This window comes from Macrotis lagotis, chromosome 1 (genome assembly GCF_037893015.1).
Source record: "Macrotis lagotis isolate mMagLag1 chromosome 1, bilby.v1.9.chrom.fasta, whole genome shotgun sequence".
Lineage (NCBI taxonomy): Eukaryota > Metazoa > Chordata > Mammalia > Peramelemorphia > Peramelidae > Macrotis > Macrotis lagotis.
The window spans coordinates 685,667,844-685,956,201 of record NC_133658.1 but is presented as its reverse complement, the minus strand read 5'-3'; the positions used below and the strand labels follow the sequence as shown (position 1 = coordinate 685,956,201).

The following is a 288,358-nucleotide window of genomic DNA, read 5'->3' as shown; positions in this document are numbered from 1 at the left end:
CAATGGTCTAAGAGATGAATGGAGAACCTGCTGAATTTCCAAACAAACATAACACTTTCACTTAAATGAAAGCTAGGCACTCCCTTACTGACCCTTAGCAGATCACCTCAACAGCAAAAGGTGGGAAGAGATGAAAGGGAAATTTTATTAGAAAAGCTGAAAACAGCTGTCAGAAATATGTGCTGATGCCACGTCAGGCCAGGTACACAACTCTACAGCAAAGCTTCTCCTGAGTATGACCCTCCCCCTCCCCCAACATCTGGTCCAGATTTAGGAGAGAAGAATAAAAACATCGTGGACAATAAAACCGTAAGTGAAGAAGCACTAGGAAAAGGAAAAAAAAAAGAGGAGAGCAAGGAGTGACTGTTTTCCCTCTGCTTCTGTCAAGGGAGTAACCTCCAGAACTCCAGTCCCTTGCCTCGTTTTAACCCCTGACATACCCCAGCCATCACACACTCAACCCAAAAGTACTTAGTGAGAACTCTGGAGTTTAGATCTTCCTCTAGTCACCAAGTCACCCAGCCGGCATCCCATCTTCTCTTTCTCCTCTCCTCTCTCTCTCTCTCCTCCCCTCCTCCCCATCCCCGCCTCATACCTGACCTAGGCGCAGCTTGCAGCAGCATTAGCTCCCTTCTCTCCTCTTCCCGAAATCCTCAGAACCCATGAGGAGCTCGATCTCCCAAGAGTCCTGGGGGATCTCCAGAATCTCGTCGAGCACTCACAGGCCAAGGGTTTTCTTTCTCCCCTGGTAAAGTTTGTGCCTCCAGGGCTGGCAGCAGCGCGTGCGAGCTGCACCCAAGCTCGGTGCGGTGTGCTCTGCGGAGAAGACAGTCATTGGCCGACAGGCAGCACGTGGCCACGCTTGGCTGTATATTAGGGCAATATTTACCTCCCAAACCGCTTGCAATGGCACGGCGAGAGGAGCTGGTGTAGCGGAGGCGAGGCGGGCGAGGCGAGGCGAGGCAGTGGAGCTCAGCTAGTCGCACTGCCTCCGGGGTCGCCTTCCCACCCCTCTGGCCCCACCTGCTGCCCTTGAGCCGTCGGAACGCGCCATGAATTCGTACCTGGAGTACATCTCGTGCGGAGAGGTGCTCACCTTCTCCCCCAAGTTCTGCCGCTCGGACCCGCGGTCCGTGGCCCTGCAGCCTGCCTTTCCCCTGGGCGGGGAGGGCGCCTTTGTCGGCTGCTTGCCGGTGTCCGCGGCGGGGGCTCGGCCCGGGCCCCCGGCCCCCGCGCAGCCCCAGCCCCGGCCTCCGACGCCGCCCCCGCCCCCGCCGCAGCTGCCGCCGCCGCCCCCCGCCCCGTCCCGGGCCCCGGGCGCGCCTGCCTTTGCGGCGTGCACCCTCGAAGGCGCCTACGAGGCGGGCGCCGCACCTGCCGCAGACTATAGCTTTCTGCCCCAGGGCTCCGCGTACGACTTCGCCGGCGGCCTCGGGTCCCCGGCGGAAGACGGCGTGTCCGGCCAAGTTCACTACGCCACTTCGGCCGTCTTTTCGGGCGGCGGCTCTTTCATTCTCAGCGGCCAAGTGGACTACGGCGCCTTTGGCGAGCCCAGCCCCTTCTCGCAGGGGCTCAAAGAGCAAGGAGACAGCCCTGCCGGGGGCTTCCAGGCCGTCTCCCCAGCTCCGGGCTCCTATCCCAAGTCCGTCTCGCCCGCCTCTGGGCTTCCCACATCGCTGAGCACTTTTGAGTGGATGAAAGTGAAAAGAAACGCCCCCAAGAAAAGTAAGTAAACCTTAACCTTGGGAGTGGATGCCTCTCACTACCCCTCCTCTCCCCTCGAGTCAATGAGTTGTGTAATAGTGTATTCCCTTAAAATAGCCATTTCTATTAGGAAACAAGGTCTCTCACTCATCCAGAGCATTCAAGGATGAGAATTTCGTAATTTCTAACTTCAACGTAGACAGTCGTAGATAAATTTCAAACCAAGAACGTAATTAGTACTCTCGGTAAATCGAAGTAGGGGCACTCCTTATAGATAAGGGTCCACTCACTTCCACACTTTTGTTTAACTCGTATGAGCGGTATGATGGGGGGGGGGGGTGCGCTTCAGTCTGGCGACTGACTTTGGATCTCTATTTCTGTTTTCATTCTGCTTCTTTGGGTCTCTCCTCGTCTTTCCTTCATTGATTCACTGTATACGTTCCAGGCAAACTCTCCGAGTATGGAGTACACAGCCCCTCCAGCACCATACGCACAAATTTCAGTACCAAGCAACTGACTGAACTGGAAAAAGAGTTTCATTTCAATAAGTACTTAACCCGGGCCCGCCGCATCGAAATAGCCCATTCCCTGCAACTGAATGACACTCAAGTCAAAATCTGGTTCCAGAACCGAAGAATGAAACAGAAGAAAAGAGAAAGAGAGGGATTATTGTCCAGCACATCACCTGTAACATCTCTTCAACTTTCTGTCTCAGGTATGAGCCCTGCAAAGTCTGGCAAGAATGCAGAGAACCCTGCTCCCTCCAAAGACTCTTCTTCATAAATGAATTCAGAAGCCTCTCAGCACTGACTTGACCTTTTCTCATGAGCAAGTTTCTGAGTCTGAAGAAAATCTCCAAGACTGTATTGCTAATCCTAGGCACCTCTAGGTCTCCCAGCTCCTTTGGGAGTGAGCTAGAAGGTCGCTCTGATGAGGATTCCACTTTTTAAAAAGAAAATACAGTATGGTAATTTCTCTGTGCTCAAAGTAGTGTACATACTGGTCTTAATTTGATGCCTTTTAAGCAACTTGTTTACCTCTTATTTATGTGTCTTATCAGGGAAACTGGCTCCTAGATGCCAGTCCAACCTTGCTGCTACCTTTCCTAACTGGCCTTATACAATTCTGGGATTTAAAGGGGAGCCTCAAAATATCGTTAAAATCCCTCAAGTCCCCCATATGCTCCCAGAGCTGCATCTCCTTTGTATATGCAAACAGTATTTTTTGTTGTTGTTTTAAGTGACAAAGCAACAGCCTTGGCCTCCTAGGTTAACCAAAGAGAGTAAGGATCTCATTGGTAAGAGCAGAGCTGCTTCAATGAAATCCTTAACATTTGCACTACAAGTCTCTTCTTTTAAAGCTGTTCCTACCTCTCCATGTGCCTGTGTGAAAATACAATCTGTGTTTTGTTAGTAGTTGACTTTATAAGGACTAAAACAACTGTTAGGTGTAGTTTAGAAATTGACTTACACCTCAACTTTAGCTTTGTTACCTGAATTTGTGTATAAATATACAGTATGTATATTTTTTAACAGGATTTGCCTGCAATGAACTTGGGTCAAATAATTTACCAGAATAGCATGTTAAGTGATTTGGGACCTTTTTTTGTTTTGTAATAAAAATTATGGAATCCTTATTCATGGTACTTCCTTACTCTTTCTTTTCTGCCTCCCTTAAAACTACTTCTATTTTCTACCACTGTTAATGTCTTGTCATTGCATTGATTCTTCAGAACTGTCTACATACAAAGTCAAACTGAGAATTGGAGGAAAATTACTTGAATAGCTCAAAAGAAACAAATGTTTTAGCCAGAAAGAGTTCAATAGCTAGTTAGAATTAAATGTTTATTTTTATAAATTATCTGGATTTTTACCTAAACTTAATATACTCTATAGTAGGTTTGTAGGCACTCCCTTAACTAAGGGGATAAGTGACCTGCAATGGGAATATTTTAAAACACCGAAGTCCCTTAAGTAAGACCATCTCCTCTCCCCCTTTTCTCAGGTCCTTACAAAAGGATAAAGAATGACAGGAAGACTTCTATAGTTGGTTGGGGTCTCTGAAAAAGGCAGCTGCACATCAAAAAGGATTGAGCATATGAATTCACATTTCCAAAGTCAAGCATTACAAAAGAGGATGGTGGAAAGCCCAACAATCAGAACTCTAAACTGCCTTCCACCCAAACTGAGTAGCTAGATAGGAAACAAGGGTATCCTACTAACTTTTCTCAGAATTACTAGATAGAAAATGAAAATAATTACTTGGTAGATTCTAGAAACCTTACCTTCCTGTTTCTGTCTATGATTGTACTTCAATTATCTGGATGTTTCTGATTAAAAAAAGTTTGATAACTGACTCACACAGATAAGTATTTCAAGTCTTGTTTGTGTTAAGATCTAAATTTTATGATTTAGTGTCTTTGCTTATGCTCAAATCTTCTAGAAGTCTAGAAGATGAAGACTGTGGAGGCCTGTCTTTTTCATTAAGAGATGGGGGAAAATAAATCCTAAAGAGAAATGGTTGGTATTACTGATCATTTTAGAAAATGAGTTTATCAAAGCTCTTTGCTCACCAACAAGCAACTACAATTCCTGCAAGTAAGAGCAAAAATAAAGTGAAATTAGCTAGTTTAGCAAAGAAAGCCGACTTTTAGTGGGGGCTCAGGAGAAGTGGAAAGGTGTCATTATGAAAAACTCAGTCAATATTATTCTTATGTTTAACCATCTGCCCCTCAATAACTTGATGTTAATTAGATCTTGGCTAAAAACAACAGCTACCCCTCCTGTGAACTGTTGCTTTTTTCAAAAGGGTTGTGAGATGCTAGATTACAGCCACCTCCGGTCTTCCCCACAGTGGTCTTTGACATTACAATGTTCTGTTCTTTGATAAGCATTCAGATCTACACCTAAAGAAAACAAAACAAAAAAGTACCAACATGCATGACTACTTCCTTAACTTACCACCCCCTCTCCATGAGAAAATTCATTACAGTTTGGGAAATCCAAATCACAATGACAAAAATAGTCATAGTTCTAAAGATCCCTTATAGACCTTTCCTTTTGGAAGGTAGTAAATTTTCATGTAGGTATAATACTGTTCTCTGAATCAGTCCATAATTGGCTATTTTTTTTACTTGCCCCAGGGAATCCTTAAAAGGTTCTTAATGGGAATAAAACACTATATATCTATATTCAGAGCTGGGGAGAGCACCAGCTGAAGATGGGTATGGAATAAGTGACCTCTCAAAGTCTCTTGGAGCAATAAGAATGTATAGAAACAAATGATAGACTTAAAGGTATTTTCTCTTAGGCTCTACAAAGTAAAATAGAAAGTTGAGTTCACAGAAAAGAATTAACTGCTAAGACTATCCAGGAAAAGTGCCTTGCCTTATAGATCGAAAACAATGTTATTTAAAATCAGAATTTTCCCTGTAACTCTAACAGTAACACCACTGGAAACAACTTTTTTTTATTCACAGGGCCTAACTTATGAATGTAAATATAATCCCCAGAGACCCATTCCTATAATGAATATACAATGGACAATTATAACTATGTCCAATTGACTATTTCAATGCCCTCTTGTCTTAACAGAATGATTGTGTGTCAACTTTTCTAGATACTGGACAATTGTTGTGAGAATGAAGAAATAAAACTTTTTTTTACCACAAATCAAAGCTATAAGATATGTATAATGGCAAAAGAAAACTTATTAATTTATAAAACCAAGCCAATAAAACCTACATTCACAAAAGATGCATTTATTCTGTCCCAACCTCAAATGTGGTATAGTCTAAGATTAAAAAAGATTATGCTTGATATTCATATCATTTCCAATAGGAAAAGACTTTGGAGAGCTGCATTAGCTCTGGAGTTCTTAATTATTTCTTATGGTCAAATAAATCTTCTATATTTGCAGAGTATTGGATTTGAAAACCTCAGGATCTGATCAAGTTGAGAGAAATGCTTGGTCTGACCACAGACCTCTTCACCAGAAAAGTACCCAATGCTGAATCTTTATTTGTGGTTTAAAAATGAAAGCATAGTGGACATGATTCCAAGTAATTCAAAATGTTCATCTAAGTCAAAGTTAGGATTTTCTTTGAATTCTGTAAATATGAATTAGATAAGGACACAAAATAAATATATAATGCAGGTCTACTGAAACATTTTCCTTCTTTTATGCTAAGAAATTTCTGTTTTTCTTGCTTCAGTCTAAAACACTATAGAAGGGCAAAAGAAAAAAAAACAAGTAATATAAACAGAAGGAAACAAATTCTAAATGTCATGATGAAGAAGCAATCTGTCAAAAGGACTGTATAGGTTTAACATTCAGGTATCCTATATTTCTAGTAGCTTCAAACCATTGGTTTTGCCCTGATTATTATGACAACAAAGGAATAGTTGAAACTCTACATAAAGTTGAATTAAGTTAAGTCAGTTCTTAGGAATCTGTTTTTGGGCCTGGCCACTTAGAGTACAATCTCTGCTTTTTTTGAAAAATCCTTTTCTCCACCCTACTACCCTGTGGGTTTTAATAGATTTTAATAATGCTTTTTCCCAAGCCCAATATCTAGAAATCCTAGATCCTTTCTGCTTTGCCTTCATTTCTTTAAATGACATGTGCTGGTAAAATGATGGGTTTTTGCCTTGTTCTCTAGAGGAATAGAGAGGCATGGCCTGCTTTCAACATCGAAATCTCCCACTGTAATTTGATATTAATGATTAATTTTTTGATGAATTGATAGAATTTAGGATTGTTAGGGCTCCTTTTTTACCTTCAATTCTTTCTACAAGTTACAAGCATAGGAAAAAGATACTACCATCAATGTTGTCATTGTCATCCTTGATGTTTATATTTCACTTTAAGCAAAATATCTTATTTGATTTGATTGATGGATATTAATCCTATGAAGGAGCACTAAGCAAACTATCACCATTTTACAGACAGAAAGGGAAGTTCAGTGAGACTATAGGGTATTTCTGACAATCACATAATTTACTAAGTGACAAGTTTGAGATTCAAACTCAAACATTTCCAGAATCCAAGTTCTAGTTATCTTTCTTCTCTGCCAAGATAATATATCATGAATGAACAAATCACACTAATCATCTAAAAGCATTTCCAAAAAGGAATAAAACTTCAGAGCCTGGAAAACAACTCAGAGAAAACATTTTCATTCTTTATGTTTGCTAAAAAATCATCTAGTAATTCAATTCAATAAATATTTATTGATCCGATTACATACAAAGTCCTCTCTGATACTTATTATGGCATGGAAATGTAACTGAATTCTCAAAGGTTATAACAGCACAATACAAGCTTCAAAATGTTTTATCTCGCTGGAAAGGTTTTAAGCATGGAATCAGCAAAAGACAAATGTTTGAAGCAATTAAAGCTGTAGTTGCTATTGAAACTTAGTTACATTAAGGCACTTAGGTAGTAGCTGAAGAGATGCCAATAAGAATCATTATTTTGAGATGCAATTTGGAATTTTGTGAAAAAAATTACTATTATTATTCATACCTTCTGGCCCAATGATCCTACTTCTGGTCATGTGCTTTAATGAAGGCAAAAATTAAAAAGAATTCTATGGCATATATAAAATTATTCATAGAAGCATTTTGTGTTTGTGATAAATACAACAACAATAATATAATATGAGAATGAAGTGGGAGAATTTATTGATAAATGTGTGTGGGTATGACTGTATTATTGTATTATAAGAATTCAGAGAAACATGGGAAGACTTATATGAATCAATACAGATTGGAGCAGGCATAACAGAGGATGCTTATACATAACTTTTGCAATGATGGAAATGAAAAAACATAAAAAGCAATTGAGCTCATAATAAATGCAATGATCTGTAATCAACTCTGGAAATCAGATGATTACCATTGCCAAATGTATCCAATAGATACATAGTTGCTATATGGGTTAATTTTGTTGTTGTTACAGGGAGTATTCTGGGATTTTGAAAAGTAAGTAAAATTATTTTAAAGTAAGAAAAACACATTATTAAATAACATTTTAAACCTATCAGATTATATTTGCTTTGTGAAGAAACAGCCCTAAGAATAGACAGTCTCATCCAAGAGGATGAGTTTTTTAAATTATAAATATTTTAATTATTTTTGAGTTTTACAATTTCCCCCCTAATCTTACTTCCCTCCCCCACCCCCACAGAAGACAATTTGCCTGTCTTGACATTGTTTCCTTGGTATACATTGATCCAACTGAATGTGCTGAGAGAGAAATCATATCCTTAAGGAAGAAACATAAAGTATAACAGATAGCAAGATCAGACAATAGGATACCAGGTCTTTTTTTTTTATTTCTAAATTAAAGGTAATAGTCCTTGGTCTTTGTTCAAACTCCACAGTTCTTTCTCTGGATATAGATGGTATTCTCCATTGCAGACAGCCCCAAAATTGTCCCTCATTGTTGCACTGATGGAATGAGCGAGTCCATCAAGGTTGATCATCACCCCCATGTTGCTGTTAGGATGTACAATATTTTTCTGGTTCTGCTTGAGGATGAGTTATTTGATGGTAAATTTCTGGTCGTGGCTATTTATAAAACAATGAATACAAAATACCTCTCAGTCCTGTTAACAGCTTTTTTTTCCCTAGCAGAGTGTAGAAAAAGGTAGCACAGGGTTCAAATAATTGTATAATTTTTATACCATCCAGAAACATTAATTCTTGGGACTTTAAGTATAGGACCCTTATCCAAGGAACACACCACTAAAAAGCAAACTCACATCAATTTTTACATTCTCAGGATAAATATTATTAGAAGACAAAATTTGTGCTCCCTGAGAGAGAAGACCGTTTTATAGACTTTGAATCTGTACCCCCAGTGCTTGACCTCCAATTACTTGAATTAAGTAATAGAGATCTTTTTTTCTAGTGAAATCTAAAACAAGGAGAGGCTTGCTTCTAAGTGGTATTTGTCACTGTCGTGGAGGAAGTCCAATGTATAATTCAAGACCAAGAGGAATCCTTTACAGATTTCTTTCCCCTATTTCTGTTTGGCAATGAGTCTGCAATTTGAATCATTACAGAACTTTCTAAATTAGATCCAAAATTACTCAAAAGAATTTGACCTAACCACATAGGAAAGAAAAACAAATGGATAAAGAAAGCCGACTGCCAAGACTATGTTACACACCCCTACGAACAATTTATAAATCTGCTCAACATTTATCTTAGATTGACACTAAGGATGAGCAATAGTCTGGATCCAGAAATGAATAGTAGGAAGAGAGTGGTCAGGATTCTTCTTGGGAAATTATGCACTAAGATGTCAAACTTCTCCCTAGAACAAAGGCTAGTGTTTTTAATATGAGTATTCTGATAATACTATATGGTCACAGTCTTTTAGCAACTAAAGTTGAAGGTCACCCAGAAGGAAATGAGTGCATTGTGGATAGTATATGCTGCTCCATATCTCCAACAAAGAAGGATTTGGGGAAAAGGGTGTAAAAGATATTATCAGACATAATTGTTGGGTACAGATTGAATGGTTCAATAGTTAAAGCAGGGTATGATCATCATTAGTAATTTTTTTTATTAGGAAATGATTTTTTATTTATAGAAAGATTCTTCTTTGTTTTACAAGTAATCATGTTTCACTTTCCAAAAAATTGTATTTATAGACAACTTTTCAAGAAAATATTTCTGACCCCTATATGTTAGGATCGCCTGACATTTTCCCTTTCAGAGAATGCATTCAAATACCATAAGACTATAAAAAAATTAATTCTTAATTTAAATCTCTATAAAAGAACATTTCTATATATATACAGCAGAATACAATAGAGGGGATTGTATGTGAAACAATGACTCTCCATTTTATAATAATTAGACATCTTTGTTAGTATTCAAGCCACATCAAGAGATCTAGAGAAAAACTCCAAGCATATTGAATGAACTCAGGGACATTCTGGAGTCATTTTTTTAGTGGCATAGAAGAGTTGGTTTTAAATTTTCAATATGAGCATTAAAACTTAGAAATCAGCAAATATAATAAATTGGTGACTGATTAATTGTTATGTTGATTGTCCAATTAAGAAAGTGATGAAGAAAACATCAATAATACAGATTAAACTTAGAAATATGTTGTTTATGCTTTTTCCCTCCTGGAGAGCTAGTACCAGCACAATCTTTGGTGAATGCCTGTGGAGTGTTTATTTATAGGAGAATATGAACCAGAGTTGAACAAGATGGTTTCTAATTTGTACTATTGGAGAGATCTTCAAAGATCACTGAAATAAACACTTGTCTGTAGTACACTGTATTAATTTTATTTCCTATTTTGTAAACATTAGTCATTTAATTAGAGATACTATAAATGAATAGTTCCTTTTTATGACATACCAGTGAGATTGGCATTGAGAGTGTGACGTTCTCTCCAAATACTGAATTAGCACTACTCTTAATGTCTTAAAAACAAGATAACTAGGGGCGGCTAGGTGGCGTAGTGGACAAAGCACCAGCCCTGGAGTCAGTAGTACCTGGATTCAAATCCAGTCTCAGACACTTAATAATTACCTAGCTGTGTGGCCTTGGGCAAGCCACTTAACCCCGTTTGCCTTGCAAAAACCAAAAAAAAAAAAAAAAAAGATAACCATCCCATGTAACCTGCAGCTATTTAGGTCAAAAGACAAATGAGGAAAAGAAACTTAAATCAATTTCCACTTTTCCTGTGTTACTAATAAAGGAATATTAACAAAAGAAAGACTTGCTCCTTTTTTTTTGTTCTTGTATCCTATCTTGTATCCTTTTGTATCCTAAAACAGAGAGGCAGTCCTCAGACCAGAAGTACAGTTCTGAATGGGATGTAGCTCTTCCCTGAAAAAACATATTAGATCAAGGAATGAATAATGTATTTCATAAAGAAGAATCTAGTAATAATAATAATAATAATGTATATTATATAGAGTTTATCTAATAACAATAACAATGATGATGATGATGATAGTGTATATAAAGGCAGCTGGTGGCTTAGCAGATAGAGTTTTGGACTTGAGTCTGGAAGACCTGAGTTCATATCCAGTCTTAGACACTTTGTAGCCATGGACAAATAACTTAACCTCTGCTTGCCTGTCAAAATCGATACACCAGAGAAAGAAATGACAAACCATTCCAGAATCTTTGCCAAGAAAACCCCAAATGAGGTCACAAAGAGTCAGACATTACTGAAACAACTGTTTAGTGACAAACAGGTATGAAAGTAGGAGAAGCTATCTTTTATTTTTCCCACATTCAAAAATTATAATTTTTACTTCATACAATAAGAGTATCTAGATTTAGAGAAGACTTTGGATATTATGATTTTCTGATTTGATTTTCTAGTCAAGGCCCAGAGAAGTTAGATGGGTTGTCCAAGATCTCAAGCATAGTAAAGTAGAAAGCTGGGATTTAAGTCTGTGCCCCCTTCCAGAAAACACAGTACTCTTTCTTTTGTATTGTGTTTCTTTCTTTCCTTTCCTTTCCTTTCCATTTCCTTAGTAGTTATATTTTAAGTCCTTATTATTTCAGTTTGAACTATTAAATAGCCTCCTAAATGGTGTTTCTGCCTCCTGCCTCTTCCTATTTCAAGAAATTCAAAATATCAACTCTAAACTGATCTTTCTACAACTCTATCTTCATCATGCTTAGAAACTTTCAATGGCTCTTCACAGTTTGTTGAACAATATTTAAATTCTTTAATCTAATATTTAAGGCTTTCTGCTATCTATATATTTCAATCACAACTAGTAATATCTGAGGCCAAATTTGAATTTAGATCTTCCTGACTCAGCCTTACACTCCTTCAACTTTGCCAACTAACTTTGTATGCCAAATGATTAGCATAGTGCCTCCAAATAGTGATGATATTTGTACTTCGTTTTTGAAAAAGACCATGACATCAGGGAAGTGATACTATGACATGCACGTGAATTGGCTTTGAGTGAGGGATGCTGTGCTAAGTCACCAGCTTCATTTTCTCTTCCATCTGGACTATCTGGGCCATCCAGTCCCAGCAGCCAGATATGAATCAGGATGACTGAAGATAGCCCTGGATGTGAAGTAATCAGGGTTAACTGAGTTCACACAGCTAGTCAGTGTCTGAGGTCAGAGTTGAACTCAGGTCATCCTAACTTCTGGGAGGTACTCTTCCTACTGCATCTTCTAGCTGCCCAAAACAGAGTAGGCACTTCAGAAATGCTTTTTTGACTTGCTTTTTTATTTGATCTCTCTGAATCTCAATTCACTCACAAATTATCTCTATTAAAAATCCTACCCATGCCTCAAAGCCAATCTTAAATTCTGCCTCTTCTCTAAATTTTTCTCTGATCACTTTATCTGTAAATAATCTTTCCAACATTTTTATACAACTTACTGCATGTACTAATTCTTTGACACTTGTTCTATATTTTCTTATATTGTTAGTTACTTTTTTTTAGGGTTTTGCAAGGCAAATGGGGTTAAGTGGCTTGCCCAAGGCCACACAGCTAGGTAATTATTAAATGTCTGAGGCTGGATTTGAACTCAGGTACTCCTGACTCCAGGGCTGGTGCTCTATCCACCGTGGCACCTAGCTGCCCCTGTTAGTTACATTTTCATATAATTAAAAATATTCTGAACTTAAAACTCAAATAAAATGGACATTTTCACATACATACTGGATGACTGTGCACATGCACATGCAAATGTGATATGACATACTTACAATATAAGTAGATTTGAGCTCCCCTGGTTGATCATAAACTCCTTGAGAGCAGGGAGATGAAGACAAAAATGAAATCATATAGTGCCTGGCATACAGTAGGCACTCAATAAATGTTTGTTGAATTGAACATCATTTCATTACTTGTTATAAAGCTATTTTAATTTTCTAAAATGAGAAGCAATATATCCAAGCTCTGTATCCATGTGATTTTAAGGAAGCTATATTACTTTCTTGACCTTGAATTTTCTCACCTGTAAAATGAGAGAATTGTACCAGGTGTTGTTTAATGCCCCTTCCAGCTCTAATATCCAATGATTTCTCTCATTTAATTCTTTAATTTTTTTGATAGAGTCATTATCTCCTCAATGTGGGCACCCCCTATTTCAGCCACAGTTAGCAAACCCATCCCTCATTTTTTCATCCTGGCAATTCTTGTTCATGTCTATCCATGAATCCCGTAAAGAAACACCCTAAATAGAATGGAAGCATCTTGAGAGTAGACACCATTTCATTTTGAGGTTTGTTTTCTAGGGTAGGAACAACAACTAGTGAGTTTCTGCCTTGTAGGCTGGGCTAATTTTCCCACAAAAGGCAAAAAAGTCATCTCTGATATTTGTTTATTCCAGAGGACTGGAGTTCAAATCTTTGACAAAGTTTCATGATCACCAAGACTTTCGGAAAAAGCCACACTTCCCTTTGAGTTCTCCCCTCACTTTTATTAGAGATAAAGGTGTTTGAATTTAATCTAACAAGTGCCATAACCTTGCTAAACATTCTTTCCATGCTACTATCAAGTAAACCTCTTTGGTTAAATGTTAGTTTATTTGTATTTTATTTTGTTCCAGAATATATCCCCAGAGCTAGCAGAGTTATTGGAAAATAGAGGGTCCTGAATAAACATTTGTGGAATTGTCTTACCTCTTCAGCTACATTATATGATCTTTAGGGACACAGACCATATTTCATACTTCATTGTGGTCTGCACAGCAATCAATTCCTTACACAGGGTAGGTGCTTTTTTAGAAAGAGGAAAAAGGGGGCAGCTAGGTGGCACAGTGGATAGATCACCGGCCCTGGAGTCAGGAGTACCTGGGTTCAAATCCGGTCTCAGATACTTAATAATTACCTAGCTGTGTGGCCTTGGGCAAGCCACTTAACCCCATTGCCTTTGAAAAAACTAAAAAAAAAAAAAAAAGAGGAGGAGAAAGTTTGGAGAGGATGTTATCTTTTGAACCAGAATTTAGTAGGGATGGAATCAGATAGGATGAAAAAGACTCAAGGTTATAATCATTGGGAAGGTAAGGAAACATTGAAGGCAGAAGAGGAAGTAAGATGGAAACTTGATGAGACTAGGGGAGCCTGAGTCAAATTACATCAAAATTCCCCAAAGCTTGGAAGGAATCTTTGGTAACTGATGAAAATAGCATCAGACAGGATCAAAATGTATGGATTCTTTTTTTTTTTAATTCTGCTTGTTGCAACTATTCTGGGCAAATAATAATCTTTCTGCTCTTCAAATGTGTGTTCAAACCTCTATGAAAATGTTCAACAAACATTGGTTGAATATCTGTTGTATGCATGGCTATATTCTAGGTTCTGGAAATGCAAATAAAAAGTAAAACAGTCCATGCCCTCAAGAAACATATTTTAAGTTCAAATGTAAACTCAAATATATAAAACATAAAATTGTCATGAATATTCTAGTTACAAATAATCCCCCAAAGTAAAATTTATGTAAATTTTAACATAAGATTTGATTTAGTCCAATTTTTCTCCTCTCTAGTTACAGAAAGGAGAAAAAACATTCTGTCCCTTTCTGGTATTCATATGGGGGAGGTGGGGATAATTTTTCTCATCTAGGTATAAACCTGTCCATATGAAAATCTAACCTTAGACTGAGTACTACATCTACAAAAAAAAAAAGGTTTCTTTGAAGTTTTAATGAATGATTATAGAAAGACATTATTTGTTGTGAACATTAGAATTATATATTGTGAACTCTTTTTTTTTTTTTTAGTTTTAGCAAGGCAATGGGGGGCAAGTGGCTTGCCCAAGGCCACAAGGCTAGGTATTTATTAAGTGTCTGAGGCCGGATTTGAATTCAGGTACTCCTGACTCTAGGGCCGGTGCTCTATCCACTGTGTTACCTAGCTGCCCCTATTGTGAACTCTTAAAAAGGAATTTTGTTTGGTTTTATAGATTTGAATCTATGTATTTCTAGCACATATTAAACTTTCAATAAATGTTTGTTGAATTGAGTCTTATTTGAATTTTTTTCTTAGTGGTCAGTTACATAGTAGTTAGAATCTTGTTCAGAATCATTTACTTGAATGAGTATAATCACTCTTTTATAGCTAAATATTTACATTTCCCTTTACTTTGGACACTTGAGCCGTGTTTTAGATACCTGAAATGTTGTGATTACTACAACCATAGGAAAACAGATGACTATACTCCATGAAAGAGTTATGGAAGAGAAAGGCACAAGTATAGATAAAATAAGCTTTGAAAGACAAATTTAAAGTGTGTGTGTGTTTTTTTTATTTCAAGCAAAGGGAGGAAACTATTTTTCCTCTACATGTTCTGAAGTGACTTTAAAAACAATTTATGCTGCCTTGGGTAATTCCTAAATCACACAATTCATTTATATGTTTTGACTGCAAATAAAAGAACGCATGCCACTGGAATAATCTATTTCTCTAGTAGCATATGGCTCCTTTGCAAGCTTATGAACCAGCTGTGTTTATATCTTCAAAGACACTATGGAATTTGTCAAATGGCAAATCTATTGGAGGGCTATTGGAGGTTTCTTATCTTCAGGGATTGTTTTCTGGCTTAACTCTTGATTTTCAGGGATTTATCTATTTTTTTTTTAAAGAATCTAAAATGTTCCTCATTAGTCTCCTACAAATAACTTTGTATTAGGGACCAGGTACTTCATTAAGCAGCACAGATTTTCTGAATGAAGAAAGTCACCATGAAAATTAGCTCTATCTGACTGTCCAAATCAGCATTCATGAAAACAACACAAGCTAGCTATCCTGCTTTACTTGTAAAAAATGAAAATATACAGATTTTCTGAAATTCCTTTAAAGAGTAGAGGTATGCAAATATAATAAAATTCAGAATGGAAAACAGACCATGGAAAAGCTTCTGAAGTGAAGCTTTTATTATATGGTCAATTTTTATTATATGGTCAATTTAAAGACACCTTAACAAGATTCAAAAATGTACTTGATAACCACTGATCTTTGCATGTATTCTTCCAGGAGGAGATCCCAGGGGAATAGGATAATGTATTTCATATGTCAATTCCTGAATAATTAATTTAAAATGTCTGTAATAGGCATGGGAGTACACATGAGACAAATGAATGACAGATAAGAGTTATTCATTTTTTCAACATTCGATGTAGTAGTTAGGTGTCACAAATGTTCAATTTGACTCTGAATAGTTGGATACCAGCTATGTTTTATGTTGACATTGGCAGAGTTCACAATTCTCAAAGAAATAAGACAGACAGGGGGCGGCTAGGTGGCATAGTGGATAAGGCACTGGCCCTGGAGTCAGGAGTACCCGGGTTCAAATCTGGTCTCAGACACTTAACAATTACCTGGTTGTGTGGCCTTGGGCAAGCCACTTAACCCCATTTGCATTGCAAAAAGAAAAAGAAATGACAGACATATATCATAGAACTTCAAGGGGGGAATAAAATAACTGTCATTTATATAGAACTTTATATTTTTAAGTTTTATATTGTTTCTTTTGTGACCTATGGAGAAAGACACAGCTATCTATTTATTTTTAGGTTAATTCATTTATTTTTCCAACTTCATGCAAAGATAGTTTTCAACATTCATTTTTTTTTGGTAAGATTCTGAGTTTCACATTTTAATCTGTCCCTCCCTTTCTTCTCCCTCCCCTGGATGGCAAGCAATCTAATATAGGTTATACATATATAACTATGTTAAGCATATTTCCATATTAATCATTTTGGGGCACAGCTATTTATATCCCCATTTTATAGATTAGGAAACTGAAGCCCAAAAGGTTAACTGATTTTTCCAGAGTCATACAACTAGTTAGTTAAATGTCAGAAGGAGGATTTGAATCTAGGTCTTGCAAGTCTAACACTAAATCATACTACCACATTTAAAAGCTTAATAAAATGTTATAATTTGGTTAGAACTTATTTCCTCATGCACAGTTTTTTTTTTTTTATTTTTAGGTTTTTGCAAGGGAAATGGGGTTAAGTGGCTTGCCCAAGGCCACACAACCAGGTAATTGTTAAGTGTCTGAGACCAGATTTGAACCCAGGTACTCCTGACTCCAGGGCCGGTGCTTTATCCACTGAGCCACCTAGCCACCCCCTCAGGCACCGTTTTTTTTTTCCAAGGAATATGTTCTCTTTTTTCTTTTTAAAAAAAAAAATAAGCTTTTGTTGATATCTTCTGCTTTCTGCATCATCATAGTTATCTCCAGTATCTTTTCTGCTCTTCCTCCCAGAAAATCATCTCATATAACAATAGCATTTTTAGATAGGAAAAACATTCAGCACAACTGAATCAATATATTGAAAGAGTCCATAGATTTGTGCAATGTAAAATACCTGTGGACTCCCCCCGCTTCAATGGGGTAGGTTGGGGAGGTGTCCTCTCATCTCTCTTAACCAAGTCCTGCTGGATCTTCATAAAGTGTTACATTTACTTTTGAGTTTTTGGTGTTTACTTGTCGTCAGTTACATTTTTGCAATCACTGTATATATTATTTTCTTGGCTCTGCTTATTTCTCTCTGCATTTGTTCATTTAGATCTTTCCATTCAATTCAATAAACATTTATTATTCACCTCCAGTATAAGAGGCACTGTGCCAAGCCCCGAGGATAGAATAATAATGTTTTGTCCTTCATTTTCTTTTTTTTAATTAAAGATTTTATTTATTTTGAGTTTTACAATTTCCCCCATTTTACTTCCCTCCCCCCCCCACAGAAAGCAATTTGTCAGTCTTTACATTGTTTCCATGTTGTACATTGACCCAAATTGAGTATGATGAGAAGAGGAAACATAAAGCATAAGAGATAACAAGATCAGACAATAAGATATCAGTTTTTTTCTAAATTAAAAGAGAATAGTCCTTGAACTTTATTCAAACTCCATGGTTCTTTATCTGGATACAGATGGCATTTTCCATTGCAGACACCCCCAAATTGTCCCTGATTGTTGCACTGATGGAGCGAGCTAGTCCTTCAAGGTTAATCATCACCCCCCCCCCCATGTTGCTGTGAGGGTCTACAGTGTTTTTCTGGTTCTGCTCATCTCACTCAGCATCAGTTCATGCAAATTCTTCCAGTCTTCCCTGAATTCCCACCCCTCCTGGTTTCTAATAGAATAGTGTTCCATGACATAATACCACAATTTGCTAAGCCATTCCCCTATTGAATTTGTCCTTAATTTTCAAAGAATATTATGACATCAGGGAGGTGTGAATTGGATTTGAATGAGAGGCTTCTGTACTAAGTCAACCAGCCTCACTTTCTCCTCCAGAGCCATCTGGTTCCAGTGGCCTGATATGAATCAGGAGGACTAGAGATGACTCTGGATGGGAGGCAATCAGGGTTAAGTGACTTGTCTAAGGTCACTCAGCTAGTAAGTTATAAGAGGTTGGATTCCAACTCCAGTCCTCCTGATTCCAAGGTCAGTACTCTATCCACTGCATCACCTAGCCTGAGGATAGTAAAAAAAGAAGTAAAAGACAATTCCAGCCCTCAAGGAGTTTTTAATAGAATGTGGTGGGGGGAAGATCAACAGGCAAACAAATTTATATAAAACAAGTTACATAAAGGATAAACAGGAAATAATTAACAGAAGGAAGGTCTAGGAATTAAGAGGAGCTGCAGAAGGCTTCCCACATAAGGTAGGGTTTTAGTTGATGTGTAAAGGAAGTAGGGGAGGTCGGTAGTCAGAGTAGAGGAAGGAGAGTGTTCCAGATCAAGAAATCAGTCAAAGGAAAGTTCTGGGAGCTAAGAGATGGAGTGTTTTGTTTGTGGACAGTCAGTGTCCACAACAGATACAGTCACCGAACTGTATCTGTTGGGGAGTAAGATGTAAGAAGACCAGAAAGATGGAAAGGAGTAGATTATGAAGGACTCTGAATACCAAATAGAGCATTTTGTATTTGACCTAGTGGTCACTGGAGTTTATTGAATAGAGGAAGGTGACATGATCAGACTTGCATTTTAGGAAAATCACTTTAAAGGTGGAATGGAAAATGAATTGGAGTGGGTAGAGACAAAGTAGACCCATTAACTGGCTATTTCAGTAACTGGAGTGTGACAAGATGAGGGATGAACCAGAGGAGAGTGGTAGCAGTTTTACTGGAGAAAAGGGGAAGTATTCAGAAGATGCTGCAAAGATGAAATTGTAAAGCCTTGGAAATACCTTGAATATGGGAGAGGGCCTGGTGAGTGATAGGATGACTCCTAGATTGTGAACCTGAGGGACTGAGGGAATGGAGTTGCCCTCTGCAGTTATAGGGAAGATAGGAGGGGTCACAGAAAGGACTGGGGAAAAGATAATTTCTCATTTGGAGATATTGAGTTTAAGATGCTATTGGACATCCAGTTCAAGATGCCTGAAAGGCAGTTGCAAGATTGGAGATCAGCAGAGATTGGGGCAGGACATGTAGATTATACTGGGTTTTTTTGGCCCTGATTACTTCCTTCTGCATCAGTTCATATAAATCTTTTCATGCTTCTCAGTGTTCATGTCACAGTACATTTCTTGGGGGGGGGGAGGGTTTCTTTTTGGTGGATCAAGGGGATTAAGTGTCTTAAGATCGTACAGCTAATAGGTATTGAGTGTCTGAGGCCAAATTTGAACTCAGGTCCTCCTGATTCCAGGGCCAGTGCTCTATCCACTGTGCTATCTAGCTGTTGCCTACATAGATTATTTCTTACAGCACATCATATTCCATTACATTTATGTACCACAATTTGTTTAACCATTCCTTATACAGATAACTGTTTATTTTGTTTCCAATTCTTAATTATAATAGAAAGTCTATATCAAATTACTTGTCTTCTCAATGAGGGTGGGGAAGGGGAGAGAGAGAGGGAGAGAATTTCCAATTCAGTAATTTTTTTAAAACGAATGTTGAAAATTATTTTTATATGTAATTTGGGAAAAATAAAGATATTTATGAAAGAGTGATACAGTAAGAACAGTTGGTACAAAACATCTCTCCAAAGTCTGGGATACACTTTTCCAACAGTAAATACAGAGTCTAACCCAAAGTGGGCTAACTCTTAGAGAGCACATGTGGACAAGGGCTTACTCTTGAGATCCTTTGTATTTTAGTTTATGCATTTAAAAACAGCATTCTGCAAACAAAACTTCACCAGACTGTTAAAGGGATTCATGACATAAGAAAGGTTAAGAATCCCTATTCTATAGGTGTTTGCTAATCCTTTCTCTTCATGACTCTGCTCCATTTTGAAGTAAACTTACTACATGTTCAAATATTTTATTCACATATTGGAAGACTTAAAACAGGGTCACTTTATCTGACTTTCTGTAATATTTATTTCATTCAATTCATTAAATAAACTTTGATTTGACATCTGCTAAGAGGAAGGTTTGGACTGGCACTAGTGGGAGAGTCAAGATAAGAAAATGATTCTCACCTCAGAAATTTGCATGGCTATGAACATTGTGCTCCCTTCAACAGGGAAATTAACAGCAACATACACACTCAAGTGTTCTTGTTTTCACTTTTAGTCTGAAATTCAACAAAGATACACAATCCTATCTGGTCCCAATTAGGGTGATACATGGCTGCCTCTGGCTTCCTGATGTTTACTTCTTCAGCTCTCCCCAGAGAGCACATTTTTTTGGGCCTACATCAACCACCACAAGTATGAAGCATCTGTGGGCAGAGCGGAGCTTGGTCTCTGTCCTTTTATGCCTGAGGAGCCTTGTGTCTGAGATGTTATCTTTATCCCTCTCTTTAAGGTCTGCACTTGGGGCCTATGGGCAACAAATTTGGTTGAGAGGGTAAAAATGGGCTTGACTGGACTTGTGGTAAATGTTGCAAACTCTCATACACAACACACATATGGAGCCTGTGCGTACATGATTTTACAGGTGTTCATTATATCATCTCTTCACATAGATCAGGAGGGTGGGGGGGTCATAGGGTGGTGCACTTTACAAAATTCAGTAATGTAGGCAGCTAACCAAAAATGTCACTTTACATGCCCATGCACACATACACACTTATACATTATTTTTGTTCCAGTTCTGATCTATGCATGTACTTTTTAATCTATCTATCTATCTATCTATCTATCTATCTATCTATCTATCTATCTATCTATCTGTCTGTCTGTCTGTCCATCTATCTATCTGTCTGTCTGTCTTTCTGTCTGTTTGTTTAGTCTAGATTGACTGTCTGTTTAATCTTTTTATCTGTCTGTAAGTACTTCTACCTATCTGTCTGTCTTTCTGTCTGTCATCTACCCCTCCATGTGTATGTTTATTCTATTTAAAACAAATATTTCTGTCCTTATTTTTGATCTGCTGTACAAGGGTATGGCTCTGATAGTTATATTATGTATATAACTCATTATGAATATAACTGAATGCTAACTTCATTTCTGCTCATCTGTGCTATAATCCCCCTATCTTTCCCACCAATAAAGCACCATACTAGATACTGTGTAGACACAGAAGTGAATAAGATACTACCCTTGTTTCTAATAAGTTGAAATATTCTAGAGGGAAAGATAAGTACATAAATAACTACAATACAAAACTAGAAAAAGTGATAAAGGCTACATGAATACTTGCCTATATCTTTGTTGACACAGCACAAAAGTGAAACAGAAATCTGAAAATAATCCATTGATTTTTTTTCACCCAAATTTGGCATCCAACCTGTGTACTTTAGTCTTGAATGTCAATTGCCATATCTCTGAAGAAGGAAATTTCAAAATTCCAATTGGCCAACCATTTCTGGTTACTTTATGCAATGTGAATGGTATATTACTAGAATGTCTTTGTAAAAATGCCTCTTTTGGAGTAGCTAGGTGGTACAGTGGATAGAGCACCGGCCTTGGAGTCAGGAGGACCATAGTTCAAATCTGACCTCTCAGATAAATAATAATTACCTAGCTGGACAAGTTACTTAACCCCATTGACTTGCAAAATAAATAAAAATATATTAAAAAAATCTCTCTCTCAAAATTGAGAAAGAAAAACAAAGCCCTTGTTATAAATATACATATTATATATATAGTCATGCAAAAATAAACATATAGAATCATGTAAAACAAATTCTTATATTGGTCATGTCCAATGGAACAATATATCTTAATCTGCACCTGAGTATATCATTCTTCTATATGGGGATGGATAACATGTTTCATGTTTCATAAGAATTTCTTTGTAATCATTCTTCTGATCAATTTCTAAATTTTTCAGAGTTTTTTAAAAATCATTATAGTGTTGTTGTCACCATCAGTATCAACCATTCTTCTGCTTCTTGTTCATCTTGTTCTTGTTCAGTTCATACAGGTCTTCTCAGCTTTCTCCAAAATCTTTCTATTCATTATTCCTTAGCACAGTAGGGTTTTTTTAGGTTGTTTTTTTATTTTTCCAAGGCAATGTGGTTAAGTGGTTTGCCCAAGGCCACACAGCCAGGTAATTATTAAGTGTCTGAGGCCAGATTTGAACTCAGGTACTGCTGACTCCAGGGCCAGTGCTCTATCCACTGTACCACCTAGCTGCCCCAGTGCAGTAGTTTTCCATCACATTTATAGATCACAATTTGTTCAGCCATTCCACAATTGTTGACCCTTCCCACCCCCTTGGATTTCAATTCTTTGCACCACAAAAGATCTACCATAAATATTTTTGTACACAATTTGTTTTGCTTAGGACTATTTCATCTCTTAATCTACCCTTCTACAGGTCATCCCTACCCACAGAAAGAAGGGGACTCTATTTGGATAAGGAGATCAGAATAAATTAAAAATCTAAGTCTGGTGATGTCCTAATTATCTGCATATTGTTGAAATCCAAGTGACTGAAACAAGTTAGGGGAGGAGAGAGAAGGGAGGGGAGACCAAGAGCGAAGGGGGAATGGTTGCTAGAGTAAGAATTTAAGGCTTGTTCACTTAGGAGATAAAAAGTCATATAAGCTGGAGAACTCTGTGTGTCTTGGTTAACTTGTTTCTCTAAAGTCTTAAATTTATAGAAACTTCTGAAATTCCTCTCTTTCTTCCTATCTTCTGAAAAAAATATCAACCTTGGGAGGAATAAGACTCACTCAGCAACTCTTGACTTAGCTATGTTGATTATCCAGAAGGTTCATGAAATTTTTCTAACCAGGCAAAAAATATTCCTCTCTGCAACATCTATACATTGCTTCTATTGAAAAGTGGGATGCCAAGAACTGGATTCAGCACTTCAGAAGTGGACTGATTGGGGTAGAGTAATGTGAGTTTCTTACCTTCTCATTCTAGATTCCATGGTTTTCATAATACAATCCAAAAGCACATTAGCTTTTAATTTTTAAACTTTATCCCTGTTACATTTCATATGATTAGACCTAGCCCATTGGTCTATCCCATTCAGATCTTTTGTATCCTGACTCTATTTTCCAGTATACTAACTTCATATCATTAAAAAAACCCAACCTGAAATAAAGGAAGAACTCAATTAGTTAGAAAACAATTCAATATTCTTAGTTGGGTCAAGCTAATATAGTTGGAACTAGTTCAATATCCCCAAATTAATCTATAGATTTAATGCTATACAAATCAAATTTTTAATAATAGTTTTTATAGAACTAGGCAAAATAATAATAAATTTGTATGGAAGAAGCAAAAGGCTATCAAGGGAAATGATGAAAAAAATAACCAAAGAATAAAAGGGGCTTTTATTCCCAGAGTTCAAATTATACAACAAAACAGTGATTTTTGAAAATATCAGATATTGTTGTTCAATCATGTCTGACTGCTCATGACTCTGTGGACTAACTGTCCATGGGGTTTTCTGGAATGATTTGCTAATTTTTCTCTAGTTTTATGTAGGCAGGGGTAAAGTGACTCACCCAGGATCATATCTTGTTAAGAGTCTAAGGGTAAATTTGAATTCTGATCTAATTCCAAGCCCAGTGTGCTTATCCACTCTGCCACCTAGTTGGATAAAAAAACAGAAAATTAGATCAGTGGAATAATTCAATAATATTGAACCAGAACATAAATTTGTTGGATATACTGGATTGAAACTTAGTGAAAAATGAGAGTAGATCAATATTCATATGAGGTGTTCAGGGAGAATTAACACCTCTGGTATGAGGGCTTGCCAAGTCCTTTTCAGGGTTGCTGATCCACCCTTGGTGTCCACTTATCATCCAATTCTCACTTTCCAAGAAGCTGTACCATGTGCATCAGCCACATACTGTCAGATAGTCTAAACCATGTTGAGAGTAACAGAGAAGTCTAACACCTGTTATTGAGCTAGTGGGATGTCTACCCCAAGCATATGAAGATTTCAATTGATGGAATGGACAGATGAGAACAATTTGTTCCAATGGGTCATGAAAGCAACAGAAGCAGGCATTGTGGAGTACTTAGAGCTTGTTCAGAAGTCAAAGATGACAAGGTCTTTGACTGTATCTTGAGCCATCTACATTTAGAGTGACTTTTGTCTAGCCACTGAACTTAGATGACTCTGGAAGAGAAAGCAAGGATGACATTGTGCAACTTTTAAATCCAATTTACAGACAAGTGTAAAGACTATTTGTGGGCTAAAGACTTAATAGTGCATCTTAACTGCTCGGTGCTGATGGAGTTCAGCCACATCCTGTAGAGATGGGCTGAACACTACCATAGTGTCCATGGTGTCATCAACCAATGCTTAAGCCATTTACTGTATGCCTAAGGTTGTAATTAATCTCTCTAACTGAATCTCTAACAAATGAAGTTAACTCCTCTTATGTGGCAAAGCACCTGGCACTGCTTCTATACCAGCAGAAATCTACAAGGGAAGGAGACCACTGATCATACAGAAGTTGACAGAAATCTTTCAAGTTATATGGCAAGAGGAGGTTATCCCCCAGAGGATCAAAGATGCTTCCATTATCATTCTCTATAATAGAAAAGGAAAGAGGTTTTTCAGTGACAATCATAGAGGTGGGGGGGGCTCTCTTTCTAGTCATTGATGTCAAGATTCTTCCCAGATTCCTCCTTAATAGTTTGATCCTTCACCTGGAAGATAGTCATCTATCTGAGACAGTATGACTTCAGAAAGGTCCAAGGGTACTTGCTGCTGGAGGACTCCAAGGAGAAATGCTAGGAGCAGAACAGAAGTCTGTTCACAGTGTTGGTTGACCTAATAAAGGCTTTTGATATTGTCAGTTCTGAGGGTTTGTGGAAGATGTTGGCAAAATTTTATTGCCTGGACAAGTTCATCTGTATTAAATATCAGTTTCATGAAGGCAGGCTTGCATGGGTTCTGAAGAATAGTTTATGATCTTGTGTTTTCCTGGACTACAATGAAGGATACAAAAGATCTGAATGGATTAGATCAATGGGAATGCTTTTTAGCATGATATTTTCTGAAATGTTGTCAGACACCTTCAGCAAGGACAAAAGAAGTATCAAGATCAGCTACCATGCTAATGGTAAATTATTTTAACTTGAAAAGGCTAAAAGCCAAGACTAAAGTGCAGGGAGAGTTGTGTACAATTTTTTGTTCATAAATGATTGTGCACTCGATGCAGCTTCTGAAGTGGAGATGCCACAGAATATGGATAGATTCTCTGCCTCTTGTTTTTAATTTGGGTCTGACAAAACAATTAATAGCCAGAAAATCAATTAATACCCAGAAAACAGAGGTTATTCACCAGTCAGCATCGTATTAACCATGCATGGAGAAATTTTGAATGCTGTGGATAAATTCACTTCTCTCAGCAATATATTCTCCAGTGATGTGCATATAAATGATGGGGCTGACACACACACATTTACAGAGCTAGTTCAGTATTTGGGAAACTCTGAAAGAAAGTGATACAAAGACACTCTTAAGATTGTCCTGAAGAACTTCAGTATCTTTTTGAGATATGGGAGATGCTAGTACAGATCCTCCCAGCATGGATATTACATCACAAAAAGTACTGGGGCTCTAAGCAAAGCAGAATTGCAGTGAGTTGAAATGTGAATAAATGAGGAAATAGATGAGCTGAGAAAATTTAGAGACATCTCCTCCCCAAATGTTCATATAGACTACTTGCATTTGACTGGTGGAAGAGCCTTCTGAGTTCATATTAGATGATTAGCCACAGTCAAACTATTGGTGTTCATCTTCCATTCTCAAAGAGGACTGATGACATCAGAAGGATGATGTCTTGATTTGCATGTATATCAGATTTAAATGAAGGAGAGCTGTGCAAAGTCATCAGCCTCACTCTCTTCTCCAGAGTTATCCAAATTCAGCAACAAAACATCAGTAGGATGACTGGCAGTGGCCCCAGTTACAGTGGGAGATGATGACCTTTTTAAGCTAAAGTCATTCCCTGATCTCAATTTGTACCTTGACCCCAATACTGTGGTCCTCGCTGAGTACAAAGGAAGAGCAACAACCATCATAATAAATACCATATTAATCAGCTCTCCAAACACCCCATAGAAAAACTAGAAGACAAGTACTGCTACATCTTTCACAGTTGGGGGAAGGGATAATTAGCTATCATGACCTTAATGAAGCCATGAGACAAAATAGAAGGATTCAATTACAAAAATAAAAACAATGAAAGAGCTACACATTTAATAAACATATGTGTTTATACAGTATTTCAAGGCTTATAAAGTTCTTTATTTTATGTCATTTAATTCTCACAACAGATAATTATTAGTGTTCCAATTGTAATGTATAGAGTAGAAAACTGAGGACAAGAAGTTCTGACTTTCCCAAGAAGATATAATTAATTTTCAGAATTCAATATTCTTTGGATTCTAAGTCCAATGTTCTTATCACTTCTTGCTTTCTAGTGCCCTTAACCTTCTCCCTGGCTATACAATTCCTTCCCTAAAAATATGTCCCTTTCCCAATATTTCCTAATTCTCCCTCCCCTATTTAAAATGTAGTCCTTCTATTTCTTATTTCCTTGGTTCATTGTTCTCTGAGGAAGTGATTATAATCCTTTAACCCAGTAATATCATTGTTAGAACTAAATTCCAAAGTGGGGGGGGGTCAAAGAAAGAGAGGAAGAAAACATATATTCAAAAATATTTATAGCAAGTTTTTTGTAGTAGCAAAGAACTGGAATGCAAGTCATTGCCCTTTGACTGCAGAATGGCTGAACAAATTCTGGTATATTAATGTAATGGAATATTGTTGTACATAAGGAACAAACATGGGAATAATTCAGAGAAACTTAGAAAGATGCAGAGTGAAATAAATTGAACTAAGAAAACAATATATATAATGACCACTATAACATAAAGAAAGCAACAGAGAAAGTTTTGAAACTCATCAAAATAGTATGAAATCATGAGGACTAATAGTGAAGAAAGTTTCTTGCCTCTCAGAAGAGACACAATGGACTATGGGATATAGAATGAAGTAGACATTTTCAGAAATGGCCAATATGTTTATTTTGCTTGATTATATATTTTTAAAATAACAAATAATTATATGGGAGAGTAAAGACAATAAGAAATGACAGCGACATAGGAAAAGAAAAGGATCTGCAATAAAACATTTAACAAATGGTTTAATAGATATGGCTAGATCAAGGTATTATATATTTGAATTTTAACAGAATGTGATGAATGGAGATAATTTTATCCTCCACTAGGAAAAACAAACAAAACAAGATTTTCAGGTTCAAATATTGAAAAAGACCAAATGTATCATATTGTCAATAGTAAATGTGTTCCTCATCGATTCACATTTCAAAATATCTAGATCTTTAAAGTAAATAAGAACTGCTTTTGTAGATTAGTCAAGCAATTAAGAAATGTCTTTCCTTTCTTCTATTTTATTTGTAGGGCAGGTGTTTTTTATATTGGGAAATAGAAAGAAAAATTTTTTGTAAACTTATCATCATTATCTCTAATAAAAAAATTCATTTACTTTGTCTTTTTCAACCAGAGCATGAATTTGAAGACCTTGAATTCATTTAGTTAAAGTCTTAATTAACCCTTTCAAAAGTATTCTGCAAATATACATATTTTTGGAGGGAATGTTTTGTTAAATGAATTTGCTTCATTTTTATTATGCTCAATAGGAAAAATAACCATTTATTTTCTTAACTCACTCTCCAGAGTACTTTGGCATAAGAAAGTCATTATTTTTGCAATAATACAAATTGTTCTATGTTCTGCTCTCATAGTCACAGAATTTTTAAAGTAGTTTTTGTTTAATGGACTATTTCTTATGCTTGATTATGACAACTTGAAAAAACTATTTATAATTCTTTATATTTCCCAATACAAGTGATTTTTTTTATAAATCATTCAATTTGTCCTAACTGCATAAGAAGTCAAAATTTTAACTAGTGTTTATAGACCTTCATTTCATCCTGACATTGACTGAGCTCCATCAATACAGAGACCAATACAATTTTCTCAAATTATATTATTTTCATTAAAAAACACATGAGTTATATTGAAATTTTCTCTTAATCAATAGGTTCAAAGCAAGTAATCTTCCCTTTCAGTTTTAGCAACATTATTATAAACATAAGATCAAAAGAGCATCTTTAACTATAAAGCCTACTGGAAGAGAATGTCCAAAGAGTTTGCCCTGTACATCTACACAGGAAAGACCAAGGGGATGAAGAATGTCTTACTGTATATATTTTAATATGCATTTGAATGGACACCATATAGAACTTGTCATATATGTATATGAGACAGATAGTACAGATGGGTGATTAGTGGGGTTCAGATTCGCACAAGAGGAAAATTGGCCAAGTTGACTTTAGAAAATTGCAAAACTCTTTATTGACTCTAACCTTTCCATGAAAACAAAGGATCTGGGGGTGGCTAGGTGGTGAAGCGGATAGAGCACAGGCCCTGGAGTCAGGAGTATCTGAGTTCAAATCCAGCCTCAGACACTTAATAATTACCTAGCTGTGTGGCCTTGGGCAAGCCACTTAATCCCATTTGTCTTGAAAAAAACCTAAAAAAACAAAAAAGAAAACAAAGGATCTTATTAATACTAGTGTGTTGGTATGGAACAAAGGGCAATGAAGAGGTGTGTGATGGATGTGAGCAAGTTATGAAATATTATCTGATTTTTTTCTCTCTAATATTTTCTTTCTTCCATTTGGATTTGATCCTTCTCTCAAAACATAATCAATATTGATCTATTTTTTAGCATGGTTATAAATGTAGAACCTATATAAGATTGTTTCCTGTTAGGGGTAGGAGTAGGGAAGGGAGGGAGGCAGAAAAATGTAAAACTCAAAACCTTGCAAAAGAAGATTAGTAAAAATTACTATTGCAAATAGTTGGAAAAGCAAATAAATAAAATCTTTTAAAAAAGGAAATATTATCTGGACCAATTCATTCTCCTGAACTGTCTCAAATATACCTACTAATGTACAAATTCTATATGATATCCATTCTAATGCTCTTTAAAATAGGGATATTAAGATATTATTCATTCCCTTGGCCTGTAATGAGAAGAAAACAGGAGGAAAAGTCTTCATTGAGAAATTATATGAGAAGAAGAGAAGATAGTTAAGAATCAGGAATGACAGACAAGCAACACTACTGCTTCATTGCTACCTTCAAAATGTCAAAAGGAAGTGAGAAATGACCCTAGAACACTGAGGCATCAGACTTCATCAACTGCATCAAACTTCTGAGAGAGGATAGGCAAGAATATCACAATGGTCAACTATGGGTATAGGTTGTGATCTGCATTGTGGAAGGAAATTCTTGAATCAATGAGATCACAGGTCCATTTGAGAAAACTACAGTTTTTCCTTTATTTACTTGCAATACAAAATAGAACAATTTTTGTTTAGCAACTAATTGATTACAAAGATTTACTTCAGATATATGAGCAATTTTCCTTTACCCAGAGTGTTTCAAGTAGAACTATTTGCATACAATTTCTAAAACATCATTTTTTTTTAGTTTTTTTCAAAGCAAATGGTGTTAAGTGGCTTGCCCAAGGCCACACAGCTAGGTAATTATTAAGTGTCTGAAGTCAGATTTGAACTCAGGTACTCCTGACTCCAGGAACTCTATCCACTGTACCACCTAGCCACCCCTCTAAAACATCATTTTGATCATATCAGTTAATCAGTTAATAAATATTTATTAAACACCTATTATGTTCCAGGCACTTTGTTAAGTGCCAGAGATACAAAAAAGAAGCAAAGGTATTGCATACCCACAAGGCATTTACAATATAATGGTCAATAATGATCTAATATTAATAATTACAATAATGACCTGTCAATAATTATAGACTGTACCAATATTTATTCTTTTAAATGAGGCTTTTTATATTTACCAATTCTACACAATCATGTGATGCAAGCAATTCTTTTGAGCTTTTGATGTCATTTTTAAAGCTTGTTTTTGCTTATTAAAAACAGTCACTTTTCTTTGGAAAAAAATCTTTTACTAATATATCTTACAGATGTATTTTAAAAGATATCATTTCCTTTTATTCTATCTCAGCCAATAATCAATCAATCTTTTACCTTTCTTCATATCTCCAGTATTTAGCATAGCTATTGATTCATTTAATAAACATTTGTTAAATATCTATTCTATTTCTTGGGCTGCTGGGTAGCACAATGGATAGAGCACTGGTCCTGGAGTTAGGAAGACTCATCTCCCTGAGTTCAAATCCAGCCTCAGACATTTGTGTGACCATGAGCAACTTGCTTAACCTTGTTTGCCATAATTTCCTCACCTGTAAATGAGTTGGAGAAGGAAATGGAAAATCACTCCAATATCTTTGCCAAGAAAACCCCAGATGGGATCATGAAGAGTGAGGTATAACTAAAAAAATGACTCAATAATAGCACTGCCACCAACCACCCCCAACAATGATGTTCTAGACACTGTTATTTCACGTTACTTATAGTTACATCAAACACATCAATTTTCTCTTACAAACAATAAAAGTATCTGTGAAAACCACTGGCAAACATAAGAAATTATATTTTTAAAATTGGGGTTTCTACTTTGTAATCTTTATTCCCACTACTTATACTATATCTGTTGTTCTTGATTACAAAAGTTTCAGTATATTTTCTCTCTAAAATAGGTATTTATACATCACAAAACTCTAATATTTCCATGTATTTCACATGTAAAATTAGAGATCAGACAAAATTGAAGACAATTATATTCCAGTGGAACGGCTGAAAATTTCCAACAACTCTCTACATCTATTGTCAAGCTATTTCAATGTTTTAAACATTGTAATTACTTTGTATTTAATGTAATGATGTTGAGAAATATAATGCTCTATGATTCCTATAACCTCCACACAAAGATTATTTAGCTTCCTGTTTTCACACGTCATGTTAACTTCAACAAGTAGCAAGATGGCACATAGACTACACAGAGATTCAATATGTACTTGTACAAACCATATTAAATAATTGTGCTGTATTGATAGTCAGCTAGAATGAATTCACCAATATTCATCTCCCTTTTGATTGTGATTTGAACTTTTACACTGAAAAAATTGATGCTCTTAAAAAAATACTTATTAATCCTGGCAAGTTTTTCAATATCACCACTGGGATCTTTTGATTTCTCATGTTGAGCATGATCCACAATTGGAATATTACTGACTTGCCTTAAAAGTTATATCTACAATGACATTGTAACAGGATGATGTGGAAGTCACCTATGTGTAGATAAGTCTTTTCCAATATCTTTATTTTTTTTTTGTTTTTGCAAGGCAATGAGGTTAAGTGACTTGCCCAAGGCCACACAGCCTTCTCTGAGGCTGGATTTGAACTCAGGTACTCCTGACTCCAGGGCTGGTTCTCTATCCACTGTGCCACCTAGCTGCCCCTTCCAATATGTTTAAAGAACATTTTGTAGTTGCTCATATACTAAGTTACTTATAGACTGAGCCTGTTGGGCATACTTTGTCTGAAAAGTATCAAATGTCAAGGAATATCAGGAAGTAAAATAGGAAAAAGCTATAGTCGTTTTTCTGGGGGGGGGGGGGAATCATCATTAATTCTCCTTTAAGGAAATCTGTTATAAGACCACATCTATGTGGACTCTCTTTCCTACTGTAGTGTCTTCAGTATAAATAGATATATTTATTTTGAAAATTAAATCATATTTTTAATTGATGAATATCAATTTTCTTTCTTTCCTCCTTATTGGAAAAAGAAAAAAGAAGACTCTTGACAAATATGTGTGGCAGAGTGAAACAAATTTTCACATGTCAAAAAACCCCAACACATTTTGTACCCTAAGTCTATCACTTTTCTATCAAGAGATGGATAACATGTTTCATCATCAATCCTCTGGAACAGTTGTGCTGGTTAGGATTCCTAATTCTTTCAAAACTGTCTATACAATGCTATCATTATTGTATAAATGATTCTTTTGGTGCCGCTTACTTTATTCTTCATCAGTTCATAGTCTTCACAGGTTACTTTGAAATTATCCTTTTCATAATTTCTAACATTGTGTATCATTACATTCTTATACCAGAATTTCTTAAGTCACTCTCCAATGATAGTTCCTAGTTCTTTGTCACAACAAAAGAGTGAGCAGATATCCTTAAAAGTAGAATTGGAATATCAGTCCCTCTGGGATGATTACTTAAGTGTTCTGTTGATTCATATTCCTTATTATTCACTGATTTTTTTGTGTGTTGATGTGTGTGTGTAACATTTTCTTGAATGTCTATTTGGATTTATGCTTTTGAGTTTGCCCTTCAATCTCTCTATAAAAGACTATACTTATATTTGCTTATTCCAAATCATACCTTCCTATTAACCATTGACATGTATGGACTTAACCTTGTGTATTAACCTTTATCTGCTCCAACAACTTGTTCATTCAACCATAACAACCAGAAAAATAACACAAATAAGGTTAATGGATCTTTGCCCTGCTGTGATTATTTCCAAGGGGACTAGTATCTTCCCAGAGTCTTCTATTCTTTGCCAGTCCAATCCTCTATATGGCAAAACCATGCTTCCTCCACGTGGCAAAAGTCTTAAGAAGCATTCCTATGCCAGTTCAAAATGAAACTATGTAATTCAGACCACTATTCTCTCTAATTTTATTTTAGGGGGGTTTTTTTGCAAGGTAAATGGGGTTAAGTGTCTTGCCCAAGGTCACACAGCTAGGTAATCATTAAGTGTCTGAGATCAGATTTGAACCCAGGTACTCCCGACTCCAGGGCTGGTGCTTTATCCACTGCGCTACCTAGCCACCCCCTCTCTAATTTTATTATTCTCATGAGGTTTCATTTTCTGTCCTCAATTCCTGCAGGTGCAATGATCAGATCACCACTCTCTTGGCACAACTTACACATGTGGTGGTATCATCATCTAAATTGCTTGCATTCTCCTCTTTAAACTTTTTATCTCAGTGAAAATTTGTCTCTGTCGACAACTTCCCCACCTCTTTTTCTACTAAACTAATTATTAATATATAGGGGACCAGTCTATTCATGAAAATTATAGAAAGTGGAAGGACCAGTGATTTATAATACACTAACCAGCTGTGGGCCAAATAGGAATGGGCAAGAATAAAAAAATAACAGTCTTTGGTGGAGGGGGTTGGTGCTGTAGATAGCAATGATGAAGAATAAGGAAACACTGTGGTTACTGAAGCAACTGGGTCACACACACCCTTCCAAGTGATTCCCTGTTCACCCTCAAATCTTCAGGAAGTTCATAATAGAAGTAAGCAGTTTTTCTGGAATAGCATACGTGTCCGAATCTGGAACTCGATGGGATTCCCCATGGACCAACAAGGGTGGAGATCAGCCTACTAAGATTATGGACCATCTGTGCCTGTTGGATGATGATATCCATAAGAACATAAGTTTTGCTCATGGTGATTGTTACAGTTTTCCTGCAAGAGATGAGGTTGAAATTACAAAGGATCTACCCTCTCTGCCAGGCCTTGTGGAGAAGAAAATAGCTCAGTTAAGATAAGTAAGACATTATGATTTATATTTCCAAAAAATGGAGAACAGGCTAGACTGACAAGTAAGTAAAATGAGTCATTTGCCTGGGTCATGCAATTCAAGGGCAAGCCTGCAACTTTTTTTCCTCCACCCAACTATTTTTTCTACTGTCATTTCATAATGACAACATTTTGTTGATTTGAGCCTTTAGTTCTATGTCCCTAGGAAGGGAGAGTTATCACACTTTAAACCCTTACCCATAATGGAAAATTAAAATGGGCCTGGCAGGAGAAGGGGGCGGGGAATTCATAGAGAGAGGGAAAGGGGAAAATAAAGACCTAGAGGTAAACTATATTTTTCACAATTTTCTTGAGAGACCATTACATTAGGTTAAAAGAGCATTGCATCAAGTTGAGTCAGCCTTGGAGTATTTCCTGATTAGTCCTGGAAATCCTACATTTATACTAGTTCCTGAAGGATGATAGAACTGCTTTAATTCTTTTGTTTAAATTAGGTGCAACCCTGAAAGCACTGGCAATTTTCCAGTATTACTCTCAAATGGATGGTCTTGCCCTAAGGGTTTATTAACTATTAGCTCCATAGAATGAAAGACAACATTGTGTAGAATTGTAGTAGAATGTTGGATTAAGAATCAGGAGGGTTGGAATTCAAATCTAGATCTTTGTGATATTATCTAAGTGACTTTGGGCAAGTCACCCTCTCTGGGCCTTAGTTTCCTCCTGTATAAAATTTGATGATGTTTTCTATGGTCCCTTCCTACTCTAAATCTGTGAACCTATGTATTGTCTCTGTTCCTAATTCAGTGGAGGACTGCACTGATTGAATCCTTCTTCCTCAGTTTCTCTTGAATATGGATAAAATAAATATATTTAGGAAGAATGATATATAAATTCCTAGTTATTTATTTTTACAGTTATTATTTGGCTTTAAAATCTATTAATAGCTTGTTTAAAGAATAGTATACAAATTCTTATAGTTGCATTAATAACTAAATTTGTTTATTCATTTTTTCTTTTTATTAGTTTTCAAAAACACCCAAAGGCTACATCCATTACAGGTTAATGGACTGCAAAATCTTTGTTAATTGTAATGAATATATTTACTGGAGTTACTACAAAGAAAAACAAAACACACTTATGTACTTCTACCATTTAAAAGTTGTCCCAACTTTAGTTTATCAGCATTTTTTTGGTGGTAGTGGAGGGGATCTTAGCTTATGGCATTGGAACCCTCCTTGACTGAACCTCTTGGATTCTAAAAGACCCAAAGATTGCTAGGGTTTGGGGCTTGCTAAAACCTCTCAATTGGGAGCAGTTTTTGGAGGCTGATGTGGGGTCTTTTAGAGGTGACTCAGAACTCTTGGGAAGCAAGTCTAAATATAGACTTCTCTTCTAGGGACATCCTGGTTTTTCATAAAAACTTCTTGCCAAGAAAATGACTCCTGTAGAGAATATTGATTAATATTATAAGTCCTCAATTATTTTCATGCCAGATAATCCCAGGAGTTGTTCTGAAGGGATCCTGAAGCTTTTCTATGGGGCATTCTGGAAACATTCAATAACTAATCTGTTTCCTAGTGTGGCACAGTGCCCTTGGAGCCATTCCCACTAATCCAAAGCTAACTGGATTCTACTGCATCCACTGTGACACCCTGGACTACAGGACCCTATCCTTGGGAGAAATCGATTGTGTCAGGATTTGTGTTCATGGCCTTGGGTATAGGAATTTTCTTAGATTTATAAGCTACTTTTGTGAACCAGTCTTATCTATATATTTTATTTTATATATATGATATATATAATGGAATAATATAACATACAATTTATATTCATGTAATATATGTTATATATATTATATTTTAAAATGACATTTGAAAACAGATAAGATACCTACCCAGAAGCACTTCTAACAACTAAGAAATATTCTATCCTTTTGCAATTCAAAACTTGTTCATGATCCTGATTCATCTATATGTAACAAATGCTTTAGTATCCAATAAAAGAGTATAATTTTACATGGAATGGGGGTGTGGCAGAGACCTGATTCTTCTGCTATCTATTACTGGTCCATTCAAAATCTGACCAAAGTAAAAGAACTCAATGTACACTGAGTAGACAGTATACTGGAACTTTTGACCTCTATACCTGATTAGTAGAAAAATGCAAATAACTAAAATTTAAATCAGGGTATATATGCAACAGCTCTGGTTGGTCTGGGAAATTAACAAATTCTTCCTCTATGATTTTCTGTAACTAAAATGATGGAGCTAAAACTTTGACTATTCAGGTTTTATTTTGGGGCTCTTGGTATGGTGAGTTTGATTCTGGTAGATATGATTTCCCTCTGTTTCCACTGTTGTGCAGAATCTTCAATGCTATTTCCTCATCCTTTAGGCTGGGACTTCCAAGAGCTTGGTGAAGAAGTTTTTTGGTTCAGAATTTCCACATATAAGTATTTGTTAGTAGTTAGCATGATAAAATTAGTCCTCAAATAAAATAAAGTTCAATTTGTATTATCATTGCTGGTCACCCCAACTGTATAAAAGACTTATTTGTCATGTCCTTGTCCTGTGACTTCAGGAAGGTTTCTGGACATTACTGGGGTTTTTTTGTTGTTGTTTTTGTTTTATGGGGTTAAGTACCTTGCCCAAGGTCACACAGCTAGGCAATTATTAAATGTCTGAGGCCTGGTTTGAACTCAGGTATTCCTGACTCCAGGGCCCCAGTGCTCTATCCACTGAGTCACCTAGCTGCCCCATTGGGCATTATTGTTGTCTCATATGTGAGGGCAGGACTCAGAGTTACAGCTAGAAATTCTAGTGCTTAGGAGAGAGAGGTGAGGTGTCGAAGGTACGAACATTGTGTGATTGAAGTAGGCTTCAGCCAAAGGTCCAAGAAAGTGATGGAGAAATTTGGAGGCCAGGATGTTCAAAGATGGCAAGGTTTGGGGTGATGAGGAGGGAGACTGACCTGGAGGTCCATCTATGTCAGCAAAAATAATATAGAAAGAGGGGCGACTAGGTGGCATAGTGGATAAAGCACTGGCCTTGGAGTCAGGAGTACCTGGGTTCAAGTCTGGTCTCAGACACTTAATAATTACCTAGCTGTGTGGCCTTGGGCAAGCCACTTAACCCTGTTTGCCTTGCAAAAACCTAAAAAAAAATAATAATATAGAAAGAATGAAGTGAACTTTAAAGGAGGAGGTGTGGTGACTGGGGAATCATGGTGACAGAGGGAAGATCTGAAAATAATGATAGGAAGCAGGGATATGCTAAAACCAAGTATAATTGTAGAAAACCAATTGTTAAATTTTCTGTGTGAGCATTTACAACTTGGAAATTGGTGAACACCACAAGTCTGGGTTTGATTGATTGTTTTATTGATTGTATAGACAAGAATATGATGGAGAAAATGTTAATAATGAAAATTAAACTTAAAAGTATATTATGTAGCATTTACTTCCCCCACTGCTCCCACTCCCCAAGAGAACTGGTTGTTAAATATTCTCCCACATAGCTCTGATGTATAGAGTATGTCAGTTCTTACTTTAGAACTTAGCGTATCAGGGGTTGTGAGAGGTGTAGTTTTTTTATGGAAAGGGTGGAAAGAGATACCTATCAGCTTTACCCCACTTAGAAGTGACAATATGGGAACTCCATAAAAGAAAACAACTCCCAGGGCTCAGAAGTATTGCCTGACCATGTTTGTTTTCTATATGGTTGTTTTAGTACTTTTGTGTTTTAGGTTTGAACCTGTTCTCCTTGGGACCTTGAGCAGGTGCATGATGGAGAGTAGATGGTGGGAAGAATGTTTTGTACTAATTACTTTAAGTTTGTGGGCACTATCCCCAGTAATCAAATGGGTAAAGAAGGAAGCCTATGCCTCCAGATTTTAGTGAATGTTCTTGTACTTTGGCTTTCCTTAAATATCCCTCTGTAAAAGCTAATTGATATCAGGTGTTTGATTGGTATTGGGAAGAAGTTAAGTGATCCAGAGATTCTTAGTAGCTTAGCATATGGGGCTTGTGAACAGTAGATATCTCTTGTTTATCTGCAGAACCCTAAAAAAGAGTGGTTTTTTCTTTTTTTTTGGATTAAATTTTATTTTTTTAATCCATAGAAGCCTTTTCTCCCTCCCATCTCTTTTCTTCCACTCCCCTTGAGAAAAAATGCAAAATAAAATTCCTTTTATAATCCTGTATAGTCAAATGAAATAAATCCCCACATTGACCATGATAAAATATATATGATATACATTAGTAAATAGCTCTTTCTTTGGAAGAAACTAATTAAATCTGACTAAATAATTTATATCAACTGATAGTCATAGTGAAAAGATGTAATTATGAATTGTAGTTGCATTAATAAATAAGTTCATTTGTGGGGGCTTGTGAACTATACGGCGAACAACTCCCAGCCCATCAGGAGGAGAGATGTAGTAGTTATGTTCTGGGACCTAATTCTTCAATGGGAGTGGGAGTTGGGATAGCTACCCCAGAGCATACATTGTATTAATATTAATGTTATTAATATTTACTAGTTAATATAACATTCATAATAACTCATGTTTCTGGAGAGGCAGCATATGCAGCATAATAAATATAGGAATTTACTTAACATCATTAAAAATTGGATTCAAGTCCTGTCTTTGATTCATACTAGTTTTGTGACCATGAAGAAGTTACTTAATCTATTAGGCGATTCACTATGAACTTAAGTTGGAAGGGAAGGGGCAGGCAGAATTTCCACAATAGAAGTTCTCTACACCTAGCAAAGCATAAGTATGAACTAAAAGCCTCACCCTTATGTAGTAACAAAGTTTACAAAAAATTTATTTTATAATGATCCTGAACAGCAACTTGGTATTTAAACATGGTAATATGGTAACAAGATCTGAATTAGAAACCTACCTCTGCCACTTACTACCTCTGTGATTCCCTAACCATGGGTATCCCTCAGGGTTCTGTCCTGGGTCCTTTTCTCTTACTAATTCACTTGATGATCTCACCAGCTCCCATGGATTTAATCACAATCTCTATGCCGATGATTCTCAAATCTACCTAACTTACTGACATTCAATTTTTCATCAGCTATCATTCTGTCCTCTATAACTGAATGTCAAGGAGACATCTTAAGCTTGATATATCTAAAACAGAACTCATTATCTTTCTCTGTACATATTTCCCCTTCTAAATTTCCTTATTATTGTGAAGAGCAAGACCATTCTCCTAATTTCTCAGATTTATAACCTAGCAGTCATCTTGGATTCTTCATTATCTCACATATTCCATATCAAATCTGTTGTCAAGAATTGTTTGTTTTGTCTTTGCAACATCTCTCTGATAACCCAACTTTTCTCCTCTGACAGCTATTGTTTGTCCTTTGTTCTCAAAGAGGACCAATAACATCAGGAAGGTGGTATCTTGCAAGTGAATTGGATAGAGGATGGGCTAAGTTATCTGCCTCACTCACTCCTCTGGAGTCATCTGGGACCAGTGGAAAGATATAGATCAAGATGACTGGATATGGCCCTGGATGTAATGGGAGACCTTGGTTTTTTTAAGCAAAATCTTTCTCAGGTCTCAGTTTGTATAAGATAATACCTATTCAGTAATTAAGGTTAAGTAAAAAAATGAGGCAAAATATTAATAAAAAATCAACCTGGGAGGAGACATTTAGGGTTTCTGACTAGAACAGGAAACAATTGCTATTTACACTCATTCTGAACCTACATAATGCATACAGTGACCAAATGAGACTTGGACCAGGACCTACTTTTGGTCAATCAGTGAGAACCAGAGTAATCTGAATTTAAGGCATGGCCAGGTTTAGGAATCCCAATGAGTTTTATCTAAGTCTGGTTTTCCAGTCTTGTATTTCAAAAAATTATGAATGTAATTACAAGGGATAAAAGAGTTAATTGTCCCTTTTTTAAAAATGAAAGAATAAATAAATAGGAAACAGGAAAAAAATCTATTGTAAACCCTAAGATTTCTTGTGAAGTTTCAGTGATCAAAATTTATATTCCTTTGGACAGATCACCCACAATTAAGGGAATAATTCCCTCTGTGAATAGAAAGAGAGGAGGGAGAGAGGGAGAGAGGGAAGAGGAAAGGGATGGAGGGAGAGAAGAAGGTAGAAAGGGAAGGAAGTGAGGGAAGGAAGGAAGAATGGAGGGAGGACACAAGGAAGGGAGCAGCATTGCTGCTGGAACTGAAACTGGCCAGTGATGCAGCTACCACTACTCACAGAGTGTTATTTGTCCTTCATTCTCAAAGAGGACCAATAACATCAGGAAGGTGATGTCATGACTTGCAAGTGAATTGGATTTAAGTGAGGCAAAGTCACCAGTCTCACTCTCTCCTCTGAAGTCATCTGGCTCTGACACTCTCATCATTATAATGAAGGCTCTCATCACCTCATGCCTAGATTATTGCAAGAACTTATTGGTAGATTTGCCTGACACAAATCTCTCTCTCTCTGCTCCAAACCATCCTATATTCAGCCATTAAAGGGATTTTTCCAAAGCACAAATTGGAGCATGTCTGCCCCCTCTCCCTACCTTCCACTCCAACACACACTCAGTTGGATTCCTATTACCTCCAGGGGCAAGTACAAAATGCTCTGTTTGGCATTCAAAGACCTTCATAACCAATCCCTGTCTGCTTAGACCTTACTTCTTGATATGTGCTCTTGGATCTAGTGACACTTCAGATGACACTAGATGACATTTCATCTTTTTGCTCTGGGCATTTTCTCTGGCTGTTTCCCATATCCAGAATCTTCTCCTTCCTCTACTATTGATTACTGACCCCTGGCTTTAAGTCTCAAGAAAAATCCTATTTTATACAAGAAGACTTTCCTAATACCTCTTAATTCTAGTGCATTATCTCTGTAAATTATTTCCTATTTATCCTATATGTAGCTTTCTTCAAATATATTTGTTTGCATGTTGTTTCTCCCATTAAACTGTAAACTCTTTGAGGGCCTTTGCTTCTTTTAATATCCCCAGTACTTAACATAGTACCTAATGCATACATAATGCTCATTAACTTTTTATCAATTGATTGGTCTTAGGAAAATCACTTAAACTCAGTTTTCTCATCTGTAAAAATGAACTAGAGAAGGAAATGGCAAACCACTCCAGAATCCTTGCCAAGAAAACCTCAAACAGGGACATGGAGCATCAGATATGTCTTAAAAATAACTAAACAACAGTAATAACAAAACAATGTGGGGAGAATATGACAGAGACATTTTGAAGAATTGAAAATAGAACTCTGTCTTAGAAGTCTTGTTGTTATACTACTTATATTGCTCTTAATATCATTAATTAATAAATACATAATGAATTTTGTGCTTTTCTTCCATTTCTCTCTTTTGGGGACTTAAGCAGCTAAAAGAAAATGTCTGAAACTTTAGGGAAGCTATCATTCTGTCAATGATATTTGGTAAGTTACTGTTTGTTGGAACTGCTCTTGTCTCTGGAGATCTTGACTAAGTGTGGCTTTTGGTCAAATTGTCGGCAGAATAGATGACAAACAAAACATTCAGTCATTTTTCATCTTCACATACATCTGTCTTAGCTACAAGGACCAATTAGGTTTATACAGCTTTTAAATAACCTCAGCACATATTTTATGTTGCAAAAGTCCTTATAATCAATTTTAAAAATCTCTTTATCCAGAGTTTGAGCTATTAGTTTACACAATGAATCCAAACTGTGTTTATCAACATATTCATTGCACTTTTATATATGCAACAAAGGTAAATATTATTTTTAAAAAAACCCTCTATTGTAGCATTTCTGTGAAATTCTGTGAAATCTGGTGTTCTACTCATGTTCATGAGAGTTCTGGGAAAACAATCTAATAAAGGCTCGGGAGCAGAGGAACAGAGAGGTTCTGTGTCACTTGGAACCAATAAAAACCATACTGGTTTAGAACCCATCACTATATGGGTCTTGGCTAAAATCATTGACCTTGAGTTTTCTTGTCCTACCTGGTCCTACCTTAAAGGAGAAGTCTCTCTAATTACATTAGAACTAGAACTACCTCACCATATAATTTGGTCTCTGGCCATCTCACATTTCAATCCACATTCTTCTCTCTGACCACATACATAATGGGTCCCTATATCTTCTGCTACCACCTTACTTTTTTCTTTATATAATACTTTCTTCCTTCTCCTGGACTTCCGTCTTACCTCACAAATTCACAATTGCCACTCTTCCCCCTCTCCCTCATATGCACAATTCATCATGATCATCATCAAGATCAAGCCTGACCAATACATCTGTCTACCATGTGTCTGACTTGCCATGTACTCCCACAACTCTGTCTAATATTGCTTCTCCCACAGCATCAGACACAAATCTTCTAGCTCCTTTTATACATAAGGTTTAGAGCATACATATACAAATATGTAATACAAACTCTGTTTATATATCATCTCTCACTTTCTTTTTTTATAATTTATTTATTTTGAATTTTATAATTTTTTCCCTAATCTCTCCTTCCCTCCCCCCCCCCCATAGGGGCAATCTGTTAGTCTTTTTATTTTATTTTATTTTTTTAGGTTTTTGCAAGGCAATGGGGTTAAGTGGCTTGCCCAAGGCCACACAGTTAGGTAATTATTAAGTGTCTGAGGCCCCATTTGAACTCAGGTACTCCCGACTCAGGGCCGGTGCTCTATCCACCGCACCACCTAGCCACCCTATGTCTATTAGTCTTTACATTGTTTCTTTGGTATATATTGATCTAAGTTGAATGTGATGAGAGAGAAATCCTATCCTTAAGGAAAATAAAGTATAAGAGATAGTAAAATTATATAATAACAGTTTTTTAATTAAAGATAATAGTCTTTGGCCTTTGCTCAAACTTCACAATTCTTTCTCTAGATACAGATGATATTCTCCAACACAGATAAAAGTTGTGTGGCACTAATTATTGCACTGATGGAATGAGCAAGTCCATTAAGGTTGATCATCACCCCCATGTTGCTGTTAAGGTGTACAGTGTACTTCTGGCTCTGCTTATCTTGCTCAGCATCAGTTCATGCAAATCCTTTCAGGCTTCCCTGAATTCCCATCCCTCCTAGTTTCTAATAGAACAATAGTGTTCCATGACATACATATACCACAGTTTGTTAGATCACTCCCCAATTGATGGAAATTCATTCAATTTCAAATTCTTTGCCACTACAAACAGAGCTGCTATGAATATTTTTGTATAAGTAATATTTTTACCTTTTTTCATAATCTCTTCAGGGTATAGACCCAGTAGTGGTATTGCTGGATCAAAAGGTTGTTTTTGTTGCCCTTTGGGTGTAATTCCAAACTACTCTCCAGAAAGTTTGGATGAGTTCACAGCTTCACCAACAATGTATTAGTGTCTCAGATTTCCCACATCCCTTCCCACATTGCTCATTGTCCTTTCTGGACTGAGAGGTGTGAGGTGGTACCTCAGAGATACTTTAATTTGCATTTCTCTACTAAGTAGTGATTTGGAGCAATTTTTCATATGACTATGTATCACTTTGATTTCCTCATCTGTAAATTGCCTTTGCATATCCTTTGAGCACTTGTCAATTGGGGAATGGCTTGGGGTTTTTTTTTAATTTGACTCAGTTCTCTGTATATTTTAGAAATGAGTCCTTTATTATTCCTTACTTTCAAAGAAACAAATGCATCATCACCACCCTTGACTCCTCTCACATAGTGACTAACGCTCCCAAGATCTTTCTTACTTTTTATGTCTGAAACACAGAATGAAGCACACATATTTAATGTGTTTCACATGTTTTGTTTCACAGACTATCTCTTTTTTCTCTATATTGCTCCAAGTTTCCTTACCTTCCTTTATCTGGGAACTATTCATTTCCTCTAGACCTAAGGAATAATCTTTTATGAGATTCATCAATATATTTCAAGGCAAAATGTTCCTTGGTCAAATTATTTTGAGAAACTTTGGTCTGGGAGAGATTTAATTGGGAAGGAAGTGGAAAAGAAAAGGAGACAATTTAACCCAGAGAATGGAAGGACGAGACAGAATGTCTTAATGCTTCTCTTCCCAGGAAGATTTGAAAACACCCTACCAATATAATCATCCACTTCCTTATTTCTCCAAAGAAATGGTAAACAAACTGTTCCATTTCCTTTTCTGTCTCACTTCAAGCAGTGAATGTCATTGACCCAAAAATGAAGTTAGAAACAAACACTCTTAAATAATTCGAAACCTGGGAATCATAGCACATCTTTCAAATGACATAATGTAATTGCTAGCCTTAATGTTTTATAAGACACAAGTAGATCTGTCAGGCCTCCACTGGTCCCTTGGTCTGGCTTTGCATTCTTGGCACAGATCCTAAACTAAATATAGCAAGTCTTGCTCCTTGAACCAGGGTAATTTCTAATCCCTAGGTTGAATGAACAAGCCATTCCAGACAAGATTTAATTCACAAATGCATTTAGGTAGACATTAGGTATATCTAACAGTGAACTATCAAGTGAAAACATGCCATCAGCATTAGCTCAGCTAACTGAGAAGAAGCCTGCATTAGGGCAGCAATCTCACCACTGGATGCATACTGCTGGGGATTGAGTAAACATAAATGTTAATCGAAAATTTTAAAAATAGAGTATTAGAGATATATTCTCCCAATGATACTTGCTTATTCCCCTAAGTGTTAATGGAAGCACAGTCAGTGCATCAGAAGGATAATTTGTCTTTTAGCTTTTTCAAATGTCAGTCTTCTGTGTCACATAAAAGGGAATAGGGGAAAAAAACAGAAAAGAAAAACCCCACGAATATTTCAATATTTTTTCTTCTGGGGAGACAGACTACATACTTACACATCTCAATTCACTAGACCACAGCCTCAGTTTTGAGAAAGATGAATTCTCTGGAATCACAGGACTAACTCCTCTCTTTATCTTTCTAAAGTAGATTAATGGGGTTTCATGCAGTTTACTACCTGAAGGACAAGCTTTAAAAACTAGGAGCCTCTGCTTTCCATGAATGTTAAAAGAGTTTGCTGTGCATTTTTTGTGGCCAAAATGTCTTGGGATCCTTGGCTAAGGGAAAACTGAGAACTGACTTTATTCTTATAAAGGCATTGCATATTAGTCAATTGGAAAATGTCAGTGTTTTTATTTTAATTTATTTTTTATTCACCTAAATTTCAACAAAGAATCTTGCATTTTTCCAGTTCTTTATTCAGCACATTAGTTTATAGGGTGACTGAAAACTACTATCAGCACAATATGAAAAGTCAATGGAACATTTAGCATAACTATTTCTGCAACACTTTGAATACTTATAATGCTTGGATAAGGCCACTTTGGCAGAAGACTTATAAGCCAGATCTAGAAATTCATACATTTCTGTCAACTCTCTGACTTTAAAATAACCATTTAATTTAGCCGAGACTAAATAAACTACAGTTTAACAATTTGTTTGGTTTGTGGCTGAATAAGACCGTCCCCGTGTTTCCATTATTTAAAAAAAAAAAGACAGCCAAGGCAGACAAATGACTCTTTTTCAAGAGTTCTGATTTAAAAAAAAAGTCTCCGCTGGTGGGGGAAATGTGTCCTTTGGCTTGGAGGGTTAGAGCAGACTTTTTTCTTGCAGACTGCCAAAAGAGCCAGCTGCAAAATCAGCCACATTGAGACAGAGTTAGGCTTTCCAGATATGGGGCAATTATACAAACCATCTGGGCAAAGCTCTGAGACTCTAGAGGCTCACTCATCTTACAAAGTTTAAACCACCTCATGTTTCAAGCAATGAGTAGAACTTAGTAGTTAGTAATGCCTCACTAATAGGTGGGGGTGGAAGCAGTTCAAATAAGTAGCTCTCTTCAAACACATAAGTACATACACAAAGAAAACTACTTGACCTGAAATGAAATGAATAGAGCTAAGTGGGTCATTTATTTTCTCTAGGGATAAATTTCAGTTCTTTGAGCTAGATTTGGAGACACTAAATGATTCTAGATGCTGAATAGGAAATTTATGAGTGAGTGACTCTGAATGGCACCTGAGGCAGTTAGTCATAGGATCAAAAGATATAATACAGGGTTAGTTCTAAGAGGTCCTTTAAGCCATTTCTTCCTTCCTTCCTTCCTTCCCTCATCTCCTATTTTATAGATGAAGCTTGGGAAGGTAAGAGACTTGCCCAAGGTCATCTAAGTAGGAAGCAGCAGTATAGTTGGTAAGAAATTGCTCATCCTACCTAATTATCTTTTTTCATTTCTCCATTCTTTTCTTTTTTTCTCCTCCAGTTCTTATTTTTCACTGTCTTGTTCCCTTTCTTTTCCACTCTCCCTCTATCCCCCACCCCCACCCCACCCAGTTCATTTGGTACTGTTAAATGGTTCAGCATCAGCAACTGATATGATTTTATTAGTGGAAATGACATTAAAGAAACATTACCATCTGCTTTGTTGTTACATTCTAACAACCATGGGACCTTGCATCTCACTTGAACTTGAAACTTTACAAATGTGTTGTCCCCCTGTTAGAATGCTAGAATAAGGACTTCCTTTTCTATTTGAAACCCAATACTTAGCACTCATTCATTCGTCCATTCATTCATCCATTCATTCTTCATTTAGTCAGTCTGTCTGATATACAAAGATATTATACCTAGAAGGTGAAAAGTCACATTAAGACAAAGGGTTTCCCAAATCTGGACAGTTTTTACATCAAAATCCTATATATAGGTGACAAGAACTAACTTTAAAAGTCTTCTTTTCTTTCCCCTTCCTGTTACTGTTCTTTGTCTCCCCTTCTCTTGGTATTATTCCCTCCCCATGCCATCCCCATTTGATATAAAGGGTTTTCAAAGTTCCCCAGCCCCTGGGTCCTTGTATTATCACACAAAAAAAAGGATGCATAGGAAATCAGAGGCTCAAAGGTCTTATCTTGCCAAGAATTTAGAGAACCACAATTATCCCTAACAGAGCATACAGGAACCCTGTACCACCTGCAACCACCATGCTATCAGAAACATTTCTGGGGTACTTATTCATCTGAATTATCCTTAGCCCTTCTGTTAATACATGATTCTAGAACATTACTAATTCCTATGGAGAAGAAATCATTCCAGATCAGACCTCTTCTGAAGATTAGTAACTTTCTGGAGGAAAGGAAAAGATCTTTTGTATTAGGTGTCTTTTGAATGTTTTAAATGAAAGTAATACAATGAATCATTTCATCACCAATCAATCATTCAGCAACTTAGTGATTGCCCCTCATCCATGAGATTTCCCTACAACAGTTTCTGCTTGTCTAAAATGAGATGTTGAGCAATAGAAAACATGTGGTTTGGGGTTTAGTCCTGTACCATAGCAATGATTTGGAAAGGATTTAATTAGAAACCAAGGCATATATAGGAAATCTTGAACTTAGGTGAAATATACCTGAATTTTCTGTTGCAAGAATCATTAGTAATAAGACTATGACTTTCCATAGAGTAAGTGTTCTTTTATGGGAAGACATGGACAAATATTGCACAAGATGGGCAGACATGGATGGATTTTGAACTTTATTGAAGAAGGAGCCCATATGGATATAATCCATTGCCTAGGGAGCTTACTGCTTGCTAAGTTTGTTTCCTCTGGAATACTGGTGCATATTTTAAAAGTAGAGGGAAATCAAATGCTGTATATCACTTAAAGCTGTGAATTTAAATATAAAGAACATGGCTATAATGACAGCAATTCAAGTAGAATAGATTTATTTGATTTCCCTCCTCTGTTTCTTTCTCTTTATCTGTCTGTCTTTCTCATCTTCTTACTTATTGTGGATGCACATGTTATAGTCTTCATTTCATCTCTCATTCAGTAGAATTTAATCTCATCAAGGATCAGAGTTATTTCCTTACATCACAAGAACTCATATTTGTATAGTGATTTTTCTCCCATCACCTCTGTGAAGTATTTAGTACAGATAGTGTTCTTCCCATTTTCTAGAAATTGAGGTTCAAAGTCAAATGACTTTCCCATGATCATTCAGCTAAGATCTGAGGTGGGATTTAAACTTAAGTTCTTTGTTAAGTGGTACATTGGATGAAGTGCCAGTCCTGGAGTAGGAAGATCTGAGCTCAGATATTTACTAATTGTGTGACCTTGGATAAGTCACAACTCTATTTGCCTCCATGTCCTTATTTTAAAGTGAGCTGGAGAAAGTAATGGCAAACTACACCAGTAGCTTTGCCAAGAAAACCCAAGGTGGGGTCATGAAGAGTCAGACACACCTAATAATTGACTGCACAACAACAAAGGGAAGAATTGAACCTAGGTCTTCCAACCCCTAAGTCTAGCCTTCTATCTACTATGTTACACTGCTTTCTAACTAAATTGGCATTTAACCAAGTTGCAGACACAAAAGAATGGATTTTCCAGCATAGCATCCGTATCCTGCTTCTTGGAAGAAAGGGATTTGTTTCTATACCAGTGGAGGCTGGTCAGAGCTGAATAGGAGCTGGCAAACCTCACACATATCTCACTCCAAGATGGTTAGCTTGGCTGCTTTCCCAGAAAGTGTTCATAATTTTTGATGATCATTGGTGAGATGTGTTTCATTCAAGCCCCTTTTTTAAAAAAAAATGACTTAAGTATCTCTAGGTATACATGTTTTTACAAAGCTGGCCCAGCTTGTTCCAATGAGCCAGAATCAATTAGTTCAAATGGGAGCCCTCATCCTACCAGGAAAAGAGATTTACAAAGAGAATGAAATCATTTTGGGCATTCTTTATTTTTAAATTAAAGTACCTTTGAAAACAGTATTCTCCAGTCAATTTATCTCATGATCAGGCTTTAAAGAAATCAAGGAGTCTTCAAAGGGAACAGTTTTATCTTGTACTTCATTTTTCTTGGTTTTTAAGATAAATTGTGTTTATTAGTAAATTTTGAGTTTTATTGAAGATTGCATTCTTTAAACTTATTTATGGTAAAGGATATATGCAACTAAGGAGGGCATTAGAAAGTGGCCACAATGACAACAAATTTATGGAATAATATCTGCAAGATTTTCTGTTTTTACATTCTGCATATGCTATTGAAACAGGCAGTCCCCCAGATCTGGAATCCTCCCTCTCCATCTCCTCTTCCTGGCTTGCTTTACTTCCTTCAAATCCTATTTAAAACTCTGCCTTCTATAGGAAACCTTTCCCAATCCCTGTTAATTCTAATGCTTCCTCTCAGTTGATTATTTTCTATTTATCAAGTAAATAGCTTGGGGTATATAGTTTTATTCAAATTGTCTTCCCCATTAGATTGTGAACTTCTTGAGTTAAGGACTATATTTTCCTTCTTTGTATTCCCAATGTGTCTGACACATATAGGTGGCTGATAAATGTTTATTGATTAACTGAATACCAGAGTGCCTCAGTTTTCTCATCTTTTAAATGGCGTCAATAATGGGATCTATCTTCCAGCATTGTTGGGAGGATCAAAATGAGATATTTGAAGAATGTTTTATGGACTTTAAAGCAACATATAAATACAAGCTATTTTTATGATAATAATAGTCATTTATTCAATCTGCTCCTTTATAATGTCACTTGATTTTCTGCTTATCATTTCAACTAGCATGGAACAAAGCATCCTTTGCCCCAAGGCATAAATATTGATTAGGTTGGAGGCTCCAAGCCTAGGGAGATGTTCCCTATTTCCCCTCTCAAGGAAAATATCTTGTTTAAGGAATCCACAAGAAATTGATATGCCCTGGGATGTAAGACTAGAGGTCTTGAATTCAGGTCTTCCTGATTTCAGGTTCATTGGTCTATATACTGCATCACCTAATTGCCTTTTCTTAAGAGAATTATAGTGAGCTTCAATTTATATTTTTGAAATGTCTTGAGTAACTAGAAACTATCTAATTCGAAGTTTAAAATGTGAGCACATTCTTGGTCATGAGTGCCCATATGTGCATGAAGTCTGCAAAAATACTTGTGGTCTCTAGAGGGAAAATGAAAAGGGGAATGAGAAGATGAGCGAGAAGCAAGGAAACTATATGAAGAAGGAACCTAAAGATATCTTTGTTCAGTTCCTCTTTCCTGGAACCTATGTAGAAAGTTGTTCTTCCATTCTAAAAGTGAAATTCAAGAGGGAAAGGTGGGAGACTCATGCTTCTGATAACTCCCATCAAATCTACCCTAGGAAACCTGAAACAACAGAATGAAGTGATAGAGCTCCAAAGTAGACAAGAAGTATTTGGATTATCTCTCTCCTAAAGTATATTTTCCCCTCATTTTCTCACCAATTAGGGATTGATTGGTATTAATGTTTCTCATACAAATACAAATATCCTCCAGAAATGTTAAAATTCTTATTTGTAGGGTGCCACTAAGTTTATTGAGTAGGGGAAGGAGAGGAGATATGAAATGATCAGATCACTTTTGAAGATCAGTTTGGAAGTTAAGCAAAGCAAGGTTTGGAGTGGGCTAAGATTTAAGGCAGGCAGAACTAGAGGCTACTCTAATGGCCCACACACAAGGTGATGAAGGCTTACATTAGTGTGGTGGCACTGTCAGTGAAGGGAGGGGATATATATATATATATATATATATATATATATATATATATATATATGAAGGTTGAATTGATAGGACCTTGCAACAGATTGCATATATGGGGTGAACAAGAGTTAAGAGTTGAGGATGACACCAGTATTGTAAAGCATGTCTGAATGAGGGAGTTACTCTCAACAGTCATAAGGAAGTCAAGAAGGTGGATGGTTTTGAGGAAAAGGATATGAATTAAGTTTTGGACATGTTGTATTTAAGATATCTAAGTTAATATCCAGTTTGATGTGATCAATAGGCATTGGAAAATGGTAGTCGCTGTGTGGCCTTGGGCAAGCCACTTAACCCCATTTGCCTTGCAAAAAAACCCTAAAATATAAAAGGAAAATGGAAGTCAAGGAAGATTAGGGCTGGCTGAAGGATCTGAGATCATCATGGAAACTAATGATAGAATACAAGATTACTAATGAAATTATATAGAGGGAAAAGAGAAGAGACCCAAGACAGACCTTTGGGGGACACTCAAAAGATCCAGCCAAGTAGATTGAGGAGTGATTAGATAAATAGGAAGAGAATCAGGAGAGAATAGTGTCATAGAAACTCAGAGGAAAGAAAGTATCAAGGAGAAGGTGAATGACAGTGTTCATCTTAGAAAAATCATTAAATTTTCAATTAAGAGAGATTGTGGATGACTTTGGAAAGAACACTTTGAGTTGCATAATGTGGTTGGAAGTCAGGCTTCAAAGAGTTTTAGGATAGCAAAAGGAGAGAAAGGAATCACATTTTGTAAACAGTCTTTTTGACTGCCAACAAACTTTTTTTCTCGTGTTGCCTTCTCTACAACTTTTTCTGAGGAGATGATCTCCTAATGAGAAAATTGAAACTGACTTCTGTAAGCTACCTCATATCTACTGCATACTTCCAAACATCATCACATCTTCATCAAAGTCTTAGCTAAGATTCTGGCTTGTACATAAGGTCTATATAGTTGAGGTAGTTTGGTGACAGACATCATGAGAAATGAGGAGATTATGAAGTTAGAAGGACAAGATACTCAAAGGGAACAGAGTTAGGGGAGAAAGAAGACTGGGAATCTTTCTACATATCTATAGCCATTGAGTTGGTAGCATAGGAGAGTCTAATAGTCCCTTATTGATGAGGAGGAAGAGGATTTCAAAGATTCATAAATGACATGGATATTGACAGGATGAACTTTAAAATTCCCTTAGTAGTGATGACAGAAAGGAGTGAAAGTTGCAATGGGATAAAAAAAAGGAATATATTAACTCCTCCTCCTCCTCCTCCTGGCCCCATGTGTCATTGAATGAGAGAGGAAACATACAGGTTTGGAAAAAATTTCAAAAGATGTGGTGTCTCTAGGAGGAGTTTAATGAACATTAAATAATAGGGACAAGAAGAAACCCAGGGTGAAGGGGAGGTAGCAACAAAATGTCGGGTTGTAATGGGAAGAGGGAGGAATAAATTAATTATGCTGGTACTTGGATCACTACTCTTTGTTATTCAGTGATAGTGCTGGTCCTTCCCACTTTTTTTCCCTCCTTTGTACCAGGATTAGAGGGTGAAGTGACCATCCATTCCTGTCTCCCTGAAGAGTTTGCCCCATTGATCATTGCCCCTTCCCTTCCTCTTTTTCTCCTTCTCTTCCTCCATCCCTCCTCCCCTTTTCATATGCATTTTTAATCTCTATCTACTGGACTGACTCCTTTCCTCCTACTTGCTCAGCTCTCTAGCATTAAAATCTTTCCCCTTCAGCCTGCCAGCCTCTTAAGCAAACACACTATATTCCTCCTTTTTTATTGCTCAGCTCCTAGAAAGAGCAGTCTACACTCACTACAAGTATTTCTTCTAACTATTCATAGCTCAAATTTGTGCAATTTGGTTTTATAGTTCCACCAACTGTATTACAGTACAATTGTAATACAATACAATTTCTCAAAGATCACCAGTTATCTATTGTCTTGGTTGATGGCCTTTTCCAAGTTCTTATTCTCCTTTACTACTCTGTAGCATTTGACATTATTAATTAGTCCTTTTTTCTTGACAACTTCTCCACCTTTGGCTTACATGACACCAATGTCCCTCTTAGTTATTCTCTCACCTGTCTGATCACTTTTTTTCTTTCTTTACTGATTTCTCTCCATTCTTTTCCCTAACTTGATGATTCTTCTCTACTCTCAATGTACTTTTTGTATTAGCAGGATTATTCACTCTCAATGCTTCCCGAATCAATTCTGTACAGATGAATGAATGAATGTACATTCAATTATTCCACACCTACTTAAATGTGGCAGACAGAATACTGGGTTTTGTATATAAAGACAAAAATGAAGCAGTTTCTGTTCTTTAAAAGCATACATGTACACTCCTAAATCTATATATCTAACCTCCAGTTCTATATTATAAGTACTTGTCAAACATCTTCATTTGCTTGTCCTGTAGGAATCTCAAGATAAAAATATCATTGTAAATACCCCTTCAAGTTCCCTATTTCTTTTGATAGCACCACTACCCTTGAATCTTCTCTTTTCCAGTTAATTCTACCTGTAAAATATCTCTGCTCTGTGTCCTTTGCTTTCCATTCACACTGCAGCCACCCTTTTTCCCCTCACCTTTGTCACCTTTTCCTAGACTATTGTCACTGCCTTCTAATTGGTCTCCCAGTTCCCAGTCGATTTTCTCTCCAATCCATCATTCTCATAGTTGCCAAATCAATCTTTGTGATACAGGTCTGACCACATCATTTCCCTGTGACTCTTCCTTTCCTGGTATTTTACTTAGATAGATGCCACAAAGGATAGAAGACTAGATATGGGGTCAGGATAGACCTGAGTTCAAATCCTACTACAGGTACTTATTAGCAGTAGCATGACCTTAGTTAAGTCACTTAATCTCTATCTGTCTCATTTGTCAAAATGATGATAATTATAGAACTTAACTCTCAGGCTATAAGGGTAAAATGTGATGATATTTTTAAAATGTTTTGCAAATTTTAAAAGTCTATAGAAATTTAGCTATTATTATTTTATCTTGAAAGTGTGCATTAGCAAACACTATAAGTGAAAAATAGTGTGATGATCTAGACTGGAAGTATTAGAATTTGCTTAGCTCTTTTTGCATCTCTCAAAGAGTTAAAGCACTAGAAACAATTGTGAACATTGCCTTCATGATGCCTGGTCATTTCAATAGTTTCTGGTGCAGCTTTCTTTCATTCTCCAGCTATACTTGGCTTAGATCTGTGGTAAATTGTGAGCATGACCTTATCATCCAGCTCCTTCAAAAACATTATAGTGCTACTTAGAAGCTGAATTGTGGGAACTGGCAGGAAAGCTAGAAATGAAAGCCAAACTAGCATAACACTTAGTGGGAGATGTTTTAGATAAATCAAGGGCTTAGCAGAGTTAGAACACACGGTGCTCCCCCCCCCCCAAAAAAAAGTGTAAAAAGAAAGAAAGAAAAAAGCAGAAACATTAATATCTGCAGCTGTTATGATGTTTAAATCCTATTATTACCGGGGAGGAATTCACTGGAGCTATGTACTTTTACTCCTTGAGGGAATTTGTTACACCAGAGCTAGCTATTATGGAAAGGATAGAAGAAAAGAGATTTATCCAAAAAAATCTGTTAGATATTTGTTTTGTGGACATACTTCTGTCCCTTTTTTAGAAGGCTTCATAGGAAACCACACCTCTTTTAGAAGAACAACTCAGAAGTTGCATGTTGTGAGTTGTTATATTACAAAAACCATATTCACCCTTAAAAATGAATTATGGACCATCACAAATAATAAATTAGTTGCTTATTCCTTTCTCTCATATCTGTTTCCTTTCACCATCTCTAGTAATCATCTAGACTAGAACTGTATGGGAAATTCAGAGGCCCAGAACCTATTTCCTGAGAGGGAACCCCCATTTACTCATATATGTGTATATACATGTGTATTTCTGATACATAAATGTTCATATATGCTTATATAGAACCATGTATGAAATACAAATATAGTTCTCTATAAATATATACATTTGTGCACATATATGTCTATATACATTCACATAATATGTAATTATATTATATGATATTTATATATATAACAATATATTATATATAGGTATATTATGCATTTATCCCTTTTACATCAAAAGGTTAGGGGTGTAGCACCCATGATATGGAAAATCTTCAAAAAATTTTTGGTTTTCTTTTTGTACCAGAGAAATTTGATTTTTTTTCTTTTTCTTTTATGGGGTCTTTACAGAACCTTATTATAAAATTTGGGTTATGGATTTGGCCATAGGCTCTGTGTTGTTTGCTGGCCTTCATGTGTCATCTGTAGCTTTTGCAAAATTCCCTCCGAATTCCCATGTACTTTTTTATGCCAACCTGCAATTTTTCGAAACCAGGAAGGGGAAAGACTTGATGTGTTATAGATATAACATATATTCACCTAGGAGGAACAAATGTTTAGTCTATGTGTTTTTTCATATTCTCAATTTTTTTTTAGATTTTTTTTGCAAGGCAAATGGGGTTAAGTGGCTTGCCCAAGGCCACGCAGCTAGGTAATTATTAAGTTTCTGAGTTGGATTTGAACTTAGGTCCTCCTGACTCCAGAGCCAGTGCTCCATCCACTGCACCACCTAGCCATCCCTATATTCTCAATTCTTCAAGTTTAGTTAGTATACTAAGTAGGATAGGACATCAACTGAATTTTGTCACTTTGGCAAAGGTTGGTTGTAGGATTGAGCTTCAAGTCAGTAAAATTCTAGATTCAAATCCTGCCTTTGACATTTACTGTAACATCAAGTAAGTTGAAGTTGACTAAGCTCTTTCTGCTTCAGGCAGAAGGGAGCTCAAAGGTCATTTAATGCAACCCTCTTATTTTACTGATGGAAGTTGTTGCTATTGTTTGTCATTGCTGTGGTTTGTAGTATGTCCTTCATTCTTGAAAAGGACCATGACACCATGGAGGTGACACCTAGACACGCAAGTGAATTGGATCTAATTGAGAGAGATGTCCCTGGATGTAGTCTAAGGTCTTTCCCAGGTCTCAGTTTGACTGAGGCAATGCGCATTACAGTGATTAAAGTTAGGTAAGAAAGAAATAAAGCAAAGATTGGCCTCAATTTGAGAGGGAAAGACCCTCAGGGTTTCTGGCCAAAACAAAACAATTTCTATTTGAGCTAGTCAGGACCAAGTGGAACTTGACCTGGGGCAGTTGATCAATCAATGGGAACTGGTAAATTCCAAGATAACTGGTTAAGTTTCAGGAATCAAAACTTACATTCCTTTGGGCAGATTATCCACTGATAAGAGTATGGAAAGAAGGAAGGGAAAGGAAAGAAGGAAGAACAGAAGAAAAGGAGGGAGGGAGAGAGAGAGAGAGAGAGAGAGACAGACAGACAGACAGACAGACAGAGACAGAGACAGAGAGAAAGAGAAAGAGAAGAGAGAAAGAGAGAAAGGAGAGAAGAAAGGAAGAAAGAAAAGACACTCCAACTCACTGATTAAGGGAGTAGGACTTTATTAGCCTAAGTGAAAGGAGTCTGAGATCTCCATCTGTGAGAGCAGAGAGTTCCTTGCTCTGTTGTGAATTCTCAACTTTTACAGAGATTTTCCACAAAGTAATTCCCTTCAGTGTACTTCACCTGCTTTCAGAGGTAAAGGTAACTTGTGTGGCATAGTCATAAGGTGACTAAAGCACTAAATAAAATACATATAACAAATTAGTCTGGACAATAGCAGAACCAAAATAAAACAAATCTCTTTTATTATTTTAATTTATTGTACTTTGCACTCTCAGTTTATAGAACAGGAATTCTTTTTTTTTTGTAAGGCAATGGGGTTAAGTGGCTTGCCCAAGGCCACACAGCCAGGTAATTATTAAGTGTCTGATGCTGGATTTGAACTCAGATACTCCTCACTCCAGGGCTGGTGCTCTATCCACTGCACAACCTAGCTGCCACCTAGCCGCCCTCTAGAACAGGAATTCTTAATCTTTTTTGTGTGTTGTGGTCTTCTCTGGCAGTTTGGTAAAGCTTATGGATTCCTTATCCCAATAATATTTTTAAGGCATAAAATGAAAATAGATAGGATTAGAAAGGAAACCCAAGATTAGAGAAAATAAAGATGCCCTTTTCACCACCACACCCCCCCATCCATCTTCATCCATAGACCCTTGAACTCCAACCACATACTCTTTCAGTTAAGAATTCTTACTTTGGGGGAAAATTCACTGCCCTATTGGCCTGAATAATTTTCTGTGGAAGGCAATACTGAGATTCTAATTGGATTGCTATGGTTACTGTATGCTCCTGGGCAAGTATGGTGGATCTGTCATGAATTAAGCAATTAAAAGATGATGCTTCTAAAGCAGACCTACCTTTTAGCAAGTGCTGGTGAAAACTTTACATAAAAAAACTGACAGCAAAGGAAAGTGTTAGTCAAAAAGAGTAGTTCCAAATGAAGTTGACAGCCCCTTCCCACTCCACCCCGATAAAACATACACATTCACAGTGAAACCTACTACTCTATCCACTTACTATGTATGGTACTTCCTATTAGTCTGGCAATGTTTTTTTTTTTTGGCAATGGTTTTTCAAAGCACTTCATGTGTAGGGATGCATGCTTTGTTTAGCCATATATGTATGTGTTGCTTGGAAAGGCTAGTGTAGAACCTGTTGAGAAAGACTTTGAAGAAAAGTTTGGATTTGATGAGATCCATGAAAATAGCAAGGTCAGTTATATACATTAAGGCAATATCAGACTTTCAATCCAATATTAAATTTTTTTCCCATAGTATATGTGGGCAAGCACTAAAAATGTCTTTTGATGTAGGAATACATTCAATTAAATGTCAACAGGTTAATGATGATGTGACAGTAAAAATGAAAATTTTTAAGTTACTTTCTCTTTGGCTTATTTTGTACTTGTTTGTCAGTTATTTCAGTCATGCAAATCTTAGTGACCCCATTTGGGGTTTTCTTGGAAAAATACTGGAGTGGTTTGCCATTTCCTTCTCTGGCTCATTTTATACAGATGAGGAAACTGAGACAAAGAGGGTTTGTCTATGATTACACAGCTAGTAAGTGTCTGAGGCTGGATTTAAACTCAGGAAGATTAATCTTCCTGATTCCAGGCCTGAACTTCTGCAATGGAAAGAACATTGTATTTAGAGTCAGGGAATCTGAGTTCAAATGCTGGTTCTCTCACTTAAGTATTTCACCTTGGTCAAGTCATTTCATTTCTTTATATACAAGTTTCTTCATCCATAACAGGAAATAATTGGACTAGATGATCTATTAACCTCTTTATAAAGTTAAATCCTATGATCTTAAAGTAATGGTAGCTAAAAACTCTGCAGGAAAAGAAGACCTGAAGAATTTCTAGCTTTAACAAAAAATAAATATTTAAAATTAGATAAATTAAAACCTACAGTTTTTTAGCCATCCCTCAACAAGCATGGCAATGCCTACTATGATCCAACACCATCCTAAAGCTTGGAAGAAAATAATCAGAGGATCAATAGACATTGATGATGTGCCCACTACGTGCAAGTCACTAAGCAAAAGTTTAATGCTTTTTATAATAGAACCATAGACACTGTTTTAAAGAGCTTAGAATTACAAATACGTTGCATGTTGTTACCTTTAAGTACTTCATCACAGAATTGTATATTTAGAGCTGGAAGGGCTTTTGAAGGCTATTTAGTCCTACCTCATCTTTTTCACAGTTAAGGAAACTGAAGCATTAATAAGTTAAATGACCTTCTCAAGGTTATAGCTAGTCAGTGACCAAAAGTCAGAATAAAACTGAAGGTCATTGACTCCAAATCCAGCATTATTTCCTTTGTATCATACTGCTTTCTCATGAACAAGAATGAATGATTTTGAAAGAGTTCAGACACCAATCGATGAAATTCTTTTCTCTTTCTCTGTCTCTCTGTGTCTATTGTCTGCCTGTTTGTCACATATGTGTATATATACATATATGTATATATGTATAGACACAAATATATGTTATGGCTAAAACATTTATTCTTTGTCAATGGAATTATTATGAATAGCAGAGATAGGACTTTGAATTTGAGTCAACTACTCCTAAATAATATTTCTACCCTTAGCTACTTGTGTCAGATGAATTGAAATTCCAACTCAAAAAGACAGTATTTTTTTCAAGAAATCTTTTTTTGTTATAGCAAATCTGAACTGATTCTTCTCCCAGAGCTTTTTACTCCCTGCAGTAATAATATATTTACTAAAGTAGTGCTCTCTTGTCCTAAAAGTTACACACCTAATAATGCACTTAAGTTACTTCCAGATGGGTGACTTAGATGCCATAGAGTTCTCAGAGTTCATGAAAAAACTAGAGGAACTTCTATGAACTGCTAAGATTTCTCTGCTACCACTTTTAGGCTCCATTGGTTTTTCTCCAGAGTGTCAAGGTGGTTATTATCAGTAGCAGCTAAAGGCAAGCATATGATAATGATTCATAACACAGCAGGTGTTAGTACTTAGTCCCCTGCACATCTGCAATAGCTCTAGGCCAAGAGAAATGTTCAGCCAAATCCAGAACTGGGAATCCCCAAGCATTTGTAAAGAAGTGATCAAGGGCAACACATTCACTAGACACCCATTCCTCAGTTTGAATAACCAGCAGCTGCAAATGGTAATGAAACAAAGAAAATCTAATCTAGACAATCCTAAACTGCCTGTAGACCTGGGAGTATGTTATTATTCCTTTTGTTTCTTTTGTTTGCCAACTTTGCCCACTGCTAAAATAAAGATTCCTTTTCTTTAATCTACCTTCAGCTGCTAGGGCAAACTAATGACTTCAGAATGAAAGACAGATTCCTTCTGCAGGAGGGTTTACTTTGTAGATAATGAACATGTAACTTGAGTAATGGTCATCTCGTATGCTAGTATATTTAGAAATAACATTACTAATGGAAAGAAATAAAATATAATGGATATTTATGGCATAGACAATTTCTACTATAGAAATGTAGCATTTAGACAATAGGACTGAAAAAGAAGAGTCTTGAAACTCTATGGCTAGTAGAAAAAGTAAATGGAAGAAAATAATACCATCATAGTATTTTTAGATGAAAGACTTCTTAACTTCATCTAGCCCAATCTCCTAATTTTACAGATGGGGAAAACTGAAGTCCCAAGAAGAGTGAATTATTTTCCAACCCAATCCAACATAATTCAATTCAATGGAAAAAGCATTCAAATCCAGCCTCAGGTACTTATTTATTACCTGTGTGACCCTTGGCAAGTAACCCTGATTGCCTCCAAAAAAAAAATTATTTTTTTTTTGTAATCAGAAGACTTGGGTTTGAATCCACTCTGCTACTTATAATCTATGTGAACTCAAACAAGTCACCTCATCCTTTAGGGATTCCATTTTCTTTAGTACAATGAAAAGAATGTTGGCTCTAAAATCAAGGATAAATCTTACTTTAGTGAACTCAGTTAAAAGATACATGTTGTAGAGGAAGAAGGATTAAGTTAGGAATTGAGAACCTGGGCTGGAATCTCAGCTAAGATCACTGTGTGACCTGGGGCATATCACTTTATTTTGGGCACTGCTTGTGGGGGGGGGGGGGTCAGTTTCTTTCTCTGTAAAATGAGGAAGTTGAACTTAATCTGTTATCCTGGGAATTCTATGATCCCTTGAATTCAAATATTTATTGTTTAATGTACCATGGGCAGGATACAAAGACAATAACATTCAAAGAACCATGGAATCTTAGCTGTCAGCAGTAAAAAGGAACTTGGAGACCATCTTCTAGTCTAATCTAACCCACAGAGTCTTCTCAACAACAGAGGGTCATCCATTCTTTGCTTGAAGACTTTTGAAGTTGGGGAACCCTGATACCTTTGGAAGCAGTCCATTCCTTGTTTGAATGGGTTACTGTTTTCAACTGGGAAACAAAAGGCAGTTGTCCATTTTGTGGGACTGCAGTGAAAGAGGGAGGAACTCTTAATATAGATTTCTTCAGAAACAGAATTAATAAGGAGTGCTGGTAAATATTTTTCTGAATAGAAAATAATCTAAAAAACACACATTGATCTCAAGAGGTTGGGAAGCAAGGGAAAGAAGACAATACATAAATAACCAGTGAAGGGAGGATGTGATCAGGGTAGTAGTACAAAGTGCTATGGGATTTCAAAGGAAGGTGGGCTTCCATTTGGTGGTGTGATTAGGATAGGATCTATGAAAGAGGCTGCCCTGGCCTGGATTTTGCATGATCATATAATCCAGGGATAAGTGAAAACTTATTAAAATAGTTGTTATAAATAATAGGCTTCACTTTGCATGGCTGAGAATCCAACAATTTTCATCAAGGTAAAAATAGATGACAGAGAAAAATAATAATCAACTCACTTTTAAAAGTATAGTCTATTGTAAAAAAATTTTTGCACATTTCTCTGTCATAGTCCTTTTAACCATAATTCAGGGACATATGATAGAAAAATAGATGATCATACTAATTTTGCTTTTTCTTTCATTAGACTAAAACTTTGCATCATTCTGTTGATAATAGTGCCTAAGGAAAATCTATCCAAACAATGTCAATTTGAAGGGACTAAAGAAACAATGATAAATAAGCCATCAATTCATTTTCATTTTAATGTATCTTTTTTATTAGGGCATGGAATCTAGCCACACATTCAAAATCAATAGAAAATATATAAATAACTTTTATTAGTTATATAGGAAGTTGTATATGACAAGGCTGTGATTAAATACAATGCAATGAATATAAGATTGTTGTTTTCAAAGTAGAGTAGCATTAGTTAAATTTACAAATAAACTATTATAATAATAAAATGCCAAGTTAGACCACCTTATTTTCCAACAATAATTACAAAGAGCATACCTGATTATTTTTCTCTTTACCATGAAATACACACCACTACCTCCTACCATGGATCTCCCCCCACTACCCTAGTTGCTTAACATTTCTGAATCTCAGTTTACTAATTTATAAAATGGAGTAATAATATTTATAGTACCAACTATACAGACTTCCTGTGCAAAGTTCTTTGTAAACTAAAGAAGCACTTTAGAAAAGTGAACTATGGAGCCACCAGTGTGTATATATCTATCACTTTACTTTCATCCTTTGGAAAGCATTTTTTCATTTTCAGAGTTGGCCCAGACTGCTCCCCAAAGATAATGGTGCTACTCATCTTCAGAGGGAAAAAAAATTCTCTGCAAAGGAAAGAATTATTACAGGCAAGATAGGACTTGCAGGTATCCATGATCTATTCTTACTTTGTCTAAAAATGGTATATTTTCAAATTTTGACATTATGTATTTCTTTGAGATCATGAATACCAAATCTTAATAAATCACCTTTTTTTTTATTTGACATTCAATTATCTTCCAAGATAAACATTCACTATAGGCTTAGTCTAAGATAAAAGAGATCAGGTTTACTGGAGAGCTGACCCTTCATTCTTACTCTTTCTTTCTTTAGGTAATGGGGTTAGGGTCATCACCCCTATTCTCTAGCACCTACACACTTTTACTGACTTTATGATGTGATTAAAAGATCTTATTGCCTCAGCAGGAGTTCAAGTCATCTCAGAATTCTTTATTTTCTTTAATTTGTCTATTTTCTTCTTATATTATCTTTCCTTCCTTCATCTTGTTCATGATAGTGTGGCAGATTTACAGATATTTCTCCTTTTCCAATGGCTAATGGTATATTGTGACAAGTTAGGACAAGGATATTCTCTGGAGAATTTTTGAATACTTCAGCAACAATTGGTGTTTGCTATTTTTCATGACATTTACTCATAGATATACTGCTCAAAAGATTAAGCAAGATTTCTTACTTACCCTGTGGGTTCTTGGTGGAAGAAAAATTGACAGATGGCACACCAAAACACAGGAAGAAGATGAACAATTCAAGGTATAGAACCATAGACAGAATAATATTTTCTTCATATATAAAGATGTGTTGTTCAAATCTTAAATATCCAGACTCTATATTTTACTGTTTTTCTAGTTTCTTTGCAGTAAATATAAGGAGTGCCCAATGTTTTGTTTTTTTCTAAACTGAAATTATATTTGAAAGTAAAATAATAATGTCCTTTATTTTCTCTTTATATTTTTTCAGATGACATTCATTTATTCAGTCTTCACAACAATTCTTGGAATAGGTTTAATGGTTATTTTTTTTTCATTCCAATTTAACAGATGAGAAAACTGAGACAGAAGAAGGCAACCTTAAAAATTAGTGGAAGAGCATGAACAATCCTGTGCTCAAAGATTGGGCTCATTCATTAGCCTGTACTAAAGAAGATATCACAGGAACAAAGACATCTATTGACACCACAGAGCTGAAAACTCTCCTTGAATGCTGTTAGACAAAACACTGTATAATATTCTGTCAAGTGATCAATAATAGATAGTGTTTCCCTTGAGGCAGATTATCAATGATGAGTCAATATAACATCAAATTCTAGAATAAATTGAAAATTATTAAACTATAGCTTTTCAACTTTTTTATCTTTTATTTTAGGTTTTTGCAAGGCAAATGGGGTTAAGAGGCTTGCCCAAGGCCACACAGGTAGGTAATTATTAAGTGTCTGTGGCTGGATTTGAACTCAGGTAATCCTCACTCCAGGGCCAGTGCTCTATCCACTGTGCCACGTAGCCACCCCAAGCTTTTCCAATTTTTAAATACAATTTGAGACCTGGATTCACATATCAACAAGTTCTGATGAAACTTGGTCAGTCATTGAAATGAATATTTATTTATTGAAGGTCTATTGCATGTTCAGAACTGAGCTAGAATCCATAAGGAATGAACAAGATATAGTAGATATGGTCTCTGCCTTTTATGCCCTTACAATTGAGTTGGTAAAATAATACTGAGATTTATGGAACAATAAGAGAATAAGAGAAGACCATATGTAATTAAATGTTGAATTGTGATGCATATGCAATAAGGAGTTTAGAAGATCAAGTAGAGTTAAACAAGGAATTTGATAACTGGACTAAGGTCATACATTAAAAGTATCAATAATTATTTTTTATAGACAGAGAATGATGGTATTCTTTTTATCATTTCCCTCCCATCTTTTTTAACTCTCTAGCACTGTAACTAGAGACATGGAAGTGGGCTATGCAGAAATAATGATAATTTTATAGTTTGTTTTTCATTTTGTATATTTTGTCTATGACCACAGTTTTTTACATCTATTGACCAATGTTCTGATTATGAGACAACAAATACCTTTCCAGCTTAGTGGAACCTGACAGAATTTTCATTCTTCTAGCATAACCTAGGAGAACTCAGGGTAGAGATTTAAAGAAACTGGCTCAAATATGTAAGAATAGCAGTCATTCTTTGATAGATAAATAGTCAAATGACATAAACAAGATGTTCTCATAAAAGAGTCCTAGGGCAGCCAGGGCTCAGTGAATAGAGCACTGGCCCTGGAGTCAGGAGGATCTAAGTTCAAATCAGGCCTCATACACTTTATACTACTAACTCTGTGACCTTGGGTAAGTCACTTTACCTTGCCTTGCTAAAAAAAATCCAAGTGAGCAAAGAAAGAGTTCTAAATACTTAATAATTAGAGAGATATAAATTAATGCAACTTGAAACTCTCACACTTATCAGGTTGGAAATGATAACAAAAAAGGAAAATGGCAATTGTTGGAGAGATTGGAAGAATTCGAACATATTGATATACTGTTTATAGAACCATAGAATGGTATAATCCTTCTGAAAAAGCTTTGAATCTCTACCTACAGTCTCTGAACTATACATACCTAGCACTACTACCAAGCTCAACATTTTTGTTTTTAATAAAGAATTAGAAACAAAAGAATGCCCATCAGTTGGAGAATAGTCAAACAAATGATGTGTATGAATGTAATGAAATACTATGGTGCAATGAGAAATACTGAAAAGAAAAATTTCAGAAGAACCTTGGGAAGGAAGAAATTAAAATATAGGGAGAAAGAGAAGATAAAGCTCCACTGTCAGAAATAAAGCACAGAGATACAGAGCTCCAATGTCAAAATAGTTGGGTTAAAAGGAGTCCCCTTTTTTTTAAGTGGAAAAAAGACAGCTGAGAATCAGGTGCAGAAATTAATTTTGAGGGTAGCTGAGCCACGGTATGAGCTTTATCAGTAACCTCAAAAAGTGCACAAGACAGAGGAATCTCTGTTGGAAAGCTGGAGCCAAATTCAGAGATAACCCCCTTCCTCTCTCCCAGGAGGATTAAGGAAAGGGGGCAGATTTTTTTTTAGGTTTTTGTAAGGCAAATGGGGTTAAGTGGCTTGCCCAAGGCCACACAGCTAGGTAAGAGTTTGAGACTGGATTTGAACCCAGGTACTTCTGACTCCAGGGCCAGTGCTTTAATCCACTATGCCACCTAGCTGCCCCCAGATTTTTTTTGCAAGGCAATGGGGTTAGGTGACTTGCCCAAGGTCACACAGTTGGGTAATTATTAAGTGTCTGAGGTCATATTTGAACTCAGGTCTTTTTGACTCTAGGGCTGGTGCTCTATCCACTGTACCACCTAATTGCCCTCTATTTTTTTTTTTTTGTTGCTGTTGTTATTTTGAGTGGGTGAAATTTTAAGACATAATTTGGATTCAAGAAAGTTAGCAAATGAATTGTTTCCAAGGTTAAAGCTCTCTGAATCCATGAGTGTGACAAAGTCTTAAATTTATGTAAGGGTTTTCATTGTTTCACTCTGTCTCTAACTCTCTATTCCTATCTCTGTCTCTCTGCCTCTGTCTCTGCATCAGACACACACACACACACACACACACACACACACACACACACACACACACACACCCCATCACGTGCCTGGAGTGCAGAGGAAAAGGGGAGCATCTGTGATAGAGTGCTCCAAAACCAATATGATAAGCTTTGGAGTCAGAACTTCTTTTGAATTCAACATGGAATTTTTGAAACCTCTTATCAGATATCCTTTTCAGAAATTACTTCAAACCTGACCTGCTTGAGAAGAGCAGTTTCTGCAGAAGCTTCCTTGTCAGGAAATCTCCCTCCAGGGAACTGAGATGCTTCAAAGTCATACCTCAGAAAGAATTCCTTCTACAACAAACTGACAGGTAGTTGCACAGCCACTTCGGTTTCAGTCTTCCAGTGAGGGATGGCTCATCACCTTCAAAGGCCCATTCCACTTTGGAATAGATCAAATGGTTGGGATAAGTGTTCTTAGGGGCCTAAATACTCCTCTTTTCAATTTCTAATCATTGCTCCTCTATGCTCTGTGGACAAGTAGAAGCATTTTATTGCTTTCCTACATGACAATCTTTGAAATACTTGAAATAGATATTTCATTCCCTCAAAGTCTTTATTTTTTGCTAAACATTCCAAGTTCCTATAGCTGATCTTTTTTTATATGTTTCTAAGATGTTCTCATCATCCAAATGTCCCCTTGTCAACATGCTGGAGAAAGTCAATGTGATTTTTTCAATTAAGTTATATATTTATTAAATGCCTACAATGTATTAGATACAGTACTAAGTTTAGCATACATTGAAAGGTAAAAAAATTGTCCTTGCACTTATCTAATCAAAGAAGTTTTTATTTAGTGTCTACTTTATTCCAAGGCACTGAAAAAGGTAGCATGGTGAAAAAGACAATGACAAAAGGGTATACAAATCAAAAACAGTACTTGCCCTCAAGGAGAATATATTCTATTGGGGGAGATCAACATTTATGCATAATTACATATAAAAATTTGACAGCACAAATACAAGCAATACTAGTAACTGGAAGAAGCAGGAAAAGTATATAGAAGGGGGGATTTGAGCTAAATTTTGAAAGGAATAAAGGATTCTAAGAGGTAGCAATAAAGATGGAATGTATATAGACAGAGAACAGATAGTGCCAAAACATGGAAAAAGGAGATGAAGTATGAGAACAAAAGAAAGTCTGGCTGGAATGTAGGAAAAACAAGGGGAGGAATATATAATAGGGTTGAAAAGCTGAGTTGGGGTCAAGTTATTTGACTTTAAAAGCACAAGAGTTTATATTTGTTCCTAAAGACAATGGAGAATTTATTAAGTGTGTTTAGGGGGAATCGGGCTGAAAGTAGATCACATGACAGATGTGTATTTTAGGAAAATTACTTTTTTTAGCCATGTAGAAGATGAAAAGGAGTAGGGAAGAGATTTGAGGCAAGGAGATCAATTAGAAAGCTATTGCAATAGTTCAGATGAGTGGTGGTGCAGTTCTGAACTATAATGTTGATAGTAAAGATTAGAGAGAAGGGGACAGATATGAGAAATGTTGTGAAGGAAGAACCAATGAGATTTGTCAATTAACTGACTATGTGGGATGAAGGAGAGATTTTAGAATGTCTCACTCAAAATAGAACGAACACTCAAGATTGTGGTTGACCAAGGTAGGATTATCAGAAGGATTATCACCTCTGCTCCTTTGATTTAATACAGCCTAAAATTACATTAGGTTTTCTGGTGATTCTGTCATACTATTGACTCATACTAAAATTTTGCCCATAGATAGTTGTCTAACCATGACTTTTTCATTTAAGAAGAATTTTTAAGCAAAAAAAAAAAGTTAGCACATTTTGATTCACACAAGGAAAGGTTAAAGGAAATACCCCAAGGTGAAAGCAATAGTCATAGGGGAAAATCCATAATGGCTCTTGGGTTCAAAGGTCTTTGAACTGTAGCAGGAGGAGGAAGGGGGTTCAGTGATGTTATAATATGAAGCCTCTCTTTAACTATGAGGCTCTGAACTTTAGCTTATTGGTTATTCCTCTTAATCAGTGTAGCACTCTAACCTCCCACCCTGGGCCTGGAATTTGACACATTTAAAGCTGGATTAATGGACTAATATCATATTTATTCCAGGCATTACTTGATTTTGAGATATTTTCATCATCCAAATGCCCATCACTAACAGACCTCAATCATCAGAGTAGGCTCTTGTTGTGTAATTAATTATTTTGCCTCCAAATTTGGGGCTTTACATTCAGACCTATTAAGTTTCATCTCAATCTGCAGAACTGCCTTTTCAGTCCTTAGGTATTTATTAGATATAAATGTATTTTCAATAAATCTTGTTAGGAGAATAAGGTCAATAGATTTTAGGACATGGGAAAAGCAATACTTAGGGTTATTACCTGAGAGGGAAATAGAGAATTCAACATCTTGGAGGCTGAGTAGTGTCTTGTGATAACAAGATAATGCCAGTATGGATTTCAAATTATAAACATACTGTTGAAAAACAGTAAGATCAAGGTGTCAATGAGTTTATATCTGAAAATAATGGTTAGCGAAGGGATGAAGAGTAGGAAAATCTTGAGCCAATTAATCAAAAGATCTGTGCTGTGTGCTGTGATAGCAAGACACTGAGAAAGTGAAGACAACATTGAAACATTCCTTTCTCTCAAGGAGCTTATATTCTACTCAAGAAAGCAATTTAAACCTATGAATATTGAGAGAAAGAGAGAGTTTAAAAATGACAGAAGAATTTGTAGCTGAATAGTTAGGAAAGTTCTCATGTAGAAGATGATTTGTAAGATGAACTTTGAAGGAAATTGGGGATAATAAATATTGGGGGCAAGAAGGTAATGCAATCTGCACAACGACTTGAAGATGAAAGGTGAATTGTGTGAGAGGAAAAGCATGAAGACCAATCTGATTGGACTTTGGAGTTAGTGAAGGGGAAATGACAGCTGGAAAACCTAGGTTTGGGTTAGTTTGTGATATTCTTTAAATATCTTACAGTGGAATTAATATTTGGTCTTATAGGTAATGGTGAGAAAATGTCATTTATCGAGTAAGGGGGTAACATGATTAAACCTCTACTTTTAAAAGGCTATTTTGGCAGTTACATGCATGATGGACAGAAGGGGAAAAAATGTGATTGAGACCACTGTAGCAGTCAAGATGAGATGTGATGAAGTTAGTATCCCTATGATTATTTAGAAGGGGACAGTTGGAGAAACATTTTAGAGGTAGAATCAACAAAGCTCAGCAAATGATTGTTATTTGGTGTGAAGTAGAGTGAAGTGTCAAGACTTATTCTGGGTTGTGAATTTGGGGGACTGGAAGGATGATAGAGTCCTTGAGAAAGTACAGGTTCCCTTCTTTGAGAACCCTTTTTATGATTTTGTGAATCCAGAGAGCACATAGTACAATAGGAATTAGGTGCATCAGTAATGACTTATAAAATGACAAGAATCAGCTTGAACTCATCCTTATTTCCACAAAAATATGTTTTGGAAACTGGATATATGCCTTCTATTGTATAGAAAACTTCAAAAGAGTAAACTGGACCACTGCAGAAACCTCAGACTAATGTCTTGAGAATACTTCAAATATTTCCAAAACACATCAGCATAAAACATCTGCACTAGAAATTAACGATGCCAATTGTATTGCCAGTAAAGGCAAAGTTTAATATTCCCAGATGTTATTGTATAATATCTTTGATATATCATCTAAGTAGTGAATGTACACTTTAACATTATGGTATTTTTCAAAATGTGAATTTACTCCCTGTAGATATAAAAACAACAGAACTAAATCAATAATCTGAAAAGTAAAATTCATTTCTCATTGCATTTTAACTTAAACAATGGGGAAAAAAACTAATTCCATTGTTAAAGATATTTTCCCTATTAAGTAACCTTTTTTATATACTTGTCCTTTTAAAAACTTTGGATTTGTTTTTGATAACTCTTAGGTCATCTACCAAATTAAACCTATGTTGGTGATTAATTTAAATACCCTTAAGGTCTATATGTTTCGAAGTATCCTGCTATTTCATAATAGCATCATACTTGTTTTTGTCACTGATCTAATTCCATATAATAAATATACATTTTATCCAGAATGTTCAAAAAGGGTATGAAAGAGAAATCACTGATTTCCCAGCATCAGAGAAGTTATTGCTACATGATAGAATTTCCTTGGAAGGCCCAGGAACTCTGCAGAGAATTTAATTGTATTTTAAATGCCTAACTAGAGAATCCTTTTGCTTCTGAAATAGTTTAAAGCAAGTCATGGAAGTCAGCTTGGTGATTACTCCACTTTGCTATATTTAGAGAAAGGGTGCTTCAGAGATAATAAAAGTTCCAAGGGAAACTTTTATACAAAATGACTATAGCTAATGTAAAGAATAGTTATAATTTTCAGTTATTGAACCAATTCTGAACTTTTATCAGGAGTATAAATGGATAGGTAAGGATTTCATAGGATCATAGATCCAGAAGGGACTTCAGAGACCAAATAAGCATCTATTTGGTACCTACCATGTTCCAGGCACTTTCTACTCTCTGGGAATGAAAAGAAAGGCAAAAGAAAGTTCCTACTCCAGAGGAGCTCATAATTAAATGGGAGAGATGGCAAACAAATAAATATGTACAAATAAGTCACATACAAGAAAAAAAGAAGAAAAAGACTAACAGAGGGAAAGCACTAGAATTAAGAGGGACTGGGAAAGTTTGTTTTTAGTTGGAACTTGAAGGAAACTGACTAGTCCAACTTTATTTTACCAATAAGGAAACTAAGGCCTAGGGAGGTTGTTTGACTTCTCAGGTAGTGTCAGAGGTGAGCACTGAAGGGACAGATGGTGAGAGAGTAACAGGTGAGGCAGAGCTGAGCCTCATTTGCTACTCCCCTCATCACATGTCCTTGATTTTAAACCCAGGTCCTCTTACTTTAGAACCAGGGATTCTGAATTATTGTATTTTCCAGTTGCTGTTTTGCTTTTCAGTCATTTTGGTCATGTTCAATTCTTAGTGATTCCATCTGGGATTTTCTTGGCAGAGATACTAGAGTAGTTTGCCATTTCCTTCTCTAGCTCATTTTACAAATGGAGAACTAAGGCAAACAGATTTAAGAACTTGCCCAGGGTCACACAGCTAGTAAGTGTCTGAAGCCAGTTTTGGGCTCATGAAGCTGAGTCTTCCTAATTCCAGACCCAGTAACTTATCTATTTTGTCACTTAGTTGCCCATATTTCCTATATAGCCTCTATAAATAAAATAGCTGATGTATTAACAAATCAATAGTGATTTATTGAGTAATCCCTTCCACATTATTTATTCTAGGTCACAGGAGAAACCAAAAGTTACAAGACACAGTTCCTATTCTAAGTGACTTGCCCAAGGTCACAAAGCTAAGTACGTATTAGGTGCGTGTCTGAGGTCAGATTTGAACTCAGGTCCTCCTGACTCCAGGGTCTGTGCTCTATTCACTATGCCAAGGTGAAGAAAGTGTTTCTGACTTAGTTAATGATAGAAATGTTCTGATCCAAGGTGAGGAGGCAAAAATATTCAAGACGTGTTTGAAGTAGATCCAGTTAGGTTGGAGCAAATCAATAAGAAAGTATTAGTTGCCATTAAACAAGGATAATTGTCAAACTATGTTTGCAGAGTTATTTTTGTGTAATGGGAGTCTGTCAGTCTGGACCACCATAGATGTCAAATCTCCACATAGAAAGGAAGCTGATTCTGGAAGACTCTTGGGCATATGAAGGAGGTATCTTGGAGAAAATAGAGCATGTATAATGACTAGTTCTGGCTGACTGATCCACATGGTAAAAGGGACATTCTTTGATTGATTTTGGAGGAACTCATAAAGACCTTCTAGCTTTGGTTATTTCCTTTCCGATTCTTCTTTGCTTCAATGCCTTCAGCTTTGCTCTAATTTTGTGATGGTTTGAAGGAAAGGGTCATAGAAACATCCTCCTCTGAGGCTATATGGCCTTCCAAGAAATGAAGGGCTCTCTTGGTCCTTTAATTCTTTCCTCTTTTCCTTTCTAGGTGCTGAGAGTAGAGTCTATGCTCTTCAGAGTTTTAAAGACCAGGAGAGTGAGTCTCAGGAATCTAGGCTGGGCTTTCAGCATAGCATCAATCTCTCAAGAAGCTAGGAATGATCTTTGGAAGTGACTTTTGGGATTCCAGTCTATTGGAAAGATTTGTCCAAAGATTTATTCTTATATCTTTGAAGTAAATATCCTTTTGCAAAAGTCATTTAATATTAGGTGGTTAAGTGGAACTGGGATGCTAGCCCCCCCCCCCAATATAATGAAAATCAAGTGTATGGAGCCCAAGCTAATGAAAATGATGAAAATACCCACAAACCCCTCAGACTACTTAGAACTCTGAGAGGGGATATAATAATTAGACCCTAAGAGAAAGGGACTAGAACATTCATGATACTTTAGTTAATACATAGTATCATTTTAATTTTTAGTCTTATCTGCAGCAGATCACTAGTCAATGGCTTATCTTTTTAAAATTCATTTTAAGTAACAGTTTAATACTAGTAAATGTCATAATCCAAAATTGACAGTATTATCAATCAATTATTGGATATTTATAGTATCCACCATAAGCAAAGTGCTGGGCCAGGTACTGTAGGTGGTATGAAGAAGAATAGGACATATCTTGTACCCTCAAAAAAAGTATTTTAATGTGGTGGATAGAATTGCATATGGAATCAGACAACCTGAGTTGGAGAATTGGCTATGTTGTTTTGGGAGTGATCTTAGGTCTACACTCTCTGGGAATTTCAGTTTTCTCATACATAAAAGGAAGGGCTGCTACTACCCAGATGGCTACTATGCAATACTATAATATAGTTAATCTATTTTTATGGGCTGATTTAGGAATCTAACTGCTAGTTACCAAATTCTATGGAAAATTTTGTTTCAAGTTACAAACCCAAATCTTTAAATAATCTTTAGAATAGGGTGGCTTGAAGCCAGAGAGGCTTACACATCAAATAGACAAGAATTTTGGGGGAAAGGTAGTGATGCCTTACCCTGGATACAACTGACATTTTTCACTTTTAACTTCCACCTCTTTAAATATGGGAGACCCATGGTGCTGTAGAAAACTGTGCTAGTCCTTGACAAGTTGTTGAAAGGACAAACCTGAAATGATTTTTAAGAATTGCCAGTAAGCATTCAGGAAACAACAATATCTACAAGGGAATTGCTTACCCTAAGTTATGAATAGTCTTGGGACAGAGACATGATATTTGTAGTTAACAGGAGGAAATACTTTCAGAGATAGACTACAGTAATATGCATATTGTCTGAAACAAAGAAAAATAATTAAATGTATTCATTTATACAGCAAACCTTATAACTTTTTACATATTTAAAGAATACATAAGTATGTCTTTTTTCCTACAACCTCTTTTTATATGATTTAACATTGTTTATAAGATTTCAACATACTACTTCATTTTCTTCATAAAACCATCCTTATCACACTGAAAGGGTACATTAATGAATAGTTTATTTTTCCCAAAGATAGCCTTGATTCTAGTCCAATGGAACCTAAAACAAGTGAGTTTACAAGTCATAGAAGTAGATTTATTTTCATTTCTTAAGATAAATTTCTTAACCTTTCATAATATGTGGCATAATGTATAGTTTGTTGCAGCTCATCTGCATTCTGTTCTCAATTCTGCTTCTCTGTATATCAATATATTTATCAAGGTTCATTATTAATGGGGATAAGATTTCTAGTACCACTAGAAATAAAAATGTTTTTGGGCTGGGTGGGGTGAGATGGTTGTTTAACAGTCTAATAAAAATGTCAAGACCTTACAGGTTCACCTGGTCTTTTACTGATAATGATTATGGCATAGCCTTGAATGAAAATATTGTTACTCCAGTATTTTCATTTATTCTCCCATGATAGTTTTTCCTTTATAGCAATTGTTAGAAACTGTTTTTCATTGAATGAAACTTTATCAAAATTGTTTCTTGCCCTGAGTAACTCATATTCTGCTTTAAAAGCCTGTGAATTCTACATAATTGGCCAGTTCTGTATCCAAAACCTATACCCCCGATGGTGTGCCCAGTTCCCTGAAAGAAAAGCTCTATTCCTTCTTTCTTACTATGCTGTTTCATTAAATACCTTTGCTTTGAATTAATAATGCTTTCTGAGTGACTAGCAAAAGTAAACATATTGGTGAGAGTTCTTGAAATATGGTTTAGAGTGGGTACACTCTATAAGGGTAAATTTTGGGAGGAGGGTTTAGAATGTCTCAAAATACTACATTAGGAATAGAACTTATACTGTAAATTAGGTCCAAACTATACATAGTATATACATTGTTTGTGTCAAATGAATGCAATGCTAATATAATAAGTATTATGGGAGCTCAGAAGAAGGAAAATTATAAGGGAATGCTGTAGGAGATAGAATTTGAGTTGAGTTTTGCATGATTAGTGGGATTAGAATAGTTAAAAGGCAGTAGGTTTAGAAGGAAGACATTTGACATGAAGGGAATGGTGTGAGCAATGATAGGACCAGGTGCATTTGGAGGATAATTTCATAGAATTGTACTGAGGAATGCTCAAAATATTGGGGTGGGGATAGCTGAGGAATCCTGCTATGGATTCAGATGACCTGAGTTGGAGTATTGGCTATGTTGTTTTGGGAGTGATCTTAGGTCTTTACTCTCTGGGAATTTAAGTATGTTTTTATATGATGAAGATAGGATTTTAGAAAGCTTAATCTGTTGCTAGCTCTTTGATTTGAAACATTGTAAGGACTTAGTGCTTTTGTCTTGACTAATGTCCTACAGTGATACCTCATAAGGATTCAGAGGTGACCTGATATCTCAGTATCTTAAAGACTCTGCTCAGGAAGGCTAAGTTGTGTCAGGCCCTACCAAGTTGGAGAAGTTTTGAGTATGGGTCTTATAATGCTTTGTGTGTCTCTTGTAAGGTCCAAGCTAAGTCCACCACAATTACCAGATTGTTGGTTGACAAATGATGACTCCTTTTGTCTACAGCAATTCAAGAAGACTATCTAGTAAAGCATAGAAAGGGACTGTGGACTGTTTTAGTGAAAGGAGTACCAATATTTTTTTTTCCCATTCTTTGGATGGGTCTATTGCAGATAGAGAGTGGGGGCAGAAGGGTAGATGGCAAGATATTTAGAGTAGATGAGTTTTTAAAAAATAAAATAATAATAGAGAAGGCATCTTTCAAGTAGTAATATTTTTTTCTCTTTAAGTATTTGTCTTATAAAATTTTCAGATGCTGACTTTTCTGGCTGTAACAAATTTTTTTATCTAAGACTTCTAAATAAATGAATCAATTATAGTGCAAGGAGTGTTTTTATTTTATCTACCAGCATCAGTTTATCTCATCCCTTGAGAGATCTCGATTTAATATACAGATTTAATTTACAATTTGGAGTATATCTATATCTAGAATTCTAAAGAAATGTTATTCATTGTGATTTCCTTTCATTAAGAAATGAACCCTTAATGAATCAATTGAGTATACCCACTACTGCCAGTTCCTCACTATCCAGATATGTCTGTATAATCTTCTGCAGTCTAGCTTTCATTTCTATCACCCTGTTGGAACTGTCCTCTTGAATGATCTCCTTCCTAAATCAGCCAGTTCTTTTCTTACTTCTTCTCCTACTCTGCAACATTTGACAAAGTTAATTAAATGCTTTTAAAACATTTCTCTGGCCCTTGCATGTCATGACTACCTTATTTTTCTGACTTTTCCTCTGTCTCTTTTAAATGTGAATGTACCCTTTATTATTATTTTTTTCTTTAGTTTTTTTTTTTTTTGCAAGGCAATGGGATTATTAAGTGGCTTGCCCAAGACCACACAGCTAGGTAATTATTAAGTGTCTGAGACCAGATTTGAACTCAGGTACTCCTGACTCCAGGGCTGGTGCTCTATCCACTGCACCACCTAGCTGCCCTGAATGTACCTTTTATTCTCACCCCCCCCCCCCAATAATTCTTTTTGAAATCTTTTCCACTCTCAAGGCTTCAATACTTGTCTCTTTGTGAAGGATTCCTAAATCTATAGATCCATTCCTAATAACTTTACTGAGTTCAAATCCTAAATTTCCCAATTCCTACTAGGCATTTCATCTTGTCTAATATCTATGTCCCATCAAATTCAAAGTACCTAAAGTCAACATCCTCAATTCTTGCCCACTTTCCAAAGCATAAATACCTCCTTACTATTTGTTTCTGTTCCAGACCTGAAAGACTTAAAGTCATACTTGACTCTTCTCTTTTATATGCAGTTATTAAATCCTGTGATTCTTCTCTCATAATCTCTATTTCCAGCCTTCTCATTCAATTGCTAATACTTTAGAGTTTAGATTCCTCACATCTGATCTATTACTTCTAAGGCTGATTAATTCAATAGGCATTCACTGTCTACCATATGTATTGCATTGTGCCAGGTGAAAGAGATAGAAAACCACAAAAAAAGATATAGTTCCTGCTCTCAAGGAGATTATATTCTACTGAGAGTGAATTTCTAACATATCAATAGATAAGTAAATCATCATAATTTGAGGAGAAAACTTTAATTTTACACTAATCATAAGAAAGATCAGAATTATATTGACTATATGGAAATAATTTAGAGCATATACACATATATACATACACACATGTATATATATATGTATATATATATATATATATTAAAATATAAAAATATAAGTACAGGGTGGAATTCTTTACCTTGGACTAAATAGCCTTCTAAGACAGCATTTTCCCTTTATTAATAGCAACTCTAATATCATTGACAGAATTCTATGAGTTTTATTATCATAGGCACAGATGGATACTTTGGAAAAAAGATGTACTGGTCCAATTTTATATAATATACTTCAGCTGTTCATTGAAGCAGGCACACTAAGAAGGAAATAAAAATAGTAGTGCCTATTTGTACTATAAAGGATCTCAACTATTAGCATTTATTTCCAAAATAGAGGATATTTCACACAATACAACTCACAGACAACAAGCTAAGAGAAGCTACTGGACAGGTGATACTCCTTCACCTTTGAATTTTGTATTTTTTGATACATTGTATTGCATTTTAATACAGCCTGGGCTTTCCTTGACTAATACACTCTCTTACCACAACACCTGGCAGTGTTGCTAGGTTTAAAATGTTTTCCATTATGCCATTCCTTTTCTAAATGCTTTATGTTTGAATATTAAAATCAGCATAAGGGGTATTAAGGAAAATCAGCATAAGGGGTATTAAGGAAAGTTTTAAGAATATTTTTGAAGTTATAGGAATAATTAAAAAGCTGTCATATTATCTTTGAAATATTATATATCAATACATTTTTTTAAAAATTTCTTTTTGTGTATAGTGGCTAATATTATGAGGGGCAGCATTATGGTGGATAGAGACAGCCTTTTAATCAGGAAGATCAGAATGGATTCAAGTACCACTTCTGACAGATAAGGACTGTGTGATAGTAGGTAAGTCTTAAACTCTCACTGCCTCCAGGCAACTCTCTAAAGACACTAAGTTGCTGAAGAAATGCTGCTCTGCATTGGTAGAGGATATTTTTCACAGTTCCCTATACAAATTAAATCTTAGGTTCAGACTAAACAATAAATGAAGAAATTGCTATTATAACTTTAAAATTTCATGGCAAGAAACTGACACAGAATTTTGTTTTAAATTGTTTATATTTTAAAAACATTTTATTTCAGTTATATAAAGTACAATAATAAATCCCTCAAAAAAGAGGAAATTTTTATTTAATTTCTCTAATTTTCAATGATCTCATCTATAAAATAAGAATAATAATAATACCTGTCCTATTTTTAGTTCATTGAAATGTTGTGAGGTTGAAATGTAATAATGTAGGGGAAAATACTCTGAAAATTATAAAGTTCCATAGGATTGTGAGAACTCATATCTTCCTCCTTTTTCTCATTCCTACCTCCCAACCTAGCTCAGGAGATTTTTATGTGCAGGAGTTGAATTTCCTCATTTCCAATAAACTTGTTGAAAATATATTTATATTAGTTTATGTTATTTCAACTTTTGAAAAATGTGGGTGGAAAATTGAACCTGATTTTTTTAAATCAAATTTTGTTATTAGGAATTTAGGAATTTGTTGCACATCTTAATGATTAATTGTTGGTGAAGTATACTAGCAATATTACAAATACAACTTTAAAGAGAAGATAATGCTCTTGTTTAAAATTTTATATTCTGCATTAGGTCCCTTTATTAAAAACACAGCTAAATCAAAGTTCCTGGCCATATCTGTTAGCTGAATCACTAGACTGAAAAAAGATTTAGTCTTTCAAAAATGATTTAAGAGGGAAAAAGAAGGAAGCTTTTGTTATTCAAGAATTTTTTTTTTGAGGGGGAGAGAAGGATATGATCTGCTGGTGGTACCTTTTATTCTCACCCTTTCTTCACTAGATTCAGGGAAGTAGAATCATCAGAGTCATATGGATTCACTTTGTTTCTCTGGCTGACAGTTCTTTTGCTTCCCACAGAGGCAAATTTAGGCTGGAAAGAATATATAATGTGGGAGGTCTTTATTACTAGAAATTAAATAAAATAAAATGCAGATGTCCAGAGAATGCCTACAAACAAGCTGTCTCTGTAATAAATAGTCAACCAGAATAAATATATTTGTGCATCTGTATGAAATTGGCTGGCTGATTTAAACTGAAAAATCTGTTTAAGATCACTATAATTAAGAAAAACACAAGAAAACAAACCACTGAAATTTTTAAGAGTGATGTTCTAAAACAAGTGCTGGGGAATCTATAAGGTACAAATATGATAGACAAGAAGGACAATCACAAAATTACATTTCAAATAAAGTACTAATGTAACAACTACATAACAATTCATCTGGCATTAATAACTTTATGATTATGGTAACAAAATCTATTGCTAACTGATGCTACCTATTTTCTGTACAAAATTGCTTTTACACATAAGCATTTTCATAGCTTCAATCTAGATCTTTTAGTGTTAGATTCATTGGCTGGAAAAATGTAGCTATCATGATAAATATTTACAATCTTATTAAATAAAATAGAATCATAGGATTTAAAATATTAAAAGTATTTTAGATAGCCTATATTGTAGCTGCACATTTTCTGTAAGCCTGAAAAGCATTTTGTAGAATTTTATTTTACTTTTTAAAAATGCCCTTAGGAGATAAACTTTGGAGAAGATACTAAGGGTTTGTTTACTATAACCAAATTAAATATATTATGGTCAATTAAGTATTTTTTGATTGTATAAATTATAGGTTTGGAATTGTAAGAGACTTTAGAGATCATTTAGTGTGGCGCTGTCAAACTCAAATAGAAATAATTCTGGAAAGCTGTATATTGACTTGGAAAACCGCTAGTTAACATAATCTATGTTGTTTTATTTTTTATTTATTTTGTTAAACATTTCCTGATTACATTTTAATCTGTTTCTGGCTGTACTCAGGAATGTGGCAGGCTAAATGGGGGCTTTGAGTAGTCTAGCCTCTTCATTTTACATTTGAAACTATTAGAATTTGAGGTTAAATAACCTTGCCTAAGGTCATATAAATAATAAGCTACACTATCCAGAGAGTAACCCTTGTTCTCTGACTTCAAACCCAATGATTTTTTTCTACTTTATCTCATTAATGTGAGCATTTCCTTTATCTGTTCAGATCAAAACTGATCCCCAGCTTCTCATCCTGTTTGGCCCAACTGGCATATTTTGGGGTGTTTATAACATGCACCAAATTTTAAAGGTTCATCTCCCCCAAACCTGTTCTTCCAAACCTCCCTATTTCTGCTTCGTCAGCATCTTCCCAATCATTCAAATGAATAATGTGAGGCTTTCACTCTTGCTCACCATACATCCAAACATCTATTTAGTCTTTACTATTCTGCCTTCTACCACCATAGCATCTCCTGTATCTCTACCATTGTTTCCACTCACATGACCTTGACATAGTTCAGAACCTCACCACCTTGCACTTGGACTATTTTAATATTGTCCTCATTGGCCTTTCTATTTCTAGGTTTTCTCCCACTCCTATCCATGAATTCAGTACTAAATATTTATTAAGAGCCTACTATGTGCAAAGAATTTTTGTAGGTGCTAGGGATAGAAAGATCCTGTGAAAGTCCCTAGCCTCAAGGATCTTCTATTCTTTTGTGGTAGGAGGCATATAAATATACACAGATAAATATAAATAGAAAGTAAATAGAGTGTTTTAACAGAGATGAGGCAGGGGAGTTGGCTCAGCAAAATCTTTGTGTCTAACCATTGTCATTGCCTTGTTCAAGAATATTTGGTGGCTCCCTATGGCTTACAGGATAAAGCACAAAACTCCTCTAATAAGCCTTTAAAGTTCCTCACCAACTGATTCCATCCTTCATTTTCGGATAACTCACAGTATTCCCCTTCAAAAATTCAATGTTCCAGCCAAACAGGACTCCCTGTTGGTCACTGAAGTGGGCCTTCCATGTGGGGTCTCTTGGGAATCTTTTACTGCTAAGCTCAGGTGCCACCTCCTATAGGAAGCCTTCTGGGATTTCCCCAAGTTGTTTTCAGTTCATTTTGTTTACAAGTTGAATGTCCTAAGAGGAAAAATAAAGGAATGAAGGATCCAAGAGAGGGAAGGAGGGACGGATTAGAAAAGGGAGGAAGCAAGGAAGTGAAAAAGGGAGGAAGATAAAAAGGAAATAAGGGAGTTAGGAAGCAAGGAAGGGAAAAAAATAGGCATTTGGTATGGGTTTAATTATGTGCTGGTGTTGGGAATACAAACAAGAAAATAGTCCCTGCCCTCAAGAAACATACATTTTAATGGATAAAGGGGAAAGGTGAATTTAACTGGTAGGAGGAGGCATGATTTTGAAGTCCAAAAGGGCAGAAACAGGACTGGGGGCAGGGGTGAAGCCTGGCTGACTTGGGCTACTCTACAAGATGGAGTATCCTGGAAGATCTCACCAATGGTAGAAGAGGTGGATCTTTAGAAGTATGTTCCATGGTGAGTTGACCTAAGAGATAGCAAATGATTTAGGGAGAGAAGGCTCCAGGTGCTAAGGGAAGTTCCAGTATAAGACAACAGTATAAGCAAGATTTTGAGATTTTGGTCAAGAATAGGGTTCAGAGGGGCAGCTGGGTGCTGCTGTGGATAGGGCATTGACCCTGGAGTCAGGAGTACCCGAGTTCAAATCTAGTCTCAGACACTTAATAATTACCTAGCTGTGTGGCCTTGGGCAAGCCACTTAATCCCATTGCCTTGCAAAAAAAATTAAAAAAAATAATTAGAAGTTTTGAAAATAGCCATTTTTAAAATTTAGCTAATTTATTTTTTACATTTTTAAAAAATCCCAGCCACATGCAAAAGCAAGTCTCAACATTTACTTCCAAAAACTTGAGTTCCAAATTCTCTTCCTTCCTCCCCACCCCACTTCTTCCATTGAGCAAACCAGTAACTTTGTGTAGCTTAAAAATGTGAAGCCATGAAACACATTACTGCAATAGTCATGTTGTAAAAGTAAACAAATCCCCCCCCCCTCCAAGAAAGAGAAACCTCAAGAAAGATAACATGGGGAAAAAAAGAGTGTACTTTAGCTCTTTCTTTGGGGTGCATAACATGTAACAGGTCTTTCCCTTGAATCTTCCAAGTTATCTTGGGCTGGAAAATTGTTTTACTTGGTCTTTTTGTGGGGTCTGTCTCTCTAGAATTTGGTTAGAGTCATTATTTAAAGCAATTTAGAGTACTTTGAGGGAGTTTGCAGGAGATCCTGCCTTCCACCATCTTTCATTTATATTATATTAACCTAAATTCCTCCCTTCTTAGAGGTAGTCTCAGAAATTGGCCTATTTTATTTTACATAATTAGCGCTCAATATATCATTGTTGAATTGAATTTCTGTATCTCATTAACTAGGGAGAGATACCACTAATAGTAGATGCTGTTCAGAGATTTCAGTTGTCTATGACACTTTGTGATCTCATGTAGAGTTTCCTTGGCAGAGATACTTGAGTACTTTGCCATTTCCTTTTCCAGCTTATTTTACAGATAAGAAAACTGAGAAAAATGGGGTTAAGTGACTAGTTCAGAGTCCCACAGCTAGGGTCTGAGGCTAGATTTGAACTCATGAGGTCCAGCACTATCCTCTGTTCACCATAGCTACCTCATTGGTAGATAGTTACTTTATGTATGACTGATACAGAAACTTACACTGAATTCTCCTTTTGACATCCTGTTATGACATAGAGATGATTCTAGATTCTCAGGACTTTGCCAGTTGAATATAAGCATGTCAGACAAAGCTAGAAAGGCTTGCCATATAAGCCTGGTGATGATCTTTATATCTGCTGTATGAAGATGAGTGTAGCTTATATGGGCCTATCATCTGAAATTTACCCAAAATATGGTGGAATTTTCTTTTTTTGGGTAACAACTTCTGAAATTTTTTTCTAAGTAGAGAAAGGTCATGATCTGAATCAGTGGAGGGGAGAGATCATATTGATGAAATAATAGATCCTTAGAGAAGTGAGCAAGTATAGAAACCATATAATTTACAGAAATTGGAATCTTACCTGAATCTAGTATGGTTGGCTATATTATTTCATTCCTCTGATGCTTCCCTATGTTCAAAACTGGGATTAATTAAAAAAATGGGTAAATGTTACTTTATATAACTGTTATCTTGTACTGCTGTTGCTAGGGATGACAATCATGAAATACAACAGAAATATAAATGATGTATTTTTATTTAATATCTCTACTTTCTCCTTTCTTATTATGATGTAAGAAAGTTCAGACATCATATTAAGTTCAGACATCAAAAATTAACCGTTCTGTCTTTTCACCTTTATTTTGATTATTAGGGACAACATCTGGCACAATTTTTATATGTCTCTACTTTTGAAAAAAGGAGACGAAAGAAGATAACATCTTACAAGTTTATTTTTTGGACAAATCTGTCCAGGACTAATAAATACTTTATATTAATAGCACATAATCTGTTATTGAATAGTAAAAAACAAATCCAATAATAAGTTTGGAAGTTTGTTAATTAGTCAACAACCATTTAAGTGCCTACTATGTGTTGAACACTGTGATACCGAAAAAAAAGGCCTTGTTCTCTGAACTGCTAGAATTGCATCCATCATAATTGATCTCATACTATTGTTAATGTGTACAATATTTTCTTGCTTCCACTCACTTCATTCAAAATATCAGTTCATGCAAGTCTTTCCAGGTTTCTCTAAAGTCCAACTGCTCAAGCATTTCACATGCCATAACTTGTTCAGTCATTCCCCAATTTATGGGTATCCCCTCAATTTCCAATTCTTTGCTATTACAAGATGCCTTTAATTTTACTTGCATTTATTTTGTTTGTGCAAAACCTTCAAAATTACTATTATAAATTTCATAATGCTATCTCATTTGGTCATAAATTCTTCCCTTCTCTGTAGATCTGACAAATATATACACTTTACCTTGTTTCTTAATTTGCTTATAGTACCTCCCTTTATGTCTGAATCATATACCCATTTTGACCTTGTCTTGGTATATAGCCTATAGGATGTTGGTGAATACCCTAAGTTTTTCTGCCACATAATCCCAGTAGCTTTTGTCAAATAGTGAGTTCTTATTCCAGAGACTGAGGTCTTCAGGGTTATCAAACACTAGTTGACTATGTTCATCCTTCTGGAGTTTATTGAATGTGATTTGGCTGACCTGTGCTATAGGATTGTGGATTCTGTCTTCACATCTCTCAAACCCATGCCCTTCTCTCTGAGTGATATGGATACCACCCTCAAAAGTCCTTCTTACCCCCTGCCTTTGGTAATGAAAATAACTTCCAAACTGATCTTGCAGCCTCAGCTCTCCCTTCCCCACGTCAGGCTCCAAAATGACCAAAATAACTTTTGTAACGCATATAGTAATCTTTTTGGCATTTAAGGGCCTTCACGGTCAGAGTCTTTTCTTCAAACCCTACTCTTCACACAGACAAAGGGTTCTTGTTCCTCGGAAGACAATGCACTGATAATCTCATCGGGTCCTGGCATGTTAAGGGCTCTTCTCATCAGGGCAGGTGAGCCCGAGGCAGAGGCGGGTGAAGTGACGGGCCCCAGCAACACAACCAGGGAACTCTGAACCCGGATCCGGACTTCAGGCCCAGGGATCTAGCCATTGTGCCATCCGTGCTGTAAGAGTTGGGCGCGAGGCGAGGAGGAGCTGCATCAGGGGTGGTGGTAGGGCTGGAGGAGAGGGCGCAGATGGGTAGAAGATGCCAAGCCAACCGGCCTTTGCTGGGCACGTGCTGAGCCCGGGAGAAACCAACGACAAAGCCAGGCTTGGGAGCCCAGAGCTGGGTGGCACGTTGCCAACAGAACCACTTCGGGGGTAAGCGGATTTTGATCCCACACAAATGGGGGGGCGCCACCCCGAGAAGCGAGGCGCGGGGCTGGGCGTTTGGCCCAGCGCAGGTCACGTGGGCCAGCCCTCGCCTTGGTCCGGAAGGGGAAACTGAGGAGTGCAGGGGATTGGCGGCCGCCGGGGAGGAGGAGGGGCGCCGCGGGGCCTGGCTGTCACCGCACAGGAAGTTCCTGTTGCGGCTCCGGCCGTCACCTCGTGCGACTTCCCGGAGGAAGGGAGAGAGCGCGTCCCGGGAGCGCGCGCGGCCTGCGGCCCGGGAGCGGCGGCGGCGGCGGCGGCGGCGGTGGAGCGGGGCGCCGGGCGAGGCCAGGCCTGCGCGGGCCGCACCGCCACCATGTCCCTGGTGGCCGAAGCCCTGGTCTCCCAGGTCGCAGGTAGTGCGCGCGGGGCCGTGGGGGCGGGGCACAGCCTGGCCGAGGGCATGGCGCTGAAGGGCCGCGTCGGCGGGCTCGGGGGAGGGGGAGGGGACTCCGCGTGCGGCTGCCCCCCACCCCGGGGGGAGGGGCTCGTAGCGCCACTTGGTAATATTGGCAAGTACCCGGATCCGGAGAGGAAAAGAACGGGAATCCTGGAAGGAGCTTCCAAGGAGGCCCGAGGTCACCCAGCGGCGCCGCCTCCTCCGGGGCACCTCTCCCGGGAAGGCGGGGCGGTTTGTCCGGGACAAATGGGCGGGATGCGAATTCGGGTTCTCAGACCCCCAAACCTCCTCCAAACATGCCTTTCCTCTGACCTCTCAGTATCGAATAACAAATTAAAATGAACATATTGATAACTCTGCGGCGAATAGGGACTGGGAATATACTTTTTTTTTTAGTCTTTTTTAGTCTTTTCTGTACCTACACTCTGCTTTTGCAAAGCCGTACTCATGCTTGGGGGATTGATGTGAATAAGCACTTAGAATTAAGGGAAACTGAGGAGAGATTGATAGCAAATCTGTTTGCAAAAAAAGTTTTATGGACTCCCTGAGTATTCATTTTTTTATCCACTTAAAATTTTTTATATTTTTCAAATTCCAAATTCACTTTCCTTCCAGGTCCTCTCCAATGAGAAGGCAAGCAATATAATAAACTTGGACATGTGAAGTCAGGCAAAATGTATTACCGTATTAGGTATATGGCAGGAAAAAAAGACAAAAAATTAAGAAAATATGTTTTAATGAGCCTCAGAATTAAATAATTCTCTCTGAATGTGGTTAATTTTTTTCATCATGAATAAATGCTACCCAGGAGTTGTCAAGGATTTTTGGAGTTGTCAAGGATAAGGAATCGCTAAGTATTTCACCTTTGGTTGGTTGATTTGTTACTGTGTGCAATGATTGTCTGGTTCTGCTCACTTCCCTTGCATCAGTTCATATCGGTCTTCAAATGGATATTCATTTTAAAACAAAAGGTTAAGTTCAAAACCCTTCAAATGGGTATTCATTAAAAAAAGGTTAAGTTCAAAACCCGTTTTTCAACTGTTGATATTTTAATTTTGCCTTTTTTATTTTCCTCTGATAGATTTTTCTTTTGTATTTACAGGAAACAAAACTAAGTATATACTTTTTCAATTAGGCAAGAATCCATAAGCATTTCTTTATACAAACATCAAATTATAATTTTCCAGTCTTAAAGTCATTTTTAGATTTTCAGAGTCCACTTGTTTAATTCCAAGGGTCTGAAAAAGATTGCTACTAATAATCCCCACTATTTCTTATATATTGTATGCTAATTAGCATAAAGTGATAGAACTAATTGGTGGAAATATCTTGGTTCACACTGCTTTTGACACATAACCAGCACTAAGACAAGTCACTTAACTGTTTGATACCCCAAGCAAATCTTTAGTTTTACAGCAATGTTTTGACCAACCACTACTGTTAAAAAATCCAAAAATCAGCCACATAGTATATATCCCAAAGTTTGACTGAAAAACATTTATGTGATCCAGTGGTTTGGGAGTATTTTCTTACACAAATTTTTTTCTAGAAATTGGTCCCTTTTTATGTATAGTTTATTTTCATATTTTTTTGTTTTATTTGAAGGTACTTCAAAAAATCAAAAAAATAGTGATGAAAATAATAAAAATTGACCTCCAACTCAGGGCAGCTGATGATCTACTATATATATTATTGCTGAAGATCAGAATTCTTATAATAACATCCATGGTGGAAACAAAAAATATTTTACGGGATGTGTAGTTAATCCATTTCATGCTGTCAAATGTTTCTGGTGTTCCTTAATAATTAATCTCTCATTTTTCCAGACTGTAGAGTACAATATTTTGGATTGTGTTCATTGCTTAGCTGTTTTTTCCTCCCTAGCAGTTAGCTTGCTGTGTTTTTCTCCAATTTTTTCAGTTTACACTGATTCATCAATCAAAGGGTATTCATTAGGTGTCCATTATGTACTAAGCTCTGTAACAGCCACTGGTGATATGAGGATAAAAATGAAACTGTACCAACTCTCAACAAGTTAACATTTCATAATCTGGGAGGACAGCGTGCACATACATACATATTGTATGTACATATACATGTATATGTACATACACAATATAATACACAAATAAACATGTTAATACAAGTGAAGTAGCATTAGCAGAGGGGGATTAGAAAACCCTCATGTAGGAGGTGGCATTTGAACTGAGCTTTGAAATTCTAAATTTCTAAATTCTAAAAGGTAGAGATGAAGGAGAAGTGCATTCAAGCTTTGGGGACAGCCTGTGTAAAACAAAAGATAAGTGCATTATCTTCCAAGGAACAAGAACAGTTTGTATGAAGAGTAGTGTTTGAAGAAAAGAGTCAGACTGTGAAGGGCTTTAAATGCCAAAGAGAGATTATTTTAGGATATTGCTATATGCTTTTAGAAAAGTTGTTTTGGTGATTTTGGAGCTTGACTTGGGGAAGGGAGAGTTGAGGTTGCAAGATCAGTTTGGAGGTTATTTTCATTACTAAAGGCAAGAAGTAAGAAGGACTTTTGAGGGTGGTACCCGTGGTGCCCATATTACTTAGAGAGAAGGGCATGGATTTGAGAGATGTGAAGATAGAATCTACAAGACTTGACAGCTGGTTACAGGAGCTGAGGGAGAATGAGGATTTGAGGATTATTAAGGTTGCAAACCTGAGTGACCGGAAGCCATTGGTATTGCTGCAGAAAAGTAGGAAAACTGAAGGAGTGGTTGGTTTGGGGGGGGGAATAAATTTTGTTTTGGAATTATTGAGTTTGAGACATTTTATGGAACATGATAGTTTTAAATATTCATTTAGTAGTAGGTTGGTGCTGTATAACTAGAACTCAAGAGAGAGACTTTTAATTCATGAATTTGCTTATGGAGATAGTGAAGCTCCCTGAGGATTTCGAATTTGATATTAGAGCTGAGAAATCCCATTCTACAAGTTTTAAATTCAATGGTCCTTGCGTATTTAGTGATATCCAGGTGAAAAATATTTCCAAAAAATATATAGCTTATTAGAGTAGTATGTTTATTAAAAGTTCAAAATGCTACATAATGATTTTCATGATGCTTTTATCGAGGGAAAAAATTTCAGTATTAAAATTTTTGAATTATAAGAAACCTTGGAAATGCTGAGTTTTGTACTGTTTTAGATCCTCCAGTAATTTTACAAATAACTTCAAGACTTTCCTTTCGTAATCTGTTCAAAGTTAAACAGCAAAGAAGTGTCAGAGACAGGATTAGAATTTGACATCCAGGGTTCTAGTTTGGTCCTCTTTTCACCATTTTATACTGCTTTTCATATTGAGTTTAGCCCCTAAAGAGATTTTCCTAATTTTGACTGTCACTGCTCCCCATTCAATAATAATAACAACAATAATAATAATAATAACAATAATACTCCATTCAAAGTCTTTCATAACCTAGCCCCTCTCCTATCTTTGTCTAATTAAAACACTTTACATCCTTCATGCTCTCATAGGTCTAGAATGACTTATTCTGTATATTCTCATGTGGTCTCCCTGATTAGATGGAGCCTCTTGAGGGCAGGGGTCTGGTTTTTTTTGCCTCTTTATATCTCCCCAATCTAGTTACTTATTTTAAATAAGAATGTGTACTTTTATAAAGTCTAGACTTACAAAATCGCTTTGCTCTCTGTAAAAGAATGAGTTGGGTGCAGATTGTAGATACCTTCCAGGTGTTTTTCACTGGAGATGTGTATGATGAAATGGATGCCAGGCAAGAAGTGTGACTTGGTGCTTTTTTCCAACTCTTACCTGATTTCTGTCTAATGTCTCCTGACTCCCTAGCTGCTAGATGGCAACTCCTTTAGTATTGTTTCCCCCCTTGCCACTAGTTTTTGGCCAGAGTTGGTGACCCTTTTATTCTAGATTTCCTTCCTTCCCCAGTTTGTAAATATTTTGCATTCAAGTCCTGTCCAACTCCAGTCTTAAAAACTACCCTAATAAGTAGGTCTATGACAGAATTTAGGCTGCCATTAAGCTTCAGGGTCAATTTTTACTCATTTGGCAAATAAGTGTTAAAGGATAAGTGATTATTAAGCCTTTTTCATTCCTAGATTAGTTTGATTTTTGATCTTTTTCTTTTAAAAAAAGTTGTCTAAACTCAAAAGCAAAAAATATTAAAATTTCACAGAACTTAGCATTGTCCATAAAGCAATAAACTCTAACTACTAGTTTGTTTTATATATATATATATATATTCACTTTAACAAAAATAGGTACATTATATTTGCATCCCTTCACCCTTTTGATCTCTTGCTTTTTTAGGGGAGGAGGAATAATTAGGCACTATATTTTATAGAGCATCTGCTAGGGTGACCCAATGAATAGATTGCTGGGCTTGGAACCAATAGAACCTGAATTTCAATTCTGCCTTAGACAGTATCTATTGGATCCTGGTCAAGTCACTTAACCCTAGTCCTTGATAATACACTCTTTCCAGGTTTCTGTGACACTACTTTGCTGGTTCTTTTACTTTCTATCTGACACCTCCTCCTCAGTCTCTTTTGCTTGGATCTTCATCTAGGTCACACCTCCTAATCACAGATGTCCTGAGGACCCTCTCCTGGCTCCACCCCCTTCCTCCCCCTCCTGTTTATTTCGTGACTTCTTCAACTCCTATGGATTCAGTTTTTGCCAGTGACTCTCAAACCTATTTATCTAGCCCTAACTTCACTGCTAACTTCCAGCCTCACATCTCCAGATGCTTATTAGGTATCTTTGAGTTGGATGTCCAGCAGATATCTTAAACTTAGCATGTCCAAAACCAAACTCAGTCCCCCCCCCCCCAAAGTATTCACTTCTTCTTCTTATACTATTCAGGGCACCACCATTCTCTCAATCCCCCCCCCCCCCCCCCCATCTGGCTGTCATCCTTGACTTCACTATCTCTCATCCCAGAGGCACTTCCCATCTATCTTATCTGTTGTCAAGGCCAGTCCATTTCACCCTAGTAACATCTCTTAAATGCATCCCTTTCCCCACCCAGAGACAAATCACATCCTGGTGCTTGACCCTTCTCATCTTACTCCTGGACTTTTTCCACCTTTAGATTTTGAAAGAAAAAGTTTGCTGTATTTGACAAAATGTTGATGATAAGTCATTCGCATATCAAGACAAGTTGTCGTCAAGTAATCTAGAATTGTCAGTGTTAATTTTTGATTTTGTAACTTTAATATTTCTTACTGTAGCAGTGACTTTTTAAGACTTCTTTTTTTAAAAATTTTCTTTTTTACTTTTTTTAAATTTAAGGCAATGGGGTTAAGTGACTTGCCCAAGGTCAACATAGCTAGGCAATTATTAAGTGTCTGAGGCTGAATTTGAACTCAGGTACTCCTGACTCTAGGACTGGTGTTCTATCCACTGTGCCACCTAGCCACCCCAAGCAGTGACTTTTCAAAAAAGTATTTCTTTAGCTTAGAATAATAAGCATGTCTGTTAATTTAGCACACTATCAAATTTTTTTCTTATTTTTTGAGAACTTGCTTTCCTGAGGTTTAGATGTTTGCTAAAATACTTAAATTAGTATACATTACATATTATAATGAAAGCTGAAACAAAGACCATGTATTCTTATATATTTAAATCATTTTGGAAACATTTATTTCTTAATAATCAGTTGTTAGATGGACTAAGCATTTTGAAGAGATGCTGAAAATTCAGACTTACTCATCACTAAAAGACAAGGAATTTTATAATAAGCAAGTAAATCTGAACAAGGGCATTTATGTGTGTATAGAAGTATTTGCTCTGCTAATAAAAGAAATTCATGCTTTAATTTTTTATCTCTTTTAAAATGAGCCTCTACTCTAGTTTTGAATACTTTTCTTATTTTTGTATGCTCTAGGAATGAATTGTGGTTTTGAACTTTTTAACATCAGTAATAAAATGAAATTTGATTGGTTGGTAGTAAAATGGGCTCTTTTCATAAAAACAATCATTTTGTCATGGCAATTTCCATTAACTGTAACTGCGTTAGCAAAATAGAAACCATAAAATGCATTCCTCTGAGCTTGTACACTTAGCTTTGTTTTTTGCTGATTATATATTTTTATTTTGAAGCATTTTTATGTGAGCCAAAGAAATTTTGTTATAAACCTTCAAACCTCAATGTGCATTTTTATTCGCTTTTTTAGAGACAGATATCTTGGTTATATATTTATCCAAATCTGTGAATTCTACTTAGATTTTACAATTGGATTTTCCCACAGATGCCATATTTAAAGATTCTGTTAACTTAGAGCAGTACTTTACATGAGTTTATATATAAGTGAATTATGTTAGTAATTAAACATTGAATGAATGACAGAACTTCAATGGGTTTCATCTCTCTAAAATGATATTGGCAGATGAGTCTTTAAAAATTTGACCCATAGCTGACTTTTTTCTTTTGAATATGCAGTAGAAAGAGAATATTTTGGACTTAGTAATTTTCCATGTGGTTTTCATCATCTTATGTATTACAAATGTTATGAGATATATCAGATAAATAAAACTTAATATTAAGATAAAACTGATGTTTATTTTTCTATTAGATTCTTAGAATAGCATTACTATTATTATTACAGTTTTTGCTATTGTAGTGCTTCAGAAATGGAATTTTTGATTTTAGTTATTGAGAGAGACCTGGGGACATTAGCCCTAGTGTTTGATCTTCAGCTATGATGAATCCAAACTATAAATTGTCCCAAGCTGGCTTCTCCTTGATCTAGGCCATGTGTCTTAGCTTGATTTCCATCAATAAAAATAGGTTCAAGGAATAAAAAGTAATATAAAAAAATTTAGATTAAACAAAGAATATTTACAAAGGGAATCCTATAGTCAAAGAATTCTGCATTCCTTAGATAAGTAGAAATTTTCCACCCTTATTTGTGGTTTTGGATTATGTTAATTCAATTCTACAAACATTTAAACTCCTACTTTATGCTGGGCACAGAAAGTTGTGCTGAAGTTAGAAAGATAATAGTTTCTACCCTGGAGGAGTTTACCTTGGGAGGAGGTGGAGAGAAATTGGGAGAGGGATAGATGTTACTGTTACACAAGCAGATGCAAAATATAGGAAAAAGCCTGTGGGAACTGAGGGGATTAGGACATCAGGGGTTACTGTATTTCCCCATGTATAAGACACACCCTTTTTTGAAAAATTTGGGATCTAAAACTAGGAGTATCTTATAATACAGTGGTTGTAGATTTTTTTTTCCAACTTGTCTTTGTGCTCTGTTTCCCATTTGTTACCTGTATACTAGGTTATATTTTGTCATGTTTTGCCCAGAAAAGATTTTTGTACTGTGCTGAATTCAAATTTAAAGTGATCCAGTTTGCAAAAGGGAATGGAAATCATGCAGTTTGGTCCTCCTCCAACTGAGAAAACAATCTGAGGACTGACTATGGGAAGAAGAAACCCTACTGAAAACACCACAGCAGAAGAAAGTCAAGAGAGGCAAGTCAGCCAAATGACCTGAGTTAGAGAGGGAATTGAAGAGATGGATTGAAGAGCAAAGGGTGGAATTCCTGTGTCCACAAAGATGGTTCCGCATGAGGCAAGAAGAATTGCTGATGAAAAAGAAGTTACTGATTCCAAAGGAGGACACAAATTGGTGCTTCAGGTTCATGAAATGGAATGGACTAAGCATGCATCCACACACCAGACTTGACCAAAAGATGCCCGAAAGCTATGAGCAGAAGGTCTTTGAATTTCATGATGAATAGAATTTGAGTTCAATAACTTTAATATATTTTTTAAAAATTTCAGACCCCCAAATTAAGGTGTCTTATACATGGGAAATACAGTACTTTTGGTCATTGAGTAAACTCTTCTGATTGCATCTTGTGACTAAGTAAATTCAGTTCCCTTTCTGTTCAATTATGGGTCTAGTCGAAATTCTGTCTTGTGAGAAAACTTTATTCATTTGTGGGAATTGGGATTAAACCTTGATATATTGGTTGAACCAAGCCTTGTGGAGCTGGGAAACTAGACCACCCCTTTCTGCTGATTAGAGACCCTTAACTGAGGATATAGGTTATGCAGACCAGAAACCCAGTCAGACCCAAAGAATGGTGCAAGGGTTTTACTCACACTTAACCAATTCATATCTCTTATCTGAAAATTTACCTTGTATCGATCAGTTGGTGTTTTCATGTTCCTTTAGTTGTTCACTGGCACTTGATTTCAGAGAATTACACCTGTTCATTTTTCTTTATTCAACATGGGAAGTCCCTAATCTTTCATCCAATTAGAAATCAGATTACCTAATGTTGTATTCTGGTTAATTGTATTCTTTTATTTATTTAATCTTATTTGATTATTTTTAATGTATTTGAGGTCCAGTGCTAAAGCTGAGGAAGGATACTCGTCTTGATTTGTTGGGCAGTTGCTCTGCATTCCTTAATAAATCCATATGCTTGGAAGCCTGAACTTTTTCTTTCCTTAGGCATTTCATCTTTTACACATCATAGTAGCCTGGAGGGGAAAAAATGCTTGGAGGTGAGATCACATCTAGTCTGGGAGGACTCTTGGAGGTGATTTTATACCTGTATTTGTAGGAAACTAGGGAGTTTTAGAAATGTACATAATATTGTGAAGTTCTAAAACTAATGAACACAGATTGAAAATTGGAAATCTTAGGTTTTTGTCACAATTATGACATTTCATTATTGGTGATCTTGGGCAAATCCTTTCCTCAAAATGAGAGGGTTGGACTAGAGGACTACTAGTCCCTTACAATTATAAATTTGTGATCCTATGACCTAAGGGAATTTCTTACATGTTGCATCACCTGTGCAAAGAGAGATAGGAGATATAATCTATAGGAAACAGCTTTAACAGATCAGTTGGAGTGAAATGGAGAACATGAAATGGGGGAGTAATAAGAAACAAGATTGAAAGGATAGGTAGGTGCCAGATTGTGGAGGACTTGTAATGCCAGGTAGAGGAATTTGTAGTTTATTCTGGAGCCAGTAGGGAGATATATAGTTTTTTTTGGGGTAGAAGATGACATGGTGAGATCTATGTCTTAGTAATTGCAATTTGGCACTAGTGAGAATGGGTTCTCTAGAATCTGGGATGGGCCAATTATGATGCTATTGCAGCAATCGAGGTCAGAGGTAATGAGATCTTGAACTAAGACAAAGAGTGTGCTTGTAGCGAAGAGATGGATTGGAGTTGACTGTGGAGGTAAAATTGTAAGTGAGTGAATATAGGGTTTGAGGGAAAGGAAAGAGTCAAGAATAATTGTAAGGTTGTGACCTTTAGTGATTGGAAGGACTGCAGTAAAATAAAGAGGCATGTAGGAAGGGTTGAGTGGAAATACGGGGTAACTCTCTTTTGTCTATATCAAATTTGAAAGGCCAACTATTGGCTGTTAATAATAGTTTGGAATTCAGAATATTAGGAGGGTTAGGCAGTGAGGTGACTGTGACTAAGTTAGGAAACTGAGAGTTCAAATGCAGCCCCAGACACTGGTGATCTTGGGCATCAGTTTCCTCAGTAGAAAATGGGAATAATTGCAGTACTTTGAAGGTGGTGTGTTGTGGGGATCAAGTGAAATGATATATTTGTAAAGCAGTTGGCACAGTGCCTGGCACATTTTAGGCACTGCATAAATATTTATTTCCTTCTTCTCCCTGGATATAATAGATTTGGGATCCATAGGTATAGAAATGATAATAGAATTCTTGGGTCTTGGTAAGATGGCTGACTATATAAGTAGGGAGTGTTGGAGAGAACTCCAGGGTAGATCCTTGAGGGATTGGAGGAAAAAGGAAGAAAGCCCTGCCTGCCCCTTAAGCTAGGGTAGGAGATGACTCAAAAGCTTCGAAGAAGTAAGTTATGAAATTGAGACTGAGAAAGGACATTGAATTAAGTAGTAAGAGACTATTATTGCTAACCGGGAGAGTACTTTTATTTGAATGATGGGATCAGAGACCATATTACAAGGGATTGAGATGTAAATGGTAAGAAAGGAAATGGAGGCAGTAGATTTAGGCAATCTTTTTTACAGTTTTTACAAATTTTTTTAATGATGCTTTGTTATTATATCTCCTAGTCAATAGCTTAGCTGGGTGTCTTGAAAAATAAAAAAATAGTTGTTCCTATAGCAACCATCAGATCCATCTGTTATAATATACATCTTTTAAAGCTATCCTATTTAAAAATACTTTATGTGGAATTACAGAGATTTTTAAGGATAAATTTTGAATGTCCATTTTTTTTCCCTTAACCACTGATTTAGAACCTCATCCAGTGAAATGAAACTTTACTATAGTTACTTTCTGTAAACAACTAGTTAACAAATATTTATGAAATGTCCACTATTATGTGCCAGACACTCGACTGGAACACTATACAAAGACAAAAAAAAAAGAAATTTTTTTTGAGGGATTGTCCTCTCTCTTTCTCTCTCTCTCTCTCTCTCTCTCTCTCTCTCTCTCTCTCTCTCTCTCTCTCTCTCGTTTTTGCAAGGCAATGGGGTCAAGTGGCTTGCCCAAGGCCACACAACTAGGTAATTATTAAGTATTTGAGGTCGGATTTGAACTCAGGTACTCCTGACTCCTGGGCTGGTGCTCTATCCACAGTACCACCTAGCCACCCCACCCATATATCTCTTGAGAAAATATGTTGTAAATGTGAGCAAGGAAAAACATTTTAATCAAAGTAAAGCACAAGACTGAGAAGACTTTATACTAGAAGAAAAATAAGTCAGCTAATTCAATTTGTTCTCTATGATAGAATCATAAACCTAAACTTTAAAATGATGGCTTGGAGCATTATCACTATATATTTAACTTTTCCTTTTAATTTGACTATTTTATTTTGATTGTTCCATATAAATTGTGAATGATTTTTACTTTTGGATGCATTCGTCATCTTGCCAATATTAAAAAGCCGTCATTCTAGGATTTTTTTCTTTCCCTTATTTTTCCCCTCCATGTTCATTAATTTTCTCAGCTTGTTCCTTGATGGTTAATTTACCAGAATACTATTTCTGTGACAAGTAGAAGTCTACTTTTCTGAAATTATTGAACACTGCTTCTGAGAAGAAAAGTTGAAAATTCTTGCCTAATGATGCTGAGCAAATTAACTGATTCTTCCTTCCTCTCTCCCTCCATATAAAAAAATGGGAGTAATGTGATAGGAGTGACCTGTTTGACCATATCCTAAAATTATTCTACTCTGTCCCCTTGGAGCCTTGGTTCAAGGAATGCCTACTTTAGGGAATTCTATGGTGATTTTGTGAGGGAACTCTGGCCCATTTATGCCTGGGGATGCTCTCAACTCTAGGCTGCATTCAGTTGTAGTGAAAAGCTTTCTGGAATGCTTTCATGTGCAGCTCTGCCTGACCCTGGTGGAGTCAGGATTTCAAGTTCCTCATAATAGTTCATGATATTTTATTCATGTGCCACAGATTTCCTCAGGCATCAAGATGTGCTTTGGAAAATTGGGGACTGGGAGAGAGGAGGGCACTGCAACATGACTGATCAAAGAGTCAATTTGGGCCCTTTCATGTCTGGTCAGTAAACATTTACTAAGTGACTGTTAGATACTAGTGTGGTGCTAGGTGCTGGGAATACAATTTTTAAAAAAGACAATCCCAGACCTCAAGGGGCTTATCCTCTAATGAGGGAATGTGGAAGAGAAGTTAAAAGAGTCCAGCCTAGGGAGTACAGTGAATGAATGGGAGAGGAAGTGATGACTTTCTTGGAAGCCTTCTTTAAAATGGATATTTTGGGAGAAGCTGTATTTGTGGTTATTTTGGGTCTGTGACTCAGCTAGTATACTATTGTTGGAATCAGTTACCTGTGGAACCTGGCTATTGTTAGTCCTTCCCAAGTCAGCTGTTTTGCAAATGCCTACTTTGGGCCTGAGGAAAATCAGCTTAGTGCAAATCTGTGCCTATCATTGGTAAAACAACTGAAAACATTAAGAGGCATCGGAATAGTGGAAAGAACACCAAACCTGGAGTCAGAAACCCTATTTGTGCATGTTGGTTTTGTTCATTATAGCTATATGACTATGGGTCTGTTTTCTTACCTGTAAAATGAAAATAGCACAAGGTTGTGAAAAGGATTTGTCAATCATAGCATTATTTTTATTCTAATATTCACATAAAGACGGCACTTTTTCCTTAATATTTTTGATTTTGTTAGTAGGTATGCCTACTGCCATAATAATGTCTATACTGTGTATATCTTAGTATATGAGTTGCTTAATATGAGTTGCTCTACCCTCACCAAAAATTAATCACTTGGTGTCAGAAGGATTGCTGGTGATGAACTTTGTGCATTTATTAGGTTGGTTCTCTTACAACATGTGTACTCATGTTCTCTTTGGGGGCCTTTATTTGAAGCTTTTTCTGGTTTGTAAGACATAGCATAATACTTTGAAAATTCAGTTACCTCCATGCCATTATGAAGTATTCAGCATAGGGCTTTAGTGGAAATAGAATAGTAAACATAGTCTTTTAAAAATTGGGGGTCACAGTCATGGTAGGGCCTATCTTGTATATGTTAATTCTGAGTAATCTCTACTACCATCTTCTATTTTCCCCAGAAAAATTGATTTTAAAAAATGATAAATCACTTTGATAATAATGTACACAGAGTAAATAAAGACATTTTGAGGAAATGACAGTCATACCAACAATAAACTGAAAGCTCTTTATTTAATTGGTACTTATTCCAGCCTGAATCATTGAGTTGTTGACACTAAGAATTTGTTTTCTTGACCCTTGTTAACCTATAGAACATGGTCAGTTTTATGTAATTGATTTCTGAGTACCATTTTAAAATTGATCTCTGTTTTCACATAGGTATGTTGAAATGGCTAGTGTGCAGGCCTCATAATTACCAACTTAATTATACTTTCCTTATTGATTACTTCTAATGGAAAAACTATCTTTTAACTACTTTGATTCCAAAATAAATGCAGTTTCAGTTCATTAATCAAGACTTATTTTTGAATAACATAAAATTGCAACATAATATTAATCTCTAAGGAACATTTTAAAACATGACTTTAGGCCATGTCCATAACCACTAAGTAAAGCCAAATGGGAACAATCCTCCTGACAAATGAACTTGTAGCCAACCTCTTTTCTGCCTAGCTTGTTCACATTTCCAAATTTTTCAGAGGTAAATGGATGAGAGATAAGTGAAAGATATTTCTCACTCTGAATGGCATTTATGTCTCTTTTTTGTTATGTTTTAACTTTGATGAAGTTTCCAGAAAATGTTTTGTGCTGTCTTGAAGATATCTAGTTAGTAGCCTTTTTTGTCCCTTCTATCCCCTTAAGCTATTATCTTATTTATCTCTTGCCGCTTTCACTGCCACATTCTTAGGAAAGATCATTTGCAATTGCTGCTTCCTCACCACCTACCACCTTTTTTAAAAGCAAATATTTTATGAACCTCATCTCTATTTTTTTTTATTTTTTTAGGTTTTTGCAAGGCAAATGGGGTTAAGTAGCTTGCCCAAGGCCACACAGCTAGGTAATTATTAAGTGTCTGAGACCGGATTTGAACCCAGGTACTCCTGACTCCAAGGCCGGTGCTTTATCCACTATGCCACCTAGCCACCCCACCTCATCTCTTTTTAAACATCACCTTCACAACCTAGTGATACTCTCCCTGTAAAATTCTCCATTAACAAATAAATAGTTAAGCTAAAGAAGTCAACACTTTGACCATGTTTGAATGCCTTATTAAACGATGGTAGTTCATTTCTTTTCCACCAAAAAGCAGGAGGTCCCTTCAGTCCTTTGAAATCTTAATTATTATATTCATCAGTTTTTTGAAGGTCTCTTAAGTTATTTTTCCTTGTTTTGGGGAAATAAAAGAAAATGTTCTCCTGGTTATGCTTGCTTTGCTTTGTATTTGTTTACACAAGTCTTTCTGTTTCTTTGTGTTCATGTTTTTCGACTAAATACTATTTAATTATATTTGTATGTGACAATTTCCTTAATCATTCTCTAATTAATGAGCATTCACTTAACTTCTAGTTTGCTTCTAAGAAAGTGCTGCTCAATGTGTATGTACAACATTCATCTGTTTGCCACTGAGGGGAGTGGGAAGGGAGGGTGAAAGGAAATTATGTAACTTAAATATGCATATGCATGTAAATAAATGTTAAAAAATAAAAGAATTCAGAGATTAAAAAAAAAGAAAGTGCTGCTACTGTAAGTATTTTTGTATATATGGGACCTTTCCTTATCTTGGACTTCTTTAAAGATATATGCCTAGTGGTGTTATTGTTAAGTCACACAGAATTTGAAAGTTGGAAGGTACTTTAGTGGTTATCTAGATGACTCCATACACAAACAGAACCCCCACTATAATATGCCTAATAGGGACTATCAAACCTCTGTTTTAAAATCTCCAAGAAGCAATACCACTACTAAAGAGATCAAATACCATTACTACAAAGAGATCAAAGAAAAAGAACTAATATTGCAAAAATATTCCTAGCAACTCTTTTTTGTGACAACAAAGAATTTAAATCTGAGGTGATACTCATCAGTTGGGGAATGGCTGAATAAATTGTGGCATATGAATGATGGAATACTGTTGTGCATTAAGAAATGATCAACAGAATGATTTCATAAAAATCTGGGAAGACCTCCATGAACTGAAGGACAAATGAACAGAATCTGGAAAACAGTCTACAGAGTATCAACAATATTTTTTAAAGATAATCACCTTTGAAAGATTTAATAAATGATCACCACAATAACCAGCCACAATTCCAAGGGACTCATGAGAACTAAGACTTAAAGAGCAGATTGAAGCATGTTTTTTTTTTTTTTTTTTTTTTGTTTTTGCCAAATGCCAAGGTGGGATAATACAAAGAGAAAGGTTGAAGTTATCTCTACTCTCAAATCTCTACTCTTAAATTCTAATTGTGTGTGTGGGGGGATAAGTATACATATATATATATAATCATATATAAAATGACTATTAGGAGAATAAATACAAATAAACACAAGGAAATTATACCCAAAGTAGTTAGGGAGGGCATTAGATACTGGACTTCTTGAAGAAAAATGCTCGATCTGCATTTTGAAGAAAAAGAGGCAGGCAGAGTTGAAAAAGTAATTCAATTCAGTATTCCAGATATGGCCTGGAGATGAATTGCAGTATGTGAAGAACAAAGAGAAGACTGGTTTGGTAAAATCAAAGAGCAGTAGTGGGAATGCCTTCAATGAACCATGGGTTAGAACCTGCCTGTGAAGGATTTTAAAACTGTCCTGAAGGCAATAAGAATCACTGGAGTTTATTTTAAATTATTTATAAATACTAGTTATTATTATTTATTGATTATGAACAACAGAGTTCAATCTCTTAAAGAAAAATCACTTTGTATTAATTTGATGTTTGTAGGAGAGACTTCAGACAGGGATGTTAATTTGGAGGATATTGTAGTAGACTAGTCAAGAAGAGTAAGGAGGATGAACAAAGGTGGTTATTTTGTGAATAAGGGGCTAGATGTCTTGAAGATAAACAGTAAGATTAGGGAACTAGTTGGATATGTGTAGTGACAGAAGGAGGATTCCAGGATAATATTGAGATTTTAACTTTAGGGACTGAAAGAATGGGAACTTTTGAAAGAAATAGGAAGTTTGGAAGCTCACTTGGATTTGAGGATAAAGATAATTTCTTGATTTGAGAGGATATCCCTAGGACATCAAGTTTGACTAGTCACATAGGCTTTTGGTAATGAAGTACTGAAGCTAAAGGGTAGTCTGGCACTGTGATACTGGACATTTAGGTCTGTGAATATTTGTTACAGAGATGATATTTTAATCCATGAGTACTAATAAATTCACCTAAAAAGAGTAGGAAGAAAGAGAAGAGAAATAATTTATGTGCTTCTCAAGCACAGGACTAGAAAGAATCTTTGACATCAGTAAGCATTTATTAAATACCTATCATGTATTAAAGAAAAATCGTGTAGAAAGAAAAAAGCAAAAATAGGCCCTGCCCTCAAGGAGCTCAAAATCTAGTGGGGAAGATAACATACAAAGAATTATGGCTTGACATATATACACACATATGCATACATACACACATATATACACACATATACATATTCGAGCCAGAGTATGAGGAAGAGATTAAAACTTAAGAAGAATAGAAATGTTAGAAGGAATTTGAATACCAAATAGAGGATTTTATAGTTTAACTTGGAGACAATAAGGAGCCATTCAGGAGAGGAATGACAAGACCAGACCTGCACTTAAGGAAGATTTTCACTTTAATAATTAAGTGAAGGGTGGATTGGAATTGGAAGAGACTGGGGCAAGGAAGCCATCTTTCAGTCTTCTGAAATAGCCCAGATATGAAGTAAGGAAAGCCTGTACCTAGGTGATAGTAGAGTCAGAGAAGAGAAAAGGTTGTATAAGATAGATAGCAAGACTTGGTCAAAGATTCGAATTTTTTTTTTGCAAGGCAATGGGGACAAGTGACTTGCCCAAGGTCACACAGCTAGGCAATTATTAAGTGTGTGAAGTCAGTTTTGAACTCAGATCCTTGTTACTCCTGGGCCAGTGCTCTATTCATTGCACCACCTAGCTGCCCCTTGGTAAAAGATTAGAAATGGGAGTGAGGAATCAGTGGGCATGATACAAATGATGAGCCAGTAAAAGAGAATTAACATGATCATGCAGGTAGGAGGAAAACTGGGAGAGAGAGTAGTGTCGTCCGGAAAACCTACAGAGGAGAAAGTATCCAAGAGAAGAGGGGTAGTTAACTGTCAAATGAAGCAATTAGATGGAGAAGGATGAGAACTGAGAAAAGACCACATGATTTGATAATTGAGGTGGTTAGTAACTTTGGAGAGAGCCATTTCAGTTGAATGATATGCTTAGAAGCCAGATTGTGAAGGAATGAGGATATGCCATCCATTGAATCTCTTTGCCTATGCCTGTTCCCACCTCTTTTGGAAGGAGAGAGAAGCCATTCTATCATGCTCTCCTCTGCTAGTCTCCTTACTTGTCTTGTCCTTTTCTTCCTGCAAGAGGACAAAAGAAATGCACTTTCATGTGGTCTTCTGAACTGCTGAAGGCTTTTAAGAGGACTTTTAAGAGACCAAAGCCCTAGGGATATTGATAACCTATCTGAACTCTTTCCTCAATGATAAGCAAACTCCCACTTGGTCATTAAAAATAAAAAAAAAATGTTTTCCAGTTACATGCTAGTATAGTTTTCAACATTTCATCCTTTTGCAAACTTTTGAGTTCCACATTTTTCTACCACTCTCCCTTCTCTCCTTCCCATGGCAGTGAGCAATCTGATATAGGTTGTAGATATACAGTTGTGTTTAACATAGTCCCATATTAGTCATGTTGTGAAAGAAGAATTAGAATTAAGTGGGGAAAAAAACCATGAGACAGAAAGAAACATAAAAGAAGTTTTAAAAAGTGAACATAATATATTTTCTGCTGCATTCAGACTACATATTTTTTTCCTCTGGATGAGGATTGTTCTTGATCACTAAAATACTGAGACGTAGTTGTGGCCTTCACAGTTGCTCATCTCACAATGTTGCTGTTAAGGTGCACAGTTCTCCTAGTTCTGCTAATTTTACTCATCATCAGTTCAAGCAAATCTTTCCAGGCTTTTCTGAAAGTCTGGGTATTCAAGATTTCTTATAGAAAAATAGTACTCAATTGTATTCATATTTCATAATTTGTTTAACCAATCCCCAGCTGCTGGATATCCCCTCAATTTCCAATTCTTTGCCATTACAAAAATGGCATAAATATTTTTGTACATGTGGGTCTTTTCCCTTTTTTTTTTTTGAATGATCTCTTTGGGATTTAGACCTAGTCTACTTGGTCATTTTGATGCACTGGTTGTCATTATTCAAATCCTTTTCTGTTTTCCAAGTGACTGATTTCTTATTTCTGTTCCTTTCTCCCTCTCCATACTTCCCCTGTCATATCCCTTTCTTGAGTCTGTTGACCCCTTCCACTATACTTCCTGGAATGCCTGCTCTATAGATATAATACCTGTTTTTATCACCATTCCCACATCTACTATCTTCTGGGATATAGAAAGTCTCCCAGAGATCTGACATCTGCACTTACACTCATTTCCCCTTTCTCAGTGTTTGAGGTAGTAGAGATGAGATATTCTGCTCTCCATGACCATTTCCAGATTCTTGCTCTTTCACCATCACTTTGTAACTTCTCCTGTTTGCTGTTGTCTTCCAGTTTATAGTTTCCTCATTAAGTACAGTACCTGGTTTATGGGCTTTCTTACCTAACTTATGGTTTCATATTAGAGGACTTATGCATACATATTGATACTCAAACTTAATTCTTCAGCTTAGTCCTTAAACATAACTGGCTCTGGTCCTTTTCACATAAATGACTCTGTCTGCCTCACTCTTTCCCCCCCACCTCTGCTACACAAACAGAGATTATTATCATCCCCTTGGTTTCAACATCACTCACAAATGCACCACTTCCATGTTCATGAATTCTGATATTCCTTTTTCTTGTTTTAATCTGTTGTCATTCTACCTTTGCCACTGCCTTACAAACCTAAAACCTCTTCTTGGTCTTCTTCTTGCTTTCTAGTTCCCCTCCTCAATTCTTTCCCAGACTGTCACTCTTAAACTGGCTACATTCTTTTCCTTTCCTTGTCTTGATCCCTTGGTGAACCACTTCAAATTTATATTGTCGCCTCCTCTCAGGTCCCTTGATCCCTTATCCTATGATAGATTTTGCCCTGCCAGTCTCAGCCTTAGATTATTTCCTTTTGCCTTGAATGAAACTGAAGAAAATTATTTATGTTAAATTTATGTTAAATAATTTCAACAAGATCCTCATTGTAGCAAGGCAATCCTTTTTCACCTCCCTAATTGACTCACTATTTACCATTTACTGAGAACTTCTCCCTTTTTCATCTCCCATCACTTTGGTGCCTTTTGCATCTCTCATTTCACATGAAGACAAGATCTTTCTAGAGGCCAGTCCTTCTGCCTGTGTAAATATCCCATTCCATTCTGTTTTCTTTAGTAGATTGCCTCTTCTAATATCCCACTTTTCCTCCAGTCTCTCCTCATCCATTGGGTACTTCCTTACTTTCTACAAACCAGTTCATGACTCCACCAGTTTAAAAAAAAATCCTCACTTGATTCATTCATCCCCACTGGCTATAACTTCATATATCTCTTCCTTTTTGTGTCTTACTATACATTTGTGGTTGATGAATCATTTCTTCCCCTGGATTGTTGTTATATTCCCTAATCGGCCCAATTTTTCACTCAACGATGAAGTCTCCATACAGTTGTTATATGGTATTCCTAAAGCACAGAACTGTTATATCATTTATATTTTAGCCTTTCACTAAATGCCTTAAAAACATCTATCTTACATATAGATGACCCTCTCCTACCTACTACTTCAGAAATCTTCAGTGATTCCTTCTTAACCTTTAGGATAAAGTTCTTCAGCTCAGCATTTTAAAGCCTTTTACAATTTGGTTTCCACCTTCCTTTTGTCTTCTTTCACCTGATTCCCTCTTAATACTCTTTTTCTATTTACATTCTAGCTCTTCCTTTCATACTTTCTCACATAGGCTTCTTCCTAACTCTTTTCCTCTATCTTGAATAGACCTCATCTTTCTTTAAATCTCAGCTTCAGGGGCGGCTAGGTGGCTCAGTGGATAGAGCACTGGCCCTGGAGTCAGGTGTACCTGAGTTCAGATCCAGTCTCAGACACTTAATAATTACCTAGCTGTGTGGCCTTGGGCAAGCCACTTAACCCCATTTGCCTTGCAAAAAATCCTAAAAAAAAACCCAAAAACATAAATCTCAGTTTCAGGGGCCACCTTCTACTCTTGAACTTTCTCATTATTGGCTCTTTTTGTTTCTCTTGCTTTGTTACCGCTTGCTATTATTTACACTTAGAAAACACTCTTGTAGAAAGTAAGTTCTTTGAGAACAGGTATAGTTTTGTTTCTTTCTTTGTATCTCCAGTACTGCTAACATTGTACCTTATATGAAATAAACACTTAAAAAAATGTTGAATTCTAGTGTAAACTTTTTGACTCAACACAGATAATATGGTTGATAAGAAAGGAATAGAGGAATTTATTTCTGTAGCTTCTTAGGAGTTAAATATATGGAGTAGCATTATTATTATTAGAAGAAGAGTTTAGTAGATGTTTCTCAGATCTCAAAATCTTCAACATATCACAAACAACTCCCAAAATTCTCTCTTCTTCCCAACTTCCCAATTACTATTGAGAGCTTACAATTCACATAGCTTTGTCAACCTAGACTTCTCAATTGCATTTGCCTTACATTTTCAATCTGTTTCCCCATCCTCCCCCTCTCTTTGGTTTTTGTAAGGCAATGGGGTTAAGTGACTCGCCCAAGGTTACACAGCTAAATAAGTATTAAGTGTCTGAGGCTGAATTTGAACTCAGGTCCTCCTGACTCCAGAACTGGTACTTTATTCACTATGCCACCTTGCTACTTCATCCAATCTGTTATTGTGGCTTGTTTTTCTGCCTTCATATTTCTTGTACATGCCTTCTCTCCCTTCACATCTTTTGTATACTCCCCCCTTCTTTCTTTTCCCTTCTCTTGTACATGCCTTCTTCTCTCCATTCACATTTCTTGTACAGCCCCCTTCTCTTCATTTACATCCCTCTCTCTCTTTCTCTCTTTGGTTTTTGCAAGGTAAATGGAGTTAACTGACTTGCCCAAGATCACATAGCTAGGCAATTATTAAGTATCTGAGGCTGGATTTGAACTTAGGTACTCCTGACTCCAGGGCAGGTGCTCTATCTAGCTGCCCCTATTTACATATGTACTCTTGTACTGCCCCTTCTTTTCATATATATCTCTTGTACTTGCCCACCGAGGCGCCCCCCCCCCCCCCGGCCGCCTTCTTTCCCTTCACATCTCTTGTACAGGCCCTTTTCTCTCCATTGACATTTCTTTTACTGTCCCCTTCTTTTCCTTCACATCTCTTGTACTCATTCTCTTCTCTCCATTTACACAGTTTCCATCTTAGTGCAGTTTTTCTCAAACTGGTCTAATGCATTAGTGTTCTGGTTGATTTCCTTGACTCAAGTTTCTCCCCACACCAGGTCAAAGTAATTTTTTGCTAAAGGGCAAGTCTGTCGAAGCCCTGCTCTTCTCTCAGTAAACTCCAATTGCTGTCTATTCATACTTTCACAACCTGTCCCTTCCTATCTTTTCAATTTGATTAGATTTTATTCCGCTCCACTATTTATTTATTCCATAAACTTCATGATCTAGTTTCCCTGGCCTGTGTTCTTCTTTCCTGCCAGCCAGCCTTTTCCCTGGCTACCCTCTACACCTGAATGTCTTCCATCGCCAACTCTGGGCAGTGCCAGGCATGCAGTAGGTGCTTAATAAATACTTACAGAATGATGAAATGACTGAGGAAACAGAAGTACAAGCTTCCAAGCCTAGTATCCCAACTGCTCCACAGATTGGGACCAGGAGCCTTCTTCAGCTTAGGAGTGGACTCTGAATACTGAGGAGGATACCAGGAAGGAGGAGACAGATTTATATTAAAAACAATCAGAATTAAAAGGAAACAATACAACATTAACCTAATTTCTAATTGAAGGAAAGATTAGGGACTTTTTAGTTGGGAGAGGGAGAGTTGAATAGGTTGTAAATCTTTGGAATCAGTTTAAGGAGGTACCCTACTCCCCAAAATGTCTGTAAAAGTCAAATGAATGTGGAAACTATTTAATTGAATTATCAAATAAATGTGAATTGCTTGAGATGAACAATTGTGAGAAAACTTGCATCAATCTTGGGTCTGACTGGGTTTCTGGTCAGCATAGCCTAGGTCCTTAGTTAAGGGTCTCTAAGCAGCAGGGAGAGGTGGTCCAGCTTCTCAGCCAACAGTGCTAGGTTCAAACAATATAATAAGATTTTCTCTCAATTCCCACAATTAAATAACATTTTCTCACCAGATAGAATTTGAATCAGACCCATAATTGAATAGAAAGGGAACTGAACTAGCTCCAGAATTGCATCACACAATGGAGTCAGGGTAGTTCACTCAATTCCCAAAATTAACCACTTGCTGTCCAGCTGACAAATACAAGAAGCTGGGTGAAGATGGTCTCCTGCACTTAATTATTGACTAGCATTTTTAGGCACCTCTCTGGTTGAAGTGCGTATAACCATTGACAAAATAACCTCTGCTTCCTAAGAGCAGGGAATTGAAGTCACTGTTACTAGACAGTCCACTTATCCTTTCAGCTGTATTAGGTTCCTATTGCCTAGGAACTTGGGGGTGAGGGTGGGGGGTGGAGGGAGGATCCTTCTTTCTTTCTCATCTGCTTATTACTTTTGTCAGAAATGACTGGCTGGAGAGTTTATTGCAACTAGAAAAACATTGATATGTTTGCCGTGGGCCTAAGAGGTTGGTATTTATTGTCATACTCTCATTTATCTCATATACTTTACTGGCCTTTCTTTAGATTAATAAACACCATTGATGATTCTTTTTGTTTCTGAAGTATGATGATCAAATAGTGATAATATAAGACTTTAAAAATACCGTACTAAACAAAAATCTAAAAATGCATAATGAATATTCATGACTAAAAGATATTGTCATACATAGTTTGTATCTTTGAAGCATGCTAAATTTGTTTTTTATATCAGATACTTAAATATTCAAAAATTCTAGCTATGATTAAGTCTCTTTTATCTAATCTCAATTTTAAAAGTCTGAAAATTTTAGAACTGTACTAAATGTTAATTTCATACCTTAACTGTTTTAGAGCCATATAATTTATATGTCCGTTTTGTTTTCCTGCTTTTACTTACAATTTCCATTTAAAATCAAGTTATTTCTTTTCTGAAGTCTAGTAGTTTCATATTCTTTGTTTGAGGAGTTACCAGACCTTCTTTTAATTCTGTTGGCGTTTTTATGCATTTATGTTAATAGTATTTGAGTTTATTGGCAAAAAATCTTGCAGATTTAGAGTTCTTACTCTTTTTAGCTTGAATTCTCCAAGTAAACTTGATAAACTGATAAACTTGACATCTAAGGGCCTTTACAATCTAGTTGCCTAAGGATAAACTGGGTTTGACTTCATTAGTGCACAAATGATAGGTTTGTGTAGAGTTATTATAACATTAATCAGTTTGATGGATTAGAACTATGACAAAACTGAAGCAGCATGTAATATTAGTGTCTATTATTCTACCAATTATATGTCTTCACCTACATTCATATGCCACAAGAGTCATGTTATATATTTAAAATGTTGAGTTTAAAAAAACAAAACTTCATGAAGGGCATCTTTCCAATGGCCTTCCCCTTGCCCTCTTAGATTAGTCAAAAAAAAAAGACCTTTGAGTTATATGTTATTTATGAAGTCATAGACTTTCACAGTTGTTTGTTCCAGAATTGAATGGAATGGAATTCCAGAATAGATAAAGCATCTATATTAGGAATTGTTATTACTACTGAATTGATTAGTAGTAAGGACAATTGAATGCTATAAAAACAATATTGTTGAAAAAGGGAGAGAATAGGAAATTATTTTATACTGTTCTGCAGGACTTAGGGGAATGTGTACATGTATTCATATTATATCTTTTGATTTTTTTTTACACAAGTGTATTTGCCAACTCACTGTTTCAACTTACAAAAGTCACTTTTCTATTGAATCTCAATTGTGTCATCTGTAAAACTGGGGAGGGAGATGAAGTAGAAGATTCCTTTTAGCTTACGAATTATAGCCAATGTCTGTAACTGGCCAGTGTCAGAATTAGCACAACTACTTTGTGAGAATTGATGGTTAAGGACTGGAATAGTTTACTTTTCTTATTGCAGTAAGAAATCTTTTCTTAACACAGACTAAGTAGCTGACTGAGGGCATAGATGCAACTTTGAGTATTAAAAAGATAAATTTGTGCTAATGGAGCAACATGAGTGTGACTTGTATGTGAATTATCAGTTATCTACCTTTACATTATTTATAGCTACACTTCCCTTATTATGTAGATAATAGTGTATTTTCATCTTTGCAAGATGTAAAGCATTTTTGGAAGAATCCATTTTCCACTATCACTGTACATTTTGAATCAAAATAAATCACTTTATAAAATTGGTAATCTATTAATGTATATTTTCCACACCTGACCTTCACAAATCCATATTTGGGTCTTCACTTTATTCTACCACTTCCAAGCTTCAGTTCACTCCAGGCATCTGTGTTCACAGTATTTTTTATAGTTTTGGAGCTAAGTTCTTTGAAAAGCATTAGAGCATTCATTTGTCAAATGACTTCATTCTGAATTATCTAAACACCTTTCTAGGGCTAAATTCATAAATGTTAGATTGTATTAAATTCTTAACTTTACAAGGCATTCCAAGTTAAATCCTGAGATAAAATCAACTCATTAGTGAAGACTTCTAGTAGAGAAAATCCAGAAAATCAAGCAAACCATAAGAAAGCTAGGACCAAACCTGGCAAAATTGGAAGCAAGTGAGGTTCTCTTCACTCCGCCCTTCCCCCCATTTATTTATTTTAACTTCATGTAGTAGTAGTAGTAGTAGTAGTTTTAAACATTCATTTTTAAAAAATACTTTCTTACTCTCTTCCTTCCCAGACAGAAAGCAATGTAATATAGGCTTTATGACAATAACCATACTAAACATGGATCTATACTAATCATGTTGTGAAAGAAGACTTACATGCAAATGGAAGAAAAATGTTAGAAAAAAGGCTTAATTCATAAGAGAATTTGAAGTTTCTTTTAATTTATAACAAAGTTTGCTCTACTTCTACTCTTTCCCCTCTCCAGTTCTAACCAAGCACCCTAGTGTTTTGTCCCACGCATTCTCAGAACAGGGCCATCTTCTGTGCTCTCATCCCATTTAATAAATATGGTAAGTGGTGGTTTCATTCTGTGGCAGTGATGTGTTGTCATTTAAAACAATACATAGAAATTTTAGAGTTGGAAGAGACCTCAGAGACCATCTAGTTCTTTTTTTTAGGTTTTTTTTTTTTGCAAGGCAAATGGGGTTAAGTGGCTTGCCCAAGGCCACACAGCTAGGTAATTAAGTGTCTGAAACCAGATTTGAACCCAGGTACTCCTGACTCCAAGGCCGGTGGTTTATCCACTACGCCACCTAGCTGCCCCTGACCATCTAGTCCTAACAGAAAATAATTTCTACCATCATATTCTTTATAAGAACAATGACAGTAGGTTAGTACCACTTTCCACATCCCCTCAAGTCCTCCTTAAATTAAGGGCCTAATATTTGTGAAACACCTCTAAGCAGATTAAATTTATAATCTTTTATATATTCTGTGTATACAATGCAAATATGTATGACTAATTAAAAGACTATTCATCAATTCAATAATTAACTAAGCATTTATCATTTTAAATTATTTAATAAGCATTATTAAGTGCCTACTAAGTTTGAAGCTGTAAGAAATAGAGGAACAGATTTAAAGAAGAGAATTAGAAGTCACTCAGTGGTTCAAACACTTTACCCTTTTTCTGTATTTACAGCTTTATTTTCCCATATATACATATACATATATATACATACACACACACACACACATATATATAAATTATAGTTTATTTTCATTATTGACTGAAATGCGTTGTCTCTGGAAGTGTTAGTTAAGTATAAGATGGATTGTCTATTTTAAAGTAGAAGCATCTTTTTAGCACCGAAGTTTGACTAAGGTGCTTTCTATGAACATTTTTGGAGACAGAAAGGGCACTGAAGTTTAGTTACAAAGATTCATGCATTTGCTTTAATATGAATAATTATGATATTTCTTTTGTGTGATTGTTAAGTAAATATTTATGTTTGTGATCATAAGGTGTAGATATTGTGAATGCTTGGTCATATAAAGAGACATGTATTGGTGGGGACTTAAGAGCCAGAGGATTGAGTAGGTGCTTGAGGGAACTGTCAGTGTTTAACCTGGAGAAGAGAAGGCTGGAGTGAGGGGAAGCTATGGTAACTGACTATAAATATTTAAAGGATTTTCTTGGGGTAGATGATTAGATTTGTTTTATTTGGCCCTGACATATAGAAAAACAGAACTGTTTGGGGCGGCTAGGTGGCGTAGTGGATAAAGCACCGGCCTTGGAGTCAGGAGTACCTGGGTTCAAATGTGGTCTCAGACACTTAATAATTACCTAGCTGTGTGGCCTTGGGCAAGCCACTTAACCCCTTTGCCTTGCAAAAAACCTAAAAAAAAAACCAAACCAAAAAAACCCAGAACTGTTTGAAAGTGAAATGTAAGCTCCATATCACAAAGTCCTTCAAACTTAAGACTGAATGGCTTACTTGTCCAATAATGTCCAGTTGTGTTGTTGTGGTAATTCTTGTTAAGGTATGCCTTGGATGAAATGGCTTCAGGCTCCTTCCAAATCTATAATTCTATATTTGGACTTATGACTGCTAATGATACTACTGACAAATTACTCAAGTTAGTCTATTCTTTTTATGTAATATAAATAATAGTTTATTGGTTTTCAATCTGAATATCTCTTTATCTCATGGTCTTTAACTGCTATTTTAGAATGGCAAGTTAGGATTTATATTGTATGTAGATTGTTGTTTCTGTGTTTGAATTTTTCTGACAGAGACATTTTGTTGTAATTGATAAAGAACTGAAAAACCTGAATTCAGAACCAATTTCTGATATATACTGGTTGTATGATCCTAGACAGATTTATAATTGTCTTATTAATGCCCCAGTTACTGTAAGACTAGATGTTAAAGGGTAATTGATGATTTGCATTGATAGAGGGAATTTGATCAATATGAATTCTCCATACTTATGAAATTATAGGTCTAGCCTCCTTCTGTCCCCCTGTGCCCTTCCCATATAAAAAAATTAAAACTACTCCCAGTAGGTAGCATTATACCTTTCGTATAGGGGTTAAGAAGTGTTTCTTGAGTTGCATTGATTTTGGGGATAGTTTCCTAGGCAGGCTAGAAAAGAAAGAAGGTGGGTTTGGGAACTCAAGTACTTTTTGAGACCAAACAAAACAAGTCTAATCCTTCCTTATGAAAGCCCTGAAAATCCTTACAGAAAACAATTTTGTTCAACCTGTGTTTTTTCATAATAAGGCTAAACATTTCTAGTTCCTTCAGCTGTTCCCTATTGACTTAAAGGCTTCTTCACTCTTTTGCTTGCCCTCTTTTGCATATACATTCCAATTTATTCATCTCTCTCTTATAATAACCTAAAATTAAAGAACTCCACATATAGTCTAAGTACTCTTATTACCTTTTTCCTGAATGTAGCCTAAAATAGTAGCTTTTTCAGTTACCATGTCACCTTGTTGGTTCATATTAACCTGTTTACTAAAATCTTTGGATCTTTTTCAGTCAAACTGTTGCCTTTTCATTTCTGCCTTTTCCTTACCTTATGGAGTTGATTCATTGAATCTAAGTATAAGACTTTCACTTGTCAAGACCCCCCCCTTCCAATTCTATTGACAGTTTTTGTTTTTATATCACTTATATTTTTCAATATATCCCAGACAGACAGCCATCTCTTAAAACAAACAGTGAAAAAATGAGAGAATAAAGTCTAGTAAAACTAACATCAGCTGAGGCTGCCATTATATGTGATGTTTTATGCCCATTGTCTCTTACCTTCACAAGGAATGAAAATAGATAATCTCATATCTCTTCTTTAGGAGTTAGCTTGGCCCTCATAATTTCATAACATTGATTTTCAGTTTCTTTGTTGCTGTTGTTTTTATTTGTGCAGTTATCATTGTGTACAGTTCTTTGATTTGTCTCTATTCATATAAATTTCCCATCTTTCTCCATATCATCATTTTCATGATTTTTTATAGGGTAGTAATAATCCAAATGGACATTTACTTTGTTTTCAATGCAAAAAAGTTTTTCTTACTCTTGTTGTCTATTACATTAACTATTCCTCTCAGCTTTTCTTATTTTGCAGATTTGAGAATGCTTTCTATGCTATTATCCATGTCACTTATTTACATCTGAACATTCAGTCAGTTTCAAATGAATATAAATGATTTTGCCCATGTTTTGCCATCTTTTCCACAAGAGTCATGAACAGCAAAACTCAAGAGCAAGTAATAGAAAGAGAAATTCCATTTAAAGTAACTGTAGGGGCGGCTAGGGAGCACAGTGGATAGAGCACTGGCCCTGGAGTCAGGGGAGTACTTGAGTTCAAAGCCGGCCTCAGACACTTAATAATTACCTAGCTGTGTGGCCTTGGGCAAGCCACTTAACCCCATTGCCTTGCAAAAAAAACTAAAAAAAAAATAAAGTAACTGTAGATAATATTAAATACTTGGAATCTACCTCCCAAGACAAACCCAGAAACTGTATGAATACAATTATAAAGCACTTCTCACCCAAATAAAGTCATATCTAAATTACTGGAAAAATGTCAATTGTACATGGTTAGGTCAAGCTAATATAATAAAAGGACAATTCTGCCCATATTAAATTACATATTCAGTGCCATACCCATCAAGCTACCAAATAATTATTTTACTGAGCTAGAAAAAATAGTAACAAAATTCATTTGTAGCAACAAAAGGGATATAAAGGAAGGTGGCCTAGTTCTATCAGATCTAAAACTGTACTATAAAGTGGTAATCATCAAAACTGCCTGGTACTAGTTAAGAAATAGAGTAATGGCTCAATGGATTAGAATAGGTTCAAAAGGAACAGCAGTAAATTACTACAGCAAGTTACTGGTTGAAAAACCTAAAGACATCAGCTTCTGAGATAATAACTCACTACTTGACAAAAATTGTTGGGTAACCTGTAAAATAGTATGGCAAAAACTAGGCATAGACCCACATCTCACATCCTATATCAAAATAAGGTCAGATGGGTACAGGATTTAGACATAAAGGGCCAATACCTTAGATAAATTAATAGACCAAGAAATACTCTTATCAAATCTATGGAAAGGGGACAAATTTATGACCAAATAAGAAATAGAATTCATTATAAACTGCAAAATGAATGATTGTGACTATATTAAATTAAATAAAATTAAAAAGTTTTTCCACTAATAAAATCAATGCTGTCAAAATCAGAAGGAAAGCAGAAAGTTGGGAAACAATCTTCTCAACTAGGAGTTCTGATGGAGGCCTCATTTCTGAAATATATAGAGAACTGCATCAAATGTTGTGAGTCATTCCTCAATTGGTAAATGGTTAAAGGGTATGGACAGACAGTTTTCAAATGAATAAATTAAAGCTATATATAATCATGAAAAAATGCTCCAAATCATTATTAGAGAAATACAAATTATAACAACTCTGAGATATCACTTCATATCTATTAGATTGGCCAAGATGACATAAAGGGAAAATGATCAATATTGGAGAGGTTATGGGAAGATTGGGATATTAATGCACTGCTGGTGGAGTTGAGAACTGATCCAACCATTCTGTAGAGCACTATGGAACTATCCCAAAGAGCCATGTGCATTAATATCCCAAAAAACTATTCATTCCCTTTGACCCAGCAATTCCAATTCTAGACCTGTATCCAGAAGAAATCATAAAAAATGGGAAAAGTCCCATATGTTCCAAAATATTCATTGGAGCTCTTTTTGTAGTGGCAAAGAATTAGAAATTGAGAGGATGCCCATCAATTGGAGGAGGGGCTAAACAAGTTATGTATGGAATATTATTGTTTTATAAGAAACCATTAATGGTCAGACTGTAGAGATGCATGGAATGACTTATAGGATCTTATGCTGAGTGAAGGGAGCAGAACCAAGAGAACAGTGTACACATTAACAACAATATTGTGAAATAATCAATCTTGATGGATATAGCTGCTGCCCTCAGCAGTTCAGAGAGCTAGGACAACCCTATTAAACAGACTTTGGGCAATGCTATCCTCAGAGGAAGAAAAGCAAAACAAAACAAAAAATCCTTTACTTCTTAAAAAATATCTTTTATGTATTTTTCCCTTAATTCCTTATACCAAAAATGACTTCTCTGTAAACATATTAAAATACAAATGTGTGTGTGTATATCTATCTATCTATCTATCTATCTATCTATCTATCTATCTAATTAACCTGACTTTGTTGCTGAGGGGGAGGGGTAGGAAGGAAGGATAGAAAGAAAATTTGTAACTTAAAAATATACATATGCATATATGCATAAGGATGAATATGGAAAAAACCGTCATAATATGTATTTGGAAAAATAAAATATCAATTAAAAAGAGTCATATGAAATACTTTCTCAAATATTTTTCTGATGTAAGGAATGCTGTAAAAAAAGGTTATTAGTGTGAATGGAACTGTTCTTTGTGTGGTGATGGAGTTAAGTGATTTGCCCAAGGTCACACAATAAGTATCAAGTGTCTGAGGCAGAACTTGAACTCAGTTCCTCCTGACTCCAGAGCTGGGGCTCTATCCATTGTACCATCTGGCTGCCCCAGAAACTGTTCATGAGGAAACCATTCAGGCTCTTTGTGATGATCATTTTTATTCTAGATGTTTGCTGTCTGCTGAGCAGTTGCAGGATGTTCTTATAGTTTTCAAACTCACTGACCTATGTTTTTTTTTTTAATTATATAAATGTTTTGTTTTCCAATTATATATATATATATATATATATATATATATATATATATATATATATATATATATAAAAATAGTAGTCTCTCCCTTTCATTTTTTGATTTTTTGGTAAGATTTTGAATTTTACACTTTTTCCTTCACCCTCCCTTCTTTCCCCCCTTCCCGCCCATTAAAGGCAATCTGATAATATTTACATTGTTTCCATGCTATGCATTGATCAAAATTGAATGTGTTGAGAGAGAAAAACACCCTTGAGGAAAAAAAAATATTAGAGATAACAAAATTGTGTAGTACATAAGACAATTACTTATTTTTTTTAAAAATTGAAAGTAATAGTCTTTGGTCTTTGTTTAAACTCCGTAATTATGGGATAGCTAGGTGACATAGTGGATAAAGCACCGGCCCTGGAGTCAGGAGTACCTGGGTTCAAATCCGGTCTCAGACACTTAATAATTACCTAGCTGTGTGGCCTTGGGCAAGCCACTTAACCTCATTTGCCTTGCAAAAAAAAAAAAACACCAAAAAAAAAACTCCATAGTTATTTCTCTGGATATAGATGGTATTCTCCATTGCAGATACCTTAAAATTGTCCTAGATTATTGCACTGATGGAATAAGCAAGTCCATTAAGGTTTATCATCACCCCCATGTTGCTGTTAGGCTGTACAGTGTTCTGGTTCTGCTCATTTTGCTCAGCATCAATTCATACAAATCTTTCCAGGCTTCTCGGAATTGCCATCCCTCCTGGTTTCTAATAGAACAATAGTGCTCCATCACATCATATATCATAGTTTGTTCAGCCATTCCCCAACTGATAGATATCCCCTTGATTTCCAATTCTTTGCTGCCACAAAAAGAGCTGCAATGAATACTGACCTATAGTTTTTCCTCTTGGTTTGTCCCTGATGGGAAGTTTTGATAGACTGCTATGCCTTTTTTAATGTCTTCTGGGAGACTGCAGATTCAGTGACTGAACTGTAAGATTCTTTTTTGGTCTGGAATTCTTACCCTTGTTATTCTACTCTAGGCCGCTGTCTGGAATTGAGTCTCAGGTGCAGACAGAAGCCTGCAGTATCACCCCAACCAATAGTCCTATCTCTTGGTTGATGTTCTCCTTTCTTCTACTATAATTTTAAAATCCCTGTTTGCTGTCAGCCTCAATTCATTCTGAAATTTCATTCATCTGATCCTACTTTTATAGAATTATATGCCTTTATGTCCATCTACATAATATTACTTTTATAGAACTGTATCATTTTTATATTCATCATGTTAGTTGCCCTACAGTATATAAAGTCCAAGTTGCATGTTGAGTTCTTTTTGTATCCACATCAGTTTCTTCAGAAAACTCCACAGTCAGCAAAAGAAATCAATATTTAAATATATGAAAAAAAAAGATTGCATACAAAACTCTGAACTTTTAAAAAAAAGTTTAACAAAATAACAAAATTCTTTGGCATAGTCTTATCAACATTTTGGATTTTTTCTTATTATTAAAAGAATTATTGACTTAAGAATAAACTTCTATTTTTTTCTATCTTTTGGAGTATTTGAAGATGAATTAATACTTATGAAGGATATGAGCACATTTGTTTTTATGAATTTTTTTGAGAAAGTTATAACTTTTCTATTGAAATATCCATGTGGATATATAGTGATATGTAATGTCATTGGATTGACCTTTGCATTTCTCTGTTCACAGACCTATAACTTTCTGCCTTCTACAGAACAAAATTCAAACTCTTTAGTATGGAATTTAACCCCCTTCATTATTTTCTTTTTAGCCTTATCTCCCTTGACTTTACATCACCAACTCTGTCTTTTCTTTTTTCTTTTTTTTGAAGGGCAGTGGGGTTAAGTTAATTTGCCCAAGGTTACACAGCTAATTTAAGTGTCTGAGGTTGGATTTGAACTCAGGTCCTTGTGATTTCAGGGCTGGTGCACAATCCACTGTGCCCCAGGTGCCCCAACTCTGTCTTTTCAGTTAAAATGGACTGCTAGCTGTTGTCTGATGTTTTATTTCCAACCTTTGTGCAGTCATTCCTCATGCCATCCTCCAAATCATTCCCCATGTCATCCCCCAAACCTCCTCCCTTGTTATCCATTAACCCTGGTCTTCAAGACTGAGATCAGAGACCTTCAACTTAAGAAAATTGATCCTCTAGATATTAACTCTTTTTTCTCAGTTTACCTTGTGTTTTCCTTCTGTGCTGTTTTGGTAATTTTTTGATGACAAAAATTACATTTATTTAAAGCATTTTACTATTCATACATACATATATATTTATATAATCTTATTGAGATCAGTTTGGTGAGATGCATAGGGCTGCTGTAGAATTATAACTCTGACTTCAGGTTTTGCCTCTGGACTCATACTGAATTTGTGACCTTGGGCAAATCATCCCCCAGGCAACTATCCTTAAGACTCAAGCTTGTACAAAAGGTACTGAGTTTTGTATTAAAGGAATTTTCTTTCACTAGCAACTGTTTGTACAATGAAATCACAGGTCCATTTAAAGAAAAAAAAGACAAGGTAAAAAAACAACCCTGTAAAGTAAACAGGATGCATTTTACAGATAACATGATCAAGTTTCAGCAAGTTTAAAGGACTAGGTCACACATCTAGATTTTTATGGAGCTGGGGCTCTGACTCAGAGTTCAGGATCTTAAACCTAAACCAAAACTTAGCTTTAAGTAATTTTCCCAAATCCCCATTGGGGGCATAGTGCTTTATATAAATGTAATCTCTTATAAAAAAATTACTCTGTCTCTTGATATCTTATAACTATTTTAATCTCTGCATCCTCTCCCTCTTTATTAAGGGACTCCTCTGTTCTGCATATACACAGGTGCATCCTGGGTTCAGTCCAGGGGGCGCTTGACCGATAAGGGAAGTAAGACTTTTTCTTTCACTCTGTTTTTTTTGCCCCATCCCCAAGTCTAGGACCTTTGCCTAGTCTATTTCCCCAAAAGGAGAAATAGAAATACAAGTAATAGCATACAATAGGAATCTGTTATAAGTCAGCTATTTATTTCCTCTATACAAGAGAAGGCACCCATTAACAGAGACTTAAAACAGAAATAGCATCTGTTCCCAGGAGATTTAAGCTTCAGAATATGAGCAGTCTGGGACTGCTAAATAGGCATTTTTATATTTCAGTAACCTGGCTGAATAACCACCACCACCTCAGCGCCATACTGTCCAAATAACATGCTCTTGTCAGACTGTCAGAGGCCCTGCTTGCTAATGCAGAAGCTTCCCTTGCCGCCAGGCACCTCAGTGAGGGACCCAAGACCTCTGATATGTCTCACTCAAAATTGCCTCTCACATGGACACAATCTTTTTGAGCCCTCATGTAGTCAGTAAAGAAACAAAGCAGAAACAGGGATGCAGGGGCCCTAAGATCAGGCTCAGGCTTGCTTAGGCTTGCACAGGTGCATTGGCCATCATTTACTCATAGTCATTTTTCCCATCTTGCATCATTCTAACTCCATCCTCAGGGGGCATGTTGCATCTCTCTCCTGCAAGATAGAAATCCCTTACAAAAAAGGGATTTGAGGGATTTTTATTAGCTGGCAGCTGCCTTGTACAAAATAGGTGATTAATGTATTTTAGTTAAATTGAATCAACAAATGTTTAAGCACCTACTCTGTTCTAGGCAAAATGTGGAACACTAGGAACAGCAAGACTTAAGTGAAACAAACCCATTCCTTTTTTTTTTTTGTTGTTTTGTTTTTTTGTTTTTTGCAAGGCAATGGGATTAAGTAGCTTGCCCAAGGCCACACAGCTAGATCATTATTAAGTATCTGAGGTCAGATTTGAACTCAGGTCCTCTTGACTCCAGGGCTGGTGCTCTATGCACTGTGCCACCTAGCTGTCCCAAACCCATTCCTTCAAAGAACATTCTCATGGGTTTCAGGTGTATAGAAGAGGGAAGACCCCAGCAGCTGAATAGTGAGATGGACCCAGGACTGGGAAAGAGCTTTCTGGAGCAGGAATACTGTGCTGAGTATTGAAGGTCAGGAATTCTGAGATGTTGAAGATGAGGTGTAGAGCATTCTGAAATCTCATCCAACTAAATCTAATGTGTGATTTTTTTTTTTAACAAAGGGATTTACTTTTTGTTACAAATCTTGATCAGGTTTTTAAGAAAGACTCCTATAGCTCTGTACTATTTCCCAAGATTGTGCATTTCAAGTATTATAGCCTTTGCAAATGGTCACTTAATTTCACTCCTTTGCTAACAATGGTTGTTTTTGCTATAGATGTTATAATTAGAAATGAGATTTTGTAAAATCTGTTATTGTCTTATCACCAGTATCAACACATAATTTATAATATTATCTAATTCACTGCATCATCATGGATGTACCCAGTTTTCTGGATTCATTTTGTTTTTAAGGCTGATGTAATTAATTTGACTACAGAAACTTATCAGGAAAGAAGTTAAAGGAATAAGGCTAAGATTGAATTCAGGCTTAAAAGTATCTTTACTAGCTCTGTTTTACTTTGTGGTTACATGTTGCTTCATCTTACTGCTTTGCTTGTCTGAGCTGGTTTTTTGTGAGCTGGGAGGGCAATGGAATGTCCTAGAATATTATAAAAGGACTCTTTATTTCAAAATGATGGTGGCTATGGACAATGGGAAAAAATATAACATGATAATATGCATTTGTACCTTTCATGCAGATCTAGTTATGTTTGAAAGAAACATCATTGATTTTTTATGAGTGATATAATATTCATATAGACTTTCCAAAATTTTACATTAATTTTTGAGGACAAGATAACATTTTTCCCTCCATTCCCCCACCTTGTACATCCTACTGTATCACCTGGAATGCATTGCCTTGAAAGTCTGCCATATTTAAGGTAACCTTGGCAATTGCCTTTAACTGTTATAGGCAAATGCCCATTCATTAATTTGGTTTGGGGGCTATTTTTTCCTTGTGTATATAATTCTAACTTTTTTTTTAACAGCTACAGAACCTTGGCCTGAGGATGCTACACTTTATCAGCAGCTGAAAGGTGAGTACTTTATTTCTGCAATTAGTAATGACTTCCTTTTAAAATATGTTTAAAAGAAATCTCATTGAGTACGATTAACAGTAGAGAGAAGCAAAACATTGAGAGAAACTGCCTTATGTTTGTCTTAAGAGTAAGTTTTAGCTAAACTTGCATTTGCCAATATAAACCAAGTATTTGTGGCCTATAAGGTCCTTGGTTTATTATTGACTCATTATATTGGCTGCTGTAGGCAGTGTAAAATGATGTGGTTGCAGGCACCGTTGGCAGATTTACTGCACCAATAGCTGAGGCAGCAGATTTTTGAAGTCTTGTGGTAAAGTGGGCTCTCAGTAAAAAGGAACTGTTAAAATGTATAGGCTAGGATGGTTCAGGCTCCCTTTAGCAGCTCTTCATATATCATCAGATCACATTATGGACCCCATTTGGGGCTCAGCAGCCTGCTACAGTTGTCAGAAGACTGCAAAGTAATGAAGACTAATAGGCAGCGGCCCTAGTCTTCTAAGCATGGAATTTTTATTGCAGCAAACTTGTCATCTTTCTTTTGTGTGACAGACCTAGACACACTGAGCAATTTTAACTGCAAGCTGGTTTTATAGGATTCTGAATGCTTTTACTTTTAACTAGTGGAGTTAGGAGTAGATAGTATTTTACTTAATTTTGATTGAGCATCAAGGAATTATCCTAGAAAATTTAAAATAAATATTTTTTCAAAGAAGGGATTTTTAATTTCTTACATATTATGCACATATATCTATGTATTTGATAAGATGAGATAAATGATAAAGCAATTCTGGAGGAAAGATCTTGTTACATAGGAATACAGCTGAAAACTATAATCATATAATGAAATAAATTGGTGTGTAAATTTTTTCATGAGAGAACTAAAATTAATTTTTATAAAAAAATGACTATTTTACCAGTTTAGAAGCCACATTTTTGAATGGACATCCTTTCATTTTCTTCCTACAGGGGAACAAATTTTGCTTTCTGATAATGCTTCTTCTCTTGCCGTTCAGGTAATTAAATATTTGTTTTAAATGGAGATGTTACATTTCTCTTGAAAATTTATTTCATTTTAAGTTGAATTGAATTTTTTTCCCAAATACTCCAACATTAAATATTTAAAAATTGCCAATATGATTTGTTGTAATTGCACAATACTGCCTTATTGGTACAGTAAATTTTAATATTTTTTCTGTAGCAAATATTTGTCAACTTAAAATTTTTACTTTTATAACCCTTTTTTAGTACATATTTAAGACCACCCTATTCTTAAACAATTTTTCAGTCTAGGTTAGTAGATTACATCAATGAAGGGAGATTATATAATTTATTCATGTTTTCTTAATAGAAATATTTACAAAGATTAAAATGTATGGATAGTAGTTTTTAGACATCTTCTGTCTTTAATCCAATTTGAAACATCTTGAAGAAACTTCATCTGTAGCTGTTCCTTTTGTACACATTGATCACAGATTGATGAATATCAGAATTATATTAGAAAAGATCACTAACTGAAATCCTCAGACTGTACTTTTGAAACAGATACTACTTTGAAATGTGTATTTTTACAAAAGGAATGAGGAATGAAGGAATGAGTTTTACAATATAGGGTAATACAAATTACAGTATTTTATTTTTAGATTTGGTTCAATTAAGTAATTTAAAATGGAAATTTTATTTTCCAAGGAAAAGTATTTTCAAAAAGTAAAGATGACTAACAAGATAATATGAAAAAGGGAGAAATTTAAGATGGAAGAGAATGAAAAGTCTGCATGTATACTTTTATATGAATATGAATAGTTATATAATAATTCTTTAATTAAAAGGATAGTAAATTCTTTTCTTTTAAAATCTCAAAGTATGTCTTTAAATTTTTTTGTTTTATACAAATGATGTTAGTATTTCTTTTGCATATGTGATTTTTGGATGAATGGAGTTTCTCAATTGGCTGTTCATACTGTATTCTCATTTAAAATCTATTTCATATTTCATCATTTTAACAAACAAGATGAAACTCTACATTTGCTTCTATTGAGGCTTTAATAACTTTCTTTCTCTCACACCTACCTTGGCGCTTATGGTTGTTACCATAAAGTTGTTGATTAGTATAATATTATACTTTTTACTTTTCATATTTAAAAAGAATAAATATTTTAGCTAAAGAGTAACATTTTGGAAAATACTGCAGTAAATTTTTTCACAAAGGCATTTTATGTTGAGATAAGTGTTTATTTAGAAAAATCCCACGACGGCAGTGTCCATCTATATTGTTATATATTTTAAATAATCCTTTGGAATGGAAAGAAAGAAGGATTTTTGTTGAGTGGTTGAACAGTTGATCTTAGTGTTGACTTTATGCAGTCATTTATTTCTTTCTGCTTCTCATTCATTTGAACACTGGGCCTGCTTCTTTAAAAAATAATTAGTTCAGTTTTGATTTAAAACCAAACAAGAAAAAAGGTTACTTTTTAAATGTAGACTATTACTTAACCATTTTGCCATTTTAATTTTGTTACCCTATACGTGTCACTTAGATGATAAATTAACTAGAATATATTAAAAATTCTTGTTTTTCTTCAATATTCTTTGGCTTGACAGCTGATAGTAGCCATGACTATAAATGTGACTTTTGCAGATATCTGATTTAAACTTTATGGAGTAATTTTCTTCTGTAGAGTAGAACAGGATTGATATAGAAGAATGAGCAAAGTGACTCACTTCTGATGTGCAAAATCAAAACAATATGACAGATATCCATAAAATGCCAGATTATTTTCTAAAAGATAACAAATTATCAAGCATCAAGTATTTTAATAGTCTGCCAGTTTAAGCATCAGAAAATTTAAATTCCACTTACCACATAGACTTGGTAATTTATTCAACCTATAAAATTGAATTGGTCAGATTGTTAATGATTAAAATAATTTTCATGATTTTAGTTTAAAAGCAACTTAGTATCTTCTCTAGAATATTCTTCCCACATAATATTTCTCCTTGCTTGCATGATTCTGGTGTGACTAAGAAAGAATCCTTGTGTATTGATTCATATAACTGGGTAGTTAGTACCTAGAGTTTGTGGTTCCTTTGGACAAAGGGAACTAGAAGGGGGAGAGAGAAAGAGGAGGGAGGGAAGAAGAGAGAAAGGGGAGGGAGGGAGGGAGGGAGAGAGAGAGAGAGAGAGAGAGAGAGAGAGAGAGAGAGAGAGAGAGAGAGAGAGAGAGAGAGAGATACAGATACATACACATGTGCACTCACATATTTATGGACCATTGATGCCATTTTTTTACTCTGGGTTCTACTTTCTTTGCGTTTTGATAATGAGAATGAAGTAGACCCTATTTTCTTATAACTGGACTTGCTGCTAAAAGAGCTGTCTCTCAGTCATGTCTCAGAACTTATATTAGTTGTATTATCATGAACAAGTAATTTCTTTTTTCTGAACTTTAGTTCTGATATTAACTGCCATATAAGGTTGCCATGAAGAAAATAGCTTGAAAACTTTAAAAGACAGTTTAAATATGTAGGGTTTTTTGATTAGCTTTTAAAAATATCAACTTTTATTAACTAACCTGTTGATGTAGAAAAGTGGATAAATAAATAAGTCTTTAAAGATTACTTCAGTAAAACTAAATTCTTTAAGTGTCTGCTCTCTAGATTCGGGAGGTTTTTTCTTTTTTGTAAAGTAGTAACTTTCCAAATGTCAGTAGCTCTTTTGGTTGAATAATGAATATAACTGAGTTACCATGTTTTTTTCCTTATTCTCATGTTTTTATAGAAGTATATAGTGAGATAACACAAAGTATAGTGAAGAAACATCCAGAGGGACAAGAAATTTCTGTTTATAGAAATAAATGTCTTTCCTTTCCTTCTGTTTCTCCATTCATATATATTCATTCATATATATTCACAAATATGTCAAATGGATGTTACACTAATTTTTCTTAGACTATAAGAAACCTTTGGATAATTAGCCAACAGATAGTGAATATTAATTTTTGACTTTATAGAAAATATTATTTTTTTATATTTGTAGCACTGAAAAGTATTTATTATAATGTACTCCTTTTTCCTCATTGGTCAGATAAGCACAATACTAATGACTGCCTGGCTCAGGTTAAGAAGGTCAGATTAAATCATAAATAAGAAAGCTCTTTGAAAACATGGAAAGTACTTTAAAATTGATAGTATTATTTAGGTTTTGAATAATTAACTTTCATTGAATAGAAAAAATTGTATGTATGCCTTATAGATTATGGTAGAATGAAAATGTAATGTTTTAAGATACTATTTGATTCTGTTATTACTTATTTTTTAAAATTGAAAATTCATTTACATGAACCCTAAAGAGTAATACTCAAAATGATTTGAACATAATAGGAATGACTGAGAATTGTTTAAAATGCCTGACCTTTAAAAAAATCCAACAATATAATAGAGATATTTAAAAATTTTGTAATGCTTATGACTGAAACACTACATGGAGGGAAAAACTTTTTAAGTTTAGAAAAGAAGAAAGCTAAAGGTCCTTTAGCTTACTTTTTCTTTATACTTTCTAAAAAAATATTCTATCTTCTAAAAGGAAAGGGAGATAGCAACGGGAATAACTCTTTACCTTATACTAGTCAGTTGAATCATTTAAAAAAAGTCAGCATTTTTATAGGCTTTATTAATGCAGGGTTATGAACATGAACATGTCAAACCTGCTGATAAAAGAAATAGCTGATTCTTGTTTTTTTCCTTTCAGTAAAAGGTGCCTTTTTGTTGACATATTAATTGGTGATGAAATGGTTGTATTCTAATGGTTCACCTTATTGGTTGCTTTTATTTTAATCACTGGTCATTTCTTAACTTGGTATTCAGTGATTTGATTGACAGTTCTTAGGCAAGCCAGAGATACTCTCATAATCAGTTCTAGAATTGTCCTGATTCCTATGATTGCACATATGTATCTTTGTATATGAGGGGGGAAACCTCAACATTTTAGAAACCAGCAATAACCTTTACAGAAATGATTTACAACATCTATTTGTTAATCTTCTAAACTCAAACCATGGCATTCAGAAGAACCCGGGAAACAACCAAAAAATTCTTGGGAGTATATTTTAAGATTTCCTGACATATGTTGGTTAGGTACTTTTCTTATTTTAAATAAGAATTTTCATAACAATTGCCAGGGGTGTGTATACATAACATCTTAGGGTAGAAGTTGGCCTGACTTCACTCTTTAATGTAAATTAATATGTTTAATAGTGACAGTAACATTACATTGAAAATAAAATTTGACTTTACTTTCCAAATGTAAATAGGAACCACTTTTCTTTTGGGTGAAATAAATTTTTTTTCTCCTGAGTTAGCCATTACTTCCCCTGATTCTTTTTTTTTTTCAGTCTCTTCCCACAAATTTCCTAATGACCTGTTAAAGAGAAGAAACTAAGTCAAGAACATTAAATCATTAAATATATTGACACTCTATTGGTAGTACTTGTGGAGAAGATAGAAATAGAAGTAAAAGAAACTTCAAGGAAAATTTGAATAGAGTAAGGGATTTTACATTTTTTTAGTTTCAATGTTTTTTGAGAGCCCCCAAATGGAGGCTTTCTGTTTGCTTTCACTTATGTAAAATTCCTAAGCTTATTTCTGCATACCTGATAAAAGGAAGCATTTTGTGATTTATCCTTGAGCTGGTTTATATATATATATGAAATGTGAACTTTGAAAAACATAACTGAGCCTTTGTGTTTACAGTTGGTTATGTATAGAATCTAATTTAACAGATGCCTCTCATTTCCTTTTGATAATTTCTTTTCCTTTTACCATGTGTGAACAAAATAACTTAAAATTTACATGGAACACCCTAAGTTGTCACTGAAATTTAAAACTGATTCCTGAAAGACTTCAAAATACAAATATGTGATTATTCCTGTGGTTAATAGAGTCCATTGGTCAAGAATTCTTACAGACTTTTAAGTTAGCATTATCAGCTGTATATTTTTTATGAAGTAAACAGTGAACCAAATTTTAATTTGTTGCAGTAAAAAGAACAATAAAGACACAATAGTGAAATGAAAAAATGACAGCCCATTTTTTAAACAGAAAAAGGCTAGAATTCTTCATTATTAGATATACAGTATCAACATAATCGATCTAGCAGCATTACATTTGAACTGAAAATGCACTTAAATTCCTGACCATACAGCTACCACATGTGAGTGAAACATCTTTCATATAGTTCTAAGATGAAATTACCCCTGAATGAATAGCATCTTCATTTATCTTCAAAACCTCCTCTGTGCTACCAGCGAATCTACTCCTTCAACATTCTACAACAAGAATTACATTATACCATTATAACAGGGTTCTTCTGCAGTGGGAAATAGATTGGCTTGGAAAATGAACCTGGCTTTGCTATAAATTACATTCACAGGTACAAAGGAATTTGTTATTTTGTTTAAAATAGCCACAAATATAATTAAGGTCTTAATTTATGTTAAACTACAAATGTGGCCATTACCATAACTGGATTAGGAACTTAATCTGTCACTTCAAGAATGATACCTAACACTTTTCATTTGTAACCTTAGACACATTATTTCAATTACAAGGTCTGCAGCTGTTTGATATAAAAAATGAATTATTTTGTAGATAGATTTGTTCATGGTTTTTAATTTTAAAGCATGTCTCTTCAATAAGGTGGAGAATAATTCTTTAGTTGTCTTCACAGATTTTCCTTTGTGTCCTGGTAAAACAGAATATGAATGAAAACACAAAACCATTTTTACTTTGTGCTTCCATAGTGAAATTTTTTATGCTTTAAAATACTCCATAGTGAGTTATTACACAAAATATTTCAGAGTTAATTATGAAATGAATATGAAATGTCTCTGAAGAAGGAAATCTGTGGTCTGCTGTCTAAGGATATTTTTTTATATAGTTATTGCAATGAGAATTGTGGGTAATTTTTTTATAATTGGAAGTTTAAATTCATTTGAAAAACTGTGATAACCCCTAAAATTTGAAACTATAAATCACTGCAACTATCTGACACTAAGATGAAATATTTTGTTAGTCTTTTAAAAATCAGAATTGTATTGCATTATATTTGCAAATAGCAGCTTTTAAAAAAAGTCATGTAACTTTTTTTAGAACAAATAATGTTTCATGGACAATTGAAAATAGGGAAAGAGAAAGTAGGACTACTTATTGTTAAATTATTCCTTATTAAGGACTGCTCCTAGTTTATCAAGACTAAACATAGAAAAAGATCTAATATATTTTCCCTTTAAGTAATAGTAATATTTCTTTTAACAGTTTCAGAATCTGATATTTAACTGTAAGTTTAAAGTAACTCTAAAGTTAATGACACTCCTTGAGTTTGCACAGTAATGACTAGACTAGTTTTGGTGACTTAATGTGTTCATACATCTCTGTGTTGGAAAATCGGTAAAAAAAACAGTAGTGCTGTGTAATTTCCACTCTTTTGTCTTCACAGTCAAAGTTTTGGAACTCTTATGTTACATTTTAGAAACTATTAACTTAATTTTATCTATAACTTTTTATGGGACACCTCCGTTAATTTCTTCATTCATTGATCACTCTTGTTGATGTGCTCTTGACTTGAATCATACTTGCAAGTTGAATTATACCCACAACTAATAAAAATTGAGCCTTACTTTTCAGTAATTTCCAGGTGAAAATTGTTTTAAGAAAGAGAACCCTATGATGTCTTTTTGTGGCTCCTAGTAACATTTTCTTTCTCTAGCTTTTCTCTGTTGAAGGTTTCTCCTACCTTTTCAATCACATTTTCTATTCATTTCTCCTTAGTTTTCTCTTAAGTTTAATCTTTATTGCCTTTTGACAGTACTTGTTATTCCAATTGCATATTTTTAACCTTGTGATAATTTGATAATTCTATATTGTAGCAAGGTTTTTTTTAGCATAGCATCCATAAATCAATTACTAATCTTAATGATTCTGCCTTCTCTCTTCTACCCCTAGATATAGTTGCTTTTATTTTTAATTTATTTTTAATCTATTTACATTTAATTAGTTGCTTTTTTGCTACTCTGGATTAAAAAAAATTTTAAGCAAAAGAAAACCCTCCAGTTGTTAATAATTACTTAATAATCTTTAAAAGCAGCAAATGTTTTTCTAGCTTGGTTTATGGCAGGTATATATGCATATATGTATATGTATGTATAGATATTTGGTTTTTACTTGTTTACTATTTCTCAAATGGCTTCTTATTTTTAGTGTATTTTTTTTATTAACTATTGAGAGTGTACTTAGAATAATTTGTAATGTAGATATAAGAAAGTTAAGAGTATATATTAATTCTTTATTAATCCATTCCTTTTTTGTTTTTGTTTTTGCAAGACAATGGGGTTAAATGATTTGCCCAAGATCACACAACTAAGTAAATATTAAATGTCAGAGGCTGATTTGAACTCAGGTTCTGACTCTAGGGTTAGTGTACTATCCACTATGCCACCTAGGTTGTCCCTAATCCTTTACTTTCAAGAAGATATCAAAGTAGTAAAATGAATATAATTAGGTTTCTTTATAGTATTTAAGCTTAAATTGTTTTTCTTTTTTAGACTGGTAAAGAAGTGACTCATTTGTACTTAATATGTGGAAGGAAACCTGATTCTAACTGCTATGGTGAGCTTTAGAAGGACACTGATGTACATGAATGTACATGACCAAAGGTGCTATGAGATGTTCTACTAATTCCAGCTTAATCAAAGTGAAGTGTTAGAATTTTCAAAATTAATTTACAATATATCTCCTTTGAGCCCCACAACAATTTTGTAAGGTCATCTCTATGTAGGCAATACTATCCTTCCTTACAGATGAAAATTTTGAGGTTCTTAGAAGTTGACTTGTCCCTGGTTGCACAAGTTGTAAGTATCAAAATTGTATTTGAACCTAGCTTCTTAGGCAGAGCTATGAATATAGATTGTCTCTAACATTGTCTATTCTTTAGTTAAAGTGAACAAAAAAAACCTGAACTATTAACACTAATTTCCTTCTCTTTTGACAACTAGGTAGTATAAGCTTCTTTCCTTTAGCCAGGTTTCAACCCTACTATCATTCTGAAAATTTTTATTTTATTTATTATTACTTTTGAGCCTTGATGAAGCCACAATAGATGTTTGATATTTGAATTATTCCTCATTGGCAAAATTTTTATTGCTGTTGTGGACTTTATTCCTTCATTCCTGTCAGAAACCTGCTTGCTTATTGATTATTTTTTGTTAAAACTGTGACCAGGCATTTGTTTTTATTTCACTAGTTTTCTCTTAAAATTTTATTTCTTGAATGCTATCAATTTATTTGTTTTCCCTGGAAACTGAATAGCTCTTCCTTGCCAGACTTACTTGATATTTGTGATCATTTTTAGTCTTATTTTACTATATGGGCAATGCTTCTTTAATGTTGCTGCAATTCATATTTCCTCCCTCCCCCTGCACTCCTGTGCCCACTCCAGCCCCTTCTCCTTCTTGTACAATTACTAAATCTGGGTGCATATTTCATTCATGCTGCAAATATCTAAATAGCTTTGATGCCAGGGAATTGTGACCACTTTTAGAGAACAGAAGGGTCCAGTTAGCAGTGGCTACCATTTTTCATTAATACCTTTTCTTTAAATATATTGTTATCATGGTAGTGTCTTTTCATTGATTGCAGCTATGTAAGAAAAATTGCATAATCTTTAGGTACTAAAACTAAACTAAACTCTTTAAAGACCATTAACTCAGGAAATCCAAAGGATAGTATACTCCTTTTTGGTTCTGCAGTCTTAATGCGTGCCCCACCCACCCACGTGCCTTATACTATCTGTTGTAATCTTATGTTTCCTAGCGTCTCGCAACTTAGTTACTTAGGAGGACCTAGCAAGTTGGGTAATAGGTACAGTGTTTCCTTTTCTTGATACTCCTTGAGAAACAATATTGTATTAATGTCCAAAGTGAAGATATAAAATTCTGAAGCAGTTGAAGCCACAGTGAAATTTTTTCTTCTGTTTTTAAGAAGTTTTAGTGGGGAGAGGAAAAGGAAATGTATGATATATTTATTTTTAATATTCATTTTAAAGTCACATGTTATTCAAATATTAGGATTAAATGGCGTTAAGGCCAAATGGTCTCTAAGGTCTTTTATAATTCTAGAATTATGATCCTATGAAAAATGCCCATATAACTTCATTTACCCATAAAATTACCTTGATTTATATCTTAAAACCTTTTAGTTCCACCCCCTTTCTTCTCTTCCTAGAGCTTGCCACATTGATCATTCTCTCAGCTTAAATTTTCACTCTTAATGACTCCTTGCTTCCTTCAAACATTCCCAGATTTTCTCCCTCTTTAAAAAATTTTCACTTGACTTTGCCTCACTTCAGGCTTCTCTCTGTGTTTCTCACTCCCCCTTCTTTGCTAATTTCTTAATCTGTCTCACTTCTTGAATATATGGATCAGTAAAGATATTGACTGAATTTTAGCTACCAACTTTCATTAACTCCTGGGCTGCATTTTCCTCTCTCTTCAGATTCAGCGATTCAGCAAGCATTTATTGAGAAACTATTCTGTGCCTGGCACTGTGCTAGGCCCTGGGGATAAAAATAAAAAAATGAAACAACCCTGGCTTATATTCTGTTGGGAGGAAACAACTTCTATGTAGACATATGTAAAAATAAATAGAAATTAAATACTTAGTGGTTTCTGGATGGTGAGAGCACTAAACAAGTTGGGGGGAACTGGAATGGTTGCCTGGTAGAAGCCCAGAGCTAGGATTTGAAGGCAGCTAGGAATTCTTATGGTCCTGGCCTGGAGGACAACCTGTACCAAGAAACCCACTGGCTTAGCAGATGTGCTATCTTGTACTTGGACTAGCAAATAGATCTTTTGATTGAATATTAAATAGACAAGTGAGGAATTTTAAATCTGCCTAGAAAAATAGGTTGGAGCAAGACTGGACTGAGTTTTTTGTTTTGGTCCCAAAGTCTGTATTGATACCTAATATCTTTTCCAAACTCCAATACAAATACTCTAATTTTTAGAAACTAGAAATACTGAACATTGATCTGTTTGTGGATATCTTCATAGGTGTCTCCAACTCAGTATATATCCAAAATGGGACTCTTGATCTTTTTTTTCTGGTCTTTCCTCTGTTAATTTCTTCCTGTCTATTCTCTGTATAACTTTTTTGTACATATTTATTTGCTTGTGGTCTCCCTAAATTGTGAGCTCTTCAAAGGTCAAGACTATATTTTGCTTTTTGTATCCCAAGTGTTTAGCATAGTACCTGGCACTGGTGCTTTATAAACAGTGATTAACTGACAGATTGATGCTAAACTTCTCTTTTCACAATACGAGCATCACCATTCTCCAGTTAACTCACTAGATGCATTCCATTTCTGGAACTCTTGTTTCTGTTCATAATCTCCTGTCCTTCTAGTTTCCTTTACATCACTTGCTTTAACCTCTTCCTTGTACTTCTCAAAACTACCCCTCCCTGCTTTCTCAAACCATCACCACTATTCTGGCTAAATTTTTTTTCCCTTCATAATTTCTACTCTTTTGTTTGTCTAATTTTATACTGTTCTCAATCCTATAATTCCTCGTTCCCCCGTCCCATCTTTACTCATTTCTTTACAGATCCCAAACTTGGATTGCTGGCATCATTGGCTTTCTTCTTTCCAGTTTATGGACAATTGATGAACAAGCCTGGAGGTTGCTCTGACAGGGACTACAACAAATTTATTATTGAATTTTAGCTGGATCTTCCCTGCTTTGTTCTAGTCATTTTACTCTTTTGATCACTTCTCAAAATAGCTATTTTAAAACTTCTTCTCTTCCCAATCTACCTATAGTAGCATCTTTCAGCTTAGTAAAGGATTTTGGCATACGCTTCACTGAAAAAATGAGACCATGCATCTGAAACATCTTACCTTTCCAGTTCTTCATTTCAGATCAGGTTAGCATCATCCTTTTTCTTTCTGCCTTTGCTTTAGTCTCATGATTGAAGTTACTCTTTTCCTTGGCAGTGCCATTTTTTTTTTATGCTCTTGATTCCCACTCCTCTCATCTCCAGGAGTTTACCCCTTTGATTGTCCCTATCCCTAATTCTCAGCTTCTGGCTTTTTTACTGACTTCTTCCTGGATGCTTTCAAGTATGCCCAGATTTCCCTCTATCCTTAAATAGAATTTTGCTTTAAGTTGAAATTCTGGAACTCCTTGTTTTTGCTAAACTCTCATGAAAACCCATCCACTTAGTGTCTTCATTTTTTTTATATCCCATTGACTTTCAGCAACTTGGAATCTGACCTCTGTCCCCACCACTTGACTGAAACTGCTATTTTCAAGGTCACCAATGAGTTCTTTTTTTTATTAAAAGTAACAGTCTTTTTTTCAGTAGACTTTCTTTCTGGATACTCTTTCCTCCCTGAAATTTCATGAGGCTGCTCTTCATGGCTCTCTTTTTTACTTCTTGAATTGATCCTTCTTAGTCTTCTTCACAGGATCAACATCCGTGACTCATTCCTTTGCATATTTATACCCAGGACTTTGTGTCCACTTGCACTGATAGGTCTCCTTTGATGAAACATCAATTCCTTTTGCAGATGACTCCCAAATCTACGTCTTAACTGCCTTCTAGATTGTCTTCCCTTATTATAATGTAAGTTCTTTAAGGGGTTATAAGTTCCTGTCTTTCTATTTGTGTTTGTATTCCCAGAGGACCTCTCTCTGTTTCTCCTCCCCCTCCTTCCCTCACTTTCTCTTTCTTATCTCCTTCTCTCTGTTTCCTCTCCACTCCTTTCAGATAGTTTTTTTCACCCTTTCAGACAAATTGTTGGTAATATTTCCACTGCAGGAAAAAGATGGCATGGTCTATTTTCATGACTGGAGTGAACCGACTACAGACATCTTCTAAAAGGAAAAATAACTTGATTGTTGAAAATTAGTTCTTTTTCTAGAGTTTCTTAAAGAAAAATTAAGGAACAAACACAGGACCTATCTGTCTCGTTTCTCCATTGTTCAGATTTTGCTTTAAGTTCAAGGACTTATTTTTTTTTATTTGCATTGGAATCCAGTCACCCTAAGTTTAGGCTGGGACAGTCATTCAATTGTCACATCTCCATCAACCATGTTATCTAGTGATTTGTACAGGTCTGAAGAGATTTATTTTTCCTTTCTCTTTCCGTTTCGACATATTCTCATTTTTAATTTCCATTCTCATCTTAAAAAGCTCTTATTCATGTTGTCCAAGGATCTAATTGTGGGTCAAAGTTTGAGTCCTTGACATTCTCAGTGGGGGGTGTCTTGTTCTTTATGAATTTCCTTGGCAGCTGGTAGCAGCACTTAGTCTGTGACTGGTGTCTATCATCTGGTACTATAGTTCCTGCCTCTGTGATGACCTAATCCCACTGCCACAGACACAACCTTGGTCCCTTAGCTTTGTGGCTCCCTTGGATCTTTCTTGAACACCAGTCCTACATTTCCAATTTCCTGTTGGTCATCTCTACCTGGATGTCTCAACAGTATCTTAAAATCAATATGTCCAAAACTCAACATATCCATCTTTCCTCCTAAACTTACTGCTCTTTCTAACTTATTTGTTTCACTTGACAGTATCAATCTTTTTGTTATCCACACTTGGAACCTAAGAGTCATTAAATCTCTTTTCCCTCCTTCATCTCCCTCTATGTGGTTAGTTGCTGAGCTTTTTTAATTCTACGACTTCTGTATATCTCATATTTGTACCTTTCTCTCCTATTAAATTAATTGTTCTCACTTAATTGGCATAGTTGATTGGGCAATTTTTGCCTCTTCTCACCAAACATATTAGTAGCAATTCAGGCATGATTTACAAAACTTATATATTAATATATCAAAATATTAATATTCTGAGTTATTTTTAAATGTCTTATTTATTTTTGAAAGCTATTTATTATAACTATTCAATAAATGAAATTTCAGGGTAGAATTTTTTTCAACACATGAAAATAATGATCTCCCACAATATGAAATTGTAACATTAATTTTCATTTTAAGGAATAGTTCATTTTTATCTCTCCCTAAATACAGGTATCATTAGCCAATTTTATGAGTTTGATAAGTCCAAAAATGTAATCCTAGCAAAATCAAAGCAACAAAACCTAGCAAAATTCAGTCAAAACAATTGATATGGTATAGACAACTTTCTTGGTTGTCTGATAATCTTGAGTCATGGGAGGCCCTGCATTCACACTGAATGCTGGCAGTCAGCTCTTACAATCACTTCTTCCTAAGTGTTTGCAGCACAAGCGTCAGCACATGTCCACAGAACTCATGGAAAATATTTCACCAGATTCTTCTCCACTCCATTTGTTGTCAATATGAAAGATAATTTCACTTGTTTAAAAGTGTGGGAGAGGGGCGGCTAGGTGGCGTAGTGGATAAAACACCGGCCCTGGAGTCAGGAGTACCTAGGTTCAAATCCGGTCTCAGATACTTAATAATTACCTAGCTGTGTGGCCTTGGGTAAGCCACTTAACCCTGTTTGCCTTACAAAAAAAAAAAACCATAAAAAAAATAAAAAAAGTGTGGGAGACCTTCAGTTTTGCTACCAATTTCTCATCATACTTTAGTGAGGATGTGTGAATTCCTTTTCATGGAGTGAAGTGTGCCACAATAGTCCTAAGTTACAGTAGGAAGATAAAAATTAGAGATTAATTGCAAAAAGCAAACTGATATCTACAAATAACTCTTGGTTGAGAGTAATCAGGAAATAGTATTTTAGTGAAATTTGCCAATACTAATTATATATTTTCTAAAAAAGCAATAATCATTATTAGATTGAATTAGAAGAAAATATCTGAGAACCCTAAGTTGTTATACAAACTATTTATAAATTAAAACATTTAAATATTGATCTCTTGTATAGATGTATAGTTCATTAGCATTATATTATTTTTCCTTGATAATTAATAGTCAATTTATTAGACTAGCTGATAATTTATATAGAACATATTGAAATACAATAATTAATCATCAGTCTATAAATTGACTATTAATGGTCAGTGATTTCTTTTGGTAACTACAGACTTGGCGATCACTGAATGCTTAAATACCTTAGGAAAGGGGGTGAAACTCAACCCTGATTGGTGAATGATTAATGAGGGGATAGACTTTCAAACTACAACTATCTTTAATTGAAAAGTAGTGAAATAAATAATATGTAAAGTGAGGAATGTCTAAACTAATATACATGGAATGGAATGAGAATGATACTAAAATTGATAATAGTTAACATTTATATAGCACTTTAACATAGTATATATTTGCAAAGTACATTTCATCATCCTCATTATTAGCCCTTGAAGTAAGAGGTGGTGCAGTGGATAGAGTACTAACTGGAGTAATGAAGACTTGGATTCAAATTCTGTCTCAGGAACTTGACACTTCCTAATTGTATGGCCTTGGGCAAGTCACTTGACATTGACTGCCTCACATCCAAAGCCATCTTTATTTGTCTTGATCTGTATCTGTCTACTGGACCCAGATGGCTCCAGAGGAGAAAGTGAGGCTGGTGACTGAGCAACACAACCCCTCACTTAAATCCAGTTCATTTCCTTGCCATGGTTTCACCTCCCTGATGTCATGGTCTTCATTGAGAACAAAGAAAAAACATTGTTGTCCCCATTTTACAGTTGAAGAAATGTAAGACTGATAAAGCTAGCAAGTGCCTGAATTTGTGACTAAGTCCAGTGTGTTATCCACTACATTGTGAAGTGGTTTGTATAGTTTAATGTATAGTTTAATATAAAAAGGCATAAAATGTAGAAACTGATATGAAATGATGCCTGAGTGAAAAATATAGACCCAAAAGAAGAGCATCCATTTTGATTTCTGCTATTTCATGGAGTTTCAAACAGGAATCACAAATTGGGCACTATTTGTGTAACATGTTTGCATAATATACATTAAAAATTGTTCCTTTTATCATTTGGCAAGTAAAAAAGAATATAATGATATAACATTCACAGTCATGATATTTGCTTAATGGTAGGGTTTGGATTTTTGTTTGCTTTGTTTTAGTTTATGATTGATCATTCTTGGTAAAAGCTCTTAAATAAACTGGTTAAATGTGAAAATTCAGAAAATGACTGCATATATGCCCATGTTCATAAAGAAGCAAGAAATGGAATCATTCTGCCATTATAAATGACTGAAGTTATGAACAGAGTTCTCAAAATTAAAACTACTAACAGCCACATGAAAGATTGTTCTAAATTACTAGTAATCAGATAAGCAAACCTAAACTCTGAGGTTTTATTTCATGAGTAAATTGACCAAGACATCACCATTTCTAAAGGGAAAGTTTAACAGATTTTGATTAGTTGTTATACAACAAAGAAGCTAGAGAAACTTTTAAACTTGATCAGTATTTACTTTATCTCTCTTCCACCTGGAAACAGTGGCCAAAAACAGCACCAGTTTAGCATATAAACATGTTTTTACATTCTTAGAAAGGAGAATGATGGAAGAGGATGAATAGTGTTTTCTCATAAAACAGACATAAGACAATTTACAAACAAGTAAATTTATGCTTTATCCAAAAGTCAAACAAAAGGCTCATGATGTGCATTAGGAGGGTGCAGTCTAAACAACAAACAATTGTGCATGAGAGGCTCAGAGTAAGTGAGATTGTCAAAGAGGTGTATGACCTGAAAATGAAATGGTCTGATCACATGATGAGGGATAGACAGTGGGTTCTCTGAGGTTCCCCAAGCCATGTCACGAGATGTGGGGGAAGGTCCCTAGTGTGATGAAGAGGTATCTTAGTAGAGGATCTATTGGAAGATAGGACAAGAATTAAGCAGGATCAGATGGGGATGAATTTTGATCTGTTCCATTGAAGGAAATACCTACATTGTTGAGAGTACTTCTATTGGAGCAATGACCATTACACTGCCATAAGTATTTAAGTCTATACTATGACTTTTTTTTTTAAGTTTTTGCAAGGCAATGGGGTTAAGTGGCTTGCCCAAGGCTACACGGCTAGGTAATTAGTAAGTGTCTGAAGTCGGATTTGAACCCAGGTACTCCTGACTCCAAGGCCGGTGCTCTATTCACTGCTCCACCTAGCTGCCCCCTCTACTATGACTTTCTAATCTATTTGTTTAATCCATTTTTAAAAAAATCTAATCACCAGACAGTTTTGATCATGATTAATTTAGAGTACATTTTGACTTCCATATGCCACAGTCTCTTCATATGTAAAATGAGCATGCTGGTGTCCCTTCCAGCTCTAAATCTATGATGCTATATGACTACAGCTATGTCCATATATCTATGAAGGTAGAGGGGAGGGCCTCATTACTTTGGATTGGCAGACCTCATAGACAATAGATTGATAGATATATACATATAGATAGAGCAATATGTGTATATACCAAGTAACATACTTGTGTTATTTGGTTATCTTTACCCATTGTTTTTCCATCTAAATTTTGAAATTTTTATCTGTTTTGCATTCATTTTGTCAATTAAGAAGGTGTTCAGCTCTTTGTATTCTTTTTCTCTTTCATTAAAATAAGCATTCTGGAATATGTTTGCTTCTGGTTACTACTTTAGTTACATGCCATACATTTTAGTATGTTATGTTTCTATTATCATTATACTTAATAAAGTTTTTGATTGTTTCTCATTTATTCTTTGACTTTAATATACCATTTTATTCATTTGCCACAATTTTCTCAATGGATGAACCGTTACACGGTTGATAAGTTTGGGTTTTTTGTTTGTTTTGACTTATATGACCTACTTATTTACAGTCTCCATCTACTTGTCTTTTTTGCTTATCTTTTCTTCATTAATTACTGTTTTATTCTTTCACAGCCTACAAAAATGATTAAAATTATTACCGTTCTGTATTTCATTTGAGTTCTTTAACTTTAGAACATATTCAGGTTCTATATATTCCCTGTGCATATTTGAGAAAAAAGTTGACTTTATTTGATACATCCAATTCTTCACTTTGCATATTCAGCAAAATTTGTTCAGTGCCCACCATATGCACTGGATCCCTATCACTTCTAGTTTTATTTTTGTTGAACAGAACAAAAGTTCAAGACATTAATTCTTTTGTTTATCCTCTAGTTAAATTTTTCCAGTTCTTAACAGAGAGTTAAATCTGCTTAGATTTTAATAAGATTTTAGATTTAAATAATTTAATAAGCTCTAGACTTCTTACTTACATCCTTTTTCATTTCGATTTTCTTTTCCTTTACTTAGATGATATTCCATTTGATGTATGTATCAAATCTAATAAAAATCTTCGACTTTTCTTGGGGGGTAATTATGTTCTTAGAAAACAGTGCAAAATAAAAAAAATGCAAATGTTGATGCATTGAACCTATGGGAAATAGGGGGTTAGGTTTCCATGGTCATGAAAAGCTGTTCAGCTTGTAATTCTTTAAAACAAAGCAGGATTCTTATAATATGCATTTTCTTAACACAATAACCGTAAAATAACCCATAAAATACAGTACACAAACTAAAATTGATAACATGCAAAATATTTTCTCTTTAGTAATTCACTATACTTCTGTGATCTCTTATGCTAAAATCTCAATAAAAATAAACATTGATTTCAGGCAATATTTACTTTTTATAGCACATGAAATCTATTGTACCATAAATACTGTAAAATAAATAAAATTCCTAAAACAAAAACTTTTTTTTAACCTTAATTTTGCCTTGCACTATGTCAGATGGTGTGAGTGTGTTGTTCTGTTTATCATGATCTCTGTCTTGACTGCCTTCTGAAAATCAAGGGAGAGACTGGTGATGTCTTGCCATCACCTCTAACACTTTGTCCTTCATGACTGGTGCAATGTGTTGGAGATTATGAAGGACATGCCAGCTTGAAATAATCTGTCAGTGACATCTTCATGACAATTTGAGATTCATATGGGAACATGGCATAGATGAGTTGATGTTTAACCTTGAGTCTGAAATGAATGAGTTCAGCAACTTTGGTGATCCTAACCAGTTAGTCAATTATGTCAATCCACCCTTCAAGCTTGGAACTGAGAGGCCCAATTTTGAGAGCTTGTCATCATCCTCTTCACTGGCCTAAGGATCTTCCTGAGTCATCACATCTGTCTTAAATAAGCTATTTCACTTCCTCATATCACCTCTCATTTTTGCCTACTTAGTTTTTCCTAGCTGCAAATTGGTACAGTTGTCAATGGGATAGTTAAAATGAAGTTATTAATAAAATTATGTCAGTGTTTGAAGTCAGGAGAATTAATGTGTGAATGTTGAGGATTAAACTTTTACATGTATGTTTCATTATCTGTAGTGACTTTGAACATGCTCATAATTTCCTGGTTTAATTATTATAATGTTTTCTATTTTTACTTCCACTTTGTCTGAAATCAAGATTGTCACAGCTAGCTGAGGCATACATTTTCTTCCAGCCTCTCATTTTCGAATCTGGACATAGTCTTATGTTTTAGATATGTTTTCTGTAGATAGATATTATTGATTCTCCTTATCTCATCTCCACTGAAGAGAGTTCCACTATTTAAAAGCCATTTATATTTTGGAATATGATTGTTGAACTTGGACTTTCAGCGACTGTATTAAATAACTTGGCACTTCATTATTTTATTCCTCTTTTACTTTACTCCTTTCTCCTCTTCTTCCTCTTTTTACACTCTTTTCTTTCCTTTACCACCACCCCACCCTTTCCCTTTGCTACATATATATATCCAAGTTTCAACCTAAGATAAACTTTTTTTTTTGTTTTTGCAAGGCAATAGGGTTAAGTGACTTGCCTAAGGTCACACAACTGGGTATTATGTTTCTGAGGCTGGATTTGAACTCAGGTCCTCCTGACTCCTTCCACTGCACCACCTAGCTGTCCCTAAGATAAACTTTTCAAGAACTTTTTTTTTAGGTTTTTGCAAGGAAAATGGGGTGAAGTGACTTGCCCAAGGCCACACAGCTAGGTAATTATTAAGTGTCTGAGGCCTGAGTTGAATTCAGGTACTTCTGGCTCTAGGGCCAGTGCTCTATCCACTGTTCCACCTAGCCACCCCTTTCAAGGACTTTTTTTCTTCAATTACATCTTTATGATTTAAGGATCACTTATTCAACCCTCTTCAATCCCTCTTACTTCTTCATTAGATTGGACTTATCTGTGACATCTGGGGCAGCTAGATGGTACAATGGATAGATTGCTGGGCCAAGAGTCAAGAAGGCTCATGTTCCTGAGTTCAAATCTGAACTCTGTCACTTCTTAGCCATATGAATCTGGGCAAGTCACTTTACCTTGTTTGCCTCAGTGTCCTCATCTGTAAAATGATCTGGAGAAGGAAGTGACAGACCACTGCAATATCTTTGCCAAGAAGAACTTAAACAATGTCACAAAGAGTTGGATATTATTATTATTATTATTATTATTATTATTATTATTTTATCTTGTAATTAAAATTCAGTTTTATATATAAAGAAGTCTTGACCTAGCCAAAGTAATGGAAGATACCTCTATTCATTTTCCTCCATTTATTTTTATAAGATTTATATCAGATAAATATCCGTTTATTATGATATATTTGGTGCCAAATGCTGATCTAAGCCTTTTTTTTTTTTTTTTTACCAAACTACTTTGCAGTTTTTTGTATCTGTTTTTTGCCAGGCTGTAGGGTTAAGTGACTTGGCTAAGATCACATATCTAAGTATTCCTCCTGATTCCAGGGTTGGTGGACAATAGGTTATTGACTTTTATTGCTTCTGATTATATATTATCTTCTGTGTTTTGTTGATCTTTTTATTTTAAAATTAATATGAAATAGTTTTAATGATTATAGTGTTATAGTAAAAATTGAGATGTGGAGTGCTATTTATATCCCTCTTTATTTTTCTACCTTTTAAAATGATCTCTCTTGAAATTTTAGACCTTTAGGTCCTCTAAGATAAGTGGTTTTCCTGCTTTTTGTGTCATGGACCCTTTTGCCAGTATAATAAAACCTATAGATTCTTTAGGATAATGTTTAAATGTTTGTTACTTATATTCATAATTAAAGGAAATGATAAGTTTCAGCTAAAGAGGGTAGTGAAAATAAAAATGTAATTTTTTTTCCCCCATAGAAGTTCACTGATCTCTTGAAGATCCCTTGGGATTCTATGTATCCCAGGTTCAGAGCACTCAAAATGAATTTCATTTTTATTTTGTCAAATCACCAAGTAACTTTCTTGGTAGGTTTGATTGATTGATATAACACTGATTATAAAATTGATTTAGGTACTAAACCATTTTTTTCTTACACTAATTTTACTGTAGATATTAACTTTTTTTGTCATGATCCCCTTTGTAGTCTCAAACCAATGAACCTCTTCTCAGAATCTTTTTAAATGCATAGAATAGAATAAATAGGATTACAAACCAATTATACTGTAATAATCTTGTCAAAATATGTATAATTTTAAAAAACAAGTTCATGATCCCACTTTCTAATCCCCCACTCTGATATCTTTTCTTCTTTGATTTTATCGTTTGCCCACTGCCTTCACTCTTGAGACAAAGAAATTGCTCTTTCTGTTTACCTTCAGAATGAGTGAGATTGCATCTCTAGTTTACTTTTCTTTTGACTGTTCTCTCCCCACACTCATTACTCCCTATTGTATTTTCCCTCCCATATCCAATATTGGATCACTTATAGAAGAGCGTATAATTATCTATAGATGATTCAGCTTTTCCTCTTTACTTTCTCATGATTCTTTAAGGTTCCCTTAAATCTTTAGCTCTTTTAAGTTCTTTTTTGATTATTTTACCACTTGAACCAATTTATCTCTATTAATCTCTATTAATTAATTTCGTTATTTAATCTTTTCCTGATAATTTCTACTTACTTTTTTTTATTTCTTTTGTTTGAAGTATAATATTCTAGTCACCTTTTTGTTCTTGTAAGACTGCTTCAGTTGACTTCTTCTTGTTTTAGGCCTTTTTTTTAAAGATTAGGCTTAACTTTGAAAACTATCATTTTGGGTTGCATCTTAAATTCCTTGATTTTCTGAATATCATATTACATTTTTTCAAGACTGGATTCTTCAAGGAATTGGCATTCCTTCATAAATTAATATCTCCTGGCTGCTTGTAAAATTTAGTTGTTATTTCAACAATGAAATTTAGTGGAATTTTTCTTTGGCAGTCATCTGCAAACTTGATCAATTAGCTCTTCATTTTTTTGTGTTCAAACATTCTGAGTAGTTTTCTTGAATTATTTACTAAGGTATCTTATTCAGGAGTTTTTGTTTGTTTCATCACATTCTCTTTGGAGACCCACTATCCTTAAGTTATTTCTTTTCATCCTTTCTTAAAGGTCAAAAGAGAATTTATGTGTTCTCCTAAAGTTACTGCCTTTGCTTCTTTACTGTGAAATTTAAACAAATGTTATTTTTCTTTCTTTCCCATCTCACATTATCTCCTTTAGAAAAAAAGGAAAAGAAAACAAACCCTTTAACTTACATGCAGTCAAGCAAAACAAATTTCCACATTGACCATGTCCAAAAATGTATGACTCACTCTTTCTCAAATCTATTCTCGATTAGAAGATGGGTAGTATGCTTCTTCACTGATCCTCTTTAGATGCTATTTTCAGTCATCCCAATGACATAATAGTTTTCATTTCTATCTAAACTTTTTTGGAGGAATGGGAGGGGCAAACACATTAAAGATACTTTGTAACCCATTTTCTTTGGTGAAATTTTCTGACATGAAATCTTTCTAAATAAGAAACTGTAGTATTCCTTGAGATTTTAAGTTCTTAGTGTTCAGGATCAAATTCGATACCTTTTCATAACCCCACACTACCTTGAATACAATAAGGTACTCAAGAATATTGAATGGATAGAATGGATATTTATAGAGCACAGTTGTTTTACTAATTTACTTCTGCCTCATCTTATCTATCATGACCTCACGTAAATATATTAGTAATGCTCATTTTCTTTTGAATCAACCTTTGAGCATTATTGACCAAGATAAACATTCAGTACCCAAATTGACAATTTTGTATTTGCTATTTATATTTTTGAGTTTACAACTAGACCGTTGGTTTATCCTGCCTAGTTATTTTCCCCCTCCTGATCCCATAGGGTCCTCCTTAAAATGCAGGCCATTCATCTCTGGTCATCATACGTGTTTGTGTATCTGCACAGTATTTCATTACATGATGAATTGCCTCTAGTACTGCTGCCATCTCTACCTCTTGTGAAGCTTGTAATTTGTCAAGTGATCATGCAGGAAGAGTCTCACACATGGTTCTATCCATTGTCCAGTGATTGTCCAAGAAATAGGTTTCTGATTGTCTCTGTGGATTGACATTTCAATACATAGATTATCCTGAGCAACTCTGAGGTGTAGAACATTTCTGCCCTGATCTTCATGGACATCTGGTAGATCAGTATGGTATAGGTGTGACTGAAATTGATTCAGGACATTTTATATTTTCTTTCTTTTTTTAAATGTTTTTTACAACATCCTGGTTTTCCCCAGCATCTCTCCTCTTTTCCTTCCCAGAGAGCCATCTTAAAGCAGCATTCCTGATTAATACTTAAAAAAAAAAGCCTGACAATACATAGAATGTGCAACAATGGGGACCCATCTGCAGAGGGGTAGAATGGAAGTGTTTCTTAGATTTCATCTTTCAAACCAATCTTGTTCTTTATAATTTCACAATGTTCACCTTTGATTTCCGTGTGTGTGTGTGTGTGTGTGTGTGTGTGTGTGTGTGTGTGTTGGTTCCTTCCATTTGTATTGTTGTAGCCATTATTCCATGTTGTGACTTTCCCCATCATAATTTAGATGTATTTCAGGTTGGCATAAGAAATTAAATGGAAATTTTTTGGATTTTTGTAGAAACTTTAGATGACACTCAAAGATCAGCAGATGACTCAGGAAAAGTGTAGAAAATCAGAAATGCACAAAATATTATGTATAGTATTGTATAATGTCAAACTATTTTATCTTTTGATGCAATAATACTTAAGACTTTTCTGATACAAAAGGAGGGCTAAACATTTTTAAATGGATTTTCCAGATTGTGGGAGTGTCAATCAAACTCCCACTATGTGGAAGGGATAACTATTGCAGTTCATCTTCTATCCAAGGTGTTATCCTGCCCAAATTTGGATAGAGACAGACTTATTTACATACTTCCTTGATCCCTATATTTTTATTATGCTGTGTATAACCATGCACATTAACAATAGTGCAATAATTTTTTATGCTGCAGTTACACAATAAATGAAAGAAGTCTCATATTAGTTGCTATTTATCCCATTTTGAATTAGAAGCATTATGATCGAATAATGAATCATCAGCTATTGATTGCCTTAGTACCTACTCTATTAATGCAAGTTATTTTCATTCTATTTAACCATCATTTTCAGATGTCAACTTTTTCTTTGAGGAGGTCTGATTTTAGCAGTGATTGACATTGGTATTGAACGTTATTCTGGTAGGGTGTGCCAAATTCTTGATCACAATTATTTTATCTTGTCAGTCATTTAGTTTGCATTAAAATTTCCATCCAAAGTATGTGAGTAAGTTGAGTGATCTTGATTATTTATCATAGTTAAAATGAATGTTGACTTGTTTTGGGTTCATGTACATATCCAAAATGAATGACTTTCTATGGTCAAAGATGGAAAATATTCTTATAATTGGCATACTATTCATATTACATTGAAGAGATGATAATCTTGATGATGGTGTTATTAGATTATACTCCTTCCTTTCTAAAAATCAAAGAAGTGTTATTTGAATGAATTATTCAATATTCAGAACTATAGAATTTATTTTTATTTGAGAACTTCATTTTTGTTCACTTAAAAAAGCTATTAGTGGGCAACATTCCCCAAGAATTCCATGGATGTGTTGCTTAATTTTGGAATGCATTTTGTTTTCACCCTAAGCCTGATAAATAATGACCTTCTTTACTGCTACTACAATCACCACTACCACTACCAATACATTATCACTACACTACTACCTCTACCAAACTACTTACTACTACCACTAATGAAAAATAACATTTATATAGTGGTTAGTGGTAGGGACTGTGCTAATAAATACTTTACAATTATTATCTCATTTGATTCTTACAACAGCATTGGAAGGTTAGTGTTCTTATCCCCTTACAGATGAGGAAACTAAGTTAAATAGAGGTTTGAGTGACTTGCCCAGGGCCCCAAAGCAACTAAGTGTCTGAGGTTTGAACTCAGATCTTGATTCTGAACTCAGACTCTGTCTACTGTGCCACCCAAAGCTGCCCCTGTCACTTATTTTAATTTTTGATAAAAATTCTACTTTTATGTGTCTCTTTCCCTTATTCCCTTCATTAAAACCCTGCTCTCATGCCTTGCTGTAGTATAATAATTCTTGAATATTATGCCAAGCCCTGTCAAGCTGAAAAGGTGTTATATTTCTTTTTTTTTTTTTTTTTTTTTTTTTTTTTTTAGCTAAAGCCACCTGTAAAACTTACTAAACTGTAGAGGGGTTGTTATCCATATTGGTGATAGATACATAGATAGTAGAAAACCAGAATCCTTTAAATAGCTAGCAGTAGTAGTGTACAGGTATCCTTGGAGATATTGTAGGTTTTATTTCCAGAACACTACAGTAAAGGGAATCTTGCAATAAATTGAGTCATACGACAAACCCACAAATTTTATCTAAAAAAACCTTTTGTTACAAAAAAAAATGTTAGCCATCATTTGAGCCTTTGGCAGTTCCAATCTTTTTTTGCTGGTTGAGGGTCTTACCTCTATGTTGATGGCTGCTGACTGATCAGGATGATGATTTCTGAAAGTTGAAGTTACTGTGGCAATTTCTTAAAATGACATAACAATGAATTTTTCCCCCATCAATTGACTCTTCCTTTCACTCAGACTCTTAAGAGGTCATTGTAAGTTTATTAATTGGCCTCATTTCCATATTGTTGGGTCTCAGGTAAGAGAGAGAGAAAGGGAAAGAACAGCCAGTCAGTAGAGCAGTCAGATCACACATTTATTGAGTTCCGAAATATTTACAATAGTAACATCAAAGATCTCTGATCACAGATCACCATAATAGACATAATAATAATGATGAAAAATTTTAAAGTATTGTGAGAATGCAACACAAAGATGTGAGGTGAGCACATGCTGCTAGGAAAATGGTACCTATAGATTTGCTAGACTAAGATGCCACAAACCTTCAATTTTGGGTTTTTTTTTTTAAGTGCAATATTTGTGAAATGCAATGACTGTGAAGCTCAATAAAGCTAGATATACATGTAGTCTGGAAGGTTACTTAACTTTTCAGTGCCTATTCTAAGTTGCAGAACAATTGTTTATGTATTGATAAGAGGGAGTTAATTCACCGAAAGTTCTTAGCTGATTAAGTCATAGGTGTCTTTACACAGCTTCTCCCTCTACCCCATAAAGGGTAAAAAATTTTTAAATAGATTCTATATTTGTGCTACTACTGTTATTAGAAACATTCTGATAAATTTGTTTAGCTTTTTGAATTCCGTAAATCAGAAATGCTTTTCTGAATCAAAAGATGAAAAAGATATACAGAATAATTCTTACTCATTTTGGTTTGTAATATCCTATTATAAGAAGAATTACAAGGGTTTTTCAGTTAGACAAATTAAATAATAGTTGCTTTTTCTAAAAAAAAAGGAAAGAAAATTATGGATTATGTGGTCTAGATTTGTTTTGTAATCAGGTTCAGTATCTTATTTGCTTGTGAAATGTAGCATTTCTGATTATTTATTGGTTCATTGCCTCTGTGCATAGTAGTTTTAGCAAGAAGATATTCTGTTTACAATTTTACAAACTATAGAACTTATTAACTAATGGACAACTGAAGTGTCATAGTGACCTTTGAAGAATGTATTAAAAATCACTTTAGTAACTGTCGACATTTTGTTAAAATAAAAAGGATTGTTCATAAAATTTTAAATTCTAAATTATTCATGCTCAGTTTTAAGAATGTCCAGTTAACTTGAACAAAACAATTTTTAAATACTGGTTTGATCCCATTTTTCTTTCTGTTCTCTTCCCCCTACATAAATATTTGTTGCTGTTGTTTATTTTAAGTATTGCCATTGTCATATATCTTCTTATTCTGCTTTCTTTTATTTGCTTTATGTTATTGATCCTCTTTGAGAATGAAGGACAAACAAATCTTTTTGCATATTTGGATGTTCACATTTGACTTTTTTTGTTTTTTAGGTTTTTCAAGGCAATGGGGTTAAGTGGCTTGCCCAAGGCCACACGGCTCGGTAATTATTATGTCTGAGGTCAGATTTGAACCCAGGTCCTCCTGACTCCAGGGCTGTTGCTCTATTCACTGCATCACCTAGCCACCCCTTTGATATTTCTTAAAACACAAGAACAATAGCTTTATATTCCTGTACTATAGTTTATTCAGCGATTATTCAATTGTTAGAAATATGGCCTATTTCCAATTTTGGGGTTAGGGATTGAATTTGGTTTTTTTGGCTAGTAAAAATAAAATGACTATGGTTATTTTTGTACTGGGACATAGTACTATGAAAACATTAGTGAATCAGTCAATGGTCTGATGTAATTAGTAAGCAGCTACTATGAGCCAGTCATTATGCTAAGCACAGGGGGGGGGGTAAAAAAATAAGAAGGCACTTGAATTAAGAGAGGAGTTATGAAAGATTTCTTTTAGAAGATGGGATTTTGGGGCAGGTAGGTGCAGTGGGACCAGCTAGGTGGCTCAGTGGATAGAGAGCACCAGCCCTGGAGTCAGGAGGACCTCGGTTCAAATGTGACCTCAGACACTAATTACCTAGCCGTGTGACCTTGGACAAGCGACTTGACCCCATTACCTTGCAAAAAACCTAAAAAAAAAAGACAGAATTTTTGTTGGGACTGAAAGGAAGTCAGGGAAAGAAATTGGCAGAAATTGAGAGGCAGTGCATTAATAGCCAGAGAAAATACTCAGAACTGAAAGATGACTTATTATTTGTAGAATATCCAGGAGGCCAGTATCATTGGATCAGAGTATATGACAAAAGAGTGTGATTTAAGAAGACTGGAAAGAGGGGGAGGCAAGGTTATGAAGGACTTTAAATCTCAAACATCAAATTTTGTATTTATTCCTGAAGATAATAGGGAACCACTAGAATTTACTGAATGGGGGAGGTAAGATGAGCTAAATTTTAAGAAAATCACTTGTGACTGAATAAAGAAAGATGACAGGGTTTAAGAGAGAGCACTTGGGTTTGAATCCCAGATCTGGTGCTTAATAACTTTGTGACCTTGGGCACTTGGGACTCAGTTTTCTAAATTGTAAAACAAAGGACTTCAACTAGATAACCTCTGAAGTCCCTTCCAGCTCTAAATCTGTGATTTATTATTTTTTCTTTCAAAAATTATTATGAATAGTAAAAATTGTAATTACTATATCAAAGAATTTTTGTAATCATGAATATTTTTGTAACTCTTGCTATCTATTGCCATATCATGTTCCAAAGTTCATACCATTTCACAGTTTTAGCAGCACTGGAATAATTTCTTTTTTCCATAGCCTTAGCAACATTGAATTTTATAGTTTAAAATTTTCTTTGCCAATAAAAATATTGGAGCATATCAGAATTCTTAAAATTTGGGTTTCTTTGATTTTAGAAGAATTTGATGGTTACTGATTATTTGTATTCCATCTTTAAGAACAGTCTGTTTATGTCTTTTGACCATTTAACCTTTGGGAAATAGACCTTACGTTTATAAATTTGGGTTAATTGCTTATTGATTTTTAATGTCAATTTTTATCAGATATATTTATACTTCCATTAAACTCCTATTCTTATGCCTTCTTGTGGTATGGAGGTGATCCTGAATTCTTGAAGGTTATGTCAACGGAGCACAGACTCTTATAGGTCATACCAAATTGGAAAAGCTTTGAGAAGGGCCCAGTAATTATGTCTTTTGTCTGAGAATCAGCCCATCTGTGGAGGTGATGAATTTTTCAATCATAGCATTCACAAAGACCATCTTCCATCAAGATATGATATAGATAATTAGGTCCATCAGGGCCAGCATTGGTAAAGGGCCTTGTCTAAGTTCAAAAGTTTTAATTTGAGAGTTAAGAGGCATTAATAAAGTTGACGGACTTTAATAATTAAAGCATTTATTTGAATTCAAGCCTGTGGTATGTAAGTCATTATAGTAGATAGTGATGGTAGCATTCTCTGAAAGAATTAGAGGAAATAATCCTTGATCTTCCCTCAGCATCTTTTATCAGATATTTTCTATTCTTGCCTTTGGATAAGTCAGTTACCCTCTGTCTGCATCAGATTCCTCATCTGTAAAATGGGAACAATAATAACATCTACTTCTTAGAGTTGTTTTGGGGATAAAAGGAGATCCCAGTCACTTCGTAAAACTTCTTTGAGGAAGTGGGTCGCAAGCTTCATCATTAGTCCCCTAAAACTATAATTAGTCATTGCATCTATCAGCATTCTCCAGTCTACTCACTTTGCATTGCATACATTCATACAAGTCTTCCAAAATTTCAACAACCTCCATTACATTTATATATACCATAATTTGTTTAGTCATATGAATGGATGCTCCCAAGTTTCCAATTCTTTATTCCTACCAAAAAGCCCAACTGTTCTTAATAATATACTTATGGGATCTTACCTCCTTTCTTTCATGTAATGATTTTTTGAACATAGCCATAGCTTGCTTTCTAGAATAGCAGAATCAGTGTATAATAATTAGTATATTAGTGAGCCTATTCTCCTTCAACCTTCCAATAACCATTATATTTCTTTTCTTTCTCTCTCTCTCTCTCCCTCTCTCTCTCTTTGGTTATCTTTGCCAATCTGATAGGTGTAAAGTTGAAACCAGAGTTGCTTTAATTTGCGTTTCTCTAGTTACTGAGAATTTGGAGCATTTTTTAAATATATTTGTTAATAACATGAATTTATTTCTTTGAAAACTGCTCAGGAAACTTAAGACCTAACATTTCAGAACCATATTTATGTGCCTTAGGGGAAGATTGCTCAAGAGAGAGAGTCCTTTTCTTTTCTTTTTTTTTCTGCAAGGCAATGGGGTTAAGTGCCTTGCCCAGGGCCACCCGGCTAGGTAATTATTAAGTGTCTGAGACCGGATTTGAACCCAGGTACTCCTGACTCCAGGGCCGGTGCTTTATCCACTACACCACCTAGCCGCCCCGAGAGGGTCCTTTTCTAATGAAATAACAAGTTGGAAACAAAAGAAACAATTAGTGTATTGTTTTATTATATTTGATTGCTATGATAGCATTTTTCTTTAGTCTAGAGAATTTAGTTTTTAAATTATAGGTAATAATTGAAAACAGAACCATGAACTTTACCAAAACAAGAAAAGAAAGGAAAAAATAAGAGGGACTTCTGTATTTGATAAGTGAAGAGAACTCCTGAATTGTCGATCAATGGCAGAAAAAAACATTAGAAAAGAGAACTGAGTAGATTGCCCTGGACAAGGAGACAAGAAAGATAAGTGAGGGATGTGAAAAGCTGTGAAAGACGGACCTTAGTCTCAGCAAGGAAGATGTTACTGATCTTCAACATTTTAAAATGAACTGGTGGGTAAACCCCCCCCCCCCCCCAGATTTGAAAGGATTAAGTTAGAGGAATTGAAACAGCAGAAATTGGCAGCATTTTGGGAAAATCATTAAGAGTAGATGGAATAGTTTTCCTTGCTTTTCAAACTTGAGAAGTAGAATGAGTTTAAGAGAGAGAATTAAACATGAAAAATTAAAATAACAGTTGATAAAAATAGATCTGTACAGTTATACATTTACATTCTTAGTTGTGCAAATGCTTTATCTTATTGCTATCTTACTAGCAAATTGATTTTTAGGAGTAAACTGGCATTTTCTTGTTTTTGGAAAACAAGTGCTTCACAGCTAAATTTTGAACAGGATTTTTTCTTATCATTTTGACAGTATTCACATTATGATTTTTTTTTTAGGTTTTTTGTTTTTTTGTTTGGTTTTTTTTTTTTTTTTTGCAAGGCAATGGGATTAAGTGGCTTGCTCAAGACCACACAGCTAGGTAATAAGTGTTTGAGATCCGGATTTGAACTCAGGTACTCCTGACTCCAGGGCTGGTACTCTATCCACTGTGCCACCTAGCTGCCCCTAAATTATGATTTTTTTTAATAAAACATTTTATTTCCTTGCCATAAAAATATTTGTTATTATGTGCTTCTGTTTGAACTATGATTGTTCTACCTTCTGTTGGTTTTCAGGCCTTTTTGCAAATGTGTGAGCTCCCCATCAAAGTGGTTTGTAGAGCAAATGCCGAATACATGTCTCCATCTGGTAAGTGATGTGCTCTTTTAGCTGTACTAAATAAATAGACTACTAAAGTATAACTATTATTCTTGTTGCATCCAGACATAAAAACAGAATATCCTTTTAATCTCTTTGTATTTTTTGGATGATCCTACAGTTTGCTGTTATTTGAAATTATAAAATCAACCTTGTTAAACTCAAGAATATCACTTTAGGATATTAATGCCAATTATTTAAATTAAGTAAGGACCATTTTTTGAATAGCTATGTATGCTGGAACAGCAATTAGAATGCTGTGTAAATTGCTTCAAAAATTAGGTGTTAGGGGAGGTTATAACCTAGTATTTCTGACCCTAAATTCTTCAGATCTTATTATCTTGTATTTAACCCTCAAACAGCACTCTTTCATCATCAGAACATTTTGCAAATATTAATCTAGTCAAGATTCTGTTGAGTTTTATAGATGGAAGAACATCAATGAGCAGGGTACCATAGATCCTATATGAAATTACCAATTGAGAACAAGATTTCTAGTCCATTTTTTCTTATTTTGTTGAATGTTGAGAGTACTTTTTTAGATGGTAGGTCTTAGGATTCTATTATAACATTGCTGCTTTTCTGGTATTTTCTTGTCTATTTCAATTTTGAGATATAAAATAACAAATATAAAAATATTTATCACCTAAAATGCCATTAGAGAGCATAGACTAAATAATTTTAATACATTTAATAAAAAATATATGGTCTAATGTGGTGCTGTGTCCTCTCCAAAATAAATGAATTTCAAATTCAGTGGAAATAATTATTATAATGCTGGTTTTGATATGGAGTAATTATACCTAGGTAGAAAAACCTCTCATGCATGCATCAGTTGGTAATAACCAACTGATGCAAATATGTATAGTTTTTAAGAAAAATAGCATCCTATCATTTTAGAGACCAACTGAATGAAGTGCAGTGTTAAATATTATTTCTATTTCCAGGATAGCAATAAAATAAATAAGATGAAAGTGACCCCCATCAGCTTCTTCCCACTTCTGCATTCCAAATACCATCTATGTTTGCAGACTTTTGCCTGTCTACTTGTAAGATTCCCATATTTAAAGTATAGTTTTCATGTTATTTCCTGAACTACTCTGTGTATTAACAGTAATTTTTATAATAAAATCTTAGATAGCTTTAAAATTTAAAAAAAAAAATTTCCAATTGCATGCAAAGATAGTTTTCATCATTCATTCTTTTACAAACTTTTGAGTTCCACATTTTTCTAACACACTTCCTTCCTTACACCTCCCCTTGGGAACGAGAATTATGATAAAGGTTGTACATGTACAATTCTGTATAATATATTTCCATATTAGTCATATTGTAAAAGAAAAATTAGAATTGAGGGGGGGAACCATGTAAAAGAGAAAACATAAAAGAAGTTTTTAAGTAAACATTAAGTACTTTAATAAGAGTAATAAAAAGTTTAAGGTTTAAGATTTACAAAACAAATTCCTCAATGTCCTCACTGTCTTATAAAGTTGATGGGACAATATTATTATTATTATTATTATTATTTCCATTTTATAAATAAGGAAATTGTGCCTTTGAGAGAATAAGTGACCACCTTCCCATGGTCACATAGTGAGTATGTTCTTGAAGCAGAATTTGAATCCAGGTTTTCTGACCCAAGACCCAATAGTGAAGGTAGTAGTTTCTCATGCATTTTTTATTATTATTTTTTTTTATGATGAAAAGCATTGCAACAGAGGTTAGACAGGAAGGATTGTGTATGACTATCTGTAAATGGTCCTTTGAGCACAAATTCCAGTTGACCTTTCCAGAACAACTAAGTTTCAAAGATGGTAATATAGGATCTCATGTAAAAAGACTATTGAACTGGTAGCTAAAATTGAAATCTTAAATAGGAAAAAAATCTTGAGAAGCCAACTAGTCTATCCCCCTGTTCCTAAAGAAGGCTATATTTATTTTATCTTGAACATTTATCCCTTTTTTAAAGACAATTTTTTAACATTCATTTAAAAATTTTTTTGAGTTCCAAGTTTTTCTCCCTCTTTCTCTTCTCTCATCCTAAAATGTTAAGCACTTTGATATAGGAGATATATATATATATATATATATATATATATATATATATATATATATATATATATATATGCATTTTGTCCTTTTAAAAACCTTTAGGAGAGAAGATTCCTCAGATTTCCTTGGTGTTTTGATCTTCTTAGCTTTGTACAGAAATGGAGGGAATATTTTAAATAGAAACCAAGGCGAGACCAGCTCTTATTTTACATCCTGAAAGGCATGAAACTGAGTTTTCTTTTGTGAAGAGAATAATTCAGACAGTGTCACATGATTGGTGCCAGACAACGACAGTCTCAGTGTGCAGATGTCAGATACCTGCAAAATAATCAGGCAATAGCTTTGTTTCCAATTCTAAACAAAGCTGGTGGTGTAAAAAGTAATGTTTTTCATCTCACCCACATGTCTTTGGTTATAATTATTGATCCAAATTATTTTTGTGGCAGGGAAAAAATTTAAATTTTATTTTAAAATTAAGCACACTGGGAAATTGCTTTCAGTTTAGCTTGTTCATGGAACACTTTTATTCATAAATTATTTTCATTTATAAAAGAGTAGAAGGATGTGGGGGTATATTGGTATAGTCATTTTCAAGTAAGACCTGATTGAGTTTTGGAAAGAAGAGGCAACATGATATTGAATAGAAACAAGAATTTTTTTAAAAAACAAATTTTATAAAAATGAGGAGCAAGTCTTCCAAACCATTTCCTTGCATTGGCCACAGTGAAAGTATGTTCAAAATAAATCTATTGAGTTGTAGTTCAAAAAGGCTTGAATTTCTTTTGTAATGCATTTTATGCTATGGATGCAGATGAGGCTTTTGTTGGTGCAGTGCACCTCATCCATTACCCTTAGGCTGACTGTGAGAGAGAGAGGAGCAAATCTATTGAAAGGGAGCATGAAGAAGCCTGCTGTTACTGTGAACTCTGTTTGAACTAGGTTTGGCAGCAGGTTTCATCCACTGGTCTTTGAGACAGACTTTTTCCTTTTTGGTAAATCTTTTGCTCACATAAATTCTATTATTACTACCTGGAATTGATATGTATTGGAACTAAAGTACCAAATGTTTGATGTGGTGATCAGTTTTTAAAAATCTATAGCAACTCTTTCTTTTCTCCTCATTCTCCTCCCCTACCCCCACATTTGCAGAATATATTGTATTATTCAGTTCACAGATTAATAGACTTTGACAAAAATGACTATGAGGCATAATAATAGAGTATTAAAAATAAATGATAATAAAATCCTGGTACATGTTTCAATGATTTAGAATCAGTAAGAATTTTAAAATGGAAGGTTTTAAAAATGTCTTTTAAATCATGTCATATAGAGAATACTCAGACGAAGACTATTCTGAGGGGATTTATTGCTAATATCATATTATCTTTTTCTTTTATTTTTTGAGATTGCCCACTAGTTCTGAATACATGCTATTCCCAGTGCTTTGAAAGTAGTCTCAGTTTCTTGGATTATAATAATCTGTAATAATCTGCCAAATTGCCTAGGAAATGGAAGAGAAAATGATGATTACAATAATAACTGCTAGCACTTACATGGTGTTTGAAGGTTTGCAAAACACTCTACATGTGGTACCTCATTTGATCCTCACAACAGCACCAGGTGACAAAACATTTTGTTCTGTGTAAATGTCAAACTTCAGAGATGAGTGTAGTTTTTTTTATTTAAAAACTATTTTATCTAAAACTTAAATCAGTTTCAATTTTTACAGGATCCATTCACAATTTTAACAAATCTATATATTAATGCATTAATTTTTCTTGTATAAACTTTAATTTACTTCAAAAGAATCTTTTTGTTTCTCAACAGGTAAAGTACCTTTTATTCATGTGGGAAATCAAGTGGTATCAGAACTTGGTCCAATAGTCCAATTTGTAAAAGCCAAGGTAATAAAAAAGATATTAAATGCATTTGATCACAGTTACTGTTAAATAAGTCATTCATCATTCTTTAGCATGTCTTAACATTTACATTGATTTTAACCTAGGTTTATGAAATGTCAATATAAACTAGTGGGGAAATTTTTCTAAAGTATTAGTTTTTTTTCCTACCATAAATTATTGGCAAGGGATAGTTTAGTAAGTATTTTTCTAACTTACCAAAGCATATGAGAACTTTAGTCATAAAAAGGTATTGAAATGGTACAAAATGTCAAATTTGCTAACTAGGAGGCTTAATCTACGTATCTTAGTTCTTTCATCTTAAATTTACTCAATTTGAACTATAAGGTGTATGCATATTTGCTGTCGATTGGTTCCCATTTCCATTAAGAATATGGCTCTAACACATCTTTGTATCATACTTTTATTTCTTGGCAACAGGTATGGTACTTTTAGAAAAGATGCATTGTATGCTTAAGCCTTAAAATTGTAGCTAATAAAAGCTTTGCTTCTTATATTCTTGTCTTGTAAAAGCATCATTTGTGCATTAAGCAGTATGTATTTATATTTAGTGCTTTGACTTACATTTGTAAGTACATGGGCTGTCTAATAGGTGAAATCACCTTTTAAAAAGGTTTGCTTTCTTTATTTCAGTTGCTAAATCCCTTCGATGGCAAATCAAGTATGACCTACTTATCATGAATTCTAGTCTATAATGAAGAGTGTTATTAATAAATATCCCAAGTATTAATCTAAGGATTCAATAACCATTATGCTTTTGGTTTCTTAGGGTGGGATGGAAGTAAATGAATAATGAAAAATTGCTTTGCAGACAGATTTGACATTTTGGCAAATATAAGCTTCTATAGTATTTAAGTAAATTTGTTAGTTTCAGCTAAAAGGTATACGTATTCCTATGATGGGAAAGTATCTGAAGCTAATTTGCATAGTTGTATATCAGTGAATATAAGGTTTTTATGCATGGTGTCATTAAAGATTACATATATTTTAGAAGGTATTTTGGGAGATTAATATAATTGTAACTATGTTAAGATGTAGTACTGTATAAGTGAATAGGAAAATAACTGGAAGTTTTAGTATAGTTTGCAGCATAATGCTTAAAAAAAATTTTTTTTTAAATTCCCTTTAGGGCCATTCTCTTAGTGATGGGTTGGATGAAGTCCAAAAAGCAGAAATGAAAGCCTACATGGAGTTAGTCAATAATATGTTGTTGACAGCAGAGGTATAATAAATAATAACTTTGTGTGGTTTTTGTGTAAGAAGGTAACTGAAAATAATCTTATTTTCCTGGGAAAATATCTGGTTTGTTTTATTTTAAATTAAGTGATAAAAACAGGTTAGGTTTGAAAAATTAGGTCATATTTAAAAATGTCCCTTAGCTTCTTATTATTACTACTAATAGTAGTAGTAGTAGTAGTAGTAGTAGTAGTAGTAGTAGTAGTAGTAGTAGTAGTAGTAGTAGTTGTAATGGCTCACATTTATGTAGCTCCATAAAATTTACAAAGTTTTTGACTCATAAAGGCTTTTTTGTGAAACTTTACTTGAAAAGTTGAGTATTTTTTTGCACGTGTTATAAAATCCCAAGGGAGCTGTAACAATAATAACGGTAATGATGTTTATACAGTCCTTTACAAATATTATCTTGCTTTATCCTGATGCCAACTTTGGCAAACAGGTGCGTGCTCTTGTTATCTTTGCCATTTTACAGATGAAACTGAGGCAAGCAGAGGTCCCAGGGTCACACAGTGAGTGTCTGGATCCAGATTTGAATTCAGATTTTCCTGACTCCAGGGCCAGTATTCTATCTACTTTTTTAACCAATTGATATCTAGAGATTTAAACTCTAGGGTAAAACAGTATGCTTTGTAGGCAATAAACTCAGGTTCTCTCCAACTCCACAGTTACCTTGCTTTTGTCTGTGTTTGAATTTCTCTATTTTTAAAGAAATAAGGTTATTCAGTTTGCTATGGACATTTTTTTTGATACAGTGAGAGGAGTTGGGTTCAAATGGGCATGTTCCTTAACTTCTCATCAATTAGGTGAGGGACTTGGGATAGAAGATCTTTGAGGTCCCTTCCGTGTTAGAGCCTCTAGTATCTTAAATCTGCTTATAGTTTTACAGAGATTCTTTGAGGCTTTCTTGCATAGTATCTGCAAAGTGGTTTAAACTCCTTAGAGATTTGCTTTGTGAATAAAATATTTTTATAAAGGATCACCAATGAATAAAATTTGACTACTTAAAAATGTTAGCCTAGAGGAAAAGCCCCATGGTTGGAGCATATAAAAAGTTAGCTTATAAAAATTCTAATTTTATTCATTTAATTTTTTTGGCATTCCAAAGTTTCAGTGAATGTTCTTTTGATTCTAGTTGTATCTTCAGTGGTGTGATGAAGCTACAGTAGGGGAGGTGAGTGGTTCTGCAACATTTATCTTAATTAAAATTTAATGAGAAAACACTTTTGCTCACAATTGCAAGTCCCTGCTCATAAATGAAACATTGTGGTTTATACCATTAGTGATATAGTTTTTCACTTACTTTAATTTTGCTTGCATATACATTTTAAGGAAGCTATGTGTCATTGTTTGATATAACTGGTTTTAAAGTACATAAAAGTTTATATATTTTTAAAGGGAATGGTTTAAAATTTTAATTTTTTTACGATGGTTTTATTTGTTCTTTTCCCATTCTTGATAAAGTGTTCAGTGTATACAAATAGGACCAACTCTCAAAATATACACTATTCCCAGAATTTTCTTTTTGAAAATAGCTTTTTGTTTCTAAAAATAAAATATTTCCCTTTAAAAATTATTTCTGATTTAGATTACTCACTCTCGATATGGATTTCCTTATCCTTGGCCTCTGAACCACATCTTGGCTTATCAAAAACAATGGGAAATCAAACGCAAGATGAAAGCCATTGGATGGGGTAACAAGACTCTGGATCAGGTCGGTATAGTAAATAATTATCTTTTCATGTATTTTAGAAAGTCTTCAATGGCATTGTTGATTCTTTATTGTATTTAAAATTCTAAAGCAGTATAAAACCAGAAAGTCGTTTCCCATTGTTTATTTACTACTTAATACAGGGTGTCCTAAGGTTTTAATGTAGTTTTGGGACTGTTTTGAGGCACCTTTATATTAAACTTTAATAACAGAAATCTGCACTAAGACTTTGAGGACACCTTGTATGTATTTTGACTTAGTCATTCAACTTTGAACATCTTTCCCCTTCCCTTTGATTTAATTGACAGAAGAATTAGTAGCACTTTTTAAATACTTCAAGACTGTATAGTGTTTTCAGTCCTTGTGTTGGCAAATTAGCTTTGTTTTTACCCCTGATTACCTTTAACCCTGTCCAGTAGCATCAGAAATGTTTATAACAAGAAGTGAGGATGGAGCAAATTTATCAAAACACTAGTGGAAAAACAACTGAGACATGTTCAACTGATGGTGAACTGGAGATGGGGAGAGGTCTCAAGATTGTGCACAGAATGATATAAGTATATTGGTCTATGAATAAATATTCCTCCTTAATCTAATATGCAGGTATTTGGAAAACAATTGCATTTACCTGAAGATATTATTTCTAAATTTTGAGATTTCCGTTTGTGGCATTTAAAAGCAACCATCTCTTAGATTCTTTCCCAGAGTGCTCCATATTATTATGTTAGAGATATGGATGAATTGGGCTTCAGTGTCTTAACAGCTGTGATTTCATTAGTGTGACTTTCTCTCCTTGCACAGATATAAATTATAACCTTTCTATATTTGAGTAGTTGGGTTCATATAGTAGATATCCTGATGACAAATCTTATGGGGATAAGCCTCCCCTGACTTAGCCAGTATAGTCTTGATTTGTTACTTGACCCATTCTTAAAAGTCTTGCCAGCTCGTTTGGACCAGCCAAAGTTTACAGAGCCTTTAAGAAACCCAAATCACCTTCAAATCATAGGAAAATTTAGAATGTAATTTAGCTTAAATTTTTGATAGATATTCATACATATACACACATGTGTGTATATAAAATAAAACAAGTATATCTATTTTCTATACATATTTTACATTTATATTGCTCCTCAGTTTGATTTCTGCTATCGAAAATGATATAAATGAATTAAGTTATAAGATAAATTTCATTGCTTTAGTAGTAATTAAAGTTTAATTCTTTTGGGTTTTTTTGAATATGCTAGGTTTTAGAAGATGTAGACCAGTGCTGTCAAGCTCTTTCTCAAAGACTAGGAACACAACCTTATTTCTTCAATAAGCAGTAAGTAATTTTATTTCAGTGTGTCCATGCTTAAAGTATAGTATGTTGCATAAAGTTGGCATAATTAACAGAAATATTATAATGTCATCTATATGTATGGCATATATAGAAAAAAGTTCTCTAACTTCTTTAGAAATAAACTACAAATGTAGAACAATTATAGGTGGACATAAGAAATAAGATATTAATTTAAAGTTTTTAGAATGCAGTAATACTTATTTAGTACAGAACTTAAAGTTTATTCAATTGAGTTTTTTCTGGAAAGAATAACAGTAGTAGCAAAAACAAATGCTTTTAATGGAGCCTAGAGTGGGACAATTTGGGATCATGAAAGATTTTTAAATCATGTCAAATGAGGACTGGGTTGAGGGACCTGGAGATATTTAGCATGGAGTAGAAAATGCTTAGCAAGGGAGGGTATATAAGATCAAATCCCATCTATGTTTATTGGTTGTATGACTTTGAATAAATCAACCTTCCTGGGACTAGGTTTCTTCCTGTTAAAAAAAAAAAGATCATTTCATTAGATGGTTTCTGAGATGAGGTCCCATTATACCTTTTAGGCATTTTAGGATTTTTTTAGGTCAAACCACTCCTGAGGTCTGCAATGACTAGATTAGTCATTCAGGTAGGAAGTCCTAGATCTAGAATTTGAGCTCAGGTCCCCTGATTCCAAAACTTTGACTCTGCTTTTTACTACTTCTCTAGTCCACCTTTCACCCCTATCCTTCATCACAGCTGCCTTCACATATTTGAAATAGCTCTGTCATATGGAAAAGAGACTCAACTTTCTTTGTTTGACTTCAGGAAGCACAACTAGGAACGCTGGGTAAAAGTTGTATAGAGAGAGGTTTTTGATTTGAAGCAAAGAGAAACTTCACAACAATGAGTGTTATCCAAAAATGGAACAGCCCCCCTTGAGTCTCCCTCTATAAATGTCTTCAAGCCAAGGCTAAAAATACTACTTCTTGGATAGATTGTAGAGGGAATTCTTGTTCAGTCAGGTTGACTTGTTCTGTGAATGAGCAGAATATATAATTCTTTGCTTTTATTTTTTATTTAGCAGCTTTTCTGTTCTGTTAAGCATCAAATGATAGAAAAATTAAATATTCATAAAAAGTATCTTATAGAATTTTTAAAAGAATTGTTGATTTTAAGTAAAATTAAAATATTCTACCATAACATATTAAAATTTATTACTGAAATATATGTAGTTAGATGAGTTAGCTGAGTAAAAAAATATTGTAAAACTCAAATGAATGAATTTTTGTGGCGGGTGGGGAAGACCTAAGAAGAAATTGCTTTTTGCTTTTCTGTCACCTGCTAAAGCACAATGACACAAGACTAAAAAGACTAGTCAGAATTTAAGGGATGAATTCCATCTTTACACATTCATATGTATTTAAGTTCATACCAACATTATTTATTGCCATCAAAGTTTTTTAAGTTAATAAAAATGTTTATACAGCAAAGAAATGAAAATAAAGGACTTCAAACTATGTTATGAATTTCATGTTTTGCTGTAAAAGGATTTTTTATACATATATACTTTTTTGTGTCAAAGAATTGCTTCCTAACATAAAAAATGCAATTTTTTTCTTTTCTCAACATGAATTATAGTTTTAAAATATGCCATTATAACATGGAGAATTATGCCACCTGGTTTTATGATCAATTTTGTCTAAATTGAGTTTTGGTATTCATAAACTCATGAGTTTGTTTGAAAATTCTAAATCATTGAATTTTCTTACTCTTATTTTTAACAGCTTCATTCTTTGGTTATTAATGACATTTTTGTAAGTTGCATTTTCATTTGTATATCAAACATTTATTTGGGAGCTCAATTAGTGTTTGTGGCTATATGACTAACTTTTAAATATTTAAAATATATAACCTGAAGCACAAGCAAAACAAGATATATGTTAGAAATATTAAAATGCAGTTTAGGCCCTGTTGATCCTTGAAGCAGAAAGGTCACAGAGTTTAAATTTAAAAAGCCTGATAGGTTAAACCTACAGTTATGCATGTGGTTCTAGGGAAGGAATCACTGTTCTTTGATTTTTGCTATGCAATTCTTTCCATTAGCTTAGTTCCCAACACAAAAGAAATGTATCCAAATGTTGCTACTCTGTAGTTCCTTTTTTTACTAATTTAGGAATTCTTGAGTTGAAAGACCCAGAAGGGGTGTATTTTACCTTTTGAAGTGCTTCTTTCCTCTTAAGGGTTTTTGTTATGCACAGTATCCTAGTGGGAGGTTTAGAGAACTATCCTTAGCAATTTGATCCTTAGATCTCAAAAGCAAATAGGTTGATAAACAGATCAGCTGGCAGTTGATTTAAGGGAAATATCAAAATATCTGTATTATCATAATGGGATACAGTTATAATTAAATTCTTAATGATAGCCTTGCATTCAGAATTCAGAACAGGTATAAAAAAAAAGAAGGCCTGCTTTTTAAAGATCTTTTGATTGACATGAAAATGAATTACTTTCAAGAGACTGAAATAATTTTACTTTAGACCAAGTTTAGACAAGCATATCCTCTTGCCATTTTCTATAAATTGTGGTTAAAATATAGTAAAGAAAGAAATGGAAATTGTATACAGTATGTGTAATAATGCTTGGTAGTCATATTGTGAAATCTTCATTAAAAAGTAAGTGGTTGGGGTGGCTAGGTGGTGCAGTGGATAGAGCACTGGCCCTGGAGTCAGGAGTACCTGAGTTCAAATCTGGCCTCAGACACATAATAATTACCTACCTGTGTGGTGTTGGGCAAGCCACTTAGCCCCATTGTCTTGCAAAACCTTAAAAAAAAAAAGTGGTTTTATTTATCCACTTTACTAAACTAGAATTTCTCTTAAAGTGTTAGTTCCTGGTGTTTTCCATGGTAGTTTAGTGGTAGATTACCTGACCAAGTTTGAGATGTCAGTATATTCTGATTTATAACCCTACTTCTGCCATTGGCTGGACCGTAGGCAGCTGATTTTTTTAATGCATTACTTTTTTTCCTTGATTTTAGCTACTGTGATTGTCAAGTAAAAAAGCCAATAAAGCAGAGTTATTTGGGTTGATCTACTTTTTGCTTCTATACCATTTCTTAGCTATCTTCTCATTCCCTTATTTAATCTTATCATGAACTGATGAAAAGTGAAGAGAGCCCAGGAGAACATTGTATACACTAACATCAATATTGTAGTGATAATCAATATGAAGGACTTCGCTAATGTGATCAATTCGATGATCCATAACAGTTCCACAAGGACTCATGGTGAAAAATGCTATCACCATCACAGATTGAAGAATATTTTTCTTTTTTTCCCCTCAATCTGGTTAATTTTCAATGTTGTGATAGCTTCATATGCATAATGAATATCATTTTTTACCTTCTAAATGTGTAGGAAAAGGTGTAAAAGGAGGGAAAGAATTTGTTTCTCTTCACCTTTTTTCATGACTTCTTCAGAGTTAAATTCATATTAACTCCATTTCCACTGGAAAAACACTATATGAAATAACAGTTAAAACTATAACCCACTCAACCTTTTTTCCTTCTCAAATGAACAGTTTTCTATAGTCTTTTAGGAAAGACTTAAAAAAAAATTTTTTTTTTATGTATTTAATGCAATGGAGTTAAGTGACTTGCCCAAGATCACACAGACAGGCAATTATTAAGTGTCTGGGATTGCATTTGAACTTGACCCTAGGGCTGCTGCTCTATCCACTGCACCACCTAGCTGCCCCTTAGAAAGTCTTTTGAAATAGGTATTAAACCAATAATTTTAACCACTTTAGAAAAGGGAAAGAAATGGCTAATAGAGTTCCTGCTACTGCAGTAGTTAGGAAAGAGTGGAGATGGAAGCAGAACAATGGGAAAGAAAAGAGAAAGAATAAATATCAGCAATTCTTTTGGTCACCAGTTAAGGAAATTGTTTGACCATAGCAACTCATGAAGACTAGCTATTAAGTTATGGAGTGATCTGCATATTTGATGGGGAGAAGGATTGCAGTGTGCCAAACATATCCCAGGGAACACCCAATGTGGAAAGAAACTAGATAGTCAGAAGGACTTGTGTTGTAAAATATTGGAGTAATAGATGCCAAAACAGTACTAAAGAATGTATACAATTATTGTGAAATTATATAAGAAAGTATCCAGGGTTTGTATGTAATCAAGACTAAGCATTGGGGCATGGTGATGAGATATTTGTGAAGCAAAGCCCATACAATAAATCCACTGTCAGTATGGGGGGGGTGGGGATTAAGGAAAGAGACATTTTGACCAAAGGAAAGAGAAGAAAGCTGAGTGCAGAACTTGAGAAATTTTACAAAGAGGCTGCCTTTTTTCATTGTAGTTTAAAATTTGATATTTAAAGAGGCCAGTTAGGACAGATGAAGCAAGATATGGGAGAGATAAGATGCACACTTGTAGCTGTACAAATAAAATATTACATGTTGTGAGAATTTAGGGTTTAGAAAGATAATATCTGTTTAGATGATCAGGAAAAACTTCATAGATGAGAAACTGGTAGAAATGGGTAAGATGAACCATTCCATCCTTGGAGAGTAAACAAAGGCATGAAAGCAAGGATATTGTTGAATTTATTTGATAGCTCATAGTCAAGGCAGCTAAGGGGAGCAGTGTATAGCACTAGGCCTGGAGTCAGGAAGACTTGAGTTCAGATCTAGCTGAGGTACTTAACTGGGTGACTCTGGGCAAGGCTTAGCCTTATTTTCCTTCATCATGAAATGGGGATAATAGCTAGTCAGGACCTCCTTCCTGGGGTTGTTGTGAAGTCCCAATATATTTGTAAAGTACTATCATATGCCAGGCCCTTAGTAGGTGTGATAGCTTATTATTTTCCCCTGAAAATGAGGTTTTTTGGGGTTTTTTTTTTTTTGCGAGGCAAATGGGGTTAAGTGGCTTGCCCAAGGCCACACAGCTAGGTAATTATTAAGTGTCTGAGACCAGATTTGAACCCAGGTACTCCTGACTCCAAGGCCAGTGCTTTATCACTACGCCACCTATCCACCCCCAAAAATGAGTTCTTAAAGATAAGGTTAGAAAGGTAATTTGGGAGCAGCTAGGTGATGCAGTGGATAGAGCACCAGCCCTAGAGTCAAGAGGACCTGAGTTCAAATTTAGCCTCAGACATTTGATTCTTACTAGCTGTATGACCTTGGGCAAGTCACTGAACCCCATTACTTAACAAAAAACAAAAACAAAAAAGACTAGAAAGGTAGCTTGTAGCATATATTTATATGTTATAAATGCATTGTATTTAAAAGATTTAAAAATTCTTAGAAAGTAATAGCGTTATGCATCCAAGTTTGAGCCAAGCATCCAAGTTTGGTAAGCAGAAAAGCTTTTTTTATATTTGCCTTTAAGTGTGTGTGTGTGTGTGTGTGTGTGTGTGTGTGTGGTGAAAAGAAGATAGACGGTAATGAGAAAAGCAGTATATTGAGTTGAATAAATAGTGAAAGACAAAAGTTGGGTAGAAATACACATTCTGCAAAAGATGAGACTTGAACTATGTTGGGTAAATAGAGAACTTTCTGAAATTAAACGTGGAGAAATTGCCTTGATGTTTTGGGGTGAGATGTGATAAAAAAGGATGGCATATAAATGTAAAACCAAGAGTTACCAACAAAGTTAGCTTCAATTTGTTTCAGTAAATTATATTCTGCTTCCTAGTTAAATGTTCTAAAGTAATTTTCCAGAAAGCTGCAAAAAATAAGTAGTATCAGATCAATTTTTTTGTATATTATGTCCATGTCATAATTCAGTACTTTTGAAGTTATATCATTTTGGACATTTCAAATACATTTCCAGAATTCTCTAATTTGAAATATTTTTTGTCCAGATTTTCACTGATCTTGTACAGTACCCTGTGCTTGGGTACTTCCTATTAGGGTTGCAGGAAGTTGGTTCACCTTCCCTTGGCAAAAAGCTAAAGTAATGTTTGGGTGAAATTAGAAAGTCAGTGTTTTGGGGAATTCCCAGATGAGGAAACTCCCATATGCTTTCTCTCCAATTTGTAGCTGAGAGTATTGCCTTCAAAATGTAATTTACACAGTCAGAATGTATCAGAGTTGGGGCTGGAACCCAGGACTTCCTGACTCTGAGACCAACTCTTTATGCTTCCTAACTTCATCAAGAAGACCACTTGGGAAGCAGGCCTTTGTATTTTGATTCTTATCATTACCAAATGAAGGTGGGGCAGATAGAATACTGAGAAAATGTATGAGTATGGTTTAGTGATGCATCATCCTTGTTCACAAAGGACAGCATATTTTCTTGCTATTCAGAAGTGGTCAGGAGCTTTTGTATGAAGGGATAGTATAACACATTTATTAAACACCAATTATATGCAAAGAATAAGGCATGCAAAGTAAATTTAGACTAGTGTCTAAGAATTATGTTTCTCTAAGAATCTTATATTCTAGGAAATGTTCAGGAAGAATATAGCTGATAGCTATATATACACACTACACAATACTATATTTTGTTTTGTTTTTAGGTTTTTGCAAGGCAATGGGTTTAAGTGGCTTGCCCAAGGCCACACAGCTAGGTAATTATTAAGTGTCGGAGACCACATTTGAAGTGGTCTATACACTGTGCCACCTAGCTGCCCCTATACAATACTGTATAATATAAATGCATTGGAAAGTTGTAAAACCAGGTACTTCATGAAATCTGAGGAGAAAATTTCTTACTATGCAAGATGATCAGGGAAAAATGTCTAGAATGAGGGCTGTTTGAACTAGGAATAGCAAAGGTTTTGATATTAGTTTATTGACCTGGTTAAATGATGAAGAAGATGTGGATTCTAAATGTCAGGAAGATCTGTAAAAGAAATTATACTAAAAATACTAAGGAAAGAAAGTTGGAACAAAATTTTGTGGTTTTTTTGTTGCTTTTATTTTTGTAGATAGTGGGGATTAAGTGACTTGTCCAAGGTCACACAGCTAGGTAATTATTAAGTGTCTGAGGCTGGATTTAAACTCAGGTCCTCCTGACTCCAGGGCTGGTGCTCTATCCACTGTGCTACCTAGGTGCCCCTAGAATAAAGTTCTTAAAAATGATACAGCCAGAATAATAGAAGCCTTTTTTTTAAAATTTTTGTCTTGCACCTACATTTTATATATGTGTCTTTGTATTATATATGTTGCCGAACTGATTAATCTTTTTAAAATAAAGTAAAATGCAATCCAGTTTTGTTGTGGTTTATTTTAAGACATACTTATTCTTCTCTGTAACTATTTTTGAATTTATCACTGATTTTAAGTGAGAAATTTCTCAAAGCTAAAGAAATCTGCCATTGTAGCATATTAGAATTACAAACAGCAAATATTCATACTTTTCTTTACGTTGTAGATTAAAATTTTATATTTAAAACAGCCAATGGGAATATGTTATGGTTGATATTACAAAAGTAAGGTATACTGCATTTTTGTCAACATTTTTCTTTTTTTTTAGGCCAACTGAACTTGATGCCCTGGTCTTTGGCCATCTTTTCACAATCCTTACCACTCAGTTGACCAATGATGAACTCCGTGAAAAGGTGAAAAATTACAGCAACCTCCTTAATTTCTGTAGAAGAATTGAACAGAACTACTTTGGAGAAAATGGGAAAGGACACATGGCCCTCAGGTTGGCTTAGAGAGACTTATTGAAGGAAAAGTTTAATTCTTAAATTAGGTTTAACTTCATGATTATAATAGTATCAGAATTTTAAAAATGAACACAACTTTCAGAAACCTCCAGATGTATAACAAACCCTTATATATGTATTTTGTAGCCAGTGTACACACTAAACAATTCTGAATTAATGTATTCTAAATTATGTATGTTTATGTTTTGAAACATGTATGTACATTCAAATAAAGCTTTAATAGTGATAGTTTTTTCCCCTAATTACTGTCAATTTTCTGCATGTGAGTTGAAAAAATGATTTATTCTTACCAGGGCAAAGAAAAAAAACAAAACACAGAAGGTATCTTGCTAATTAGATGGTAAAATTGGCCTGGGGGGGGGAGGAATGATCATTTTAAGACTGAATAAAATATACACCTAGAAAATTTGCCTATTTACAGGCTGTATAATTAATGTACTAGTATAACATTTAGAAAAGTAATTTTTATCTGAAATCAGTTATGAAAAGAGATACTTAAGGAAGTGGTTAAAGTACATTTAATTGAAAAAATAAAATCTACTTTGTGACATTTAGATCAGAGGACCATAGATTTAGAGCTGGAAGGGACCACCTATTTTGTTAAGAATTATTCTTAATTATTTTTCCCTCCTTAAAATTACTGACCACAAAAGTAGTAGTATAATTTTAAGAGACCATTTAGTATATATATAGCCTGGATAATAATTGTGAAAGTGATTGAAAGTTATTGTGATCTTTCATATTTTTCTACTTTTTTTTTGTCATATATTTTAGCTTTACCCTTGCCTAAATAAACAAAACACTGGAATGGATTAGGTGGCAACAGTTTTCTTTCCTCCAATAGAAAACATTCTTCTTATTGTTGGGAAATGTTATCATATTAATATTTTCAGGAAGTTCCTATATTTTACTATGTACACTAGGTACATAGTGTGGCTTCTTTTTTACTTTATTCTCATTCCTCCAGCCCCAGTTCCCCCAGAATCACATGCTTTGAAATCTTTATTGAATCTTGATGCCATTTTGCTTAGTCTTTTTCTTTTTAAATCTTTATTTTCTTCCTTCCTTCCTTCCTTCCTTCCTTCCTTCCTTCCTTCCTTCCTTCCTTCCTTCCTTCCTTCCTTTCTTTCTTTCTTTCTTCCTTCCTTCCTTCCTTCCTTCCTTCCTTCCTTCCTTCCTTCCTTCCTTCCTTCCTTCCTTCCTTCCTTCCTTCCTTCTGGTTTTTGTTGTTTTTTTTTTTTGCAAGGCAATGGGGTTAAGTGTCTTGCCCAAGGCCACAGAGCTATGTAATTATTAAGTGTCTGAGTTCAATTTGAACTCAGGTAGTCCTGACTCTAGGGCCAGTGCTCTATCCACTGTGCAACCTAGCCACCCCTCTTCTTTATTTTCTAATCCTCAGTTTCTTTGGTTTTATGCTGTCTTTTCTTTAAGACTTATTTTTCCCTAATTTTGTAAAATATAATCTTTATTCTTTAAAGATTTTTTAATTTTGCCATGTTATTAATTTGATAATCTTATACCTTCTATACGTATTTTTTATATTTTTGACATCTTTTTGGATCATTCAGTATATGGAATATAGGCTTTTTTCTTGATGCTTTTTGAATGGAAAGACATTTTTATCATCATTACAATTTGCTGTCTTCTTAAGAAGACAGAAGGAGACAGTGGAAATTTATTCTAAGTTGAGATTTCTGTGCTTATTTAAGACTTACTATCTATGGATCACTTTAAGTCTTGTTGCTGCCCTTTGTCAAGGTGAATCAGCATCAAGGCAAACTGCATTAGAAAATGGAAAACTTGACATCCCATTATGGTGATTCAGTTTCCTGCCTTTAAATTGGAGCATTTAAAGCCAAGTCACAGTAGCTAAAAATTATCACTGAAAAGTCAGTGCTGCTTGTTTCCGCTATGCTTGCTCACAAAAAAACCCCCAAAAAACTAGATGTGTGTTTGGTTGTTGGTTTTTGTTTTTTTTTCCCTTCCCTGCCAAATGTTTGAGGTTACTCTGAAAACTTTAAAAGGATCATACTGCTCTATTTTGTCAATTTTAATGTGTAATTTTACAGAGTGGCTCATTAAGTTACCAAATAGAACAATAAGGAAAAGAATTATTGTAGTGAAGAGCCACTATATACACAATGTTAATATCCTTTGGATTTCTTAGATGAATGAAATATTTGTTAAGACTTGTACACAGGGGCGGCTAGGTGGTGCAGTAGATAGAGCACCATCCTTGGAGTCAGGAGTACCTGGGTTCAAATCTGACCTCAGACACTTAATAACTACCTATCCGTGTGGCCTTGGGTAAGCCACTTAACCCCATTGCCTTGAAAAATCTTAAAAAAAAAAAAAAAGACTTGTACACAGTGCCTGGTGCATAATAGAGGCTTTTAAAAAAAATAGAGGCTCCTTTGCTTCCTCATTCCCATCCCTCCCTTCTTCCCTTAACTTCCAAAATAACAATTTACTAACTTTTTAACTTTTCTTTCCTAACCTCAACTCTCCCTCCCTCCCATTTGTTCGCTACAAATTATTTCTAAGAGCCTTTTTTTCCTTTAAAAGTCTTGTCTTTAAACTTTTGGATGAGTAGATTTTATTTTTCCATGACTTTTGAGTTGATCAGGACTGGAGGTCAACTCCTAGCTATTAACCTAACTCCTTCATTTTGTAGATTAGCAAACTGTAACTCAGAGAGATTAAGTAGGTATAAACAAAGTCAAATTATTATTAGTTAATATTTCTTTAGAAACTCTAATCTAGTGAAAATAAGATGGGAATATTTTCTATCAAGTTCGTTTATGACTTTGCTCCTGATAATATTGATTGACTGGTGGCTAGTGGAATATTTCTTAGTATGGTAAGCTCCTACTGTTTGTTGAAGAATAGTTAATAAGTAGTTGGTTATTTGAATTCTTTAAGTATTCAATACTAGAAAAAACAAATGGAATGTAAAAATTTTAAAATATTTTAGTTGCATAATATTTTAAAAGTCATAGGCCAGTACATATTCAATTGTTCTCTGGCTTGACTTCTCTGACTTTTCACATATATGTTTGTATATTATGACTTATAAATTATTTATATGGTTTCTCAAATGAAAGGAAATGTTTAATAATATTTAGAATTAATAATACATCATCCTGTTTAAATTCCTGAGTATTTGGATCATTCTTTCCATAGGTTTTGTGTTAAATTGACATTTGAGGCTTTATACTCTTAGTCATTTAGACTGGAACACTTGTTGATTTAACACTTTCTTGTCCCACTAAAGGTGGTCTAGATCTGTTATTCAGTCAGATGAAAATCTTGATATCTCTTAGTCGAAGCTGTCATGCATTTGTGTAATGTAGTTTACTTTCCTTCTGATTGATTGTGTTTGTTTTTTGCTGTCTTTTTTTTTAAAGCTGGAATTAGTTAGCTATAGAATCAAATAGAATCAAAAAATCCATTCTGTTAATGGATAATCTTCTAAGGAGCTGTGTGACTTGAGATAATATAATTTGCCTATGCCAAATCTCTTTATCTATATCTATAAAATATCGATAATATTTGTGACTGAAGTATGTTTGGGAATTGCTATGACTTCCTTCAGGAGGATTGGTATTTTTTTTTTAATTAAAGGTTTTATTTATTTTGAGTTAGACAATTTTCCCCCAATCTTACTTCCCTCCCCCCACCTCCCCCCACAGAAAGCAATTTGTCAGTCTCTACGTTTTTTCCATGCTGTACATTGATCCAAATTGAGTGTGATGAGAGAGCAATCATATTCTTGTGGAAGAAACATAAAGTATAAGAGATAACAAGATCAGACAATAAGATACCTGGGGTTTTTTTTTCCTAAGTTAAAAGAAATAGTCCCTGAACTTTGTTCAAATTCCACGGCTCTTTATCTGGATACAGATGGCACTCTCCATTGCAGACAGCCCCAAATTGTCCCCGATTGTTGCACTGATGAAATAAGTATGTCCATCAAAGTTGATGATCGCCTCTATGTTGCTGTTGGGGTGTACAGTGTTTTTCTGGTTCTGCTCATCTCACTTAGCATCAGTTCATGCAAATCCCTCCAGGTTTTCCTGAATTCCCATCCCTCCTGGTTTCTAATAGAATAATAGTGTTCTATGACATACATATACCACAGTTTGCTAAGCCATTCCCCAATTGAAGGACATTTACTTGATTTAGGATTGGTATTCTTAAAAGTCACAAAAAAGCTTTTTCTGAGAGCAGAGTTATATTTATTACCCATATCTTTTATCATGCTTACCAAAGGGTCAAATATTATTAAAATCAAAATAGTGGTATGTGAACATTTTAAAAAATTTGTAATGAAGAGATAACTGCTAAATACATGTTTTTTATTTGAGCATTAACTGTCATTTTTGAGATGAAAATAAATGATAAAGAATAAAATGTCTTTTACATGATTTCTGAGAAGGATTTTGTGTAATTCATAAAATAATTTAAAACTTTTTCTATAGGTTTTCTATAGGAGAGGTTTGAGCCTCTTGTTACAGGTTAGACCTCAGGAATGCCTTGCTTAATGATTTCATTTTTTACCGAAACCAGCTGCTGAGATAGATTGTTACCGATACAAAGGGTCGCATATACTTTTCCAACTGTTTTTTTTAAACACTTTATGAAGAATACCAGTGGCATTCCTGATGTGTTACAAGGTTTTATAAAATTTGCTTTCACCATGTTACAGAATAACCTCAAAATGATTTTGTTCCACTCTATACAGATGGGTTTAATATTTTTATAGGTTTAATATTTTAATAAGTAAACTTACATCTTCTCTAAGTGGAAGGCAATGTACTTCACCCTAAAGCCATATATAGGATACATTTTTATTTTACTCTGCCAAATTCTGTATCTAGGATGACCCCAAAGCTGTAAAGCATAAACTTGCACAAAGACATTGGGTGGGATCCCTGTACAGGAAAGTGTTGACTGACTGAATATTCTGGTTAAATAGCAAGTTAGCATTTAAATACATAAACACACACACACATGTAGTATATTTATATACATACACCTGCTGCATACACCTGCTATATATCTGATGTGTGTGTAAATAGATAGATAGATAGACAGATAGATAGATAGATAGATAGATAGATAGATAGATAGATAGTGATTGGTAGTGTGGTGTAATATTTAGTCTGTTGGTTTAGTCTTTTGAACATAAGACTGGTTCATATCCTGCCTCTGAAAATAAATGTTTGTGTGCCCATGGGCAAGTCATCCCAAGTGTTATAAGTCTCATTTTCCTCATTTATAAAATGATGAGGTTTGCCTCTGAGGTCCCTTCTAACTTTAAATCTCTGACCCTTCAGTTTGAGGAAAGTACTGGACAAACTGTGACGTATGAATATTTTTCTTCTGTAAGAAAAAACAAATATGGAAAATTCAGAGAAATTAATATGCCTGAGTTATGCACAGCAATCAAAGCCAGGAGGTCAGTATAGACTATAGCTTGCAGTAATGTAAATGAAGGTAACACTATAAGGTAGCTGAACTCTGGTTAAATGCATTGAATCTTGATTCTAAAGGACAACTGATGATTTAGATGTTTCTCTCCTCAGTAGAGAGGTGGGAGAGTATTAACAGATGCAGAATATGATATGAATGCAGATAGAGTTAGTGATAGGTTTTGTGTCATTTGGGCTTTGCTTCACTTGGTTCTAATGGAGGATTTTATTGGGTGGCAGAGAAGATATATTGGCAGAAAATTATAATGCATGATAAAAATGAAAAGTATTCTTACATTTAAACAGGAATGGTTTTATATATTAATTTAATAATGGACATTCAACCAATTATGATATAAACTGTTAAATCCAGTTAACAGAAAGCCAGAAAACTTATTTGCTTTCTTCCTTAATGAAACAATGAAGCTTTCTCAATAGAGTGATTTAAATTATTTTTTGAAACTCTTGAGGAGCACAGAAAATTCTGAAACTAGAAAAATTTATTTTAAATGGTGAGATATTTGTTCTGGCTATTAAGACTTAAAGACTCAATTTTTAGCTTTAATTATCCAGGTTTCTCATAGAGTATGATAATTTTGGTTCTATCCATGAAAAATCACTTAGATGTATTATAATTTAATGATTTGAAATATGTTCTTCAAGGTAGAGTGTACATTAAATAGCAGATTTATGTTATAATTTATTAGAGTTGCAAAAATTAAACATTTTATGTAGGTTTTTAAGTTTAAATAAACCTTAATAACTTGAAATTGTACTAAAATTTTTAGGACACCTTGGATTTGTTTATTCTTAATTTTATATTTCTAAAAACTTTACAGGAATACATTTTAATGGTTTGTTATAATGATGTTCAATCTGTATTAAATGTAGTTCTCATTGTAACCAAATTGACTTTAATGAAATACAGCTTAACACAGTTAAATAGATAGATAGATTGATATAGCTTAAATTTCTTTAAAACCAGAGAAAATTGAAAAGATAAAAAATAAAATGTTAAAGATAATATTTTTTGTTGGTGTGAGTTTGAAAGAAAAAGATAATTTGTTTCATGAATTATCTATATAGTATAATGCTTATAGACACATGATTTGATATAATCATTTTAGCCAATTTAAAATTCATAGTTTCCTTGAATAAAGTAAATCTTTCACTCACGAATATCCTTGTAAATTTTTTTTTTCTACCAAGGACAGAACAATCAGAAAGTCAGCTGAAAATAATACCTTTAGAGCTGGACTCTGAAATCCCAGACAAAATTTAAAGAGTCATTATATGGAGTCTACTATTGGTCTAATGTATTTGAGCATACAAAAGTGAGTTAGATAATTAAGCAGCTTACTGAAAATGAAGATTCTTCCCTCCTATTTAAATTGGGAAAGGATTTCTTTGCATCCTGGAACACTGGTCTAGAGATCAGTTATGTTAGAGTAGAATTGGTTGTCTAACATTTTAAAGTATTTTTGAAGGCAGGCTTATCTTTAATATGACCACATAACTATTTTATTACCTTATAAAACTTTACCTAGTTTTGAGTTCTTAATTTTTTTTTAATGACAAGAACCCTTTTGGGAATCTGGTTTAACCCATGAACTCCTTCACCAGAATATTTATTTGCAAATGAATAAAATGAATAACATTACAAAGGAAACTAAATACATTGAAATGAAGATGTAATTTTTTTCCCATCCAAGCTCATGGACCCATTAGGGACCCCAATCCCTAGACTAAGTTCTGGCTCCTTGATTAGAGAGACATGCATCTGGTACTATGCCATATCATCAATATGAAGTTCAGATTCCATTTTAATTTATGAAAATTTCTTAAAAGATCCTTGACCTATGGGGGGGGGCTTTGTATGGAATTGAAATGAAGGCAGAGCTTTTGAATAGTTGAGAAAGATTGATATTCACCTACTTGCTCTGTTCCTTATTTGGTTAGTTATACAACATTATAGTTATGAAAAACACTGGTTTGAGTGATTTAGTTTTTGTCTAATAAGTTCTGTGGAAGAGCCACAATTCCTCCTGCCTATCCCGTTGTTCTACCTCTCACCACCCCCCATTCTTGATTCTGAACCAGGAAGCTTATAATACAATAACTTATAGTTTCCTGGATTATTGATATCCTCCTATCTGTGTTCTTAGAGGCAAGAAACCAGCCAGACTTTCCTGAAAAGTATCCCAACACAAAACCCTTGTACTAATTTGAACCCTTAAGCGTGGAGAGGAGATGATCTGGAATTACCAGCAGGAGCTTGGTTTAACCCAAATCCTGGGAGCAGTCTTAATAGCCTTGTGGACTCTTCTTCCTTTTTCTTTGACCTGACCATCATCTTGTTGGAAACATTCTAGCTACATCCTTGGTTATATCCTTTTCATATCTTTTCCTAATCGGCTTTGGAGGATCCTAGCCTCTTATTCAAGAATGTGTGACGATTGGACTGCCCCAGTATTCTATAACCCAACCCCTGCCCTCCCCATACTGAGTTGCATGTCTCCAATTAAGTTCCATGGCCTTCCCTTAAGTGCACCAAATAAAAGTCTCTAATACTTTAAGGCAGACTGGCCCATCTCATTTCTCTTGAAGTTCTTTTAAAGCCAGCAGTATACGTGAATAACCAGAAATAACAAGAGTGATAGGTAGAGAATTTAACTTGGAACTTGTGGGACCTGGACATTAAACAAAAAAGCCTGAAGTGATTTGAAATGTACTTAGACCAAGATTTCCTAATGAAAATTCATTATATGACATTCCTCTTGATGCTTAAATTACTTCTTCCAACCTGTGAAGGAAGGAAATTATTGATTATAAATTATAATAGAGATAAGAATTAATTTTTAGTTGAGTTCTCATGCAGTATAGGTATAATAGAGTTAAACTGAGGTTCAGAGAGAAGTAATTTCTAGCATCTTATCTATGCTGCCCTAATATTCCTCCTTCTGGCAATTGAATAATACCTAACAGTGCTGTAGTTAGCTGACTCTGTGTTATAGTATGGAACTTAAAAGTTAGGAATTGAGTTGATTTTGGAGTTCTAGATTCAAGTGACTATAGGTAATTAATTTACTTAATTTTTATTTTACTGAATTTACATTTTTATTTACTATCTCTCAGGATCCCCAGGTAGTTTAAAAAATATTCTATTTTTACATTATCCATTTCTGAAACAAAGAAAAAGTAGTTTACAAAATCATGTCAATTATGTCTGACATATTCCACACCAAGTCCCTATGCTATGAAGGGAGGGAGCTGATTTTCTTTTTTAGGGGCAAGCATGGTTATTATAATTATAGTGTTTAGTTTCTTTTTTGCTGATGTTTTTTCCATTTATTTAAATTGCCAGTGTGTTGTTATTTTACTATTTCCTACTTTATTCTATATCAGTTCATAGAAGTCAGTTTTGCTTCACTGAGTTCTTCATATTTGTTGTTTCTTATAGCACAATAGTATTCCATTACATTTATGGCACAATATTTTATAGCACAATTTATATAGCATTCCTCCAGTCAATAATTGTCTTTGCTGGTCTTTCCCACCATATCCTTTCTTAGTAAACAATGCTTCTTTCCCTCTTGTGGGGGTACCCTTATAAGCCATTGAACCTTTGAATCATCCTCATTTTTTCCTTGACCCCTCTGTAGCCTTTGACACTTTTGATCACTGTTCTTTAAGATGCTTTTCTCTAGGTTTTTGGGACACCATTCTCATGGATTTCTCACCCCTCCTTGTCTCTCTTTTGCTGGATCCTCTTCTAGATCACACCCTCTCTAATCATAGGTGTCCCTCAGGGTTCTGTCCTGGCCCTCTTCTCTTTGCTCTCTATACACTACTTTATATGGTGATTTCATCTTAATTGATTTATACACTAGATTCTGCTTTGATTGTAGTTTCATTCATTATATGTGTATCCTCAGTGCCTTTCACAGTGCCAGATATGTAACAATTGCTTAAGTTCTTTTTGGTTGGTTAATTTATTTCTCATACCATTCTGTCTCATTTTAATCTTCTGTCTCTTCCTATATATGAGTTCCTTCACTGCTACCTGCAAACATTCCCAAATCTCCATTGTTAAAAAAAAATTTTTTAAGTCCCTAGATCCTAAAATTTATTTATTCCTGTCATATCTCTCTTTCTCCCTTCTTAACTAAGTGAAAAATCTAGCTCCAGTCAGTATTGCAGTATTGCCCTCTTTCTCTCTCTCTCTCTCTCTCTTCTAAACCTGCCTGGTTTCTAACCTAAAGTTTCAACTGAAGCCACTTTCTTAATGGCCAAATCACATTCTGTTTATATTGTTTCAAATTTCATTTTTGGAGGCATAGACATTACCTTCCTGCTTCTTCACTTGGCATCACTTCATAATGTTTTTCCTTGTTTCTTTGTATTATGTCCATTACTTTTTTTTATAGCATAGAAAGATTCTATTACATCTGGGTACCACTGTTCATTTGACTTTTCCCTAAACAGTAGGCATCCATTTGTTTCTAATTCTGTTCCCCAAAATATTTTTACTGTTTGTGTGTGTTGTGTGTGTGTGTGTGTGTGTGTGTGTGTGTGTGTGTGTGTGGTGTGGGAATGGATGTGTGCATGTAGGTGCATACGCACATATGTGATCTTTTGTCACTGACCTCCTTGGGACAAATGTCTAGTATAGAATCTTTGTGTGGAATGACAGACATTTTAACCACTTTCTTTGCATAATTCTTCATTCCTTTACACAATTCACATCTCCACCATCAATTAATAATATGTCTGCCTTTCCACAATCTGTCTATTTCCATCTTTCATTATCTTGCTGGTATGCTGATGTGAGTTGAAATCTCTGAGTTATTTTATCTTTCTCTTATCCATAATGATTTGATACATTCTTTCATCTTTTGTCACTCATTTTTTTTTTTATTTTGGTATGTCATTCTATTGTATTCTTTCTTACCCCAAAAGTTGTTACTTCAAAATGTTCACCTTTCTAAAGATGGAGACCTGATATCCCTAACTTAGAAACATTTAAAGTACTGGCAAATACTATTATCAACTCACTCTAATTTGCTTATTTTACACAAAAGTGGTTTTGAATCCCTCTGCAATACTCAGATTCAAAGAAACTTCCTCCTTGGAGGCTATAGAAGTGGAAACAATACCATAATTGCTGTGTACTTTGGGACCATTTAGCTTGTGGATCATTGATTTGACAGACTGTAACTGGTCTTTCATGTAAATATATACTTGGGAGCCTATGAGTATGTGAGCTTGTGACAGTTATTGGTGAAGTAGAACTTAGCTTTTTTAGAATTGCTGTTTATTGTCTTGAGTTTGTTTCCTTTTCTTAAGAGATAAATTCTTCAGTTTTAACACGTGAAGGTTTCAAAATTACTGTTTTTACATTTTTTATGAGATGATAGTAAATGGTTAATTTTTTGTTACTTAAAAGTAGAATTAATGTTCTTATGTAAATTCCTATTCAAATATGGGTAGCTTTATATTAAATTTTATTACCTCAATAATTTGAAACACAAGGGACTAGAAAAAAATGAACTTTGAATTAAACAGATCTATTATTAAAGTAGGAGGCATTAAGTTGTCAGGCAAAATACTTTTCTCAGAATTTTGTGTTCTTTGAATAAAAGTATAGATGGTTTAACAGGGTTGTTCTGTATACATTCTCTTATAAACTGCCATTCCAGCCTCAGGCATTCAGGGTCTTCCAAAATATATCTTTCCCCCATCAAATCTTTTCTTGCCTTATTTTCCACTACTCTTTTACATACATGTATGCAACATAGCTTTCTTTCCTCTCTCCATGTTTTTGCTTAGGCTGTTTCTTCTTGCTATTTCCTGATCAGGAAGTTATCTAAGCCTATCTTTGCTGTGTAGAGTGCACTAGACTCTGGAACTGAGATAACTTAGCACAATTTTCTTTCAGTTAAACTTTTAGCTCTTTTATAAGAGAGTCTTCTCATCTCTACCTCTTGGCATAGTATATTTTCCATGGTGTGTGTGTGTGTGTGTGTGTGTGTGTGTGTGTGTGTGTGTTTGTGTGTGTGTGTGATATATATATATACTTAAAATATGTTTGTTGAATTAAATTTACATGACTGTAAATGAACAAAGTGAATACTATAATCTGATTACCTAACACTGTAGTTTTTAGTCATTCTCTAGGTTTTCTAAGATCTGAGAGGAGAATGAAAAAACAAAACAAAACTAGAGATTCTTAATTCTGCTTTAATAATAATGATAATTTAGGGTTAGATCATGATGAGCAGAATTACAGAAGAGTTTGTATTAAAGAACTTGAAGAGAAAGGTAGAAACTTGTCAGCACAAAACTGAAAACTGTAAAAATTTAGTATCTGCTCAAGATATGATTTGATGCATTCCACAGCAGAAGCACATTATCTTCCATTGAATGACAAGAGAACAAATTCCAATAATGCAAATATGGATCTCAAACTATCCCTTGAGAACTCAGCCAATAAGCTTTAGTGGAAATGGAGAATATCACAGACCGACCAAACTATTACCTACAATTTCCTGGACATTAGATTGATGCTATCATAAGAAATTGCCAAAAATTCATAAAATAAGAAGCTTTTAAAACCTAAAGACATAACAGAAAACATCAATATTGTGAGGATAGGATGAAGTGTAGACATCATCCTCTCTATGTTGGAGTTGTACCAAGGTTCCCTCTAGTTAGCCCATATGAGCTACCATGCAGTAGTCCAAAGAACATGAAAAGAATTATCAGAAAGTGATTTGTCCCAGGACCGTTTCTCCCTGAAATCCATTGAAAAAGGATGAAATAGATTTTTCTGTAAAAATGATAACTTAAATTTTTTTAATATTTTATATACAGTTTCACTTGAATCTTATCATAACCATAAGGTTGCATAGCAGGTATTTAGTAAATGTTTTTTGATTTATTACTCCTTTCTCCAGGGGTAAAGACGAAAACTCAGGCAGAAGGGAGAAAGGCTCATGACAAGGGAACACAGGATTCCAGACTTGGAAACTTCTGAGAGAAGGCATTAAAGCATTGGGTGTAGCCCAGGCAAGACTAACCATCTCTGGGACAACTTCAACAGCCATTCCAGACTCAAACTTGAAGATTGATCCCTCTTGTTAGCTATGTTCCTAGACACTGCAGTCAGGTCCTCAGTAGCATCTTCTTCAAATAAATTCTTAAATGTTTGAATTGATGAAGACCTTGAAAATCAGCTGTCTATTCTCCTTAATTCACAAAAGTGTGGCTAAAGATCATTGACCTCCTATATGCAAAATGGTACTCTGCAATCCATTATTAGCTATGAATAGAAGGGAACTGGAATGGATAGTCCCTGGTGGCAGTTACTTTTTAAAAACTCAATTCTCTGCCCTGTCACAAATAATTGACTCAACCTCCTTAAATATTTTTTGCACAATTCCCTTTTCTCCATTTATATCACCATCATCCTAGTTCAGGCCATCATTGCCTATCACTTAGACTACTTAAAATGGTTCCTAATTGGTCATCTGCCTTAAGACATCTTCCACCTAACTGACAACAATGTCCCAAAATATGTCAATCCTCATTCCTCTCCTCAGAAAGCCCTAGTGGCTTCTTCTTCCAAGGATAAAATGTAAACTTTGCTATTTGGCATTTAAAGCTCTTTACAGCTTGGTTTCAGTCTATGGTAACCATTTGGATCTTATACATTAGTCACCACCTTCACTCATTCTTTGGTGCAGCCAGACTGGCTTCTTGAGGTTTCTCTCTTTGGATGGTCTTCACATGGACCATGTAGGTTCTTTGCCTGTAAAATATCTAATGTTATTAAAATCTCACTGTAACTGCTGCTTTCTACTTAAGACCATTCCTGATTCCTCTTAAGCTACTCCTGTCCCTCTCCCTTGCCCAAAATATTTACTTTGTATTTCAGCTAGGTTGTCCAATAAATAGATCTGGAGTCCAGATAACTTAAGCTGTATGACCTTGGATGAGTCACTTAATCTTTGTCTTTCTTGGTTTTCCCATCTGTAAAATGGAGTTAATAGTACCTGCCTCACAGTGTTTCCCCAGATATCCAAATGAGATATTTGTAAAGCAGTTACAATTATACCTGTCACATATAAGTGCTTAATATATGCTAATTCCCTGTCTATGCATACATGTTGCTTCCCGTTAGAGATCTCAGCTAAGTTTTTTGAGGGCAGAAGTGTTTTTTTTTTTGTTCTATACCTAGAATCTAGCCTGAATATAGAACATAGTAGCTACTAAAAACACATTCATTGATTGGATTGTTCTATCAATAAGCTGTAAATTTTTTTTAAAAAGCTATCCTATCTCCTCTCATCCATCATCTTTTGAAGCTGAATGGTGATTTTCTTTTTGGTTGTCTTCATATCCAGAAGTCTCCATTTCTTTGGTCACCTTGGTGGACTTTTTCCAAGTTTGGTTATATCCATCTTGAGATGCACAGCATGTTCTGGTTGCAGGCTCACACTGTTTTGTCTTATTTCCAATCTTATTAATGATGAAAACTGACATCTCCATAGCATTTTAAAGTTTTCTCATTTGAGCCTCAGAATAGCCCTGTGAGATAAATATTACAGCTATTGACCATCTTCCCATCTGATAGATAAAGAAACTGAAGAAGGTGATATCCAATATTTAGTTGAACTTTTTAGCTGTAATCCTCAAAATGTCCCATGGCAAAAAGAGTTCAGTTAAAGCAATGTCACAGGAGCCTAATCCACTTAATGAAGATGATAATGAATTGGTTCCTTTAAATCTTTGAGTGTGTTTGAATGAAATTACTGCCTTTGTATCACAAGAATCCCCTCTCCATGTTGACCCTAAGACCTACTCTACCCTATTTCCAGTGGTGATGGGTTATTTCTATGTGACATAGAGTTAGATAAGGCTATCTGTCTTTTAGCTCACAGTGCCTCCAAATCTCCAGACCTTTCCATCTGACCTGCAGTTGAATTCTCCTATATGTGTTGTATTAGATGGTAAACTAATTGAGAGCAGAAACTGCTTTTTCTGTTTGTATTCTCAGTCCCTAGGACATACTTGAGACACAGTAAGCACTTAATAAATGTTTTATTCATTTATTTATATTTCCATTATAACTGGAATTTAGTGGAAATATAACCTTCAGATTTTTTTGAGGCAAACAAGTAGCAGCTAACAAATCTGAATACTCCTGTTTTACCTCATTCATCATTTTTAATCTAATATATTAACAAAGCTATATAGTAAATAAGAAATTATAAATTTATAAAAAATTATAAATAGTAAATGAGAAATATTGAGAAGTAAATATTTCCTAGGGGAAAGTATGTTAGTAAGAGAATAAGAAGTAGATTAATTGGCCATTTAGGCCAAAATTCAATTCCAAATTGGTTTTGTTGATGATGTTTGTTCTCAAAGAATACTGACATCAGGGAGATATGGCCATGACAACCAAGTAAATTTTATTTGAATGAGGGGTGAATGTGCTAAGTCACCAGTCTCACTTTCTCCTTCAGAGCCATCTGGGCCAGATATGTATTAGAATGACTGGAGATGGCCCTGGATGCAAGACTTGCCCAAAGTCACACAGCTAATAAGGGTCAAGTGTCCAAGGTCACATTTGAACTCTTGACTCCAGGGCTGGAGCTCTATACATTATAGCATTTGGTGCCACATGGAGGTTCTTTAAATAGTACCCTAGACTTTTAAACAAAATTTTTGACAGTAATACTATTATTCAAAAGTTCACAGGGCAATATAAATGAAATATAAATTAAATTTAACTTAAATTTAATGATCTATACAGATAGATGTATAGATCTAGATAGATCTATATAATGATCTATCATTTCAATAATATATAAGCTTTTCATTTTCATCTTTTTTTCACATTAATTGTTCCAACCTTTTTCATCTGTTTGCATATATATATATATGTTTATCCTTAGTACATTGTTCTCAACTTTCATCCTTAAAGCCTTGAAGGCTATTATTTGGAGTAGAAGTTTAATTGAGGGGCATATTGAGGACCTGAATCCTTCCTGTTCTTTTTAATGCTCAAGTCCCAGTTTGTAATTCTCTTTTCCTTTTTTCTCTTTCTTTTATTTTTCTACCCCATATTAACATGGAAAAATGGTGAGCTTTATTGTCAGTACAGAGATCAGAGATCTTGGAATTTATAACTTAAAAGGAACCCTAGAAATAATTTATTCTAGGACCTGGGATCCATGAACTTCTTTTTAAATATTTTTATATCTATTTCAATACATTTGGTTTCCTTCACAGTCAATCTTACATTTATTTTCTGCATTTAAAAAATATTCAGAGAAGGAATCATAGGCTTCATCAGAATTCCAGAGGGCTCCCTTTCACAAAAAAAAGTTCTAATCCAATTAATTCATTTTACAAGTGAAGGGGGAGGTGGGGGTTGTCAAGATAGTTTCACTATTAGAAGGGGTAAAAGGGAAAAAAGGAGTCTTCCCTTATTCTGATTCTTTCTCCACTTTTAAGTACAGATTCAAACCCCTTTTAAAGTCTGATTATTTCATAGAGTTGCCATTTTTGACTGACTTTGGATTCCTAAAGACTATTGCCATGAGATCAGTGCTGAGCTTTATCCTAATTCCAGGTATATTTTTACCTGTCAGGCTCATGGCTTGTCAGTTTAGACCCTTCATTGGACAATAGTTTTAATTCTGTTTTACAGAGCAGTTTGCACAGTGTTGGCCTCTAATGCTAAATGATAATAATTGAATTGATGGCACCATATGGCTTACTTGCTAGCCACTGTTAACGTACTCATTTTCTTTATGTTCACAGAGAGGGGGTAATTTTGCTGTGGGCTTCAGGACAACTCCATTCTGTATGCATTATTGAGGAAATTATCTTCTCCTTAATGTAGAAGATGGCACTTTTCCCTCTGTGTATCAGGTTACCATCACTACAGTGCTTATATATAGTGATGTTTGTTGTGTTTAATAGAATTAAATGATGTAATGTAGTGGAGAAAGTCTGGAACTAGGGATTAGAAAAGAGATGCATTCCTGTCCTAGCCTTATCATTTCTTAATTTTTATCTTTTTCTACCTCAGTTTCTTCCTCTTTAAAATGGATTAATAATTCCTGCCTTGACTATCTCATTGGGTTCTGTTCAATTCAACAAGCATTTATTAAGTGCAACTTTCTAAATAGTATTGCTATTGCTTGGCTGTGCTTTATTCTGTTTTGTTATTATGGACATGTTATTATGGTTGTCTCTTTTTGAAGATATAAAACTCAGTGTTAGGAGGGAGCAAACCTAACACTGGGGTACCAATGGAAAATGTTTCTGAGATGGGCTTAATGAAGCCTCTTAGGATCAGCTGGACTGCTAGCAAACGCTTCATTTCCTGTGGATTCCTTCTCTTCTAAGCCGAGCAGAGCTCCAGTGGCTCCCATAACAATTATCACCCACTTGTTCTGGAGGATTCAAGTTTTTTTCTTTCTTTTCTTTCTTTCTTTCTTTCTTTCTTTCTTTCTTTCTTTCTTTCTTTTTTGCATTAGTCAGGTTGACGGATTCATGGTATTAATCATGACTGAAGTTGTTATTTATCACCTGCTGGGTGAGAAATAATAATTTTGGCACTAGTGGGGCAGCAGGCCAGAGGTACCAAATTAAGTAAAACATCTAAACACTAGCAAGGATCATTTCTCTGATTAATGAATTGTTACAAAGAAAAAGTGCTACTCATTATCTGGTCCTACCAATACAAAGAGGGACTTGTATTGTAAAAAAAAATAGTAGCAGCTCTCTCTGTCCAATATTTTCTATGCATATCATTCTTCTCTTAATTCTTTATTCTTTCTCCATCTCTGAAGGGATACAATGTCATTTTCACTATTCCTTGTATTTTTTTCTTCCACTCTTAAAGGACAGAAATGGTAAAATTTCCTGCATTTTAAAGCTGTATTAAACAAAATATCTGACTTTGCTAAAGGTATTTGTGCCCTATAAAAAAGATTTTGTGGGGGGGGAGATAAAACTCTAGGTCTTTTACTTAATGCAATGGATGGAGGACAGACCTTAGAGTCAGAAAGAGCTGGGTTTATATCTCCTCTGACTTTTAGAACCTTGAATGACTTTGGGAAACTCACTTGACCTCTCATTTTCCCAGGCAACTCTCTAAGACTATGCATTACTAAGGGAAGAAACCTTTCCCAATCTCCTTAAATTCTAGGGCTTTCCCTTTGAGATTATTCCAGTTCATTCTATTTCTTATTTGTATGTTATCTTCCCCATTCAATGGCGAGTTTCTGAGAGCAGAAACTGTCTTGCTTTTCTTTGTACCCCAGCTCTTACCATAGCATCAAGTGCATAATAAGGGTTTTCACATGAAGTGATAAATATGCTAATTCAATTGCAGGGCTGGACACTTTCTCCTTAAAAAGGCTTAAAATGACCATTAAAATGGTAAAGTTTCTAAGATGATATCTAAGGTATACTTAGATGTCAATGTGTAGTTCCATGCCAATGACCCATGTATTTTTTTTTAATTTCAAAATTACTACCATGGTGGAAGCTATCATTTGAAAAGGAGTAAATAACCCTTTCAAGCAAGGCTAATTTTTTTTTTAAGAATTATTGTATTAGTGGGGCAGCTAGATGGCACAATGGATAGAGCACTGGCCCTGGCGTCAGGAGGACCTGAGTTCAAATCTACCCTCAGATGCTTAATAATTACCTACCTGTGTGACCTTGGGCAAGTCTTAACCCATTGCTTTAAATAAATAAAATAAAAAAAAGAATTATTGTGCTGACTGTTATTTTATGATCTGAATCAATTTTTTAACTTTTATAGCTTCTTTTGAATGAACACTGTTCTAAGTACACAAATGATGCTAAGGAATTGCAAAATATTATAGATTTAGAGCTGGAAACTTTCAGAGGTCATCAAATCCAATCTCCTTAATTTCCCAGATGAGAAAACCAAGACACAGAGAGTGAAGTTATTCACCCAAAGTCCCACAGCTGGCATACTTCTGTATTGGCATATGAATCTAGATTTCCCTCAGGCCATGTCTAGTGCTCTGTCCATGGTACTATTTTCTCTACTGAGTGCTTCTGAATTTGAGAGAGGAAAAAAACAACCAAACTTAGTTCTCTAAAAGATTTGAATCGATGAGTACAGAGAGGTTAATTTATTTTTTTGTATTAATTTTTTGAAGAAAAATAGACAGAAATCACTCAGTGACAAAATATGCATTTAGCAATGCTTATTCATCCAAGCATTCTTCTAAAGAAGGCATTTTTTTTAAATTAAAAAAATACAGTGATTATATACTTCAGGCTTAAAAAGATTTCAGGACCATTTCTATAATACTTTTCCTGTTACTTAAAGTCATAACTATTAAATAATTGATAATATATTTTAATTGTGGGTAGACAATAGTACCTATTTAAATAGCATGGTGAGATTTACTAAAACTCTAGTCATTTTAAAATTATTATCCTCATCTTACCACCGAAGTTGAGAAGTAAAATGACCTATTCTTGGCTAACCAGGCAATAAAACTGACCAGGACCCCATGGAAGGACTACTGACTCCAAGACAATCATTCTTTGTACCATGCCACACTGAATTATGGTTGTCTTATGGGAGTGATCACTGTCCATCTTTTTTTTTTAAAGTGATTTTTTTTATTTATTTATGAAAATGGGGTTAAAAGTGACTTGTCCAAGTTCAAACAGCTAGGCAATTATTAAGTGAGGTCACATTTGAACTCAAGTCCTCCTGACTCCAGGGTTGGTGCTGTATCCACTGCACCACCTAGCTGCCTCCACAGTCCACTCTTTACCTAAATTAACTTAATCTGGCCAAAGAAGAAAATAACATTGAATCAAAACTTGGTTCTTCGGATGTCAGTCCAAGGAAAGCTCAATTTAATGTCAGTTGTTAAATTCATGAGTCCTGATGTGTTTAGCTCCTTTGTCATCTAGACTTCTCTATATAACTATAGAGGATAGAGGCAAAAACACAAAGCAAACTTGATTATATGAAGAAGAATAAAGAATAACTTCAATAATGTTAAATTTTAACAGAAACAACCAGAACCCTTATTTAGGTTTCTAAATACTTCATATTGGAGTTATAATTAAAAACTAAAAAAGTTTCTAAATGTAAAGACCTGAATTATCAAAGTCTCTCACGATGTTTTTTGACTTCACATCCTATAGGGATTGTTGTTGCTGCTGTTCAGTTGTGTCTAATAATTTGTAAACCCCCATTTGGAGTTTTCTTGGCAAAAATAATGGAATGGTTTTGCCATTTCCTTCTCCAGTTCATTTTACTGATAAGGAAATTGAAGTAAACAGGGTTAAGTGAGTTGCCCAGGGTTAGTCAGATTTGGACTTAGGAAGATGAGTTTTCTGATTCTCAAACCCAGTCCTCTATCCACTGAGCCAATACTAGACTTTTGCCTTCAACTATCACAGAACTTTAGAGTATGAAGGGATCTCATATGTCATTTTTCAAGGCCAGCCTGTGCCTAAATGGAAATCTATACACTTGACCCCTGCTTCAAAAAGAAAGAATGCATTATCTCCCAAGGCAGTTTAAAGCTGCCTCTCTGCAACTTTCTGCTTCTAGTTCTGCTCTCTGATGCCAAGCAAAACAAATCCAATTTTTATTCCATATGATGACTATAAATATTTGAAGATATATATTCATATTTATATCATATTTCTATAAGTTTTTCTTTGTGAACTATCTCCAGTTTATTTTGCTGATCCTCATATGGCATGATACACAGACCCATCACCATCCAGTTCACCTTCCTCTGGATGTCCTACAGTTTGTCAATAGTCCTTAAAAGCTTTCATAAAGTATTCACTGTGTGGTCTGACCACACAGTAGAGTTCTGGTGTCCCTCATTCTGGACCTCTATTAATGTACTCTAAGATTGCATTGGTATATTTTTTTTTAGTGGGAGAGGGGGAGGGTAGGGCTTGGGAAAGTCTAATTGTTGCTTTATGTTTAGTGTAAAGCTCTTTTTTCATGACCTGTTGTCTAGTTGTATCTTCCACATGCTGTCCTTGTGCAGTTGATATTTCAAACACAATAAATATAAAGAACAAGCTCAAAATGTAAAAAAAACCACAGAAAGTATTACAGTTAAGGGGCATTAAATAAGCCTTGGAGACAAATATAGTGGAGACAACAGAGGAGGACACAATCAGGAAAGGCTTTTAAGGGCCATTGACAAACTGTAGGACATCCAGAGGAAGGTGAGCTGGATGGTGATGGTCCTTTGCACCATGCCATATGAAGACCAGCAAAATTAACTGGAGATATTTCACAAAGAAAAGAGAAAAGTTAGATTTGAGATATATTATGGATCTAAAATATGGGTAGAATTGGAATAAGTGAAAACAAAAGCACGAGGTTGTAATATATTTTGTGGACAATGAGGAGTCATTCAAGAATTTTGAGTATGACGGAAATGAGATGAGTGGTATTTAAGGAAGATTAATATACTATCAGTGGTTGGATATATTGTAGAGAGTTTAGTATTAGGGAAAACATAAGAAGAGATGGAAGTTGGGGCTGGGATGGTGATATGGTAAAGAAACGGTAGAAGCATTGGAGAGTGAGGAAGATGGATATGTTAAAGATGATTCTGAAGTTTTGATCCTTGATTACAGAAATAGAAAAGTATCGAGAGAGAACTGTCTGAAAGGGCTGGGGGTGTGTGTTGATTTTAAGCATGACAGTCTTAAGCTGACAGTGGGGGTGGCCACCTCGAAATGCCTCCAGAAAAGTCAGAAAACAGACCTTATTTCCATGATGCCAATTCTATATATTTATTTCTTTGACATGACATTTGGTATTTTCTTAAATATTCATGTTCCCAATATTTTTAGGTTACATGACCAACAAAAAATAAAAAGGGGGAAATTTTGGTTCAATTCAGTTCTTATGATCTTATCATCATCTATTTTAAACATACAAATTCAAATTGGCAGGAAAAGCCCCCTTGCGTTTGGTTATCACATCTCACCCCCCCAAATATAAACTCACAAACTCCATGATATTGGCTTTCTATAGTTTTATAATTGTTAGCTTATATATGCTTTCATTTTCATCTTTCTTACCATCATACTGTTAATTGAAGGACATATAGATAATTAGAAGTGGCAAATAAAGATGCATTTCCTTTAACTACCAGTTATTCTCAGGTACTGGAGGGCCCTTCAATTCTAGAAATTAAATTATATTGGGCCACCACCATACTGTCTTGTTGACTTCAGTTTGTTATTCCCTTATCCAAAACTCTAAGTCAACTTAAATTTAAACTCAAGAAGGAAATTTCTTCAGGTTGAGTATAAAGGTCTTTTACTTTATAAACTGACGTTTGCTGCCTTTTAAAATTGTATGCCTTAAGTTGAATTTTCTATGTCTTTCTATATAAAATATTTTGCAAGTGACCAAAGATGACTAATGGTAGAGGACAAGAATGAAATAAATTATATCTCCTCTTTTGTTTCTCCTACTCTTGTCATTAAAAGAGAAGTGGGGGGTAGGGGGGAGCTATATAAGACCATGTGTATTTTATGGGACAATAAATGCATATGTTTCTGATTTGTTTATGCTTAACTCATCAAAATGTGGTTTTCTAAGAGCTATTTGATGTCTCAATACACCCTCTTGGGACTTTCTGTAAAGTTTTTTTCATTCACTCTCTTTGGACTCTCCCAATCTTTATAAAAACAGTCATGTTTTGACAAAATAGATATGAAAAAGTAAAATAATGGAATTTTCTTTAAGTCTTACCTGAAGATTCTAGTGACTTTTTACTGAGTGAAAAAAAAATGTTCTTCCAGTAATTTTTTCAAACCCATCTATTTTAAAGACATACTTTTCTCATATTTTAAAGGATACCTTATAAAAAAATCAGTATGCCTTAAACTTCATAAAATTCAGAGGACAAAGGACATTTGAATATTGTTATTGATGTTGTTTGATTTTGAGAAGAAAAGATGGGGGAAAGTATAGAGTTACCCTCCTTAATTGAATTCAACAAGCCATAAACACCTAATATTACATGTATGTAGTAAGGATAAAAATACCACAAGAGATAAATGGTCCTTCCCATTGAGTTTATGTTTTACTTGATGAGGATACAATATGTACAGTACATAGGTAACTAATTACAAAGTGTGTGTGTGTGTGTACTTTTAATTACAAAATATAGATTTATACACACTTTGAAACTGTTGATGATGTTGAGTGCATCTGACTCATGGTTTACCAGTTCTTTCTCTAGATCATTTTATATATGAGGAAAGTGAGACACACAGGATTAAATGACTTGGCCATGTCATACAACTAATAATTGTCTGAGGACACATTTGAACTCATCTTTCTGACTCCAGAGCTCTATCTGCTGTGCCCCTAGCTGCTCTGTTTTATAATTTGTTTTATATATAATATGTAATTAGGATATGTTATAGAACTAATTATATAACATTCTATATTCTATATTAGGCAACATTTAAAGATTACAAACAATACATATATAGTTACAAATTACATATTTATAGTATATATTTATGTATCAATATACAAAAAAGTATGTATAAAATAATTATAGTCTATAAATGTTTACACATAAATATTAATATATATCAAATCAGAGAAAGCCCTAATAAGTTATTAGACATCTTCACAGAGGAGCTAGAACCTGAGCAGTATTTTAATTCTACCAATCATTTTTGTTTTCATGAGGCTTTGAGTTTTACAATTTTTTTCTCCCTCCCTCCCTTCCCTCCTCCCCTCCCCTCAAGAGAAGGCAATCTGATGTAGCCTTTACATTTGTTTCCATCATATGCATGGATAAAAATCGAATGTGTTGGGAGAAGAAACTGATTCAAAAGGAAGAAAGAAAACATTAACTTTAGCAAAATAATATATTACATAAGACAACTTTTAAAATTGAAGATAATAGCCTTTGGTCTTCGTTTAAATTCCACAGTTCTTTCTCTGGATACCGATGGTATCCTCCATCACAGATACCCTAAAATTGTCCCCGACTATTGCAGTACTGGAATAAGCAAGTCCATCAAGGATGATCATCACCCTATGATATTGTTGTTAAGGTGTACAATGGTCTTCTGGTTCTGCTGAGCAGTATGCTGAAGGAAGCTAGTGATTCTGCAGGAATGGAAGTTTAGGATGGAGTGCATTCCAGAAAAGGGAGACCCCTTATATAAATAGGTATTTAGGCAATAGATGGAATGCTATACATGGGGAACAAATATCAGACAATGGAATGGAGAGTGCTTGGAAGTAGTAATATCTGATGGTTGTTGAGAATCAAATTGTGAGGGGTTTTAAATGCTAAATTGAAGATTTAAAAACCAAAACATATAGAATCTAGATCCTGGGTGGGATTTCCCATAGGAATAAAGAGTAGCAAAGCACCTTGCTTGGTTGCAGATATAAAAACTCATGCTTAGGATAAAGAATAATAAGGAGGTATAGCTCTCCATCACCTTCCCAAAGAACAACAACAAAAAAGCCAGTCTCATCTAAGGCTGCTGGTATAGTCAAGCAAGAGATAGCAATGATGCCCTTTGCTTTCTCTGTCCTCAAAATATATTCATTCTCATTTTCAAATTGCTGTTTCGGAGCGCTAAATCTCTACCCACACTAATTTCTAGAGGTCAGAATCTGACCCTGATTGGAACAAAATCTGGAGTCAAATATTCACACCAGAATGCTTTTACCTTGCGGTGTGTCAGAAGCCATCTCGCTGCAAATGCTTCACACACCTTGGAGTGCAGCTTGTGGAACTGATGAGGTGAAGAGCACCGCAAGCAGCTTCTGTGCTGGTAATCACAGGACTGAAGAAACACATACATCATCTGCCACATCGGTTGGCATTCCAAGTAAAAAACCTTCACATTGTGTAAGACGTTGGACAAATGACGGCCATATGCATGTTTGTCTGGGTGCAGATGGCCCTGCGCTCTTGTTGAGGAGAACGCTGAGCTCGGCTCTTTTTTGCCGACAGTTTAATATTGGTGACACAGTTTATGTCCTCTGCAAAAACAATAATGGAGGATAAGGTGACATAAATTATTTGCAATTCGTTTGACATATGCAGGGCATTGTCCTTGCAATAATCACCATCAGTCTGTCAGTTTAAGATATGAACCATGCCACGGCCATTTTATATCACTGGGTTAAGCTTTCACATGCTGTAATTTTACAGATTTGTTCTTTGGCAAACCACTGCAACACAAATCAAATCGGATTATGTTTAGTCATGTACTGTATCATGCACATTGCCTAGATAAAAAAAGCAAACCAACACTCTGCAAGCCTCTGGAATTGTGAGGCAGTCTACCATTTGATATCATGGTGATCTGGTCGTTGAATAGCAAGAGTTCCATCTACACCATTATTCAACTTTTCTTGTTCATTTTTCAAGTCAGCATGGTTATTTGCAAGACTGTTAGGCTTTTGTTACTTATTCTATGGGAAAATTGAGCTTGCAACAAATTAATCTGATATGTTATATACATTTCTCAGAAGAGTTTTAAAAATGTATACACAATATAGAAAAATGAACCTCTTGGGAAAGCATCCTTTTAGAAGTGGTAGCTGCATATTTAGTTAATATATTTTGATTTCTTTATATCTGCACAAGAAAATTACTGTAAATGGTGATTAAGCATCAGATAGTGTTACTCTTATTTTTACTATGTAAAGCAAATGCTATATGGCATGTTTTTATTGGTGAGTCTCTGATGCCAATTGATGTTGAAAATCTGTTTTTTACAGTTTAACCATACAAAACAAGTGTTTTAAATGGTTCTGAATCACTATGGCATTGCATGCATTTAAGCCACCTGATAAATGTGTTCTGATGACATTGCCTCAATTTTCTGGAGTTTCCAAGAGAACTATAAATTCCCCAATAGGACATTCTAAAATTGAGTACAAAGAAATTTGTATGGAGCAGCATGATTTGTTTTCCTTTGGAAAAGTTAGTTCCATTGAGTTATATCAGCAGAACTGAATCTTCTCTTTCTATCTTTACAGAGCCCTTAAACCAGAAAGATTTATTGCATTTACATCCTTGAAATAACATATTTTTTTCCTTTGAAGGCAGCCATTATCACCAAGCTATTTTATATCTATCCTGATAAGTGTAGTGAAGGGAAGCATTTACAAATAACTTGCTTTAATCTACCTTCTATTCATATAGTGCAACAGGGAATTTGATGTCAGGTTAAAAAGATTCCCCCAAAGTCTTTGCCTTTGTATATAAATGGGACCCAAGTCACCACTCTTTAGAAGCTTCAGCCTAAGACTGAAAAAAAAGTTTAAAATGATTGTCTAAGAAAGCCAAATAATGTATTTATTTGGCAGCACATCAAAACAATTTGAATAGCTTTTTTTATTCTCTTCAAGCTATATTAGTTCATCTAAAGCTTTCCCACAAATAATTGTATTGTAATGTATGGAGGCTTCTTTGAGAAGTCCCTATTCAATGATGCTCAGAACTTGACATGCTGTTAGAGGCTATCGGTGATCTTCTTTAGAGTGGTTAATATCTACAAATGGCCTTGCCAGTGTTCACAATCTCAGTTGAATATTGGGATGAACATATTATAAATTAATGAGCTTCCATAAATAGTTGAATTCTCTACCTCCATTTATCCTAGCTGTTCTTTTACTTAACTGCCCCCATATAGGTTTAGCTTCCCTCTTTTTTGCCTTGTCTCTATTTTGAGTTTATGTTTCATAGATGATATTCATACTTTCTCTTCTTTTTCAGCTTCTCATTCTCTACCAATCTTTTATTGTTATCAGTTCATTTATTGAATGCCCTCATTATTCACCACACTGTGCTAGGTGCTTTCCCTAATATCAATGCTAAATATTTAATAGATACCTCCTGGGTACATGATTTTATATTCTTGTTGTTCATTCATTTCAGTTATGCCCTGCTCTTCATGACTGCATTTGGAGTTTTCTTGGGATATACATTAGAATGATTTGCTATTTCCTTCTCCAGCTCATTCTACAAATGAGGAAACTGAGGCAAACACAGTTAATTGACTTGCCAAAGGTCACACATCTAAGAAGTGTCTAAGGTTGAATTTAAAGGCAGGTCTTCCTGACTACTGCATGGTTCCATGCTGTTTGCTATAGAGGGCTTCACAATCAGGAGAAGAAAATGCGTGCAAGTAGATAAACAGAGGACTGATAATAACTGACTGATATGCAGAGTGTCTCAAAAGTCTCCATGTAGTTTTAAGCTATTAAAGTTAAAGCCACTTTAAACTTTATCCATAATCTTAACAAATACAATAGACTAATAAAATAACTTTACCCTTAATCCCAACAAATAAAATAAGCTAACAAAATAAGCTACTTAAAGATTTATGAATTTAAACAGCACCAAGACTTCCAGGATACTGGGTAGCCCTTTAAATATCATAATCTTATCTGATTGTCACAAGAATCCTATAAAGTAGGTACTACAGATATTATTATCCCCATTTTTATGGATGAGGGAATTGATGCTCTGAGAGATGAAGTAACACAATTGGTAAGAATCAGAGGTAAGATTCAAACTTGGGTCTTTGCCAATTCCAACTCTGATACTTTTTCTGCTATTCTACCCATTCCTTCCCATTCCCTGACCTAGACATAGAAACATGTTGAGTTTTTAAAAACCCTGCTCAATTACAGTGTGAGGGAGTTCCAGGGTAAATAATACATGAATCTGGTTTTGATGAGGTTAATGATGGGTAGGCACTAGGCAATTATCATTTCAGTTTCAAGGTTTGTGAGGAAGATGATATTTCAGGAACACTAAAGGTGTTGGTTTGAAATGGATATCACATGCAAGAATATAACTGCAAATAATAATATCTATTAATAACATACACTTTAAGGTTTGCACAACACTATAAAAATTATCTCCTTACAACACCCCTAGGAGGCAGGTGCTATTATTTTTCTTATTTTACAGCTGAGGAAACTGAGACAGACAGTTCAAATGACATGCACAGGATTGCACAGCTAGTATACATTTAATCTGAGGTGAAATTCAAATTCTGGTCTTCCTGACTCCAGATTTCAAATAAGATTAATTAGGTAAAGTAGGACATTAACTAGCACCTCCATGAATATATTGATGAATTAACAAGAAAATCCAGAAAACAGAAACTGAGAAAAGGGACTATATTGTAACACATCATGGAAAACAGGATGACTTTATAGATGCCATTTCTGATTTTGCATAATAAGCAACACAGACTTCATGATATCTTCTCACAAAGAAATCAGAGGAGGTATATCAGGTTTGTTTGTTTTTTCCCTATATAAACATGATTTTACTATATAAACATAATTCCTCTGGAAAAGGTCATGTACTGTGAGTTATTTAATCCAGTAATGATAGGGATTTTGAAGCACTTATGTCCTTTTGTCTGGAACCTCTTGTGAGCAATAGTATATGTTAGGTTAAATGGGATTAAATTTACACTCTGTTATCATGGAACAGAATTTTTTTCCCCTTGGAAAGCCAAACAATACATGCAGGGATTCTGTCTTGACCTTCTTGGTGGTTCTTGTCCTTTGTTATCAAAAAGGACCAAAACAGCATCACTATGTTAGAGACAAATTACAGTGTGTTGGACTGTGGCTGATCAGATCAATTCAAGCTCAGAATGCTCTGCCATAGGTTGAGCATAAATAGTCCATGTGAATACCTAGGGTGGGTATTCTTAGCATTTCCTATGAGCTACTTCAAATCAGCCTTGCTCTTAGAAGACCCTTGCTGATGAGGGCATGCCATGCTGGGTGGTCCTGTGCCAGTGTCTCCCATGCTATACAATCAATTTCCAAGTTCTTAAGAAAGACCTGTAAAGGATTGTCCCAACAATCATAGTGCAGTTTTAAGCTGTTAAAACATTTAAGCTATTAAAGTTTAAAACTGAACTAAGACTTTTGGGACAACCCTGTATATTAGTTTGACTTGAAAAAGAGAGTACTCCTGTTTAAAAGAACAGGAAAATGCACAGTAATCAGAAGAACAACTTTTCATTTTAAATGGGAGGAAGCAATCTTCACAGATCAGAACCTAGAAACCAACCAGCAAGCATTCATTAAGAACTTGATTTTCTCCAGGTGTTGGGACTATAAAAACAAATGAAAGCCCCTACTCTCAAAGAGCTTACATTCTATAGGAGAAGGCAATATGGGCACATAAAAGTATGCAAAATATAAGGCATTTTTTGTCTTTTTTTAGTGGGAAAGGGCAGGTACTAGTAGCTTTGGAAAATCAAGAAAAAGCCTTATGAAGGAGGTGTCTCTGAGAGCAGAGCTAGGGATTGTGAGAGGCAGAGCTGGGGAAAGAGTATATATTCCCCAGGTATGGGAGCAAAAAAGAGGAAGGAAAAGGGAAGGAAACAAGTATTTACAAAAGCATGGGGGCAACTTCCGGCCAGGATGGCAGAGAGAAGACAGGCACTGTATTAAGTGCTCCCTGTGTCCCCTCAAAAATAACATGAAAGAAACTCGATCAATAAAACCCAGAAAAAGAAACTAGGAGAATACCTACCAACAAGGTCAGTATCAGGGGACTGAAGACAAAGGAACTGCTTTAGCCTCAGAGACTTTGGTGAGAGGTGGGTTGAGAACCAATTTTTAGCTTGGAAATGGGAGGATGGAGGAGACTGAATGGAGTAAATCTCATTACATCAAGAATATGTAATGTAAAGACCTATTGTAATAGAGGGGAAGAAGGGAGGAGGTCAGAACCACCTGAATCTTCATCTCATCAGACTTGGCTTAAAGTTAACTTACACCCATTTAGTTTAAGGAACTTATTTTACCTTTCAAATTTCACAAGGGGAAAAGGGTAGAGGGATGGGGAGGGAAGGAAAGGGGGAATTAACTGAAGGAAGTAGGAAGGGGAAAAGAGAAAAGGGGAAAGAAAGGGGAAGGGGTTGATATAGGAGGGCAAACACACTAAAGGTGGTAGTATTCAGAAACAAAATACTGGGGAATATGGATAAAGGGGAAAAAGGGAAAAATACAAACAGAGGGTAGATAGCATGGAGGGCAATAAAGAGTTAGTAATTATAACTGAATATGAATGAGATGAACTCTCCCTTAAAACATAAACAAATAGCCAAGTGGATTAAAAACCAGAATCCTACAGTATGTGCTTACAAGTAACTCATTTGAAGCAGAGAGATACATCTAAGGTAAAAGTAAAAAGACTGGAGCAAAATATATTTTGCTTCAGCTGAAGTGAAAAAAGCAGGGGCTGTAATCCTTATCTCAGACAAAGCAGCTGCAAAAATAGTGTTAAAAGAGATAAGGAAGGACTCTATATTGTCCTAAAAGGTAGCATAGACAATAAAGTAATTTCAATACTAAATACCTAGTTTCAATACTAAATACCCAATGGTATAGCATCCAAAATCTTAGAGGATAAGTTGGAAGAGCTACAGGAAGACAGACTGCAGAAACTCTACTAGTGGGAATGGCTTAACAAACTATGGTATGTGTATGTCATGGAACACTATTGTTCTATTAGAAACCAGGAGAGATGGGAATTTAGGGAAGCATGAAAGGATTTGCATGAACTGATGCTGAGCGAGATGAGCAGAACCAGAGAAACATTGTACACCCTGACTGCTGCATGGGGGTGATGATCAACCTTGATGGACTTGCTCATTCCATCAGTGCAACAATCAGGACCAATTTTGGGGTATCTGTGATGGAGAATACATCTGTATACAGAGAAAGAATTGTGTAGTTTAAACAAAGACCAAAGACAATGCATTACCTTTAATTTAGAAAAAAAACCCTGTTATCTTATTATGTAATTTTGCTATCTCTTATACTTTATGTTTCTTCCTTAAGGATATGATTTCTCTCTCATCACATTCAACTTAGATCAATGTATACCATGGAAACAATGTAAATACTAACAGACTGCCTTCTGTGGGGGATGGGGGGAGGGAAACAAGATTGGGGGAAAATTGTAAAACTCAAAATAAATAAAATCTTTTTTAAAAAAGCATGGAGGTAGAGGTTCATGAGAGCTTACTGTTAAATTTTCAGTGTAAGTCTATCTCAGAAATCAGCAAGTTATAAATAAAAGCTTGATTCATTTTGTTTATTGTCTAGATTCAAGAAAGTGATAGAAAGAATGTTAATAATGCATATTAAACTTAAAAGTGTACCCTGCCTTCATTTTCCCCTCTGGAGAGCTGGTTGTTCAACATTTGCCAGTATACCACTGCATAGACAGGGGAAATGTATGAAGAATAGCAAGGGATTCAGTATGACTAGTTTGCAGAATGCATGAAGGGGATGATAGCATAATAGAACTGGGAAGGTACATTATAACTACTTTATGAAGAGATTTAAATGTCAGATCTTAGAGGTAAGGGAAAAACTCCTGGAGCTTTTTTCAGTAGGGGAGTGATAAGGCCTTTACTTTAATATCACATTTTATTCTATGTACAAGCTAGATTAGGGGGGGCAGAGAAACACAAAGCAGGGAGATCAGTTAGACTGTTGCTTATAGTCCAAATAATAGGAGATGGACATCTAAACTAGGAAAGTAAATTACTATGTGAGTGAAGAGATGGGGATGGATGTGAGAAGTGGCAAGGGAGAATTGGTAAGACTTCACAAATGAAAGGGAGGATTTTAGGATTGATTCTAGATTTCAAGCTTGATTATCTGTAAGTTCAGATGACAGGGATTAGGGAAAAGGATAATGCATTCTTTTTTTTTTTTGACTTGTTGGGTTTGACTTACCCATGAAATACATTTGAAAAGTGATTCAAGATAGTGATTCAAGACTGAAACTCAGGAGGAAAACATGATGACCCTTTTAGGGAAGTGAGGAAGGTGGAAAGAATGATGCCAAGGACCTTAGAGCAACAGAGATAATTGGTATCCAAATGCAAGCTATAGCTGGGCCTTGCTGTTCTTAGGATTTAAGAGAAGAGAATTTAGTTTAGCCTTAAATCTCCTGAACCCAAGATTAATAGGCATTGCAGTATTCTAACACTAATATGTTTTATAATCTTGGCCTTATTCACCGTGCTGATCTTCTAATGTACTTTGTAAAATAATTCAGATTCTACTAAGGTACATTAGTAAGAATACTCAAGAATAATAGTAGAGCCTTTGGACTAAGAGGAATGATTGCTTTGATCTAAAAAGAATACCATACTTCTGAATCTGTTGATGTGAGTTAAACATCTGCCTGGTTCTTCCTTTCAACTGCATTGCATAACTTTGGGCCTGCTTCCTTAATAAGAAGTAAGAAGTGGTCTCTACCAGTATACATTTATATGAAGAGTAGTGGATTTCCAGGGAAAGTTTTTCACTTTTATTTATTTTTCCCTCAGGCAGAAGCAAGGAAAAAATAATTTGTTCAGACTAGTGAAACTTTTGGTACCTTTCCAAGGTCTTGTCCATATTGTTAAAAAAGAAAAAATAAAACAACCCGCCAAAAGAAAACTCAATTCTATGAGGGCAGTATTGACAATGTCTTCACTTCCCTGTAATAAATAACACTGAAACCTGTGGTTAAACCCTGCTGGTGTTGTCTTGTTAATAATACATACTTATCAGCTTAAGCCACAAAAATCCTGCTTGTTTTTCAAGTGTTAACAACTAAACACAATGGTCTTGATTCTGGATCATGTTCTTAGCTCAGAGGTGCAAAACCTTGAAACAATATCTATCCTGTTTTTTTCAGTCATACATGTGGACCAAGACAGAGTCATTGTATAATAGGATATGATGATTTTGACCAGTATATCTAATATATTGGCTTTAGTCCATGGATCACATCTGACTCATATATAGTAAAATGACATTTTTCAGACCAGAATAACCACACATTTAGCCTCTAGATCCTCTCTTCTTGAAGCAAGTTGTGTGGTATTCTGCAAAAATGGAACCTTCTTGAACTAGCAAAATTTCAGAATAACATTTTAAGACTATACATTTTGTTTTGCTTTTGACTTTGCTTTTGAACTCTTTTCAGGGACCTAAAATTTCTGATTGTTTAAAAAAAGTACAAATATAATAATGCTAGGGATAAAGGAAGGGGAAAGGAAGAGATATCACAATAACCAACTTATAGATTGGCAATCAGCTAGAATATGGTACAAGTAAAATTTAAAAAGTTGTTGTCATTTTTTAGTTATGTCTGACTTTCATAACCCACCTTGGGATTTTCTTACTATTTCCTTCTCCAGCTAATTTTGCAGATGAGGAAACTGAGACAAGCAGGGTTATGTGATTTCCCACGGTCACATAGCTAGTAAGACTGGATTTGAATTCAGATCTTCTGATTTTGAGACCAAAATCCACTATGCTACCTAATTGCCCTAAAAACTTCTATGATGGGGCTTATTTAAAATATAACAATGTTATTGTGAGACAATATTGGAGGAATTGAATGCAGATTAAATGAAGCTGGGAGAAAGTTAAAATGTCACATAACAGAATTGGGATCCAAAAATCTTAGCCTGCTGGAAGAGTAGTACCAATCTAATAAGATGAAATGCAATAAGGATATATGTAAAATCCTACAGTTGTTTTTTTAAACACAATAATCAAATAAATAGAAGATTTGGAAAGTATAGTGACCAAATGATTCATATGAGAGAGACCTTGGAGTTTTTAGTGCACTGCATATTTAATATGAATCACCAGGTCAAAAAGGTTATTGTGATTATAGGTAACATGAATGAAGCAGCCTGTCCAAAACAAATAAGACGACAGTCCTAGTTTTGTTATTCTGTAGCCCATTTGAGGGTTTACTTGGTAAAAATACTGGAGTGAGTTGGTCATTTCCTTCTCCAGCTCATTTTACAGATGTGGAACTGAGGCCAACAGGTTTATGCGACCTGCCCAGGGTCACATAGCTAGTGTCTGAGGCTGAATTTGAGCTCAGATCCTTCTGACTCCAGCCCCTGCACTATATAGACTGTGCCACCCAATTGCCCCGGTCCTACTTTACCCTGCCTTCATCACCACTTCTGCATTACTGTGTTTGGCTTCGGTTGCCAGGCTGTAGTAAACAAAACCTTCTAGAGTAGGGCAGTCAGGATGTGAGGGAATCAAAAGCATGTCTCATGCAGAAGGTGATGTTGCTTGGCCTGAGAAGAGGAGAGTTAGGAAGGACATGACAGCTATTTTCAAGTATATGAAAAGTCCTCACCTAGAATAAAGAATTATACTAATTTTTTTTCCTGATCCCTACAGGAGAAATGGGTAGAAAATGTGAAGAAGCAAATTTGATTTAGTCTAAAAACTTCCTGATACAAGAGTTGTACAAAAGTGGTAGAACCCCTTTGAGAGGCCTCAAAGTGAAGGCAAGGGCTCACATATTCTAAAACAATATCCTGCATCCCTTAGCATAGGAGGTGTTCAATATTATATTTTTAACATTTGAGTATAAGGCTATCTTTTTCCCCCAAGATCAACAAGCATCATTTGCTCTTTTCACCTTGGTCAGTTCACTAGAAGCAATGAGGACTTTTTCCTATTCAGAAATTAGTCTTGGACTTTGCTTAAAAAAAAAATACAACTGATTTTTGTTCCTAACTTCTCCTTTTATTGGATCTTAATGATTCATAACATTTCATTACCCTAAAAAGGACACAGTTTGAAATTTATTTTAGGGAATCTTTCCCCTGGTACCTGAATCTAGTGGGCACCATGCAGAGCTACCAACAATGGTATTGTTTTCTTATGTCCCATTGTTACAAACTAATCATTGTGCCTCTTTAGTTCTAGCCTTTAAGTTGAATTGAAAGAATCACTCAATTATTCTAGTACTGAGATCAATGTTCCTTGAATCAAAGAAGAAATGTAAAATTTAAGATGCTGTGGATTCAGGATTCACAAGTGTCTTGTATGAGCACATATGTTCTTTTTCAGCTCATTTTCATAAAAGAAGTATTCTAACCCTGAATTAATGAGTCAGGTTTTTTTTTTCCCCCTGAATTCCTCCAGTATGGAAAACACCTGGTGAAAAAAAAATTGCCTTTCCATCAGTGAATGAGTGAATAGAGCATTTACTAAGTGATGTTAGATTAAATTTGGGCAGCAAAATGACATAGTAGAGAGATCACCCAGCTTGGAGTCAGGAAAACCTGGGGTGATATGAATATGCACATTTTAAGCTTTATTAAATATTCCCTGAGTTTCTACTATGCATTAGGATAAAATAAAAATTCTTCCAGGTTAAATTCTAGCCTCAGATATGTACTAGCTGGGCAAGTCATTTAGTCCTGTTTGCCTCAGTTTCCTCATCTGTAAAATGAGCTGGAGAAGGAAAAGGCAAACCACTCTAGTATCTTTACCAAGAAAACCCCAAATGGGGTCATGAAGAGAAGAGACTTTTGAGCAAAAATTAGATTGTAAACTCTTTGCTTAGATTTTAATCTCCTTGAAGGAGATCTTTGACTTCTTTTCCTATCCTCATGCTTAGCACATTGCCCAGCACATTGTTGTTCAGTTGTTCACATGTGTTTAATTCTTCATAACCTCTTGGATCATACTATCCATGGGATTTTCTTGGCAAAGATACTGGAATAATTTGCCATTTTCTTCTCTAGTAGATAAGGTAGAGGTTAGGTGACTTGCTCATAGTCACACACCTAGTATATTTCAGGGACAGAACTTGAGCCAGATAATAACACACTTTATAAAAGAATAATATTATGTATATCTCATGTGACTAGTAAGTGCATATAAACTAAAGCATCCATTTCCTTTCTGTTAATCATCAGTGCCTGCCAGTTATTAGGCATGTAATAAACTTGTTGATTGATTGATCAATTGATCCCTATATCATATTCTAGAAAGGAAATAGTGTTTTAATTGTGTGGTATAATATCATATTATCTAAATGAGGATTTATATATTATATATATAATTATAATATAATATTAGCTCTTTTCAATTAGATAGAAAAGTGGAAATATACAGGATAGACATAGATTAGCTGGGGTGATGTGAATATGTGCAAATATTAAGCTTTATAAAATATTCTCTGAGTTTCTACTATGCATTAGGATAAAATAAAAATTCTTCCAGGTGACATTTGATGTGACTCCCACCTTCTTCCCTTTACAGACTACTTTCATATTACTCATCTTTGTGCATGCTACATTAGAGCCAAATTCCAACTTACTGTTTCCTGAACTTATCCTGCCATTTTACAAGACTTTGTAAAGACTGTGCCCCATTCCTTCTTTCCTTACCTCTACCTCCAAGAATCTCTAATTTTCTTCAAGACTCAATTAAGAGTGTTTTTGCTGACCCTTCCTGCTGTTGATCCTTCCTCCTTCTTTACTTCCTGTTTATAGGCTATCTCCCCTCAGTAGATCCTCCAGGAGAATATAAGATTTTGGAGGGTAGATACTCTTTTCATTTTGTCTTGGTGACCCCCAGCTCATATAATTGTTTCTTGCATATAGAAAGTGTTTAATAGATGTTTGAAATGAATTGAAAGAACTATGTGAATTAAAGTGCTTCATTTTTTAGTACAAGAGCTTGGAATTTTAGTGACCCTTTTGTGATGCCTTTTACTTGGGAGGTGGGGGGAACTGATTTTTATACTCACCCATCCACTAATTTCTCAATTCCCTGGGATCTGACTTCCATTCCTATCATTCTACTAAAAATTATTTTCTTGGCTTTGGAGTCAGAGGATTTGGGTTCATATCCTGCTTCTGTCGCTTGCTACCTATTTGACTTGGTATAGTTAAACTTCTTACACCTCAGTTTCCTTAATAACAACGAAGGGAGTCAGGTTCTTTCCATTTGCTTGTTTTTTGCTTATTTTCCAACCTATTTCTAGACTTTTAATTTTGTGTTCTGCTCTGCTCCTAGGGATAGAGAGGGCACTGTCCTAAGCTTCACGTTTTTCATGCAGCTATTTTGAGAGCTAATTCTGGGCCCTGTAAGTTTTTGATTCTTTCCTTCTTTCAAGGAAAAGGATTACAATGAAGAAGTTGGACCAGATGATCTCTACAAGGCCTCTTGTAGGTCTTAATCATTGACCCTTTGATCACCCTCCAATCTATCTTTCACATATAAAGTCAAGCTTCCAACACACACAAATCTGATTACATCATTTCCCTGATCAAAAATGATCAGCTAGTTTCTGTGACCTTTCTTAAAGAAATACTAATTTCTGAGCTTGTCATTCAGGGCCCCTTACAATCTGACTCTGATCTATATCTCTAGCCTCATTTCATGGTATTTCCTTGTGAATGCTATATGCTCCAGTTAAACTGTACTTCATTTGTCACTGATCTCTTTCTTTCTCTTGCTATTAAATACCTTCTTTATACACTATATTTCATTTCTAAAAGACTTCTCCATCCTTTCCTCATCCTACTTCTTCAAGGAGCCACTATGATTATATGAAGTTTACTTAGTTCCTCCAATAGATATGATCCCTCTTTCCTTTAATCTCTTAAGCCACTGAATTGACTTTAACTAATTATTTAATAATTTTTTACAGTTTTTTTGTGTAAATATTCTTTCTCCCCTCCCCAGTTCCTATAGATTACAAATACCTTGAGGGTCAGATACTAATCTCTTTTTCATCTTTATGTCACCAGAGCCAGCACCTTGTCTTATTCACAGTAGGCACTTTTTATAAGTATTTTTTAATTGAATATTGACTGGGATTGAGGAAGTTGACTTGTGATTAATGCTTTGACTTTTTTGGCAAGTATTTTCACCTCTCTGTAAAGTGAAGAATTTGAATAAAAAGACTATTAAGGTCTCTTCCATACTGTATATTCTCTTGATCCTACAGCCTGATTGTGAAACTGTAGCTGTCACACTGTTGTTTAGGCCACCACCAATGTTTGCCACACTGAGATAATTGAGCTCTTATTTAAAACACATTTACCTTTCAGAAACTAACAAAAACTCGAGTGATTTTTAGTCAAAATTCCATGTGCTGCTAGATTGAGAAATGTTCCATATGTCTTCCACATGCTGGTAATTTATGCAACTCCCAAGAAAGGCATTTTCTTTTCCCAGGGTTTATAGTGGTTTCTAGGATGCAGAAGTACCATCATTTTATTGATTCTGACTTTTAAGTATTTCAAACAGCATCATTCTGAAAGTTGGCCATAACCGTTTCTATTCAAGACATTCTTCTTCTCCTTTGTGATTTGTGTGTTTGGTATCCCAAATGATAGTCATGGATGCTGAAGTCCACTCTTCTCCAAACTAGCATTTGTAAATGATGTTCAGGCATCAGAGAGTACCACTGCTCCAGTTTAGAGGATCAGTACATTTGAGCACATTGCTTCAGCAAACATTCAAACATTGCTGTTATTTTGTTGTTGTTGTTGTTACTATGACGGATATTCAAATATTTTTGTTCTTTTCTTCTTTTTGTTATATGTTTAGTTACAACAATTAGGGAGATGGAGCAATCCAGCTGTGGGTTCAGGAAAACAGCAGCTGCTACCAATAAGCCTAAAAAAAGACACTAGTCTTTGTCCTCCTATATGGCTACCTTTTCTGAAGCATATAGATTTCAGCAAAAACCAAGTTCTTCTACTGCTGTTTGAGTTGGTCCATTATACTGTATTGATAATACTGTGTGTGTGTGTGTGTGTTGAAAAGAAGGAAAACAAGAAAGTCAGGAGGGGCCTGTTTGTGAGAAAGCATCATGGTTGGGGTTGTGGTATCTTCAAGTGGCATTCTTATGTACCTGTGTTAATGTTACTTTGTATTGTGTATGTCTCTGGGAAAATCTCATGTAGAAAGTTGCCTGAAGTCGCAGGAAAAAGATGAAACCAAGGTTCTGAGAATAAATGACTTTGTGTCATTAGGTCAGATATAGCTGAGCAACACCTTCTGAGCCTTCTCTATTCTCTTAGGAATTCCTACATAAAAAGTTTTGAGTTCTTGATGTTGGTATAAACCAGTTGGGCAGTACCCAAAGGAGGCAAATACCTGATAGCTCTCATGTCGATTGCTGCTAAGCATCCCTTGGGATTAATTAATAAGTAGATTATCCATTGCAAATCTCATTTCTCTTGCTTCTAAAGGAATATGCTAAGGATACTCAATAGTTATCAGCATAAGAGCTATAAGGCAAGCCACTTAACCCTGTTTATCTGTTTCCTCATCTATAACATAAGCTGGAAAAGAAAATGTCAAATCACTTCAGTACCTTTGCCAAGAAAACCCCAATTAAGATTATGAAGAGTTGGACACCACTCAACAACAACAAAATCTGAACCAGGGACAAGCAGGATGTGAGAAACAATCCCACAATTATTTGTTGCAGAAAATGCCATTGTAAAGATAATAAGTGTCTCTTGGAGCAGTGTAATACTTTAGCCTATTTCATGCAATGGCCCATGTCCACTACTGAACAGTCTTCTCCAGTGAAGGGGGATTGAGATGAGTTATGAAGGATCATTCGGGCTGGGGCCAAATCTGAAGAATTCATCATTGCTTTGAACCACTTTTGAGTTTGTTTTGTTCTTACTCTAAGATGGATAAGAACCTGCTATGGACCATCTAAGATCCTCAGGGAAACAGTGAAGTATCACATGAATTCTTTTTTGTTTGTTTGTTTTGCTTTGTTTTTTTATAAGGCAATAGGGTTAAGTGCTCAAGATCACACAGGTAATTATTAAGTATCTGAGGCTGGATTTGAACGCAGGTCCCCCTGACTCCAGGGCTGGTGCTCTATCCACTGCACCACCTAGCTGCCCTCATATTATTCTTTTATTTTATTTTTTTTTAGGTTTTTGCAAGGCAAACGGGGTTAAGTGGCTTGCCCAAGGCCACACAGCTAGGTAATTATTAAGTGTCTGAGACCGGATTTGAACCCAGGTACTCCCGACCCCAGGGCCGGTGCTCTATCCACTACACCAACTAGCTGCCCCCCTCATATTATTCTTGAATAATTCTTCTCATAGACATGAATCAGACTGGTCTCATTACAAGTGAAAGAATGTAGGGCAGCTAGATGGTGCAGTAGATAGAGCACCAGCCCTGGAGTCAGGAGTACCTGGGTTCAAATGCCGTCTCAGACACTTAATAATTACCTAGCTGTGTGGCCTTGGACAAGCCACTTAACCCCATTGCCTTGCCAAAAAAAAAAAACCACAAGTGTAAGAACGTAATCCTCCTCACTCTTCCCTACCAGGTAAGTTGATATAGTCACAGAATATAGTTTTTAAAAAGATGAGGCTGGAGCAGTTAGGTAATAAAGTAGATAGAGCACTGGCCCTGGAGGACCTGAGTTCAAATCCAGTCTCAGACAATGATTGCCTACCTGTGTGACCTTGGGCAAGTCATTTAATCCTACTACCTTAAATAACTAAAATTTTAAGATGAGACTTTGATCTATACCCTGATTCTTTTTTTGTAGTATGAAAATATCTCTGAGTCAAGAAGGAAACAAGATTGACTGGGAAAAACCAATATTTCTGTGGCTTTTAAATAGTCACACCTCAGAGCAGTTATGAAGAGGGACCACAGCTCATTTAATCATGACATCCAGTAGTTAGGAATAGACATCCCATCCAGGATCCTAACCCACTGCAGTGGTGACATTGCAAGCTTCTTAGAATCTTAACCTGCCCTTTACTTCCTTACCAGACCAATACAGGTCTCTGTGTCTTATGAAACACATGCACAACAGTATGCTCTTTTTCATTCATTATCTTACACTCACTCATGGGCATCCTTCCCTGTCATTTCTTGGAACTTCTTTCTCACTGTCAACATTTAGGCTAGATAAGAATCTCCCACCTCAAGGCAAATGGTTCTTGACATATGTCAACTTTGCCTTGTGTGTGCTTTATGATCTTACTTAGATTTATGTTATAAACAAGCCAGAAGATGCCCTTTTTTGAGAGATCCTCTTGGATTATTAAATAATCTGCAATGCTCTGTTTAGTATTGTATTACTTGGTTATTACTGCATGAAAATGAGCTACTAGCTAATGCCTAGAAATCTTTTTTTATATGAAGATAATTTTTGTTGTAATAACACTATCTAAATGATTTGTAATTTCTTGTCATATTTTTTCATGGGTTGGAGATCATCTGTGGAAGATTGATGGTAAAACAAGGACCACAGTGTCACAAGATGAGAAGCTATAGAGTGCTAGCAATCTGCATAGATGAAGGCAGTGCACACTGGGGAAATTCCAGATTATTTGAAGGCTGCCAAGTACTCAACATTTTTGCTTCCTATTTTAAGAAAAGATTCACTTTATAATGATGGGTGGAACTCAGTCAATCTTTCTGGAGAGCAATTTGGAATTATGCCCATAGGGCAACAAAAATGTGCATACCCTTTGATCCAGCAATACCACTGATGGGTCTATACCCTGAAGAGATTATGAAAAAGGGTAAGAACATCACTTATACAAAAATATTCATAGCAGCCCTGTTTGTGGTGGCAAAGAATTGGAAATTAAGTGAATGTCCTTCAATTGGGGAATGGCTTTACAAACTGTGGTATATGTGTGTCATGGAACACTATTGCTCTATTAGAAACCAGGAAGGATAGGAATTCAGGGAAGCCTGGAGGGATTGGCATGAACTGATGCTGACTGAGATGAGCAGAACAAGAAAAACATTGTATACCCTAACAGCAACATGGGGGTGATGATCAACTTTGATGGACTTGCTCATTCCATCAGTGCAACAATCAGTGACAATTCTGGGCTTTCTGTGATGAAAAATACCATCTGTATCCAGAGAAAGAATTGTGGAATTTGAATAAAGATCAAAGTCTATTACCTTAAATTTTGGGGAAAAAAGTTATCTTATTATGTAATTTTGCTATCTCTTATACTTTATGTTTCTTCTTGGGGATATCATTTCTCTCTCATCACATTCAACTTGTATCAATGTATACCACAGAAACAATGTAAAGACTAACAGACTGCCTTATGTGGGGAGTGGGGGGAGGGAAGCAAGAAAAGGGGAAAAATTGTAAAACAAAATAAAATCTTTCTTGAAAAAAATGATAGGTGGAAAGATCATTCTGATGCTTAGAGAGTAAGGAGGCTGTGAAAATTATCTAAGATCAGTTCTTAGAGTCATTATTAATTCCACTAAGAATGAGTATTTTATGAAACCTATTAAATGTTTTATGGACAGGTGAACCATAAATAGGATCTGTTACAGGTTTATACTTCAAGAACAATGGAGTATTACAAATGAATGAAAACTACTACAGGAAGACCTTCAAATACCATTAGATTTGAATTCTCCACACTCTATTTGTAAAAAAAAAAATCTCCAAAACAACCCAAAAATCTTTATTACCAAAATAAAGTTGACCTTTGATCCAGTAGTGTCGTTACTAAGTCATGTACCACCAAACTAAAGATTAAAAGGAAGTCCCAAAAATCAAACCAAAATCCAAACCAAATCAAACCAAAAGCAGCATTTTTTGAAGTAGTAAACAAACTGAAAATAAATTGTATGACTATCATTTGGGGGAATGGCTGAACAAATGGAATGGAATTAAGGAATTCAGAGAAACATGAGAAAATATGTATGACCCAAAAAAGAGTGAAATAAACTTAGCTAGGAGAACAATGTACATGACAATAATAAAAGTAAAACCAACATAAAATTACAACTTTAATAATAGATTCAGTAGATGGTACTGAATCCAGAAATCAGATATGACTTCCTATAGGACAACAGAGGTCAAAGGGATCAAATGCAGACTGACATAATAACTGTAATGGTCTTTTTTGCATGAATGCTTCTTTTTGTTCCAAGGGAGAGTTCAAGATTAAAAGAAAAGGTATATAGTGATTCAGTAGTAACCTCTCAGCTGTAAAGACATTAGCTAAGTATTTTTGTAAATGTAAAGACCTCACCCAGGGAGAAAGTCATCATTAGTAAGTAGGCAACCATGTTTATAAATCCAATAAAGGTTTTTAATTTATAAGAACACACTTGTATGCAGCACAATATTCATTTGTAACATTAATTTGGTTACAAAATGGCAAACAGTCTTAAGTTGCTTTTGATTCATTAACAAGTGTCCTAGTTCTCTGAAAAAATCAAGACATAATTTTACTCCACCGAATGAAAGTGGAGGGGCTGCTGAAAGAGTTGCTTCATCTAGAGTCTCTCCACGGTTGCTATCACCCCTGCCCCAGATTCTGCTTGTCCCCGGAGTGAGCATTCGACCATGAGCTTCTGGAGATCAGGGATTGTCTTTTGCATTTCTTTGTATCCTCAGTGCTGGGTTTAATAATGTTTATTGAATGGACTTTGATTTTTTAAAAGAGTGATCTAGGATACATTTTTCACTGGTATTAGACCCTTACTGGAACACTCTGGGCACAGGTGTTGCAATTAAATGAGATAAGATATATAAATCACTTTATAAACATTAATGCCTCCTTATCAGTGCCAACTAGTGTTATCCTTCTTGTTCTTATTTTTTTCATTGGAGTTCAGACAGAAATGTTCCTGTGAAAAAACCGTTTTCTTTTACCTTTGTTCTGTGAACTAGATACTATAATTACCTTTTGTAATTAAATTACAATTTTGGTTTGAAATTAAAACTATCTGGGACAACTCTTGAAGCAGATACGATGACAGAAGTGATTTGTATATCCTATTTCATTTGGTTTTAATTTCTCTCATCAGGTCTTTGCATTTTGAAAGCTTTTCATTAAACATAGCTTGAAGATTTTGAGTATTTGAGTATTTGATGGGGAAATATTCATTTAATGTGCTATTTAAAAATTTTGTGGATCACTACTGTCTAATCAATTGTGGACAATAATATATCTCTAATAATGCTTTGGTCACAGTAGAGTTAATTTGTTAAATTTTCAAGTATATTTTGAGGTCTGTATTTATAATATGAAGATTTGTCATTTGTTAAGAGATAGAAAGTTTCTCATCACGAAATAATATCTTACTAGTTCTTTGGTAGGTTCCTAATTGTTACAATTTATAATAATATGTTGCACTAGGATCTATTATTTCCTTATATAATCTGTGTTGATCCATAAATCCAGTCTCTTAAAGGATAACTTTTTGGTAATATTTGGTAATATCAGGTGATCATCTAATCCTGAATTGACACTTTTTTAAGCTGATATTTCTTTGATTGTAAAACAACAACAACAACAACAACAAACTCCTCTTTCTATAAACAAATTCTTGTAACTCAGTCATATGTTGGAAACTTTATTGTTGAGAGTTGATTTTGTGGATGTTACTCATGGAAGGCTTTCAGTAAATCAGTGGCATGTACCTACTATCAGACTTTACTATTGTTCAAAGAAATGATATCTGTTCCAAAAGTATTTTTGTACATTTTTGAATTGACAATTGAGTTGTACAATTTTGACTTCCTTTAGGAGGAGGAAGTGTTAATCTTGATATGGCAGCCTTAGGGTGATAGATTCTGTGTTTCATTAATATTATATGGATTTTGTTAGGTTCCTTTTCAAATCTGTCATTATTCATTTTATTATTGTTATCTGAGGTACCATTAAATAAATTAGCTAGAATTTTAAGCTGTGGAGCCAGGGGGAATTAGGTGGCTCAGTGAATAGAGTACTGGGCTTGGAACCAGGGAAAGCTCGTCTTTATGAGTTCAGATTCAGACCTCACTCACTTACAAGCTGTGTGATCCTAGGCAAGTCATTTAACTCTGTTGCCATAGTTGTTTTATCAGTAAAATGAGCAGGAGAAGAAAGTGACAAATCACTCCAGTATCTTTTCCAAGAAAATTCCCACCCCACATGGGGTCATGAAGCATTAGACACAACTGAAATGAGTCATCAACTGGAGCCAGATGTGCCATCCTTTAAATATGGTCATACTGAAAACCAAATGTAACCAACTTGGCTCATGTGCTCAAAGTTGCCAAATCCTTATGAGAATGGTGATGCTACCCTTTTAAAGTAAAATTGGGGAAGCTGAATTCAGAACCTCTTAATAATGTGATTTTTAAAATTCTGTGGAGAATTCTTAGATTATCAGGAATGTTTTAATATAAATATGAAAATACATTCCAAAGTCAAACATACCTATTATTTAGATCATCTGTCTTACTGCTCTAATACCTTATTGCAGATAATTCACAGATATTATTAAGTCTATTAGTTGAATATTCCAAGGATTTCTGGATTTTCCTAGGAAAACCCCATGGAAATTCTGTCCTTACATTGACTTAGGAAACTTGTGGAAAGTTGCCTGAGATACATGAAAGTTAAATGACTTGCCCAAGGTCTAGCAGGTAGCAAGTCTCAGAGATGTAATTTGAGCCCAGATCTTCCTTACTCTAAGCCCTGTACTTCATTGCCTTTTTTATTCTATTAAAATGACACTAAAGTTTATTTCATAGATTCTATACAACGAAGTTGACTGTCAAGAAAATTTTTGCCAAGCAAACCTAAATATCCTTTTAATTGCCATACAAATTGGATCAATGTAATCTTAAATATCCCACCGTAGGCAGAGTCAAAACTACATTGAGGAACTCAAAAGTCTTCAAAAAGATGGATGTTGAAAAATTGTAATTGGAAAATATAAAATAAAAACACAAGAAAGGAAAAAATGTTTTGAGAAAGAAGTTTAAAGGTGGTACTTTCATGACATTTCCCGTTATACTGTTTTCCTGACTCTAGGACCTGTCTTTCATGTTAATCGACTCTGTTGCCATTCTGGATTATTGGCATTTCCCTAATTCTTGCAGATCCTCCAATTCACATAACCCTTGAGCTTTTGTCCCTTTCTTCCTTAACTCTGCACATCTACTAAACCTTATATAGAGGATGAGGGGAAATAAATTACTGCAGGCTAAAAATTCATTAGGTTTTAGGTTTTCAATTTCGAATTACAATCCAATTTTGTAGTTGAAAAGGAGTCCAACTATGCCATCTTATAGAGCAAATATACAAAACAAGTGATTTCCCTTTCCCTGAAGTTATACATGTTATATTTTAGATCTAAAATTTAAAAGAACCTTAGTAGTTCTCTAGGCCATCACTCACCTCTTTTACAAATTAGACTAAGACCTAGAAAATTTGAAACTTGCCCAAAAGTTGCATAGCTGGTATGTGACTGAGGCAAGATCTAAACTCATATTCCCAGACTACAAATCTAGGGTTCCATCTGTTATACCATACTGCTGCATTTATAAGAGTAAGAGATGATGGGGCAGCTAGGTGGATTCAGTAGTTAGAGCACTGGCCCTAGAGTCAGGAAGACCTGAGTTCAAATATAATTTCTGTTAATAATTACCTAGCAGTGTGACCTTGGGCAAATCACTTGCCTTGCAAAAACTTTAAAAAAAAGAATAAGAGTTGATAAGTGTGAATGACTTAACTATTCTCAATAGTACAATGATCCAAGATTCATGATAAAAAGTGCTATTCACAATCAGAGAAAGAACTGATGGAGTCTGAATACAGATCACAGCATACAATTTTTATTTTCTTTGTTTTTATGATTGTTTGTTTTGGTCTGTATCTTCTTTAACAACATGACTAATATAGAAATATGCTTTTGTGTGATTGTACATGTAAAACTTATATAGAATTATTTACCATCTTAGAGAAGGGGGGAAAGGGAAATAATTTTGGAACCCAAACTTTTAAAAATGAATGTTAATTTTGTTTTTACATATAATTGGGAAAAAGTAAAATGCTATTCAAAAAGAAGAATCAGGAATGATTTTATAGCAGTGGTGTCACATGATGCGAGAGTCAAATTTATGATCATCATTAATAAAGATTGTCATGCCTCTTCTATGTCTTATACAGTCAATATAATTTAATTTTCTTTTCTTAGCTTTTTTTTTTGTAAGGCAAATGGGGTTAAGTGGCTTGTCCAAGGCCACACAGCTAGGTAATCATTAAGTGTCTGAGATCGGATTTGAACCTAGGTACTCCTGACTCCAGGGCCAGTGCTTTATCTACTGCACCACCTAGCCACCTCTAATTTAATTTTCTAACCCAGAAATTAAAGGTCATGAAGAAAGCCACAGGTTATATATGAATGAATACTTATGGGTCAAGAATCTCAGTCTGAGGATCATTGCTTTACAGTTTGATTTTGAGTATATTGACTCCCTATGATTATAGGCATTTAAAAAAAAACCCTTCAGTTCTCCTGAGGAAAGAGTATCATGTGCTGTTTGGTTTGATATATAATACTTTTTAAAATGAATTTGCAAAAAATCCTTTCAGTTATGAGTTTTTTTGAAAGGATTAGAAATAAAAATCGTTGTTGATGTTTGTTGGTTAATATTGTAAAGACTTGGTTAAAAATGTTGATTAGTTCATAACTTGTCTAAATACAAAGCTGTTAAGTATACTTTCAAATAAACAAAGACAAACATGACACACCTTTGAGAGTCTTCTTTGGATATGAGTCCAAACTAATGGCAAGAAGCAAAGGCAACCTTCAGCTATAAGCCAAATCCCCTTCTCACCAATGTAGAAAAGTTGCATGCAAGATGGTCAACTATTAGTTTTCTCCTTTCACTTGTCCGGATAGCAAAAATGTGCAGATTATAAACACTAATCTATAGAAGACAGAGAGTAAAGTCTGTATGATAGATTACATTGGCAAACTGACTGCCCAGTGGTTCTTACTAGCTCTAATTAAAGGAAAACTGTGTTGGGGGTCCCAGGCAGAGATGACAATAGGGCAGCAGTCCTTAAAATAGTTGCAAAGGGAAACAGATTCATTTGACTGATTGCATGATGTCTGAATTAATGGCCAGGAAATGAGCTATTATTGCATACTTACTGCTAGGCTATTTTATAAAGCTTGAGTTGTTCATGTTCCCATTTACTTGAACTTGGGGAAATGTAGTCGGGGAAGGGGACCATTGCTCAGTTGTTGCTTGGTGAATATAGAGCCAATTCCAATAATGCTTAAACTTAGGAAAAAATACACTTTCCATCCCTGCCAGTTAAATATTGAAGTTTCTAAAATAAGTGAGCTTATGAAATTCATTGCATAGAACATGTAGTAACTAGCCAATTATCGATTTAGGAAGAAATAGCTTTATGTCCAGTTGCTATCTTAATAGCTGTTTTTATTCTGAAGGATTCTATAATTTGACTCATCTTAAATTATTTCTCTTAGAGAAATGTGATAAATGTCTTTATTTTGTTTTGCTCAGCTAACTCACAAGGTTAAAGCACCATGCAAATGAAGCCAAGGTTATGGGTTGAATTTCTCTATTGGGCACTTAGCTGATCTCCGCTCCATGCCCACAAACCTGCCCTCTTAACCTCAGTCAGCTATCTTGAAATTGCCTGCAGTTCATCACAAGGGCAGTTGGAAAAGAAAAAAAGTCAATGGATCAGTGCAAATACTCCCCACTAATGGTTAGACTAAACCAAAGTGCGAGCCCTACTAATTGCGGGTCAGAAATTTTATCGTCTTCTACCAACAACATTTTGCCGACATGGAAATGGAGACACAAGCAAGTTCAGTGGTTTTTCGGAGTCACAAAGCAAACATGCAAATGGAACTGGGAACAGAATCCAGATGGTCTGATTTTCACTCTGATATATTTTCTGCTTTGTACATGTGTCCCTTCAATACTCTGCTGCCAGTGTATTGAGTTGTTCTTTGGGAAAGAATGTATAATGAAGAATGTTCCATTGCGTAGTCACATTTTCTTCTGCCCTATGAAGTTATATTTGTAAATTATATTTTAGATGACTATATCTTTTTTTACATATCCGTATTTATTCATGTGGACAGGCATTTATGTGTATGTGCATGTGTATGTAAACAGTTATCCCCTTTCATATAGTGACGTTTTCCCTCTCATGGTTTTGATATGTCCCAGTTTGGCATAAAAAATTAATTAGGAATTTTGGGGGAGTTTTGTGGAAGCCACAAATAACAGAAAAAAGTTTTGAAACTCAAAAATGCATAAGATATATGTATAGTATTATATAATATCAACATATTTTATCTTTTAATAGCAAAATAATTTGGACTTCTTCTCTGGTACAGAGGAAAGATCAAATAATTTTACAGATTTTGTGTAAATTGTGGGGGTACCATGCCCCTAACCCCTGTAATGTGGAAGGGATAACTGTGTCTATATATATATATATTATATGTATGTATGTATGTGCATATACATGTAAATACATATTTTTATATAAATATATACATGTCTAGATATGTATACTTATATGGAGAGGGAAATAAGAAAGAAAGGTGGGGGCAAGACAGAGAGACAAAGATGGAGAGACAAAGAGAGAAGGAAAAGAAGGAAAGAGAGAAGGGGAGATAGGGAATATCAGAGTCACTTAACTTCACCAAAGTTGTCCTTATATACCACAAAGGCTAGACTCACAAAATGCCAGCTATGATAGACCCTACTAAGCTAGGAAAGTCTTCAAATATAAGCCCAGTGATAAGACTGTTGTCCAAGAACTAGCCTATGAATTCTGGAACTGTTCATCACTAATTTGGCATAAACACACACACACACATACACACACACGTATGTATGTATTAGGATGGGTGATTCCATTGGAAAGTTGAACTCTCTTGTTACAGATTGGCAATCCTCCTGCAATTTATAATTTTAGAGTTGTCTTTGTTGTTATTGTTCAGCCATTTCAGGTGTTTTCAATTCTGTGACCCCATTTGGGGTTTCCTGGGCAAAGACCTGGAGTGGTTTGCCATTCCCTTCTACAGCCCATTTTACAGAGGAAGCAACTGAGGCAGGGGTTAAGTAACTTGTCCAGGGTTACACAGCTAATAAGTGTCTGAGTCCAGAATTGAACTGAGGTTGGCTGCTCTATCTATTCCATCACCTAGCTGCCTAGGTCACTAAGACTATGTTACTTGCCCAATTAAACAACCACAGGATTTGATCTGAGATATTTATAATTCAGAGGAGACTTTCTATTTAACTATTCCTGGGGGCAGCTAGGTGGCACAGTGAATAGAGCACCCATCCTGGAGTCAGGAGGACCTGAGCTCAAATCCAGCCTCAGACACTTAATAATTACCTAGCTGCATGAACTTAGGCAAGCCACTTAACCCTATTGTCTTTCGGAAAAAAACCTCCCCAAAATACAATCCAACTATTCCAGGCTGCTTCTTATGCATATATGGTTAAATATACATATACAAACATTTGTTTAATTTGAAACTGAGATTGGATTTTCATTATTTCTTCTAAATCAATTAGTTTGTTTTCATTTTACAAGTTTTGGCCTAAGGTAATTGACAAATCCCTCAATAACTGTGGCTTTGCTGTTGACTTTCCTCATTGTTTTTCCTGGAGATGAATGACAATTCTGGTCAGAGCTTCAACCATGCCAGGGGAGGAAGGAGAAGGAGGATAGTAAAGGCTGGGGACAGCTGTTGGAAACTCCATTTTGTTCCTTCAGGGCCAGCAATCATTTATCAATTTCTCCTTCTCTACCTCCCTCTCATCATCCTTTTCTTCCCTAGTCCTCTATTTATTCAGTTTTTACCATATGCACAGAACTATGTTAGATGCTGAGATGGATGTAAAAATCAATATAAGATCCCCCCCCCCCCCAGGAGCTTACATTTACTTGAAAAGACAAGAGACATGAAACAGGTAACTAACAGCATCTAACAGCATGATTAATTGCTAAAAATGGATAATACAGACAAAATGTGCTTTAGGAGATAAGGAAGAGACTAGTATAGACCCTGGCTGTATGAAAGAGTTGGGGCTTGAGCTATGTGTTTTAGGAAAGGTAAGATTTGGACAAGTGAGTGAAAGAGCAAATGGTATTTTAGACTGGAGAAAATAATAGCTAGGTTTTCTAGTCTGAAGGGCAGTTAGGGGGTGCAGTGGATAGTACCATGCCTGAAGTCTGGAAGACTTACTTTTTTAAGTAGGAATCTGGCCTCAGACACTTACTAGTTATGTGACCTTGGGCAAGTCACTTAACCTTGTTTGCTTCAGTTTCATCATCTGTAAAATGAACTGAAGAAGGAAATGGCAAAACACTTCAGTATCTTTGCCAAGAAAACCTCAAATGGGGATCACAATGTGTTGGACATGACTGAAATGACTAGCATAAAAATCTCATCTAAAATTCTTATCATTTTCAACAGGTTCCAGATTTTTTTCCCTGACCACTCAATCTCAGGACCCCTTGAAATTCACAGGAGTGCAAATGGACAAACATGGAAATTCTTGGGGATCAGGCATCATTGAGAACTCTATTGAAGGTGACTGAGTCATACCTTGGACAATAATCCCCCCCACCAGAGGTCATTCATTACCTTGGGGCTCCAGGAAAAATGGACTAGCTTTTCCCCAACCCCCAACATTACTGGGTTTTTCTTTTTTTATCACTGCAGTTGTTGATCCTCAGAGTGAGAAAGGTCACAAAAAGCTCCCTCACCTGTCAGGGCATTCCATTAGGAGCCAATCAGACTGGGCAAGGAAGACATCTAAAACCTCAATGAATTGATGGATATGTTTTTAGGCATCTTAACAAATATATCCGTTTTTTCCCCCCACTTCCTACCTTACAACTCGTTTATGTTGTCTAGATGCAGCCTGAAAGAACCTTGGCTGCTAACCTCAATGGCTTTTTATAATAGTATGTTTTTAAATGCATTTTTTCTACTACAAATGTCAACTGCAAAATTAATAGTTAGAAAAATGGTAGTGAATGAAAACTTTCAGGGTTATAGTATGATAGATTCTGAGCTGGAAGGGATCTTTGAGGTCATCTATTCCAGTTCACTCATTTTTACAGATGAGGACATTTGAGGTGCAGAGTTAAATGATTTGCCTTGTGTCAACAGTCAGTGAGTGCCAGTGGCAGGACTCGAACCTATCTCCAACCAGCTTCAAGTCCAACACTCTAACCTTTATGCCATAAAGTCTCCTTTAGAACTTACTTTATAAGAAATTAAAGAAAACTAGAAAAATAAAGAACACCCTAATTAGAACATTAACCTTTAGACCATAGATTTAAATTTAGAATTTCACAGAATCTTTTAAAGGTCATCTAGTCATCTATATATTAATTATCTATCTATCTATATATCTATGTATAGCTATAGATATATATGATGTTCTTTTCACTGCATTATCCTTTCAGTTAGGGATTTTGGTCAAGGAAAAGAAAGATTATTTTTGGCCTGATCACAGGAAGACAAGTTTTTGCTAAGGGTAGCTGATTATTTTAAATTACTTAAAGTCAATTCAATTAAACATTATACTCACACTATGAGAAAGGCACAGTTCTAAGTTCTAGGGATACGATATGGGGCAAGATTCCATTTGAACCTTCAAAGAGTTTACAATTTAATGGGAAGTAGAGATAAGGACAAAAATGATATGTATGCAAAGAACCACTATACAAGGAAGAATAGTGATGACTACAAAAAAAGAGATTAAAGTGTGCAAAGAGAAATTTGAAGAAAGAGATTTCTTTCAGTATGGGGAAGGCTTCACAGAAGAGGTGCTACCCAAATTGGATCTTGGAGGGAGGAATTCAGTAAAGATAGAACAAAGTTGGAATCTGTGTGTATGTGGCAGGGGCAGGGCAGGGAAGAGGATAGAAAGGGAAAATCTATTTTGAGTATAAAGCAAATAATATGATTTAAGCCACAGGGGCAGGAACAGGCAGATAGATCTCACAGTAAAGTGTCCTCTAGCAGCCTAGAATCTTAGACATTGCCAATGGCCTGGGGTGGGGAGGAGAGAATCTTCAACAATTAGAAGGAAAATTATCATTATAGCACTAAAATAATTCTTTTTTTTTAAAAAAAAGGTTTTTGCAAGGCAAATGGGGTTAAGTGGCTTGCCCAAGGCCACACAGCTAGGTAATTATTAAGTGTCTGAGACCAGATTCGAACCCAGGTACTCCTGACTCCAGGGCCACTGCTCTATCCACTGCACCACCTAGCTGCCCCTAAAACAATTCTTGAAAGTCATATAGTTAAGCTTCTTATGTTTTCAGGTAGTTCAGCAATTGCAATTACCAGGATAGGGAGGCTGTCTGTACTAATTTCCTCTCTCCAGAGATGGGGATGCCTTAGAATTCATTACAATATTATTCTATCCTTAGCCTTCCTGTATTTCTCCTTAAATTGAATATTTGCTCACTGTAATTAAAAAATCCATCCACTTGAAAATAAAAAACAAACAAACTCAGGAGCTAATCCCTCTTATGTTCATTTGCCAATTTCCGAAGGTTGGGGGAGGAGATGGGTCCTCTTGAATAGAGCTAGTTCTGGGTCTATAAAATAATCAGAATATTTTCCAAGTTCATTATAGTGTGTCCTGAGAGTCTTCCACAATCCTAAGGAACTCTGTTATCATTCAGTCAGAGGGATTATTGAAACAAGATCTCATCAGATTTTAACTACTTTCCCAGAAGATTCTTGGAAAGAAACTAAAGCTAAAAGTATATTCATACTTTAGAAGTCCAACCCAGAACTGAGTCTATTCATCATACATTTGACTGAGGCAAAGTAGTTACAATTATCTTCTTTTGGCTGATTACCTCTTATTTGTTCATTAAGTGTCCATGCCATGTGCTCTCTTGGGATGTAGTGAGTCAGTGCCCCACCCCATGAGAAATCTTCAAACAAAGACTGAATGGCCACTTCAGCATGTTATAGTGAGAATTCTTTTTCAGTTATGAGTTAGACCAGAATGACCTTGGGCAAATCACTTAACTTCTCTGGGACCAGCCTCATTCATCTGTAAAATGAGAGGGGATTAGATGGACTAGAAGAAGTCATAGTTATGAGTCTATAAACTCATATTCTGGGATTTTTCATTAAAACAATCTTAAGATCACAGTGATTCCTGCTGAAGAAGACAGATGTTAGAAAGACTTCGTACTGTTACCCAGAGAGCAGATTAAGCACATTAATGATAATAAATCATTTTATTTATAACTACTCATTGAAGCTTTGGGGATACTCCATGTACCACTAAAATACAGGACATTTATCTCTTTAAAAATATGAATGTGAGAACAAAGAGTTTTCTAAAAGCATGGAATCATTAAATAGAATGTCAACTGGCAAATAAAACATGACTCCCTAATGCACTTGTACAATTTTGTATTATTATGTTTTTAGTTTCCTTTTCTTGGTTTAAAATTGAGGCATCTGTGCTGAGACAGAAATCCTGAGGGAGAACTCACACCCGCTAAGTAATCTCACATGTTGTTTCTGGGTCTATAGCATGATGTCACAAATCCCCAAATCATAATTCACATTGTTCCTGTTTCCTTAGAACATCCTGAAACTTAAAATTTACATTTTTCAGACCTTCCCCTTGTAGGCACCCACCCGCTCCTTCCCTTCACTAAATAGCTATACATACTCACAAAAGAATATGCCAACACTTGATCAACAAAAGAAAGTTTCCCCTTGATATCCTGTTTGCAGGAAGACAAAAACATCCCTTTAGATTTCAAGTAATGAACTCATAAATGGGCAGATTGAAGCTGATAATGACAATGTACATTCTGACACATGAACATATCAAATATCTCTAGGAAGTAACTGAGATAACATGTTAATACAAGTCTAAATTGAGTTTTAAAGTAATATAGATACATATGCTATGCAGAAACAGATGAGTTATTAGCATCTGCTGCAAGTTTCAGCTGTCTATAATTAAGGTATAATAATCCCAGGTGGAAGTCACAATTTGGTAGTCACATGCAGTTTCACATAAAAATGTACAAAAAGAATTGTCCCCCAAGTAGAGTGGTCTGAGGTGTCAGGGTCTCTTCACTAGAGGTCTTTAGATTAGAGGGAATGTCAAAGAAAGAATTCCCATTTGGGTACAGTTTGGACAGTGGGGCCTAGCCTGGCCTAAGGATGACTTATTTTTTTTCTTTTGGTACTAGGAGTAAGGAGCAAATCTTATTTTTTCCTTGGACCAGTTAGAGGGGCTATGCCTCTGGGAAATTGTAATTATACAATATATTGACTTTTTATCTTTTTATATAAATGAAAGATATTAGACTTGGGTTCCATGGTGATTAGTTTTGGGGGAAATAAATTAAGCAGGGTCCTCAACTGAAGGTGTTTATCATTTTCAGTATTTTAAAGGGCACTGGCTTGCTGAGATTTGGTTCACTTGATATGAGAGAAGGTTTACTCCCAGGGTTTACAATGGGTCACCCTTATAGCATTCATTATTGGGGGGGGGGGGTGGGAAGAGGCAAAGGTCTATTTTCCCAGCATTGCCCTCTACTGTCCTACTAGGTTCATTGCCTCCTCAGAGACATGGAAGAGGTGACAGAGGGAAGCATCACACAAATAAAGTTAGAAGGGACCTTAGAGGCATCTAGTCCAACCTTCTCATTTTATAGATGAGGAAACAGATATAATGATATGATATGACTTTACCTGAGGTCACCCAGGTAATAGGAGAAACAAGAATTGAACTCAGGTCCAGTGAAAAGTTTAAATTAAATCTATCACCGTCTCCTAGCTTGTGGTTTTTGTCCATTATCCTCCTCCCCCTAGTATAGCCCCAAAACTGGATACAGACCAATCCCCCACTTATGAAAAATTCCCTTAAGTGGACATTGGCAAAGGAACACAGCTCCCAGAAAGCCATCCTTCCCTCAGTACAATTGGAAAACAATGGTGGCGACTACTTTTATGTCATGGGAATCCAGGAACAGAAACTGAATTTCCCGATTAGTTGCAGATGCCTTTCTGCCCTCTCTAACTGGATGTTTTTTAGTTTTTAAGAGAACATTTTCAGATCATTAATCCCCAATACGGTTTGATGCCTTTGGGCTGTGAGGCTTGAAATTATGGAGAAGTCTGAATAAATGTTTAAAAAAGAAAATGCAGACTATAAAGTTAACTTTTGTCCCCCTTCTCTTGAAGAAAGTTTGAGTGTGCTTTGAAGGTTGTTTTCAGCAATGTTCTATTCTAAAATTTCTGCAGCTTTCCCAGCTGCTTAAGCCCCCAAAGACTGTGCATGTTGGCCTATTGAACATGTTTGGCCTGTCATGGTAGGATGGGGAAGGAGGAAAATGACCCCTGTCTGCTCCCATTTGGAATTTTAAAATAGTCCCAAATGACAAACTTGTATTATAAAACATAACAACTCTTTTGCTGAATGAATAATATTTTCTTATGTGTTCCCAAAAACATCTTCACAGCCTGTTTTTATGATTTAATGGGTGAGGAATAAATACCTTAAAAGTCCCTAAGCAAACATTTTTTAGGAATTGGCAAAACAGAACTTTTACTACATGACTCTGGATAACCTTAAGACAGCCAAAACTCACTCAGAAATGATTAATGAAGGAAAACTTTTGTTGGCTCAATCTCAGATTTAGAGCTAGCAGGACCTTAAAGGCCATTTGAGCTAACTTTCTCATTTTACAGGAAAAGAAACTGAGTCCTAGAGAGGAAGGGATTTCCCCAAGGTCATATCTTTAGAGTCAGAGAGCCTAGGATTTTACCCCAGGCCTTTTGATTCTTAAGTACAATCCTCTTCTTATTGCACCTTATTGATTGGATATCTTCCTAAGGTCCAGTGTTTTCAGAATTTGCTCTTATATGAAATTGTGGCAGATCATGATTTTTCATGAAAGCTAAGGTCAAGAAATATTAAAAAATGACAATTTCAAAATTCAAATAAAGACAGTCTGTCATATAGCAGTCATGAATAACACTCCAGTTCTTGGAGGTTCATATTTTGTTCTTCCATAATAACCACCTTGATTTGGAATTTATTATAATGTGGACAAGTACTAGACTAGCATTTGATCATGTATGTAATATATAATGAAAGGATTTACCAAGCAAATTGATAAGGCAATTGCTTAACCTCCCTAAGAGATGAGACTATTTTGAAAATGGAGGCCTACTCCAGAAAAAGTACAATTTTCATTCTAATTCAATTAAACAACTATCCCATGCCTTAAATGTACATGATTCAAATCATTCTTATCTATTCATTGAAGAATCATCTGTTGGCAAAAAATTTTTAGAGGTTTAAGCTACCATTTTATTTCTTTCAAACACATTGTGTTGGAAAAATTCTTTCATTCATAGTTTTGCATTGCATTCAGGTCAAATTACTAGGGGCAAATAGTTATAACTTATAACCAATACTTATATGGCATTAACTGTGTCAGGCACTGTATAAAGAGCTTTATAATTATTATCTCATTTGATATTCAGCAACCTTGGGGGGGTAAGTACTATTATTATTATTATTATTATTTCTATTTTACAGCTGAGCAGACTGAGGCAGAGAGAGTTAAATGACTTGACCAGGGTCACTCACAATAAAAATCTGAGGCCAGATTTGAATTTAGATCTTCCCCACCCTGCTATCCACTCTGCCACCTGGCTGCTCATATAGTATGGTTTATGATAAAATCCTTCTCATGACTTTTGTTAGGAAAGACTTTTTAAAATAGTATTTTAGGGTGGCTAGATGGTGCAGTGGATAGAGCACTGACCCTGGCTGGAGTCAGGATTGCCTGAGTTCAAATCCAGCCTCAGACACTTAATAATTACCTACCCTTGTGGCCTTGGGCAAGCCACTTAACCCCATTGTCTAGCAAAAACTAAAAAAATAATAGTATTTTATTTTTCTCCCCAATTATATGAGGAAAGACATTCTAATGATGCCAGTTCTGCCACTTACTAGTGGTCAAGTCATTCTCTCTGGGCCTCAGTTTCCTCAGTTGAACTAGGTTAGATAACCTCAAAAGTTTCTTCTAGCTCAAAAGCAATGATTTTTCAGTCCATTAGTACTTTGATTTATTTGTTATCTTTTCATAGAAGGTTTATTTTATTCTTAATAAATCTGTCTTGACTAGGATAGAGAAATAGATTCCTGTATGGGAAATAAACATACTAATTTTAGGCAGCTGATTTGATCATTTTACACCAGGAGGAAAGAAAGAAATATGCTCTTAAGTTTTTGAAACACCTATTACCCCGACAAGTAAAAATTCAAGCTGGGGTGACATTTAACTCAACCAGCATAACTTTTTAGTTGTAAAAATATAATTTCTAACTACAGTCAATGAGAGTATGTTTTTGGAGATGCCCTGTTGATGAATCTTCTAAGAATAATCCAGAATTATTTTCCCAAGAAAGAAACAAATAATTACGGCGACCCTTCTTGCTTTTTGTTGTTCTCTCAGTTTGGTTAGGGGCCAGCATGCTGGTAAAGGAGACAAGCCCTCTTGATAATACAAGCTTTTAAAAGGAAAGTCAAGAAATTGATTATGCCATTATTGCTACAGAAATAAACAGGAAATAATAAAATGATGTGGCTGGTGCATAGGAGTGGGTTTCTGTATCTATATAAATCTTGCTATTTTAGCAAATGCTTCTGGCCAAAACCAACCAAATGACTAGGGACATATTACACTGTCATGTAAGATTATTTAGAGTGACTTGAGATTTGTGTTCAAAGACAATATCATTTTTTAAAATAATTGATAAAGCAAAAATACTAAAATATTTTATTTTTCTCAAGGTTCAGAGAAGGGGGAAGGTCACACAAAGGTACATCCAGGTATCTTCTCAGCAAAAATTAATATGGAATTGATATAGAGTGAATATTTTGAGATTAGGTTTTAAATAAGCATATCATATTCCTATGCTCTATATTAAACTCAGTTTCAACACAGCATAAAATGATATTTTCTCACACTGAGAAAAATTTCCTGTACTGGGGTCCAAACACTCTGAAATTCTGTTATCAGGTGCTTCCATAATGTATAGTCATCAATGAATCTAACAAGGATGCATTTTATAAGAAAATCAATAAGAGAAACTGATTATATTGTTGACTGGAGCCAGCATCTAGGAATGAAAAATAGAAAGTAAAATATCACTTACATTGGACTGGATCTCAGTGTCTATAATGCACTGGGGTCTTCTCTAAGATGTTATTAGGTAGCTGGCAAAACCACATGCAGCAATGGGATAAAAATACTTTAGACCTTTTTAAATGTCAAAAACAACCTTAAAACCACTATTTCATCCCTAATCTACTGTTTGAATAAAGTGCAGTTTTCTGTCCCACAAAAATGTGTATATATTTAGGTTAGAATTTATTTGCTGGCCATTGCTCAAAGATACTCAAGGCAAGGGGATAAAAAACTCACATTTCAATGAAGAAGCATTTTAGATATCTCAGTTTTTTAAATATTAACAAAGACTCCTATCATACTGACATCTGGAAATAATGGGAAATGTGTTCCCTGTCCCCCTTCCCCCAAACCTCTGAGGAGTGAAGATCTTTCATTTATTTGTCATCTTGATTGGTTTGGCTCTGGATACTCTCAAGAATGAAGATGCATTGGGGATATACTAAAGACATAATGCTGTCTCATGATCTGCAGAAAGGAAAGGAAAATATTTATGATTTCAAACTGTACTGTGTTTAATTAGAATGATCTTGTCAGTCCTTTTTTAATTTTGTGATGACAGTTTCCTAACAAATTTATATTTCTTTCCCAAACTTGGTATTTAGATCAGATATTCTGCAGCACAATTTGGTGTTTTTTTAAAGTTATATTATTCAGCTAGCTTGAAAAATGCAATTACTGGTATTCTTTTTATATTCTGTTATGTGCTTTTTGTTTTTTATACAACAATCATTTCCCAGTTATAATAATTTAAGTTGCAGTTAATCTATGTATTAGAGGTAGTTAGATGGTGCTATAGTGGATAGAGATTGGGACCTGGAGTCAGGAAAACTCATCTTCCTGACTTCAAATCCAGCCTCAGACAGCTGGATGATCCTGGGCAGATCACTTAACCTATTTGCCTCAGTTTCCTCATCTGTAAAATGAGCTGGAGAAGGAAGTGACAAATTACTCTAGTAGCTCTACCAAGAAAATCCCCAAATAGAGTCATGAAGAGTCAGACATGAAGGAATGACAACCTACAAATCCACATATATATATATATATATATATATATATATATATATATATATATATATATATCCTGGTATTACTGCTATTCTAATGGCTCCTTCTTGATTTCCCCCATTGATTTATTTTCATCCTCCTTTTCCCTCTGAGCCAAAACAACTTTGCATATTCTTCAAGATTCTGTCAGTTCTATGTTCTTCAGAGATCCACTGTCTTCTCCTTAGAATAATTCATCTATCATTTCTATACCAATGACTTCTAAATTTGTTTTCTCAGGACTGTTCTTTAACTCAAATTCTAATCTAATATTTCTAGTTATCTGAATGAAAATGTCCATTTGACACCTGTCACCTCAAACTCAATAATTTTAAGGCAAACTCATTATCATTTCTTGTTTAAACCACTCCCCCCCATATAATTTTGAAATCTCTTCCAAAAACTCCACCAATTTCCTACTTCCTAATTCATATCTCTCCGTGGAGATGGACAATGCCTATATATATTAATATTTCTTTTAAAATATCTCCACTAATTATCTCTTCCTTTTCATTCCTACAGCTTTACCCCTAATCCAGGCCCCCCAGGCTTGAATTGGTTTAGTTCCTGACCTCCCTAGCCTATCTTGTGTAACTCTGTAGATTAATCTTCCTTAATACTGTTTTTTCATGTCATTCCCCTTCTCAAAAGCTTTCAATGGCTCCTAATTTCCTATTAAGTCAAGTCTAATCTGTGCCTAACTTTCAAGGTCCTTTAAAATCTGAACTTTTCCAACATGATTCTGTCTGCCTTACAGAGATGAGGATAAGATGAGATGTAGAGGTGTATGAGGTGAATATCTATGGATATCTATTGGATGATGTACTGAGTTTGGAGTCACTCAACTTGAGTTTAGATATGCTGTATCTTACTTACTGTGTGATCTTGGGCAAATCACATCAATTCTTACTAGAACTTAGATTCCTCATCTATAAAATGAAAGATTTGGACTAGACAGGGCTAAAGGAAGAGAACAAGCATTTAAGTATCTACTTGAGGTCAAACAATGTTCTAAGTGTTGTATTATCTCATCTTGTCCTCCTAATGACCCTGGGACGTAGGTATTATTATATCCTTGTTTTACAGTTGAGAAAATTGAGGCTGAACTTGCTCAGGGCCACCCAGCTAGTATCTGAAGCTGAATTTGAATTCCCTTTCTCAGAATTCTGTCTGTTCCAGCTGCTGTTTACCTTTCAGCTTGAAGTCCCCTTTTAGCTTGAGCTCTATGCTGACTATGAAAGTGCCTCACAAATGTAAGTTATTATTTGATCTCTGGGACAGCTACGTTGCTCAGTGGGTAGAGACTGGGGTCTGGAGGATTTTTCCTGAGTCCAAATCTGGTCTCAGTCACTTATTAACTGTGTGACCCTGGGCAAGTCACTTAACCCTGTTTGCTTCAGTTTCCTTATCTGAAAAATGAACTGGAGAAGGAAATGACAAACAATTTTAGCATCTTTGCCAAGAAAATCCAAAATAGTATGAGGAGGAATTGTACATGACTGAACAATAACAACAATTTGATCTTTCTTCCTTTTTTTAAATAAGTACTAAATTCTTAAAGTACTTGGAGTCTGAAGAGCATGATTTAGTGCTTAATTCTATAGTGTCACATTATTTGCTGTGGTTTCCTGTGCATCTTTTGTCTCCCCTGTTAAGTTAGAAACTCTTGAGAGGTAATGACCAAGACCTCTATTTGTTCTATAATCTTTAAAAAAAGCCTCTTGTGTGGTCCTGGGTGTGGAGTAGACATGCAATGAACCCTTGTTTTTATTGGCAACACAACATATTTTCAAAGTATTTTCATCAATGAAAAATCAAGAATAATGTCTCCAGTCAACAGAAAATAGACCTAAAAGAGCTTTGTTTGTTTTTGCAGTGGATACTGGGCCAATGAAGCAGTTTCTGTACAATGAAACAGGTATATGATTAAATAATAATAACCATCATTTATATAGTGCCTCAAGGTCGGCAAGGCACTTAACATCCATTATCTTATTTGTACTTCCCTACAACTCAGTGAGATAGGTATTTTGACTATAAGAAGTCCCATTCTACAGATGAGAGAACTGAATGCCAGAGGAAGGATGTGAGTTAGCCTTATTTTCTGCTGACTCTAGGTCTGATGTACTTTCCTCTTCACCACACTGCCTTTCATGTCATCTGGTTCAAAGGTTCTAAAGTGTTCTCTCAAAATAAAGCATGCTTTAGAAATGTAATTAACTGAATTAATACTATTATTAACAACTAATTTTTATATAGCTCTTACTAGGTGCCAGATACTATACTAAGCACTTTATGATTATAATCCCTGGCTATTATTATTTCCACTTTACAGATGAAGAAACTGAGGCAAAAAGAGGTCAAGTGACTTGCCCACAGTCATCCAGCTATGTGAACTCAGCACTTCCTGATTCCCTCTATCCACTCTCTCCATTGCATCAACTAGCTGATCCTCTTAGATTCCTTCTAACCTTATAATGTCTGATCTGATCTCCTGATTAAGATTAGAACAGGTGTGGATCTTCATAGGTCATGGGGGTTTTCTCATTAGAACTCCTTCCACTAATGAAATTGTAGGTCCAGATCCCACTCCCAAAACGAACAACAGATTTTTGGACATGATCATTTTTGTACAGCTTTACTAGAACTCAGTGTTCTTAACAAGTAGTAACTTTGTATTGTAGAGAATCAACCCTTGTAGTCAACAGTGTTTTTTCCCTGAACTCACTGGGCCAATGCTCTAATCAAAGATCCATCTCAAGAAACCAAACACACTCTTCATAGCCCCTTGGGGTGTGGATGTCTTGGGGATTTGGGGAATTTCCACTGTTATTCCTCTATGAGTAATTGGATCATTATTTTAAAGAGTTACTGACAATTTCTACCATCATTCTGAAATACTTAGCTTTCCAGAATATTCAAGCACCACCCCCCCACCCCCCCTTGCTAGAGAAGGCTGTCTGTGAACGACATGACTTTTATGGCACTTCTGCCTTCCTGATTTATGGAGCTACTCTGCTGCCGGTTCAGCGGGGAGTCACTTGCCAGATACTCAAGCAGAAATATGGTGCTTGGTGGTGATAAACATTCAGGGAAGAGGGCATGAAATGTGACTGGTGAAGGAACTGAAAAAGAAAATAATATTTTATTCACTGCTTTATACTCAGCCTTCATTGTCCTGAGATAGTAGGTGCCCTTTCTGGGATCATGCATCCAAAAATACTTAACCAAGTTCAAATCCAGTCCCTAGATTTCAATGAGAAAAAAATCTGTTTCAGGAATGTTGATGGGGCTAAATAACTCTAGGACCCAATATGGTATGTGTTTATATATATATATATATATATATATATATATATATATACATATATATATATGTATATACTCAAAGGCTTCAGGAAAGCAAAAGTTTGAATTGAATTAAAGCAATATCTGGTTGTTAAAAAAATCATTTCCTTGAATTCATCCTCCTTCCCTTCCCTCAATTCTTCCCAGATGATTTCCATGGATGCAAATACAAACCTAAATCAATGGTTTGTGTGAGATTTCAAACCAAGGATTATGTTGGTTCCTGAGCTTATACTGTGGCTATTAGCTCCAGGAGTATCTTTAGGAGACTCAGCAGGCAGAGTTAGACCTACATTTAATTATTTGTGGAATTTTTCCCACTATTGACAAGATCATAGATTTTCAGAAGCCATTTAGTTGAACACCTTCATTTTACTGATGAGGACACTGACAACAGAGTCATATTGGAGGCAACTTGTCCTAACTGCAGAACCAATTCTTAACTTAATGTGAGCATTTCTACTTCAGAAAATGACAAGTGGTACAAATTAGGGCTGACTTATCATTTTGTTAATTGTCCAGGAAAGAGATGGATGAAATGGCAATAATAACAGATTAAACTTTTAAAATGCTGGGTATACTTCCCTGGTTCTCACCCAGAGCTGGTTGTTAAACATTTAGCAGCATGCCCCTGAAACGGAGTCTCAGAAAGGATAGTGATTTGTCCCAAATATTATACATCCAAATCAGAATTTGAACCCAGATTCTTGACTCCAGAGCCTATATTCTGCATCCAGCTATACTCAAAGAATAAAACAGCCTCCCATTGAAAATTCTTCTTTTGCTCCTTTATGAATTTTTAAAAATAGAGATTTTCTTCTTTAAAGAATTCTGAGGGGCAGCTAGGTGGTGTAGTGGATAAAGCACCGGCCCTGGAGTCAGGAGTACCTGGGTTCAAATCTGGTCTCAGACACTTAATAATTGCCTAGCTGTGTGGCCTTGGGCAAGCCACTTAACCCCATTTGCCTTGCAAAAACCTAAAAAAAAAGAATTCTGAATTATAGAAATCTGAGACAGATGGAGATGAGAGTGGAAAGAGGTTTTTGGATAATTTTTAGGTTTTGTTTTTTTTTTTTACAAGACAGTGGGGTTAAGTGGCTTGCCCAAGACCATACAGCTAAGTAATTAAGTGTCTGAGGTCAGATTTGAACCCAGGTACTCCTGACTCCAGGCTGGTGATCTATCCACTGCACCACCTAGCCACCCCAATATTTCTAATTCTTGTAAAATATATTTTAAATTTATTTCAATAATATTTCATTTCTAGGTAGAGAGCTTTTGCATTTACAAACACTTTCCTCTTAACTCTGAGTTGGGTAAACACGTTATGGAAATTTTTTTACAGATGAAGACACTGAGATATTTTTAAAGAGATGCCCTAGGTCACATAATAACTGGAAGAGTTGGAATTGTATGTCCATGTCATAAGACATATACATCTACAAAGACATACACACACACACACACGCACATACACACACACACATCAGTGATCATCAAAGTTTTTGGTTTATGATATAATGTTACTCTCTTTTTTTTTGTTTCTTTGTTTTTTTCTAAGGCAATGGTGTTAAGTGATTTATCCAAGATCATACAGCTAGGTAATTATTAAGTGTCTGAGGCTGCATCTGGAGTCAGGTCCTTCTGACTCCAGGGTGGGTACTCTATCCACTGGGCCACCTAGCTGTCCCAATATAACATTAATCTCATAGGGAATTGTAGCACACTAAAAGAGTCGAGAAGCTCACCATTAGGACATCTGAAATATATTACTGTTTTGTTGTATTCAGTCCTTTGAGGACCATGGATGCAGGGGTTTACTGGAAGATGTTTAACAGTAGCTTTTGTGGAGAAAAACATATGCACAGCAGTACCTTTAAGATTAACCTGCATCATTTACTTTTCCCCCATCACTTTCTTTCTTTTTTTTTATTTTATTTTTTCTTTTAAATTTATTTTTTATTCTCATTTTGTATAAGTGTTTTTTTTTACATTAATAAAATATTCTTGTTTACAAGTAAACAAAATACCCCTCCTCTCCCATGAATATAGATAGACTTGCTTGGGTGAAAAAAGTAAAGGGGAGAGAAAAAAATTAAAATAAAAAAATAATAGTAATAATTGTAGGTATGGCCAGGTGGCGCAATGGACAAAGCACCAGCCCTGGAGCCACGAGCACCCGAGTCCATATCCAGCCTCGTAAACCCAACAGTCACCCGGCCGTGTGACATGCAAGCCACCCGATCCCCACTGCCCTGCAAAAACCAAAAAAAAAGAAAGAAAAAAAAAGACCCAAAATAAAATAAAATAGTAATAATAGTAGGGGTGGCTGGGTGGCAGACAGAGCATTGGCCCTTGAGCCAGGAGCACCTGGGTCCAAATCCGGCCCCAGACATCCAAAGATCACCCCACTATGTGACCCCAGGCAGGCCATCCAGCCCCACTTGCCCTGCACCCTCCTCCAAATAATAATAACAAAAAATGTGCTTGAGTCTTTGTTCCAACACCAACAACTCTGTCATGGGTGGATCTCATTCTTTATGATAAGTCCATCACAAAAGTTATTTCCATATTTTTCCACCGTTGCCATTGCTGATCACAACTCCCTCCTTTCTTATTTCTCCACTACCATGTACCCTATTTTCTGTCTCCTTTCACTCTGACTCTGCTGTAGGGTCACTGAGTGGCGCAGCAGACAGATCCCTGGTCCCGGGCCCAAGAAGCCCTGAGCCCCCATACCACCCCTTAGGCCCAGAATCCACCTGGCCCTGTGGTCCTGGGCAGGCCTTCCAATCCCAGCCCCTTGCAAGAAGTAAGAAAGAAAATGTGTTATATCTGACCACTCTCCCCCCATGGTCCATCCTCTCCTCCTTTATTCACGTCCCCACCCCTTCCCCCTGCTCCCCGCTCCTTCTTACTACAGATGTCTATACCTCATTGAATATATATGCTGTTTCCTCTCCTAGCCATCTCTGATGAGAGCTAAGGTTCCCTCATTCCCCCTTGCCTCCCCACTTCCATATCATTGCAATAGCTCATTGTAATAAAAAAAAAATCTTATGTGAAATATCTTGGACTATTCCCCCTCTCCTTTTTCTTTCTCCCATTCCATTTCCCTTTTTTTCTATTGACTCCATTTTTACACCATATTTTATCTTCAAATTCAGCTTTCTCCTGTGCTTCATCTATAAAAGCTCTCTCTACCTGCTCTATTAACTGAGAAGGTTCATATGAGTATTATCAGTGTCATTTTCCTATGCAGGAATGCATGCAGTTCATCCTCATTAAGTCCCTCATATTTCCCCCCTCTCCTCCAATCTCCATGCTTCACCTGAGTCCTGTATCTGAAGATCAAACCTTCTGTTCAGCTCTGGCCATTCCAAAAGGAATATTTGAAATTCCCCTGGTTCATTGAAAGTCCATCTTTTTCCCTGGAAGAGGACATTCAGCCTTGCTGGGTAATTCATTCTTGGCTGCATTCTAAAGCTCTTTTGCCTTCCGGTATATTGTATTCCAAGCCCTACGAGCTTCCAATGTAGCTGCTGCTAAGTCCTGTGGGATCCTGACTGCAGCTCCACGATATTTGAACTGTGTCCTTCTGGCTGCTTGTAATATTTTCTCTTTGACTTGGGAGTTCTGGAACTTGGCTATAATATTCCTAGGGGTTGGTTTTTTGGGATCTCTTTCCCTGGGGGATCGGTGAATTCTCTCCATTTCTATTTTGCCCTCTGCTTCTAGAATATCAGGACAATTTTCCTGTAGTAATTCTTTGAAAATGATGTCAAGGCTCTTTTCCTGATCATGACTTTCAGGCATTCCAATAATTTTTAAATGATCTTTCCTAAGTCTGTTTTCCATATCAGTTGTTTTTTCAATGAGATATTTCACATTTTCTTCTAATTTTTCATTTTTTTGGTTTTGAAGTATTGATTCCTGATTTCTGTTAAATTCATCAACCTCCCTGAATTCTATTCTTTGTCTGAAGGATTTGTTCTCCTCAGAGAGTTTTCTTATCTCTTTTTCCATCTGGCCAATTTTGCTTTTTAAAGCATTCTTCTCCTCAATAACTTTTTGAACTGTTTTATCCATTTGACCTAAGCTGGTTTTAAGCATGCTATTTTCTTCAGCATTTTTTTGGATTTCCTTGACTAAGCTGCTGACTTCATTTTCATGTTTTCCCTGCATCTCTCTCCTTTCTTTTCCCAATTTTTCTTCCAACTCCCTCATTTGATTTTCAAAGTCTTTTTTGAGCTCTGTCATAGCCTGAGCCCAATTTCTGTTTTTCTTGGAGTTTTTAGATGCAGGAGCTTGTGCCTCCTTATCTTCAAACTGAGTATTTTGGTCCTTCTTGGGCTCATTTGCAAAATATTTCTCAATAGTCTTCTTTTTGTTTCTCTGCTTGCTCATTTTCCCAGCCTGGGCCTGGTTTGGGGTGTTTCTTGAGCTTTTGGAACACTCCCACAAGGGTCTCAGTGTGTGAGGCTCTGTCCTCCCTTCTGGTCTGTGAATGACCATAAGCGCCCCACCTCTGCCACGGGGCTGAGGTGGGGGGGACCCTGCTGTTCTATGGGGGGGCCTAGACTTTGATCAGGATCTGAATGTGGTCAGAGCTCCAGAGTCCTGTTCCAGAGGCAGAGGACATAGCTCAGCAGTCTCTCTTCACTCCCCTCCCTCAGCTCAATGGGCTCATGCCCTGGGGGCTCCTGCTTACCGGCTCCGCCTGCTTCTGTTTCCTGGATCAGGGCTGGGGAAAGACCAAGCTGCTTGCTGTGTGACCTGAGGGCTGGGCTCCAAGTGCTCCCTCTGGCAGAGGTCCCCCGCTGTTCCCCCACTTTGTGCCGGTGCTCCCCGGGGTGCAGCTCAGGAGACTCCCCGGCTGCTGTGAGCTGAGACTCCCAGCGCCCTGGGGCTGCCTCCAGGAGGCTGAAGTACTTTGGCTCTGGCGGGCCACCCCTCTGGCAGGCTGCCCCTCTGACCCCGATCCCTGGGAGCAGTCTTTCTGCTCTTTTCCAGGTTACCTTGAGTAGGAGAACTGCCTCACTGGGTCCCTTTGTGGGTTCTGTCTCTCGAAAGTTTAGTTAGAGTCCTTAGCTGATGAATTTTATTAGAGAGCTCCTACGACTTGATCCCTTCTTGTAGCCATCTTGGCTCCCCCCCTCCCCATCACTTTCTTAACAGGGTGAGGAAACTTTTTTTCTGCCAAGGGCCATTTGGTAATTTATAAAATCATTTGAGGTTACAATATCATTATATTTGGTCAAACATTTAATTAATTCACTCCTAAAAAACTAACTAGATTTATTGTATTTCAAGGCCCACCTGCAATTGCCCTGGCAGTGCCAGACCAGTACAGCCCGTGTGCCTTAGGTTCTCCACCCCTAGTCTAGGCAATCAACAATACAATAAATCAAACCCAGATTTATAGCATCTACTGATTTCTGAAGTAAAAATTTAACCATCAACTCTCATAGACTAGTATGAGCTGACTTCAGAATGCTACCAGTTATGACTAAAGTTCATTTTCATTTCATTCTCACTTAACATACTTATATGTATGCTTGTATTCTTCAGACAGACCACAAGCTCCTTGAGGGTAAGAATTTTTTTCTTTTTATCTTCAGTATTTGGCACTGACTTAAGCATGTATTAAATATTTGAATTGAACACAATTGTCAGCTGATCATTTGTGGCTATCACTTAATGTCTGATACATATTCCAAAAAAATTCAGTATTTGAAATAAGGAAACAAGGGCTAGGTTTTGATAAACATCTAATGAAATCACCTTTAAACCATCCTAGGCTCACTGGTCTGAATCGCTAAGTTACAGTGAACAAATTCTCACCTTTTCTTAATTTTGTCTTCTCTTCCCCAGAGCTGGGCTAAGGCAAAGGGGTGACATAGTAAAGAATATCTTTGAACCCCCAGAATATTCACCAACTCTTTACCACAACTCTTTCTGGGTCTCTTCTGTCAGGCTCTAGTGCCTTCATTTACTTCCTTACTCTCAGATTATTCAGGGCACTCCACTTAAGTCTGGCCTTCTAGTTGTTCAGCTTTTCCCATATCCTTCTCTCACCAATAAGAATTACATATTCTTACATTAATTCTTACCAGGTTTTGTTGATAATTGGATTATTATTCCCACAAACAAATTAATGATAAGATATAAATGACTAATAATGGCAGGATTTATTTTCAGAAGGGGCTGAATTTTAAAAGGAAATTTCTGGCAATATAGTGCTTTACTTCAATGGAATGATCTTTAAAAGCTGGGAATTTCAGATCCTAAGGCAGATGGTATTTCTCACCTCACAACATGGGAGCAACTATCTGCTTCTGCTTATGTGTAAGACTGGTCTTACTGATACTTACTAGTGCTCCATGTTAATGGCCTATCTTTCCACACCTCCTATTTGTTTGTTGATTTTTTTTCCCTTTGCATGTTCATAGTCTTAGCTTCAGATCATATCTTTATGCTACTCTAAGCTAATTCTGGTTAATGCTGGAGATTAAGCAAGTAATCTCAAGGATGACCAATTTAATTATGATATATCCATAATTTAAGTCTCAAATTTCATAGTCTCTAAACAACTACTTGAAAGTCAAAACATTCCCTGAAAGTCCAGTGTTGTCTATATCAAATGACATTAAGTATAGCCCAGAATTATCTTTCTTGTTTTAAATTCACTATTAAGGGAGTAACTTTTTTTCTCTAGGAAAGGAGTTTCTAACCTGAGGTCTATAAATTTGTTTTTTAAAAAAATTTGATAACTACATTTCAATATAATTGCTTTCATCTGTAATTCTAAAAATTATATTTTCACATTTAAAAACATTATTCTGAGAAGGCTGGCAACAAATATTCATTGTTATTGTTTAGTCATTTTTCAGTCATATCTGACTCATTGTGCCCACTTGAGATTTTCTTGGTAGAGAAACTGAAGTGGTTTCCCATTTCATTTAGAGCTCATTTTACAGATGAGAAATTAAGTCAAACAGGGTAAGTGAATTGCCCAGGGTCACACTGCTTTTAGCAGTGTCTGAAGCCAGATTTGAATTCATGAAGAGGAATCTTTTTGGTTCTGAGCCCTATCAATTTCATCACCTAGTTGCCCAAGAAATATTTATTAAATGTTTAATATATTCCAAGTATTGTTTTTGTATTCCAGTGAGACTACAAATATAAAAATCTTACATTATAGTGGGGAGAAAATAATACATAAAAGAGATGAAAAGGGGAGATGGTTGAAGATACTGGCAGCAAAGTCTAGAAGAGTCAGAAACATAGAGGGAAAGAAATGAAGTTTGCCTGGTCTGGGTCTAACTGCAAACTGGAAGACCCTAGAAGGAACTCATTAATGGGAGAAAGGGATGTTCCAGGATAAGAAGGCCACAAGTACTGGGGGAAGTGCCAGAGTGGAAAAGGGGGTTATAGACTTCCCTAGATTGCCAAATGGGTGATTGACAAAAAACGTTAAGAACCCCAGCTATAGGAGAACTGGACCAACTGAATATTTTTATCTTCCATCTAATTGGACAGGCTAGAGAATTCCTTGGCCACAATTTTCTTATCTCTAAAATGAAGGAATTGGGCTAAGTAATCCCTAAGGTCCCTTGAAGCTCTAAAATTTACAATTCTTTCTTAAACATCTATTTCAAAAAATACTAAAATAAAATAGCTTCTACAGGGAAGAACTCACAGTCTTTTGGGAGTAAGGGGTATATGGAAGGAGCCATACCATCACAGTTAAATAACTATGAAATACCATAAATAGATATAAAATAATTTCCAGGAAGAGGGATGCACTAGTAACAGGGAGGTGGGAAGGGAAGGATATTAGTATGAGTTTCTGGTGGGAGATAGCCCTTGAAATGAACCTTGAAAGAAGAAAGGAAGGAAGGAGTTCTTGGAGGTAGGAGTAAGGACATGCATGGAGCACAGCCTTTGCAATGACTTAGAGGAAAGAGATATAAAATTTTATGATGATTTTAACCTTAACAAGTTTGGTAAGGCATGAATAGAGGGGAAAGATAGTTAGGATCCCTAAAATCAAAAGGAACTGGTACTCTCTGCTTATAATTTCAATCTAGTTCATACATTTTTAAAAGTGCTTTCATCACTATGTTTTCAAAAGACAACCAGATGTACACAGAATTATTTCCTTCAATCAAGTATAGTTTAGGGTATTTTGTACATTAATGCAGTCTATGGTTATTTTGATGAGATATAATTAATGTTGCCAGAATATTGACATAACCTTTCTTCCCAATAGAATTTCAAATCAAAAGTCTTGTGATTATTATTGTATTCAACATAAAATATTATTGTGTCTAAAATATGTTATTTTCCTTTGTGTGACATATTCTCAATTATATATATGTAAATTTATGCACACATACATTTATATGTATAATTTGTTATTAAATGGAGTTTATTAACTATAGGGTCAAGTTTGGGAAGGGAGAAAAATGAAGCCAGAGCAAAGTGACCTGAGAGGTCACTTAGGGATAAGGAAAGGGTCCCAGGACATGGCAAGTATGAGAATAAATAGATAAGGAAAGAAGGAAGCAAGAAAGAGAGGAAGGGAGGGAGAAAAGAACGATGAAAGAAGGAAGGGAGGAAAGAAGGAGGAAAGAAGGGAAGAAGGAAGTAAGGAAGGGAGGGAAGAAGGGAGGGAGAAAGGGAGGAAAGAAAGGACAAAGAAAGGAAGAAAGGTATGAAGGAAGAAAGGAAGGAAGAATTTATTAAGTATCTACTATATGCCAGACACTTAAATATTATCTCATTTGATCATCACATTATTATTTCCATTATATTGTTGAGGAAATAGAAAGACAGAGGTTAAGTGATTTGCCCAGAGTCACCCAGGTAGTAACTGTCTGAGACTGGGTTTCAATTCAGATCTTCCTGACTCAAAGATTCAGCATTCTATCCACTATGACATAGCTGCTAGGAGGAGAGAAGTATTCATTCCATACTCAAATGAATGAGTGATCTCATCAATTTTGTGTGCTTCTGCCAAGGAACAAAGTAAAATCCATCCATGCTTGTCCATTCTGTGTAGTTCTCATCTGTGTTCTCCCAAAAGTTTACTATAAGAGGTTCAATTGAAATTCTGGGGGTTTTCCTTGATTTCTTCCAACATCTGGTGGGGATGACCATCTACTTGTCATCAGGGAAGAATAATGGAAAGTTATGGTCAGGGGAGTTTCATTTTTCTTGTTTGGGGATTAAGAACATTGCTGGAGGATGGTTAGAACAAGCATATGACTATCTGTGTGTCATTGAGGTAGGATGAAAGTCAAGGTCATATAAGAGGCTGATGAACTGGAGAGCGAGGTGTTTGAGAGAATATTAACATGTATGTTGCAATCCCCAAGTATGAGAATAATAGGGTTAGGATGGAGCACAAGTCTGTGGTATAGGTACTGAACTCAAGAAAAGAAGGAGAATGATATCGGGGACTAATAGATAGCTCCTACTGGGATCTAGCTTGGTTAAATATGTTTGGGTAGAACAAATCTCAAAGGAGGAGAGGTTGATGGTAATTGTGGGAAGGAGCAAGAAATATGCTAGCCATCATCTTAGTCTCAGGTATTGGGGAACATAAAAGAAAAGGAACCTAGTACAGGAGAGGATGATCAGGATGCAGCATTTTCCAAGAATAGCCAAACTCAGTGAGTACCAAAGATGGAAGGAGAAGAGGATAGTTATAGATTAAATTTTGTTAATAATAGAATGAGGGATACAGGGAGCAGTGTGGTACAATGGAAAGAGTACCAGATTTGAAATCAGCAATTCTGGATTAAAATCTTGCCTCTGACCTACCTATTTTATGTTAGGCAAGTTGCTTAACACCTTAGGCCTCAGTTTACTTATCTGAAAAAGAAGAGGGTTAGATTAAATGATCTTTAAGATCCCTTTATGTTCTAAAGCTCTGTGATATGTGTCTGTGCATGTGTGTATGTGTGAGAAAGAAAGAAAGGATGAAAGCAAAAAGATAGCAAGAGAGAAGAAAAAGGAGAGAGAAGAGAAAGTAAGAGAAGAAATAAAGAGAAAGGAGAGGAGAAAGAGAGAGAGGAGAAAGACATAGCTAGATAGGCAGATAGAGAGGAGGGAGGGAGGGAGGGAGAGAGAGAGAGAGAGAGAGAGAGAGAGAGAGAGAGACAGACAGAGAGACAGAGAGAGAGACAGAGAGACAGAGAGACAGAGAGACAGAGAGAGATCTGGGTTCAAATCCTAACTTTGACATTTATTAATCATGTGACCTTGGGCAAATTGCAATATCTTAGGCTCCTTCTCTCCACCCCTATTGCCCCATATATGAAACAAGGGATTGGACTAAACATCCTTCTAAGGTCCTGTTCAACTCTAATATAACCCTATTCTCTTATGACAATATAAGGGGAGAGTAGGATTGGATGGAGATTTGGAAGTGGTACAGTTGAAGTGTTAACCTAAGAAATTAGAAAATGGTAGCAGGGGAGGTGGGCAGTTTTTCACTTAAGCAACTAGAACTGAATCACCCAGAGGAAAAGGTAGGAATTTGCTATATATTCAAAAGAAGATAGAATATCTTCTAGCTGGGTTTCCCCACTTCCCTTCAAAACTGGCAAAGATCAATAGCAATTCTCTTTCAGGTACTTAAGAAGGGTATTGGGCCTGATGTCAGGTCCAGATCCATTTTGGGGGGTATGGAGAGGACTTATGATTTCATTGATATAGGAAATTGTCAGAAGAGGAAGCTCCTTCTATCAGTGCAAGTTGGCACCTTCTCTGTCCTTCTTAACCAGTTGCTTACAATGCGAAGGTGTTAATTGACTTGCCCAGAGTCACTCAACTAAGATGTGGCAGGGGTGGGGCACTATCCCAGGTCTTCTGGGCTTGAGGCTGGTTTTTCTATCCTCTATGGCACAATGACTCTAAATGAGTATTAGGATTTTATAATTCTGCCTAGTTTCATGGATGTATGCAAGATTCATAGTAGATTTGTGTAAGACATAAAATGCTGCTGCATTTATGCAGGCTGTAAAATGCCTCAGTGTCCTCCTATGAGCACACAAGGTTGTTATCCTTGGAAAATGAAGATGTAGCATTTATTGATGACAATGCCATTCATTTACTTACATTACTGGTGCCAATACTGGGTGTGCTAAAAGCCACATAAAGATCTGACACAATGAAGATAGAAAACAGAAAACCACATGGAGTCATTTGATTTGAGTTTCAGAAAATACTTTAATCGGATGTTTTAAACCTAGAGAATATATGGCATTGCTATTGTACTTCAGGGAAAAAATAGGAGTAAAGTAATTTCAAGAGTTTCTGGTATTCATTGAGAATGTGATGGGCATATTGGTTTGACAAATGTGGAAACATTATATTGTTTGCAAATTTGAACTGGTTGCATATAGTAAAAATTAAATTATTAATGAAATAAGCCTGCCAAACATCCCAAAGCTGCACCTGTTCAGATATCAAATATATAGGTAATTGCAAAGTATCAGTTTAGGTATGAGACAGTGTTAACATAGCACCTGCAACATGATATGACAATGCATCAGACATTTTTATAAACAATTTCTACTGGACACATACCATTCCTGTAATCTATTTGAAATTATTATAGCTTCTAGTGACAACTCCCAGAGTTTGCCTTAATTTCAATAAGCATTTAATATATGCAAAATACTGCCATGTTTAGGTGCTGGGATGGCAAAGATAAAAATGGAAGACACCCTGCTCTCTTTGAGCTGACATTTTAGTAGGGAGGGGAAGAGAATATGACAAAAGTAAATAAATTTAAAATGTATAAATTGTTGGAGCTGGTGGGAGCTCATTTCGTTTCTTTGGTTAGAAGAGGCACGTGTGCTACTGAGCCCTAGAAGAGGGTGAATGATTAAAGGAGGCAGAGGGGAGCAGGGAGAGCATTCCAGGGATGGGGCAGACTGTCCTAAGGCAGGAGGTGGAATGTTCAGTACAGAGAAGAACAAGTGGACCAGCATGCCACACGAAGGCAGGCTTAGGTGGCATTGATGATGACTCACGATAATAAGAGAAAACTTTGATGAGCACCAGAATGGGCATCTAATAGGAAAAAAAAGAAGTACTTGTCTTTCTCCAAGTTATAAAATTATCTGAACCCAAGGGACACTGTGCACATTGATGAGGGACACTGATCACAGAATTCTCCTGCAAGTGAAGTGAATCTTTTGTTGGCTAATGTTTGCACAGAGGCATCCACAGACAGAGATGCCAGATGTAAGAAACAGAGCCCTTTGTGGACTGAGTGTTTTCCTTCACAGAATCTTACTCTTGGAAAGTCCCTCCCAAGAACATTTTTTCTTCTTCTCATCTTTAACTCTCTATCTTCCTGAAAATGAGAGCTGGATAGCAGGTTGGTCTTATTTTTCCTCTCCCATCAACCTAAAGTCACATTTGGAGGCAGCAGAACATGGAGAAGGGGACAAGAGAAATGGGGGTCCAAGTCTGACTATTTCTACTTATCTATATAATAATATCTAAGGTTTTCTGGATTTCAATTTATTTCTCTGATATTTCCCACCTTGGGAGTAATCACTACTTTCTTCCCTACTCAGATCTCTTGGGGGGAATATTATGGAGATAAGATAAGAAGAAAAGGAAATAAAAGTGGTTTTGAGGCTTTAGAATGTATCATATATATTTATAATATTACAAAATCTAAGAATCTGCTAAGGATTGCTTCCTTCAGAAAAGCCTCATAACAAAAATATTTCTAGAAGAAAGGTTTACTCGCCCAGGAAGCACGTTTTCACTAACTCTAGCAGAGATGTTCAGAATTTAAACTTGCCACTAAATCTAAGATGTGATTGTTGAGTCTCTTTTTCTAAAGAATCAACTCTGCACTATTCATTAAATAAATAAATAAATCAAAGCAAACCTCCAACCCAATAAACTTAATAGTGACAGCAAAATCCAGGGGATGCCATCTTAATATTCTTTTAATAATGGAACCTTTTCTAGGTTTTTCACTTTCATTTTAATATGAAATGTGTGCCAACAAAACAAAAGAGAAGGTCTTTAGGTTCTTCTGAACACATCACAGATCTAGCCATAAATATTAATCAGTAATACAAATAATGACAGTGAGTTTAGTTGTTTTTCATACAAGGGAATATATAAAATTTCAGTCATGCAAATCAAGAAACATTTATTTAGTGCCTGCCACTTGCAAGACACTATGGTAAGTGATGTAGACAGAAGGACAAAAAGGCAGTAGATTCGGTCCTCTGAGAGCTTATATTCTTCAGAGAAATATGGAGAACACAAAGCTAAGTAAAAATAAAGTATAAACAAATTAATATACAGACAATATGCAGATCATTTCACAGATTTCTATATAGTGTGAATTTGCTCTCTGACATGGGGAAGGGAGAGAAGGGAAGCAGGAAAGGGGCTGGGCATCTATGAAGGGAAGGGTCAGGCACCCAGGTCAATGACATATTGGTGTTGGGAACCTTAGATCAAGAGCAGGAGGACAACCACATGGAGTCCTAGCAGAAATTGAGAGGAAGAAGATGAGGGGGGTAGATACATGGGGACTAGACAGCTCACAGAAACTGGGGACAGATTCATGCTTGATTGGTTGGTTGACTGGTTACTTCAGTCTCAAAAAGAACCAAACTGACATCACTATGCTAGAGTCAAACTATGTTGTATCACTGTGACTGATCCGATGAACAGGAGTTTGGAATGCATTACCACAGGTTGGTAACAAATAGTCCATGTACACATTGAGGTGGATTCTCTGAATTTGCTTATTTCTTTTTCCTTTGAGTTATTTCAATTTTACCTTCCTCATAGAGCATCATCTTCTTTGATGAGGGCCTGCCATGATGGGCAGTCCTGTGCCAGTGTCTCTCATGCTTGTATAATCAATTCCAAAGTTCTTAAGAAAGACCTTTAGAGTGTCTTATCACTTTTCCTTACCACCTTGTGGGCACTTCACCTGTGCAAATTCTCCATAAAAGTCTTTTTGACAAGAATATGCTTGACATTCACACAATGTGATTGGCCTATTGGATCTGCCTTTATGTAGTAGAGTTTAAATACTTGGCAATTTAGTTCAAAAAAGAATTTCATCAAGTAAATGTCCTTCAATCAGGGAATGGCTTAGCAAACTGTTATTTATGTATGTCATGAAACACTATTGTTCTATTAGAAACCAGGAGGGATGGGAATTCAGGGCTGGAGGGATTTGCATGAACTGATGCTGAGTGAGATGAGCAGAGCCAGAAAAACACTGTACACCCTAACAGCAACATGGGAGTGGGGATGATGATTAACCTTGAGGGACTTGCTCATCCCATCAGTGCAACAATCAGGGACAATTTTGGGCTGTCTGCAATGGAGAATACCATCTGTATCCAGATAAAGAACCATGGAGTTTGAACAAAGTTCAAGGACTATTCCTTTTAATTTAGGGGAAAAAACCCAGATATTTTATTGTCTGATCTTATCTCTTAGACTTTTAGTTTCTTCCTTAAGGATATGATTTCTCTCTCATCACACTCAGTTTGGATCAATGTCCAACATGGAAACAAAGTAAAGACTGACAAATTGCTTTCTGTGGGTGTGGGGTGGGGGGAGGGAAGTAAGATTGGGGGGAAATTGTAAAACTCAAATAGAATTTTTAATTAAAAAAAAAAAGGATTTCAGTGTCTGGTACTTTATCCCACCAAGTGATCTTTAGAATCTTCCTAATATAATTTAAATGAAAGTGCCTTAGTTTCCTGACATGGAGGTTTCACAGGCATAAAACAATAAAGTCAGCACAACAGTTCTGTAGATCTTCAGTTTGCTAGCCAGTCTAATACCTCTTCTCTCCCACACTTTCCTTTAGAGTCTCCCAAATACTGAGCTAGCTCTGGCAATGTGTGTGTATACCTCCCTGGAAAATATATTGCCAAGGTGAGTGAACTTATCTTATAGGAGAATGATATGGTCAGGCCCATACTTTAGGAACATCATTTTGGAGGCTGCGTGGAAACTGGAGTAGAGATAGAAGAAACTGGAAGATCATTAGCATCCACAATTAGTAATGATCATTCATAAAATGTGACTAATAATAGTCTCTATTTCCCAGAGTTATTGTGAGGACCAAATTAGATAATTGTAAAGGGGGTCTGGTGAATAGTAAGCCTAGATAAATGTTAACTATTGTTATTAAAAATGGAAAAACAAAAAACTAATATATTCAATTATACAATTATTAAAACTTAAATTGCATTAAGACTTTTGGGACAGATTGTATGTTAGGATATCCAGTTCTCAGATGATTTTGGTATCATTCAACTTTTGTTTGGTATTATATTACAATAAGTTAATGTCCTCAACTGAGAGGTAATATAGTACAGAAGCTGACTGATCAGTCTTTGTATCAGGGAGACCTGCCTCTAGTATATAGTCACTGTATGACTGTGGGAAAGTTGATCAATTCAGTGTCCAGTGGTAATTCTTTAAGACCATGGATACAGATGTATTACCAATATGAATGGGTGGAAGAAATTCTCTCACATCAGTGCAGTCACAAGTACAGATCTGGGTCCCTTTCCCCTTCCTTCATTGCTTTTATATTATTTGTGGAGTGAGGATCTGAAAGGGAGTGTGTGTATGTGTGTGTATACATATATATATATATATATATATTTTTTTTTTAAAGAGATATACTATTGTGCTGGAACACTAAACTTGAAGTAAGGAGACCTGATTTTGAATCTTGTTTCAGATTTCTCCTAGTTCTATGACTCATAATAATGATACTGACTTCACAGGATTATTGTGAAGATCAAAGGTAGACAAAGCACTTTAGAAATGATAAAAGACTGGAAAAATGTGTGCTGTTATTAAGTTAAGCAGCATTTGACTCATATAGCATAAGTGAGATGAAATTTTTCTCTCTTTTACTCTGCCAGTTAGGGATTAACAAATGCTTCTACAGACAGTAATGGCATTGGAAACATAAAACTTTCTTTGTCTGACACCACTGACAAATGCTTAATTGTCCAGGGAAAGCTATCAGCATGTATTTGAAAGCTTGGGGTTTGCTATGTCACTATTTTTCAGTTGTAAGTTTGTATTTGAATGTGTATGTGTGTCTGATCACTCCTGCTCTGAAATATGTTTCCTCAAGCTCCATTTTCCCCATAACCAATAAAATAACAAATATTAAAAATAAGCAAAATAGCCAATGATGGTTTTTAATCCTTAACCTACTGCTACATCTATGAATGTACTAGGAAGGAGCTGGCCCTAGAAGAATAAAGGAATATTCACACTTTCAGGATCTGTTTTTTTCCCCTCAGACCCTATAATATGCCTTTAAGTGTAGGTCTAGAAATGTTGGAAATGACATGAAACTTTAATAACAACAACGAAAATAGACTGCTTGGCTCGGGGGATTTGTAAAGGGATATGGAGCCTTTGTTCTTCAAATTACCAGGTCACCAGTTCAAATGCAGTTGTGCTTAGCAATTGCTAAAAGTTATTGCATGTGATGGCTACTGAGAGCCTTACTAAAATGGAGTGGGTGCTTCTGATGCCCCTGCCAGCAGCTGGGGAGTTGGAAACACCATTAAAACAATTGCCATTTCTTCTGATACTTACTGAAATCCCAACTCACCAGAGAGAGGTCTGGGTCTCCTGGGCCCTGGAGCTATCTTCCCTTTTCAAGTGTCCCTCTGGTTCTTGGTCATGCCTGAGAACATGAGCTGGGATAAAATGTTCCCTGTTGCTATGTGTATAGCATTTAATTGAAAGGCATGGAATTAACTTTTCATTTGTCAATCTAGTTGGCAGAGAAGTGAGCTGGTATTTAGAAGATTTGGCTTCTTGATTTGAATCAGTAGCTCTGAGTGAGTCACAAGAGCTCTATGTTTCCCCCGGGACCTTACACCCCACTAAAGCACAAAAAGTTCCTTGGCTAGCCTTGGCTAGGTTGCTAGTACAATATCAGGAGTTGGTTTGCATTTAAATTTATATAATTTTGCATTCCATATTCATAAACCTTAAATTGTGATTAGTGTAAGTATAAGTATAATGAATTAGTACAATAATATTAAACCCAATGTTCAGAACATGAAACAAACAGATTTTAAAAGTACCATAACCTGAGTTATAGTTCTAGGAGGAAATGACTTGCTTTTGATGATAGTAATATTAAGTTAGTGATAGTGAGATTAAATTAGTCCACCTTGGCTATAAAATATAGTTGCCTGTCTCTGCCTTGGTGTGACTTACTAGAAATGTTGGAAAGATGATAGGAGGTGTCATCATCTTGTGAAGTAGGAGTTAGAAGGTGCCAGTTCTTTTACTATGTCTGGTATGAACCAAGTGTGTAATTATCAATCCAATCACTTCATACCTTCTAGGTCTAAATTTCCTCATCTGTAAAATGGGATGTGGAGTGAAGTAAACTAAATGCTTTCTTCCTTTTTTTCTAATTCTGGTTCCTGAGATGTTACTTGTAAGTAATTTTAAGAGCTTCAGACATAATTCCATTCCAAAAGAAAGCACTGGGAACTGGAAAACATGGGAATATTCATAATTTAAAAAATATCCTCCTAAACATGCTTTCTTTTCAAATTTACTTGATTTGAATATAAAACCTCTCCCTAAAATAACTGTATTGGGTTATACTTTATATTATCCAGAAAATAACATATTTCTATCCCTACAGAACCCCCTATTCCCCCCCCCAATATAGTTGTCTGTTTTTGTCATTTCCCCTATAAATAAAAAGAGACAGAGACAGTAAATATAGAAAGGTGGCATGTTACATTACCATAACACACTAGAAACCCAAGGTGAGGATAAAAGTGCTATTTATCAACACCCTGAGAGTTATGATTCTGTGGATTTTCATGTCTTCCATGTTACTGTGGTACAGATAATTCAAGGGTTTGATCCTTTATCTTGGAGCTTCATCTTTTGAAAGCTTTTTAGTAAAACTAAGAGGTAGAGAATAGAATGTGTGCACCTGATGGAGAACAAAGATAAATGACTGAAACATGCTGAGTATCCACACTTCTGGCAACACAGAAGGCAAAAAAATTTCAGATTCAAGGGGAATCCTTACTGTCAAGATACTCATCATTTTCACATACATTTAATCCCTGGCAGCACTAGCCATCTCAGACATCCCCACATGATTGGATGTTAGTATCTCTCTAAAAATGCCATTCTGGGTCTATTTGCTTTTCCCCCCTCCTGATTTTTTAAAATGGGAGATTGGTAAAAATAGGGAACAGTATTGGATAACGGAAGACTGAATTATCTTTTGAGAACTGATCCCAGCATTTATCTTATTCATTTTATTCATCTTATTCCAGATCTCAAAGGGACACAAAAACTTTTCTTCCTCTATGTATGGATATACAGCTTAATACTTCACTATTTAAATGTGAATGGATAGATGCCAAATTGGAAAAAAGATGATTGTGTAACTTTAGCTTTGACACAAACTAGAGTGTTATTGGGATTGAGGAGTATGACCAAATGAGAACTCTTATTTCTCATTTCCTAGAATTTAAAGGATCACTAGGTGGAAAAAAGAGTTGACCCTGAAGGGGGGTTTTTAAATGGCATTATATAATCAACAAAAATGATATTTGACAAGGAATCTAGAGAACTATTTCTTGCTCTCCTGGTAATTGTACCTATCTAAGCTATCACTCTTCTGCTACAGTGGCTAAAACTGGGAAAATTAGGGAACATTTTCTGATGGACAAACTGGTCTATTCACTATCCACAGAAAAGACAACTCTTGACTTTCTTCATATCAATCTCCTTATATCCCTGTGTTCTGAATGGAACGTTTCTATAAGCTTTCCCAGACAGCAATTAAGAATCAATTGAACTGTTTGTTCCTTAAGATTCCGCACTCATCTCTCCAGAGTCATTCCATCTCTTCTTCAAGGTTCAACTCCATTCCCACACTTCCACTGAGGTTATTCTAGAGCACCTCAATCCCAAATGACCCCTTCATCCACTGAATTCTTCTGGCAATGTCACTCATTTATCAGTTAATTGTGTAATTTCTTACACTGTGTATTGTTAACTTGATTGGTACATATTATTGTCCTCTTCCCATCCCCACTGCCTTTCCTATTTAGCCTTGATTCAAGAACAGATTATAACAACAATGATATCTACTGTTTATATAGTGCTTAAAGTCTTGCAAAAGGTTTTGCAAATATCTCATTTGCCCCTTATGTTTACACTGGGAGTAGATACTATTATTATAACCATTTTACAGTTGAAGAAACTGAGACTAAGAAAGTTCATAAATTGCCCAGGGTTATAATGTTTGAAGCAGGATTCAAAATCAGGACTTTTGATTACCTGGCTAGTACTCTATCCATATATCATTTAACAAAGGTTTTTTTATATTAGTAGACACTCAATAAATTTTTGTTGTTATTGTTGAGGTAGGGAATTGAATGCCCTAGGTAGGAATTAGGACTTAATTCTTTAAATTCAGAGTTTCAGATGACCCACATATATCTTCTTTATTGATGTCTTTTCTACATATACCTACTAGTTGAGGCAGACAGATGAACAGAAAGACAAATAGAGAGACAGATGGAAAGAGATTTTATTCAAACAAGCTCTTCCTGAACCTAAAAGAAGAAATGAACTTTAATTGGGTCTTTATTTGGATGTTTGAGAGTGAGGGAATAAACACACACACACACACACACACACATATATATATATATATATATATATATATATATATATATATATATATAATTTTTTCCCATATATTTCTAAATTACCTTCAAGTCATACTTTGGTTTTACTTTGTTATTTTCACATACCTCTGAATTCTATGTTAGTCAAGAACAAAAGACAGCCAAAATGTAAACTTTTCAAATGCCGCCAAACTAGGATGCATCTGTTCCTAGAACTTCTGCCTTACTTGCATACAACTCCACCTAGATACAGTAGACACATCAACAGTTTGGAATTCATTTTATCCACAATCCTAAGTGATTTCTCCTCTGTCTAATGGGATTGTACATTATGTGTAGCTCCAGGAAAGGGGCTCTAATCTCTGTTCTAAGGTCAATGGAAATTCATTAGTGCTGGATAAGGCTAGGACAACTTTACCTGATCAAAGAGACACTGATGATGGCCTTTAGATAACTGGCAAAGTTCTAAAGCCCAAGAAAGCTAAAGCCAACATTATAAATTGTGGGAGGTCTTGGATCCTTCATTCATTCAGGAGGTGGATGGCAACTCTTGACAATTCAGTTCAAGGAGATATTAGATGAACAAAACATTGCTAAAGACAAACATTGCTAACATTGATCTACAGAGATATAGACGAACAGGAAAGAGTATAGCAGACTTTTGGAAAACATTTACCAGGATCAATGGAATAATTCCTTTGGGACTGGAAGTGACATAAGGGAAATTTGCTCTGAGCTGGTCAGAGGCAATAGTTCTGCAATCAGTAGGTCACTCAGCAAGCATTGAATGCACACCATATCCTAAATACAGTACTAAGAATACAGGCATATCTCATTTTATTGTATTTTGTTTTATTATTCTTTGATCTATTGCTTTTTTTTCTTTACAAAGTGAAGGTTTGTAGCAACAGTGAGTTAAACAAGTCTTTTGGCACCATTTCCCCAACAGTAGGTGCTCATGTCATGTCTCTGTGTCATATTTTGGTAATTCTCACAATAATTCAAACTTTTTCATTATTATTCTGTTATGATGGTCTATGATTCTACTTTTGCAATTATTTTGGGGTGCCATGAACTTTGTCTTTTGCAATTATTTTGGGGTGCCATGAATTTTGTCCATATGAGACAATGAACTTAATCGATAAATGTTGAGTGTGTTTTGTCTGCTCCACAGGCTGTTCCCTATCTGTCTCCCTCTCCTCAGGCTTCCCTATTCCCTAAAACATAATAATATTGACATTTGACTGATTAGTAACCCTCCATTGGCCTCTGAGCATTCAAGTGAAAGGAAGAATCAACTGACAGGGTAAACTTCATTGTTGTCTGATTTTAAGAAATTGCCATAGACACCCCAACCTTTAGCAAACACCATCTTGATCAAGCATCATCCATAAATGATGATGCAAGATCCTCTACCAGCAAAGTTATGACTCATTGAAGGTTCGGATAATGAGTTCTTTTTTTTTTAAGCAAGAAAATAGTTTTTAAATAAGGTTTGCACATTGTTTGGACATAATACTATCACACACTTAGCAGACTACAATATAGAATACACATAGCTTGTATATGCACTGACAAAACAAAAAATTTATATGACTTGCTTTATTGTGGTGATCTGAAACCAAACCCACAATATCTCCAAGGAATGCCTGTACAGTGAAAAGGAAGAGCATGTTCCCTCCTTTGAGGACCTCACATATTCTTATCTTTCTCTAAGGAAGGTGAGATGTTCAGTCCTTTCCACTTCATAAGTTTGTACAGCACTGAAAACATTATGTTCCCTTTGGGGTGGAAATAAAAATAATGCACACATTTTTATGTCCTTGTTTTCACTTTTACTCAGCAATATTGCAAGGGCACACACACCTACAGTCAGCTGGTCCTATGTAGGAAGAGATGTGACTGCTTCCAGCTTCATGAGTCATACTTCTCCAATTTCCCCCAGAGGCATATCTCCAGGACCTATGTCACCCAATTCTGATGCTAAGCACAGGATGTTCATGGGCAAAGGAACAAAGAAACTAGTTTGTTTTCTGTTGTCCTGTACCTGAGGTTGTCTTGTACCTGCATTTATGGGTATGCTAGAGCTAGCTGATGCGGAACTCAATAGTTTAATTTTCAGTGTAAGCATTTACACCTCAAAAAATAAAATGCTACAGAAATCAAATGCATTGCTTTGTTTTTTAACTTAAGAAAGTGATGAAAAATATATTAATAATGAAAATAATACTTAAATCAGAAAGATTTTCCTTTCCATGGAGAGCTAATTGTTAAACATTTACCAGCATACCAGTCCCTACTATTAAAACATTATCCCCCCCCCCCACCATTTCATAATCTCAGCCTTGGGGCCTTTGGCCTTCACAATTGACTGAGGGAATGCTAAAAGGGGGTTAGCTGGGCTTTGGGTTTTGCACAGAACACATAATACGCTTGTGCCTAAAAAGCCAGTGGGTATTATTATTATCTCTTACAACACATACATATACAGAGAAATAGTGGAAGGAAGGCTTATACAATAAGATTTTGACAAAATTCAGGAATATGTCTGTGTAATATTTAAGACACACTTGTGCCTTTACTAGGTTGTATCTCATGGATGAGATAGCATGCAAAAATTGTACATACAAAATATATAGTTATATATATATATATATATATATATATATATATATATATATAGTGATATACATTGTAAATGGACAGTAATCTCTGAGGGAAGGCACTGGTGTGGAGCAGTTTTCTGTGGGTATGGCATGTACTCTGAAAAGACTCCTATATAAATAAGGTAAGATTTCAGTTGCGTTTTGAAGGAGGCATGGGAAGTCAAGGGGTAGAGGTGAGGAGGGAGATAATTCAGTCACAGAGGACAGCAGAGTCAAGAGCTGGAGTTTGAGTGTTGTTAATAAAAGTTTAAGTAAACCATGTTGTCTAACAAAGTTATCCCATAAAAGGCTTAGTTTGGAAGAACTGATGGCAAGTTGAGAGTGCCAATGAAATATCGAGACAAGAGGAAACGAAACAGGATGTAGACACTGAGTCAGGATGCTATGCTGACAGAATTGTATTTATGAAAAATACTGCAGTGTTTGCCCCCTGAAATATGTGTGAGCAGAAACAAGCTAAATAAGCAATTCTAGGGAAATTAATACAAAACCCCAAACTGCAGTAATTATTTTGAAAGTTCAAGGGGAGGGAATATGTTAAGACCATCTTCCATGGCCCAGTGAATTGACTCTCTGGAGAAGAGCCGGAACTCTTTCTTTTCCCTTAAGAGAGGCTAGCTTGACTACCCAGTAGAAAGCAATTCCATTAAAAAAAAAAAGAATTGACACTTACTTAAAAGTCAGGAAGCCAATTTTAAAATCAATACATTGCTTAATAAGAATGACGTGATACAGTGTCAAAATAGGAAGCATTATTAAACCTGAATTTCCTTGATATAAGTTATCAAGGAGCAGTTGTTGATTTATGCCTCCCTGGTCCATGTTGGTGAGAAGGGGAAAAATCCAGAGTTGCTATACAGAAAAAGAAAAAAATAACACCTTCAAGATTTGTACAGCTTGTCAACCACTGCAAATTGGGAGAAAACCAGACATCAAATATAGATTCTTAGTTGCTTTAATATTTTCTTTTGCTTGATTTTTAACCTACCTTCTAAAGCTCTCCTTTAACTTAACATCCTCCAAATTCCATTCTTACTTCCTCCCCTCCCCTTCCCCCCTGGGAGGGGAAATAAATAAAATATCCATAAATATGAACAGGGATCATATTTCTAGTTGAGATTTTTTGTTTGTTTATTGGTTTTGTCTTCTAAGATTTGTGGTGGCACTGCAAAAAGACTGAAAACTATTTTTTAAAAGTTAAATATGGGTAGTATGGAGATATATTTGACATGATTGTACATGTATAACCTATATATCAGATTGATTGAGGAGAGGGAGGGAAAAAATTTGGAACTCAAAATCTTAGAAAAAAATGAATTTTGAAAACTATCTTTGCATGTAATTGGAAAAAAATAAAATACATCTTTAAAAAAAGAATTAAAGTTTTAAAAATGTTGAAAACAGAAGGACTTTTAAAAAATCAGCTGGAATATGGCAGCAGTGTGGATCAATGGATGAACTGTTGGACTTGGAGTGAGGAAAGCCTAGACTGATCTTGGTTCTATGACTTTGGGTAAGTTATTTAAACTCTGTGTGCCTCAGATAACTTTGTGGGACCCAACTGCTAAGTTTCAGACCATAGGATCATAGTTTGAAAGATGGAAGAGATATCAGGGATATTAGATTCAACAACCTAATTTTAAAAATGGATACTGGGGTGGCTAGGTGGCGTAGTGGTTAAAGCACCAGCCCTGGAGTCAGGAGTACCTGGGTTCAAATGCCGTCTCAGACACTTAATAATTACCTAGCTGTGTGGCCTTGGGCAAGCCACTTAACCCCGTTTGCCTTGCAAAAAAAAACCCTAAAAAAAAAAATAAATACTGAAACCCAGAGATGTCATGCCTTTCCCAGGGCAGTAAGTTGCAGAGGCAGGATAAGAGACCAAATCCTCCAGGTTCCAGTTCTTTCTACTAGGCCACACTTCAAGATTATGTGGAGATTGTTTCCACAATGGGATATTCTATTGTTGCCTAGATGATTGACACTTCATGTATTTTGCGAATTTGTTTTAATTGTTCAGTAGTTTCAGTTGTGTGTGATTCTTCATGAAGTCATTTTGGGATTTTTTTTGGCAGAGACACTGGAGTAATTTGCTATTTCCTTCTCCAGTACATTTTACAGATAAGGAAACTGGAACAAATAGGATTAAGTGACTTGCTTAGTTGGTAAGTGTCTTAGACCAGATTTGAATTGGAAGATGAGTCTTCCTCACTCCAGGTCTAATGTTCTATCCATTGTGCCACCCAGCTACCCCCATTTTGTATATTTACAAAATAGATTTTCATTGTCTCTTCTTAGCCTGTAAGAAACTGAGTGTTATCCTTCTATGCAGATCCCTGAAGAATGTGTAAGATATAATGTGTGGATGGGGTAGGGTGGGGAATCCTAAGAGCTCACTCCTGGTGGATCATATAAAGAATGCACAGATAATCCTTGTTTGGCTCCAATCTTAACATACAGAGGCTTGGGAATCCTACTTCCATGAGTAATAGAAGGGATGAAAAGTCTTCTAATTGGCTCCAGGACTAGAAAAACTGAAGACTGAGAAAAGACTGAATTTTTAGAAGGGAGGATGGAGTAGAATTAGTCTCTTCCCTGGCACTTCTCAAAATGAGGAAGATTGCATTGTGCAAGGTTGGAGGATAGGGAGAGGAAAGGTATTACACAGTCAGTCACCTTGTATCTGTGAGCTTATGTATTTATTTTTGTCTTTATTCTTTCCTGATTTTGGAGAAGGAGGATTTTGAGAGACAGTGGTGAGTTAGAGAAGTCCTGCTGGCCATTAGAGCCAATAAGAGCACGTCCACCTAGTCTAGTGACAAACTAGGGAGCAGTTGTGTCCTTCCTGCTTGTCCCTGTCTGGTCCTCCATGATTGAAGATGCCACACTCAACAAGGAGTCAGCCCAGCTGAGCATGGGTGTGTTTCATTGCCAACATGTTCTAACAGAAGTGAACTTGATGGAGATTTTAAGAGCCAGTAGTTGTAGAGTACTCCTGTACTCCACATGCTGCCTCATTCTCTCTGTATTTCCACTTTAAATCTATTCGATTTAGAATCTTGTGTGCATGCAGAGGGGAGACCATGTTCTCTGGTTGGGAGTAGTGTTTTATACCCAACTACTTGTGTCCTCGGGGAAAAGAACATGACCCCAGTTGGGGGGATATTTTTGTAATTCTGTTTTTTTTAATATCTCAATAAACATTGCTTTGTGAAAGTTAATTAATATCAACTAATTTATTTGGGGGCCACACTGAATGGAGGCTTATGGGTGATAGTTTTAGAAGTTACCATACTTCAGGTTTACATCTGAAGGGGAGCAGAATTCTTTTTCTCTGAGAACCTAACTGGATCAGTGTGGAATAGGCAAAAGGCTGGGGATTGAAGAGAAGTAGGTGGGGTTCAGTTTTATCAGCAAAAAATGTCTTTAAGTAGAGAAATATTGATAAATCACAAGCTATAACAAGTTGAAGAAACATGCCTCAATAATTGTAATACAAGAAGGTCAAACAAAAATTCCAGGACAGAACCATGAACCACTGCAAAAGAAGGGACAAAATTTTTAAGTCCCAGTTTAGCTTCAAGGTCTTTCCCATTTGTTTTAAATTACTAAAAAAAAAAAGTAAACATTTTGGTAAATGCTTCAGAGAGATTTATAGGTGACCCTAAATGCAATCTACTTGGTGACTGACTTAACTTTAATTCTTTCAACTCTTGTTTGCAGAAAGACCAACACTGTTACCACTTGCTTGGTCAAAGGTTATACATCCTGCCCTCCATCAACAAAGCAGAGACATGTGAGTGTTTTTAGATACTAGTCAGGTCACCATCTTACAGGAATCACTCATGCTAGCCAGGGGCTACTGTAATTAATCCTGTTACCAGGTATGCATTACCAAAACCCTGGCATTTCTCTAGTTCATGAAATGCTTCTAACATTTTCATTCATAACAGAACTAAGGAAAGGTAAGCATGATTGAAAAGCAAAGAACTATCCCATTTTGTTGTTGTTTTTTCACTTACAGAAATGTACTATTTCAAGGGTCCAATCTCCATGGTATTATGGGGATGGTAACAGGAGCTATTACTCCTTCAAAGTTTCCATGTGTTATGACTTCAATTCAATATGGCAGGAGAGGGAAGCACAGTGGTGAGTATATGCACATTTGCTTCACTGAAGGAAAGCACAAAGGATCTTGTAGATCATGAACTATCTTTATGCACAGTCTGCAACTTCTATTTTTTCCCTGGGTATATAAAAATAACAGGACTGGTCTGCTATAAACTTATAAAAACATTGAAATTTTTCTTTGTAATGGCAGTAGTAGCAGCAGCAGCAACAGCAGCTTCTAAACCCAATCAGAACCAAATATTATGCACTTCCCTTTTCCTTAGCTTCTTTTCTTTTTACCAGGAAACTCCTTTATACCAATGTGTTTAGTTACTTCCTTTTATTTGAAAACTTTTAAATATCAGATTCTTTTCTCAAAATTTTATGAATAACTATATTAAAAACTATCTCTGTGGGATAAAAGATGGATTTGGAATCAGAGCTACTCATCTATGGTCCAATGATCCATAAAGGATTATTAGGTAACAATAATAGCCAGCATCAAAATGTTTTAAAGTCTGCAAAATATTTTGCTAATATTATCTTATTTGATGCTTCCTAGAACCCTGGGAGATAGATATTTCTGCATTTGTAAAATGAGGAGCTTGGATTAGATAACCTCTAAGGACCCTCTTGAAGGGTTTACAATTTTCTAACTTGAAACCCAGTCCTTTCTCCTTCACAGTATGTTGCTTTCTTAAGGAAAAGGAAAGTTCTGAACAATGGTACATTGGCATGAGTATACAATGTATATTCAGGGGGACAGAGAGTTTTCTATTTGACTGGAAAGTAGGATTCTTGCAAGGGAATAACATAAAGTTTCTAAAGATAGAGATCAAGGAAAGACTTGACTGCCCCACAGAGGAGTTTAAACTTTATCTGGTAGTATTAAGTGCTTGCTTCCTGAATATTGTTGGATATAGGTATAGTATGACTAGACTTTGAGGGAGCTAAGGTAGCTCAGTGTATAGAATGATGATTGTTGACTCAGAAAGACCCGAGTTCAAGTTCAGACTCAGATACTCACTAGCTGTGTGGCCTTGGGCGAGTCACTTAATCTCTGTTTGCCTTAATCCACCGAAGAAGGAAATAACAAACCATTTCAACATCTTTGCCAAGAAAACCCTATGAACAGCATTAGTGTGCTATGGATCATAAAGAGTAGGACATGAGTGCATGACTGAAAGATAATGGCTAGACTGAAACATGAGTGGGGGAAAATGCAGGCAAGAAAAATTTGTTGGGTGACTATTCCAATAGTTCAAGATGGGTGGTAAAGAGAAGCTGTGCTAGGGTGATGGTAAAAAGAATGGGACAATTTTTTCCTCAAGTGATATTTTATTTTATTTTTCCAATTATATATTATGAAAGTTTTTTAACATTCAATTTGTATTAGGAATCAGGAAGAAAACCATGGAATAGAAAAGAAAAACATAAAAGAAAATTTTAAAAATGAACATAGTATTAATTCAGATTCGATGGGGTTTTGTTGTTGATTTTTCTGTTTCACTGTGGATGGCATTGTCCATAACAGATTTCCCAGGGTTGTCCTAGCTGTCTGAGCTGTTGAGAGGAGCTGCATCCATAATAGTTGATCAACTCACAGTATTGTTGTTAATGTGTATAATATTCTCTTGGTTCTGCTCCCTTCACTCAGCATCAGTTCATATAATTCTTGGATGGAACAAATTTAAGAGATATTAAAATAATGGAAACAACAGAACCTGACTGGGATATGAGAGTTAAAGGAGGAAGAATTTCTGATAATACTGAGGTTCCACATGGGAAACCTGATTAAAAGGTAATGCCAAAGATAGAAATAGTGACTTCAGAAGGAGCACATTTAGGGAGAAAGAATAAACTTTGCATTGGATATTTTTTATTTTAGGAGTTGGTAGAGAGTTGTTTTGTAAAAGCATAAGGAGAGGAGATTCTGAATCTCAGAAGTCAGAAGTGGATTTGTAGATGTGAGAGTTATCTGCATAGAGGTAGTAATAGAAGCTATCAGGTTCTATAGAGAAGAGATGATAGCCCAAAACAAATCTTTGGGACCACCTACATGAATTGATTAGAAAAAAAATGAGGAGGAAGTAAATGGAAAGTGAGATAAGCAGAAAAGTAGGAAGAAAAGTGGCACAAAGTATGATAACAGAAACTAAGGGAAGAGAGTTTTGTTGAGGCTAAGGAAATGGACAAAAGGTGTTATTTTCTAGTTGTGTGACCTTGAGTAAGTAATTTAATCCGTCCTCAGTTTGCTCATCTATAAAATCAAAGAATTGGATAAGATGACCTTCCAGCTCTAAATTCTATGATTTTTATGGTTTAGAATTAGTAACCTTTGAGAAAGCAGTTGTAGCAGAGGTGGGGGAGGAATGAAGTCTTATTGTAAAGGGTTGGGAAGAGAATAAATGAACAATAGCATAAGATACAAATAACATTTTTGAGAAGTTTTGCAGTAGGAGGCAGAGTCAAGATAGCAGGTGAACGGGAAGAAGTATAAATGAGCTTCATCTTCCCACTCAAACTCCTCCAGATTTAGAAAATTGGCCAGATCAAATTCTGATGGGAAAATTCAAGAGAAAACAAATCAGTGAATCATTTTATTTCTAGCCTAGGTTGAACACATAGGGAGACAGAGAAGTTTTAGGATCATAAGGTTAACTGATCATGAACATAACACAAGTGTAAAGCAGTCCAATGCCCAAGGAGAGGCAAAAGCCCAATCAAGAGGGGGTTCCAGACACAAGCTAGGGCATCTTTACTTCACACAAGGAGTGGCCAAAATAATTGTCTGCGTTAAGGTAAACTGAGCAGATGACTGATTTCAGTTTTTTATAAAGTTTCAAGCCACATGAGTCATTAAGAATCACAATTATTATGCCAATCATCATTCAGAAAGGGTTTGGTTTCATATGGAGAAACAAAAAGTCAAGACTATCCAAGAATTTAATGAAAAAAGTTCAAAAGAAGGTAACTTAGCCTTACCAGGTCTAAAATTATATTATAAATTATCAATCATCAAAACTGTCTGGTATTGGTTAAGAAATAGAATGGTGGATCAGTGGAATAGATTAGGTGCAAAAGAGACAGCAAGAAACGATTATAGTAATCTGTTGTTTGATCAACCCAGAGTTCAGTTTCTGGGATAAGAACTCTCTCTTCAATAAAAACAGTTAGGAAAATTAGAAATTAGTGTGACAGAAACTTGGATTAGACCAACATCTCACACCCATACCAAGATAAGATCAAAATGGGTACAGGATTTAGACATAAAAGGCAATATTATAAACAAATTAGGAGATTAAGGAATAGTTTACTTGTAAGATCTATGGAAAGGGAAACAATTTATGACCAAGGAAGAGATAGAGAACATCATCAAAAACAAATTAGATAATTTTGATCACATTAAATTAAAAAGCTTTTGTACAAACAAAATCACTGTAACCAAGATCAAAAGAAATATAGTAAATTGAGAAACAATTTTTACACCTAGTATTTCTGACAAAGGACTCATTTCTGAAATATAGAGAACTGAGTCAAATTTTTTAAAAAGTCATTCCTCAATTGACAAATGGTCAAAGAATATGCAAAGGCAATTTATAGATGAGGAAATCAAAACTATCCATAGTCATATGAAAAATTGCTCTAAATCATTACTGATTAGAGAAATGAAAATTAAAGCAGCTCTGTTAGCATCCCTATCAGATTGGCCAATATGACCAGAAAGGATAATGTTCAATGTTGGAAGGATTGTGGGAAATCTGGGACACCAACACATTGCTGGTGGAGCTGTGAAATCATCCAACCTTTCTAGAGAGCAATCTGGAATTATGCCTAAAGGGCAATAAAAATGATCCAGCAATACCACTACTGCATCTATACCCTGAAGAGATCATGAAAAAGGGTAAAAACATCACTTGTACAAAAATATCCATAGCAGCCCTGTTTGTGGTAGCAAAGAATTGGAAATTGAGTGAATATCCATCAATTGGGAAATGGCTGAACAAATTGTGGTATATGTATGTTATGGAAAACTATTGTTCTATTAGAAACCAAGAGGAATGGGATTTCAGAGAAGCCTGAAAAGACTTTCATGAACTGATGTTGACCAAAATGAGCAGAACTAGAAGAACATTGTATACCCTAACAGCAACATGGGGTTGATGATCAACCTTAATGGACTTGTTCATTCCATCAATGTAATCAGGGCCAATTTTAGAATATCTGCGATGGAGAATACCATCTGTATCCAGAGAAAGAACTGAGGAGTTTAAACAAAGATCAAAGTCAATCACCTTCATTTTTTTAAAGTGTCTTATCTACTACACAATTTTGCTATCTCTAAAATTTTATTTTCTCCTCAAGGATATGGTATCTCTCTCAACATATTCAATTTTGATCAATGTATATCATGGAAACAACGTAAAGATTATCAGACCTTCTGTGGGGGATGGGGAGTGAAGGAAAGGTGGGGAAAAATTATAAAATTCAAAACCTTACAAAAATGATAAGTAGAAACTACTATTGTACATAATTGGAAAACAAATTATATATTAATAAAATAAAAAAAGAAAAGGGTTTGGTGTGCTTCAGGATAGATAGCCATGACTAACAGTAGGTGAACATAACTCAGAAGTGGGCATTATTATCTGATCTGGCTTGAGTGGAGACATATCTGAAATGCCTTATGAAACAAGAAAAAAAGAGGTACCATATATCTTATTTTTTTTTAGGTTTTTGCAAGGCAAATGGGGTTAAGTGTCTTGCCCAAGACTGCACAGCTAGGTACTTATTAAGTGTCTGAGACAAGATTTAAACTCAGGTACTCCTGACTCCAGGGCTGGTGCTCTATCCACTGTACCACCTAGCCGCCTGGTACCATATATCTTGGGTTGAGGGATCGTAGCTAGATCAACTAAGAGGGACACAGAAAGTAGATGTTGTGGGAATATAAATTGAGGTTAATAATTAGTTTAACAATACATAGACCTATAAGGTTTGCAAAATCTCTTCTCTGTATTATCTCATTTGATAATTGCAATTGCTGACAATAAGATTTGCAATATTCTTTACATACAATTTCTCTTTCAGTCCATCTCTGACCTTCACAATAGTCTGGGAGATGGGTACTTCAGATATTATTATCTTTTCTTTAGAGATCGTCACAAATTCTTGAAGGCAGAATTCAAACCCAGGTCTCTACTGGCTCCATTCATAAAGAGCAGTCTTTATACCACACCATTTTCCCTAAACCAGCTATTTACATAGACTTCAAAATTCACTAAGGGGTTTAAAAGATTTTTTACTTCTTTTGATCCTTAAGATGAAGACAACAAGATAATTGACCTTGAATTAGAGTATGATAAGATACAACAGAGAGACTGCCAAAAGCAAGTCCCAAAGGCCCTTGCAGCAGTTAAATCTTCTGAACCATTATTCATCAACCCTCCATAGGCTGGTGATGTTTCTACAGGTGGGTTATTGAAACAAGGACTTAGGTTTTAAGATTAGGCTCTTAGAATTTAAAAGTCATTCTCTTTTGCCTACACCCCTCACCCTTTCACAGATAACCAATCACTCCATCCACTGTGCTGTTCTGGTAAGTGTGTGTAAGGGGGGGAGGAAGGAGGATAGAAGCAGTCTTACATTCTATTGCCTTCTGAAGCTCAAATATCCTATCTGACAAATTCCCATAATGGTACCCAATCATTCCTTGTCCTCAATTATAATATCTATATCTATATATGTATATACAAAGCAACTCACTTTTGTTCAATGTTAAAATTTGCAAAATTCCTGCCTCACAACTGAACCATTAAAAAAAAATCTCCACAGTGGCTATTCAGGGTTCTCGCCCCTAGATTATGACCTTTTTCCCTTTAATGTTGATATTAGTGTCCCTCCACATGATGATGTTTAAATTTAAGTTTCTGTATAAGTAGGGATTGTAAGATAAAAATACAGTTTTTCAATCATGCAATTGGACTAACAGGGTCACTGGTACACTCTATTATTGACAGTATTGTCTTTCACTCTTTCAAGTCATGATGACAACTAAGTGGGAGAGTAGGTATAGGGCTAGATCTGGAGTTGAGAAGACCTGAGTTCAACTCCTGCTTCACTCCTTGTGTGACTCTGAGACTCTATCTCAGCCTCAGTTTCCTTATCTATAAAATAGAGATGTTAATATCTATCTTACTGGGTTGTGAAATACAAATGAGATATAATATATGTAAAGCACTTGGCAAAGACCTAAAGCTCTATGAACATGCTAGCAATGATGATGATGATGATAAAGACCAGTCCTTCCTCCTTTGTAAAGAGTGGATTTGTTGCAAATTCAGCTATGATTGTTGTTGCTAAAGGAAGAAATCTATGTTAAACTCTGTTGTTACAAGAGGGACATTTTTATTGGTAGCGTTTTCCACTAGTTTCTAGAAGTCAAAAATAAAAAACAAAATTAAAACAAAAAGAAGAAGAGAATGCCAATAAAATGAAGAATGAAACTATAGATATTGTTGGTCTGGAGATGGGGCACAGGTAGTATCTTGGGTCTCTCTCCCAGACTACATATTGTGTGATTTATTCCCTCTAATGTTATTAGTTCATGGAAGAATGTTTCTTTTCCTATGTTGAGAACCCCTAAATTTATACCTTTTGATCCAATTTTCTCAATAACGTTTTGACTTAGACTTTTGTGAATAATTGAAAGAAATATTCAATTCTAAATAATGCTAAGTAAGATACAATGAATGAAATATTTTAATAGTACCAAGTCCAAACCAATATACCATCAAGAATGGGTCATACTAGATTAGCTCCATGTCCTTATTCAGTTCTTTGGTAGTTTAGTGTGAGAGAAAGGAGAATGCTGTATAAATAATGAAGCTGTATTTCTGCAAGACATTTGACAAGGTTTCCCATGCTCTTCTTGTGTACAAGATGGAGAGATATGAACTAGATAAGAAGATAGGCACATTCAGAACTGGTTGAATGATTGATGTCAACTTAGGGGAGGTCTCTGGTGGAGTACTCAGGGATCTGTCCTTGATCTTGTCCTATATAATATTTTAGATCAAAGCTCTTAAAACTTTTTTTAATCTGATGAAGTTTATGAATCCTTTCTTAGAATAATTGAAGGAAATGCTACATTTTTGTTAAAAGGTAGTGAAAATAAAGATAAATGTTTTTCCCATTGAAGTTCACAATATGTCATCCCTCCTCCTTTGAAATCAATCCATGGCCCTCAGGTTAACAACTCGATTTAGAAAAAAAAGAAGAGAAGGTATATTTATCAGATGTTCAGGTGACAGGAAAATGGAAAAATCAACTAATAAATGGGAGGATAGAGTCAGGATAAAAAAAAAATCTCTGAATGGTATGGTAGGGCAGTTACAAACTCTGAACCTGGACCTAGGAAGAAATCCCACTCAGATTTCTACTAGATGTGTAACCCTTGGGTAAGCTATGCATTTCCTTATCTGTAAAACTAAGGGATTGGGTTACATCAACCTCTTAGGTTCTTTCCAGTTCTAAATCTATGATCCTTTGCAGCAAACCTAATGAGATGAAATCTTTTTTTTAGGTTTTTGCAAGACAGTGGGGTTAAGTGTCTTGCCCAAGGCCACAGAGCTATGTAATTATTAAGTGTCTGAGGCCAGATTTGAACTCAGCTACTCCTGACTCTAGGGCCAGTACTCTAGCCACTGTGCCACCTAGCCACCCCTAAGATGAAATTTAAGAAAGCTGCACATGAAGTATCAAAATTTAAAACTACAATATGGGGGAGTATGACTGGATTAAAAAAAACTGGAGGTGAGGTTTTAGTATATAATACATTTAATATGAATTCACAGTATAACATGAAAATAAATGAATGAATGAATAAATAAATAAATGAAAAGCTATATTCTATCTTAGAATGAATTAAGAAAATCATGATGTCTAGAATAAAGGAGGTTTTAGTCCTATTGTAATATAGAATAATCAGACAACTTCCGGTATATTGTGTTTAGTTGTGGACATTTTAGGAAGGGTGCATAATGTATAGTGCAAGGTGAGTGCCCAGGATTATTTTCTAAGGGTCTGAAAAATATGTCTATTGACAACTGATTGAAAGAACTTTGTCTTAGAGAAGACATGATCACTACTCTAAGTATGAACTGTTTTTGTGGCCTCAGTGGGGCAGAAGTAGTAATAATAGAAAGAAGTTCTCAAACCATCTAGAGTTGTACAAAAAATATCACAAAAAAAGGTGAATTTTCCTTGTTCCTGTGCTTATCCCACTGCTGCTATAGGTACTTGGAAAAATACTTGCTAACTCCCTAGAAGTCTTCAAGCCAAGGCTGGATAACCACTTGGGATCTTGTAGGAGAGATTTTTGTTCAGATCTGAGTTGGATTGGATGGACTCTTGAGGTAGTTTCCAACTCTAGGAGAGGAGACCCCAAAAGAGACTCCGAAATATTGAGAGTGCTGTTTTGTCTGTGGATATTAAAAAAATATTAAGTATATTTAGGGCATAGTAATGGAGAAGGTAAATGTATAACTATGGTTGGTGAAAAGGCACATGCAAAGAATGGGTCAAAAATGACTCACAGATTTCTTGCTTGGGAGGAGCGGAAATAGCAGTGTTACCATGGTGATGAATAAGTAGGGCACTGTAGTTGAGTTGTGGAAGAAGATGAAAGACTCTTTCTTTGCCATATTTAGATAGAAATTGTTGGTGACACACTCATTCATTTATTCAGAAAACATTTCTTGAATTCCTACTGTGTGTCTGGTACTAGACTAGTCTGGAGCAACAAAGAAGGAACAAGATCCCTTGTTGAGCAATCAAAATGTGCTCACTTAGAACAACTTGAAAACAGAAATTGTGAAATGTTTGGACAGGATATGATACTCAGATAAAACTTGAATGCATATCTTAGTATTGAGGAGGATTCTGGATCATTATTGGAACAAGCAGAATGACTTGGTCACCAAAGGATCCTAGAATTTTAAGAACCCAGTCATATGAGAGAGATATATATGTTAGTATAAGCAGAAATGAAGGGAAAGAACATCTGAAGTGAGAGCAATATGGGAATTAGCAAGCTGTGTGTCATGGATAACAAGCAATTAAAAGACTGGAGGAAAGAGATCACATTGGTGTTTGTTCTTCATTCTCAAAGAAGACCATGACACATCAGGAAGGTGATGCTATGATAAGCATAAGATTGAGTGAAGGGATGATGTGCAAAGTCACCAGCCTCACTTGCTCCTCCAGAGCCTGTGTCCAGTGGTCAGATATAAATCAAGATGACTGGATATGGCCCTGTATATGAGGCAAACAGGGTTTAATGACTTGCCCAAGGTCATACAGCTAGTTAGTGCCAAGTATCTGAGGTTGAATTCAAAATCCCATCCTCCTTACTCCAAAGTCAATGCTGTATCCACTGTACCACCTAGCTGCCATTATGGAATGAATATGGAGGTGAGCATTTGGGAGTGGTTCATTTGATGGGGCTCCATAAATTAAAGTTGTGCTCTGTTATTTTAGTTAGTAGAAAGTTGCTTTTTGTTCTTCAATAGAAGGGGTAATATCATGGAAATCATATTAGACATGTACAAATATGGCAGAATAAACAGGAACAGAGTGAAATTGAAGGCAGGGAGTTTATCTACAATGGGGAAGAAATAACTATAGCTTAATTCCAGGCCCTATGGTCCAAGTCAAAAATAATTTTTTAAAACATTCTGAAGAGAGGTAAAAAATTCTAACCTTTTGTCACACTTAGATTCTTTAAGTCCTTTGACCTCATTTTTCACCCTTTAAATGATCTATAATTTGCTGTCACTTAATATGTTTGTATTTGTAAGCAAGGGGCAGCTAGATGGCACAGTGGAAATTGAGCACCAGTTCTGAAGTCAGAAAGATTCACCTTCCTGAGTTAGCTTTGGACTCTAACACTAGCTAGGTGTTCCTGGGCAAGACACTGAACCCTGTTTGCCTCCAGTTTCCTCATCTGTAAAAGGAATGGGAGAAGGAAACGGCAAACCATTCTGGTATCTTTGCCAATAAATAGTGATCCCAATGAGTTAGACATGACTGAAATGAATGAATAACAAATTCTAAGCAAATCCCTGAAGAGGCAGGTTAGGTTCTCTTAGGCATCTATGTCTGTAATAACATCTGCCACGAGATGAAGGGCAGTGACTATTGATAGGTGTATACACCCCCTGCAGGACAACATTCCTAGTTGAAAGCTGCTTATTCTTTTGGGTTTTGCCTCAGTCTTCAAAAAAAAAAAGCAACGCATTTCAAATATTTTGGCCTGGGTTTCCTCCCACCAGTTTGGCAGAGGCACTTGATTATTTATTTTGCATAACGTCGCTACAGATTATTCTTTAACCAGTTTAGTATTCTCAGGAGTTTTCCCCCCCTCTCCTCCTTCAACCAAGTTAAGCTCCTTGCTTTTAAATCATAGAAGGGTAGAAGGGGTGCTAGTGTTTTTTTTTTCCTCTGAATATTTCAAAGCATTTTAGCAAAACAAGTCAGTTTTCTAAACAGAATAACTATAGTGGTTTTTCACAAATCCTTTGAGATTGCTTGTGAAATCAAATCTTTCTCAGGCAAATTCTTTGACATTCATAGAATTCATAGAATGTGTAAGTTCAAAAGGACCTTAGAAATCATCTGGTCCAAATGCCTCATTTTGGAGACAGGAAATGAGACCCAGAAAAGGAAATGACTTACTGGTTTCCCCTGCCTTCATTGGTCCTTACTCTCTTGTAATGATCAAGCAAAGCTGAATTCCTCCATGAGTAAAAAAAAAAAAAAAAAAAAAAGTCCTCTGAGTTTTTCTTCTCTTATTCTCAAGATTGTGGGAAACTGTGGAAAAACTGAATCCCTCCCACCTGAATGTCCAGAATGAACAATGAAGTCCTGAGAAACCCTTCCCAAGGTTTCTGGCTGTGTGGGGATTCCAGAGCTGCTCCAGTGAACTGGAGGAATGGAATTCTTCTGTTGTGCTGAATCTCCTCCACTTTAACTTGCTTCTCACTTCTTGCATTCCTTTCCAGTTAATATGAATTAGAATTCCTCTAGGACCAGGTAGATCACATTGAGCTCTATTCCTATTATTACATTTCATAAATTGAATCCATACTAACTTTAGATTTCCTAGTTTAGCCCATTTGTTGACTCTCAAAAATCTTCCACACTTAAAGTGGAATTATTTTAAGTGAGAGTCTCATTATTTCAGTCCTTCTTCTGATGCTCATAATTCTGTTCTGTTGAATAATTTCTGAAATATTTTGCAAAATTTATCCTTGATAGTATGATTTTGTATCTTTTTACATATTAAGAATAATAGTAATAACAATAATAATGATTGCACTTATGGAGCACATTAAATTATGTAAAGTACTTTGCAAATATTATCTCATTTGATCTTCACAACAACCCTGTGGTGTTCTATTATCTCCATTTTCCTATGCAGGTATTGAGGCTGAAGGAGATTAAGTGACTTACACAGGGTCATATAACTATTGAATATCTGACGTTAGATTTGAACTCAGGTAGCAACAACAACGGTAACACCAATAGCTAGGATTTCTATAGTATTTCCTGTGCTAAATGCTTTTACAAATAGTATTTTATTTGATTCTCATAAAAAGCCTGGAAAGTAGGTGGTAATATTATCTACATTTTATAGTTTTCCTGATTACAAATCCAGGGATTTACTACTGCCCCATCTAAGTGTAGGAAAATGAAGGGATTATTTCTTTGGATCTCTGAAAAGGAGATTTGATGGAATGGTGAATTGTTTTGGGTTTTTTGTTCTCTTTCAGGAGTCAAAACAAATGTGCATAATAAAATTTTATGGAATGAAAAGTGTTTTAAATAAATGTTTTATTGATTTTTCCACTCCATTTTTACTTTCCAGTATCTACCTCATTTCATACTTCTAGAAATTTCTTTTATAACAGAACAAAGCAAAATTTACACAAAACACAACCAAAAACAATTCAGTGACATAAGTATCAATATCTAATAGCTTATGCAACCATCCCTACCACAAAAGAGTCTACCAACTTCAAATCAAAAGGAAGCTTGTGTTTGAATGAATTAAAAGGAATAATGTAGCAATAGCTCACTGTTTTTCAGATGCTCCCTATTGTTTAGACACATTCTACTCTTTCCTTTCCCATTTCATTAGGGAGACATTCTGCTGAAGGAGTTTAAAGCAAGTATAAGTATAAGAGGCCTCTCTAGGATACTTACAGGTTATTGGGAGATTGTCTCTTTGGGACACAACAGTGTTTTTACTTGTTTTAGTTTCTGCAAAGGAATATTTACTTTGAAGCTACAGCAAGAACAGAAATAAAAACATTTCTTTTTCTCCCAAGACTTGGGGCAAAACCTCTCCAATACCACCTTGGTCTCTGGGGAAAGTCTGCTGAGGCTCAATATAGTTTCTACATTGCACTTGTCCCACCAAGTTCCCTTATTAGTGTGCCATGATTGAATGGGTACTTGAAACTACAACCGCTGTTATTGCTGACAGAACTGGACAAGTTGTTCTGTACTTTGATCTTTCATTGTCTGGCTTTTGGCAAAACCCAGCATGGACTCTAGCACTCAGATTTTTAATGAGTTTCTCTTCTGGTCTTTTCAAAGCCATCCCCAATCTTTTCCACCTAAAAGAGGAAAGGAGAAAAACAGGGGCAAAGAATAAGGTCTCATGTTATAAGCCACATATTGGTATCAGATGGGGAAAGCTGGATGCCTCTCCACTTTTCAGAGACTTGCTAGTATGAGAGTGTCCTTAAGCACCATGAGGGAGGAAAAGGACAGCATGATGAAGCAGCAGACAAAAACTATTAGATAACAGACAGGATGAGATGGAGAGAAGAAATGGCAGAGAAAGATTGCAATGCTAGTGCCCTGGGTTTCTGCTTCTGGAGAAATAGCATTCTCTAAAGATGGGGCTATAACTTGCCAACCTGGAGTTGACATCAGGAGTCTTCCTTTCTATTCTCTGTAGAACAGCTTGGCTGGAGCATACTCCAAGGGCACCCTCATGAACTCAAAATTTACAGAAAAAATGAATGTTGAAAACTTTTTTTCATGTAATTGGAAAAATAGATAAATCAATTAAAATTTAAAAAATAGTACCCTCCAGGCATAATAAGCAGCTGTTGGGTTGTTCTTGTTATCATTCTCTATAGTCTTATGGTGCCAGATTGCTAACTTCTTATAGGTAGTGGATAGGAAATACGTTGATTTGCTTCCTTCCCCTGCCCCTATTTTTCTTAGGTTTACTATGTCAGACTGGTAAACCAGTATGGGGAGCTAAGATGAATTGACTCAGACTTGGAAGTGGTAGTTTAGGGAAATGGGTGATGTGAGAGTGTTGTTACTCAGTGTATTTAACAATTATTCCCTCTGTATTTTATTTTGAATAAATTCTCTACTTTCCTAGAATATCCTATATTGAATTTTGGTCTTAGGATTAATTTTCATTATATAGGTTAATATTTGCAAAGCATTTTGTATATATATTATCTCATAGCAACCCTGTAAAATAGATGCTATTAATATATCCATTTTAATGTTGAGAAAACTGAGGTTGAGAGAGGTAAAGAGACTTGCTCAAGGTAACACAGTAACTGCCAAAGATGAAATTTGAACTCAGATCCCAAAGTGGCAAGTTTATATGGGATATAGAAGCTTGTGAGTTTAGGAGTTTGAGTACAGATGATGAAAGCAGCAGGTTCTAGGTACCTGAATATAACATAGATGTTAATATTTTTATTTAATTCAATTCAACAAACATTGTTTGTCCCTTGTATAGGGCACTGTGTTTGGTTCTTGTGAGAGTAAAAATACTGGTTTTATTTCCTGCCATGTAGACTGGCCTACTTTTTTGCTAGAATAAAGGTCAGCCATCTCTAAGACTTGATTGATCCAGTGGCTAAAACAGCTAACAATGTTTTTCTTGTTCACCTATGTCATAAAAAAATTCAATCCCCCACTTCACTCCCACTCCCCAACAACAAAAGATTTCAACCTAGTTAGGAGGAGATTAGATGGAGGTCCCACTATTCTGATCAGATGCATTTCCATCTGTAAGCAAGAATGATTACACCTACCTGAACAAAGCTGTATCTCCACTCAATATCTTTTCTTTGCTAAAAAGAAGCATTTTTTGTAAAAATGTTAAATGATCTATAATTGCTTTATTTCATTGCCAGCCTGAGGCTGAACCAGCAGCAGATCAGCTAAAGTCAAGCCTTTCACAGAAGAAACCTGGCAAAGCAAAAATGAATAAGATGTGGTTCCTGACCTCATTAAATTTATAAACTGTTAGGGATAATAAGTTATGTATACCAAAAAGTGAAACAAATAAAATGTGATAACTGTATATAAGAGATTCAAAGTACTAGGAGAGGCCCTTGTTGTTCAATCATTTTCAGTAGTGTCTGACTCTGTGACTCCATTTGAGGTTTTCTTGGCAAAGACACTAGAGTGATTTGCCATTTCTTTAGCTCATTTTGCAGATGAAGAAACTGAGGTAAACAGGATTAAATGATTTGCCTGGGGTCTCACAACTAGTTGTCGGACCGCAGATTTGAACTCAGGAAGATGAATGTAGTGCTCTAGCTACTGCGCCATCTAGATACCTTTGAAAGGTTCCAGTTTCCCTATTATTTTCATCCAAGAATCAATCCATTCTGGACAAATCAATTAAAGAAGGGCAGAGATGTCACTGAAGTTCACAAGCATATGGATTCAATGTCAAGTGATTGTATGTGCTGTCCATTCCTTTAAAATAACATGCATTCAAGAAACAAGTCCTCCCACCATCTGGCTCTTTGATATCCTCTTGTCTTGGGAAACTGTAGTTACCTCCATGAGGTCGGGGATGGGGAATGGGAGTGGGGAAAGAAGAGTGTAGAGATTCAGCATTAAGACAAACAACTTGACTGGCTTTCCAAGCCATCTATCTGCATAAGCATTCTTTGGTTGCTTCTGTCTATTCACCGTCATTTACATTAAATCTCTTTAAGCCCTTATAAACCTAGCTTATATTCTAGTGTTCCTTGTTCCTTCCCGTTGTCCTTTCAAATTTCCTCAAGTTTCTCTCCCTCTTTTTGTATTTTTTTGTTTTTCCGATTTGATTGTGAGTTTCTGGAAGATAGGGTCTTCTGGAAGGTAATAGTCTTTTCCTCCTCTCTGCTCTTCGTTGTATAAAATACGGTAGTTACATGTAGTGAACACTCAATAAATATAACAATAACAGGAAAAGCAGCTGGTTTAGTTCAAATGTAAATACATCAAAGGGAACCAATGAGGAGGTAATATAATTTAACGGTACTGATTGATTCAAAAGGGATTGGAAAAGGGAAAGATAGCAAAGGTAGGGGGAAAATGAATGACCTTATTAATAATGGGGGGGGGGAGGTTACAGAAAACAAAGACTAACAAAATAACAAAAACAAAGTAGAGGCATTCCCATTTACATACTATTTTTTTGGGGGGTATCATTTGATTTACAATTCACAAATATCAGAAACACCCTCAACAAAGGTATTATTAGGAAACAGGCAGGCTTTTACAAGTTTACAGGTATTATACCAGCAGACCACATCATTACTCAACTGACTTAAAGATGAGGTGAATACAAGGTGCCACTATATTTATTGTTTGTTGAGTATTTCTTTTAAAATTTGGTGAGTCAAAATGTTACTTTAAAGATTCTCTTCTAACAAAATATCTCATATACATACATCAAAATTATTCAAGGTTCCTTGAAAGAAATTCCAAATAGAGACAACTTTGGTGACCCTCTGATGATTAATATAAGGTGGGTCATTAAACAAGGAAGTGTAAACTTGCTAAAGTGGTTTTTCACTCTCATGGAAAAGATCCAGAAAAGATTATAACAAGAAGAGAGATTTTCTACAGATGATGAGATTCTCCAGATACCTCTGTTTGTAGATTATGTTAGAATACTCCAGGACTCCCTGGACAAGATCCAAAACCACTCAAAATAGTTTGGTTTAATAATTCACATAGGAAAAAACAAGTGGATGAAAAATGGCTATTGTCTACAGATTATACTATGTAGTTAATTGAAAACCACTGAGACTCTAAACACACATATGTGGGTATGCACATATATGTATGTGCATGCATATATATGTATTGGATAGAAAGGGAAAAGGGATTAGTAGGTCTAAGAATGAATAAAAGTTCATCTTTTTAATTATCAATTGCCATCAGTGTTGTAGCAGGGATGTAAGTCATGAAATGCTAGTTTGTTGAGAATTAAAACTAGAAGACATAGGAAAGAAGTTAAGTGGGTACGATCATGATGCAGCATATAGAAAAATTATGGATTTCTGAGCCTGGACTCAGGAAGACCTACATGTTATAAAGATGAATTTAGAGTGAACAACCTCAAGAATGTTCAGCATGGCACACAGTCACTGAATCTTCCTATTTTCTGTAGGACTGACTACCTTTAGAATAAATTCATTCAAAGTCTCAAGGAAGAAAAGAAATGCCAAAGTACTTTCATATTCCATAATCTTCTTGTAAGTTTTTTATATTATTGTTGTTCAGTTGTTGTTCAGTTGTGTCTGACTCTTTGTAATCCCATTTGGGGTTTTCTTGGCAAATATTCAGGAGTGATTTGTCATTTCCTTCTCCAGTTTACCTTACAGATGAGGAAATTGAGGCAAGCAAAGTTCAGTGACTTGCCCAGGGTCACACAGCTGGTGAGGTTCTGAGGCTAGATTTGAACTCAGGAAGATGGTCTTCCTGACTCCAAGTCAGACACTATAGACTCTGGCCCCACCTAGCTGCCCTCAGAATTTTCCATTTTACCTATACTCTAAGCCTTGGTAACTATAATAGCAAATATATACTACTAAAATAGCCTTCTTTTACCTCTGTGAACTTATAATGTGCAAGGTTATTGATAGTTACAGCAATATAATATAGGGTAGTACATTCCAGTAAACTAATGGAGTTTATAGTCCCCCTTGTTATTACTGGCAACAGGACCATATGGTAAAATACAAGGAGTCACAAGCAATAAAAAGCACATTGCTTCATCCCCTGTGATAGTCCCGTTAAAATGAAGCATCAAACACTGCTAAACATCTACAAGTGAACACTGCCTTTTATTTTCCCCCTTTTTCTCTCTGTCCCAGGCAAGCCCATGGTTAAACAGCATAAACAAACTGGGTCATTAGAAGAAAACAGGAACACCTGGCAAGCTGATGTTTACTTGGGAAATTCTTGACTATTTGATGCTAGCAGTGGAGGATGATTCAAACCATGAACCCTAGATGTTTATTACTTGAAATGTCAGGGTCTCAACAAAGAGGATCTGGGGCAGGGGGGCTATCTGTTCTTGGGAGAATCTGGCTGAGAAGGCACTTTCTCCTTCAACTTCTTCAGTGTACTGGAGGAAGAAATGACATGGAAGGACAGACTCATTTGGGGACGTGACCCAAAGAATGGTGAAAAGCTAACCTGCTGCCTACACATGTGCTCTCCATGGAAGGAGCCTTGATTAGTTCACCTTAAGCATACAGCAGCATGTTTTATGGAGATACCAGTCCTGTTGCTAATGATGCAAGTGTTTATGGTGTCTGTTAGGTAGAAGAAAAAGTCTTTAATCAGTAATCAGAGGACTTGAGTCCCATAGAAATATCTGTCATTGTGTTTACCAAGTCACCTAATCTCTTCGACTTTGGTTGTTGTTGTGATTGCTTTTTAGTTAGTGTTTATTTAGCACTTTACAAATATTATCTCATTTCAATTTCACAACAACCCTAGGAGTCACTTGTTTTTCAGTTGTGTCAGACTTTCTGTGATCTCATTTAGAGTTTTCTTGGTAAAGATCCTAGACTCCAGTGATTTACCAGTTTCTTCAGCTTATTTTATATATATTTAGAAACTGAGGCAAACAGGGTGAATTGACTTGACCAGGGTCACACAGTTAAATGTCTGAGGTTACATTTGAACTCAGATCTTTTTGACCCCAGATCTGGCTTTCAGCAACACCTAGCTGCCCTTCCTGGCAAGGATTTCCTATTTTATAGGGGAGAAAATTGAGGCAGATAGGTGACTTGCCCAGGTTCACATAGCTAGAAAGTGTAGTGTCTGAGACCCTATTTAAATTCAAGTCTTTCTGACTCTGTACCACCTCACCACCTATATAAGTTTCTTACTCTATAAAATATGGTTTGGTCTTTGTCAAGCCAATATGAAATCTGCGATTCAAGTCAATATGACTGAATATTTAAAGGATGTGTGAATTTGACTGTGTGGGCTTTCTATCTACTAGCACTTTTTACAATCCTTTCTTGACTTAGTAGCAGCTCTTCTAAGGTCTAAAATTTCATTGTCCCTCAGTCAACCAGATGAAGAGCCTGTCTTACTTAAGAAAGTCCTCAGCTGACAGAAATACAGTCTGTCAATGGGCCCACACTCCAAAGCTTCCTACTTTGGCAGGCCCTGCTAGAGCATGCATTTCAGTAGAATGGTCTTCAGGAATTTACAGTCACCTTGACACCACACTAATACATTGGTGCAGGCTGTAATAACCATTATAGCTAGTGTAATATTTGTTCTTTACCCAATGAAAAATTAGAAAGGGAGATAATCCCTCACAACTATTTCGGAGACAACACATCTTTGCATATTTCTGTTGGCATTCATCATTGTTATAATTCTCCCATAGAAATATATCTGAGGCTCAGCATCACAATTGCTTCAGGCTTCTTTGTTCCCTGCACACGACCCTGAATAAGTGGATTTCTCCATAATGGGGAGGTAGCAGTTTATTTGGCCTGGAATTACATAGCCACAGGTGGTGCCACCTGCCTAATTCCCTCCATCTTTAAAACAGCTGTTATGGGTAATATGGTTAATTAGTCCTTCTGAAGCTGGGTAAGAAAAGCAAAAGAGACTATGTCACCATGGGCTTAATTTCCTCAGGTTTCACTGAAAATTGAAGAAAATGTGTCCTGTACGCAGTAAATAGTTACTCAATAGGTAATTGGTGAACGAATGAATGTGTAAATGAAGAAGCAGCAACTTCATTTTGAGTGTTTAAGATGCAGAGGTGACCCCACGGGTAGATAAAATAATTGCTTCAAGGTTTTTATGAAGATGGAAAAAGGCAATTTTTGTGGTCAGAATCGGTTCTTTTCATATTCAGAAATAAGAAGATTTTACTTTTTAGTTTGGAATAGTAGCATAAAACTTGATAACAAAAGGAAGAACTGCTTCATCCAGGGTCAGTGTTAGCTGCATTCTTTAGTACTGGTCTGAGTTAAATGAGTTTGAAAAACTCAGTGATCCCAAATATTTGTGGGCCAAGTCAAATACTGTTGTTCTACCTTGTGACTCCTCATGTCATCTGGGCTCTGCTTAACTTTACCTTAGAGTCATGGGATGGATATCTGGGTGGGCACTCATAAATTTGGAGACAGAAGGGATTCAAATTCTTAATTGTGCAGATGGGAAAACTGAGGCCCCATCCAGATATCACTCCCCATTTTATAGATGAAGAGATTGAGGATCAGAGAGTTATGTTGTTTAGTTGACCAGTTGTGTCCAGCTCTTTGTAGCCACATTTGGGGTTTACCTAAACTCTAAGCTTTGGAAACTATAACAACAAACATATACTGCTATAACCTCCTATTACCTCTGTGAACTTATAATGTACAAGGATATCGATATTTCTTTCTTCAGCTCATTTTACAGATGAGGAAACTGAGCAAACAAGGTTATGCCCAGGATCACATAGTTCTTGGATTTGAACTTAGGTTTTCATATTTACAGGCCCAACACTCTATCACTGCACCTAAAATAAAACTTAAGTTGTGATGAAAATTTTTTCTTTCTTTTTTTTTTTTTAAGTTTTTGCAAGGCGACAGGGTCAAGTGGCTTGCCCAAGGCCACATGGCTAGGTAATTATTAAGTGTCTGAGGCCATATTTGAACTCAGGTACTCCAGATCTCAAAGGCCAGTGCTCTATCCACTGTGCCACCTAGCCGCCCCATTTTCTTTCATTCTTGAAAAAGACCATGACATCAGGGAGGTGATGCTAAGACATGCACATGAATTGAGTTTGAGTGAGGGGGCTGTGCTAAGTCACCAGCCTCACTTTCTCCTCCAGAGTCATCTGGTTCCAGTGGTCAGATGTGAATCTGGATAATTGGTGATGGCCCTGGATGCTAGACAATCAAGGTTAAGTGACTTGCCCAAAGTCACACAATGAATAAGTGTCAAGTGTCTGAGGATGGATTCAAACTCCAATCCTTCTGACTCCACGGTCAGTGCTCTATCTACTGTGCCACCTCTCTGTTCAGTAGTGTCAACATTTGACTCCATTTGGAGTTTTCTTGGCAGACATTGGAGTGATTTGTCATTTCCTTCTCTAGTTCATTGTACAGATGAAGAAACCAAGACAAACAGGGTTAAATGACTTTCCCAGGGTCACAGGGACAGTAGGTGTCTGAGACTGGATTTGAACTCAGAAAGATGAGTAATCCTGATAGCAGGCCCAGCACTCTATCCACTGTGCCACCTAACCGCCCTCAGTGAGATCATTGATTTGCTCAAAATTACATAGGAAGTAAGTAGCTGAGCCAGAATTGAAGCCTGAGTATTCTGAATCTTTTTATTAAGTGTAGGATCTTGATAGTTCTGCTTTGGGTGCATCACACCCAAGTTTCAACTCCCCAGAGTGACCATTGGTCTTGCCCTTCAGTTTCCTTTCCTGCCTATTGAGAGACTACCTGGCCAAACTGTGAACTGCATATCAATGACTTAACAATGGGCAAAGCTAAGGCATAGCAAGATGTTGATCACAATATTAGCTTACAGTATCACTTTAAATATGTGAACTGGATAAAAAAATAGAGGGGAAAAAATTCAGTCAACTAATAATTATAAAGTGCCTACTTTGTGCTAGATTCCACATATAGTCAAGACATAAAGCTTCTTGTAGAAAAATGACCATTTTGATCATATCCTACCTAAATTTATAAAACTCTATAGATTGGTACTCAAAAAATAAAAAAGTAGGATTAACGCAGAAGTAGGATTAACCTTGAAAGGTTTCTGTATTGTTTTTAGACCAATGTGATATGTGGAAGAGGAGACTTTTTTCCTATCTAAATTTACCACTAGACCACAGTTGAATTTCTGACATGTATCAAAGAAATCAATTTTCCCACACTAAATACATTTTTATATGACTTCAAGAGTCTGATTAAGTTTTTCTTCTGGTATGAAAAATAATTTTCCCCAAGATGTAATTTATAGACTCGATTCCTTCTGTTTCCAGAGTTTTCAAGGTCAAGAAATGTTCTTTGCTTATCTCCTTAGTAAATATTAAATTCTTAGGTAGTCACTGGCTAAATCTGACTGAGCTCATGACCTAATGAAAAGAAAGCCCTGCATTTCATATCAGAGAGCCTGACTTCAGATACAACCTCTACTGCTTATGGCCTGTGACCCTGGGACAGGCCTGTTAACTTCTCTGGGACTCAATTTCCTGATCTGGAAAATGAAAGAGTTGGACTATATGGTCTTTTCTGGTTTAAATTTGTAATCCTGGGTTTGGTTGTTTTTCATTCATGTAGGACTCTTTGTGATCTCATTTTGGGTTTTCTTGGCAAAGATCCTGGAGTGGTTTGCCAAGAGTGGTATATGCATAGCTACATAAGTGTCTGAGGCCAGGTTTGAATTCAGGTCCTCCTGTCTGTAGGGCCAGTTCTCTATTATTCCACCCAAAATAAAACTAAGTTGCTTTTTTCAGTTGGGTTGACTCTTCATGGTCCCATTTGAGGCTTTCTTGGCAAGATTACTAGAGTGGTTTGTCATTTCCTTCTCCAACTCATTATACAGATGAGGAAACTGAGACAATAGGGTTTAAATGACTTGCCCAGGGTCACACAGCTAGTAAATGTTTGAGACCATATTTGAACTCAGCATGTTGAGTCTTCTTGACTCCAGGACTAAGCACTTCATCCATTCTACCACCTAGCTGTCACACAATCCCATGATCTAGGTTAAAATCTAGTCTTGTCTTTTACCTATGTATTTGGTTTTCATGGGCTTCAGTTTTCCCATCTGAAAAATGAGAGAATTGAATATAGCTTTTCCAGCTCTAAATCAATGAGCCTATTTAGCTAATGATGGTAGGGAGGACTAAGCTAATCTATTAAATAATGCTCTCTTTAACTAAGTTCAATTACTTTGCAGTCAGAGATCTAAAAAGACCCTCAACATTTTGTGGCCCCACCAAATTAGCAATAGGGGCTTCTTATGATGGCAGCTCATCAAATTGAAGAGTTGAAATTTATTGTTGGTTTCAGCTGCTTTAAAAGTTATATGTGCTGTTTAATAAAAATTGTATCATTGTATACAATGTAGGTTCAAACATCTTGAGGTCTGAGGTGAGCTATATACAACCTACAATTTTTCTAGTTTTTCCCAAAACAGATTAAACTGTAGCTGAGCAATATTTAAAGAAAACAAAAAATAAAGAGAATTACAATAAAATATAGATAAATGTTACATTTTAAAGCTAAGTCATTGTGTAGTCTAAAAGGATCTCTGTGTCCAGTTAGTTGTCTTCTAGTTTCTAATTGAATTTGACATCACTGTTCTACAATATTGTACTCAAGGTGTTGTTGTTGTTAATTTAGGTTGGATTATTTGTGACCTTATTTGGGATTTTCTTGACAAAGATACAGGTGTAATTTGCCATTTCATTTTCTAGCACATTTTATAGATGAGGAAATTGAAGTAAACGGGTGTAAGTGACTTGCCCAGGGTCACATAGCCAAGTAAGTGTTGGAGGCTGGATTTGAACTTGGGTCTTCCTGACTCCAGACTCGTCTCGTTCACCTAGTTACGGTTGTACTATTGACCCTGAGTCAGACATATCCACCAAGTCTGTTGTTGCCACAATTTATGAAAATGCCGGAAACCTTAGATTGGCATTCTTTATGTCTATTTATTTGATAATGAAAATCATTTACAATTGTTTACAATCATTTACAGTTATTTGTAGATTTAGAAAGAAACCCAAGAATTGTAACTGTTATTCACCAAATGAATATGATCGCAACTCTGGTTCATCAAAACATCAGGATCAACTAAAGGTTGTGTTATATTTTATTTGTGATTTGGTGGATACTATGCATTTTAGAAGTTAATATGTATTGCTGTTGATAATTCAATTACTCAGTCACTTACTTGATTCAGTGGGAAAGACTTCAGGTACAGAGAAGAAAAGAGAAATTAGAAGAAAAAAATATAATCCAAACTACTCTATCTCTAAAACAGAAATCTGAGTTACTATGGATCTTGAAATTCTTGTGACTAACCTACTTTTTTCCTATATGAGCAACATCTTCTCAAGTTCTCAATGGTCTAAATTATCATCTAATTAATTTCAATGTCTATTTCTGAATGAATAATTTTGTGACTGGTCAACAAGTTATAGGTTATTTTCTCCCAAACTTCAATAGAAGAGAGGGAAAGGGAGCAGTGTAGAGTGGATAGTCCACTCAATTCAAATCCACCATCAGACATGTTACTAACTTTGTGACTTTGAGTACTCTGTGAGTCTAAATTTACTCATCAGTAGAATTGTTCCTGACAAGATTGTTGTAACAATCAAATGAAAAACTATGTACACCACTTTGGTAAACCTTAAAAAATTATATGGGAGATCTATTATTATTATTATTATTTTATTATTATATTTCCTCCTATCTTATTTTATCAGAATTTTATGCTTCCTTCATGGAGAAAGTGATACTAGAAATCCAAAAAAAAAAAGATTTTGTGAACTATGAAATTGTTAATAACTTTTTTAAAGTCTAAGCAAATTTGGTACTATCATAAATTTTGAGTTTGCCAAAATGATAAAGATCTTGAATCTACTTTTTTTTTCAGAAAAACAAACTTATTTGCTTCACTAACCACCACTTGCCAGAGTTCCTAAATTTGTTCTTTAGTCTTTTAGAGAGGACATGGACAATTTCTCAATCAAGCTCTAATTTGTAAAGCAATAGCATATATTTCTTCTTTTTCAGATGTGTTGTAGCCAATTTGTTTCATCAAACTCCATTTTTTTTCTGCTATCACAAGCTTAATTATGCATTTCCTATCTCATGAAATTAAAAGCTTACAATGAAGAGACACAATGGGGAGTTCCTGTTCTTGGAGGTTATCTGTAACACAAATGTCCTGAACTATCATTTTTTACACTAGATCACTGAATATGTCCCAAATTAGATGCTTTGCAATGGATTTCATGCTAGTATTCTTCAATATGGCTTTTTAAGTTGTTAAACAATACTCTCAAATATTAGCTTGTTTTCCCAGAAGATGCTTTGCATGTAGACTCTGAATAAATTTTACTTTGCAAGAGTGGAAGATAATTAATTTATTATGATTTATTTAACACATTCTCTCCCAAATTACCTTTCTTTGTCTTGATCTTGGGTGTATACTCAAAGTATACAGCTTTCTTTTAAAGAGCTGAAAAATATGATGGAAGGGCATAAACTAAGTTTTCATATCCATTCTGACCATGTTTAAAGAACTGAAAACATACTTAATACTTAAATACTTAAAATATCTCAGCACACTGATGAACATTAGCACAAGTCAGACAGAAAAAACCTAAAGAATAAATTTTGCTTGAGAGAAAAAACAGGTCATTAACTATTAGTAATTTGTCAGCAGAGGCACCCAGTGGAAAGTGGGTTTGCTGTTGGAGAACTCGGGACCAAATAAGGGCTCTATTACCATTATCAGTTTGAGTGCTCTGGGCCTCAGTTTCCTCATCTGTAAAATCAGAGCATGCTACTAAATGATATCTCAGGTCCCTCCCACCTCTGAGTCTGTGACACTATGATAATCTTCCATAGAATACACCAGATATCTGGGCAAACTTTGGCCTTGAGCCATTCTCACCATCCACCATGTCTACTCCTATTCACAACCACTTACTGAAGGGAATCACATAACTTTTTTTTGTTCTGGTTTTTGCAAGGCAATGGGGTTAAGTGATTTGCCCAAGGTCACACAGCTAGGTAATTATGAAGTGTCTGAGGCTGGATTTGAACTCAAGTACTCTTGCTCCAGGACCAGTGCTCTATCCACTGTGCCACCTAGCCGCCCCAATCACATATTTTGTGAACAATGTTCATGGCAAACTTATATTACTTCATTGCAGCTAGGTACTTATTGCTAGATGAAAATATTCTTCATTCTTCTTTGGTTTACCCTCTACTCCACAGCATCTATTACAAACTTTTTTTCCTCTTTGAGTGACCTAGACCACCTTTCCCCTTTCTTCTCAGCATATGAACTTATCTCCTACAAAAAAAAAGACATTCTGTCATAAATTCCATCTTCTTCCCAATTCTATATCTCACACCCTCCCGTTATTATCCCCCATTCTCTTTCTTTTGTGCCAGGTTCTAAGAAAAAGATAACCTTTTTTTTCCAAGGCCAACAGCTCAACTTGTAACCTTCTGATCTCCCCTGAAAATGTATCATCTATTATTATTTCTTTCTCTATAATCTTTTATCCATTGGTTATTCATTGCTGCCTACAAATATGTTTGGTTTCACTTATGCTTTAAAATCCTTTATTTTCTCTACCATCTCCTCAAGCTATTATCTTATATCTCTACTGGTCTTTCTTAGCCTGGAAAAAAGCTGTCTAAATTATTTTTCTACTTTTCATCTCAATTCAATCTCGATTCTCAAACATAACTTCTAATCCCACCACTCAACTGAAACTACTCTCCTGAATTCAATCAATAATCTCCTAATTGCTAAATCCAAAAATCTTCTCCGAAGTTTCATCCTTATTTACCTCTTTTCCATTTCATCATGATGACATACATTTTGGATATGCCCTCCTTCCTCAGCTTTTATGACACTTCTTTCTTTTAGTTTTTATTCTTCCAGACCATTCTTCATTTTTCTCTAGTATGCATGGACATATCCCAAGACTGTCATACTCTCTTTCTCTCTTTCTCAATGATCTCATCAACTATCAATTTAATTATTAGGTCTATGCAGATGATTTTCAGATCTACACATCCAGGTCTCAACTCTCTCTCTCTTGATTCAAGTACTAAATTACCAGCTGCTTGTAGAACATCTCTATCTGGATGTTCCTGGATACCTCAAATCCACTATGAACGAAAGAAGACTCATCACCTTTCTAACTAAATCCATTCTTTCTAATTTCCATATTTCTGCTGAGAGCATTTTATTCTTCAAAATCAGGTTTTCACTGTCACTAGGCAATGGGAGTTTGTAGAAAGATGCAACTTCAATAATAAATATGACCTTCAATATATATCTGCTTAGTACTTTGTTTTGTATCTTTAGAAATATGAAAACATGATTAAATGGACCATCCTGTCCTGAAAACTGAATTGAGGGATGACAGTAAATACAGGTATCTATATTTTCACTCTCATTAAACTCTGACCCCCACCTTCCCTTTAAACCAACTCCCTTCTTTTACAGATGACAAATTGACATGCCCAGACTTGCATAGCTTATGGTAAAATATGAACTTATCTGACTCCTGGACCAGTTCTGCATTTTGTAATTGTATTTGGGAAAAGAGACCCTAGAATAGCAACATATGATTTGGGAAATAATCCTCATGTCTACTAAACCAGACAAAGCAGAGACAGGTCTGTATTTCCAATGAAATGAGATTATTGAAAGTATAATCCATTCTCTGCTATGAGCAATACTAAGCACCATGTCCAAGGTACATAAATTGTTTGGTTGGATTAAAATGCAGTGTCAAAGAGTTTGGAAAGTTCCAATACAGAAACAAGGACAACTATAAGAGTCAGGGCATTTCTAGGGATACCAAGATGGTATAGCCTTTCCCTAAAGTTATCCAAAACAGAAATGGCATTTAACATTAACTCATGGAACTGGTGGTTAATATAGGGTATCCCAAAAGTTTTAGTGAAGCTTTAAACTTCAGTCATGAAATGTACCATGCATTATTGGAAACTGGATTGAGAGATGACAGCAAATACAACATGTAAAAGTCTTAGTGCAGCTTTGAGCTAAATAAAACATAGTACATTTTACTCCTAATTGCACTTTTGGAACAATTTGCATTTACTATCTTGTCTCAATCCAATTTCTAGGAAAGAATGGTACATTTCACAATGATTTCATATTTTTAATGAAATAAAATATAGAAAGAACTGTGTAATGTCACAAAACTGACTTATTTTGTGCCATTATTATTATTGGGGGTACCACTTCTCTACAAATACCCACTGTCCTCTATCCTCACAATAAAACATTTTGCTGCCAGGGGAAAAAAATCTTCCATGTTACAAAGTATAATATTAATTATTTCAACAATACTCAATTTTTCCAGGAGAAAAATTCTTATCTGTAATCCTTTATCTTACCTATGAGGATTTTTATGAGTTTCTAGAACCTTACTGAATAATGATATTGATGATGTTGTTTTTGAACTAGTAAGTTAGATCAGGGACAATGGTGATTGTTTCTTGGCAAAACCCTGAGTTTCATGGATGAATTACTTTTTCTAGCCTTTTTTTAAAATTCTGTGGCAATAGGACTCTGACAACACAGATATCCTTTTATTTTATCCACTTTTCATTAAGTAAAATACAGATTCATTAAAACATTAGAATCATGAGATAACAAAAGAAAAGTAGAGAGCAAGAATTGAAAATGTTTTGAATAACTTGAAAGTAAGTTATCAGAACCCTTTCTATTATGTCTAACATCCTAAAGAGTCATACAGTATAGAAATTCATTGAGGAAGCAAGAGAAAGAAAAAAGACCATATGGGAAAGAATTGTATTAATATACTCACATTTTTTGATTTTTTTAATTCCCAAATTTTTCTCCATACCAACTTTTTCCCAGATCCATGCTCTCTTTATTTCTCAGGAAAATTTTTTTTGGAAAAAAATTAAACAGGTGTTAATTGAACATCTACTCTGTTCAAGGCTCTGTTTCAAATATTGGAGAAATAAATCTAGCAGCAAAATAGTCCCTCTCTTCAAAGAAGTTATGACCTACTGGAGTCTACAGAAGAGACTTGGAATGATGCGGTCTGCTGGCTGGGCAGTTTACCTAGCATTCTCAAGATCCCATGTTAGCCCTGACCTTGGACTGGAATGGATTTGTGGAATGAAAGAGAAGAATATCAGGAGCCATCACAAGTGGCTACTATTTTCTAGAACAAGAGTTGTGGACTGTGGTGGGAGCATTGCAAGTGTGAGTTAGGAGAAATCATTAGGAACAGTTCCTGAGGAGGACACCATCACCAGCAGGAGTTTGGAAAGCTAGATCCACAGCTGTGGTGGAGCTACCATATAAGAACCAAGATGATGAGGTGGCCAGTGTTACTGACCAATAAATAAGCACAGAGAATATGACAATTCTCTAATCCCATTCCTAACACCTTTTTCTCTCTCTCTCTCCAAGGAGAAGCCAATCCTGCTGCTGCCTGTAGATAACCCTTTAACTTCTTGTTTGTCTTTCATTTTGCAGAAGCTGCAAAAGTCCAGTCTTGGGGAAAAGAGAATTTTGACTGTTAAGTATTTTTTCAATTCTGTCTAACTCATGACCCCATTTGGAGTTTACTTAGCAAGAATGTCAGAGTAGTTTGCCATTTCCTTCTCCTGTTCATGTTACAGATGAGAAAACTGAGGTTAAACAGTGTTAAATGACCTGCTCAAGGTCACACAGCAGGGGAGTGTATGAGATCAGATTTGAATTTAGGAAGGTGAGTCTTCCAGACAGCACACTATTTACAGCACAACCTAGCTATTAGTACCATGAACAGTTAGTAAAGGAGAGAGAAAATACTATCCAAAGGCAGGAGATATTTTTTTGCTCAGCAGAACTGAGCTGGGGGGATGACTCCACAGACACCCACAGAAGCAGAGAAAGGGGTTGGTATTACATTTCATAAAAAATCCAAGACTAAATATAGACCCTAAATTCATTTTCTGTTCCTATGGCTTCAATGAGAGGCTTAAGGCAGTTCTTATGTATATATTTTTCAAAAACCTAATTCCAAGAGGGGAGAATTAGAACTTCTGAGGCATATTTGCTATAGTGTTGCTTCCATAGCAACATAGCTATAATGAACTGGTGGTTAGAAAAAAGATAATTGAATATAAATTTCATTTAAAAAAACCAAACAAATGATTTTAGAGTCAAAGTGCTAGGCACTAGGGATATATAGATTAAGACCTATGGGGGAGTTGGCACTTGAGCTGAGTCTTAAGGAAAGTTTCAAAAGATAGAGAGGAGAAAAAAAGGATATTTCAGGAAAGGAGGAAAGTCTGCTCCAAGACACAAATGAAATGGCATGTATGTGAAAGTGGTGTGCATGCCAGTAAACTTGGAAGACAGAACTCTCCTTGGCTAATGTATAGCAAATTGTTTGCCTTCTCAAGGAGGGGGAAGGGAAAGTCAGAAGGAAAGAGCTTGGAACTAAATGTCTTTTTTTAATGTTAAAAATTGTTTTTATATCTAGTTGAGAAAAAAATTCTCAGAAATAAATAAAGTGTTTTATGTGGAGAACATGAAATAAGTCTAGAAAAACTGGCTGAAGTCAGACTGTGAAGTTTTTAAAGTGATCAAATGGAGATTTTTTTTTCCTTCTCTGGAGGGAATAGGTTGCTATTGATACTTATCTATTTAGGGATCTGTTGGAGTCAACTGGACCCACCTTGTGGACTGTTAAATTTTCTTTTCTTTCTTTTTTTTTTTTTAGGTTTTTTTGCAAGGCAAATGGAGTTAAGTGGCTTGCCTAAGGCCACACAGCTAGGTAATTAGTGTCTGAGACCAGATTTGAACCCAGGTACTCCTGCCTCCAGGGCCGGTGCTTTATCCACTGCACCACCTAGCCTCCCCTGGACTGTTAAATTTTCAACGGGAACATTTATACCTTGGAAATCAGCAAATGCTAACATTTGGGACTTGAATATTGTTTTACTGATTGTATAGATTTGAGTGATAAACAATGATAATGCAGATTTAACTTAAAAGTGTGCTGAGTGTACTTTTTGCCTTTCTTTCTGGAGAATGAGTTGCTGAACATTCATCAGTATGCCATTTTCTGTGATCCTATGATAGACCAAATGGTACTCATTCATTTTTTTAGTTGGGGTACTTAGCCAGTTTTGTTAGGGCAGCTACTAGCCAATGGATAGAGTGCCAAGTCTGGAGTCTGGAAGTCTTACCCTTGTGAGTTCAAATCCAGTAGCAACACACTATGTGACCCTGGATAAGTCACCTAATTTATTTGTCTTGTTTTCTTATCTATAAAATGAACTGGAAAAGGAAATGGCAAACCACTCCAATATCTCTGCTAAGAAAACCTCAACTAGGGTCCTGAAGAAACAACTGAAACGACTAAACAATAACGACTTAGCAAGGATTGGAACTTGTTTAGCTTCAGGGTGGCCATGGCACCTTTCTCTTACTGATGAGGTCTTACTTTGGGTTCTTTCAAAAGCTTTGTTATGTATCATTAAACTGTGGCTGGTGACTAGAGGGAACTTTGTTAACAGAGATGTGAAGAAAAATGAGAGTTTCAGGTTTTCTGCTGTTTATACCCTTGGGATTTTATATGAGAGTCTGTAGTGATTTTGGAAGATATATCTGTGGGTAAATGTGCCTAGACATGATAGAAAATGGAGATTAAAAAGTTTAGTATCCGTGCTTTTAAAAATATATCAACTATAGAGCATCAATATACCTCAATGTGCCTTTTCCCTTTGTTCACATGCTTTTTAAAGAAAATCTCAGTCGCTTTCAACTACACTCTCTCTCCATCCCTTTGAATCTTCCTTAAAAAAATAGAGAAAACTAAGTCACAGACCAACCAAGTCTGATAACATATGCTGCCTCCTGCATTCATCTGTCAAGAGGAGGGATGTGTTCAACCCTCTGTTCGCCAGAACCAAGATTGTTTATTGTAATTAATTTGTATCCAATTGCTATTTTGTGTTGTTTAATTATAGCAGTGCTCTTCAGAACATGGATTCACAGTGTGTGCAGTAGACTTGCAATCTAAAAGCAGGCTGTCCCTCTACAAAATTGAGGAAAGGGGATCAATTGGTCTTTGATGTCTCTACCTTCTTCCTGAGGCATAGTGAATAGAGCACTAGCCCTTCTTCATTTGTAAAATGGGGATAATACTACTTATCTCCCAGGGTTGTTGTGAAGATCAAAAGGGAAAAAAATTGTAAAACACTTAGCACATTGGTTAGGGTTGTATAAATGTTAGTTACTGTTATTTCTCTTGGACTCTTCCTTCCTTCCAAGTCTTAGATATCTGTGGGGCTTTATAAATGTTGGTTGCTGTTATTATTTTTTTTCCCCTTGGACCCTTCTTTCCTTCCTAAAATGTTAAGATATCTGCAGGGCCTTGCTCTTAGATAGTTTTTGGCCATTTCTAGATGAGAAGTTTGCCTGAAAAGTTATGTGACTTTTCTTAGGTCATTGAAAACTCCAAATCTTTCCAAACCTCATGAAACAACTCTAATTCTGGTATTTCAACACTGATGAGCAGGTTAAGGAGGTCATGTTTGAAGGACAAGGATGCCTTCCTATTATTCTCCAGCTTGTATCTGCCTACTCCTAAGGTCAATACAGATAAAATGAATAGGAAGATAGAGGCAGACCAACAGCCCTCCTGGCTGAAATTCTTTCCCCTAAATGAGAGGAAATTAGATAGCAAAAACACATAGACATTTTTTCCCATTAACTTTTGAACTTACTTTTGAGAAACAACACATGAGCAAATTATAAAGGGCAACTGAAATGGAGAGTGAATACAAATGAAGGTATGATCCTGCTGCTGCTACGGTGGCCACTTGCCATGCTGTTGGAATCAGCTTGGATTCAGATGGAGCTAAGAAAGGCAGCTATGCATGGATAATTTCCACTAGATATAAAGGGGAACAAATGATGTTTGTGAGGTTTTCTCGCACCATTTACAATTATTTTCACCTTCTTCAGTCCTTCTAGGAAGCTGACTGGCTACAGAACTGAAGAAGAGAACAAATTCTTCAAGTCTTGCCTTCCTCTCACTGGTACTGTTTGTTTTAGCTTAAATTTAGCAAGAAGTGGGCAGAGGTAGGGGGCAG

The 288,358-nt window shown here is 35.6% G+C and overlaps 2 protein-coding genes across 6 annotated transcripts; both read left to right on the top strand.

Annotated features, from left to right (window-relative positions):
* The first annotated feature begins 1,035 nt into the window (after positions 1-1,035).
* HOXD1 (homeobox D1) lies at positions 1,036-2,888 on the top strand. Its single transcript, XM_074236372.1, has 2 exons — positions 1,036-1,725; positions 2,150-2,888. The coding sequence occupies exons 1-2, from the start codon at positions 1,053-1,055 to the stop codon at positions 2,485-2,487; spliced, it is 1,011 nt and encodes a 336-aa protein (XP_074092473.1). The 5' UTR covers positions 1,036-1,052; the 3' UTR covers positions 2,488-2,888.
* An 80,767-nt stretch (positions 2,889-83,655) lies between these two features.
* On the top strand, positions 83,656-217,785 carry MTX2 (metaxin 2). Of its 5 annotated transcripts, none has more exons than XM_074215642.1 (11): positions 83,656-83,735; positions 119,397-119,444; positions 120,414-120,460; positions 150,758-150,830; positions 154,719-154,795; positions 155,940-156,032; positions 157,179-157,217; positions 157,632-157,757; positions 159,002-159,078; positions 166,553-166,637; positions 217,419-217,785. In XM_074215642.1, exons 1-11 carry the CDS (start codon positions 83,696-83,698, stop codon positions 217,437-217,439), a joined length of 726 nt encoding a protein of 241 aa, XP_074071743.1. In that variant the 5' UTR covers positions 83,656-83,695; the 3' UTR covers positions 217,440-217,785. The 5 variants fall into 5 exon arrangements, with proteins under 5 accessions (XP_074071743.1, XP_074071745.1, XP_074071742.1 ...); XM_074215644.1 differs by lacking the exon at positions 217,419-217,785 and adding an exon at positions 179,179-182,001; XM_074215645.1 differs by lacking the exons at positions 83,656-83,735; positions 217,419-217,785 and adding exons at positions 88,703-92,999; positions 128,042-128,105 and having other exon boundaries at positions 166,553-172,943.
* The last annotated feature ends 70,573 nt before the right edge of the window (positions 217,786-288,358 follow it).

Coding starts and splice junctions, on each gene's coding strand:
- HOXD1 (XM_074236372.1), top strand. CDS start 1,053: ATGAATTCGTACCTGGAGTACATCTCGTGCGGAGAGGTGCTCACCTTC. Junction 1,726..2,149: donor AAGAAACGCCCCCAAGAAAA/GTAAGTAAACCT, acceptor TATACGTTCCAG/GCAAACTCTCCGAGTATGGA.
- MTX2 (XM_074215641.1), top strand. CDS start 83,696: ATGTCCCTGGTGGCCGAAGCCCTGGTCTCCCAGGTCGCAG. Junction 156,033..157,178: donor ATATGTTGTTGACAGCAGAG/GTATAATAAATA, acceptor TTTTGATTCTAG/TTGTATCTTCAGTGGTGTGA. Junction 157,758..159,001: donor GTAACAAGACTCTGGATCAG/GTCGGTATAGTA, acceptor TGAATATGCTAG/GTTTTAGAAGATGTAGACCA.